The sequence below is a fragment of the Pomacea canaliculata genome, linkage group LG4, assembly GCF_003073045.1.
Source record: "Pomacea canaliculata isolate SZHN2017 linkage group LG4, ASM307304v1, whole genome shotgun sequence".
In the NCBI taxonomy this organism is placed as follows: Eukaryota; Metazoa; Mollusca; class Gastropoda; order Architaenioglossa; family Ampullariidae; genus Pomacea; species Pomacea canaliculata.
Window position 1 is genome coordinate 32826013 of NC_037593.1, and position 282856 is coordinate 33108868.

The window sequence follows — 282856 nt, forward strand, 5'->3', positions numbered from 1 at the left end:
TTGAAGAGAAAGTGAATGCTGCAGCGAGGACAGTTTGAGGACTGGCTTTTATTATCATTTTAAAATCTCTCTAAGTTTTGTGAAAGCAGAATGAAACATTATCACCATTATCTGAAATCCTATATCTCAGCCTGCAATCGTTTCTCACCTGTACAGGTATGTTGAGTGTCTATCAATATCGTTACGAGAATAAAGAAGTCGAGAGATCGGCAAGACAAGGCGGGGGTCACGAAGTGGGGGAGGGAGAGGATGTGGGAGAGGGAGGAGATGAAGGCAGCAGCGTCTGCAGCGCGTGTTAGCGTGTGGATGCGCGCGCATGCACGTGCACGCTGTGTGACGTGGCTTTGGAGTCAGACGCCCCCCTGCACGTCCCTCCTGTCCAGCTCGCACACTGTAACTGTCGCCGATCCCCACAGCTGTGAGATAAGCCAGAAGACATATTGAACTGTTGCAATCAGCGTCTGAAGCTGTGGACAGCTGACTGGGAGACAGAAGTCAGTCGTGAGTGTCACAGCGCGGGGCGAGGAGTGGCTGACTCAGCCAGTCAACACCCTCAGCCAGTCAACACCCTCAGCTCGTCTCACACCTCTCAGCAGCCGTCGTCGTCGTCGTTGTTTCTAGAAGGTCGTCACACTTGATATCATCGACAACGGTGAGTACAGTTTTAGTCTTTTCTACTGACACAACTGATTTCTGAACCTTGGAGAATATTTCCGCCGAGGCCGAGTCTTTTTTTTTTCTATTTAACAAAAAAATACTTGTGAGATAAACATTTGTATTCCAAAGCTCATCGATAGAAAACCAATTTATCTAACTGTGGTTGAGACATAGTCAATATTTCTTTAACTATTACGAGAAGTTAGAAGCTGTTAACATCTCCAAGTTCAGCCATTGTGGTAATCACGGCTTTGACCTTTTCACCTCAACGTGTTGGAGGAAGGTGTCGTCGTGTCTGTCTCCTCTTCTCTACACAAAAATGTCTTGATGACCCTTTCATCTTAAAGTTAGTTTGCGCCTTTATGCATGGAAAAAGTTGCGGATGCCCATGAAACTCGACTCTAGTGACACAAGTCGTGATTGAACACACATCAGCCTCTCAGACAAACGCACCAACGATGTTTTATTCGTTCAACGATCGTCCACGTCTTCACTGCAATTTATTTTGCTTGTTTGCTCGTCTTTAAGATGATGATGTGTGAAGGTAGTTCAAATACTTGCAAATTTTAAAGACTTGGGATTTAAATTTTAACCTTTTTGTTGTTGCTAGTGATAACTGAAGACCATCGTAGTCATGGCTACAGAACTGGCATCTGAACACAAAGATCATGGCTGACATGTTAACCGACACTAAACGAGTGAACGATGTGTGTGTCAAACCGGAAGTGAATACCAAAACCTCAGCACTAAGCTGTCGACCCCCACCTCCTCACCTTTGCCCCCATATTCTGGCGTCTCTGTTAAAAAATAAATCTTATTGATTAATGATCATTGTTGCTCTTTATGTCTGCCCGACCTCGTCAAATATTTAGAAGGTAAAGAGTTGGCGACAGGCGTCAGCAGCAGACCCTGGGGGTCTACAAAGCTCCCAGTTATTTTTTTCTGGTCAGAAATCTTTAGCTTCTGATAACAGTTCCCTGTGCTGCGTCATTTTCTTTCCCATCATGCTCGGATAACTGAAAGGCGGGTTTAATTATTGAGTAAGACAGTCCTACCTGCTGCTTCCCCAAGCGCCCTCTGTCTGAGGAAGCCAGCTTGCATTTTTGAACAATTTTCTTCTCGTTTAGCTCGCAGAATACACTTCCGTTGCTGGCCGCAGCGCCGGTGGTCGGGCCTGGCGCTAATGGAAGTCCGGTAGCTACTCCTCCTGCCTCCTCCCCTCGCTCCCCACCCCCCTCACACACAGGGTGTCGCACGTGGGGAGGTTTAAACAGGGTTGTGTAGCCTCAGAGGTACCTGCCTTTATTCCTCACCCTCCTTTAAACTTACATTCTGCTCTCTCAATCCCTCGTCATCGTCAGATCTTTGTCCCTTTTACCTTCAGTCTTTCATAATCTCCCTTTTATCTCTCGTAACCACACTATTTAACTAATCTCCCTTTGTATCTCTCATAACAAGATTTATTTATAACCTCCCTTTTATCTCTTGTAACTACTTTATTTATATAACCTTCCTTCGGAGCTCTCATAATATCTATCTACAGCCTCCCTTTTATCTCTCATAACTAGATTTATTTATAATCTTCCCTTGTATCTCTTGTAACTACTCTATTTTATAACCTCCCTTTGTAGCTCTCATAACAGCATTTATTTATAGCCTCCCTTTTATCTCTCATAACCACTTTATTTATATAACCTCCCTTGGTATCTTGCATAACCATGTTATTTATAACCTCCCCTTGTATCTCTCGTAACTACTTTATTTATATAACCTCCCTATGTAGCTCTCATCACAACATATATTTATAGCCTCCCTTTTATCTCTCGTAACCACTCTATTTAAATAATCTCCCTTTGTATCTCTCGTAACTACTCTATTTAAATAATCTCCCTTTGTATTTCTCATAACAGCATTTATTTATAGCCTCCCTTTTATCTCTTATAACCACTTTATTTATATAGCCTCCCTTTGCATCCCTTATAACAATCTATTTATGTCAACTTACTTTGTATCTCATAACTACTCTATTTATATTACCTCCCTTTGTATCTCTCATAATCACTCCATATATCCTCCCTTTTATATTTCTCGTATTTCTCAACCTACCTTTGTATGAATGCGTCTGTATGTCTGCATGCAGGTAGATATTCCGTGTAAAACCCTATTAGTAATTTCTTCAAAAGCTACACAGGGGGGAATATCTTTAAACTAACTGTCTGTCTGTCTGTCTGTCTGTCTGTCTGTCTGTCTGTCTGTCTGTCTGTCTGTCTGTCTGTCTGTCTGTCTGTCTGTCATTACCCCATCTCTATCTATGTGATACAGCCACAGGGTGTATATACTGCCGTCTTTCCGTCTGTCTTTCCATCTTTCTGCTTCCTATTCTTCTCCTTTTCGCTGTGTGGCCGTTATACACCTAAAGACCTTCGCACATTTACAGACTGACTGACACGCTGCATGGTGAGGTACAGACCGTTCACACACTTTGTTCTACACTCACGCGAGATGTTTGATTAATGAAGTTCTCCCAGTGGCTGTGTCCATGGCAACGTACGTTTGTCCCTGTGTCAATACCTCCCAGTTTGATGTTGTTGCAGGTGAATGGCAATATTTGTAGCCATGTCGTCAGCGGAAAATTAATTGAAATGCTTGGAACACTTTTTTAAAGCCCGCCATGTCAGATAAAAGCATTCAGTTAGCTTCTGCAATCTCTCTCTTGTGAGGAAGGACTGTTGTATCAAACGGGTTCTGTAAGCAAATACGTGTACAGTATATTACAGTAGGACCGAATGAAGAAGCAAAATATTGCAACAGTAAACCCGCCAGTCTGCGCTAAAAATAGACATTAATGGCTACATCTGATAGACCTGCCTCTCTCCTAACACCTGATGATTATTACACAAGACAGTGTATGTTACCGCCCAACACAAAAGCGATTCTGCTTAAAACAATGATGTAACTTTTACAAAAGTCTCTCTTCATGCTAAATAAGGCAGTGAGCTCAGGCTTTCTTAAGCAGTTTATTGGCAACAGGAAAGGCGTCTCCATAGATACGAACCAATATTTCAATGAACGCTTGTCAGCCATTGGAAGCTCGCTGGAAGGCCCTGTGTACACTGCTGACGTCAAGCACGTTACTGAAGCTAGCTGGAAAGTCCTCGACAAAAAAAAAATCTCTTTTTTTCACCGAGAAAATTGTGTCAGGATCTCAAAGCAAATCATACTTTGCCAGCGAGGTCCTAAACTATAAAATCGTTTGACAAAGAGAGTGTCCCCTTGCTGATACTGGATTGGAACCAGACTGGGTTACTTTTGGGACTGTCAAGAAAACTTTGCTTGGTCTTTCTCGAGATGCACAAAGTGATCCATACTTCAGTAGCCAGAAAGGGCAAGAAGCTGGTCTGTGAAACCAATTCCACGACCTAACCGATGACCTCATGTTTGGGTTGACAACAAGGTGGAGGCCTTGTGACCGTTACGAGTAAAAGGGAAACTTGCAACGCACATGGTCCCCCTAGGCAGGCTCTCGTCTAGTTTAATACCTCATACAGCGGACTGTTACATACATATATATACACACACATAGCGGAGTTACATGATAGAAAACTCCGTGAATGAGCTGCACACGTCCATACCCATACCCACCTTCATCTTCTCTAGCACTCTGTACCCTCTATACTGCTTTATACTATACCCTCTATACACGGCAATAACAACGATAGATAAGAAGATGAAAAAAGAGAAATAAAGTAAGGAAGAAAAGACCAAAAGAGAGAAAAAAAAACTCTCACACCAAGAAAAGAAAAGAATAAAGCGGAAAAAAAAGGAGAGATGAGAAGGAAATTAATTTCACTTGAAACTTCACACCTTCATCTCAGAGAACCAAAGCTCGTTAATTCCTTCATCAGCATCAACTAAGCTGACATCGCATTGAGCCAGATTAGGAACAAAACCAAACTGGCAGGATGGAACTGTGTATGAACGAATGAAGTTTCTAAATGAACAGCTGAGGGATTTCTCTTGAAACCATGTCGTTGCTGGACCCTCCATTGTGCCAGACTACACTCTTCCTGCCTGCACACGAGAACCAGAAGCAGATTGAAGAGAGCAAGAAAGTTAGAAATAGGAAATGTAAAAGAGAAGTGAATGTTTTTTGTTGACAGCATCGCTGGTAGGCTCCATGCTTTGTTGTTTGACAGTTTCCTGGGACCAGGCTCTCTGGTGCTCGTTGACAGACTTTGCTGCAAGGAACCTGCTTTTACATTTCATCTGTCCTTGTGCAGTTCTTTGTCCGCCTCGTCATTTTGTTTTCAACTACTTGCAACAGTAATATTTCATGTGATTCACACTAATGCATCTCACAGCGCCACCTGCTATTAAATGTGGGAATTCGGCTTTCTGTCTCGCAATTTTTTCTCCCGCCTATTCTCTGTGTGTGTTAGAGAGAAAGAAAAAAAGAGTTAATGAAGAGTAAGGAAGGAAGAGGGATGAAAAGAATAAAAAAGAAAAAAATGAGAGAATGTGGGGAGAAAAAAGGTAGAGTGTTCAAAGTGTGAGATATGCATCGTGTTCATACTCAATGTCGTTCCCTAACAATAATCTAGTTAATAATAATTAATAAAAATTTTAGCTACAAACATTCTAAGACAACGACTTAATAACAAAAAGAATTTCTGTTACAACCAATGTAAGAGCGAGTTGTTAATAATAATTTTTTTCTACATCCCATTGTAAGACAAGGAGATAATGACAATAAATATTGTGTCTACAGCTTAAGACTACGAGTCTGCTGCTGCTGCTGCTGCTGGTGTTGCTGTTGTTGCTGGTGTGGGGATTACGTCATGACTACAGTACTACGCGGCAACGCAGCCCTGGCGTGTGCGCAGGTGGTGACGCGCAGAAACAGGTTCCAGGTGAGATGCTGGATGAGGAGAAACTTGGATAAGGTGTTCCATCCCCCTTTTCACCATGAAAACATAGAAGCGCTGAAAACAAATAGTCAGTTGTAGAGTAGAGGAAGAAAGTCTTAGAACTGACTTGTTTAAGTCTTGTAACAGACTTCATATTAACCCCATCCCCACTGATGATGACAGAGAACTGAGTGGCATCAACCAGTCCATGACCATCTGTATGGCAACAACTCGTAAATGAACATCTGAAGAGAATTTTCTTCCCTTCTTTTCTTTATTTGTGCCTTTTGGAGGTGTTGTACTTGAATTATTTACATATTACTGTTTCTGTTTTTATTTCATTTTACATTTTTATCTACACTCTTGTCCAGACCAGACCTCCCATTGTCACTTAGTGCTAAATTTTCTGTAGAAACCCCCAAACCCCGTTTTCGACGACTGCACCTAAAATTGTTGATTTACAGGGCATGATACTCTTGGTGATCAAACCATCTACAGCTGACTATGTATTAGGATATTTGTAGGACAGGCTGGGCAGATGGACATTATTTGTCTCAAGGCAAGAGCAGCTGCCCCTATGTTGACGTGAATACTCTCCCCTTCTCGTTGCTAACATCGTTCTCATCATTGGTGACGTCAGGAACAAGCTGACATTTTAAAAGTAATAAAACCTCCCAGCAAACTCGTGCAAGCCTTCCTGGGCGGATTTGTTCATTTTCTAATCTGTCACAGGATGCTTGATAACTTTATTCCTCCTCCTATCAACCGAGAGAATGAATACAAATTGATTTTCAGAGCGTGCTAATGGCCGTGTCCGGCAGCAGTTGTTGTAGTTTTTCTAGCACCACCCGATGCTGAAAGCAAAATGTGTTTGTTGCCTTACTTCTGGGTACAAGTAGTTGACATTCGGTTCTGTTGGACAGTAGTCGGGAGGGGGAGAGGTTAGACTAGGACCGAGGTTAGAGGCTTGAATCGTACTGAGCAACATATTTGATATCACAACATTTTCTACCCGTCCCCTCAAGCTGTTGAACTGTCCCTTTGAAAAGGGTTGGGGTGGGGAAGCAGCGGGGGAGAGAGAGAGAGAAAGAGAGAAAGAAGAGATGAGCGCAGGCGCCACTACAGAATGTGGGGGAGACACGCAAGGACCTCCTACATCTTGGTCCTCAACAACCGGCTAAGTGTTTGGACAACCCTGGAGTCTGAATCGTCAGAAGACCTTCTACTGTACGGAAATTCTCAGCGAGTCATCGAGGAGTACTTCCAGTGCAGGTCTTACCTGCTGTGATGGCATCGGACATAGCAGAGAGAAAGAGGGAGAGAGAGAAAGAAGTAATTTACGACCAGAATCCATCTTGTCATAAAGCTCCCTCGACACGGTTTGATTAAGTCGTGAAACTAACGGTCAATTTGACTAAAAATTTGAAATTATTTTATCCCCCAAAAAGATTTCTCATGCAACCTCTCCTCACCGCCATTGTGGGAAACGGCTCCAAGCCATTCATCTGCACAGAATATTTCCCCTAGTTTCGACAAAATTATAGTTTTGGGGTAAGACTGCCAGGCGAGTTCTTGACAATGATGTTCACTTGTTGTCACGTGGAGACGATGACCTATGGTTGTGTGACACGTGGCTTTGCGTGTTCACTGCAGCTGTTCCCCGGATGTGTGAACGCCACGGGGAGGGACATGGAGACATCAGGCAACGGCTCCACCTGTAGTCACGTGTGCGCCAACTACAAGTCGTCCCTGGGGGACACCGGAGACTTCCTGGTGGGCTCTGTCATTCTGTTCGTCAGTAAGTACAGTGCCTGTCCGGCAACTTGTTTGTCTGTCTGTCTGCTTAACATTCTTATTTTCTCTTTGCTTTCTTCCAAATCTCTCCCTTCTTTTTATATTTTAAAGTCTGTATACAATTTATTCATTGAAGAACGCCGTCACCAATGTTAGGTAATTAATATTTCACGGCCATAAAGATCTACCATAGCTGGACTGATCGCTGAACTGGATGGTATTGACAAATATTTAGATAAACAACACTAATTATCTGTCGCTGTCAAGCGTCATGTTGAGGAGAAAGAAATTAACTGCTGCCACCTCTACCATCACAACAAACGGTCATCTCCCGTTTCAGTTGTCAGTGCCGTGATGCTGAACACTTTCGTCATCTGCTCCTTCGCGGCCCGGTGGAAGAGCATCACCATCACTGACTACTACATCCTGACACTGGCCGTCAGTGACCTTTGCTCCCCGCTCTTCGCTTATCCCATGGCCATGATGTCCACCTTCTCGCATGGCTGGCTTTTCGGAGAAACTGGTAGGTCAGAGGTCACATGCCTCATCAGTCTTAATTCCATGGCCTATAGATGTTGTCTCTCCCTTTTATATTTTGTTTTCAAGATCTTTGTTGACGAAAAATGCTTGAAGACAGAACTTAAGACAGTTATGAGCCAAATGTTAGAAATGTTTGCTCTCCAAGCCTCTGCCTTCTAATATATCTGTCTTTGTCGCTGTCTTTTATTGGTCGATAAATAGTTGTTTTTTGTTTCTTTTTTCGTTCTTTTTCTTACATCCTTCTTCACAATCAAGCTCCCATTCCACACCCTCTCCCGCACGTGTGTCCTTCCATGGTGAGAATTTCTTTTTGTTGTGTAAGGTAGACCTTTGCTGAGTTACGTGGACAGGAAATAAGCAAAAAATACATTTTAATTTTTTCTTGAATATATATGTCACAACACGCAGGCAGCCTAACAACAAAACAACAAAACGCACTCAATGTAATAAAATGCACAAAGATTTGATAATTATGCGATGTTTCACTGCACAATAGTTTCAGAAAGAAACAGGATGTAGACTGAGGATAGGAGGCAACGGTCCAGGTTTTCAAGTTCCTGAAATGTGTGTGCGTGCGTGTGCGTGTGTGTGTGTGCGTGTGTGTGTGTGCGCGTGTATGTGTGTGAGGGTAGGTGGGGGCCTGTAGGTCATGCAAGGAGCACAAGCAGGTGGTGTACAGAGTACCACAAATAAGGCCTCATCGTTAGCGATGTCTGGACTGAAGGCAAGGCCTGATGGTGCACGGTAGTTTTCAATTCCAACATCTTGAGATGCCTCGAGAAGTGCAGCAGCTGCTTAGGAATCGATCTCCTCATCCCAGGAGAGAGATAGAGAGATAGAGAGAGGGAGAGGATCGTGGTAAAGGGTTTAATGAAGCAGTCTTGTATGCCTCCTGACCATTGATTCCCAGGGAGGAAAAGGAATTTCTGTATGTGTCGTTAAAGACTCATCACAATCCAACATAAATTGAAAGTAAAATTTACTGACACGTCATCAGAGAATAAAACTGTTACAGAAATAGGTAATGATTTCTGTTTTAAGAAAAGCTTGCATAGATTGGCTTATATTCTCATTGCTGACTTCACGAAATAGCCAATGGGAGCGCTTGGAGCATGCGCTCATGAGGAGTTGTCCAATCAGTGAGTCGATGTGTCATGTCATGTCATGGACAATCACGTGTTAACTTCTTTCCAACACCCAGCTGAGAACTTCTGTGTTCGAGGACTTACCTTCGTTGTCGTAGAACTAAAGACCAAAGACTTGGGAGTTCTGGTCAAAGACACAGTTATCTACCACTAATATGCGCTAATGTAGTAATCAGTATTCTATCAACCATGTCTTAAATAGCAGATCAGCATGCAATCATCATCCCGAGGTGAGAAGTACTCCAATCATTTTGGGGTGATAGAAACGCGTTTATTATATCTTGGATGATCAAAACAAATACACTAATTATTTGAGACGATATTAAACAAGACACTAATGGTCTCTCGGATGATCAGAAAAGGTACACTAATTATCTGAGACTTTATTAAACAAGACATTAATGGTCTCTTAAACTCATTACTACTGGTCTCTGGAATGTGAGGACATTGACCAAACAGGAAAGCTAAGACAGATCGTCCGAGAAATTATCTAGACAGACTTGATCTTCGTGGAATTACAGAAGCACGTTGGACAGGCCAAGGAAAGAGAATTCTTGCAAGTGGTGACACTTTTTATGATCTGGAAGGAAGGATGACCAACACAGACAGGGTTTATTATGATTAACATAATGATTATTCCCTAACAACACAAGAACGCCATGTGAGAATGGAAGCCAATCAGCGAAGGCCTACTGTACACCAGGCACAACTACACATTCATCAAGCTTTCCATCCTGACCTGCTTATGAGGCAGAGGAAGAGGATGAAGAAGATTTTTACAGCAACTTACAGGCAGCAAAGGAAAACATTCCTACCCCCGATGTAATAAAAGTACAAAGAGTTTTCAATGCTGGAGTAGGCAGCAAGAACGAAGGAAGAGAAGCAGCCATGGGAAAGGTAGGTATAGGGTATACAATGACAATGACAGTAGATTGGGTTCTTGCTGCGCAGAAAACGACCTTGTAGTTGCAGAAGCAATTTTCACCACAAAAAGATTCACAGAATGGAAGTCTACTCGCGGCAGGACAGACAGACAGACCACATCATCAGCAATGGTAGATGGAGGAGCACACTTCAAGGCCTCAGACTTAAAATTGGGGCTCACATCGGTAGTGACCATAACTTGCTCATCGGCAAACTTTCTCTGAAACTCAGAAAAGCTAAGGTGGAAGAATAAAGACAGTTCATCGAAAATTCATCACAGCATTCGAAAATAAGCTCAGTGTCCTAACAGATGATACCCAAAGGACAGTCGCTAACTTCAACCCAGTATTCAAAGAAGCGACTGAAGAGAACATCAGCTATAGAAAAACAGTAAAATGGAGCTAAATTTCTCTGGAAACGCGGGGAACAATAAAGCAGAGGAAATAGATAAAGCACCAGTTGGTCGGTACAAAGTTTCCACGCCTAAAAAAAAGTTGGTTAAAGAACATTCCAAGAAAGACAAGGAAGACAGAAGGAGCGTTAGAAGAGATAAAAGAAAGTTTGTAGATAACCTAGCTATAAGAGCAGAAAAATCTGCAGGAGGACAAGACACGAACGTGGTTTACAAGAACAAAACTGACTGTCAAGACCTACCTTTATAAAAACCCAGGATGGGAACACCATCACTAAAACAAGCCACGAAAGTAGAGAGTTGGAAGGAGCACTTCGAGTAGTTGCTCATCATCAGGCAAGAACAAGCAGGTTTTAGACAGGAATGGTCCTGTAGTCATCAAATCTTCACCTTAAGACAGATCACATGGGGCGTCACTCTCTGTTATGTTCACAGACTCTGAGAAAGCATTTGACAGCAGATATCGTGAGTCATTCTGGAAATTCATGTGTTGCTGCACCTACTGGAACTTTGACAAGACATGGTAAATATCTGGAACGAGAGAGAGAGAGAACTACGGGGAAGTGGAATGAGAGACAGCAGACAGCTCCTATAGAAAAGGCAGCTTGTCACCAGCTTGTCTCAAGCTAGTTGTCTCGTCCACATTCTCAGATGGATCCCCACACTAAGCCCTTCGATCTCACTGTTGCACTTACTGTGAATATCTGGATTTAGACCACAGCAATTTTTTCTTCATTTTCATACCTTTCAAAGGCATGACAGAATGTGTCCGGATGTGCGGAGAAGATTTCCAAGATACTCTCCCTAAGTACAACAGAGATTTGATCCCACAGGCTGTCCAGGGACATAAGTCACCGAGAGGTGGGGTGGGGTGGGGATTGAATGGACCTGTCATTGGGAGCGAACTCATTTTCTTGAATGTATGCAAGACGAACTTGACTAGATGCTGCAGACGTGTGCACTAAGTGCTAACATCTTGTATCCATATCTGTCGATCCACAAGAATTCCGGTTTCGGAGCACATCGTCAAGCAAAGAGACTGGACGGAGGAGGACATGATGGCGTCTCGAATACCCAGTAACTGGCGGGGGTCTGCCGATGGAAAAGCATCAGTGTGGGAACCTGAAAAAAAATTTGGTTATTTTGGGAGGACACATTAGTCTCTGGACGCGGGGTCATTCTGGCTTCCTAACAGTAAAATTATTGTAAAGTAGGGGTGTCTCCTCTCTGCGCATCTTTGATCCCCTTTCCATTCCCCTCTCGTCTCCCCTTGCCCCTTAGCCTTTCTCGGAATGGAGAAACCCGAAAATAACTGAAATCAATCGCTAATAATGCTTAAGGATGCTTTTGATTTATTTGTTTTGTTTGAACTATTAAATCTTTGTATCAAATTGAAATTTTGATTTTTGATTGTCAAATACTATTTGTATTTGTGAATCACCTGTTACCTTTTCGAAATGACATTTCTCCATCGTTTATTTTGTCTTCTTCTGTTTTAATACTAGATTCATCCATTCTCTATCAATTACCTTTTGTTATACTTGACAAGTCTTCTGGAATATACCTTCTGTTTAAAAGATGAGAGCAGGGATAAAGTTTCCGAAGAAATGAACATTCCTCACAACCAAAGCCAAGAAGACAAACACTTGTTTGGTTGTGTGAATTACAATGTAAGCTGAATCTCGGCTGTGAATATCAGGCTAGAAATAACCCCCATAATGACACAATCATTCTTCCTGTAAGAGGCATGCTGTTTCATTGCAGGCTGCACCATCAACGGTTTCCTCGGCTTCTTCTTCGGCATCGCTGACATCTTCACTCTGTCGCTGCTCAGCTTCTCGCGCTTTCTGTGCGTGTGCTGCCCGACTTCCGGTGAGCATCACCCCGACATCAAGTGGCGCCACCCGGGGGCCTGGGGAGAGATACAATTGCGATCCCTTGTCCCTTGCCGCCACCCACATTCAGAGATTTATATTCCAGCCACTCTCATCTTTTCCCGTGAATTCCCTTCTATCTCAGCCCTCCACCCTCTCCACTCTCTCCACCCTCTCCACCCCATGCTTACTCTGCATGTGCGTGACAATTACCTTAAAAAAAAATCCATTTATTATCCTTCGATGAAAGGTAGAAGATGGAGGTAATGTACTGTCGACTGTGACAGTTAAGGTCTCTGAAAGTGGGTTAGGTGAGGAGGGGTACTAATTTGTGAGGGAAGGGAAAGAGGATTAGATTTGTAGTTGCAAAAGACATTTTAAAATGTACAAGAAACTTTCTGTCCTTTGCCATAAACAGACACACAGACACACAGACACACACACAAACACACACACACACACATCCTTTCATGTAAAGTAGTCAAGTCGGTGGAGTTCTACGGACAGCTGTGTGACTTTAATGTGGTTGGAAAAAAACATCCACTTCTGTGTGACTTGCACTCTGTGAGCGAAAGGTCACGTGCCATCAAAGTCATTCTGAGGTGTGGCAAGTGTTGGGAAGCCAAACAGAGGTGAACACAGCAAAATGTATTCCTCCGCACCGCCATGTAGGTTGCTGGACTGGCAGTCTGCTCTGCTGCTTGCACTAACCCCAGTGATACATCCTTCAACTGTTTCTGCCCAAAAGTTTGATGAGGTCCAGGCTTACACACACCTACACCCACGTCTACCGCCACCTATAAATACAGGAAAATCGAATATTGTTGGTGCTGCTGCTGCTGCTGCTGCTGGCGTTGATATGATGTCATCAGCAACTAAGAAAGCGTGTCTCTGCCCTTCCACTGAACTTCAAGCCATACTCAGCTTCTGGAAGTCCCGCTGAGAAGTGGGGAAGAAATTCTTCTGCTCTCCGATAAAACGAGCCAAGGGACGCAATGTCATCGATCACCTGCGGCAGTTGTCTGCGACTGTCAGTGTTGATCCCCCCCTGCTGCTGACGTCGGCCTCAAGTCACAAATTTCCCCCGCGGCCAGGGGCTTCGTGTCACGTGCTTCTTGCCAAAGAGACGGGAGTGTAAAGGACGCACTGTTAACGACTTAACTCCCTGCTTCTGGCTTCCTCACGGGAGAGTTACGGGGTATGATCGCCAGCTCAGTTACCTCCCCTTACCCTCCTCCACGTCACGACTACCTTCAAAAGGAATCCATTTATTATCCACGTTCATGCTCTTCTCAACTGCAAAACCATGGACAAATGTTTGAGCAAGGTTGGCAAAGTCTCAGTATAACCATCTTCAAAGGAGCGGTCAGGAAGCGGAGTTGCCTTTCTTCCAACAAACCTTCTAGAACAGGGATGATGGACGTCCAGCCTCGGGAATGTTTATCTGACTCCGTACAGGTGTGGGGAAGGTAAAAACAATGAAGAGGAGAAGATGGACACCGTCCTCAAGTAAATACTTGTCCCGAGGAAAGGACGATCTTCTCACCTTCTCTCCCAAACAACTAAAACAAGTTATGGGATGATCTTCCCCTGTTTACTGTTCGCTACACTCAGCGATGTCCGTGGACCACCGTACTGACTGTGCTTGCACATCCACCACACACACAACTTTGTTTATTTTCATAGTCTTGTATTTGAAGAGTAAACAATCAAGTCAGCAGTTTTTTTCCCACGGGGTGTTGGTGACTATTTTTATCAGTTCATATCACGATGTCAGCGAATTTTTAAAGTGAAGATGTTGATGATGTTGACGATAGAGACTGAGCCGATTGGGATATAGCTTATGTGTGTATTTATCTCTGCTTCTTTCAGTTTTCTGCTTCACACGAAAAAGAGTTCTGGCATCAATTATTGGAGTGATTGTCATGTCCACCTTCTGGGCAACCTGTCCCCTGTTCGGATGGGGGGACTACGATGTGGAGCCATTCGGTACCTCGTGCACCCTGAAGTGGTCCAGCACCGACAGGTGGGTCAGTGGGTCATTGTAAGGAAAAGCTGAGCTCTGTCTCTCCTTCACACCCGGGGATCGTTGTACAGCAAATAGCAAGCATCCTCACTAGTGTGTTGTTGTTGTTGTCGTCGTCGTCGTCGTCGTCGTCGTTCATCATCATCATCATCATCATCTATGAACCCTCTGAGTGAACCTGTAAAGGTGGGGTAAAACGCAAGGTAGCTTCACTTTATTATTATGACTATTACTGATAAACTTACTAAGGGGATATATGCGCCTATCATCGTCGTCGTCGTCATTATTAGTGTGTGAATGGAGCAAGCCTGTAAATAATGTGAAGAGTTACATCGGTAGGTAAGCAGACTCTATACGATGCATGAATGTTATATCAAAAAACGAAGTGAGAGGCGGACACCCGAAAAGAAAAAGGAAAACGGAGGAAGTAAAAATAAAAGACGGAGAGGCGGAAGGAGGAAATTATCCTACTGCCATCACGCACATCTCTCAGGAAAGGTGTCACGTGTTGCAAGAATTTCCAGAATTCGCAGTATCCAAGTTCTTTTGTTAAGAAAGGTCTGTCACTCCATGAGAAACATTCTCCTGTCCTCCATACTTCTGCAATTTCTAGTTTGTTTGGTTTTTTTTTGGTTTTTTTTTCTCTCTTATTCAATCGGACTCAGCTGCTGTGTGAGCTTTGTACTTCAGAAGGTGTCCTTCATTTGTCAGCATGCTGGATGCAAGACCACAAAAGTTTTCGCCAAACTGTAGACGTTTAAGCGAAAAATTAAGTAGGACCTGGAATAAACAACAAAAAATTTCTTCTTGAAACTCGTGTAATCTCCTGAGAAACTCAATACGCCAGAGAAGAACAATGTTTTAAGTTGCACAAGACAACTAATTTTCATTCTTCAAAAGTGCTCTCACCATGTGTTGTCAATAGAGAAGTACACTCGGGTTTTACCAGGGTGTTGGGGGAAGCTCTCTGACATTAAACGCTGGAAGCTTACAATGGTGATGAGCGCCCATCACTAGAGAAGAAACTGTTGGAATGTGATGATAATTTATCTTGCTCATTATACAAAATTAAACATTTTTATACAATTTTGGATATCTGTGTACACATTCATTATATATACGTTATTGACAGATAATCTATATCCAGTTTTATGTCTTTGCACCAATTTGTCGTTTCTAAAACAAAACAAATTAAATAAAATTTTCCCGTAAACGTTTGGTCTTTGGAGAGCAAGGTGCTAGAGACCATATTTTTCACTGAGCCTGTTTTTTTTTTAGGCAGCTGCCCATCTGCTGTTCCTCTCTGTTTTTAATTCCCAAGCTTTTTAAATTTGTCGGGTCACATTTAAGAGCGGTGCTTTAAAGCTCTTTAAAAAAAGGTTAGAGGTTAAGTTAGTTAAATAAGTCTGTAAAGATGGAAAGAGGGTGTCTAGGGTTAGGGCTAGTATCGTTCTCTGTGAGAACAAATAGAATTTGACAGTGTAGTCAAATATTACATTAACAGGAACAAATAGAATGAACAGAATCAATTAACCCTTTAAATATCGCGATATGATTGAATGTTCGTCTGCGTGTACGCCCCTCCGGTGTCTGTGTATGTAGACACCGAATGACAAAAAACTGTCAACTTTCCCTCAAAGTACTGACCGTTCTGCCAGCAAGCTTGCTTATTTGGTTTGTTAGTTGGCTGATGGACAGGAAATAATGACAGCAAGTGTTTTGAAGTGTTTTGCCTTGTGTTTCCAGCTCCTACGTCACTTCCGTCTTCATGGGCTGCCTGGTGGTGCCGCTAGGGGTCATGTCGCTGTCGTACGGCTGTATACTGAACAACACACTGAGGGCCTCTCGTCGCTTGAGGCAGTACCGACCGAACTGCGGCCCCAGGCGGACCCGCCACGAACTGCGGCTCATCAAGGTCTGATTTGTGTACAATGCCTACGTCACTACCTGGGTGCATGTTTACTTGTGGGTGTTGGTGTCTGAGACGAAGGAGAGCAGGTGGGCAGCTCTTTCCCTACCCCTCCTCCTCAAAAGAAATCTGGGGGTTTCTAAATGGTCGGTGTCTTAAACACTCAACTTCACAACGACTGACAGGTCACGGGACGACCCGCGCATCCCTTTAAAAAAAATGTTCAAGAATACAGACTTTGGAAAAATGTTGACTACAGGTATGAAAGACTAGTGGTGGATGCCTCTATGCGAGTTGTGAGAGAGAGAGCTTGCTTTCGTGTCTGCCTGTCTGTCCGCGCATGCCTGAGCTGTATCGGGAAAAATTGATGATGATGATGATGATGATAATAATAATAAGACTTGATTGAGACACGCATGTGCCTGTCCATTACAATAAAAGCCTCTAGCACCCTAAAGTGCTGAACAAGTTTGTAAAAAAAAAGTCAACAGGCAAATGAAAACGAAAGTGAGTCCAACAAGTCAGAACGGATGGAGGAGCAAGAGGCAAAAGGGAGCAAAGTCCCCAGAAGACGATTATTAACCACCTGCATTTTAAGTACACTGCTCATTTTTAGAGAAAAAAAGTAAGCCAGCACTGATACAGTGGGACAGAGAGAAACCAGTGATAGACAGAAGGAAGTGACCTGCCGGACTGGGAGGGCGACACAAGCTGAGACTGTGGCGAGTTCATGAACAACAAGACTGCAAACTGAACTCGATGTGAGTCTGAACTCGCAGCCAGTGAACATCGCACAGAAGTGGAGTCGCTACTTGGAGAGATTAGTCTTCTGCTTCTCTGGAGCTTGTCAAGGATGTGGTCCAGAAGATCCACAGAGTTGCGATAGTCGAGCCTGGACAATACAAGAAGCAAGAGTTTCATCAGGCATACGAGTTTTGTTCTTTGTTTCTCATTATTACTTGAATTTAAGATGTCTGACATCTGCCTGACTAGCTTCAGAAATTGAATGAACACCTCTCTAGTTTTTGAAATGTGTAGCGGAGAAAGTCGAAAAAGAATCTTAAGGACAAAAATATGGGAAGTGGTGAGGAAAAATGAAAGAAACTTGATGGGATGACACCCTGACGGGTCGCAGTACCCTGTAAGTACAGCCCTTCCAAAACTTGCTCGCGGGTAGTGGGGAGTGAGCTGCATTCAGGCACAGGTGTACACATTTGCTTGAGTCCCCAGTAATTTACTAATTTAACAAAAATAAACTTACTACATTCAGACTTTCAGTAATGAGCAGTGGATTTATCTACCAATCTGCCAAGGGAAGTTTCTATAAAAAGTGTGTGTTTCAAGATGTCATTTGACTGGACACTTTGTGTTATGCCGGCAAAACTGAGTGGGAGGAAGAGGCAAGCCAAGACCAAGGTTCAGCCGCGTGGAATCAGCCTCTCTCCTGACAATACTGATAATATCACACCTCCTACCATTCATTCTGATAATACTGATAATATCACACCTCCTGCCATTCATTCTGATAATACTGATAATGTCACACCTCCTACCATTCATTCTGGAAGTGGAGGAAGAAGGCATCCCAATCTACCCTGTAGACCGACACAAAGTACACCTACACTTACAATTCCGGATATTTCTCTGTCTCTGGAAAAATGGTCCTCAGCTCATAATCCCCTTTAAATCAGAATCTTCTGTGTCCAATATTTTCGCAAAAATACACATTTGCAAAACAATGACATTTGCTTTTTGATGACCTGTTTTCAATTGATCCATAGGGAAGATAATTTGCTGATCAAATATTAACGAATAAAATTCAGTTTTGAATCTTAAAATATTTATTTAAAGAAGTGGAGAAAAGTGAAATTCTTTCTCTTCTCTCTTTTTTTCTGTTCTTTTTATTTATTTATTTATTTATTTATTTCCAGACATCTTCTCTTCTTTTCTCTTTCTCTGTTTCGCCCACTCACATGAATAATTTTTTTTTTCCTCCAACGTTTTTCTTCCCCCTGCTTTCTTTCTTTCAATAGTTTCCCACCCAAAGAATTCTATGTAACAGGCTGGGGACTGGCAGTGTTATTAGTCCTGATATAAACACAATGGCTGTAATATCAAGCCGAGCTCTTACCAGCGTGAGTTGTCAAAGAAAAATCACTGGTACTCTGAAATAAATACGGGAAATGCGATCTGAGGACAGAGAACTAGTTCTGAAGGTGACATCAAAAGACAATTTTATGAACACGGAAGTCAAGACAAGCAACACACAGATGGTAAGGTTTGTTTGAGTTTGGAGCTTGGTATGAAGCTGCTTGACTAATTAGTTGGTGGATATTTGTTTGTTTGCTTTTTGTCTTCTATTTTGTTTCGTTCTGACAACGGTTTGAGCCGCCGACTGTGCACGTCATTGCTCTCCACACTAGGCTTTCCCTTGTTTTTGCTTGTTGGTTTGTTTTTCCTCATGCAATACTCTCCCGCTATCAGCCAGCACAATCAAAAGTTTCTCAAAGCTGATTAGCAGAAAACACTGGTGACGTCACTTGTTTCCTGTGGAGCTGTTTTTATTTTCCTATTAAAGTTTACATATACCCGAAAGAAAATCCATCTATTCCACCACCCACTCCTAAGACAAACAAACAAGAAAAAAAATGTAGGTAATTGTCATTCCAGACACTAATCAATCTCTCAAATCTGATTGGCAGATCACGCTGCTGATGTCAGCCTGCTTCCTATTGGCCTGGTTGCCCTACTCCATCGTCAGCATGGTCTCGGCCTACGTCAGTGGACTGCACGTGTCGGGGCTCAACTCTGTCTTGCCCACCCTGCTAGCCAAGGTGTCGCACATCTCCAACCCTCTCGTCTACTTCACCCTCAACCCGCGCCTGCGCCAGCGTGTGCCCTGTTGCCCGGGCACCATCCTCAAGATCTGGACCACGGACTGCTCCAGCGACAGCGGCGACCACGCCAACGTGGCCCTGGAGTTCGCAACCCTGCCTCAAGCCTCACCCACGACACAACCTGTGTGAGGCAGCGATGCTTGTTGCAGCAACCAAGTGAGAGGCAGGCAGCGGTCGTTGGTGGCATCTTGTGGTCGTTAAAGTGGACCTGAGACAGTTTTTGTGGGACTGGCCTCATTTTATCAACTACCGACGAGTTTGAACACCGAAAGTTTGTTTTTTTTTTTTTCCTTGATGACAAAATACTTGCTCGGCGTGCGATGCACCTGCAAACGCGAGCCCCGTGCGGTGGAAAGACACCCCTCGTCTCCACTCTTCCTCCACTCGACCTCCACTAAGAGCAAACAGTCCCACTGCCTTGTGGATAATGTTGGTCTGTTTCTGTGATGTAGACTTAAAGGAGTTGACTGGTTGCTCCACTTAGGACCTGCTAAGACAGGCCTACATGGCGAGTCTGTCGACTACTGTGTTTATCTAGTTATTCACTCAGAAGACCAGAATAACCGTTTGTGGTACTAGTAAAGGAATGAACGAAGATGTTCCAGATGATAGCCAACGGATCAAAAACCCAAAGAATAATATGTAGGATCGCAAGATGGTTTGGAAACCCAACAACCTGCTCACTTTGTTCAGGCGTTTGCCTGCTGTGGATGTTGCAGGACAATGAGAAGTAATGGCAGATCCTCTTGCTGGTCAGTGAGGATGGATGTTACTTGTCAGTGAGAATGGATTTTAGTAATGGGTGTTGCTGGACAGTGAGAGTGGAGGATCCTGATCAGTGAAGGCATATCCTCTTGCAGTAGTAAAGTGTATGTTGCTGGTCAGTGAGGATGGATACTGCTGGTCAGTAAAGATGAATGCGTGGATGTTGCGGGCGAGAACGTTGATGGTGTATTAGAGCGGATGTTGTTGGACAGTCACTGAGTACAGATTGCGTGAGAGCGTACATGTTGTTGAACAGTGTCAAGATTATCATATCAGATATTGTTGTCGGCTGCGGATTGCGAATCAGGTTCGACGATGCACTTGAGTGATTTCAGACAGTGCTCGTGACTTTGATCTTTAACCTTTCCCAACGTCGACAGTAATGCTGCTGGTCGGTGTCACTCGATTTTCCGACTTCGTGGAGGCTTGAACGAAATATTATTTTAAATATTACAAATTTATTATTTTAAATATTACAAATGCTCGATATAGACAGGAAATTAATGACACCGACAAAGAATCTTTGTGCCATATATATGAGCATGTTTGCAGGCGTAAGATATAACCCAGTTTTAAAATGGACAAGCTTCTAAATATCATCCAACGAAACGTGAAACTTCGATTACGCTGCCAAAAAATAAAAAGATCGTGTGGCCTTTATTCTCAGATTGTGGCTTTGTGCAAAATATCCTGACCTCATTCTGAAAGAAGGTTCATATTATACTTTTGTCTTCATCTTAGCCCTGAGAGACAAATACAAAAAATGTCAGAGCGTGTTTTTCTGTCATCGTGCTTCATCTCGAAACCTTACAGTTTCATCTCAAAACATCGACTTTCTTTGATGATAATAAAACTATTTTGAACTCCGACATTAAAACTCGAGTTTTTAATCCTCTTCTTAATTCACCAAAGACTGATGCTTAACTGCAAACAAAATCGAAGAGCACGAGAAACCTGAAAGAAAGAGATTATAAATATTAAGGGAGGGAGAAGACGACTTGTATCTTGAGTGAATGGCAGAAATAAAAGAAGGAAATGTCCTTTGTCTGGGTCAGAAGTGTTTAAGAGCTCTATTTTACCGTCCAAGTTTTTCTTTTTTTAGGACACTATTATTCCTTCCGTGTTTTCCTCTCCCTAAAAATGGAGGTGAATAAGCCTCTTTAGACCAGCACATTCAATAGCTCTTGCAGCTTCTGACGTCCATTCTGTACAATAAGTCTCTTTGCAGCTGACATGAAGTCATAATAAAAATGCGAAGGACGCTAGTAATGAGAGAGAAAATAGATAGAAAGAAAGAGAAATGAAAGAATGGTGGGAAAAGAAAGAAATGTGTATTTGTAAGGCGCTTATTTAGCAGATACGAGACGCATTCATTCGGTCATGCATGCACACCATCCAAATAAAAACCAAAAACAAAAAGACAAAAAAAACAAAAAAGGCGAATAACCCACCATTCAGCCACAATTAAAAAGCAACACTCATACCTAGACAATCAAACAGTCGACGAGGAACAAAGACACAGTGCAGTGAATAATAATTTCTGAAATAACTCATTTTATGAGGTTTAATTGAAGGCTGTGAAGTGCATGAATGGTAGAACCAAGAAGGGGCGGACTCTGTGTGCGATCTAGAGAGAGAAAAAAGAGGAATGTCCGCTGGAGAACGGAAGAGGAGGCAGAGAGTAGCGGAAAATCAGAGTGAAAAGCTAGTTATAAGCTTTGTCGGCGATAGTGTTATAGCATCGAGAATAGAACTGATGAAATAGTTTTGCCATGTCTTTCTGACGTCCTGCTTTTAATATAGAGACTCTTCAAAGAAAATCCACATCCGCTTGCATTTTAAGACCTGCCAAGTCGTTTTTATGTTCTCTGGTACTTCAAACATTTCTGATTTAAAAGGTCAATGGATCGCCCCTACATGATAATACCATATATTCTAGCTAAATCACAATAAAATGTAATATAAACATTATATTTTCTAACTTGCGACGCGCCATTCATGATCAGGGTAATAGCTGTGATCTCATCCTAATGATCGAGATGTTAGCAGAACAGCCACTCTTCTTTTGTGACGTCGGCAAAATTAAATTGTGACCTCTTTCTACAAAAAGCACGTGAGGACGGCGATGGCAAAAGCTTGCATTTCGAAAACAAAATAATAATGAACAGTACCTTCAAAGGAAATAATTCTCAGTGATTTATGACAGCTTCAACTGCTTTATTGAAACAACGCGCTCTCTGTGCTTCTACATATCTCGGGCTCTTAATACTACAATAGAGCTTAAATATCGTCATGTATTTCTCTGTGTGTGTCTGGAAAACAAACAACACGAATTTCTCACAAACAAAACAATGACACACCCATGAGCTCGCTATGAACCTATCAAGGGGAAGACACTCTAGTAGCTCTTCACCAAACCAGAGTGAGCTCGCTTTGCATTTTCGAAATATGTAACTTCCGGTGACAAGAACGCGCAACCCGAGGTCGCAATCGTGAGTGGCGTGATCGTCTGCTCCGTGTGCGGCTGACACAGCGACAGCAATACTACTGGTAGACAGAAGGTATATCACCACATGGATGAAACGATTATTTCAGCACCTGGCAAGGTGATTCTCCACGGAGAGCACGCCGTAGTCTACGGAAAGGTTTGGCCACTCAAATTCACATTTCAGATTTTACTTTAAGTTGATGTCATCATTCAATCTGTCACTTTTATTTCGCTAGCGGCTACAGCAATAAACATATATTCAAAAAACGTTGAAAGTGTTTTTAATAATTTTTATATTTTTGCTATTATTTATATTAGACATGTCAGAAACAATCATTTTGAATATTTTAATTTATTTGAATATTAGATTTGTTGTACATACACCATTACACCATAAATAGCATCACACCTGATTAACTGCTGCAGATCAAACTTCAGTTCGAAACAAACGCTAATATTTCCTGACATGTTGTGTGCCTACAGACAGCTGTTGCATCAAGCTTAAACCTAAGATGTTTCGTTAGAGCACTACCGAGTGAAGATGGATGCATCAATTTGGACTTGCCAGATGTTTTTCTCCAACGACAGTGGACAGTGAAAAGTGTCCAGGATAATCTTCTTCCCAGACTAGTTCAAAATGGTTATGGTAGTATCAGAAATTCTTTTTTAGACTGGTTTTCCAAGATGGTAAAGGATATGCTGCATAATTTAAACAAATCATGTTCAAAAGTTTGTTGCAAGTTCTTATTGGTGAAATTATGTGTGAAAGAGTTTTTATGTTTATGACATGAAAATTAATCAGTGATAAAATTTTGTTTCTAATTTTATCTTTCCATATCCGCTGCCTACCCGCTATTGAATCCTTTAAACATGCACAGAAAAAACACCTCTTCCATAAATATTACTCCTAACACCCTTTCCCATCATGCTAGTCTTTCCCTGCTCGTCTTCCTTTTGCAATATCATGATACTCTCAGTTCTTGTTATTTGGTTCCTCTTTACGTTTTCTGCACTTGTTTTTATTCATTATGTTGTTTATTCTTTCTTAGTTCATGTGTTATTTATTTGTTTTCCTGTCCCTCGTATGATGTTCATGTCTTGTTCTTGTTCTTAGGCACTAAGAGTATACTCCTTTGGAGTGTAAGCGTCAGGGCTTCTGCTTACGCAAAAAATTGCGTACAGTACGCATTAAAAGTTTGGAGGACCCCTTAAATTTTCGTCAATGGGGTCCCCTTCAAATTTGGGCGAAGAACAGGGACCCCTTAAAATCTGAAGAAGGGGTCCCTCGGACCCCAAAGAATTTAGCCTTAGCAGAAGCCCTGAAGCGTTATAAAAATTTTGCATTTATTATTATTAAGTGTAGGAACCTTTGAAGATAACCACTTTAAATGAGGTTTTAGCATTATATAACTAAAAAAATAAAGAAAACATTATGCCCATTCAGTCTTCATTTATCCTCTTGTTTTTCTTTTTTCTGGGGGGTTTGGGGGGCATTTACAGATGGTATTGTTAGCCCAGAACCAGCATCTGAGGATGAGCTTGAGATCCTGAAAGAGTTTGCAAAAATACCCAAGGATTCTACTGCCACAACATCAGAGCTTGCTGTCATTGCATTTCTGTACCTTTATTGCAAAGTTTTTTGCAGTTCTTCCAAAAGGTGAACATTAAAAAAAGTAGTTTTCCAAAATGCCATCTTAGTGACATATATTAAACAGTTCTTTTGAACTTTTGGAAATCCTCCTGGAAAATGTGAACTAATCAATCAGATGGCAACCAATTTATCTCTTCTTTAAGTCAAGATCTTACCTGATTACATTTTTTGTAAAGGTTCACCGCTCTTTCAAGATCTGTTGGCAAACATAGCCTATGTGGATCAATTGGATTAGTGAATAAGGAGGTTTAATAAAGAAATGCTAGATGTTTTAGAACTTGCAGTTTGTAAATGATGATATGTTTTTCTGAAATAAATAAAACTACATAAGACAAAAATTAGATAAGTTGGTTAATCCCATATTTTACATGTGAATTTTCTCACTACTGACTTTTCAGGACTCTTCCAGCATTTCGTCTACGAATGATCTCAGAGTTGCCAGTTGGCGCTGGTCTTGGCTCTTCAGCAGCATTTTCAGTCTGTCTTGCAGCAGTCCTTCTGCAGTGGTCTGGCCAAATATCATGTAAGAGCCCCCAACACTTACCCAGAGAGGATTATAGGGGAGACACAGCAATGAGTGGTTCACTGGGATGGTCACGCGATGAACAGCTGCTGATCAACAAATGGGCATTTCTTGGAGAGAAGATAATACATGGTCAGCCATCAGGGATAGACAACTCTATTAGCACTCTTGGTGAGTACAGTTGTGTCATCCATAGAGCTCAACCAAGTCACAGTGCTCATTGTGGGGAAATAAATATGACAAGTGAGAGACTTTGTTCTCTTTTTCCCACATACCCTTTTTTTTTTAAAAGAAAAACAAACCCTTAATTATACTAATTGAGGACAGTTTTGATGAAGTACATGTGTTAAATATAATCTAAAACAAGATGATGCAGTTATCTAGTTAATGTGTGTTTCTTTGATGTGTAGGAAAATACAAGAAAAACAAAACAAAAGTAAAGTTCTATCATTTTTAGAAGCAGTGATACACTACTTCAAAAGTGGAACAAAAGTTTTTATCACATTTTGAGAATTTTTTCCCAACTTTGCAAGCTTGCCATTTTTTTTATGACAATGACAATAACAATGACAACTTAACATTTTGCAACTATAGGTTGCTCCAATTTCAGACAAACAAAATCAACAGCTCAAGATCATTAGTTAACTTTAAAAATATGCTCCAAAATAAGCCGACTTACAAAATTGTACCTATTTGATTTCGTTTTGAGCATATTTGAGGCTTCAAAAGCAAAGAGTAAGGCACTATTACATATCCAAAATGATAAATTCTACAGACAGGAAATATTTTGTACTCATTTTTCCCAGGTGTACTAGTGTCCAAATTTTTTCTATCTGTAGTCCCCAAGTGAAACTGAATAAAATCTACAGTGTGTGGCAATTTCGATCTTTGTTGTTTTCTTGTACGACTAACCCACCACTACATAGCCATCAGGGACTGACACGTTGTTGTCACAAACCTCCTGCGATGTATTTTTTTTTAAATGTTTTTTTTTTGATAAGGAGAAGTAATTGGGAAGGGAAGGTGGTGAAACACCTATCACTGGGGCTGTTAGTGTCAACAGCCTGAGGCGTGCCGCGCCATACAGGGATGGCTGGCCGGTCTTTGTGTAATTAAGTTCTGTTGATAGGTTGTTTGGTGGTTACTTTGAACAAAGGAAAGAGTGTGGTAGTGTGTTGGATGTGTGTGGTTTGATTGGGGTTTTTCCTTGACGAGAGAGGGGAGAAGGGACAGTCTTCTTGGTGTTGTCAGTGCGTCCGGAGCGGACGGCTATTGTTTTGTAACCAGTCTTGACGGACTTGGTGTTGTAGACCTGTGTGTACAAGTCCTGACCAGACTTGGATTGTGTGTATAAGTCCTGAACCGACTTGAAGTACCAGACTTGTTTATGTTTTGTTAACATTGAACCTGTTGAAGTTTTCTTGTGAAGTTTTCTTGTGGATTTTTACTTTTGGATTTACTTTTGGATTTTCTTGTGAATTTTCTTATGGATTTACTTCTGGATTTACCTTTTGGAGTTACCTTTGGATTTACTGTTGAGGTTTACTTTTGGATTTTCTTTTGGATATAACTACAAGACGAAGTGGAAACTTTGTGTACTTTTTCACGTGGATATATAGTACATGTTAGAAGTGAAAACATTGTGCCGTTTCAAGTGGAGACTTTGAGAGAAACTAGATGAGGGGATTGAATACTTTGGAAACTGTTGGAAGAAACGTGTGTACGAATTGTGGGGTTGGAAAATTAGGAATCGTTTTGTATTGTGTTTATTTATTTTTTGTTTTCTTCTTTTATTTTGATTTTTAAATTATATTATATTTCTAAAGTTTAAACTGTTGTCTGTGTTTTGATTTTATTAATTGTCTCGTCTGAAAGGCGCTGTAGAGTGCAGGTGACAGTTGTTTATATAAGATTTCATTATGCTACACATGAGAGCTTCAAACATGGTCCAAAATAAACAGTTATAGCTGTGACGCAAATCACGAACTTCAAGAAACAATATCTCTAAAGCTAATAAAGACTCAGTTTTGTTTTGTTATATTTGTTATATTTTCTTGTACTTTCATGTGAACGTAAAAATACTCATTTAACAAAAAATTTATTTTGTGCGCCAGTACCTAATATTATCAACTAACATGAAATTATCCTATCTCTACATCACACTTTGCTGGTAGGAGGGATGTGTTGTCTTTCTTGGCCCCAGAGATGGATCTAATGCCGTTCAGTCCTTTCTAGTATTCATGACTAAGGAACTCAATTACTTCATGCTGTTATTATTGATACACCTGAGATGTGAGTTTCAGTTAGTTGATAAGTTGGCTGTGTTGGAATGTCAGGTTTTTATTTTCCTCCTTATTAAATGCAGAAGCACCTCCATCAGGGAAAAGCATGTTCATCCAAAAATTCTCCTTATCATATTTTATTTCCCAACTTAAGGATATATTAATTTGGTCATTTTCATTTTTTAATTACAGGAGGGGCAATATCTTTCCAGAATAAAATCATCGAAACTGTGCAAAAGTAAGTGTGTGCCAGAAAGTTTGTTTCTTGGTATTTAACATTTCTTTCCCTTCCTACCTGAAACTTACATTTTGACAGATGTGAACAGCTTAGAGTGGAATTTCGATAAACCTTTTTAAGGTGAATATTGCAGTAAATCAGATTGTTTTTTCTTTTGTCAAGTGGCTTTCTACTAAAAGTATATGAAATGTTTCTCAGCTTGTAAAGCAAGACTTTTGCAGTTAACCACTTACAATAGTTTTTTTTTTTTCTTAGTGAAAGTTTTTGCTCCTCTCAAAATGAACAGTTCTCAACCTAGTGTTCAAAAACCTAATAATTTGAGCTATTAATATATTTTATTCCACAGACTGTAACATATGTCCATATTTTAAATTTTTTTCTGCAAATTAACATAATATTTTTAAAAGTTTCACCAGCACACCATGCTAAAAACAAGAAGAAAGCAAACACTTGTGTAATTGCTCTATGATCGCTATGCTGCACTTTGTTGCTGCCTACATTCATGTGTGTGTTGCAGGATGCCAAAGCTCAGAATTCTTCTTACCAATACAAAAGTGCCACGCAGCACCAAACTCTTAGTTGCAGGTGTTCGAAAACGTCATGAAAAGGCATAATTCTGTTGTTTCATTCTATTTATCTTTTGTAATTTTAAAACTCTTATCTCCAGTGTGAGTGCACGTATGTGCATGCATCTAAGTATATTCATGAAAGACTGCATAAATGCATTTACTTAATGACAAGAATTAGACACATACCGATGCAAACAACCTAGTATACGAAATTATTGTCCAAAGAATCCCATGTACGATGAATTATATGCAACAAGAAGCTTCTCCAAATGGTGATTCAGGCTGGAACTGTTACTTTCCACATGTCCAGTCCATAGAACAGATCTAATAGGTAGAAGTCTTTGGGGTTTTTTTTTTTTTACTTCTGATTGGGCTGCCTACAGAATTCCTGTTTGAAAAACCAAAATGAGTTCACAGGCAATCAGAAGAGAAGCAGTGCAAATCTACCGATACAGATCTTTGATCAATATAATAGCTTCAAGACAATCAGCTGTTTGTTATCCTTCACAAGTCACAAAACCAAACTCTTTCATTTTAGTCACAAATAAAATTTCAAAACACAACAATAATCAACAGCAGAAAATGATATATATTTGAATATAGATGTCTACTGCTTGTATGCAAGAGCACCTAATCAATTCAATAACAGTCAAAAATGTTAAATGCTGTCGTGTAGCATCTATCGCAAATTAGGGGTCTACAAAGTCGTTGTCAATCTGTGATAAAAGCAGATCAAGATATAACTGCAAATAGTTCTTGTCCAGAGAGCAAATTATTGTAAATAAGCTACATGATCATTAAGCTGAGAGAAGAAAGCTCATTGCATCAACTATGCAACCTGCTCACTGAAGAATTCATTCAGTGAATGGTGAAAAGCAAATGCATTCTCTGTAGAGTTAGATATCTTGAAATTTTATATGCTCCGTAAAATTTTTAGTATTCAGTGCCATGCTGCTGTCAAAATTAGCAAGTTTTGTGCACAAGTTTCATGTCTGTATTTTATTATTTTATAGCACACGCTAGTGATGGAGCATATGTTGGAGGCAATTGAAGGCATAGCTCAGCAGAGTCTTAGAGTGTTCGCAGCTCTTTCCGACAAGCCATATGACACTGAAGCTTACGCAGAGCTGGAGGTGAGATCTGACTGTCCTTGTTTTTGCTATTGTTACCAGTCTTGAAAGCATGTTATATGAGACTATATTTAACTATGCACACAACCTGCTAGTAATTGACTCAGAAAGTGGGCATTTTAGTTTTGATCATCACATGATCAGAAAAGTTGTTCATTCTTATCTTAATGCACATACAGATTTGCAAGTATAAAGTAGAGGGTATGCATTGAAATTTGTGGTGCAAACCTTCTGGAAAGTGATTACAAGGACAATAGCATAGAGTAGCTGCGATGTAAAAGGTTGGTTTCTTTTGCTGAAAGATTTTAATTCCTGAAATTCTGAACAGTTTTGTCCCTTTATGCAAAACATTGAGCTTCAAATGTCATTTTCTCAAGTTTTGAGAATTTATATCTTCTAATAATTTGAACTAGATCATTTTCAAGAGAACAAAAATAAAAAATTTTAAATCTTGTCATGTTAATCTCTAAAAATAAATAAGTCCAGGGCCTGGCTAGATTTTTTAAAAAAAAATCATTCCAGGTGTTTATGTCAAAGTATTTTGAAAAGATGCAGTCAGCATCAGTCATTAGCATTTTAATCAGCTATTTATGTAAATACATTTGCCATCAAATTGTTGTGATGATTTTGATACAGTGACGCATGGTATGTTTCTCATTTTATGAGATTTTCATTTTAAGGAGTAATATGTGAGCATAATATTTGTCTTCTTGAAAAGCTAGAACACCATAATGCACTCTTCAGAATTTTTTTTTTTACTTTCAGGAGCTGATTGACATAAATCAGAGCCTTCTGAATGGCACAGGTGTTGGTCATACCTCGTTGGACAAGATAGTAGCTTTGACAGCCAGATATAACCTTCACACCAAGCTGACTGGAGCTGGAGGTGGAGGATGTACCTATACTTTGATCAAACCAGGTTTGTTGATGCACTTTTCACATAATATATGTCAGGATAGACCCAGGGGGTTTTCCGCAGAGGAAAAGCAATTTTTGTTTCCTATGCTGACCTATTCACCCAAATAAATTGTTAATGTTAATAGTTTTCCCTTCTTCTGATACATCCACTACCACTTTTTTACAAGTCTGAAGGCCTATATATGGCATGGCTATAATTATAACAAAAACACGTTTGTATAGCACTCTACCAACATTAGTGGTATGCTCTGGGCACTAATCAGGTTCATGAACAGTAGATAAAATTGTACTTAGAATGAACACTGAAATCTCAGGTGGTATGGAACAGTAGCTAGGATTCACCAAAGATCGCATCCTGATTCCGGGAATGGAAAGGTGTGTGTATCTACATTAGTACAGAGATACATGTTTGGAGTATGAAGTTCAGAGGTCAGAGCCTATAAAGAAAGTGAAGCACAGCTGAGACAATTTACTTTCTATGCAAGTCTGAATCAGAGTTTAGATGTTTAGGTGGATTATCTTCTGCACGCAAGCCTTGTACAGGAAGCCAATGAAGAAGAGGTTTATGCAAATCTCGTTTGCATGCTTAGAGTATGAGTCATGCAATAGTGTTATTCAAAATATACTTACTCTTGTCAACACACTGAAAGAACCATCCCACAAAGAATTATTATTCCACATTTTTTTCTATGTCATTTATTAATTTCCTCTCATTTTTTCCTTTTCTGTTTTTGCGCTGTCTAACTTTTGCAAGTATTACTATTTCTGCTATCAACATACAAGTGTAGAATGAATAATGATGCTTGTTTTTACATGGAAGTGTGTACATACACTGATGTTAGCTGTATGTAGTAAGCAGTGGGGTACATTTGGGTTGCTTCAGGTGCTGATGAAGACGACATAAAGAATGTGAAAAAGGAGTTGGAGCTGGAAGGCTTTCAGTGCTGGGAAACTTGTGTGGGCAGTGCTGGTGTTGCTTATCATCCTACTGGCCACAGTGACCCTACTGTCCCTCAGCAGCTTTTCGAATCATGATGACTGCACTGCCAAAAATTCTACATCATCATGACAAACTGCCAAACTCCTGCATCATTGACAAGACTGCCAAACTCTTGAATCATTGACAAGACTGCCAAACTCCTGCATCATTGCAATTGTACTGCTAAACTTTGCATCCTGTTTTCATTACTACTACTTGGAAGTACCTTCATGTTTACCTTCTTCACAAACTTGTAAAAGAACAGATTAATAACAGGATTTATAGACTGCATTTCCCTACTGTGCAAGTGAGCTCTATGGGCTTAATGCATACACACATATAAACATATATATACAAAAATATTAGAAATACATGTTGCCCAGCATCCCATTCTTAATAAAACTTTTAACACAGAGTTCATACAGGGGCTACAGAATTCCAAATATCAGCTGCAAGAAAAGTGACGGTGTGTTTTTGCACATCTATTGAATTCAAAGTGTGCAGGTTAGAAATGGCAAAGCTGGGAAAAAAGTTATTGCTGACTGACATTGCCACAAAGAATATTAGTCTCTGCATAATTCCTGTGGCAGGACACAAAAGCACAGTAAAAAATAAAATACGGTGGCAGATGAACTGACAGGTACAAAAGTATGAGTCAGCAGCAGTCACAACCAAGGACACTTAGAAACACAAAAGCTGTCATGCTAATTAGGTGCACCATCGTTCCTGTTTTGTGTTCACATGCAATATCTGGTCTTTAGAAAACAGCAAGTAGGATATTTGTGGGGGTTTTTTTAATCAGAAGACTGTTCAAATTTTGCAAGTGCAAATCCTGGTACTATGAACAAAGGCTGCATCTATCATTAAAGCAGGATCACTCCAGCTACACCTCTCTAGTCAATATGGAAATAAAAATCACATACACAATCCCAATGGTCAAAGCAGTTTAAGGATTTCCGATTTATTTTTCTTATATTTATTTTTATTTATTTAATTTGATATTTTATTTAATTTATTTATTCCCTTGAATTGTTCTTAGAATGCTAATATCTCAAAACTTACAGTAGCTCACTGAAATACTTTCAATGAAGAAATAGTTTTTCCAGAAATTGATTGATGAAGAGTTACGATTTTTCAGCAGTGACAATGTCCTCGTGGTATTCAAGCTCTAGTACATGATAATTATGTGATACCCATCCAGTAAACAGCAATGCACATTTAAACTGAGGGTGAAAAGGGCTCTTAGGAAATTTGGTAAATGTTACTGTTCTTCAAGGAAAGATGGAATCAAACCATGATGATAACGTGTGTGCCCAAGGTTTGTAGACCAACATGAACATTGCTAAAGAATTCCACCGGACACAACATGTCTGTTATTGTGCACAATGACATTTCTGAGTCACAAGTACGGCTTTGCTGATTTGCTGAAACTCGGTTCATGACTGGCAGCCATTGTCTTGGTGGACAGCCTAATCAGGTCTGACATCACACCACGAACCACTCGCAAGTCTTCATCTAGTAGCTGAGGGCTACTCTTTGCAGTATCTTCCTGCTCTAGAAGAACTGGGAGAGCTGGATTTCGTGAAGGGAGCTTCCAGATGAACTCACCGTATGGGTCACTGAGTTCTAGCACAAATCCCAACAGCATCACTCGACTGTCTTCGGTCCCCACAGCAATTGTTCGGCCATCTTCTGCCACTGCTATGCTGCATGCCTTCCCATGGATCAGTAGTGAGGCCTGTAAAAGTGTTACGTTTCATCATAGTAAAACCTATCAAAATCTGATTAGTCGTATTTAGTAACAAACCAAGCCTGGGAAAACTGTAATGGTCATGTTTGGTATCCATAGTAACACGTAAGGGTAAAAGTTATCATATCATATCTGCTGAAGTACCAAACCACATGCACATATGCGCTTTGACAATGAGGAGCCTTGCAAACCATTAGCTTTCTGGCTCTTCCATTATCTCCATGCTACAGTTTACACATTCTAATTATAAAAAAAACATGACTGTTTAAATAGCATAATGGCAAATGCTGATCTGGATCTCTAGGCTTGTTCACTCTTTATGTGACTGCTTTTAATGGGGACTTCTCCACAGTCTAGCCGCACATCTACAAAAGTGTGTAAACTATCACGTTTGGATTGAATAGGAATAAATCCCTGTTGCAAAAATATTTTAGATGTTCCTTTACCATATTGCATCTATTGGTTACTAACTCAAGGTTCCAACTAATGTCATTTTGTTTGGTTTGAGATTTTATGGTGAATAAACAGGCTTGTGCGGCCCTAAGCTCCTTGAGGAGTAATAAGGACTCACATAAACTTGCATTTCTTCGCAATAATAGTAATACTAAAGAGACTAAATGATGCAACATATGATTACTACATTTATTCTTAGATTATTTGGCAAGTAAAAAGACTGTGGTAAAGCTCCGTTGTAATTTTTGACAAGCTGGATACAGGTACTGAAGCTGTTTATGGGAAAAAAGCAATCTGTGGCTCAGAAACCAGAAATGAATGTACCCTTTTGCATCAGTGCTCAATATAGGCACAGGCTTAGGCACAGTGCTCAATATAATCCAGTGCAATTAGACCCTGAACCAAAACAATTGAACTGTGTACTTTTCAGTGAATATTATAGCTCCAGTCTATGCTACAATACAAAATAAAAATAAAAGGCTGTTGTTGTTTTTTTTTAATCCATTGGCAAATGTGTCTTCTATAATCTCGCAAATTGTAACAAAATCGAAATTATTCATCTACATAGTGATAAAATTATTCATCTAAATTATTCAAACCAAAATATTCTCTCAATCTATGTTATTCTCTAGTTTGATGGCATCCTGTTTTGTACTAATGGCACTAATACTGACATGTGTGCCTTACTTTTTGTACACCATCACTGCTCCTGTATATCTTCAGTTTCTTACAGTCACAGGTCAGGCCCATTATGTATCGACCATGCAGCAGTGGTCGTACAAAATCTGGATGCAGTTCTGTCAGGGCTGAGCTCAGCTTGTGACTGCTCATTGATCTGGACACCTGATGGTAACAAAATGTCTATTCTGTTTATTAGTGCCATTAGGGAAAATCAGATATTATGAGTTCTGATTCATTGTGGAGAAAACTGATCATTTACATGGGGGGCACTTCATCTTCTAAGCTGGTCAAATCTCTCCTGTGACATTTTTCTACCAAATTTTTTGTGGCATTTCATATATGGTATGGAAATCACTTAATCAGCTAACAGGATAAAATTAGTAATATTGACAGAATTTAATGCCTGTCTCTTGCATCTGTTCCTTTTTTTCCCAAAACATGGTGTTGTGAAATGGCATTCAACCCAAGACAGCTAAATTCTAAATCTACTGCAGTAAAACATTCAAGATTTTTGTTGTCAAAAGCAGTTATGTGGCTTGTATGACAGAAATAAAGTCTGATTTTGTGTTTTGTTTAAGTGGCCCTGCCATATCTTTGTAAACCTGCATACCTTACACCCGTGTGCAACCACATGCATGTCTCATAATACTACCCATTCATACAACACAAATCTTCTCAGGTGTACCTGAAGATGCTGGTCTACCATGCTGGAGGACATTGTAGAAACCAGAATAGACCTAATGTCTATGTTTAGTTCACAGACCTGTGGTAAGTGCTTCAACACAGTGTCGTTGATTGGATCATAAAGAACAGCTCCCTTCTCTGCATCAGGAGGAATGACAAGGCCATGGGAGGGATGAAACAGGAAACAGTCCACATCTTTCACATAGGTGATGAGCAGTAGATGGTCCTGGAGCACATGGACATGAGAAATGTGGTCTGTGACTTCAGAATGTTCTATAAGGTCCTGCAGTCGCACATATCTGGTGTCTGGTGTCTCTATGCTTGGCCCACTTCCAGCTTCATTGGTGTGACTCTCTCCCTGCCTGTGAGCCACAAACTGAATATAGACTAAGGTCTCAAAACTGTGATTGGTTGCCTGGTTGTTCTCATCTAACACCTTGTAGGACATCTGCAGCACAGCCACAAGAGCACAAGCCTTGGTCATTTTGTCACAAAAAATAGATGGACATCCCACAAGCTCACTATTCTCTGGAAGATCAAAATGCTGTTCATTATAACCTCTGGCCTTTGCATCTAGCTGCAGAAAGGTGAACTGGTACCAGTTGCTAGTCCAGTCTAATGCATTGTAGACAACCCAGTGAATTACTCCCAGAGATGTCCCATGGCAGTCAAAAAAAGCAAAGCGACAGTTGACCTGATGTGGAAGAAAGAAATGTAAATGTAAATACAAAATGCGTTTATAAAATTTTTGGCTAACTTGAAAATGTCTGCTTGGTTTTTCAACACTAATGAGCAGTTCATGCCAATCTTAACAACTCAGAAATGGAGTGATAACCTCATCTACCTCTACATATTCCCTCTGTTGTATTAGCACACATACATATACATACCCTCACATTAGGTGATAAGTCTTGGCTCCTTGTAACAAAAAACTGCATCTAGACCTTTGACTTACCCTTGAATAGATGGGCCTCTTCTGCCCAATATCCCACAGTACAAAGCAATGACGAAAAGACCAAGCTGACACTTCTTCCTCCAATTCCTCTTCATTTTTCAACAGACAACATGTAAGCAGGTATCTAGAGGCAAACATAAAATAAAAGTATTTATTTTTGATCAGCTGACAGAAAAAGCTATGTGTCAGCTTTTGTCGATAGAATAATGATAGTGAAGATGGCCATGTCCAGGGCATGCAGGAAGGCTGTGGTTAGCAACAGTAAGCACATGCATCTGTTTCTCTTATCTTGTGTTTTAATGCATATTCCCATTCATTTTTTCATGCATAGGCACAGTGACCAAATACCTGGTAAGAGTTCCTAGCAATAGCTGTGTAACAAAATGTTCCATCACACTGACTGAAAAAGCCTGACACATATACACACAGTACTTACCTGCCCCCAGGAGACAAGGTAACATTAGTCACCTGCTTCACATTAGAGTCATGCTGCAAAGTGCCCGTCACCCGACCTGTGCCCAAGTCAACTAGCTTAACCTCAGTGTGACCTTGACATGCAGCAAATCCAGCCACACTTGACACTGCGACTGACTGCACTGGACTTTGTGCAATTTTGATGGTGTGGAGAATGCCTTCATCGAGATTGTTAAAATTCCATACCTGCAAGTGGAAAAAAGCCAGTGATAATGAATATACATATATAAGAGTTAAAACGATTTTATAAATTTATTTTTTGAATGTACAATTTTTAATATATTTTATAAATTTATATTATTAAAAATTATGAGTTCCATCAAGGTAGTTTAGACAGACCCAAAATCTCATCCATACAACTTGTACCCTATATAGGAGAACAGAATAAAAAGATGATTGTATGGCCAACGAAAAGAAACATGAAATTTGTAGTGGAGACAATTATAGTCCTATAAAGCGAAAAACTGCAGATAAGATGGCCAAGACACAGAAAAGACTGCAGAGACAATGGGTGAAGTGGTGCAGAGGTCAAAGGCATGGAAGTAGGGTGGGAGGATTTATAAAACTGGATCTAACACAACTTTTACGCTATCTAGACTACAATGATAACTTTTCTAAGGCTTGTCTATTCAATCAGCAAACATGCAACAAATCTTTTCTCGAATTCTATTAGTTTTAGACAGCTAGTCATGACACTGGAAGATACAGAGAAACATCACAGCACGAACTTGTACGTGATCCTGGCCGGCGGAGTAATCCTCACTACTGGGGCCTGTGTACACTTTTCTAGATCTAAGATCATGTTAGAAAATGCAGAGACATTTTAATTCCTTAGGTGTTTGTTGATAGCGATCTTGGATACGTAGTGTACAAATAGATTAATTTGGGAAAATTAGTACTTTCAATGTCATCATCAAAGAACGCGTATACACAAAGTACTATATCCTGCATGATAATTAACGACGTCACGTGCAATGGCGTTGCTCGAAAACTTAAACTCAATAAAAAGATAAAAAATATAAACTAGTTTAATTAAAATAAAATTCTCACAACCTATGCAAAGTATTTGATATTGTGTCAAAGCATCAAGATTACTGTAAAAAAAAGTCTAATATAAAATGTTTTTCTAGAAGCCATATCGAAATTAATGCAGTCACTTTTATCAATTGTTTTTCCTCATCTCCAAGCATGCGCAGTGGAGAGGAAATGGTGGTTATGTTCGTCTAGTGGAAGCCATACATTTTAAAAAAAGAGACATCTGCATTCAAAGACTATTTCTTTTTGAAATATCTTAAACAGGAAAATGAATTTAATGGTTATGTACTTCTACTAACGCCAACATATTTCGAAAAGGTAAACACATGATTTTTAAATATTTGTTGCATTCATAATATTCGTATCAATCACAGATGTCGGTGTGGAAAAGAGATTTATTCAAATGGAGTCGATCAGACAGGCCAACAAATCCGGCTGTTTTACTGGGACAGGTTGATGGTGATAACCCATCAGTAAAGTCTTTACATTCTGCTGCGAGCAGTGGACGGAAGAAAGATGTGATCAGATGCCTACAGACTGGCATCAACCCAGATGTTCCGAACGACGCCGGACAAACTCCACTTTTCATTGCAGCCTACCAAGGTCACTACCGGGTCGTCGAGATTCTTTTGCACAACGGTGCCAATCCGAACGAAAAAAGCAAGACAGGTATGACACCCGTACACGTCGCGTGCTACACAGGCAGTCTGCGTGTCCTGGGGGCTATGATAGAAGCTGGCGGTGATCTGAGACTACACGACAATCAAGGAGGCACGTGCATGGACTGGGCCAAGCGACAGGCTGATCCGAAAAGGCGATTGAAAATGCTTGAGTTCCTGCAGAAAAGTCAGCTTTTCGCTCTCAGCTACAGTGGTGATTTTGCCTCAGTCAGGGCCTCTCGCAGTGTAGAGCGCCCGTCCTCCTTCCTGCAGCTATTGCGCAGTAAAGTGGGTAGCCACATCTCACTCGAATCTTACCCTGACTGGGTGCCACACAGGGTCCGCAGCCACGGGTTCGGCAGGGTGTATTACGGAGGAGACGCTTCCAGTGGGGTGCTCTCGGTAGTTCCCCTCATCACAGAAAACATGCTGAGCGAGGACGACCAGGGCGTGTGCTTTAACGTCAGCTCCCACTTCGTGATGACCAGCATGAAGTGGAACATGACGCTGGTGACGGTGAAGCGTTTGGACAAGTTCGCAGTCGGGGAGAATTATGTAGACCTCCTCATCTCGGAAGTAGAGCATCTCAGCAAGCTGCGCCACCCCAACATTCTGCTGCTTATGTGTCTCTGCCAGACTCCAAGCCTCGATGTCATCATGCTGGTGTTTGAACGCGTGGGTCTGGGCTCCCTCCACTACGTTCTTTACGAGCAGATGGACCGACTGCCGATGACCTATGTCCGTGACATCGCCCGCCAGGTGTGCGAAGCGTTGCTGTTCATGCACAATCAGAATTGTCTGCACTGCGGTCTCTCATCGCACGCTATTTTCTTGGTGTCCAAGCACCAAGCGAAAGTAGGTTGTCTCGAGCACATGGTAGAGCGGAAGAAGGCCGAAGCCGGGCACGGAAATGCAGTCATAACGGAAAAGCAAAAGGATCAGATTAACAGATGGATGGCGCCAGAGCTGATGATGGGCCAGCCTCTGAGCCCAGCCAGCGACGTGTACAGCTACTGTACCGTTCTTTGGGAGATGATCATCGGGGAGATACCCTGGAAGTCCTTGACCGCCCAGGAAGTCTTTGATAAAGTGACACTCGAGCAAGAGCAGCTCCCTGTTCTGGAGGCCCGCACGCCTCAGCTTTTCCGCGGCATCTTGGAGCATGGCCTGAGACTGGATCCAGCGGAACGCCCTGCGGACTTCTGTACTTTGCTCAGCTGGCTGCAAGGCCCAATCGACAAAGCACCGGGATGGAAAAGTAGCAGTCTGGATCGCCTACTGACCCTCAGGCGGGAGTCGGACCAGCGAATCTGCATAGGAGGGTCCAGTGCGGACCGTGCCGACCTGGCGGACGGAAAAGATTCCGACGGGGCCAGTATCTCCCGCGAGCAGCGCCGAAGCAGCTTCGGTTCCGACGGACGACAAGGCGGCTACTCTGTCTCGCAGCAGACAAGCCGCACATCTTGTAACTGGAACGACGTCGATGGTCGGCCTCGGCCGGGTGGAGGTGTGACCTCTGACGCCAACAACCACTTCCGGACAGCCTTCATGAAGGAGGTTTCGGAGGAAGTCACCGACAGCTGTTCCCCTCTTGATGACTCCGAAAGTGACGAGTGTGACGGAAAGAAAACCTTTGAGAGGACCAAGCACGCTCCCAAAAGGTCACGTGGAAAGACAGACAGCTTGACTAAGCCCCCTGTAGCGCAGCAAAATTCCAGAGTGAAGTTTTCGCCCAATGACAGAGACATTTCGCCTTCTTCCGGGCATGCTTCCAGGCTAAAGCGGCGGTCTTGCCCTCCTCAGACGAAATTCCCGCTCTCGCCAAACGTTTACAGTTACTCGTCACGGTCTGTGCGAGATTCCCGCGCAAGTCAGTTCGCGTACGTAAATATGGCTGCACAGGAGGGCGACTGCAAGTTCCTTCCGCCCGTGAAACCCGCGAGTCACTCCACCGACGTCAAGGCCTTCATTAGCGGGGATCCGTACTGCAGCACGAGAACACTACCTGCGGCTTACTCCCCCAAAACCAGCAGTCTCCCGCGTAATTCCTTATTTTACGCATGGTCTCCTCGCTCGCCCAGGTCTCGCTCTGCCCTGTCCCGCCAATCCCCAGCCCGTGAGTCCCTTACCGATGAGAATATCAAGGACGCAAAGCTCAGACACCAGGGAAGCGTGCGCTCGCTGGCCGAGCTGTTCCAGGCGCACTGCTACAATCACACCCTCCGTCAGTCAATCCTGCGAGGCAGCGCGTTTCCTCAAGGCACCTGCTCGGACGACTTGTCCCTGCTTCTTCGCGATCGGTTGAAGCTCAATGAAGACATATGCAGCAAGCAAGATCAGTCGCAAACCAGCCCCTCCGACAGCCAGCAGGAGCTGGAAAAGGGAGAAGCTACTCCCAGTTCCGAAAGCCTTACCACGGTGTCCAATCAGGGTAGCCCCCAGGAAGTGGAAACACCGAGGCGCAAGAGCAGACCAGATCTCATGCCCAACGTGAGCGCCACCATGCCGACAGCGAGTGCAGCTGAAACGTTCTTGCCCATAGCTCCGGACAGGGACTTATCGCACGTGCCATTACGCTCGGAGCCCAAGGTGGAGACCTGCTCGAATCCGAGGGCCTTGCCTCAGAATGTCTCGTCCAGGGTGACTGACACAGCAGGCAGACCGCGAACGTGGGGTACAATCGTACCGGATTCCATGCGGCCACGTTTCAGTCGCAGTGATATCTCAAACGAATATTTTGACTTCCACGAGTACTACATCGACGACGACATTTCATGCCCATGGGACAGCGAAGCTGGGGGGAAGCTAGGTTCTACGTTCCGGGGTGACATGGGGTCGACAAAGCAACCCAGCGGATATATCACCGGAAACGTGGACGACAGACGCGGTTCAAGGGAAAATTGTACTGACGATGCATTGACATCGACAGCCGCACACCTGCCCAGCACTGACAAAATGTCCGGATGCGTTCATCGCGCCAGGCGCTGCAAGTCGGAGACGACGCTGACCCAAGGACAGCGAGCAGCGACTTTTCTGGAGGAAGACCAAGACCCCGACTGCCCCGCCCAATCCAAGGATGGCTGCATTGTGCTGAATTTCGAGAGAAGCTTCCTCACAGATGAAGGTAAAGAAGGTGGGGTTGCAGGAGGGATTGCTTAAAGAGTTTTTTTTCCATTTCAAAAGCCCTTGTACATTAAGAAGAAACATTTATTTAGGGGCATTTTCCTCTTACGTCGTCAGCATTTTCTTTGGGATTTTCTGTTTTACAGTGAAGTTTTCTAACTTAAATTGCAATAATGTAATGATCGCAAGATGCCAAACATACTTAAAACATCGTTTATATGATCCTACTTTTAACGTCTCCCCCCTCCCCCGCCCCCAAAGTAACCTGTAAAAGAAATGGACTTTGTAGAGATAGAAATGTAACTAGACAAAAACTACTCGGCAACACATTCTCATTGCTAGTAGTGTTATTTCAGAATCTCAAGAGAAGGACGACAATGACAACATGGAGAACAGTACCAGTGGGCTGAACATGGAAGAGAAGAAAGCATCGTCGTCACGCCCATTGAATAGTGAGTCTCGAGTGCACGAGTTCTTCCTGCAGCCCAGCGACGGTGGCTTTGGCTACACCGCCACCCTGCGCGTGGAGAGCAGCCTGCAGAATCCGGGCTGTCACCACATCACCACCATCGCCCGCGACCAGACCACGGGAGTGGCCACCACCGTGCACGAGGAAACAGTGCAGGCCGATAAGCTGCGTACAACCATCGGAATCCGCTGAAACTGCTTCCAAGTCCCTCTGACACCCACTCACTTGCGGTCTGCATCGTGGGGAGGTGGGGAGAAGGAACCTAACTGACGCGAAAGTACATCAAGCAAGTTTTTTCTGGTTTTTATTTTAATTTTTGCCCGCGGTGCAGCTTGTGGTGAGGAAGTTTTGCGGTTCACAGGGCTTGAACACAGTGACATGATACGCTGCTAGGCACTAGATGGATGGCTGTCGTGAAGCGCAGTTAAACTTTAATTGTTAGCAGTTTGGCCGTTAGTCATCAAACTTGCACCTCGGCCCTGGGTGCTTGAAGTATTCTGAAGTTTAAAGTCAATTCGCTTGTGACGAGCACTGTAGAAGGTGATCAAAAGGCAACATTTACAGTAATTGTCTAGCAAGAGAGGTTCAAGTCACAGAACTTTTTGTCCTTAACTTAACACTTAACATGTTTCTGCAACCTTTTCTTTGTACGACCTCAGGACAATTTGTTACTGTTGCTACATTATTATTATCATCATCGCAAAGATTTGGGGCAATTTGGCATGACCACATCGTTAATGACAAGAAGGAAGGCCCCAGTCTTTGTCTTTTTGTAAACAGCCAGTTGAAGCAGCTTTCAAAGACAGATGATACTTTTAAGGGCGGACGGCAGATATACAGATACATCAAGGTATATAGCAAGATATATATATAGTGTCTGCGTTCATTTGTTTTCAGTAGGTTACATCACGTTTAGTGGTAGCAACATTTTACTCACATAACCACTAAAAGGAGTGATAAGCGAAACGATCTGTGAACCAGCAACAGTCATTTCTTCTTTTTTTTTTCTTTTCAAGTTCATTGTTTCTTTTTTCCTTCTTTGCTGCCCTACTTTCTCTTCTTTCTTCCATTTCTTTTCTCCCTTTGTCTTTTGTTCCCCTTTTTATAGGTCTGTCTTTTAATCATTCTAGGGGTGTGCTTCTTTGCATGTAGACGAAGGTAGGTGTAATTGTTTTTTGTAGCGATAGTCATTCTTGATATTCAAATTCAGAGCTACCTATAAAGTGTATAAGTTATAGTAATATAAACTGATTGATATTTGGCTTTAATATTTCACCTTGGATTGCACTTTAGACATAGTAATAGTAACTAGGTATGTTAGAATGAAATCTGTCAGATGTTATTTTCTGTGAAAGCCCGGTGGTAACACCAGACCTTTCCACTGTGTTCCTAAAGACGATGCTGTCTTTCTAACGCTTTCTATCCTCGTCTAACAGACAATGGATTTCTAATAATTATTGCATTGTTGTGCGATTCTTATACATCTTTTCATTAAAGTTACAAGTTTGAAATACCTGTTTTATTTATTTCGTGCGCAGCGCTTATGAGTTTCTTGTTTCTGCCCAGCTGTTCTGTACAACGTTTTTGGCTCGGTGTTGAACAGAGAGATGATTCGTTACCAGTAGGAGAAAAGAACAAGAGGCTGTTGCCTGTGGACAGCCTGGAGTCAATAAGAAATATCCATAGTGCAAGATAACCTCACGGATTGCACCACTTTGTACGTGTTTGAAGAACAAGATAATTTCAGGAATTTGAATCTTGTCACGAACTAAATTTGATTATTTGAAACCCTTCGCTCAGATGGGCCTGTAAGGTAACAGCAGGTAAGGTGGTGGGACTGTTAGTGTGTTTATGTGCCTAAGCTACCCTTCACTGTGTATATCTTAATGTACAAAGGTTAATAGATGTCCAGTCACCGCGACAGCAGAGAATGAAGACAAGACACATTCACGCATGCGCACACCTGAACCGTGTTGTCCTCCAGCAATGTGACGGCCTTGTCGAGGTCGTGGAACAAGAAAAGTCTGGTGATGGGCGTGAAGGAAGCCTGCAGTACTCTCAGCAGCTGTCCAGAAGCCGTGTTCCAGACCAGAAGCTGGGTGTGGCGCCCGGCCACGATGAGGCGATCGTCAAGAAAAAAGCCGGCAGCAGAGAATGACAACATAGACGCTTGGATCAGTTCTGGTGTTACCTGTAGTTGCTTAGCAACCTGCTTTCCGTGTGCGTCTACAACATGCAGGTGGCGTGCCGAGCGGCACAAGATCATATTCTGAAAGAGAAAAAGCAAGGAGTGTACACTGCTGCCTTGTCTGCAACTCCTTTTGTCATTTGTTATTTTTCTTCAATTTTTTCGATACTCAGTTTGAGCCAGCGTTTGAGTGATAATGGTTGGGGAAGGTAAAGCAGCGAGGGAGAAGAGATGAGCGTCGCCTTTACTGAAAGATGGTGGCAAGAAAAGTGCAGTCTCCAACACCTCGCTCACAGAGACTGAAAGGTCACGGGACTACTTTTTTGTGTACACTCAACCATTTTTTAAAAATGTATTGGTCTAAGGCGACCGATGGAACAAGGTATATCTATAGTTATGTAGAGAATGCGTTGAGCGTGGTGAGGGTGTTCTTTTGCGCAAACTGTAGGGCGAACCTACTTCGCTGTGAGAGACCGTAAAGTCCCGAAGCTCAGGGTCGCAGAAAAGATCACGAGCCCGGGGTTGTACCGCGACATTGAAGCTGATGGACTGCAGAAGTCTGGCGCGGGTCAGCAGGTAGCACTTGCTGTGGAGGACCGACAGGTACACCTTCTGCGGAACATCGCGCGCCTCTACCACGCCCCTGTGATGTGATAAAAGGGAGAGAAGCGAAAGACTAACAGTGGGGACAACTCTGACAATCCTCTGTTTCTCTCCTGGAAGCATTTATCGGCACTAAAGTAATTTATCTCCCTTGCCAAGAAGGTGATATCACCTTTAATGACAAGGTATGCTGTGAAGGGTGAAGGACAGGTAGCGCCACCTACCTTCGTTCCATGAGGGGCAGAGAATATAAGAGGACCAAGCGGTCGGCACAGATGACCAGGGTACCGTCGTCCGCCCCAATGGCCGCAGCCTGCGAGTGGAATGAAAACCTGTGCACCTGAGTGACCTCCTGCAGGTCCACCACGACAGGTCCCACCCCACGCTCCGTGTTGATGGCCATGTACCGGGTACCTGTCGCCACGCCACTCACCTGCCAGGGAAGAATATGAATACAACATTGATGACTGTCAATACCTGCTGGCTCATTGACATTTATGTCACCCTCGCTCACTCCCTTCCGTGTTGCTTGCCGTGAGCTGTACTCACTTCATCCGGACCTTCAGTAACCCTTTCGTTCGTTGAATGCTCCACATTCATAAAATTTATTAGCACCACTAAGGTTGAGTTTGCCATGTGTACACGGGTCAGTGAGTCACACACACACACCACACACACACAGGTGACATACTCACCTTTCCATAGTCGTAGTCTATGACTCCATGAAGATTGCCGCTATCAGCATCATAGATGTTGATGAAGCGATTGTCTTTCAGTACACACAACAACCGGCGGTCTCTGGAGGACAAAATCCTTCCAACAGGGAGTTGCAGTTCCTGGCGAGGCTCCCTCTGGACAGGGTCCCACACCTGTGTGTGTGCGTGTGTGTGGATATTTCAAGACAAAGCATTTGTAAAGTCTTAAGTTCTTTTAAATTACATCACTACAGTTATGCTTGGGTGTATTTTTAATTAACTCTCGGACTGTCTGGCAGGAAAACAGAATCTACTAGGAGAGACCTACATTTAACCCTTCATTGCAGTTAGTGTGAAGTGTTCAATGGAGGTCTGCTGTCATTTACTGACATGAATGTGGCAGCAGCTAAAGCGAGGTTCTAACAGACTCGGGGAAACTGGAGGGACACGAAAGCTGTGCGTTAGCCAGGAAAAGAGCTCAGTCATCTGCTTTCTTTTCACTTAAAACTTTTGTAGCTGAAAGTTCACATTTATGATCTCGAGGACAACCACCTGAGGTGACTACAACTCAATCAAAAGTTTCTTTTTCTCACCTTCAACGTGTCTGAGCAGTCGTACTTAACTGTCAACAGCATGCTGTCAGCACAGGCGATCACGTCCACGTCATCAGCTGACCTCGGGGCGGGTTCAAGATCATATTCGTTTTGCAGCGGCCCGCCTGGAGCTGCATACAGCTGTGCCAGCGGCACCAGAGGGCAGCACTTCTGCGCCATGACATCACACTGCCTGACCAATTCGCGCAGGGCTGGGTAGCGGGCTGCAAGTGGCAAAAGGCGACCTGCAAGTTCCACCTGGAGGAGGTCAGGGTCGTCCCGGAGGACGGAGCTGCACATCCGCAAAGCCTCGGCCACCAGCTCCGTCTCGCGGTCACGGAGCAGGTCAAGGTCAGCCAGCACGTGCTGCACGGAGGTGGCGCACAGCGTGCCCAGCAGCCAGTGGAGGTTGCAAAAGCACTCGGACTTGAGGCGGTCGACCTGACGACTGCAGTGCAGAGCGTGGGGCAGCTCCCACATCTTGCGGCGGTTGTAATGTCGGCTGCCCGTGGAGCTGCACAAGACGAGCGGCATGTCCAGCACAGGGCGGGAACCTTTCCCCTGCGCCAGATCTTCTCGTTGCTGCAAGGATAACGGTTTCTGGAAAGTTCCGCTCCGTGCACCCTGAAAGTAATCCGCCAACGCTCGGTGCGCCCGCAGATAGTCCGCAGACGTGCGCAAGTACCTGTGCGAAGCGGCTTCCGCCAAACGTTGGTGGCGCCAACACAGAACAACAACACCATCCCAGCTCTTCTCCTGCAGAAGAGCCGCGATTTCTCCATGTAGTCGTGGCCACAGTAGAGGAGGCACCGTCTGTAGGTGGGGCTGACTACCCGTGAAGACCGAGTGCAGGACATCATCGTCCAGTGACAGGAGGTCCTCCAGTTCGCTGGCGCTGAGGCCGCTGCGGGAGGCCGTGAGGTAGCCCAAGGCTCGAGACACCAACACTTGACCGAGTCTGGCTTCCAGGCTTTCAAACAACTTCTCCACCGCTGCCTCCACAGAGTGTTGCAGGGCGTCGACAGACACGATGTCAAACGAACGCCATCTTAAGACTTCCTGGTCACAGTGAAAGAAAGTCGTCTGCTGTAGACTACGAGGTAAAGGTCATTTGCAAAGAAAAAAGTTGGATACGAAACCACCGTTATGTCTGCACATGTGCGCCTATGTGTTTGTTTATGCACGATAAGCAACAACAACAGATCATCATCATCATCATCATCATCATCATCATCATCCGCAGTACCTGGAGGGTGAGAACGATGAATAGCGGCATAGAGCAGTGATGGAGGGCCTGCTGTATGACCGGCCACTGTTGTGCAGTCACCTGATGTCCTGCTGTCCTGAGCAGCATCTTGAAGACGTCCTCGGCGTCCAAGAAGGACAAGGGCAACAACTGCTCCATGGAGTTGCGGGCCTTGAGCTCTAACTTGTTCACCAGGCTGATGTTGGCTGACGATACGGACACAATCATCTGCAAAATATGGAAGGGATCGGGGTGGGGTGGGTCAGGACAGGAGAATAATAAACAAAAATCGTTGATTCAAGACATGACAAGTAATTGTCTTCACCGACGTCGACAAACAATAATTTGTATTCATCCCTTCTTTGAAAGTTGTCTGTCTGCCGGTATGATTCTGTCCGTAGTCCATCAGTCATTAGCTATTTCTCTCTATCTCTCTCCAGCATAATGGAGGTGGTCATTTGGTATTGGTGACCACTTTTTCTATCTTTTCCGACCTTAATATTGGGTGCAACACGTGCGGGCAGCCAGTCCAGTTTGTGGGCGCCGTCACTGGCGGTCAGTTGGTCAAGACCGTCCAGCACGATCACCAGTAGGCCGGGGAATTCCCCACGCTGAAGGAAGTCGATGAAGTAGTTCTTCAGCCTCCTGCAGTTTTCAGGAATCGCTTGGTCTGGCTTTCCTGACACCCATGCGATCTGAAGATCAAATGATCGAGGTCTAGATGGTCAATGGTGTAGTACTTTACGGCTTTTGTAAGTCCATTAGATGGCTTTCTTGATCTGCCTCGTGGCCATCAGATCTTTCCCTGTTTGGTTTTGTTGTTTTGTTTCTTTTCTTTTTTTGAGGTTGTGTGTGTGGGGGGAGGGGGTGTATTGCCACCTTACCTGACGACACACTGAGTGCAGCACCTGCTGCAGGGAGCAACTGTTTGGTGTCAGGCGGATGAATCTGAAAACCAGCGACGTCCTCATCTTCTTGCCTGACGTCCACAGGTGAGCTGTTGACGCCGCCTTGGCCAAGAGGAAGTTTTGCCCACTCCGGGCTCGCCGTATATGACCAGAGGTTGACCACTGTTTCCACACATGTAGCTGCAGATCGCCCTCAGCGGCGCCTCAACACAAAATAAAATCAGACTATTGAAGAGGAGGCTACAGGCCCCACTAACCTACCAACTCACTATTTCCTCTCTCTCTCTCTCTCTCACACACACACAGTGTGACATCACGCATGACATGATGACACGTGCACGGGTACTCTGTTACTCAAACATTCACACGGTGTCCGACGATGTGTCGCTAGTGTCTGGATGGCTAATGTCTACCATTCACCCAGCCTCTACAAACTTTATCAGCTCTCAGCTACTCGCTCGGCTGGTTTCAGCGCACCCGGCTGCAGAAGCCCCCAAAACCTGAAACACTGGGGTAGGTACCGACATTACAGACAGGGTCAGCTCTACCTCCTGTCCGACGAACGTTGCACACCTGTCAACGACCTCGCCCCAGTGCTGGACAAGCTCCATGTAGAGCGGGTCAAGGTCGGCGATGGCAGACAGTGTTTCCCGCTCTCTCATTCCGCGGTCCAGCAAAGAGCGAAGTCTTCTGCACAAGTCGCCAGAGACCTGGTGTCTGTCGCTGTCTCCTTTACTCATCCCTTTTACCTGCCAAAAGGCACGTTTAACTGAAACTACTATACAAGAGACAAGGAAGGAAGAATAAAACAATTAGTGCGAAAAAGACAGAATAATCCAAAAACAAAAAAAGGAAGAAAAAAGCCAAAGTTAATCATATATGACATGAAGAAAACAAAATAAGCCAACTGAGACATTAAATTAATACTATTTTGTTTCTGGATATTTAAATAATTTTCATGTGTTCGCTAAGATAGGTTTTTCCTCATGGAAAACAATGGCAGCAAAGTAAATAACGAATAATTGACCCTCCAGCCCAGCATCACTAACCTCGTCAGTATAACAATGAACAGAAGGACATCCCATCTTGAGGTTGGTCTGACTAGTCTCAGCAGTTGGATGGGCCTCGACATCAGTCCTAACATCGTGTTGACCTGTTTCCAGCAGCAGGACAAGGATGGAGCTGTTGTCGCGGGTCCTGGCATCGGCGACACTCACATGAGCTTGGAGCACGTCCCTCCCGAACACTACTCAGCACAGAAAACACAGATTTGTCTTGTTTATCTTTTAATTATCTGACGAAATTATTACATTTGATTGCTACAAATCATCTATAGACTTACCCGTAGAATTTTAAAAGTTCTTTAGTTGTGTTTTTTTTTTGTTTGTTTTTTTTTTTTGCAGAAAGAAATGTTTGCTGTGGAATGAATGACGGAGGTTTCCCATGATGCCTGATCTTTAGCCTCAGTCCCACAAAGAACGAGTTACTGATTATGCACCTGGAGAACTCCAAACTCATTGAACATCCTTTGAATGAATGCATCACATGACAATGCCTACCTGGTAGTGGGTAAAGTCGTGCTTCATCCTCTGTGATGCTACCGCACTCCACGGCAAGTCTCGTGCCGCGCGAGATGAGCTCCGAGACTTTCCCTTGTGTTTCCTTCCAACGCCACGCGGTGAGCACTGTGAGAAACATTGACCTCGGGACTTTACATCCGTGTCATCTTCATTCCTCAATCTGTTCATTCAACCTGTTCGTCTGCTAATGCGTTGACAGTCCGCGTATTCACTTACTCATTAATTCATCCACTCGTTCATTCAAGAGTTCAACATGGGAATTTATTCCCATAAACGAAACAATATTTACGTATATGACTGTGTTATGTATATAGATTAATGAAGATGTAGATATTAATTTGAATTGTAAACTTAAAAGAAGTCATAGAAGTACTGGCCGTCCTTCCAGATGTCTTCCAACATCTCGTGACCAATGACAGACAAATGAAATGTATGCAGCTACAGACAGGGGCGATTCCCACCTTCGATGTCTTGTTTTTCCAGCAGACGATACACACTGGGGGTCACGTTGTGGTCACACTGATAGCACTGAGTCACTAGAGTGACGTCCCTTCCGGTCCGTGACAGTTGGCTGCAGATGGCGTCAAACACAGCGACAGTCACGGTGTTCGGCGCTGGACAAGGGTCACTGCTGTGACCCAGTAGCACCTGGCACCCAAAGACATACCCGGTCATCAGCTGGTGTGTATGTAGGTGGTGACGATGAACCATTCATACATGTAGGCGTTACTAGGCAATGAGAGAGATCTGTGACTGGTCTGCACACGTGCAGTCACATGCTCATTTTTCACACTTCTATAAGCCACTGGGGTGGACACACCCATGGGAGGAGGACTGCATGCACCTCACTCACCTCACATTCTACGCCGTATTCGTCTCTGCAATACCTCCTCAGCTCAGGGAAGACTTGCTCGGCCAAAATGTGCCTCTCGCTGTCCATGTCTGTGGAGAACAAGGGAGCAATAAGCTTCTTGCTTGTTGTTGCTGTTGTTGTTGTTGTTGTTGTTGTTGTTGTTGTTTGAAAGCATTATTTTGACCATGTCTATTGTCTTTGCTATGGAATCGTCCACTCCAGTGGTCAGTGTTATCAAGATTCGGGAACATTGGTTCTCAGGTGCAAGAGCATGTCTGCGAAAACTTCGTCGTTTGTAATGGAAATGTTATTCAGACTCAGGAACACGAGGCTTAACTACAGTTCATTGCAGCTCAGATCCTGACCTTTGACCTCTTACCTGCAGAGGGTGAGGCGACGTACATCTTCACCATCACTGGCCGTATTCGGGGTACCTCAGTCAGTGCCACGTTTCCATGCAGCAAGGAGGTGAAGACTTGGAACTTGTCTTCTTCAAAGATGTGTACCTGACACAGGTGTGAACAAAGCCAAATGTATGACGTGTTGTCGGTAAGCTGGGTAGTTTTACGGGTGTCGAATGACCCCGAATGCTGAGGCATGATAAAGTCCTGTGTGTAAGGTGAGCCTTTGTGCCAGCAGTACAACTGACTGATGGTTCAATCAAAAGGTTTAAAAAACAGGAGAAATGTATACACATACTGCCCTGCTGACACAGTGTAGTCATGTCTACATTAGTCATGTCTACATCTAAACCTGAGGCCTTAACGAATGCTAGAATTACGTGGGGAGCGGTTCCTGTTGATCACGTGACTCCTGCCCCTGTTGACCTCCTGGGACGTCGTTGTCGCCTGTCCTGGACACCGACATCATCAAGGGGCTGCGGGCACGTGACCGGGACATTTTTAGCGGTTCCTCCTTCACCGGATGCTCGTAATGGAGAAAGTGTATGAGGTCTGCAGACAACAAAACATTTTAACTTACAAAACCTCTGTTCTCTCCTCCCCACCAGTCTCATCTCTCTTCGTTTTCTAAGTTCCTCCCTTACTTCTCACCTTATTTGGATGGTTAGAGAGGAAAGCTACATCCGAGGTCTGTAGAAGGACTTCTGGACTTCAAGGCGGCGATGTGAGACTTGTCGAGGTCGCCTACTTCATGCACACTCGAGTGATCAGCATCAACTCCCCGTGTGTGTGTGTGAATATTTGTATATTTGTGTGATTCAAGGGACGTTGATTCCAGGTCGTCGTCGTTAGCCCTCGAACACCTGCGTGCGGACATAAATTTCAAAGCGACGGGGTCAAAGGACTAACTGCACGTGACTCTTATCGCCTTTCCTTGTAAGGGCCACGTGACCCAAGCTATAAGAATGCTTTTCCCCCGAGACTGCTCCTTTAACCTAACTTTTCTATCTTCCTTTTACCTGCTTAAAATCGCACTCAAAAATGCTTTTGCCACTTGAGAAAGATTTTGTAGGATTTCATTCAACCTCTCAGCCACCATTTCAGGCACTGAACAGGTGTTAAAGGTAACAGGTGAGGACTACAGCAACAGTCGGGAACAACAAGGATCAACTACAGACTGAAGGCTTCCTGGAATGATAGGAGGGCTGTAAGCAGACATGGAACTGATGGAAACCTTCATGTTAAACATCAGCATAGCGTCCAGAACCTTCCTCAGGTGTCATTGTATGTACCTGACCTGTCCCACGCACAGCATAGTAGTCACACATCGCGCTCTGTCACGTGACAAACGTGTGACGCCCACAGCCGCTGACCTCCATCAAAGGTCGGTGCCTACAGCAGTGGGTTCCACATCAACAGACACTTGTCAAAGGTCAAAGGTCTACGGTGCAAGCGTTTTGCAGTAAAGAAACTTTGCGCTCACAGCCCTTCAGTGTTTTTATTTTTTTGGAGTGGGGAAGGAGTTGTGATGTGTTTTCTTAAGATGTTAGGGGCAGATAAAAGGGAGACCGCTGCCAGACATTGCCACACAGCTTCTGGTATAATAATGAAGTTTGTCGCTAGCTTTTGATAATGTTATGGTAATGTCTCACTAGCTCTTTGTTTAAAAGATACAAACTCACGACCATCCATGTAAGCCCTCGCTTGCAGACACAAACAGACGAGCCTCACAGCTGTCATGTCAAACTTCGTTTACTAATTATGCGTATTGAATGGTTGATCGAAGTCCCCCACCACACACACACACACCCCTTCAGCCTCCTGGTATTTATTTGTTTCATGCAGGTAAGCCCCCGATAAAGTCCTCGCAGTCAAATCTCATTGATCTCAATCAGGAGATAAAACACAACGGTGTTTTGTTACCAGCACCAGGTGTCATCTGAAGCACACCTGTCTGTTTGTAACACGCATTACACGCTCCTTTGATGTGAATATGGCCTGTGACTATAGTAAGCTACATGATGTATCATTGCTTACTACAATATGTGTATAGTTGCAAATATACATCCCACACCTGAAGATTAGCACATACACATGCACACAGTACAAGTGGCACTTACCTTCATCAAAATCCAAGGAGCTTCTTGAAGAACGAGGACTGGGTTACTCCCGGGGTTAATGACTTTTTTTCTCTTGATGTCAGGTGTATCCGTCTCTCTCTAGTGTCAAGATCTACAGTGTCACAACGCTGACGGACTGCGTGACAGCACTGACACAAACTACGTGACAGAGCTAACACCGACTACGTGACAGAGCTGACACAGACTACGTGACAGCACTGACACAGACTACGTGACAGCACTGACACAGACTACGTGACAGAGCTAACACAGACTACGTGACAGAGCTGACACAGACTACGTGACAGAGCTGACCAGCACAGACTACGACTTCTGCATCAGAATATTGCCAAGAATGTGTGACGACAGGTGTGTGACAGCCCAGACACGGACAGCGACTTCCTCGCCAAGATAATGACAAAACTACGTGACAGCCCTTTGTCCCAGACGTGGGTGGCAGTCAGGAGACACCAGCGCCACCATCCGACATGACGATGTTGTGGTGTCCTCACGTAGGTGTCTTCTGTAAAACAGTGAATACTCCTCCCAACCCTCGTTGCCCCGCGTGGGCCTCTCCGTGCTGCAGTGTCTATGTTCCTGTCTTGGAGTATCCCACAGCTCGGGTGTTGTGTCGCCGCGGCACCCCGGGTGGTGTTCACACAGCCCACCGGCTCAGAACAAAGTGTTGGCGGAATGACAAAGTAGCCACCGTGCACTGAGGACACACTGGAGCTTCGCGTGAGGAATGGAATTTGGTGATTACACCCTTCTTTGTCTGGGTAGATACCAACTGGGTGGACTTACTGGGCAGGCCGACTCTATAGAACGAAAATAACACATTTATCATTTGTGCGACTTGCTACCGACAAGTTTGTCTCCATGTGTGTGTGTGGGGATCTGTAGGGACAGGCAAATCTCGACCCTGTTGGGTGGAGAGAACATTTACACCTTGACCTTTGACAATATATTATCGAACACCCTTTGTAGGGGCGCACACGTTGTCCTGTCTGTCAATGTAACAGTAATAACACTTAGCGGTAACACATAAATAATACTGCTCATCTAGTAAAACTGTAAAGTACAATACCTACCGTTAGTGCTGTCGATGTATAAAGATATATTTAAAATTAACACGATGGTAGAAGAAGTAATTTCACATTTATGTCTCTTATAATCATTAGTAAACAATTTCACAGCAATATCTTTGAGTGTTGCTGTTAGCAACAATTTCACGGAGGTCTCTGATGGAGTTGTGTTGTGGTATCTTTGTGCTGGTGAGGATGTCACTGCCACATCTCTCATGTTGATCTTGGCAAGAATTTAGGTTGCTGTGAGACCCCAGTTCACAGGTTACTGTCATTGAATGCCTGGCTTCCTGGAGTTGCTCTCAATGTCTACCTGGTAGTGGCACTTACTGTTTACCTAAATAAACCTAAATTTACCTGGTGACAAAGAGATGGGACAGTTTGTGACTATTGGCACGTGACCGGCGCGTGCAAATCACGTTCAAGCTGCTTACTTCTCTACTTTCTCTCACAAAGAGTAGGAACCGTTCACCGTGGCTGAAACCACTGTCTCATGGGGAATATACAGAGTGGAGTGAATATACAGAGTTGAATGATTGTCACACTTTAAGGTCCAGCAACCTTTGATGTCGGTAAAAGAATCGCACGCGCAAGGTACCCTTCAGTACCATCTCAGTCTTAGCCCTTGTGGACAGCACTGAAGTTTGTCCTGTAATTTGACAAAGTTTGGAAAAGTACACAGGCTGGTTACTTCTTTATTTTTCTTTAGACGTGATCCCTATGTACACACCTACAGAAAGAGGATGCAAACTAGAATCCGTTACCTGCTCTTGGCATCTACCTGGTCTGCAAGGATGGTTGAAAAAGGGGGTGGGGAAGAAGGCCAGTGTTTTTTGTGGAACAAGACACTTCTGTTACTTTATGGCCAGCCACTGTGGTTACCTTCCTTTGGTTACCTTCCTTTGGTTACCCCATAGCCAGATACCAAGATTACCCCATAGCCAGATACCATGGTTGCCTCCCAGGTACCTCACAACCAGACAGCCAGCTATGTAGAGACAACAGTGTCCCCAAGATACAATACCTCAAATGTTTGGTGACAAACGGAGATGGTAACCAAACTGGAACGGCTGAATGTATCAAGTATCCTTAATAATGACATCAAGAAAGTTGATTGTTGAATGGAAATTTATTTCATTAAGGATGCAAAAAGCCAAAAGGTATCTAGGCAGCTGTACACAGGTCTCAACAGAACAACCAATCATTTTTTTTTAAACCCCTCCTAGTCTTCAATCATTTCTATGATCTTTCCATCTGTCATTATTAGCACTTAATTCACAAGTTAGAAGCCTTTCACATTATACAGGTTAATAACACAGTAAATGTAGGCAGTTATTTCCATTAAGTGGTATGATGTTATCTCATCTATCGAAGAGGAAAAAAAAGAGTCAACATGAGGCGCTTAAGACAAGTGCATTACACGCAGATGTCTCAGTGTCCCATGTTTTGTACAACAAAGTAAGTTTAACTAACTGAAGGGCTCAAGGCTAAAATATTTTCCACATGAAATTAATGCAGTTCTTCATAGTTCAATACACATACCTTAATCAAAGTTAGTGGCATGAACTCCTTGATTATCTGACTGCAGCTACTTTGGGTGGGAGCAAATCACATAACTTCTTTAAATGACATTATGATGATATTTACACTCTCTCCTCATAAACACACTGTGCACTGTGCGTGCTGCTGTCCTGTCAGACGACCAGTCTTAAGAATGCTTCCTTTCAAAAACTAGTACATATGAAACACATCCCAAAACTCATGTGCTTGCTTCAAACTCCCATACTCAGTGGTTGTCCACCCCTATCCAGCGAAAAAAAAAAAACTCCCAAAGATATCTGGATTCGGCTATTCCCCTTTTCCTAATCTTTCACAAGTGAAAATTTAAAAACAAGCAAAGAAAGACAAAAACCACAATGTAACAGCTAGGGATGATATAATGTAAACATTAAAGTCTTTTGGGCACAAGACTTAACTCCACCAGGAATAAAAGAAAAAAGCTACTGTGGTACTGGAATAGTTCAAGGTCTGTGGGTCCAAAAACCAGCAGGCTGGGCTGGACAGTGGAATAAGTTCAAGCACAGAGAGTTGTGATGCTGCAGTGCATGTCTAGTATGCATGGTTAGCCACAAACAGAGACTTTCCACCAGCTGCCCCCGAAGATCCACCGCCATATGTACCCAAGGAAGCCTGTCCATTGGCCTGAAACACAAAACACAGGAGACAAATAGTTCAGACAAGCTTGGCTTAAGAGAAATATAAAACATTCTCCTGATTTACCACTCCATATGTAAGGTTCTTACCTTGTGCTAAGCTAAAATATCACAAAAGTTATAGTACAGCTTGTCATATCATTCCGTGATCAAAGTAAGGCATTATGTGTCATCACAGTGTCAGAAGTGTATAACCCTAACAAAGTTAGATGTTTCATATGCCACCCTGAAATGATCATGTAAAGTTTACAACTTTTTCCAGTCTGAAAGTGTTAGCCCTGGATGAAAGTGCCTGGTGAACTAAACTACAACTGGAAGCACAGGGCGTGGAAAAACAACTCATACTCTGGGTTTTGTCTAACCCAAAATGTGCACAACTATAAACTGCCACACTTGTTCAGGGCTGAAAACTCATTTCAGCTTGTGTGCACAGATCACCTGTAGGCAATTTACCTTTGCACGGTTAAGCAGCTCGGTCTGGGCAGCGGGAACATTTTCAGGTTTTCCTCTCCACGCAGCCAGCACGGAGGCCTGTAGGGCACGGCCGTACGAAAAGGTCAGAGCCCAGGGTCTGCGGCCAGAGACCTGGTTAATGGCATTCAAGTTAAGAGTAGCATCCTCTTCAGACTGTCCTCCCGATAAGAAAGCAACACCTGCAACGATATATTTTTCTTTTGCAAAATTTTCATAACCCAGCTCCCGCCCTCAATCATTTTTTTCTCTGTAATTTGTCTACCTCTTCACCTTCTTGTGGTTTCGGTGTAGCATTCAAAAAAATAAATTTTGTATCTGACAATCTTAAATGTAGAATTTGCAATGATTGAAGTGGAAAAGACCTGACTGCGACAAAATCATGCTGGCGCTGCCACCTCCTTCCCACCCACAAAAAAAATCATAAGATGAAACAGGCAGCGATATAAAAAAAAAAAACCACTGATGAACAGTTGACATCGCTATTCACGAAAATCACCGGCAACAGTAGAAAAAGCGAAGGATGGCAAAACATACAAATAAATAAAAGCACAAGGTGTTAGAACCTCTAAAGAGATGACATTAACTGCTCCTCACCAGCTACAGATGCAGGCACCCGGCGAGCGAGAGCAGTCACAGTGGCTCGAGCAATCTCCTCGGGAGAAGCTTTCTTGGTGCAGGACTGTCCTGGAGTACACATGTTGGGTTTTAACAATGTTCCCTCCAAGAAGACATGGTGGTCAGCTAAGGCCTTATATACAAAGGCCAGCACCTGCAAAGGTACAAGATGGTTATATAACACTCCTACTTACAACTTCTTCAAGAAGTGTGGGGCAAGCAAGCAAGCACCCTAGTTAGGCAAGCAAGCACCCTAGTTGTGCACTTACTTAAGGTGTATATACACACATACACATACTGCCTTTGTCAGAATATCAGACCATCTTGTAAGATAAGCGTATCTTGCAAAGTAGTCAGAGAACTTGCCTGTCTTAATATTTAATAAATTGTAAGCTTTTTTTAATGAAAGGTAAAATCTAGATATCATGAAATCTGTAAAATTTTTGGCTTTCATGTGCATTGCCTGCGTCCATCAAAGAAATTAGAGGCATTCAGGTGCAGTGTCCATCTTTATCTGTGTATGGCTCTGTTTAATACAAAAATACTGATGAAATGTGAATGCACTTAGCACTATGCTCCCAACACAGCAAACATTGACACATGGCTCTTGCCTGCTCTGTGACAGCCTGAGATTCAGCCAGGTCGTGGTCCCCATCAGGCAGCACCTCAGGCTCTACGATGGGCACAAGTCCATTCTGCACACCAGCAATACACATCTGCTATAATCTGCCACCTAACTATAACCACATAAAGCTTAGCTGTATGTTCATGCAAGTTCTTATAATCTTTTAAACATGTAAACGCTTAATTATATTCTTTCCTTTAATTAACACTTTCAGACATCTGCAATCATTTCTGAAATGTCCGAAATAATACCATAAGAGAACTTTTCTTAAATTCTGGCATGTGATTGAGAATGCCGCCTAACCTGTTGGCAGATGCTTGCATATCGTGCCAGAACATTGGCATTCTCCAGCATGGCCAGGTAAGAAGGTGTGTTCTTGCCGATGTTGAGCACACATCGCCACTTAGCAAACTGAGCGCCTGCTTTTTTATACTCAGCACATCGCTCAGCCAGACCATCCAGACCTGAAAACCATCAAGAGAATTAACTCATAATGTTGTTTCTTCAGACTTAGAATACACTAACTCGGAGGGGACAGTAAATAAGCTGCGAGGCCCAGACAACAACAGCCAGCTCATATTCCACCACATGATAAAGAAATGGATTTCAAGGGACGCTACTTAATATATTTTTCTGCTTTTAAATATAGCAGTTTCTTCCCTTGAATGAAGGTCGGTCCTTCGAAACAGAATACTGTATACATTTTGATACACAAAGTATAAATCAGTAAATACATGAAGGAAGCACAAGAACTACATACCTTGTGTGGTGGATTCATTAAATGTTCCAGCAAGAGGAACCACACCTTTGTCTACTTTTATTCCAGGAATGATGCCTCTGTCTTTCAGGCACTGTACAAAGGGCACACCATCGCTTGTTTTCTGGTACAGTGTCTCGTGAAAAAGGATGACACCTGAGATGTGATCTCCCAGGGACTTGTCGGCAGTGAACAGCAATTCACGATAAGCTCGCCTGTTTTCTTCTGTGTTTTCCACACCAATTCCCTGCAACCTTTTCCCACAAGTGCCTGCACAAAACCAAATCCCCCATCAAAAACAACTGTTATTAGTCGATATTTATAATCTGTCATCCATTTGTTGGTCAGCTCTAGTCCTTCTCTTTCTTATACTAAGTTAAACATAAATTGAAGTTTCTTAATTAACCAGTGAGAAAAATTATCTTTTTACAAGAAAACTCACGGGCCATAAAACAATTACATTATAACAGAAGTCATCGTGTAGATTTGATTAATTGTTACTTTGATTAATGTGTCATATGTTTGTCACTGCCTTTCTTTAAACAGAACTATAAAACAATACTGTTTAATACAACTAATTCTAGTCATTGACTTTCACTGTTTACAATTTTGCCAACATTGCTTCATCCTATGTATCATGCCAAAGAATGTAATACAGAGTTCTACAGCTTTTTGTTAGCACATATAGTGGTCTTTATATTATAATTCTTCCAGCTTTGCTGTACATTCTTGTTAATTCCTGGCACCTGAAATCTAACTAATGAAAGAGGTACATGGTATATAGAACTATATTAACAAGTGACTAGAATAAAGCTACTTACCAACGGATTCATCGGCTGCCAAAATCCCTTTGCCAGGAGCTATGATGGCATTAGCAATATTTCGCAGTTCCTCCTCTTTCTCTTTAGACAAGTATTGGGCGGATTCAGGCATTTTGCCTTTTCAAAAAATTTTTCTCGAACCTGGCGAAAAAAAGCACTGCTGTTGAAACTATCAGTTTGTGTTTGTGAAAGACTATTCACACATTATTTTATGTTGCATATTTACAATATTTTGAGTTGACTTTTCTAATATTTATTCTAAACTTCTTGATAGTTCAGCACAGCCAGGCACAAAGAATATCACTGAGTAGGGTGCATTGATGGTCTCCTTTATTTTAAGATGGATGATGTTGAGGACAAGATGTCATTTGGTATTACACTTGCAGAAAAGATTTCCACTGCTTGTATGTTGACTTCCTCAGTCCAGTTTCTCACTACAATAGGAAAGCGCCGGCACGTGCGGCAATGGTATCTGAATACCTGTATTTTAAGTGTCCCCCCGCTGACAGTTAGGGGAGAGAAGGTTGAGACGAGAACGGGGTGGGAGTGTGGGTAGCCCGCAGTGGACTTTAACCCTGACCCCTAGGGTAGACGCCACTACATGCCTGCTTAACCTCTTTTTTAACACTTGGAAAACACTCCTCACTTTATCTACAGTAAAACTGCAGAATATTTCAGAGATAAAAAAAAATAAATGCAGTTTTGTTACGCATATGTTTCTGCTTGGTTATACCAAACTGTTTTACGCACTTGTTTAAACATTCGAACTTTGAACCAGAGGACACCAGCCTACCTCACGATCCTGAAGCGGCAAACGACAGTAGGGTCCAGAGAATTTCAATATCTACTATTCTTGAAAAAAGTGATCGATTAGGTTTCGTAAAGAATGGCATTACACAGAAAAAGCAACAAAAAAAAAAAAAAAAAAAAAGGAAAGTGCGATTTTAGGCCTTAATTTGTTAACTGAATTTCATGACTGATGGTTTTTATATGTATTTATATATTTTTTTATGGGAAGGGGAAGCTCAGCGTTTGTCTTTCGAGTACTGTACAACATCGCCCAGCACCGGTCCTGAGTACAACCACGAACAGTAAACACAATTTCTTTATGAAGAAATCCTCTGTATTAGAACAACACTAGACTCAGTCACACCAGCGGCCTCATGACGAGCGATGCAATCACCGAGGACAGGCCGTGGTTCAAGGGGAAGGTCGCCTACCAGCTGGTACATTCACCTGATTAAAATTCTACATACAGCACACACATGGCCATGTCAATGCACCTCACATAAGACTTTCTGAAGTATGTTTTCACTGGCTGTTACTGATGCAGTAAGCACAGCCTCCCTGAAACACGGTGACGGTGACCGCACGCAGAGCAACAACTGCTACGCCACGTGTTTTCCCACATTCGTTCTGATGTCAGCACAATCGAGGAAAAGAAAAGGTTAACTTACTAGTTGATGACTGGAGCACGCGATGACAGTTTGGGAAACGTTGCCGACTGCCAAAGCGAGGCGCGTATTAGCGACATTTATACAGGTGTGGTGGTGACGTCACTCGCCAGCTTACCTTCACCTTTCTTGACAAGTCTTCCCTCCAGTCACTTTATCGTTTTTGGTGCCAAAGTCTTCAATCGTTCACTCATTTATTCACGCATTCCGAGCGGTTGTGTTAGTTCGCCGGAACTGGTGGTCGGAAGGGACAGACAGACGCAGTTGCTGACGGGGTTGGCAGTGGTGAGCAGGAGGAGGAATGAAGAAAGGACGGGGTTTGCAACGTGCATCCACTAGACCACAATTGTTTATCTCTGTGTGGACAGGACAGAGACTGGACAGTTCAAAACAGTAAGGATTACTTGTTTTTATGTAAACCCTTCCGCTTTTTTGTAGGTTAAGTCGAGGTACAAGCTGTCCTTTGAAAACTATCCGACTGAACTTTGAACCTCTCAGCTAGCACTCACAGGTAACATAAGAAGGGAAAATTCGGTCAGTCAGCTGTTAGGCTGGTGACCTTGACTCAGCTACGATAGCCTTGAATGGCGAATGGCTGACAAGTGCGTGCAGCCGTTAGATATATATACATTGTATTTCAACTGCAGCTTTTAGAAGATGCTGTCAGCTGATGTCGGCAAACCCAGTCTCTGCTGCTACTTGCTGACCAAGAGCTAAGAGTGCGCCCTTCACGAACAAAATGCTCGGCCATTTTGCGACAGATTGCGAATGTTCACCTGTCAGTGACTCTGCTTTATGGATGGATAGGAGAGAGGAGGGAGAATAATGAAGAAAGAGGGCTGGACGAAAGTAGAGTACTTGGAGCGTGTGTACACACATACCTCACCCTGCTGGAGGAGCTCATTGCACAAAGTGTCTACACAAATGCTAAGCACACAGACATGCTTGCAAATACACAAATAAAGAAGAAGATAACGACGACGATAGTGTGTGTGTTTTGCGTGGGGGGTAGAGGTTAGGGGGTGGGGATGGGTAATTTTTATGTAGCGAATGTGAGAAGGTGGAATGGCGAACAGACGCGGGCAAGAATCAGCACCAAATTGTCTTCCCTCACTCAGAACCCCTAGCCCTGACCTTTTTGCTGTCGTGACCGAGTTTGACAGGTCAGAGGTCAGCTGATGTTCCGAAGACTGGAGTGTTCAAAAGTGTTTGAAGCAGGTCAAAACTATAAACATATGCATTCTGTCTTATCACTATTTATCATATATTACAATCACGTGATCTGCGATCGTAACCTCTCTAACCACTATTACTGGTTAATGGCCCCAATCGAAACTTACTGTCGAATCCTTTAACTAGTTCACCACCAACCCATAATTATCTCAGGTTTCTTGTGTCGGACTACAAACCATCCTCTGCGTGCATGATCAGTGGCGCAGTAGTGTCGACAAGGGCACGTCTCGTGGTAAACAAGTCGTTTACAGTACTGGTGACAGTCAAGTGGGTTACGAATAATGCTCCAGTATCCCTCTCTAACCCCCCGGTCTTATCTCCCACCCACAACCCCCTGTTCTCCCACTATCTCTCCTCTCCTTTTCCTTCAATGTATGTGTGTATAGGTGGACTGATGACTGCCGAGACCAACGCTTAGCTGCCTGCGAAGTTTTCTGCGGATGTTCTCGGCGAGCTTAAACAATGAATGTGACTAAACCGGAAGCTTTGTGCACACCAGCCTCGTTCTGGTAGTTAACTTGGTAGGGGGTGGGGGGTGGAATCGTCTATGACCAGTCCATTCATGCAAGTTTGTATATTTGCTTCTCTATGCTCTGCATGTGTGTGCTTTCGTGTATCTTCGCACATATGTGTGTGCAAACGTGCACGTGTGCATGCTGTCTCGCCCCACCTCTCCCTACGTTGCACTCAGCCCAGGAAACCCAACAAGGCCATGCCTGTCGAAAAGGTCAAAGGGCATGCTGTTTGTCAGTGGTACTTTACAACTTCGTCATATTAGGTCGTATCATAAAATAGCTACCACTTTCACCAGAGTGCTCGAACCACAAACTTGTACTATACAGGTCCGTGCTTGGACTGCCAATATGAGATCCAGGCTCACTTTGACTACTTCCGGTAGTCGCTAGTCGTTCAGACATCACGACGACCAAGACTGACTTGCGACAAAAAGCTTTACGATTCATACAAATCACAAGGACAACTAAGGAAATGTTAAGAAGGTTGGTGACTGTTAGTGGTGGTGATGGCGCCCAGAGGATCAGAGGTAGTTAACTGCCTCCCATGTTGTCTCTGGAGGTGTAATTAGGACATTACACGTAAGACGATAATCCTGAGGTTGATAGCCTTGAACTTAGCGCTTCTTTGTGCCTAGAAAGCTACGATTTGTATCCTCTGTATTGCTACCTCCTAGGTAAGAGACCCGTTTCCGACACGTTCCTACGTCCACCGACAGACCTGATATTGCGCAGTCAGAGGTTTTCATCAAAGCGTTCGGATGCGTGGAAACCTGAGCGAAAGCGCGTGCACATGTGTAGCTGCGTACAAGTGTACAATGCAAAATAAAATACAGATCACTTGCGCCAGTGGAAGATAGCGAGGTCAACATAACCTCCCGCATTAAAGAGCAGAAGATAATAATGTCATACAGCAACCTCTGTGGTACGGGATGGCGGTCTAGCAACCAAGTTGGAGTTTGTTTTATTTTATTATTATTATTTATTTAATTTTTTTTCTTTGCACTGACTTGGGCGAGTGACCTGTTCTAGCTTAACAAACCTTGACTTCGGTCGTCATTCGTTCCAAAATAAAAGCCTACACCAAATCCTAACTCTAACCCAAATCTTCACCCTAAACCCAAGCTATCATAATCATATATGTCAAGCTAACATGTTAAAACACACACACAATAACACAAAACACATGACACACCTATTATGAGCTAGGTTTCATATCCGCCAAACTGTCACCTACCCACTTCTGAATGTTTTAAATGCGCACTAAAAACACTCCTCTTCAATGACCTTTACTCCTAACAACAGTCCACACAATTCTAGTCTTGTCTTCAATAACCCTCCATCCTCTCTTTTTTTTTTTTTTTGTTAAACGTCTATTGACTACTTTACTCGTCTTTCTCTGCACAATCACAATACCCTCAGTTCTTGCTACCCGAGTTCTTTTTGCGTTTTTATTAGTCATCAGTACTATTGTTCATCCTTCCGTCCTTCGTATGTTGTCCATGTTTCAAGGGCTAAGAGCACGCTCCTTCCAAGCTTCAGTAGGTGCTATATAAATCACACGTTTGTTATCATTATTACTACGCACTCTTTTCTCTCTCTGACACACACACACACAGCTCTCCAAAACAACAGCGAGAACAAACAACAATAACAACAAACAAACAACAAACGAGGGCTACGAACGGGGCTGATTCCAGGGACCAAGGTTTGCGTCAGTCGCACTCGCTCGTGCACCTGCTAGAATATTCAAGCTAGAATATAAGCTAGAGTTAGTAGTCCGCTAAAACTGAAATGAACTATTGAAAATGTCAGGAGTGTTATGGCATGACATACCCTCTGCATGTGCCCACCCTGTCAGCCCAGCTACCTGTGCCCTGGGTCGTTCGCCATGACCATCCCACCCAACACCGGCACTAGTGGGATGTGGGGCCTTGGGCAAGCACAAATCGCGATTTAACTGAGCTGCCAACGAGTTAATTACGAATGTCATCTTAAAGCGAAAAATTAAGACCGCCTATGCAACGGAGCCCGGGAGTGTCATACCCGCTATGATGCTAAGAAAACCGTTGACGGTGTGCACGTGCTCACACTTTACAACTGATTGAGATGTAAAGAAATGAGGATTTGCTTTCTCAGGAGGTACGGTTTGACGACTGTCATCCTTTTAACAAACTGTAGCAGCCGCCTAAATTTTGAAAGAAATCTTTTTGGGAAGAAGCATTCAGTGTTGATGAGGTGACGACCTCGCCCTCGCCATCACAGGTCACGTGCAGAACTTCGGATGAGTGATTTTGCGCAACAGTAGATAACGCTCAACATTAGAAGTGGCCTTCGCCTTGCTTTTTTGGCAGGTTGTAGTGAGCATATCATGAACTATCTTCGTCAAGACAGTTCAAAATCTAAGTGTTTTCTTTATTGTTTATCTCTCGTAAAGATATGAACTGTGGCAATTAACTCCACGTAACCTTTCACATTTGTTTCTGCGCTCGGCAGGACACTGGAGCGGCGAGTGTCACAAATACTCTGTGGAAAGCAGCAGGTAAAATTATGTTCTCACCAAACCTGAACATGGTCCAAGTCAGAGGTGAGCTGCCTGAGTGGACAGTATAAGCAGTTAAAAGAAATGTAAATAATTCTGTAACCTAGCAACCAGAGGGACAGTCAGTATGAGTGGTTCCCCTTATCATACGGCATGAATTGTATCAATAATTATTTACAATCTTTGATTGTATGTCAACATTCTCATCAAGTGATGCACTCGAGTGCTTCTTGTAAAAAGAAAGAATACATTTTTTCTCGTATATCCGTATCTTTCAGACATTTATAGAATTGGAGGAATTTTGCAGGAGATACACTGGGAGGTTGGATGCTGATCTTCTGTTTCACGTTTTCTGTAGTTATGCCGGGACAAAAACACCTGCTGGAGAGATGAGGGATTTACATGTACCCGCCCGAGTTTTCCCAGTCTTCTCATCCTACAGTGTAAAGGTCATTGCCATTCTCCTCCTCGTCAGTTCCAGTGAAAATTTGTGCTGGCTTCCCTGTAAGTGAGAGATGTCATCTAGAACTGGCATTGCTGACAACGACTTTGGAGTTGGCTTTTGGTAAGGCAGACCATTTCAAAGCTTACGTGAATCTTGATATAATCGACATATCACAAGTCAATACAATGACTACCCAGAAACCTCACAGAGGGACAGGAGTTATTTGCAATCGTTGATGACTCGTCGAAAAGCTTAATATTCAACATCACACAGTCATCAGTTATTGCATATGATGCCTGTCCCTCTGACATTTCTGGGTAGTCACTGAATCCGCCCCTCGGGTTTTTAACACGTTCATCTCCTCCAAGTAGATGTCCAAAAGCTCCATAATATTCTGATATTCAACACCACACGAAATCAACTTGGAGGACACGAAGGTGTTAAAAACCACGAGGGTGAGATTGCAGTAAGTTGTTATGCGAAAATCGAGTTTGATCAACATTGTTTTCAAAGGGAGATGATTCACATATATTCTGAGCCTGTGGATTATGAGCATGTCACTGAATTACCAAATATTACCTGATCCTTTTTGTTGAATCACGTGTTTAGTATTGACTTGAAAAAGAAAGAAGTAGAATACCGTTTGGGGACATTGCATAAAGTGAATGACTGAGCATGTGCCAACATGACTGTTTTGATAGCGCAAACAAAGTGAAGCTTAGCTTGTGAATGTCATTTGTGATGACGCCCTTAGCTGTTCGATACAGGTTAGGTGGACTGCATGGTTAGTCACCCTGTAGATCGATATATATTATTAATCTATGGCACTTTTTCCCTAAAAATCCCCTGCCTGTGCGAATGGATGTGGTAAGAGATGGTAAAGCAAGTTTTTATGCTTCTATAAGAACACCAAGACTTTTGACAGCCATAAAGGAAATTTATTTCCATGGTGTTGCTCAAAGCTAAAGGGATCTAAATTAGCATGTAAAAAGGTGCCAACAAAAAAAGCCATTCTTATTAAACCATAAAATCATTTCTTTGATCTTCTCATCTTTCAACGTTTACAGAGATGGTTGCTGTTGATTCACAAGTTGTATACTTTTCACATTGTACAACCTATAAGGCAGGCAGTACTTCCATTAAGTAGTATGATGTCACCTGTTCAAGAAAAAAGCCAACACCACCACAAGGTGTTTAAGACAAGAACATTACATGCAGATAGACTGTTCCATGAAGTTATGTACAATAAAATTTGTTCTAATTAAATGACTCGAGGTTAAAAGAACTTATACCTGAAGTTAATGCAGTTCTTCATAGATCAATACCTTAAATCAAAAGGTCTGGGCATGGACCCTACCTTGATTATCTGACTGCAATTCCATTAAGGAGGAGCAAATCACAAAACTTCAAATGACATTAAGATTGTATTTACACCAACTCCTAAGCACACTAAACATGCTGTCGCTATCAGATGACCACTCCTAATTAAATATGATTCAAAGCTTGAGATTCACTGTCTGGGACATTTACACTATTAAAGGCCAGTACAAACACCACATCAAAACTTGTGTGCTTATTTTAAGTTCCCCATTATCAGCAACTAGTACAGCTTTAAACCCCACCCACCAAAAAAAAAAAAAAGTAAAATGTATCTGGATTTGGTTCTTCTCCCTTTTTTGTTCTTTTGACAAGTATTTTAAAAGCAGAACAAAACCAATAAAACATATACACATCAAATTGTGCACCTGGTAACAGGGATGACAAAATCTAGATAGTAAAGTTTACATGTTGGGCACAACACACAACTCCATCAGGAATGAAAGAAAAAAGCTACTGTGGTGCTGGAATTGTTCAAGGTCTTGTGAATCCAAGTCTGCAGGCGGGGCTGGATAACTGGCTAAATTCAAGCACAGAGGATTGGTGTGATGCTGCAATGCACATCTAGTATGCATGGTCAGCCACAAACAGAGACTTTCCACCAGCTGCTCCCCCAAGTCCACCACCATATGTGCCCATGGAGGCCTCTCCATTGGCCTGAAACAGTAAAGATGTGAGCAGTTTAGAAAAACTCAGCTAGTATCAATCATGAAAGGGCTCCTGATTCGCCCAGACCAATGTTGCTCCAAACGCAATTCATCTTGACCATCGAATAAGAACCGTCTTACCCCCCCCCCCACCCCCCCAAAAAAATCTTAATACCTTGACGGACTAAATACTCTTTAAAAGCACTTCTAGACCACATAAATGATTTTCACCATAAAGGACCATAGCTTTGGCCTAGTCAATCTTGGGTCCTAGAGAATGGAAGAATCTGTGATGCTTATGGGTACTGTGCACCCTGTTTTGAATACCAGGTTTGAAAACCTGTATGTTCTGTCATCTTTCGTAACTAGAGGCTTAGAACTGACGCCGATTTCTAGTAATCACATACTTTCTCTAACCACCACCTGTTCAATGTTAATACCTAGTTTTGATTCCAATACACATTTGCTTTTCAGTCTTAGGATGGGTTAAATGAAAATAGACTTTTTTCACTGCGTGATGTCATTTGATATGCCACAAGTCATTCTTGTACTAATGCTAAAATATAACAGGTGTTGCATAGCTTGTCATGTAGCTCCATGATCAAAGTGTGGCACTGGGTATCATCACAGCTGTCAGAAATTTCTAACCCTCAAAACATAGCAGCTTAATATGCCACCCTGTAATGATCATGTAAAATTTACAACTTTGGTTTCCAGTCCCAAGATTTTAGCTCTAATAATGATTAGTGTAATAAACTTCATCTGGATGTATAGGGTTTTCAAAAACAATTCAAAACATGCACCTTTTTAACTGCTGCCCTTGTTAAAAGCTGAAATTGCATTTCCACTTTTGTGCACATACCACCTATAGCTAACTCACCTTTGAGCGATTAAGCAGCTCAACCTGGGCAGCGGAAACATTTTGTGGCTTACCCCCCCATGCAGCCAGCACGGAGGCCTGTAGGGCACGGCCATATGAAAAGGTCAGAGGCCAGGGCCTGCGGCCAGGGAACTGGTTAATGGCATTCAAGTTAATAGTAGCATCCTCTTCTGACTGTCCTCCCGACAAGAAAGTAACACCTGAAACATCATTTTTCTTTTAAATGAATTCCCATAGTCCAGCTCCCATCCTGAATTCATTAATCTATTTATTATCCACCTCTTCATCTTAATACACGTCTGTACAGCATTAAAAATATATTAATCTTGTGTCTGACAATCACCACCATAATCAGAACCCACAGAGAGATGAGCTTACCAGCAACAGATGCAGGCACCCGGCGAGCGAGAGCAGTCACAGTGGCTCGAGCAATATCCTCATGAGAAGCCTTCTTGGTGCAGGATTGTCCTGGAGTACACATGTTGGGTTTCAACAGTGTTCCCTCCAAGAAGACATGGTGGTCAGCCAAGGCCTTGTATACAAATGCCAGCACCTGCAAAGGTACAAAGGTACAGGATGGTTATATAACACTTACTTACAACTTCAAGCAGTGTGGTGCAGACAAGCAAGCTTTCTAGCTATGTACTTACATATGGTGCACTCTCACACACACAAACATGACGACACTGTAAAGTATGTATCCCCGATAAAATGTGAATGCCCTGAATATAGTAACTTCGTGAGTTCCTAAATTATGGCTTAGTCTTTTATGTCCACCTTTTATGCATTTAAGCTTCAAGAAGCTCACATCTTGATCACTTATGTGCAAAATCCACACTTTAAACATTACACACCACAATTAAGAGCACCATTCTCAGCATGACAAACAAAAATACTTTGCCCTTACATCCTCTGTCACAGCTTGAGATTCAGCCAGGTCGTGATCTCCATCAGGTAGCACCTCAGGCTCTACGATTGGTACAATTCCATTCTGCACACCAGCAATACATATACGGCTGACAACTACCTGCCATCTAGGAATACACGTAGGGGACTGTTATTGGCCATCTTTTTTTAATAAAAGCCTTAGCTGTTTACACACATAGACCTGCATAATTGAACATTACAAAGACATGAAAACCTTTCTTCTCAAGCATTTTCTATGCTACAATGCAATTTCTTGGTGTTTTGAATATGTAAATGTTTATCTCTACTCTAGTTAACACTATATGCAAATTTTTTCTGCAATTAATTCCTTTGAATACTCAAATGATGACAAAAAAATATATTTTTATTAATTCTGGCAATTAATTCAGAAGGCTCGATACCTGTTGGCAGATGCTTGCATATCGTGCCAGAACATTGGCATTCTCCAGCATGGCCAGGTAAGAAGGTGTGTTTTTGCTGATCTTAAGCACACATCGCCACTTAGCAAAGTGTGCTCCTGCTTTTTTATACTCAGCACATCGCTCAGACAGACCATCCAGACCTACAAACCACAAAAGGAAGAAAGTTAATGCAATCATAATATTTTAAGGAAATGGATTTCAAGGGATGCAACTTTAACATAGATTTTATTGTGCTTTTGAATGCAACAGCTCTTCCGTTAAAGGTTGGGGAGATCAGAAAAAAAAAATAAAAAAACTCCAAAAGATGTAAACCTAACAGTTGAGAAGCAGCAAATGCTGTGCACCCTACTGAAAATTTCTTTTCATATGCCATGATTAAGTTCAAATATGCAATAATGTGCTCCTGATTTTTAATCCCAACGAATAGTTTGGGATTTTTTTAAAAAAGATTTTAAGCAAACTAATCAAAAATGTTAAAAATGTTCCCATGCTGCAGCTTCAATTTGCTGAAACCACAATGGGCTAAATTCTAATTGTTTGCAAAGATAAATGATACATAAATATCATTCTTAACTTTTTAAGCATACTGAACTGACAATATTTCTTGATCCCCAAAGTATCAATCTATGAAGTCTTGAAAGGATTATATTTAGTACATACCTTGTGTGGTACATTCATTGAATGTCCCAGCCAATGGAACAACGCCTTTGTCTACTTTTATTCCAGGAATAATGCCTCTATCTTTCAGGCACTGTACAAAGGGCACACCATCGCTTGTTTTCTGGTACAGTGTCTCATGAAAAAGGATGACACCTGAGATGTGATCTCCCAGGGTCTTGTCAGCAGTGAACAGCAATTCACGATAAGCTCGCCTGTTTTCTTCTGTGTTTTCCACACCAATCCCCTGCAGTCGCTTGCCACAAGTGCCTGCACAAAACCAAAGCCCCTGTCAAAAACAGCTCTTTGATAAATAAATCAACTGTTTACAATGTCATTTTTTTTGTGTTTGTCAGCATCCATATTTTTCCCATGCACTTAAGATGTACATGAACTAGTTTAAAGATGTTTACAATTCAGTTTACAACAAAACTGTTTCAATAGCAATTTTTTTTTTAAATAGCTATAATTGTGACCACCTTGTGCAAAGTTAATTCAATGATTTAATAATTTTCACTGCCATCTTCAAATAAAATTATCTTAACAATACAGTACTGTTTTTTTATAACCAATTCTACTCTTTGATATATTACTTAAATAACCTTACCTGAATTTCTTCACACCACATGTCATGAGAGTGACAAAGTAAGAGTGCAACAGAGTTTTGTAATTTATTGATAACATGAATTTTATTCCACACTCTGATGAACATGAATTTTATTCTTTCTCAATTCCCAGGACCTAAAATATAACTAATAAAGAAGACACATGGTTACTCTGGAGTTACATCATCTTGGGTGCATCTTAGCAAGTGAATGCTACTTACTAACGGACTCATCGGCTGCCAAAATCCCCTTGCCAGGAGCTACTATGGCATTAGCAATTTCTCTCAGCTCTTCCTCTTTCTCTGGAGGCAGGTACTGGGCAAACTGAGGCATGATGGTGTTGGCTATTTAACAGTCAAAAGAAATAATTCACATTGCTATTATCTGTAATGGCTAAGGTATAATAACCCTTTACTACATATTGATGTAAAGTTTGATCAGCCGTGAAATAGTATTATTGCTGTAAGACTATCAATCTTCCATTTCAAAATCTTGTAAAATGATGATCCATATATTTAAACTCATTTACAATTTCAAATTTATTTCGAAATCTTGTGTCTGACGAAACCAGCTGTTGAAGCCGTGTTTATGGCAAAACAATTGACACAATTTTTACCGTTTATCATTATGTACAATATTCTGGCTGATTTTCCTAATATTACTCATACATTTCTGATAGTGCAGCACACAAATATATTACACAGGTTCTGAGAAAATCCTCTCTAAACAAGACACGGGGCTTGTAGCACTGACGGATGAAGAAATCGAGGAAAGGACTAATTGAAGGTGAAGGTCGCATGCCGCTGACATGAAACTGATCGAAATTCTTCTACATACATCACAATCTCGCTTTAGACATGGTAATTCACCGTATTTCAAACTTTTATGCATCTGTTTAAGGCACCTGGACTGATGTACTTCTAAGCAAGTCTCAATGACAAAATATTAGCAGCAGTCGGCCTTGAAAGAAAAGGTCAGAGACGAAGGCAAGGGCATCGCCGGATAAACTACTCTTAATAAAACCAGAAACAAAGAGCGAAACGTCAATGTATTTCATGCAATAACATCGACAATTACGCCAATTATTTTCATTTTTCCTTCTACTGCTAGGATGAACAGGAAAAAAAGTGAACTTACTGGTTTGTGACTGGAGTACTCGAGACAGCCAACGAACGGAAACGGGAAAGGTTGCAGACTGCGAAAACGAGGCGCGCATTAGCACTATATATAGAAAACATGTGTGACGTCATCGCCAGCCTACCTTGACCTTGCTTGACTGACACGTCTTCCCCACGGACATTGAGGATATTCGTGTCTTTCCCAAGTTTGACTCTGTCGATCTTTTCTGGTATCAAAGGCAAAGGCCTACAGTGTCTGACATCACCTAAACTTAAATCAAAACCCTAAGATATAATCCGATTCCAGAAGAGGGAAAAACGCGGTATGTGTTTCTTAATCTCAAAGATTATACGATGCCGAAGAAAGCAATTATAACAACGTGATCAAATAAATCTTGGAAACACATTCAGACAGGATGCAGTCTTTACCAAACATTGAGTTTAAATGGACATGCTCTGATTTAATTTTTTGATAAACTTCGTGTACGTGGTTAATTTAAGCTTATCGATCGAGGAATTAAAGTGGTTGAGACTCCGGTAGGCATAATTGGGAATTCCTAATTTTTCGCCATTTCCGACAGAACGTTTTATACCCACAGGCTTCACTGATCATAAATCGAAGTCGATCTGTGGTTTTACCAAATACAATGCCCTCCTTTGTCGGGCCAAAACACTGAATACGGTATATTTACTATCTTTGGTCGGGCGAAGAAAAAGTGCCACTGCAGTCTGTCAAGCATTATTATCTCCCTTGCGAAATATGGTCAAAACACCGCCACATAAAATAAGGCTAACACCGCGGCCCCTAGCACCAGTCAGTCCGTTCCTCTTTCGTGTTCCAAGGAAGAAGACGGAAGTTCCCAAGGAGAATTTTTTCACTAAATATCTAGTGCTTGTTCGTCGGGTGCGTTGTCTAATCTCTAGCTCTCGTTGGGTTCTTTTTTTTCCCCATCCACTACACACCCGCACTCAGCCGACCTTGGAATCCACAAAAGACCTTTTCTTTCTCCGACAAAAGTGTTCTTTTCTTCGGTGCGTCACGGAACTTCATGTGCGTTTTCTCTGCTGCTGTGTCACAACTACACGGACAACATAAATCTCTCTCGCGTAAGTGATGCGCACGTTCACCCCATTCACACGTACGAAGAGGACACACGCACAATTAACACGCTAGCATTCGTTCGGACTGACACACATAGTAAATAAGTTCAAAGACATATATTTATTTACATAATTTACACATACAACTACTATATTTATTCTAACCTACACCTACCTGGTCTACTAAAACCTAGCACCTAACTCCCTGGGGTGGGGGAAAAGGGCCAGGGTTCAGTGACGAGAGCCGCTTTTCGTTGGGACCCAAACACCTTGCCACAAAATGGTACTTCTCTCGTACTCAGGGTGTCAGAACTAAAGCTGTACTTAGAGGGGTGGTTTGAGTGACGTACGTGAGCTGCTTTCCAGCGGGACCAAAGCACCTTGCGGTAAATTGGTATTTCACTCGTACTCAGGGTTGTCAAAACTGGTTTACATTGAAGGTGGAGGCCGATCGAGTGACGCGAGTCGCTTTTCAGCAGGACCATAGATAGCACCTTGCGGCAGAAATGGCACTTCTTACTTACTCAAAACCAAATTTGCTGTTTTTCCAATCAGGACCAGCCGCCTTTCGGTAACCAGGTGCAACCGAAGTGCAAGCACTGACTATTGCCTGCTATTTATACTGGACAGTTTGGGTGATACATCAACCGTTGTTGTCATCCTTCTCGCGCTGCGCGACCTACAGTGATGGGGTTGAAGGGGATACGAGGTGGAGCGAACAAGCACTGTCAGCGGTACACGCTGCCCTAAACGAGTACTAAATTTTAAAATACAAAGACTTCTCTAAGTTCCATGTATGCATAAAGTATACCGTAGTCCTATAGCCTTTGGTGCGCCAGTCCTTGGGTTCTCCAGGTGTTTTTATTTCACCTTTTATCAGATGCAACTATCAGTGCATCATTTTTTAATGCGTAAATATTACGTGACTAGCAACAGCAGAAGTTACTGAAGACATACAACGTGAGAGGCTTTTAAAAAATCTTGTAGAGCAAAACGTCATGAGCTGAATCCACCAAAGGTCAGCGATCAGTTTGAAGTTGAATCCACGTACTTTATCTTCGCACATCGTGGAAATGAAGAAAATCGCTGGGGCAAAGTAAACAATATAGCGAGGGACGTCGTCAGTCCGGCTACAGTATACACGGTAATATTTTATGAGCAGCACGGCAGAATGAAAGACAGAAACGGCTACATATTTTAAATGACTGGGTGATCTAAACATTTTTTTCCATCTTACTTAACAACGAAGACACCAAATATCACACATTTATTCGTGTCACCACCATCGTCAAGTAGACCCCATTAGGATTTTGCTCACTTCCGCTTTAACTGTCAGCCATGCAGTTCGATCTAAGTTCCGTCGAAAGAGGCAGAAATATGGGGAAATGGAAAATAATATGCCGAAATCACCAAAGAGACTTTTTTCTTTTTTAAATGATTGATCTCATCAGTTGTGTATCAGATTTAAAATACACAAGATTGAAATTAAGATCTAAACTTAATAATTATTCTAGATTTCTTTATCGGGCAATTCTTTTATGAACCACGAAATGGTATTGGCTATCTTTGCATACCTTTCTTTTCAGTTTTCTCTTTCTCATTTCCACATATGCAGGCTAGCATAGTTTGGAAGGTCGGCTGCCACTCGGATCAATTCACACTAATTGTTGGATTACTTGTCCGCACTTTGTTGTACCTGCTTCACACCTTTAATTAGCTTTGCTGTCACGTGACTTCGTTAAGAGATGTGTCCTATTTTCTGGTTGGCTGGCTGGTTGTTGTTGATGTTAGGTCTTTATTAATACTACGCAACTTAATTGTGGTTCGATTTTTTTCAAGAGCAATATATAGCTCCCAACAGTACTTGATGCTGTTGCATTCTCAGATAAAACTTAATTTTTTCTCTTAGCTCTTATACATGGTCTTTCCTTTAATAAGTTGTTACTGACTTAATTGTTTGGTAGATCGTTTTATCAACTTTGTAAACAATTATGGTAGAGGTATACGAAGAGGGAAATTCTTCTGTAATGTTTAGATCAAGACATACCGACTTTGTTTAATAAAGAGATTATTTTATGTGCTGATTGAAATACAGGCGGCTTTTCTTTTGCTATTTTATTAGGACTAAAATAACCCATTTCGTCACGGGTGAAAACTATTTTATTGGCTTGTAGATGTGTATGTATAAGATGTTGAAGGAAATAGAGCAAGAGCAGACAGTATGGTGACCACCAGAGTGTGGAATTCGTACATGATTTGAAAATGTTGTGACAAACCAGCCCGTCACAACACAAAACAGCTGTATGACAGTAATCTTCCCCCATCACCTCTTTCTGAGAATTTGTGCCTCTGTATTTTGTAGAGGCTTCTAATTTTGAAACTGAAGGGACATTGCAAAAAGGAGAGGAGTGTGGCATTGGTGCTTACTGGCAGATCAACAACTATAGCTACACGCCAATCTCAGGACAACCAGAGAGATAAACGACTTGTTTATGCAAGCATCAAGTACGAACAAAAAGAACTGCACTTTTGACATGTACAACAAACAGCCATTATTCCTTTAAAAATGTTTATTTTAACAAAGTGTACACCATATCATAAGCTTTTAGTAGATTTCAAATATCTTTATTATATAAGTACATACACACATTGATTTCTTGCAGATTTTTCCTGCAAAAAAGTTTGATTTTATTCTTGCCTTTTCTGTACAAAAACTTGAATTATAAAAAATGCCCTATTCTAAAAACTTAAATGCTATGTACCTCAGTAAGCATTAATGATCTAAAGTAATTGATAATAATAAATTAACAAAAATGCATCAAATATTTTATCACAGTTTTGTAGAAGTATATACCATTTTGAAACTACATTTCTGAAATATGGATGTTTAGGTTCTTTTTTTTTTAAATTTCATTACGACAATCTGATTAAAATCATTTTAGAGGGGACATAAATGGCTGGCAATTGTCATTTGGTTGGATAGGTCTAGTAATTTGTAGTCTGCCATTCATAACCGATCAAATTTTATGGATTGTAATATAGTAAACTATAGTAGTAGCATAAGAGAGCATGGACGTTTATTATGAAAAGAAAGTGTGTAAAGGGTTGGATGGGATATAAAAGTGGTTTGGTGGCATAGGCAAATTTGTGAAGGTATTAGTGCTTTGTGAAAGGAATATGGCACATTGAAAGTCTGCTGCAGTGCTAATAGTGCTACACACTTTTTATGTCTTAATTGTATGTTACCCTCCATTTTTTAACCTGTGCTGCTCTTGGTTTTCTCCCCACTGCTCCTTTACAAAAGTGAATTTTATAATGACATAAATCATGTAATACAGTACTTGATTTTTTTTTAACCTGAAAGCAGGAACATGACAAACAAAAATGTGTACACATATATTTAAGGTAAACTAAGCGGTGCCTCTAAAAGCTGATCAATAACATTGAGGGTTTTTTTTACATATTTTAGAAAAAAAAAAATGTTTTTACACTACTCTCTTCTTGTGTTCTCTCCCCATCCTTTATTCCTCTTTGTTATTTCCCTTCTTCCATCTACTTCAAAAAATGTTTTCTCCTCTTTTTCTGTACAGAAGTAAAAGTTATTCTTAGATTAAAAGAGACTATCTAGCAGGCTGGTTTCATATAATTATATAGGAGTCAGACAGACCTTCCTTCTGATCACTACAGCTCTCATCAAAATAGTACATAAAAGTATTAATGATGAGGTAAACTGTCAGGTCTGAAAAAACTAACTGCATAGCATCAACATTTAGAGCAACATTTCTCATAAAAAAAAACCAGGATTAATACTGTAAACCATCTTCAAAATATAGTTAACTTGTCTTTGGCATAAAACAAGATGCAAGAAATTGTAATTTAGTGTTTAATTAAACTTGCAACTTTGGATGGTGCTTGAGACAAGAAGAAATGTAGTTTACTGAAAAGATCTGCCTCTTTTTAAAAAGTGTTAGAAGGTAAATATTAGATGAAGAAAGCATTACTGGCAAATGCAACACGACACAACAACAGCCATCATGTGCTCTTCTCACACTTGTATGCAAGAAAAAAATTACATGTAAGAAAACACACAAGCTATAATGGAACTCCAAATCACTGAAGGAAAAAAAAAATCATTGTATTTGCAAATAACAGAAACAATTACATGATGTGATATTGCCAAGAGCTAAAAAAAAAAGGCCATATAAAACATCAAATGACAAAAATAAGATCAAAATAACAAAGGCCACTGTAATTTGGAAATATCTGCTGATACTTCTTTAATGATGTCAATAGGGCATTTACATTATTTTTCTGTCATAAAGTTTTCCATAGTTCTAGTAAAGTTGCAAAGTAGTACAATATAAATATTTGTCCATCCTGATATGGGCATGGAAATGTTTTCTACTAAAATTCAAGTTCTGTAATATTTTATAGGACATTGTAAAGCCGATCACTTTCTTGCTTCCAATTTTCCCACAGTATCCCTTTTGCTTTCATCAATGCTCCCAAGTAAAATATGCACTATTAAATTTTTAACAATCATAATAGCCAGCTTCATCAAGTGCTCAAGATCTAAGGTAGTAACTGGATCAGATGTGTCCAGATGAATTTATCAGTCATTTGTCATGGAGAACATGACCTCACCCTCAGTCCAAATTCTCACCATCTTTTGAGTAAGTAGAGAGGCACAGCTGATCTAGTTTGTTTAGAATTTTTCGGCTGGAGTTGTCAAACAGCCCCCCATCAACAAAATCAACACCAGGGCTGCCCTGAAGTTGCTGGCGCTTTCTCCGCACGCAGGTTTCAATCAGAGCATCCATGAGCTTGGCTTCTCGTGAGTAAACCTTCAGAAGCTTTGTGACTGGTTCAGCTGTGCCCATGGCTGTGGCTGCTGCTCCATTCTCTGCATCCTCTCTCTCAGACCCACTTCTCAACTCATCGACAAGAAACTGCAAGAAGAGACAAGGTGGTGGGTCGTTGTCTCCATCAAAGTCGGGGTCCTTGTATTCCCAAGACAACTGTGAGAAGGGAATGGAGAGAAGAAGTTCACAGCGAGTTCGATTAATCACAGTGACACAGTCTGTGTTGATTGCTACCCAAACTTCTGTGTCTGGAGGTGGCAGAATCAGCTTCTTGAGACGAGAGCTGGGTGTCTCTATTCGACCTGAAAAAAATGCTGATCCATAGAAGGGGTAGGACCAGCAAATTTCAAGATACTTACGATACAAGATGGACAAAGATTTGTCTACATCCAGATCTGCATACTCTTCAGACACCTGAAAAATATTTTTAAACGAAACTGATTTTATATGCGTTGTATTTTATCATTTGCATTCCGATATTTTGCAAAATCTCTTTGTTACTCACCCACATATACACCTCCACCCCCACACCACACACAAAACCAGGGCAGTTGGTCACAGTGGCTAAAAGGCCTGTTACCAATAAAGTGAGAATCAGATGTCTTGGACTCAAATCTCCTTCAACATACCTCTACCTGGATGAGACACCTGTTTACAGGGCTAACTGTTGGTAGTTTTCTCCAGTCCTCCCTTTTCTTTCCCACTCTACATATATACACACACATGCACATGTGCATTGCTGCACATTGTGCTGTGTGCATTTATGTTTATGTCTTGCGTGCATATTTATGTATAAAGATGCATTTGGTACCTGCCCTAAAAAAAGCAGGTGCTCGTATGTATCATGAGGCTGGCTTTGGTGCTTGGGAAAGGAACTGTATAAATGCACTATATTATTATTATCATCATCATCATCATCACAAACACTACTTCCAAATATTTATGACAAATATCCAAGATTCATGGGTACATTACTCACCTTGCGATGTGCTTCCATAAACAACTCTTCACAGTCTTTTGCAGGAGACTTTGTCTTGCCAAAGAACAGGAATCGATCCTTTGTGTACATGTGTTCTGGGTAGAACTGCATTAAATTTGTCTGGTATTCTGTTCGGACATGCGTTTGTGCTGAAAACTTACCCATGTGGATAAGTGCCTGCAGACAGTTTACAAACATATCTGCAGTCTACTAATTTTTTTCAGCAAAACATTAACAAAACAAAATAAAATCATGTAAGTATAAATTTGTGGAATTAGACATCAGCTTGACAGCACAAGCATTCAAATGTGGAGTGTGACACACAGCAGAAATAAATATTTCTCAAATAATTCAAAACATGTAAGCAAGATGAAATCTGTGTGAATCAGCGTGTGCATTTGAATGGACACATTCTTTCTTTATTCACTTATAAGCTCTGAGGGGCATTTTTAGCCATGATGCAAACAATGATACATACAAACCAAGTACTTTTCTATGCCAAAATCTTCTTTAAACATACGGTAAGTAACGCAGATATTATTTGTATACATATCTTGTTTCCATTCTTGAATAAACTGATACTTCAAACATTGCATTACTATCTGTTTAAATTGACAGAGAAAAGCTACAACCACGATTCCTAATGAATGAAAGATCTAAAGTAGCAATATATATATACAGTCAAATCTCCCTACTATGCCACCCTGCTACTATGCCACTCTCGGTACTATACCACTTTTGCTCGGTCCCGACTATAAATTCAAAGTAAAAAAAATTTACTATGCCACCACCGACTCTCGCTACTATGCCACTTTTTTTGTGATTGTTAAAAAGCACAAGTTGTGAAATTCCACGCAGTGCTCGATTATTATACTCTATGGTAGTGTGGGACATTGCAGTTAGGTGGGACGGAACCTAGCACGCACACAAGGGAGGGTGGAGGCTGGCGATGGAGGGCTGTTGCTGGCCGGGTGACAGTCACATGACAGAGCGACAGCGGGAGGGGGTCGACTAGTGACAGGATGCAGGTGCTCGGATGTGGTTGGGAGGGGTGGAGGATGAAGAGGTGAGGGGAGAATGAGAGGAGACAGCTAGTGCCAGCAGACGATTCTTGAGAGCTTTGGACTGACGGGTAACTTGAGCAAATAAAGCTGTTTTTACGAACCCTCGGTATTATGCCACTCTCGCTACTATGCCACTTTTGCTCGGTCCCGGTAGGTGGCATAGTAGAGAGATTTGACTGTATACCAAAACCAATGTAATTCAAATGTTGAGTTATCAAATAAAATCTTGCCAATTCAGAACAGGAGGACGGATAATTTTCGTGCTCCAGAGTTATAGTTCATATATAGTTTATACCAGAAACACAGTAACCTTACATTTTGAAAAGACTTACATACAAAAAATGTCTAGTTCACCCCTCAACATACATGTTAGTGTGCAAGTTTTTACATTCAGCATCATTTTCATGAATTTTAGTTGCATCCTGTCACAAAGACCAAGAGATTCAAAAGCCCAGATTTCATTTCCAGCAAAACAGGTTTTATGCCTGTATCAAAAAGGTCCATTTGAATATCAAAGGGCAATTCAAGTATGCATACTTAGGTATGCCTTCATTTGAGAATGGGGCTTTATGCACATTTGATGACAACATATCTAGCATTCTAAAGTGCCAACAATACTGTGCTGGAATATCCTTTACCTGCAAACCTGCAAGTCGATGATAATCCTCAATGTACAGCACATAGCGGCCTTCAATGACATTGAATTTGGCTTCATGGTACAGCAAACACAGCATTTGCTCATTGGTAACAAATAACTCCTGTGATAAACAGAATATGTGAAATCAATTCATGCAGGCAACATCCTCCCTTGGTGGAATATATTAGTTGTTTTGTTATTCTTGATCATGTACAACTGCCACATTTTGCTTGTGTGTGTGTGAATCGCTATCATACTCTCTGAGGTCAGAACGATTCAAGAAGAATGGCAAACACATTCTTGCCCAAATACCCCCTGCTAGCACAGTGCTAGTATATATCATGTATCTAGTCATAGTATAACTTGTCAAACAACTATTTGAAATATTACTTAGACTTTATAATGTAAATTTACAAGCACAATGTTAAGAATAAATTTTCCATTTTCTTGTCTACTCTGCCTCTTGCTACATTTTGTGGCAATATGGATTTCTCCCCCATGTTACACCTGGTAATATCATATACCCTCTTTATGTTGCCACCATCACCAATCCCCAGTTTGAGCATTCACTTCTGTGCACATCTCCGAGGCCTGGTGATTAGAAAGTGTGACCAAAAGAGGTAGCTGCTTGTTCAATGCCTAGTCAGGTTATAACTTTCTACCCACCCCACAAATATGGGTGCCTTATTTATTAGAAACATTAAAGGGAGTGAAAGAAGAAGCTTGGGCAACACCTCCCATATGGCTGCCTTAGATACAATAAACCACTTACTTTCACTTTCCCTACAGAGGCTATGGGACTCCAAGGGACACATACATACACAAATCTGTGCAAAATGTACTACTCATTTTCTGTGTAACCCTGCTCCTCAATTACCTAATAATTTTAGCTTTGATATTGAAATACAGTTACAACAGAACATTAGGTGACAGCAACAATGAATCAATATACAACCTTAGGGTATAGCTTATTGGGCAATACAAATCTCTTTCCTAATTCTTTTTATAATCATTTATACTACAGTCAAGAGCATTTGTCTTTATTCTCAACCTTCTGATTACTCACTAAGCACTTTGACAGTCCTGCTAAGTCTTCCCGCTCACTCTCAATCTTATCTATTCATGCCTTCTCAAGCTACAACAGTTTTAAATAGTTCATGAATACTAATAAAAGATCTGTAAAGACTAACATATAGACTAGTATTTATTTTGAGGACATGAAAAAATTCTGTTGTTGACGTTTTAATGAAGTTTTTAGCAGCTATCAAATTATTTGCGTTACAATTATTTTACCCCGTTTCGGCACTACCTGCTCTCGAGGACAGAAGACATCTCGCTGAAACATAAGGACCGGTTCGCTCTCTCTTATATCATTATATTTGGCATCTGTATACAATGCGCAAAGCTGGTCCCACTTATTGACGATCTGGAATGGTTGATGATGACTTTTTAGCCTCAACTCTAGTATTGAAGACACAAACCACAATGAAAACACATCCTTAGCTTCATGTGGGAGTCCCTGCTCTCGTATCACCAGTTCCACAAGCTCCTCTGCGCGAGCTTGAAGACCGTCTTCGAGATGAAAGTAAATCCCGGCTCTGTCACGAAGAAAAATGACCAACTCAGCGGGCTCCGACCCGTGAGATTTGTCAAGTAGGGCATCTCGTTCGTTCGTGTGCGCGTTCTGATCTTCAGCACCTTGAGACATTTCGTCGATAATTATTTGCTGTCATTTAACGAGGCAGTTTGTAGCATTTGCAGATCTCAAACCTCACAAATCTGAGACTTCCTGCATGTAGACTCTCAACGCGTAGGGAAGCCACTGCCGGAAGTTAGGCGACTGTTTAGTGACAACACTACGTAATACAACCACAGTGATTATCGTTCTTGACAGACACGCCTTGCTTCCCTTGAATAACAGATACCATTTCTTTGTGTTCAAAAAATAAAGTAGACTGCCTATAAGCCTTTTCCGAAACTTTTCACAATGACATAAATTTCTTCTATCCAGAACTTATCTCTGACGCATAAGTATGACGATGACAAGTATGAAAAACTTGAAATTAACTGATAAAGGCATTTGAGTGATTCTGATGTGCAATAATGTCTCACCAGGGATGAATAATAAAAATATATAAATGCAAAATGTGTAAAGCGCATGTACACTTACACTCCTAAGGAGCTTTAGAACAAGAACTAAACATGGAAAGCCCCGAGGTACAGGACAACAAAAAAAAAAAAATAGAATATGACCTATAAAAGAATTTTTTTTAAAAAACGTACTGTACTAACGAAGAATTATAAAAATCAAATACAGAAAACGCAAAGAGGAACCAAATAACAAGAACTGCGAGTAACATGATATTGCGAAAGGAGAGGGTGTGAAACAGGACAGCATGGAGGGAAAGGTATTTGTTAGGAGCACGGAAGAGGCCCAATATAGTGTGTATAGGTGGCGGATCTGGAAAGGGAGATCGAATTGTTTCGCTGCACAATAACTAAAACTCCTAAATCACCTAAATTTATTCCTTCGAAGTACACATACCCAGTGTATGAGGCATTGACTGGGCTGTCATTCCTATATAATAATGCTATATAATAATTCCTATATAATAATGCTATGAGCAGGACAATAATTAAGGTGCATCATCATAATCATCATCCACTCATCATCAATGTACTTTCACTGCACAACCACATTAAGTTGTGTACATGTATTAGGAAAAAATGGTTTTGTTACTCTAGCTGTCTCCTCTAGGAATGCCACGATATTACCTTAGCTGCTGGCTCGGCGTAAAACGCCATTACCTCTCCCTCCTCCTATATAGGAACTTTCTAATTCTAAACATATATTTTACAAACTTCAAACAGTTGTGTTTTTTTATGTTTTTCATAGCAGCAGAGCATAGATTTCGCTCATCTAATTACGAAAAGGACGATTGTGGTGACAGCAGTGCCAGGCAGGCTGGGATTGTACACGTTTCTATGTTAATACACTGAGGCGAAACTATACAGTTTAGCAATATACAGCAGACTATAATTTTGAAGTAGATAATTCAGTATGGCCCACAAAAGATGCTATAAAATATCAAACAGCCCTTGGAGAAAAAAAAAAGGTTGCCCACCCCTGGTCTAAGCAAAGCACGCTGCTTCACAGTTGCGAGAAGGAGTTCGTGATGCCTATTTTACGAGGGTACAAAGCAGCACAGGTGATGTGATCACTTGACGGGGGCTCACAAATAATTGTGTGAAAGGAATCTCCCGTTTAGTTATCGAGTACTGCGCTTATTAAGCTTCTGTGCAGCGCTTCTATAACTCGAACAAAGCCCTCTTCGAAGTTGGATTTTCGCATCACATGTTACATGCATTCTGTCAAACAATTTTTGTAGTCCATAAAAATGTGGAAGAGATGTGGTGTTGCAGATATTTTTTTTATCAAGATGTGACAGACGAAGGTCTGTTCAACTGTGCTCCTGCCTGACCTACAGCTATACAGTTCTGACACAGTTCTCTGTGGAAAGTGTGTGACTATATAGTGCTTGGATCCATCTGGTAGAGGGTACCCAGCGTGCAAGGGCTTTGGGCATTTGAACGGCCCCGATAGGGAAGTGAGACTTTGGGATGGGAAGCGTGTAATTCGATCCTAAACGGACGCGTCCATCGCGCTTTTTTTCTTCAGCCGCTCTCGATTTGGTAGCCACGTGATCGTGTCGCATCCTTCCACCCGCTGTTTTCCAAACCCCTCGCCGCGTGTACGGGTCATAGGAAGGTCACATCGTCCGGTTTTACTTTGACCTGCACGCGGACATTTTGAACTGTACGTCCATCTTCAAGTGAAACACCGCCGATTTCTGAAGTAAGTCTTAATAAAGTTAAGTGAAAGATGCCATTAAAACAACTATACTTTATAACAGTGGATAGTCATGAATAATTTATGATCATATATAAGTATTGTAGTGCTTTTTGTGAAATGTTTCACGTGTTGTACCCGGCAGGTCTCACACATACATCCACTGGCAACTCGCTTTTACATGACGCTGTCTTCTATATGTGCTGTAAATAATTTAAATGGTTTAACCATATCCTTCTTGTTGTAAATAATCAAATTGCTTAATCGTATCTCTTGCCTACTAATTACACGTATTTACTAATTACAGAAATGAAATGTTGAGCGCGAATACGATTGGCGGAAGCAAGAGGACAGTGCATGATGGGTTCAAATCAACTAGTCAAGAGGTAAAGCACACACACACACAATCTCTCGTATTATTGATGATTAACTTCGAAGTTGAAATCTATGACATGAACTCATTGAGTCATGCTTGAAATTCGTCGTCTGCTTTCTCAATAACAGTGGTGCTGCGATTACCAAACGTCTTGGTGCATTCTAGGGGAAAGCAACAAGACAATCACATTGCTTTCTGAACAACTAAAATTTTGGAAAATTATTGCAAAGCAAAAGAAAGAATTTTATTTTTGTACTTATACACTTTGAAATTAAAACAAAATGTATGAAATCCAAAGCTATGCAATGAACTTTGTCAAAGTCTGTCATTTTTCTAACAATCACTTATCTGATCACATATATTTTCTATTCTCTTAAAATGCTGCATGCCATTTTTTCATTTTATTTTACATGATTTACAAAAAGAACTAATTATAACAATCTTTAATTGCAGATCACACTGACTAGGTCTGGCTCAGTGAATTTTACCAGTAAGTTTATTTTGTCTCCCTCTATGATTTCATGAGGATCACTATACAAGCACAGGTTTTGTGTTTTTAATGGTCTACGTGCACATCCTTATTATATCCATCTAAACATTTTCTGTTAATTAAAAAAATTGTCAATAGACCTGCATCCATAGTTTTGTTTTGTCATTACTTTTAAGACTAAAAGTAATATTTTGATTTCAAATACATTTTTGAACAGAGTTCTCAGCAAAGTTGATGAGCAGAGCAAAACACTACAGAATGTAGTTCACAAACTGAATCAGGTCACCCTGCTTCTTCAAAATATGGGGAAAGAGGAGCTGATGAAGAAAGGAATTAGAACAAAAGTGGTATGTCATTTAAGTATAATGTGTTAGTACTAGAGACCTTTTTTAAATGTTACCTTTAACTTTAGCTAATATATCAGCTAATATGTATGTTATGCTTTACAGTCTTGATAAACCATTTAACAAACAGGCAGGCATAGCATCGGCTTACAGGTTAACTCTCCTGACAAGAATGTGTGGTCAGTGTAATATTTGTATTAACAAATAATACACATTTTATGAAGTACAAAATAATGTAGTATTTTATATGCATAGATTTTATTTATAAAATAATTCTGTCACTTGCTTTTCATGGTGTCAAAATGAGCAGTCTGTGTGTCTATTAACTATGACCACTAAAATTGTTTTACTTTCATAAAGAATAGCTTTGATTAAACTCTTAATTAACTTGGTGATTTGAGTCACTTAATGCCATTATTTTCTCTGAAGTCCCACTAGGGTTTATTTAAGAGACTGGGTCTGGTTTGTAGCTATATTCATCATGCAACCATTGATCCCTCATCAGTGGAGTAGGGTTCAGCATTATATCTTAAACTTACCCAATCCAGTGAATTAATTTATTTTGCATTTGTATTGTAGTATTTTACATGGTGGAAACAACTACAGATTTTTTTTAAGAGGTTCAGCACCTCTCGTGCACGGAGAATTTTAAAACGGCTGCTTTCTTCAGAGTTGGCTCAGTGGAACCAAAGGGGAAAAAGTTTCCAGTCACTTCAGCTGAGAAGTATATTAATTGGTGCGTAGTTTTTGTTTGGTTTTGATTTCTTTGAGGTGTACGTCAATATGAACTTAAAAGGACAAAGTTTCCGAACAATTTAAAAAAATAGTGAATCTAAGTATTATTTTCTCTACATTTACAAATTTATTATTGTGTACAATAGCATTTAAGTCTACCTTACAATTTCTATTTGTGCACAGCTGCAGTCCAAGAGACATGGATTGAGGAATGATTCGAAGGGTGATGCCATCTAATGGTGAGTGGAATTACAAAATGAGTTTGTCAAGTTAAAATTATTAATGTGAGCATTGTTTTATTCTTCGTGGATTTATTCAGTAGGCCTATTTACTTTACTTTTTGTACTAAAGATTAATTGGTTACTTTCAGATATTATCCAAAACTTCTTATACACACAAATGGCCATCAAGACATTACCGTTTAAAAATCTTTTTATTCGACTCTTGTTCAAGTTCTTGTAATCTCACTAGTAATTAGTAGATTTATGAAAGCTTTAACTCTTTCTTTACACAAGGCTAAAGGCGGTCAAACCCCCCTGTACGCATGAATTTACCCTTTTTCAAAAAATTATTAAAAAATAACTAAACAAGATAGAACAGCAATTTAAATTGATTATGACAGATCAAAATGTGTAGAAGTGGAACAATTTTACCGTAATCTTGCTTGTGAACTCACTTTTATGATAATCCAACCAAAATTAGGTATATTATGTGAAGTTTGGAAAATGTTTTTTTTTTTACACATTTCAAACAAAAAATTCGGGAGCAGATGAAAACCATTTTTGCACCATTCGTGGCCAAATTCTCCTTCATCTGAAGCAGGAATATCCTCTGGGATGTTCTTTCTTTTGTTATTCGACGTTTCAGATGCATGATGTTCACAATGTGTACCATCGAAAAGGACAGGTAGTGTAGAAGGTTCCCAGTCACTTAATCCCCAGACACTTCATCCCCAACGCTTCATCCTTAAAATGAAATTTTAACTATAAAAATTATGAAGCCGGCGAAAAATTTAATTGAAATTCAAATAATTATTTTCATATAAACATCACAATAAGTTTTACAATTAAAATAAATATTGAAATACATTAATAATATTTAAATCATGGTATTAACTTCAATGTCATTTGAACATCTACAACATTAGTTAAAGTATTTTAATTGTAAAACTTATTGTGATGTTTATATGAAAATAATTATTTGAATTTCAATTAAATTTTTCGCTGGCTTCATAATTTTTATAGTTAAAATTTCATTTTAAGGTTGAAGCGTTGGGGATTAAGTGTCTGGGGATTAAGTGTCTGGACACCAGTATAGAATATCGGCGAGACTTTCTTTCAAACATACGTCCTTCGTCATGTAAGGGAGATAATTGTATTCATAAAGGCCTAAACTATCTTATTTATTAAGTTTTTCTTTTAAACCACGAGCTGTATAGGCCTAAACAAAATTACAACAATGCATCAGCCCAATGTGAATACTGCATAACAAGTGAGCGGCCACCTGTGTTGAGTGCATAAAGAAAGAGTTAAGCTTTAATCTATGTGAGAGGTTAGTTCTACTTACACAGCAAAAATCAAAATGTGTAAATACATTGTAACTTTTTTCTTTTCTTCTACAGGGATTCCACCACTCATGGATCGATTTTTGGTGTCATATTTTTCTATCTTTTATGTAAATTGTTTGACTTTATGTTATAAATAATTATTTCAAAAATAACTTTCATGGGGTAAAAAATTATTGACTGTAATTTTTATGTAAATAATTGGATGAATGCTTATGTTCAAAAACAACTTTAATGCTTTAAATAATGTAAACTGCTAAAATAGTTTTTTGTTGTAAATAATAAAATTGTTTAATGATATCTCTTGCCTACTATTTATGGGTTGTGAGGAAACGAGATTTTGAAAAGCTGTTGAATGTTTTCTTCATGGTGTGCAAGCCTGTGTACCAGTGTAAGTAAAAGTGAGAAAGGGTGAGGGATGCAGCAAGAGGGGAGTGGGAGTGGGGAATTTGATGGGAAAACAGGACTTCTCATGGGTGATCGGTGGGAAGGTGGGTGGGTCTTTCGTGGGAAAACATGGGAACCCGTGGGAATTCCCTAAGAGGTCCCCTTAGGGTCCCGCCTCCAAAACCCGAGAGGGACCCAACTTTCTTCCCGAAGAGGTCCCATGAGGGACCCAAGAGTTCTTGCAGGCTGGGTATAGCTGGTGACACAAGCACACATACATAGGCTGACACACATGTGCGAACTTGGGACAGCACAGTGGAAAAGGTGCCCGATGTCCGGTGACCCCGTTGCATCCCCCGGGTGACCTTGTGTTCCCTAGTTTTTCCGGAGGATGGTTTTCTCGCGACCTCTCTGTTGGCTTTTTACAGAGAAGGGGGCACCGTAGAAACAGAGTAGATGCTGGAATATTCTGCGTAGGAGGAATAATAGGGCGAATCGGAAAGGGATAAGGGCGTGCAGAGAGAGAGAGCTGTAGAGGTGGGAGCATCACCCCACCGAGCTTGTGAACGTTTTAGCAGCGTGAGAGTAAAAGCACCTGACAGTGTAAAGTGTGTAAGGGTAAAGACCGAAATCTTGATCATTGGAATGTAATTACAGCTGGCCATTGTCCCCACATCATTTTGCACGTACCCATCGATCATTAGTCAGAATTTTCCTGGTGTGAATAGACAAATTGATAAGCGCCAGGTGGACTGCCACCACAAAATGTCAGACCACACAAAGGGACGACAGTTCACCTTGACCGCTGGTTTCGTCGTCATACCAGTGGTACCATCTGGAAGCTCGATGGCTTGACAAGTTTATATTTTCATTTTTATCTTGTCTTACCAAAGACCTATAAATAAAAATTAGTGACTCTGCCATCATAGCTGCATGACATGTGTTTATCTCCTTTGTGAGCAGATATCATCAAGGGTGCAAATGGTGAAATCTGTGCTTGCTTAACACCCAGTGACGACCTGGGGTATTTAAGCCCTATATAAAGCCAGTGGTGTGCAGTACAGTTAGCTTGCTATCGGGTGTGAACCATGGATCCGATTCATCTGCGCCAGCTACTGTTAGTGTGTGTGTCCGGGTGGATGTGTGCTCTGTCCTTGCCTCACCTTGAACTCAAGCAGAAAGAGGAACTTACAGGAGGATCGCGTTTCCGTGACAACGACGTGACAACACCAGTCATTCCAGTTCCGGTCGTAAGGCGAGTAGGAGCCTGGACACCAATTGCGCATCATGTCAGCAATTTGTCATGCATAGCCTGCAAGACCATGGTAAGGATGCTGCATGACATGTCGAGACAGAACCAGACGGAGGACGCCATCATCAACGCCGCCATTAACCTGTGCATCGCACGAAGGATCGAGGACCCACGAGTGTGTCAGATGGTGGTCCCACAGTACAGTGTAAGACACACAGACTAGTCCAGTATTATTTATACACAGTACAGTGGCAATAATATGTACAGACTAGTATTATTCATACACAGTACAGTGGCAATAATACGCACAGAACAGGGTCCGTATAGTTATGAAGCGAGGGTAAGTCGTTTTCCCACGTACAGACCATTAATGCAGTACAGTGTACATGTACAGATCCGTAAGCAGTATTTATAAACTATGGGCAGACCAGTACACACTATCAATAACTTTTAATCCACTGACTTATAAAATCGATTGTATCAGTGTATTGTATCAGCAACAAAAGTCTCATGAACACTAGTGCAGGTAGTCAACTCGGGAATCAAACAGTATAGTGTAAATAATTCTTCAAACCATTTGTTTTCGCAGAGTCCTTCAAAAAGTCTTTAAAACAATCTTTTCAAGTCAGTATATTCCAGCCCTTAGAGCAAAACTGTTTGTTTTTTCAGCTATTGCTGTGCAGTGTTTGACTGACCGTGAGGTGTTTTAGGTTGGTTGATATGTTGGTCAGAGGTGTATGGTATTTTGACATATGATGAGTGCGTTTTGTCAATGATTCTAGGTTGGAACATGATCTACAGCGGTGTATAAAGGTCGTCTTTCCCTTTGTGAAAAAGCCATGAGATTCCCTGTCAAGGGATGTAGAATCATCTTAAGTAATAATAAATCATTATGATTATTGTTCTCGATCTTATTTTTGTGCGGTAGACGTTCAGGTGCGACGTATATACGAAAGTGGTTGTAAATATATGTCGTATTCTTGTTGTCACCCTTGTTGTCTGTCTGCAGGAGATGGCTCTCGGTGTCGTGCGTAAAACACTTTTACTTCCCGACGAACTGTGCGGCATACTGCTAGGGAGTGAGTGCGCCACGCCCCCTGACCCGGGCAAGTGGAACATCACCATGTCCAGCAAACCCAAGCCGCCAGTCGCGCCGCACGTGCGACCTCAGGTCAGTCTTGCTGAGCTGCACGCATGATCACTCGATCAGCACTACCCATCTACATACACCTTTCGATCCCTTTGCAAAGAGATTGACAAATAATGACAGTGAGCAGCTAAGCAATTTAGACAAGAAAACTGCTTATCTTTCACACATAAGAGCAAGAAAGAAAAAAAAAAACCCACTGAAGAAACAAAAATGAGTGTGTGTGTGGGAGGGGGGAGGAGAGATGGGTGAAGCAGAGATCGAGAGAAATTTGGGAAAGAAGAAGGTGGTAGAAAACAGAGTAAGAGCAGAAGCAAGGAAGAGCTGGGAAGTTCGGGGGAGGGGAGGGGAACAAGCAGAGAGGTGTGGAGGTTGATGAGGAAGTATATAAAGGAAAAGACTGGGTTAATTTATTTGGAAACGGAATCACAAATGATTTTTTTTTTCTCGATTTATGGGGTCGCTGGCTATCTACGCCCGCACAGCCTGGCACACCTGTAATGCGCGTGCTACACCTGACTGACCTGCACCTGGATGACCAGTACTTGGCGGGTGCCGACACCGGCTGCGGTGAGCCGCTTTGCTGCCGTAATACGGACACCTACCCAGGTAACCATCAACCAGCACACAACACCTTTCCCTTGGGCCCTTCATCGTTTGTTTGTGCGGGTGTGCACCATTAGCCTCACAATGGCTGTCAATGTCGGTTATCTATCCTTTATCGTCCGTTATCGAAGCTGTGACAAAACACTTTTCTCGTTTGGCGGTGAAAATCCAAAGTCGGTGACACATCGAAAACATTTGCTTATGTCCAAACGTACAAGGTCACTTATAGGTGCAAAGATGACCAAAAAGATTACAGCACATTTTCATAAAAAACGAACTTTTAAAGAATAAGCACAAAAATCGTTCTTACCTTAAATTTGCTTTGTTTTCGAATTACAACCGAGAAAGGGAAACATTTCCCACCATGTAACCATACTTATACATCATATGTCAGAAGTGATGATTAATCATATGTGATAATTAATCGTTGTAACTATCGAGCAAATCGCCGCTTCCAGATTTTGTTTGTTTGTTTTCTTTTTTGCACCATTTTTCCTTCAGGAAATAAATTTTAACTAAATTGTACGGAAAATTGATTTAGTTTTTAAATTTAGCATTTATTTCTTGCAATCGATTGCTCTGAGTATAAACAATAATAAATCGTGCGATGTTTGTGTGACGACATCGTGCCGGAAAACAAAACCACGAAGAAGTAAAAAAGTAAGAACAAACAAACAAACAAACAAACAAAGAAAGCATTTACTCTTGTTTCTGAGTTTAGTTATTATTTATGTCTGTTTAACGCTCAGCTTGTAATGAGCTGAAAGTGAATTCATAACTTTGAAAGATCTTCGTGGTTTTCTCAACAAAAATTTAAATATTTACTTTTGTTGATGTTTGTTATAGTTTGTATTAAGATTACGATATCAGTTATTTTTTCGGCTTTTTTGTAGCTTTCCCTGCTTGCGCGTGCATAAGAGAATTGTTTTGTCGTTGTATGCAGTTTTGTTTCTGATCGTTTCCTCGATTTTTTAAAAATTACCGGGGTTTTGTTTTTGTTTATCTGCGAGCTATTGTTTTTTCTTTAAAATTTTTTTTTGGCCTTTCTTATGGAAAGGGGTGTCTGTTATTTTGTAGTTTAATTCGAGTTTCTAATCTTCAAGATTTTGTTTGCTTGAATCTTCAGGATTTTTTTTCCACGTTCGTGATTGTCGAGTTTTTTGTTTGCTCGTTTATCCTGGGTCCTATCCTTATGATTACTTTCATATTTCTCGCTCTTCCAGCTCCCACTCCATCCAAGGCAGGAGGCACTTGGGGAGATTACCGGAACTGCGACTCGCCATGGCAAACCGTTGAGAATCTGTTCCGTCTTCTCGCGGACGTAAAGGACCAGGTGAGTCTAGCAGACCTTTCCAGCTTTAATGAACGGTTCTCTCGCCACGTACCTTTTCAAGCCATGACATGAAAACTCACAAATCAGATTACTTTTGAGAAACGTGGTAAGTTCATAAGTTAATGCAGCTGTGTTTAGTGATCATGCAGCCCATGAATGTTGATTGTTTCAATAGCTTAGCGGCTATAGAGGCAACGAAATGAGAGTTATTCACCTTTAATTGTATAGGGCACGACGTGAAAAGATTAATCAGGTAGACATCTTCTAAATAAGCAGTTTTCCATTAGTCCAGGCGCGCCTCGAACTGGTGTCTCCAAAGCTGAGCACAGCAACCGCCTCCGGTATTATGACCCAATGCGCCCTGCACCTCTCATGCTCAAGAAAATGTCATTTATGTAAATATAAATATTTCTTATGTAATAAAAGTTATTTTGTACGTTTATGTCAGTCTAGTCCTGTGGGCGCTGTTTCAGTTTGATTACATCATCTTCACTGGCGACATTCCTGCTCATGATGTGTGGAACCAGACCAGGACTGCCCAACTGACCTCACTTCTGCAGCTGGCTGGTTTCTTTCGTCGCTACCTCCCAGACAAACCTGTCTACACGTGCATGGGCAATCACGAGTCTGTCCCTTGCGACAGGTGATCTATCAGTCATTTGCAAATACTGTACCTGCATAAAAGTTGTGATAACTGAAGTACCGTGCCTGTAGCTATAGCAGGTGAAGGTGATCGAAGTGCAGTGCAACTGCAGCAGACATTAGCTCAAGTGAAGTCTTGCCTGTACCTGTAGGAGTGCAGTCTAGTCTGATTGACGATCTTTGGTGTCTATAAATATTAACAACATAACCAAATCCCAGTCATGTACGGACCTCTCCCCTTTTATGCATCAATAATCGTAAAGTTTCAAGACGGATTGACAACGCTATAGCTACTGTTTGCAGCAGAGTATACAAACCAGATTGCCCATGTAAAGTATTCATCCTAGTTTGAAGAATGTTCTATTCCCCAGCTACCCACCTGACTCTGTAGAGGGTCAGTCCATGTCCTGGTTGTACTCAGCTGTGCTAGAGGCGTGGGGGTACTGGCTGCCATCGTCAACCTATCAGACTATTCTCAGGTGAGAAGAAGTTACGTTTTCTGCCCGGGCTGCGGGTGAGATGGTAATCTGTGTGTCAGTATATCATTTGAAGTTTCCATTCTCCCTATAGTTGATGTTCTTTAACACACAGTTCTCCTACAGTCCTAGGCTGACTTCCAGCAGTAGTTTCTTCCAGTCCTCAAAGTCTACAGTTGTCAACTTATAGTTAACAAGCCAAATATCGAGTGCTGAGCATTATATTTTCTTTACTTCGTAGCAACCGTGTGGCATCTAGATGTAACAGTTCACAAAGCAACGACTAATACACAATTCTGCTACCGCCATAAACTGTGCACATGCTCCGAATCTGTAGACTAACATTCCCATTACACCCCGACTCACTAACCTAACATTCCCATTACATCCACACTCGCTAGACTAACATTCCAGTCACACCTACTCTCTGGCCTAACATCACAGATGTGAACCTATTAAGGTAGCATTTTTTTCCAGTTCCGTACGTGTTTCCTGTCTTTGGTCTCTCTGTCTTATCCTCTTGCTGTTTCTCATCTTTCTGATGTGTTTTGTTTCCTGTTGTTGCTGCGTTATTGATGAAAACGACTTCCGTTATTGCAGAGGCGGGTTCTACACGTTCTCCCCTTTCCCAGGCTTCAGAATCGTCTCGCTGAACTCCAACTATGGCGCCAGTGCCAACTGGTATGACCTGATTCATCTGTTAAAATGCTCGATTTGTGCTTCGTCATTTTGCCCTGTCTCTCAGTCCCTCGATCACATAGCATTAAAGCAGCACATATCATCCACACACAGAAACGTATGCATAACCACGTAGACGGAGCTGTGACAGTTGTAGATGTATGTGGCAACTTGCTGCATCTCCTCTAATGCAGAGGATGTATAGGGAAAAAGAGTTAAGTTAAAGCATGTAAGTACATCTCCGTGTGTATAACCACACGACTTGGTTAAGCTCGCTGTTTCTTCTATACCTGATGAGCGAGTTTTAACATCACAGGTGGTTGCTCATCAACTCAACAGATCCACAGGGTCAGCTACAGTGGCTAGCTGACGTGTTGCAGGAGGCAGAGGACAAAGGTGAAAAGGTTAGAGGTTTAAAGTGTGAATTGATTGCACCAGCCCACGCGTCTACAGAACATTCTCTTCTCTCTTCCACACACACACACAATGGTGCTTTAAGTAATGAGGTTCCATTATAAACATATTATCATCATTGTTGGTGTCATCGTCATCATCGAGAAATTAGGTGATGCACTTAGAAGTGAGAGATTCCAGTCTATAGTGCTTTGCTTTTCATGTTTTAGGTTCACATCCTCAGCCATATTCCACCAGGGGAACTGATGCATGACTTCAGCTGGAACTACTACAAACTCATCAACAGGTTTGTAAATGGTCACTATATGCGATTACAGCAGAAGACAATATCATTTTCTAACACAAAAAAAAAATCTGAAAAGGTTCAGGAGCATCAAGGACATTTGCCCTCACAAAAGCTTTATTAGTGACTAAGAAAAACAATTTACAATTTGATAAGGATTATATTTATTATATAATTACACTGCTATAAGTGCTAATATCAAGTGTTCTTTATACTTAGATCTATAAAAAACAGAACGGTAGTCATCACCACATTATATTTCATTCTGTAAGCAAGAGCAGTAGTCTCTACTATATTTGTTACTACTTCACCAGAACAAAATGAAATGAAAGAAACTGATAATTAATTCTGCTGCTTCTCTTGCTGTTTAGAGGATTTGCTACCATATTCAGTGGTGCTTCTCTTACTGTTAAAAAGCTCCGGTCCATTCACAACTACAAGATGTAGTGAGAGATGATGTCAGTAAAACTTTTCTGTTCACCATAGATACGAGAGCACCATCACAGGGCAGTTCCATGGCCACACTCACAAAGATGAGTATCAGGTGTTCTACGACCTTAGCAACCGAACACGACCTGTCGGTGTGTCCTATGTTGGTGGCAGTGTCACACCTTACTCCTTCACCAACCCTGGCTTTCGTATATACACCATTGATGGCAACCACATCAATAGTTCATGGGTCAGCATCTCCCTATCTTCCTCTTTGACTCCTCCTCCCTACATACAGACAGTGAGCGTGAAAAGTAAAACACCGATCAAAGCTTCCATATCAAATGCATGTCAGTTGCTTACCAAAATGGGTTCGACCTAATCCTTTGCACTCACTAGTTAGGTTGAAATATTAAAACAAAATGTTTTTCTACAATTTCCTTCTGACCTATTCCTCAAGTTTGCTATTTTAGAGCAGCCAATATTTATTTTACTAACAAACATCTTTTGCTTGTGGTTGCTAACAATGGCTTGTTTTTGCGATGTAGTGTAGTCAACTTCTGGCATATACAATAAAAAAAGACTGGAACTACCAAATTCAATGCAAGCCTGTAGCAACAGGAAGGTCGAAGGATTTCACAGCTTATTGTCTGAAACTTAAATTTTTTTTTTTTCAGGCTGTGCTTGACTACACACACTCATTCTTGAATTTGTCACATGCAAATGAGTATGGAAACCCTGTCTGGGAAAGAGAATATTCTCCACTGGTGAGTGGCATGTATTCAATAATGCAGATAATAATATTATTTTAATATCTGTTTGATAAGTACTTACCCTCTTCTTTGGCTTACTTCTTTTAAGTTACCTCCATAGCCCAGTACTGGATGCAGTCTATTAAGGTCTTTTTCCTTGAATCACATCCAACGAATGAGGACCAAGATGACATTTCTCATTACTTTAAAGAACTCAGGTTGTTCTGAAAGCCATTTCAGCTTAATTTTTTTTTTTTTTTTTTTTTTCGTTTACACCATATCTGGTAATGCTGAAACAACATTTATTCCCATGTGCAATTTAATACATTCCATCCCTGACATGTTGCTATAAACTGTTTCATAGAAATCTTATAAGCTAGCCATAATGTTAAATAACTACTCAGTTATAAATAAAACTGAATAATGGATGTGGATGTATTATCAAATACTGCCCACCAATAAATGAGTGAACAAATGAATTATAGGATTCAGAAATCAGATTATCTGCCTTGCAGAGTGACTATCAAATGAAGGGGCTGTACCCAGAGGACTGGAATGAGCTTATCTATAGAATGAAGGCAAACGATACCCTCTTCCAGACATTCTACAAGTGAGCAATACCCTTTCTGCATTTACCCACCAATAAAATGCTGTTTAGTGTTGCCAGCCTGCCTAATAATCTGATTATTTTGCTTTTATCCAGAAACATTTAGGTATGTTTTATCTTTTCTTCTGGTCAGAAGTACATGGCAATAACACTATGAAAGGCAAAGCAGTCAAACCTGCTTAATGCCCTCATTCCATTTTATAGAAAGTACCAAAGTCTTTTTTTTTTATTTCTCATCCCATTCTAACTTAATAAGGAAATTAGTCTTACAGTGCAAGCCTGTTAATAGCAGAAAACATTGAACATCAAAAAATAGGAATGTTTGAAAAATCTGTTAGTTACAAAGCTTTATACCAACAATTACACTTTCAGCACAAATTTCAAAGATTAATCAGTTTTATATGTCATTTCAGGTATTATTTCAAGTCTGCCAAAACTGATTCTTGCACAGGAGACTGTAAAAGAGGATTTTTATGTGCCCTTAAATCTGCCAGACCTGATGACCCTGAGTTATGTGAAGATCTTTAACATTTTTTTCAAGTTTACAATATCTTTTTCAGTGTATATTACTTTTGTCAAAATGTTCAGTTGAAGTATACATAATTAAAAGTCAGATATATGATGTATTGTGATTATGTTTCTTAAGTATTCTTTCAAGGTATAGCAGTTATATGATAGAAATAAATTGTACTTTATTCTAGAGAGGAAGTCCTCTAACCCTCTCAGCACAATGGGCCATGATTGTGGCTTTGCTGGGAAGCACACGGAAGGCAATTTTCATTACTTTTATTGCAAAGTTCAAATTTTCTCCCCTCCAAAAATGTATAGGTTTCTTGGTCTAATGTTTATCTCAGATCAGCAATAATAAAAAAAAAAAAAAAACTTCACCTGCTGTCTTCACAGTCTTTAGTTATAAACCAGTAATTTTAATGTTATATTTTTATGTAGGGCTAAGAGAGTTAAAAGTGACTTGTATGTTCATGTTGTACATGTTCATTTACCTGTCTCACACATTAAAGCATAACACATTTAATGCACTTAATAGTTTTTAAATGAATTAAGAACTGACAGCCTATCATAAACATGCCTGCATGCATTTCATTTACCTTTCATTGCAACTACTTCATTACGTCAAAATGAAAATTATATCAAGAAAAAGAGTTTACTTAGTAGGCTGAATTATTTTTGCTCAGGAAACTGCTGTACTGTACATAGGACACACCAAAAGGCATTAGGCTTTGGAAGCATTAGAAGCATTAGAGTGGCTTGTAAATGTCATACCTTAGATTGCATCTGAATGGTCACTGGAATTTGGCACCTTTTAGGGAAAAAAGTGCTGTCCTATAGAAAAATAAAGGCCCGTCATACAGCTAATAGCAGATGAGAACAGAACAAATTCACCCAAATGATGACATTAATGTTATTTTTCTGAACTTCCCCAGTTTCTTAACTGCTTCTCCAAAAGAAGTCCCCAGGTGGCTGAAAATGGATGACACATCCTAGTGGCCTGACCCCTTGAGTCCACCATGGGTCGTCCCTCATTGGCCCACTTGAAGAGAGATCCCTCCAGATTGTAGACACTAATACTCCCCACAGGAAATGCTGACTCTACACAAAACATGGATAGACTTTATATTAAATACATGTCACAACCTGGTCAGCTACTCAAATGATGTACATCTGGGACATATGTTTTTTTTTTGTTGTTTTTAGAGCTGACAACATGAAAGATCTGTTTAAGCAGGACTTTGTTGATCAGCTGTTTTTCTTCAATACTGCAAAGCTGGAATATGATTATACAGTTCCACCTTCATAATAGGATTACATAGTTCAACCCTCAGAATTGAGGCGCAGGTGATGGGTTGTGTTCATTGTGACAAAACAGCAGGGAGAAGGGATAGACAGTCCGAGAAGGAAGACGACACCTCTGCTGGCTCAACTATCCCGACTTCCACATTTTTACGCCCACTCCCCCAATTTCACACATCTGAATGCTCTCACCCAAATTAACATGCTGTCCCCACTTGCATGCGCAACAATTGACAACACAGTTACGAACTAATGCAAATGGATATTATTAAACTAAGAAGGTTAATGCTAACAGTAAGTTTTATATATATATATAAAAACAATGCTCAGACAGAGTCCATTCCTGAACCAAATTTTTGCGACTCTCTGAATGAGGTTCTTTCATTTAGATCGGTGGCCTATGGCAACAGCCAATCAGAATTTAGCAGTTTTCTGAGGGTTGTATGCAAATCAGAAAAGGGGGTGAGCATATGTATGTGGCTGGCTTATAGCATTCTTTCACTGTGAGCGTCTTCTACAAGGTTTATGATTTCAGCTTCATAAACATGGAAAAAGACAAGTTCTTAGCCATTTTCATACTACTCTTGTCAAAGTAGTAATTTTAGGTAGTAAGTAGGGAAAGTGGTTGCAATGGACTGGTGACATGATTCATTCTTTTTAAAGAAAATGAGAGATAGAGTTGTGCGCATCAGCATATTTTGACCAAGCTGTCTTGTCAAAAGATAACTGAATATTTTTAAAGGGAAGCTGGCACTATATGTTTTGACCACTAGAAAAGCTTTAGAAATCCGTTAAAGTCATAAAACCACACAGCTGTATTATGTGTAAAGAAGTGGAAATGGTGCCTTTCTAAAAAGGTACAATTTAGTATACCTGCAGTTGCTAGATACTGCTGGAGTTTTTGTGCCATCACTGAAGATCTGTATCCAACAGAACAATAACATACCACAGTGTGGGGCTTATCTGAAAAAAAAGGCACATTCTAAAGAACTTTACTTGCTGTATTTTTCTGGTATAAGAATTTGTTACACACACATTCTTAAAAAATCTTTTTTCAGCTCTCTATAATAACTTTAAACCATATCACAAATCATTTGAAATTGTTATAAAATGTGATTATGGTAATGTCAAGATAAAAAGAACAGTAATTTTATAAAGAATTTCCTTGGGTGCAGCAGTATATCTGTAATCAAGGTTAGTGTCATACCAGATTATTGCTAAAGCTATGGTGCTTGTCATTTCTGATGGTAACAAGTTTGCAGCTTGAAGTTTTTGACAGACCTGTAGCTAGAAGATTAAGGACGCTCAAGTAAAATAAAACATTTATCTTAGTTGAATGAAAGACCAGTAAACTAATTCTCTTTATAACTTTACAGAATTTTATTTGCTTAAAAGTAATAAAAATCTAACTATTTGGGGATGAGAACATAGCCTTTCGATCAAAGTAAAATCGTGACATATGCACTAGTCAAGCATTAATTTTGAAACAATCAACTTACTGGAAGAATTCTCTGACAAACCCTAAAAAAAGCAACTCACCAGAGGGTAGACTGCTCAACAGCTGACACGGATCGCCATTTTTCCAGTCAACACAATGTGCCCCCTCTAAGTGACTCACATTGTATTCTTCTGGTGCTCGACAGTCCTAAAACCAGTCGTGATATAGTTCAGAGTACTGTACAGCAATGTAAGGGCATGCTATCCTTTATTTTAAGCTTTTTATTAAGCTTCCTTTACGTTTTAAATTTAAATGTGCTGTTCTGATACACATAAATTAGCTTTAAATTTGCTGTTCTAATATAAATTCATTTAAAATTCAACACCCCATCTGGATTCAAATGCCCATTCTTCTGCTAAACCACTTTTGAAAGTGTCTGAATTCATTTGTGATGACAGTCATATCCTGTCAGAAGAATTTTTCCAATTCCCATTAGGCAGCTGATCCTGTGTTTGTGCATGCAGGACCAACAGACTGAAGCTGTCCTTCGTTGTTTCGACTGTGTGGCTTCTGAATGTTACTGTATGTGAATGAATGCAGCTGTCTGAAACATGAATGCACAAGTCTGTTTGGTGGATATGGAAAGGTTATGGTAACGTTTTATGCTTTCATCTGGAGCTGGCCCAAATAGCCCTCTGGGATAAAATAATTGTGTTATCGTAAATGACTTGAGAACAACATGGGATGAAGAAAAGCTATAGTGTGCTGCTGTGTTGCATTTTCTTGCTCACATTTTTCTAAGCGACTATGGAAGATTTGTATGAAGCAGTTTCAGCATGAGGTAGTTTGAAGTGGTCATCAGATGCCATTTTAATAGCTTAGCTGTTCAAGCTGTGATTAACAAGCTGATCAAATGTGTTTATGCTTGTCTTTTAAGTACATCAAATACCTTCTGGCTTTTCATTAAAAATAAGATGTGGTCATAGGTAACAGATACCAGAAGGGGAACTTTATCCTAAAATGGTTAGTTGCTCAAGTCAACATCAACTACCAAGGTATATAGCACCCTGCAGCTACAGTGCACTCCTTGGTCTGTGCAAACTTACACTAAATGATGTGAAACCAATATACAGGCTGTTCTTTTGCTTAGTTACGTACCATCAAGATAATCTTCCTCTCATCAGCCCTTCCTAGCCATTTTGTCAAGGTGTTTGTGGTGATGTATTCAACTGTTGGAAACTTCGCTCTTATCATCTTGATTGTGGTCCACATCCCCAGACCACAAACAGAGGATACCTGTCATCCGTCTCACTCCCTTTTGCCGCAGATGGCCCATCTTCACTGCTTCCACCCACTGCCATTTGTCTATCCAAGTAAAAGTCACAAAATGTTATACTATCATACCATTGTACAATGTCTTCACAAACAGCTATAAAGGCAAACCAAAAGGTTATACCAATTAAATCACACCATCAGGAAAAAAAAAGCTATAACAATTGAATCATCTAGCCCTAAAATAAAGCATTAATGCAGCGGTTCTCAACCTTTTACTTGTGACGCCCCCCTGACGAACAAAGGTAGGTCCGCGCGTCCCCCTTAGCCAGCAATGTAAGCGAATTTCACTAATACCGGTATAAGAAACTTTTAAAAAAATTACCACCTTGGCGCCCCCCCTTGTAAGCACGTCGCGCCCCACCGTTTGAGAACCGCGGCTTTAATGGTTTAAGATCAGACCTTGTTAGAACTGATATATTTAATGTAGATAGAAGGTTAACAAAAGTTACAATCTGAAAATTTTTACCAAAAGTTTTACAGATGTATACGCCTGATGAAGTAGGAGGTAAGATTTCTACCAACAAATATATATAAAATAAAAAAAAATCTGGGAACTGCAGTTAGGCCCTGCTGACAACGCAGAAAGGAAGAAAGAGAACTGAAGCGAATTACCGCCACCAAAAAATGATCAATAGATATAGTGGAATGATATTTCATATCAGAAGCGTTATCAGGAAACTGCGATAATCACCTGATAGAACCAATTAATCTTTGAAAAAGTGATATGCAGACAGTTTTCAAACAGTCATACTTCGCAATAGATTGTTTCCAAACAAACAAAGTGAGAATCAAGAAAAAAAAAATCAGCTGTTATATACATCACCAAATGACAGTTTCTAAGTTAATCAAATTTCAATTATAGTTCTCATTCTAGTATAATTGCAACATGTTTTGAGTTTCTTAGTATTAAAGTATTCAAAATACCTAGAAAATTTATCCTCATATAGTTTGGGAACCACTATGGATGCCGTGCTTATCAACGCTCAGCGTCACTGCTAAGGCCATGGCCAGTTACTGATCGTAAGTTTTTGAGTGCTGTTTAAAGTCTAAATTCGTAAGGTATTTTTCAGCTTTTTTGTAAATCGTTTGGATTTTCAGGCAACGTGGTTTCTTATACTGACCCGGTTGCTTGAGTTTCTATAAGCTCTAATTTCCTTGACACTCACACAAGAAAACTCACTACCACATCCAGTCAATCATTGACTATGCATCCACCCTCTGGGACTCTGCTAGTGGAGCTTCCTTATGAAACCTCTAGCTAGTGTTCAGAGGCGAGCTATCAAAGCCGTTCTGCTAAAACCGAAATTAGACCCGAATGACTTCACCTCTATAGGCGTTCTTCCTCTAAAAACAGATTTAAATTTAACAAATGCATTTTCATGTATAAAATACTGACGGGCAAACTATCGCCAAGACTCTCTCTACTATTTTCCTTCAATAACTCTAGAACCTTCCCAAAACTGAATATCCCCTTTCCTAGACTAGACCTCTTCAAATCAAGTCTGAAATTCTCAGGAAGTGTGCTTTGGAACAGCCTCCCTCTCCATCTCAAGCAATTGCACTCCCTGAACTGCTTTCGACGCCATCTATTTAAACACTTACAAGATGAGGCTTCTAGAGATTCCTTCAACTCGAATAAATAAACCTTGTAAATATATATTCTTAACCATCACCTTGTAAATCTCCACCCTTCTTTATGTTTATTCAATTTTTTCTATAATACTTAATTAATTAATTTATTTTGTTAATTTCGTTCCCTGTAAAGGGCGAGGGCTAAATGGAAAAAAGCACTCAGTTGCTTATTTTAGCCCTCGTAAATAAAGAATTGTAATTGTAATTGTAAGCTCTATTGTCTCCCTCAATCAGACAAGGCTGCATGCGTAGCATAGTAATTCTTTTAGTTTTGTAATACAGACAACATACTGTTTAATAAAATAATAGAATATAAAAAATATTATAGACAATTAATTTACCTAGATATACTTTTGAAGTGAAAACTTACTGGGAAAAAATAAATATGCGAAATAAAGAAATAATATATGATTACAATTGTAGACGAAACACTGCATTCAGAATTCTACTTCTTGGTTTCTTCCAATATCGCCTATTTATTTTAAGGCATTATAATGCAACCGTTTTACAAAACTTCACCCTGTACACATCCTTGAATTGTCCATGCATAAGTATATTGATTGAGCATGGCAATATGTATAAAGATGAGGGATCTATGAATGCGTGTTGTGCAGCTCATGCATATGTGTATAAATTTATGCATTGGCTTTTCAGCAGTTAGAAGACCATCTTGTCAAAGAACAGTTGATACACATATGGGCGACAATAATCCTGCTACCAGAGGTTGATAATGGCTGCCATTGAGCCCTTCTCTAGAGTAGGAGTGACGCTTGACCTGATTCTGAAGACTTTGATTGCATCACCAGACTTCAATAGTCAAAATGTCAAAAACTGGGAAGCTATTGCTCGGCTTATACCAGGCACAAATGCAAATCAGGTTGGCCTGAGTTCTTTTACTTTCAAAATTTTGCCAGGTCCAATATTAATTTGTGTGTGTGTGTGTGAGAGAGAGAGAGAGTTTTTTAGTGTATGAGGGAGAAAGAGAGAGTTTGGGTGAGAGAAGTTGAGCTTGAGAACTTGTATTAAACATGCCTGAGATCATTTAAAGGGGTAAGAGAAAATGACTAGAGAATTATATTATGAGAAATATTTTGCTATGCTATGCCTGCCACTATTACATACTATCATACTATCTTCTTCAGTTGTTTTTTCTTTAAATCTTTGTGCCTCATACACCTTGTTCCACTAAACTCCTACAAACAAAAGAAAATGTATTTGGAGAGCCAGTAAATCAGAGAAGTTGGTCATAAACACAGGTTGATCAGACAAATACTGGACCAGAGTGTTTGAGAGATGTTTAATAATTTACATTAAACAATTTGTTTTGCCATCAAAACTGAGGCCTTGGAAACATGACTTTTAAAAAAAGTGAACTTTTGGAATGATTTGTTTACAGTGTGCAAGAAGATATGAGGAACTAATGGTAACATTAGGCTTCCCACTCCAGCTGACAGGAAAAGGATTTATTGCCCCAGCTGTCAGCACCTTGACAAGTTTATCGGGGTCAGAGAGCAACACACAAGTGTCAAGCAGCAGTGATTCAAATAAAAGTAAAGGTAGTGAAATAAAGGGTCTTATCATTTAATGTTTTATTTTTGTCTGATGAGCTAAAGCTTGCTAAATATTGTATATTTTTCTTTTTAAAAGGATTGGTAGATTGTATTTTAACTTTACACTGTAAACCATCTTTCTTTCCCATTATTATTCAATTATAAAAGTAAATTCTTGACTCATTACCTCACCAACATCTGTCCACCACAAATGTTTGTTGAAAGGTGAGGGTAACAAAATAAGGAGGTCATGTGATATAATTAAGGTAACTTTAGTTGCAGGGGGGGAGGGAGGGAGGTGGAATGTATCCTTACAAAAATTGTGGTAGGAATCTGGGATGGCAGATTACATGTTGAGATTGTATTAGACAGCAATGTCCTTCATTTCTAGAATGATTGAATCATTATTCTGTTAACTTTCTGATGAGCATAGAGCAAAACAGGAAATAGAAAACATATAACTATATACACTCCTTTAGCAATCAGTAGCCATTCATGAAACTGCCAACATATGTAACAGATTAAAATTTAGAATAGTTTCAATTCTAATACATTTATTTATGATGCCGATATATAGGTGATAATTCTGAAAGCCAAGCCAACAGCTTGTAAGTTAGATCCAATACCCACAAGCCATCTTCTTGAGTGCTTAAATATTTTTAAACCTTGTAAATGTCAGCTTGTCATCAGGTGTTTTCCCATTTTTGTTTAAAAATGCCCTGGTGAAGCCATTTCTTAAGAAATCCACGCTTGATGTCAATGTGTTGAACAATTATCACCCAGTTTCCAACCTGTCTTTTCTCTCAAAGATAATAGAGAAAGTTATGACAGCTGTGGGCCTACTTACAAGAGCATCAGCTCATCCCCTATGCTCAGTCAGCATATAGACCATATCACAGAACTGAAACTACTTTAATTGAAGTAACCACCGACATACTATCTGCCCTTGACAGTGGTGATGTTTCTGCCTTAACTCAACTGGACCTGTCTGCTGCATTCGACACTCGTGACCACTCTCTGCTCCTCTTCTGCAAACATTACTCCTAACAACCTTTCCCAGAATGCTAGTCCTTTTTCACACTCTTCCTTTTGCAACATCATATGTTACTCTCAGCTCTTGTTCTTGTTATTTGGCTCCTCTTTGGGTTTTCTGTATTTGATTTAATTCTTTGTCAGTACTGTTGTTTATTCTTTTATAGTTTCTAAGTTATTTGTTTGTTTTCCTGTCCCTTGTATACTGTCCATGTTTTGTTCCTGTTGCTAAGCGCTAAGAGCATGCTCCTTAGGAGTGTGAGTATGCGTTTTATTAATTCTCACTTTTTATTAATTATTATTATTGATTGGAAAATGATCCTTTTGGGCATGTATGAGAAATAATATATGCATTTCTCCCATTAGAAATTAAAAGTCAGGAACAGCCTGGGGCACTGGGTGGTACAGGAGGTGCAGATGGTGGTGAGCAAGGGTAGGTCTTCTTGCTAATTCTTTCATCTATCATCAGCAACAGCAATGTCCATTTTCTTTCTTCTGTTTCTATGGCTTTTTGTTCTGTGTGTGTATGTATGAGAGAGAGAGAGCTATTTATATGTTTATTATTTCTGTGTATGTGTGTGATATTTCCATGTTACATTGATCTATTTTTTTTCTGTATATATATTTATTAACTTTTGTGTGCTTATAAAATAGATATTTTCTTATGTTACAAAAATTATCTCTTTCCCTTGTTTATATGTTTATTATTTTCTGTCTGTGTATATGTGTGTGTGTGTGAGATTTCTATATGTTACACTGATCTAATTTTCCTGTTTATATGTTTATTATGTTCTTTGTACGTGTGTGTGTATGTGAGAGATATTCCCTTCCTCTGTTTATGTGTTAGGCCAATGATGGTAATCCACGTGTGTGATGAAGCCAAAAACTGTGAGTATATTTCCTATTTATAGTAACTTTGATATAAATTACTGAAGATTGTAAAATTACAAGGTCGGAGACAAAATCAAAATAAAGATTCAGTGAAACTGGTTATTGATTTAAATATTGATTTAAAAATGATCTGGATAGGTCTTGGGTTCAGGTAGAATTGAGAAAAGTTATTGAGAGATTATGAATCTGACCACCATTTCTTTATTCTGAACAACTTTGATACGTGTGTATTTTTTCATAGTGAAAAAAGACTTCTACTGTCCACGAGACTTGCTCATCAAGGAGATGAAGTACTTTGCAGAGTACCTGTCCACTGACACACAGCGATGTGAAGAAGTGGACATCTCAGTCCACTGTGATGTTCAGATCTTTGATTGGCTCATCAAATATGTTAAACGTGGCACTAAGGAAGTTGTGGAGCCTCCAGTACTAGGTTATTGTTTGATAGTGTAGTTGTACAGACAAACATTCCAGTAATATTGTTATAGCATTTCTTATTCAATCTCTATAATCTTTAACAACTTTATTTTTATAAAGAAGTGTTCTACTTATTTCTTATGTCAGTGGTTCTCAAAGTGTGGTCTGCAGACCACTTGTGGGCCGCACTCATAAGTCAGGTGGTCTGCGGCCGACAGTCATCTTATGTCAGCAAAGTGATGGTTTAATCACCAGAATACCTAATTAGTCCAGTACTGATTTCGCACCAGTTTTATTTTTATCCATTCCCAACAGCTCGTTCGCATAAAACGCTCACTTACCAAGTCTTTATGTTACAGCATGACCATTTGCATCATTTAAGCGCATCATTCGTTACCCAGTGCACTCCTTATTTTTAATTTTTATTTGGACTATGTGAAGTATGGAATTTTATGTAAACTTATGACTATGCTACTGTCACAAAAGTACATTTAGTTTTGAATTTTAATGAAACAAATTTAAATTTAAAATTCACTGTACAGAGTGATTTTAGGCCTTGGTGGTCCGTCCTTTTTTTTTTTTTTCACTTTAGTAAGAGAGTCCGAAAAACTTTGAGAACCACTGCTCTATGTAATGCTCATTTCATTTCCCTGGAGCCTGTGTCAATGCTAGAAAACTTGAAGATATTTATGATAGTTTTCAGTGCTATGTTCTAGCATGCATTTTAGATTAGAGTAGAATATTGATTCTATCATGAGAATTTAATTTAATTTTGGAGCCTTTTGTGACTTAGTTTTGTATTGTAACTTTCATCACTGAATGCTTTGACTAAAATCATGTGCTCAATTTTTTGCACATGTATAGTTGTTGAAGTGTCACATGTGTATTTCTTAAGATGTTACATGTACTACCCTCAATCTATTTTCAGTTAAGAAAATGAAAAACATACAGTTGTGCTTGCTTTCTTTTTCAGAAGCCAACAATGTTGTCTCAATACTCATCTCTTCAGACTTTCTTAAGATGGACACTTTGGTGAGGAAATTATCAAAAATATTTGATAAATTGCAATATCTGATTTTTTCATGTAATGGTAATTAGGAAAAAGGCACAGAATTCATGAATTTTAAATTCAGATAATCTTTTGGCTTTGTTATTGTAATTTCATTTGTGTGAATAATTTGTTTGAAGTGGGTTGCAAATTGGAAAGATGATAAACTGATGTCAGAGCTGATTTGGTGGGCTAATCATCCTTCTTATGACTCTGTCAAATTTATTTGTGCAAACAGCGTGATTACTCTACTGATAACTGTTATTTGTGTCAACACTAAGAATCTTCTTATGAAGATTGGTATATAAACTTAAATATGAATGTGATATTGTGTGCTGCAAACATTACTTCTTCTCTTCCCTATGATATTGTCGTTGTTGTGCAAAGTGCTCTGAGCCTATAGTAAAGATATGGTTGTTATGTTTTCCTTTGTAAGAAAGAATAGTTTTTCAGGAATTTGCAAATGTCATATATTTCAGTAGGAAAATGATGAGTATTTCTTATGTTCATATCTGTGAGATATTATCAAAAGAATATTAGCATCATTTTGTAAAATTTTATCTTACACAATCTTTGCTATGCACATGCATCAGTTTATGGCTGCATATTTTGAAGGTACAAGAATGTGTGGAGTACTGCCACCACAATATGACTGCCATAGTCAGCACTAACTGTAACATGAATTGCATAAATGATCATCTAATTACAAGGTTAGTATGCTCATTCGCAATTTTATCTACTTGCAAAGGCATGGGCCCACATTGGCATTTTGTTTACTTTGTCATTGTATGCCAACACAGTCACGTTGATGTAAGATTGATGTAAGTTGATGTAAGTCTGACACAAACTCGGTTGATGAGTATCACATATCAGCATGTTTTTGATACCTTCACAGTGGACAAGATTGCCTGAAAGGTCAGTAAGGCAGGTCGAAGGCACTGGGGAGACTGCCCAGCAAGGTGCTAAATCAGCACATCAAACTCTCCACCAAATTGAAAGTGTATGAAGCCATTGTCCTGACTTCTCTCCTTTATGGATGGGAGACCAGGACTCTATACCACAAGCATATGAAACAGTTGGAAAACTTATACATGTAAATCCTGGATAACCAAATAGGAGCTTACTTTCACATATGGCATATGTAAAGGATGTCCCCTATCACTGGTGCTGTTTAATATCGTCTTAGAGAACACCATTCTCAGTACCCTTCATGACCATCATACTTACATTTCAATTGGTTGAAGGCCAATCTGCTACCTACACTTTGCAGACGACTTAGATCTGTTAGTAGGCACTAACAAAGAACTGCAGGACCTCACACACAGACAGACAGCTCAAACAGATATGGAATGGAGATCAGCACTGGAAAAAAGCAAAGTCATGATCAATGGCGATGACAAAGCAGAGAATGGGTACAGCTTGGAGGTAAGCATCTTCAAGTACTTAGGAGCCACCCAAATGGACTGCAGCTCCAAGCCAGATATCCTAATCAGGATTGTAACAGTGGCAATGACTAGATAGAATCTGGCATGGGTATAAGATCATGTTCACTACCAAGTACAATACGCACAAATCCCTAGTAGTACTGATTCTGCTTTGTGGACGTGGACTTTGCTTGCTGACATAGAAAGGAGAATCCAGGCTTTTGAGAACAAGTGCCTCGAAATCTCTTACAGAGAACATAGAATCAACAGCTTTAAAGGAAACAAGATCGCCACACTCGTAGGACACCAGGAACCTCTACTTTCAACAGTCAAATGATGTAAGATGGTCATCTTTGGTCATGTGACCCAGCACAACACCATGTAGAAGACTTCAAGGCACCTTGGAGGGTGGTCAATGCCATAGTAGCTCCCACCAATGACAGGTGCCAGCCAAGGGGCAACTGACTGAAACCCTTCACTCTTTTTGTGGCATTCAAATGGTAGGAGAGAGTTGCATGTAAGCCAGACTGTATTAGCATCAATACTACTGCTCAAAGCCCAACTCTGTTAGACTGGTCTTGTCAGCATGGAATGTCACCACATCCCCCTACCAAATGCCATAAGTAAGCTAGAAGATGGCAAGATGTTAGCAAGATTGTCCATGCAAGTGCTGCCCAAAACTGGGTCTGCTGTTGTGGCCCTATGCTCCTCGAGGAGTAACAAGGAATAAGCCAACTAGACTCTTTTTTATCTTGAATGCACAAGGGTCTTTATATTTTTTTTAGCAATGTGTTTCTCTGTGTCGTAGAATGTAAAAAAAATGTAACCATTTAGGTGGCAGACCTGTCATCTTTGTGACTATGTTGAGTCTTTTTTTTTCAGAATCTCTGACTTGTTCTCGCACAGTGAAGCAGATGACATCAAGGATCGAAAAGACAAGTTCAAGAGGTGATAATTAAAAACAATCGGAGAATGCTTTTTGTAACCCACCCAATATTAACTTAACAGCTGCTTTATTTTGAAAATATATTAAGTAATTTTGAATAACTAATAATTATGAATCTTTTTTAATCTTGAAATCCCAAAGATATTCTGTGACTGACTTTGTTTTGATTTTATGCATTACTGTTTAAGCAAAATTTTTGCAAAAAAATTGGAGTGTTTGTTTTCGCCCGACTACTCATCACCTGATTCACCAGAGAATGCATCCACCTTGTTCAGGTAAGTTAGTTCGAGTAAAGTTTTTTTTCCTAATCCAGTTTTGAGCTTGCCTCCATGCAGGAAAACACACTTTTTAAATTGTATTTTTATTATTATTATTAATATGCTAGAGTAAAACATGAGCAGCCTGAAAATAAGAGCTATTTCTATAAATTCTATTATAACCTTTGCCTAAATGGCTGGTATTTTTGTTTTATCTGATGTCTTCATCTTATTGGACTTTGTGATTGTTTTTGACATGCCTGCCATTGTGGGTTTGAAAAATAGTGCTTCTTCCATGTTGGTAGCTTTGATTCCTTTTCAACACGCAGACTTCATGTTCAGCACAGTTCTGCGGTCTTCATATCTGGTTGACCTTTGTTGATCAGTGAACTTTTGCATGGACTGGGGGTCATTTTTCGTTCCAGTGCAACTGGTGCAGTCTGTTGAGAGTTGGAGGAGATAGAATTAAATGTTAATATTTGTATCCTAACATTACAAAGAAATAATCATATGATAATATACAGGTGCACAATTTGCAAGCGGTTGCTTACTGTCAACTTGGAGAAGAAAGTGCGATGCATGCCAAGCAGGTAACTAAACCCATTTATTTTATTTTTTTTACCAAAAGTTATCTATCAAATCTGTTCAGAAATAAAGATATTTAAATTATGGAATAAAAATAAAGACAACTTGGATTTCTGCTTTGTCATTGTTTCCTTAGTGTTTTATTAACAGAATAGGCTATGTTGATAGAAAACTGAAAAAAATAATTTGGGATTTCTAACAGTTTTTGTTTAATCTGCAGACCTAAAATGTACAGACCAAGATAGCACATTTTAGAAGTGAGAAAAAAAAACCAAACAAAAACCTGTAGAAATGTGGCAATCACTCGTTATTGTTTTTTTAAGATATTGCAAAGAATAGGCTTATGTGATCACTGTTTATAATTGCTGAAAAACGCAAACGCTGACTCTTTGCAATAAGAAATTCTCAGTTTGGATCTTGTATGTTCTCTGTATATTTTTCTCTGTAAACAGAATGACAATTGACAGGTGGGGTAGGCTTACCTACAGTCATGTCCGTGATCCCACGTTTGATGTCAATAATTACCTACTGGAACTCAAAGTACAACTGAAGCAATGGCGAGATGTTTACTGGCGGATCTGGGGGACAATCAATGTCTTAACCTGCTCCCGCTGTGGTGATGTGTTTCCTGTGACGGAATTTGGTCATTGTCGTTATCACCCTGAGCCTCCTCAATTTGACAACAATTAGCCAGGAAGCCAGTGTCATGTGTGGGGACTTACCCCTGCTGCCACCTGCGTGCTTTCCGTTTTGACCCATTGTATCTCAACAAGGTTCTGCACCTCAATTTTCCTTTTTCTCTGCTATTTTATGGTGTTCAGCTGGTTGGTTGTTACTGATTTGATTATGTGTGAATTGATTTGACCACTGCCTAAAGTCTGTTGAACCACAGTTAAGAGTCAACTATGGTATGTTGTTTAAGCTTTAAAAAGTCCTAGAACAGAGGTCAAATTGACTCAAGTTGAATCAACACACAAAAAAGGGTTCTATTTGCAGAAGGAAAAAAGATGAACAACAACGGCAAAGGAAGTGGTAAATGCAGTGAAGGTGATGGCTGTAGGGGACGATGGCAGATGTTGAGTACTTTCTTGTACTAGGATAAAATATTGTCACTATAAATCTATATTACTAAATGTGTAAATGATTAATAAGGTGAAGCTTTTGTTTCAGGGGTGTCAAGTGAAGGATCATATTGTTAACATCTCAAATACACTGTCGGGTGGAGGTGATCAGGGGATTGTACAAGACCTTGACGATCAGAGTTTTAAATGATCTGTTAGTGCGACGGGATTCCATTTGTCTCCCCTTTCAACGACTTTCAGATTTAAGGTGAGAGCATTCCTATGAAACCTTCTTATTTTTGACTCTGAAAACAACATTCTTATTTTGTTGACACTGAAAATTTGTATGATGTTTGCCTTTTTAATGATGTATGGTATTAATAAAATTCAGAAATTTGCATAGAACTTTACATGGATGGGTCCATTTTGTGCATCATACTTGTCCTGTATTACCTTTAATCATTTTTCCTGAAAAATATGTAGGATCAACCTCTTGTGGTATGTACTTCCCAGTTTTACAGATTTTTTCTTTCTGTTTGACCCTCCTTGCATTTAGAAATATCAATACAATACTATACAGGTCTTTCCTCTTCATACTGTACCAGATGACATGACTATGTGGAGATCACCCTCTAGCTACCTCAAATCGAGCTGTCCAAACCTGTTCTGATCAAATGACCACAGAGCAGTAGGACATGAATTCAGTTCAGCCCCCCCTCTCATTCCTACCTGCCATGCCAGTCAGCACTCAACTCCAGTTTTTTGCCCTGCTCTTCCCACGCAGTTAAAGGCCGAAGTCGAAATGGGCGTGTTTTCAAATGGTTGGGTCGCCCCGTGGCCGAGATAGGAGTACCATGCGGTGCTTTATTGCTCGGTAGTACTCCTACCGCCGATACACTGTCTTTCCTCCTCGACACAACAAGTGTGTGTCATCTATCCTCGTTCTGCAGGTCATTGGGTTGGGCTTGTGGATTTGAGGACCTGTGATATTCTGCATTGCTGGCCATTTTGTTGCCTCACACTGTAGATGACACACTCTCCTTTTGGAATAGTGCTGGTTTCCAACATTCTTGAGCTTGGCAACCTGGAACCCTTCAAGGGCTCCTTTACTTTAACATGGAATACCTATTGTTTCATGGCGATAGTCTTCTGGCTTGAGTTCAGAGATATTCAATGCAGTTGGTCAGGCCTGGTTCTAGGCAGTCATTAAGGCTGTTTATGTAACGCTGTTTCAACAACAGCCTCTCTTGTGAAGCTAGAGCACATGCAGTAGTGTGTGTGTCGCTATCTTAAACTGTTAGTGGAAGGTAGCCCTGAAAGTAGCATTCAGGCGATAGGAAGGTGTGTTATTTGATGTTTCCCGTGTTCTACCTGTCAGACCTGGCACCGCTTTGATGCTGGTAGAAGGATTGGTGTAAGGGGTAGATGTGATGGCTGGTTTGGCTAGCCCAAAGGCAGCTTTCATTAGCGCAGTTAAGGCGTTAGCATATCACTAAGTGTGCTTCCAGGGAGAGTTACCACTCCCTCCACCTATAATTAGTCTCCACATAGTCATGTCGTCTGGTACAGTACGAGGAAGAAATAGCATTTTTAGTGGTAAAATTTCTTTCTTTGAGTACTTACCAGATGACATGACAACTAGCTCCCTCCCACTTCCCTGCAGTGATTTCCAGACTCAGCCCAGGCGAAAAACTAGAGATGAATGCGCACTAGCATGATAGGTGGGGATGGGAGGGGGGCTGAACTGAATTCATGTTCTGCCGTTCTGTGGTCGTTTGACTGGAACAGGTTTGGAAAGCTGGATTTGAGATAGCTAGAGGGTGATCTCCACATAGTCATGTCATCTGGTAAGTACTTTAAGAAATAAATTTTACCACTAAAAATTGTATTTTTCTTGTTTGCATAAATCATTAATTATTCTTGAGTTTAGTGACATCTTACAAGAAGACGTATGGTGAGTCTGCTACATCTCAGCGCACAATTTTTTTAAATTAGGGAGAAAGGGTAGCCTTACTTATTCTTTTAATTTTGTCTTGTATTGTGCCTACTTCATACAGGCAGCTTGTGCAGAGATTTTAAAATCACCATTTTCTTTTGTTGTCTTCTTTGCTTATTAATATGTACTGTTTTATTGATCTTTAAGGGAAGTTTATAGCAGATAGCTTGTGGAAAAATGCACCTGTTATCATTTTACTTGAAAAGTAATTAAAAATAACCTTAATAGTATTATACCATTATTTCAGTCAGAATACTTCTTTGAGAAAAAGAAATTTTCGTCCATAGTTATATGCACAGTTCTTTTTTTCACTGCATGGTAGCTAAAGGAAAGTTTTGGACATGGAGGGATGTGATAAAATAACAAGAAAAAAAATAAAAACAAGTTTGAATAGTTTGTGGAAAACAACCACTTAACATATATCAGTTCCACAGAAGAGAACATGAACTTCTTTGGTGTATATTGCAAAGCTGCAATGCTAAGGTGACTCGGAGGTCACTATCAACACATTGTCCCACCATATGAACAACTCTCTACTTGTCAGTCTTCCTAACATTTACAGAATATTGCTGCTCATATTATTTGTCCTTAAAAAAACATCCACCAACTGCTCTGCCACTTATTCTTATTCGCTGCATGCCTCTCTTCACCTAGTTCTGAAACTGACCTCAATACTGCAAAAGCTTTGCTGTAGGTCAACTCTGTGCTGGATCATGTTTATCCCACATATCATTTAAACATTCCCTTTCGCAGCGTGTTTAGTACTTTAACATTCATAGCAATTATAAGAATTCTCAGAAGAAAAAAGGCTGCTTGTTCTGTGGTGGCTTTCAACATCGGTGCAATCAGAGTTAACTAGTTAATGTCATCACCCATAACACCAGCTGGAAATATGACTGACCACATCTAAATAGCCACATAAGAACAGGACACTCCCTAGTTCCCCCCACACAACAGCTAAACACTTACATCTGTTGAGCTTTTCAATGCTAAAATCATTATGCTAAAAGATCACTTTGCCAAATACCTGTCTTATACTAATACTTTGTCGTTCCCACATAAGTCTTTTGAATATGTACAAGTCTTTTTTATGGCTCCCTTTTGCTTGACGCACTTTTTGTGCCTCTATAAACTCCCTTCAGGTGCCAAGAACAAACTCACAGCTTCTCCCGTTTGTTCAGAATTTTATAATCAGTTGGACTGTAGCAATGCACTCAATGGTCCCGCAGTGCCTCTTAAAGATGTTAATGTGCCTTTTGACAACAAGTCTCATCCCGACACTGGCAGAATGTCAGAATCATCTAATCCATGTTGCAGCCCACTCATACAAAAGATCACATCTTGGACTGGGTCATACATCAACCTGATGACCAATTAGTGCAGTCAGTTGATGTTTTGCATGATCTCTTATCGGACCATTTTTGTGTACTGATTGAACTTGATCACAGATGCCCATCTTCAGAGGCAGTTTTTAGATCCACTTGTTATGCAATGTCAATATACTGGCATTCAAAACACACAACTGCAGATGGTGCTGCTCCATCTTTCCTCTGTTAAACAATTTGACCGTATTTTGCGTAGAGTTATTGGTAACCATGCCCCAGTCTCTAGATGTCTGATGTTCCAGTCCAAATGTGCACCTTGGTATTCCCAGATCCATGTCAAACACGTGTCAGTGGACGTGCTGATGAGTTGAGCATGTTTTGTGGAAGACTGGACGCACCATCCACAAAGAGACTTATAACGCTGTGAAATGCATCAACAAGGCCAAAATGTCCTATCTTCGGCCCAGATAATTAACTGCACTTCCTTCAAGAAGTATTTTGATATATGCATTTGAGTGACTGGCATTAGCAAGGCAATACCACTGCCTACTTAGCTTCACAGCTGCTGCAAGTGTTCTGTGATTATTTCGCTAATGATATATCAAACATTCAATCAACCTTGATGTCAGCGCCTGACATCATCGCTTGTGATATTCTCCCAGGATGCTCTCTGACCAACTTTCAAGCAATCTCTGAGGCTGATATAAAGGCCATTATTCTGAAAGCCAAGCCAAGCCAACAGCTTGCTAGGTAGACCCAATGTCCACAAGCCTTCTCCTTGAGTGTGTAAATATTTTACTTCCTGCCATCAAAAACATTGTAAATGTCTGTTTGTCAACAGATGTTTCCTCATAATTGTTTAAAAATGCCCTGGTGAAGCTACTTTTTAATAAGTCCATGTTTCAGTTTGACATCAATGTATTGAACAAGTACTGCTCAAATTCAAATTTGTCTTTTCTCTCAAAAATCATAGAGAAAGTAGTTTTGACACATCTTTGGGCATATTTACAACAGCGCTACCTTATCCACCCATATGTCGCATACAGACCTTTTCACAGACTGAAACTACTCTAATTAAATTGACCACACTCATGTTATCTGCACTGTCTTAACTCTACTGAACCTGTGTGCTGCATTCCACACTGCTGAGCACTTTCTGCTCCTTCATTGCCTCCACGCGCTCTACCGAATTTCTGGACCCACAGAAATGGTTTAACTCCTATCTCACTGATAGAATGCAGACTGGTTGTGTTTGTTGATGTTCAAACATCTGCCCTGCTCCACTTTCTTGTGGGTTCCCCCACATATTCGACCCAGTTTTGTTCATTTTGTACACAAAGCCACTTTCATTGTGCTTCCAGACTCAACGTGTTTCTCATCAATCATATGCTGCTGACACGCAACTATACTGCTCCACTCCACCAGCTACTAGCACCATAGAACTGATAGAAGCCTATATTAGTAATTGTCGCGAGACGCGATCGGGCGTCGCGGGACTTAATCTCTCTCCGACACACTAGCGCACACACACACACAGAGGCAAACTTCCACGCACCCGACGCGAGCAACGAACCCAATCACTTCTCAGTGGACATAAAACACGCACACGAAGTTACAATACGAAACTGAAATGTATTGGCGGTCACAGAGCGCGACCTCAAAAGATATGAAAAAAAAACAGATTGCAGAGAAAAGAAAAAAAACAAAAAACCAACCAACATGGGAGAACCCCACCATTTAAAAATCAGACACCCGCCCCCACACGTCTGACCCTCCCCTCTGACTAAAGGCGTTCGTGAAACCCGGCACAACACTTTTTACGCCGTGTAGATGATCTCCCCTCCCAGGCCACTGCCGGAGACAACTCGCTGTTCACTGTCACACACACAGTCCGTCCTCAGGACGACTCGTCTGATGCCAGGCGATGTTGACGTCACCACACCCAGTGATCCGTCACACTCTCGCCTGTTGCTCTGCGGCTTGGTGATTGCACAGTCCGTTCTTACGACGACTTGTCTGATGGCCGCTGGTCGATGGTCCAAGCGTATCTCTCTGAGCCTGTTTAGAGCGAGTCCCCGTAACTTTTAATCATAACACAAATAAAAATTCCCTATGATATAAACTCAACACATAAAGTTCCCCCGACCCACATGCAGCTATACAGAGATCTCTCAGCCACAGTCACTCGCGCTCCCAGCATGTCTGCGCACTGATCAGCCAGCTAACGGCCTGCGACAAGGCGACAGGAAAGCTCTATTTACTCACCCAATTCGGCTCGTGACGCGTTGATTCTGTCACACACAGAAAACGCAGGAGAAAACTGATCCCTTGCTCGTACCCGTCCCACGTGCACCGCAGCAAATCCCGAGCACAACAGCTTTTCTCAGTACAGAAACTTTTCTTTGTCTGCCGACCCGATCCCAGGCCTTCAATATCTCGTCCCTGTCTCTCTCTGGATTTCCCGCTCTTTTTACGTAATAGCCATATCTTACGTCAGCACCAGTGACAACAAACCTTCCAAGGAGCAAGCAACACGCGACAAGTAAGTTCAAGGACTGGATGGTAACAAACGATCTATTTCTCTTCGTGCATCAGGCTGCACACAAGGCCTCAACCAGAGTCCGTCACCGATGTCGATCAGCTGAAACCCGCTCTAGGTGACTCCATGTTCAGCCCTTTCCTTTTATCTCCCTTTCCACTGTTCTTCTCCAAGTTTCCTTTGGGCGGCCTCGTTTTCTTCAGCTGTCTGGAGTCCATCGTAGGGCGACTCTGGAGAGGTCTGCTGTCTGCTGGCAGTAACAAGCAAACATAAACTCAATGATGATAAAACGGAAGCCTTCCTATGCTCTTTTGTCCGCCAGATCACATCAGTGTAGGCAAAACCATCATCACCTTTGTATCATCCATCAGGAATCAGGGATTCATTGTCACTGGAGATACGACTCTTGATAAATAAGTTACAGCTGTCTATCATTATTTCTATGCCTGTTATGAGCTCCAGAAGATCACCACCATCTGTCACATTATCTCTACACATACTGCCAACACTGTTGTGTATTTGTTTATTTTTTTCCTCGGCTGGATTACTGCAATTTCTTGCTTGCAGCCTGGCCTATGTACCTTTTTCTTAAACTCCAGAAAGTACAGAACTCTGCTGCACATCTGGTGCTTAGAGACAGGAAGTGGGACCATGCCACTCCTCTCCTTCGTTTTCTGCACTGTACAAACTGTCTGTGCTGTGTTTTAATTTCTTTGCTGACTCCTGCCCTGACTATTTCTCTGATCTTCTTTTCCTTTACGTCTCAGCCAGACAACTCTGCTTCTTGTCTGATAACCATCTCCTAACTATCCCTGTCACCGAAACTAAAACACACGGTCACAGGATAGTTCTGTAAATTTTGTAATGTTATGTAGAGAGTTCATGAAGCTATTCAAATTTGATGCATATTTAATGTTAGTCAGAAGTGAGCAGCAACTCCTCTTCGTGAAAAGTAACTTCTGTATTTAGTGGTTGAACCATATGTCCAATAAAAACTTTTTCTTTGGAATTTCTAGTACTGTTACTTTGTGGCGGTGAGGGAAATTTATGCATGTTGATATCACATCCATGAAATACTTTAAAATATTTGAATGATTCTCCTTCCCTTCAGAGAGTGAAACCTTAAGTACTTAAGTCTACTGGAATAAGATATATCTTTCTGTCTGTACTTTAAGATTAATTAAAATTAGCTCATAAAATGCTGCTTTTCTACTTTTGGGGTTAACTATATTACTTGTATTTTATATTTTGTCCAAAGAAAATTGTGTATTACTGTCACTAGCGTTTGTATCTGACTTTTAATCATGTTTTAATTTTTTTAGTAAAAGTCAGCTAACAGATATGCTGTTGAAATATTTTGCAGAAAAGCAGTATATCACTGAAGATTTTTTAAAATTCATTAAAGTAGTAGATTTGATGAGTGAACTCGATCTATTTATAATTCCTGACATATGATTTAGAAGAACATGTTGACAGAAAGTCACCTGCAAAGGTTTTTGTTTATTTTCCTTGCAGTGAAATGGAAGTGAATGTTTTTGGCAATGAGATTTTTGCCAGTCACACTCAGTCCAGTGGGACAGCTGTTCCAGCCCTCATCAGCGTCAGTCAGGAAGACAAGAAAATGCCAGAGGTCAGAGCACAAGAATAAACTTGGACTTGCAGATAAAGTTAATCTAAACCAGGGGTAGGAAACATCTGTCTCACAGGCCTTCCTGCAGAATCATTTGACTTGGCCAAGGCAGGCACAAATCAGTAAATTTAGGAGCAGTTTTATAGCAATATAAATTTATAATAAGAGAATCATAACAATAATAACAAATTTTGAGGGACAGGCAAGGAAGTCATTATGGGATAGACAGGACACACACAAGAACATGATGGGACAGACATATATTTCTCATCAGCTGTTGTTACTGAATCAGAGGATACTCAGAGGCAGGCAGGCTTGGAGAGTACATGTTGCAAAAATCTTAACACACTGCAGAAAAACTTCTTCTTGGCCAAATATAGCAGCTAATTTTTAAATGGATAATTTTGCATGTCCTGATGTTATAAATATCCAATTGGCCCTTGAAGGAAAAAGATTCTCCACTCCTGGTCTAAACACTTTAATTTTCAGGAAGAACTTTTATTTCTGATAATTGCTTAGTAGAACATTTTAAAGTTTTAATATAAAATGGCTCAAGAGTGTTCATCTCTATCATTTCCTTCTTCATGTGATATGCCGCCAGCAGATGATAGTCTTTGAAGCATACCCTCCAGTTACTTTTGCTTAAGAACTATTTGGAGTTCTAGGCCACAAGTTTCAGTCTTGTTATTGCTCAATATCATCTGTAGTATTCACTGTGTTCATTTGTTGTAAAATTTCTATCATTCATATTGTTAATGTAATTGATGAGTGTTCAGAGAATAACTCTGATGTTGTGGTAGACCAATTTACAAATGTACAGTCATCATCATCATCATTTTCATTAAAAACTTGTTTCATATGTAAAGGCATTGCTTGGACGAGCACAACCCATTCTGCAGTCTTTAACTGTAGAGCATGAAGTGTCTGCTGATGATGACGAATTTGGGGGAAGTGATGATGAGGTTGGTGATGATGAATCTCAACAATCTTCAGGTATCATTTAATAACTATTTTACAATTTATACTACGGGTGTCCTTCCATCAGTTTGTGAAAATGTGTAATTTATGCATAAATTCCTGTGTAAATAAAGTTAATTCCTCCCAAAAAACATGTTATTTAATAACAATATTAGAAGTACAACACATTTTGCTTATGAAAAAGTAATTAAAAGCAATGCAAGTTTAATAACATTACTTACATTGCGATTAGAGAAATTTTCATAATCTATATTATTTTTATAGTGAATAGCTAACATCAAGAGGAAAAACGACTTTTGTGCAAACCACATTTGCTGTGGTAGATGGGTTGTCACAATTTGTCATTTCATCTTTTTATATCTGAGTTGGATTTAGGCAAAATTCTATTTTTCATATTAGTTTAAGTACAGTGCATGCACTGTACATAGATTATGTTATTCTTGTGCCCAGTTATCTTCATAAATTGAAAAGTGAGCTCAGCAAACAGTAAACAAAGTCGCATTCAAGTTTTATATGATAACATTGACAGCATTTTGTTGTGTTTTAAAGGCAATATATTATTGTTCATCAGTTTTTTTGTTTTTGTTTTTTTTGTGTGTTTTTGTCAAGTGTTTATTTGACAGTATGATAATGACTAAGAAACAAATTGATAAACTATCTCTCTTGCTTACTACTATATTTATTATTGTGCTCATTATATTTTCTATTGCAGGTAAGAAGGCCAAAAGCATTAGAAAGTCACAGCCTCAGGCCACTTACTTCATGCTCCCATATTTGAGTAAGTCCACTTTTCTTTTGACTAGATTTGTTCCTAGTTTATTAACTGGACAAGACAGAATGCATCTTCCCATAAAAAAAACCAGGACTCTGGCTTTTTCCTCTTGAATGACATGTAGTATTCCTGTCAACAACAACAACAACAGCAACAAAAGGTATAGTTGGCAGACTGTATTAGGTCACCTCAGGTTAACCCAAAATCATTGGAAGCGGAATGGATCAAGTGCGTGGAATGTGGTATAAATAAGTGGCAATGACTTGTTTTATTAATAAACAGAGTCAGTCTGTAAAAATTCATTCTTGAATATGGCATTCTTCAACATGATGAATTAACAAAAATCACCAAAAGCATTCTGAATCTCTATATCGGCTCGAGAGGTTTATTCATCTGCTTATCGTGGTTTACAGATTGATGATCTTGTCTCAGTCTGAAAGTCCCTGAAGACATTTTTGTCTCTATGCATAATACTTCATTTACAAAGTTAATCTTTATTTGTTAGGCTGTCACTGAAAGCCTGTACTATCAAACACAATACTGAATGAAAACATTATTTGCTAACATTACTTAATGATTTGTGGCTAATTATAAGAAGAATAGTGTAATGACAATTATTGTTTCTGGATTTAGGTGTTGCTGAATTTGAAAAAAAAATTCTAATTAATTGTCAAGTAGCTCACAGCTTTTAAGGGCAAAACGATCAAAGTTACACTGACAGAAATGTGTTATATTTAAACACTTTGCAGACAAACAAAGAAATGTACTTGGGATGTGCAACGCTCTATGAGATACAATCAGGATGCTCAGCGACAGGAGGGTATGTACATTTTGTGGTTTCTTTATTTTAATGATAGTTTATAGCAGTCATTGAAGTTTGTTTTTAAAGATCTAGATTTCCCTTTTATTTTGAGCAGTGAAATATGTTTTGTTAAATCACATTTTTCAAAATCACTAAATGTGCAGCCTGAGATGTTGCTAAGTGGGATATTGAATAGTGAGGTGGAGGTGTTGCTGAGAGAGATCTTGAACTGTTGGAAGTGAGGTCTTAAGAAGGAGATCATACTGACAAATGAATGAATGAGTTGAAATGTAACATTTTTTCAGATCAACGGCGTATGAAAGAAATTCGAATGTACCTAGCAAAGCTACGCCTGAATCCAGACAAAGTGGACAAACCCAAGAAAGAAGTAAGACAAACAGATAAAGCTGTCACAGAGGCTGTCATAAAGTGCCTTAACTCTCATAATGTTTCATAGTCTCATAGTGTCTTACCTATCATAATATCTCATGGAGTGTTTGGCATCACTAAAAGTGTATTTTTATTCACCATTACTGTCGATGACATTTTCCCTCGGCTAGGGTGGGGTAGGTTGGGGATTGATGACATAAGTTGGACCGACTGCACCCTGCTTGAGGTCTGTCATCCAAGTGGCAAATACAAAAAGCTAGTATTATCGCGTGCAGCAACACAGGAGTTGATGTGACAAGACTTTCTTGTGGCTTCTCAAATGAAAATTTGAAAAATTTAAGGGGTTTAGTGAAAGATTCACCAATTAATGAAATAAAATCAAAATTTGCTTGAATTTAACTGTTATGCAAGAATTTTAACATCAGTAAATAGGATACAACTCCGCCAAGGACGGTCCCAAGCCCGGCTGAAAAAGGAGGAGGGTTGGGCGTGGGGCTAGCACCCCCACCCCGTAAAACAAACCCTTGCTACAAAAACATCGACAACAGCAAAACAATGGCCAACAGTCCTGGAAGAGGAAGGGCCTTCACCTAGAGGGAGTATGACGTGTTGCGGTGAAAGCCGATCTTCGGAAGCTACAACACCGACCACCCTTCTATCGACCAGGAAAACACTTTCCATGGGCACGTGGAACGTGCGAACTATGTTCGAGGCAGGAAAGGCAGCCCAGATAGCAGCAGAAATGCGAGACTACAAACTGTCACTCCTCGGACTTTGTGAAACTAGGTGGACGCAGTCAGGACAACAGCGATTGGCAACAGGCGAGCTAATCCTCTTCTCGGGGCATGAGGAAGACGGCGCACCACACACAGAGGGCGTAGCGTTCATGCTGGAGAAGGAAGCACAGAAGGCGCTTATTGGCTGGGAGGCAAGAGGTCCCGATTCATCACAGCGTCCTTCTCTACAAAGAAGAAGAGACTAAAGATGAATGTGATCCTGTGCTATGCCCCAACCAACGACAGCAGTGAAGACGCCAAGGAGCACTTCTACGACGAATTGCAGAGCATCCTGAACAGACTGAGTGACAGAGACATCAATATCCTCATGGGAGACTTCAATGCTAAGATTGGAGCAGACAATACAGGATATGAAGAAGTGATGGGGAAGCACGGTCTAGGAGACATGAACGACAACGGGGAGCTGTTTGCTGACATCTGTGCCATGAACAACTACGTGATTGGTGGAAGCGTGTTCCCACACAAGAAGATCCACCGAGCAACATGGGTTTCACCAGACCATGTGACAGAGAACCAAATAGACCAATATGCATCGCAAAAAAGTTCAGAAGATCGTTGATGGATGTCAGGGTCAAGAGAGGAGCAGATGGGGCGTCCGACCACCACCTTGTGACAGCAAAGCTTAAACTAAAGCTGAGAAGAACTGGACAGACCACGAAAGAAGAAAAGCAAGATACAACGTGAACTACCTGAAAGACCCCAAGATGAAAGAAGAATACAAGACAGCAGTCCACAAACAGATTCAAGCACTCCAAGAACTACTTGACGAAGAGACACCCCCAAATATCGAGACCCAGTGGAACAACATCAGAGAGTCTTTCAATACAGCATGCGAGGAAGTCCTTGGAAGAAGGAAACCAAAACAGAAAGAGTGGATCACACCAGAAACACAGAAGAAGATCCTCGAAAGAAAGAGAAAGAAAACTGAAATCAACAACAGTAGAACTAGATCGGAGAAGGCAATAGCGCAGAAAGAGTATAGCACAGCGAATGCCGAAGTGAAGCGGAGCATCAAACAAGACAAGAGGAACCACATAGAGGAGCTAGCAACAGAAGCAGAAGAGGCAGCAGCAAGTAGGAACATGAAGAGACTGTACGATACGACCAAAAAGCTGACTGGAAAGATTAGACATTCAGAGCGACCAGTCAAGGGCAGAGACGGCAACACACTGATGGGAACAGACCAGCAGCTGAACAGATGGGCCGAACACTTTGAGGAATTGCTCAACCGACCACCACCAGTAAATCCACCAGACATCGAAGAAGCAGCGAGAGACCTACCGATCAACTGCAACAAACCAACCAAAACCGAGATCAGAAGAGCCATAACACAATTGAAAGAATAGTAAAGCCCCAGGACCAGACGAGATACCAGCAGAGGCACTGAAAGCCGACCCTGACCTATCCGTCAACATGTTGCACAGACTGTTTGAGAGGGTTTGGAAAGAGGAACAGGTCCCGGCAGACTGGAAAGAAGGACATCTCATAAAGATCCCCAAGAAGGGGGACCTCAGCCGATGCGAGAACTACAGAGGCATCACTCTTTTTGTCCGTGCCTGGCAAGGTCTTCAACAGAGTCATACTGGAGAGACTGAAGGCCCAGTGGACCAGATACTTCGAGAGCAGCAGGCAGGCTTCAGACAAGACCGATCGTGCACAGACCAGATAGCAACACTGCGGATCATCGTAGAACAGTCTATAGAGTGGAACTCGCCTCTCTACGTCAATTTCGTGGACTACGAGAAGGCATTCGACAGTGTGGGACCGAGAGACGCTGTGGAAACTGCTGAGACACTATGGCATCCCGAGGAAGATCGTCAACCTGATCCGCAACTCATATGAGGGAATGACGTGCCGAGTAGTGCATGAAAGACAGCTAACAAGAAGCTTCGAGGTGAGGACAGGGGTCAGCAAGGCTGCCTGCTTACACCGTTGCTGTTCCTGATCGCAATCGACTGGGTGATGAAGCAAGCCACCAATGAAAGGCGAAATGGAATCCAGTGGACTCTGTGGAACCAACTAGACGACCTTGACTTTGCAGACGATCTGGCACTCCTGTCCCACAGCCACCGACAGATGCAAGAAAAGACATCAGAGATCCAGTCAGCCTCGGCACAAGTGGGGCTACACATCCATAAGGGCAAGACCAAGATCCTGAAGGTCAACACTGACTGCGAAGAGCCAATCAGGTTGGATGGGGAGCCGCTAGAAGAAGTCGACACCTTTACCTACCTCGGGAGTGTGGTGGACAAACAGGGAGGGACAGACGCGGATGTAAAGACAAGAATTAACAAGGCAAGAGGCGCTTTCATAAAGCTTGGAAAGGTCTGGAGCTCCGGGAGCATAGGCTACACGACAAAGATCCGTCTCTTCAACTCCAACGTCAAGTCAGTCCTGCTATACGGAGCAGAAACATGGAGGACGACCAAGGGCACAACGAAGAAGATCCAAACGTTTGTCAACCAGTGCCTGCGCAGAATCCTCAGAATTCACTGGCCAGAGAGGATAAGCAACACCGACCTGTGGCAGAGAACGAAACAACAGCCCATAGAGAGGAAATCCTGCGGAGAAGATGGGGTTGGCTAGGACACACCCTAAGGAAACCAACATCCAACGTCACAAGACAATCGCTGACGTGGAACCCCAGGGAAAGAGGAAGCGAGGAGGCCGAGAAACACCTGGAGACGGGACTCTCGCCGCCGACACCAAGCTCACCGGATTTGGATGGGGTCAGCTGGTGACGGTAGCCCAGGACAGGAGGCGTTGGAGGGCGGTCGTCGATGGCCTATGCACCAGGAGGGGCGAAGGGCATAACTAAATAGGATACAATTTTATTATCACATCGCATGTTAATATTTAGAACTATTTCAATAAATGCACTTTGATGGGCGATTTTGATCATCAATAAAAGATATTGTCAACCTTTTATGTAATTTTTACAGTATGCTGGTGGAATCTACAGTAAGCTTGAGGCACAGTGGAGGGCAGCTCAGATGGCCTTGTCCACCAAACAAGCAGCGAGTCAGTTCAGGTACTGTATACCAGCTTCTTGTGCACAAATGAGCTTAAATTAGGCCTCAAGCTTAAAAAAAAGTAAAAACAATGGGCTGTCATTCTTTATGCTTGAGTTGAACAGTTTTTGATGAGATTGCTGATTATTTCTTTTACTAAAAAGGGATGAGTAACTAAAGGAGAACATCCAGTTATCATGTGAAAAGAGTATGGTGGAAAACATCAGTGCATTAAAGCTTCCGTTGATGAAAGATGAATAAAGTAGAAAAAGTCACTGGTGTGATATAAACATTACCTTATACTATGTTAATGCCTACATTATCTGATGACAGAATATTTTATTGTCTGTTTCCTTAAACAGACTCGAAAGCTCAACAATTTTTTTTTTTAATAGAAAATATAGTTTTCTTTTTTTTTAGAGATTCATAAATGCCACCTTAACAAGGAGTGACTTGCATAAGGCAAGAGGGGTTAGGGGCACTTGTTTTTGTTTGCTGGCTGAGTTTTCTAAAATTTGTTTTATAAAGAATTTTGTTCTATTACTCTAATTTTTTTCAGTTTATGTTCAGATCATTAATTCTAATTTTCATCTTTTGATGCATAAATATTCTTCTTGCTGTTGTGTATATTTTAATCTTTGATCACAAGATAGTTGTACACTTTTCCTTTTGCCAGTGAATAGTTACCTTTGTCAGTAACCAGCAAGTCCCAGCATGTATGTAGACCTTGCAGAGTTGTCTGCCTCAACTGGTTTTGTTGTCTAGTTCAAGTGTGTTTATTTTGTTAATTGTTATTATGTTATTTTGGTTTTTAAAAAGATTAAATTTTTAATGCATTTCATGCAAGTTACACAAGAAATGAAGGCATGCGATACTTTTATGCAAACCGAATAGTTTAATCTAGGTGCATGGTGTACATGTGTTGGAGAGTAGGGGCTCATTCAAAATCTGTGAGCTGGAAATAGTATCATTTGACTTTGTGTCTTTTCCCCAGGCCTCGATCCTGCATGCCACCAAGGCGTGAACAAACAAGTGTCTTTCATTGATAAGCTGAGTTTGTGTGATGCAACAGCTGATTTTTCTATAATTGATATGAATTATTATTCATGTCAACAACAGGAAAAAATATTTTATCAACCAAAGTTTTAATGCTGAAAGAAATACTAAAATACTATTTATGAAATGTTATTTGTACCATTCTTTAAAATTCTGATGCTAGATTCTTTTTTCATAATGTAAATCCTTGATCCACTTTTTAATAGATTTATTGAAAAAATTAGTATGAATATAACTGTGTAAGGGAGAGGGTAGGGGATAGAACTATACAGAAGAAAAAGACTAAGAGGAAAAAACCAGATTAAAACAGGAAAAAATTAAAAAGAAAGAAGTGAATACAGGTGAGAGTGCATCAGAGGTGTGCACTGTCTCAGAACTTAAAAATGTTCAATGATCATCATGTTCTGGGTGGCCCTGGCTTTTTGAGCACCACTCTCTCATCAAAGGTTGCTGGAATTACTTTTGTTGTACATCAATATCAGCTGATTGCTTTATCTCTGCATTTTCTTTTTAAACTTCTAAAATACCAAATTGTTTTTTTTTTAAATTGCTATAAAGCCTGAAATTTACAAATCAGGATTTTGCCTCACACAAAAAGCTCAGCAAGTGAAGACACAATCAATGAAGGTACCAAATGTACACAGCATGTTACTAGTGATAAGCCCCTGACATATCTATATATAAATAACATATAGCACTGCATGTTACTAGTGATAAGCCCCTGATATATATAATATAAATAACATAGCTGCCACACAGTGATGGCAAGGAAAACCATGCATGTGTTTCACACAGCAAGCTGTTCTATTCCATGTCCATTTGTGGTCATGGCGCCAGAGATGCAGGTCTAGCAAACAAGTTCAGGATAAGGCATGACATGCCTTTTAGAGGCACTCTCAGCACAGTGCTAAAACACTTATTGCACCTACAGGGAGAGTTGTATGGTCTCTGAACTTCTCTGTGGATGAGACACCTGTTCACAGGCCTGGCCAAAGAGAGTTTTCTCACCCTTCCCTCATTCATCATTAGGTGGAAGCACTTTCCTATCAAGTAAACAAAGAAACCATGGCTGGTGTCTGTTTCAGCAGGATTCTGCTTCAAATCTAGGGTACAATGTATTCTGGCAGACTTGCTGTGAGAAACAGTCTCTCACTGATTTTGTTACCATTCCTTAGTTCATACAAAATATGCTCATCCTTTATTTACTTTAGAAGTGAAATTTTGTTCTTTACTGTTATTTTATTTCTTGACTCATGATCTTTTTTCTTGTAAAATAATATTCTCACTAAAACATTTCCTTGCATTTGCTTGCTGATATTAACATTTGTTTGTATCTTAGTAAAGTTGGGGTAAATCCATACTAAAGAGTACAATGTTATGGAAAAATTAACTTAGAATTCCATTGTTCAGCTGTGTTTTATAAACTGGAGGACTTGTTTGCGTTTTAAGCTGTGCATGCATGAACTGTACTTTTGAATCTTTGCATGAAGCTTTTGTTCTATCTTATATCACTAAGGGGCTGGAATAATTTAGGATCCCCTTCTGAAAGCACTGCTCTACTGTTCATTTCCGTTTTTTTTAAATGAGAAACCTGCGTGCTAACTAATCATACACTTACAGCAGCAGTGAGACACTACTGCTTAGAGTTGTTTCTGGCTTAACATTTACCACACTTAGACTGTGTGTGTATGCATGTGTGCACACATCTTTACTGGGATTTGGGGAAACAGGTTAGGATAGTTAAAATAGTTTAATGATGGGGTTGTGAAAGGGCTAAAAAGGTGGAGGAGAGGTTGTGAGCCATACCAAGAGGGGATCTAAAAAAAATGATTGGCATTTAGTGGGCAGCTGGAAAATATATGTATTTAAGAAATTGCTTGGTGAACCTGGGACCTCCTCTAGAGTACACACATGTATAGTTTACTTCCTTGGTTCACTGTTATGACAAAACTATGTTGAGAGAGGAGGGAAGGAAAGGAGACATATGGTGGTGGCTATTTGTGATGACATCATAGCAATGCTGATAACACAATGGATTTGATGTAACAACCTTCATAATGATGACAAAATGTTCATTTAAAGTTGTTTTAGTCATTGTACATCAAAGTAGATGTTAAACCTCCACGAAATTTTGTACTTTTAATATCCTTAACAATCATTTAAAGAAGAGAACTCATAACAATGTTGGCATATCTGTAATAAAATAAAACTTTAAACTGCATTTGAAAAAGAAGAAAGGTGCTATTTAAAAAAAATTTTAATATACAGTCTACAATCCTTTTATATTTTGCAGAGCCAAACCCAAACCACCAGTTTCTGTGCGTGGTTTACAGGCATGAAGTTTGTTCTTTTGTCTGCAAGAGCTGATTCTTGGCTTCTGTTACATTCTTCTTTGCCGTGTGTCAAGGATTTCTTTTGTCTGAAATGATACAATGCACTCTGAATTTATTCCAAACACCTGCTGACTGTTCTGTCCATTGGCTACAGTGATTTTTCCATATGACCTGTACATTGTATTAATGTGTGAATTTGAGTTGAAAACATTTAGTTTTGAAAGTTGCATTATCATTGTAAGCCATAAATATTATTATTATAATATGATCATACACAATATTAAGTCACGTAGCTTTTAGGTGTCAAGTGTAGTCACTTGCTAGTACACACCAAGTAACAGGACATTTAAAATAAAAATGAACTGGACAGTTTGGTCTGTTAATCATGCATCAGGAGGCTTTGAAACTGAAGGGAATCATGACAAAGACTATATATCATCTTTGGTCATAGCTAACAATTAGGTATAGCTGCTTCATGTAATTTGCTGCAGTTATGAATCTCATGCAGAACTATATACACCAAGATTAAAAAAGGTTTGCATTACTTTCATAAGAATCTTATTTTTTTAATTTTTATGTACTGTTGAAATAATCATAAAGCTGTTGTGATAATTAAATACATTAAACTGTTCAAATTTAACTATACAACTGTTTGTCATGGCAGCATGCCCATGTAAGAGAGAGTTACGGTAATATCTGTGCATGTTGTCATGTAAAATGTGTGGGTTATATCTGTGCCTGTTATGCAAAAGTATGCATATAATAGTAAGTACAAATATAATACAAGCTTGTACACATTAACATGCAAGTGTGTGTGTGTGACAAAGAATGTAAAATTTGTGTATAGGACAGTTCAGTTTTCTTGAATCTTCTTGTTAATGCTAAACTTACAGTTGGTGTAGTTGACACTGAAGAAATGTAACCAACGCGTCAGTCCCTGATGGTTAGATAGGGGTAGGCTAGTCGTACAAGAACACAACAAAGAAATTGCCGCACAGCTGTACATTTTATTCAGTGTTTCACTCGACGGCTGGTCTGCAGTCTCTTCACTCTCACTTCCAAACCCCAAAAAGCCTCTTTCAACTGTAAAGCTAAACTACTTATACTATCTCCTTATCAGTTGGTGTGTACTTTTATGTTGCAATCGTATCTCCTTTCAACCTTCTGTGCACAATTAAGCTACCACACACACACAATGCTGTAATCAGAGGGAGCCATGCAAGGATCACAGGTATAGACATGGCAACTACACATGAAGTTCCCATAATAAGTTTTCAAGCTCTTACACAAGATACATGAATTAGCCAAAAATTAATTATTAGCTCCCTGCATGGTGACTGCTCCTTCTATCTCTTAACCTCATCACTAATATATTTGCTTTAAAAAATTACTGAATCGATTCTCTGTATTGAGAGTTTCATTTATCCATGAATCTGTATCCCTAAACACGTCCTTGGGCATCAATATAATTTAAATAGTTTTACACACACACACAAAGCAATGTACAGTAAGTAAAGGTATATATGGCATGTGTGAGGAGAGTATATTACAAAAGATCAACGAAAACTTAACAAAACAAACAAACCTCCAACACCACACAGATTATTCCTCCCTCAAAGTCCTCACAAGTAACCTCAACAAGTAAATCCATAGACTACAGTAAACTCTACACGGATCGCCGAGTTGCTGTCAGTAATATTATGTGATATGCTCGTGACCTCAAAGTTTGTAGTGACCTTGACACTTCACCTTTCTACTTTGACCCCGAAAATGGCTATGGCGGAACACGAAGAAATCTTGGCATTAGTGAGTTGATCGCTTGTCGGTTTCATGAATTGAATTGTACTTTACTTTAGATCGTTGTAATATTGTTTAGCGACAAGTCATTGTTTCTATTTTGTTATTGGGTTGCTGGTATATTTTTCTGCAGTAAGTCAATCAATTTTTTGCGGTCGCACAGTCGGACACGCGAAACATTTATGTCACTGTTAGCAAGAAATTCGATACTCGGGGACTTGTAGGCTGTCTGTGATTCTTTATGAAGCTGCAAATCGTTCTTAAGTCTTTGCTGTGGCTGAAGTATGTTTTCCCTAGGCCGAGCCATTTTCAACATTCACTGTTTTTATTTACTATAGCTTGAAAGTGACAGAATACTTGAGCGGGACCAACTTAATTTAATAGTGACCAGTGATTGATTGCAATGTAATCAGCACCGATATAGTGTAGATTACTGTCGTAAACGAGTACACATATAGCTCTGAAGATGAATAGTCAGTACTGCAAAATGCCATATATTCGCTGATAATTGACTAGGAAACGCCCATCGACTAAGGAAGTCATTGAAAACATATTCCTTTTCGTTGTCAGTTGTGAACTGTTCTGATGTTTACGAGTGGTCTTGAAAAGGAAGAATTACCATTGGAAAAAAATCTGTCACCCCTACTCCTCTGTCATTGTGTGTGTGTGTGTGTGTTTGAGAGAGATGGCTTTAAAATGGCTTTAAGTTAAAAGCATATAGTGAGCACATCTCCTCTCCCTGGCAGAATAAAAGCTAGACTTAAGCAAAGAAGCACATGACTGCTTTCTCTTTCAAGCATGCTTATCCTTTCACAGTCACATGATCTTTAGAGTTTTCAGTTTCTTTCTTACTTTCTCTTTTCCTCACTTCTCATTTGGGGAAAAAACCCACTAATAGATTCCCACCCTAACAACTTCTATCTCCAGCTGTCCACAGGCCAAGATTGAGACCAAGTAATTGTTTCAAAGTTTTGATAATGTTAGACTAGAAGATTGAACACACTACACATATTTGCAGAAGGAGGAACTGCAGTGGCTTTTAAGCGAGGAAGTGCATGCTGTTCTTGGTGATATTCAACAGACCCTACAGGTAACTGTCAAGAGCAATTTATTCTTCTTATGCCATTTGCCCGTTATTTTTTGCAATCATAATCATCTTTAACAAATATCAGCAGTAAACAATAACAAGTAAACACAAGATTCAACAAATTATATCGTTAGCAAAATTTTAAGCAATAAACGGATCGCCTTTCACAGATGTCTTCAAAATAATTTTAAAATACGAGCATCAAACAATATGAAAAGAAAGACTACTAAGACGGTCCTTTTAGCTATGTCTTTTGGAAAGAGAGTTAAAATTTTTAAGCACTTTTGGCAAAGGTGACCTTTGAAGTATTTTTGTAAGATGTATCTGTCTAATATGCCTCAACACACACACACAATGTGCACTGGCAGGGAATTCAGTGCTGTTATGGTATTCTGCTCAGATGATGTTGCTGTAGATGTAGATGCTGAGATGACCACGGTTTAATTGCGGAGGTCAAAATAGCGGCTGTGTGGGTGTGATGCCAATGAGATCAGTGCCTGATCACACTTATCCAATGATTTGCCATCAGCTGTGGTTTAAATATGACTCAGTTTGATTTGGCATAGTATAACCTCAAGAATCTAAGGGCTTATCACACGAATACACATCTCAAATTATTATTGAACCTCTCGGTGACTTTTTAGTTCACAGAAAATGCTCACATGTTATTCAGATATGATGGAATTTGTGAAAAATCCTCAGTAATATAAGCATTATAACAGTATTGAAAGCTTTGGGTTTCAAAAATGATTTTGGGTTAGACAAGATCTATGTGATTGGAAGAAAATAAATGTGGAAAGCAAGGAATGGATTAGCAAATGAGATGAGTGAAATGCTAGGGGACTTTTCATCTCTATGCAGAACAAAAGTTTAAAATTGTAACATTTGTTTCTTTCTTTTAACCTTCCAGGAATGTGGTAGATGTTTTCCCATGCCCATAGGAAATCTAGGTAAGCAGCAGACTTAATGTACATGTTTTTATGGTATCTATCTATTCCTCTTCATGCATCAGGTTGCACATAAGACCTCAACCAAAGTCCACCACCGATGTCGATCGGCTGAAACCCGCTCCAAGTGACCCCATGTCCAGCCCTTTCCTTTCTTTTCCCTTTGCACTGTTCTTCTCTTTTATGGTATATGTTCGCTGATATTTAAAGGCATATAAAAATTTAGAACAATAATTGTTGCATGCATGGAAACATGCATACATGCTAACCCTTTCTCTGTTTCTGTCTCACACACACACTCTCTCTCTCTCTCTCTCATATTACTATTATGAAAGCATGTTGTAAAGATTCATGAATTGTGTGTATGTATTTATGACAAGGTAAAAGTTCTACGTCATTGTGACAGCAGACTGTATAGCGTACTATGTCTAAGGCATGGCAAGAGAACTCATATTTCTTTTTCTGCATGTTATGGAGGGAGGGGACAGCAAAAATTGTGGTACTAGAGCCAGACCACCAGTGGAGCTAAGAGAAGTAACTCCTATTGTTACGTAGAAATGTCCATGCTGCACCAGTGTGGCAAAATGAAAGAATGCAGGAGCTTGAGCAATACTGGTGGGACATTACTGGACTGATAGAAGTCATTTTTGGGCAGTCCTTAGGGAGACAGCAATGGACAAAGGTCACAGGTTCTGGTACAGTTGGGAGTGAGGGACTAGAGAATGGTGTGGTAGAGAAGTGGCGGGAGGTGTCATCACCTGTACTCCCATTTCCATCTGGCTGTCACCATTGTCCAAGTCTACTCTCTGATTCCACACAAAGACAATGAAGTAGAAGAGTTCTACAATTATCTGGGAGAAGGTCGTAAAGACAGCACTGATGAAAAGCATTTCTAGTTTGAACGGTGACTGGGGCATCAAGATTAGCCCAGATGTACCACAAATGGGCGGAAGAGTAGGTAAATTTTGCATAGTCAAAACCAGCGACAGGATCTAGCACTTGGACTTTTTGCCTGAAAAGCACTTTTTGCACTTTTTTGCCAGAAAGCACTGAGCAAGAGCTCATTGAGGACAGTACTACTCAACAATCAGCTGGGAGACTTCTTTCAGACAAAATTGGGGTCTTTTAGTGGTGCCTACTTTTGTCCACACTGTTCAACATCTTTTTGGAAGACTTTGTGAAAGAAACCCTTCATGATCATCACACCTCCATTTGAATTTCTGGGTGGGGTCACCGACTATTCAATCTGCAGAAATTTTGATGACAATATTGATCAGATGGTGAAAGCCATGGGGATGAGGTTCGTTGGTTGCTGGGAATGATAGAGTTAATTTCCAGTTGCTGGTGCAAGTGAGTGTTAAACATGTGACCTCCTTCTTCAAAAGTTGTAATCTCCCTGTGTATTCATTAATAGGTGCAATTGTATTGCCTAGCATACAGGCATCAGATGAACATGTGTATCACATGCACTCAGTAAGCACAATGATTTAGTGACTTGTAAATGTTTACAGATGACACAGAGGCAGTGCCTAACAAAGATGCTCATCTTACACAGCGAATTTTGCTCTCTGCCCCAAGGTATCTGTACTGTTTTACCTGCAAAATCCATAACATTCAATACCTCTTGGGACTGAAAACTTCGACATGAAATGTGTGAAAGAGTTTGTGGTACTGAATAGAATTGCTTCTTGAAGAATATAAAAATCTTGTATTGTTAGCTGGAATTGTTGCATGGTTGTTCAGCTTCTTCATAATATGGTTGCCTGGTTGTATAGCCCATTCATGCATGTTAACTTTTGTGTGCAGATAAATTTTATGTTTTTCCATGCTTGACTCATCGTGCAGAGGATTGTGGTGTGTTCCACAAGTAATCTTTACTCCAAGGCATAAAGTTGATTGTAGTATTGAATGTGTTATCGGCCTTGTATTTTCAGCACTGCAACAGCTGGGGCTATGAAATGTGTGATCACTTTGCAAGGAGACTGCATCTCAGAAGCAGTGAGTCTTTCTCTCTCTCTCATCTATACTAACCTGCCTGCAGAATGTTGGGTTTGTCTGAATGTTTGTATTGGCAAAACTGTGAATGTATTGCTGTGCATATTTAGTATCGTTAGTAATATTTCAAGAGTATAGTCGGGAATAAATACATTTGCATTATCTTTATTAATTAATTTCTCAAGTTATAGGCTGGGGATGAGTATGTTTATTGCATCTGTCCTGTGACATTTGTCACTTATTTTTAATTGTGTGATGATGTGCTCTGCAGGATATTAGCTTTAAACACAAACAGGCCAAAGAGCACCACATATACAGGACCAGCATTAAGCCAAATGAACAGTGGAAAATACAGCAGGTAAGAGACAAAAACCTGGAAAACTGTGGCAGCACCTTCTACAGTTTTGTAGTTTAGTTACCATAAAATGCTCAATAGCTATAGGCATGGAAGGCAGTTGTCTTGATGCATAAAGTCTTTGCCTTTTAAAAATAATCTATGCTTGTCATTTTTATGTGACAGATCATTTTTGTCCCTTTTTTTTTTTTTCTTAGGTGCAAGATGCAGCTAACCATCTTCAACAAGCAATTGCTGTGGCGACACTTCGAAATAAAGACTACAAGTTCAGCTCGGCACAAGAAGTGTTGATGGTAGGCTGGTTGACTCTTTGCTCAGTTAATTTTTATGGTAGGCTATCTTCTAGGTAAGCCATTGAAGTGGTTGTGTGAACTTCAAACTTTAAAAGTCTGATTTTAGACCATTTTGAGGTACCATACGCATGTTTGCTTGGAAGTACTATACATGCACATCTGAATGCCATTCTTGTGGTTATCTTAGATTCTGTCATAAACTTTTGCTGACATTTGGTAAAATTACAAATTTGTTTATACCATTACTGATGAACATATTTCTGACATGATTAAAATATTGTCTGCGCTTTTTTCAGGTCACCATTAAGCAATAGTGAATAATTATATTTTGTTTTACAGCGGTGGTTTGCGTTCTGTATCATGTAGAAATTAGTGGTGTGCATGTAAAAAGTGGACATTTTACATCTCTGTTGATCATCACTGTTGATGTCATTTTATTAGTTGATATTTTGCTTACAGATGCTGGAAGAGCTGATGAAGAAAGTGAAAGCAGGTCAGCTGAGCCTGACCTTGCCCAAGCGAAAGTCTCTGCAGGAATTGGTCACCAGCAAGAATATGGTGAGAAGTCCCACACTGCAGGATGCATTGGTGTATTCACAGACATGCTGTTGATCCATATGGATGCATTTACAAGCATGTAGGCCTATAATATGAAGATTCTTTGTGTGTGTGTCTCTCTCACTCCGCCTAATATGCATGCATACATAAATTAATGCACATTATGACATTCTGTCCAACTGCAGTTGGTTGTACAATAGTTTTCCTGTTGTGTTATTGCATTAATATAAATTCTTTATTGCTAATCTTCTTGTTGATCTGTTACATTTTCTACACACATGAGATTGAATGTGAAAGTTCCACTTTCAGCAAATCTTCCAGCCACCTGTTCCCAGCGATGTGGCGATGTCGTTTTATGTTCATGGGTCAAAGCTTGTCCTGGCTGTCTACCATCTTCACACAAATGGTCAGCACAGACTGGACATATCACATCGAATGCAGGTTGGTTTTACTGCTTTTAGAATTAGCTTTCTTATTGCTCTTAAACACCAGATTCATTGGAGGATGGGTATTTCGATATTTTGTCTTTGACTTCTTCCCACATTAAAGTTTCTGACAGCATCAGTCATCCAGACTGTCTTATCTGAGAATGAAGATGTCATTGCTCATGTAGTCTGAAGATGATTTGTTGTTGAAGAATGTGTGGTGGATTTGGACATGTAGCAGGGTTTACAACATGTTGTTTCCTTGTTTATGTCTGGATACAGATGGAAGTGGTAGTGCAATGGCTGAATGAGGCAATCATCTGTTTTACACTGGCCTTACAGCAGTGTCAACAATTATTTGATAAAGTAAGTTTAGAGTTCATCTAATTTTGTTAATTACAAGAAATTATAGCTGGCTTAGAGACATCAGAGCTAAAGTATTAAGTCTGCTGATGAAATTGAGGGAAATATACATTATGTGCACCTGATCTGATGTTAGGGTGTTTGGCTGTATTAAAAAATGTGGGTTGCCTTTATACACTGGGAACGCAAATAACCAAATAGAGCATTATTGTCCAAGGCCTAAGGTGCACATGCTAAAGTCCAATTTCAGTGTGACACAGCATTCTACCCCCAGTTTACCCAGCAGGGGATACCTGACATCCAGCATTAGTGTGATGAAACATACTTTCCCCAATTTATACAGCTGGAGATACCTGGTGTCCAGCATTAGTACAATGCAGAATGCTACCTCCAGTTTACCCAGCTGGGTATGCCTGTTGTCCAGTATGATGCAGCTTACTTTCCTCAGTTTAATCAGCTAGAGAGACCTGACCCTTTAGAGGATTCGAAAGGAGAGGAGGCAAAGAATGCCCTCAGAAAAAACTGGCACAAAATTATGAACATTCTCAGACACCTCACTCCCCAGGCACTGTAATGATACATGATATTTACCTTTATCTACACCTTTATTATGTTATGAAAAGCAAAACTTTTATACTTTCTTCTGGATTTTCTTAAAGCCTATTGAACAGTTTATTAAATTTTAAACCAAAGGGTAAGTCCACTTATAAATATGAGGATTGATTTTAGAAATTTTGGAAAGTAACTAGACCCTTTCCACTCACCCAAATTTGGTTTTTATGTGGATCTCTGGAACTAGTTTTATAGGCTTGGAAAACCATCACCCAAGCCACAATGCTTATAATGTCACCATCTGATTGGTGGATCTTGAAGTACAAAATGAAGTACATGCATTAAGTATTCATGCATGCTTACTGAAAAAAAAAGAAGGAAAAAAATGATGGATAGACAGATAAAGCAAGTTTAACTAAATAACCAGATGATTTTTCTCCTGATGATTTTCCAGGGAATGCAGACCTTATGTCTTTGGTGTACTAGTATTGTGCAGATTTATACAATACCTGCCTCCTCTTCTATAATAGAACATATGGTATAGTCTGGTAAGGCCAACCCCTAACCTTTTCAGGTCATTGGGGAGTGAGGAGTTAGAGAAATCACTTTTCTTGGGCCAGCTTTACGTTTGGTCGGTGCTCATCTCCTCTCCCTCACTGCATTACCTTTCACAACCCTCAGGTTCCCATTCTTGCCAGCTGGGTCAACTGGAGGAAGTTTGTTGTGCTACTTGGATATTGAACCATGTAACATGTATTATGCATCTGAAAACTTGTGTTCACATAACTGCTAATACTAGATATTTTGTCATTTTACTTAAATCTTACAATAATATTTTTTTTAAAACTATATAAATGTGTTTTTTAAACAGTTGCTGGGAGTAGTTGACTGAGTTATGTGCTTTGCTGTAAGCAGTAGATGACTGAATAATTTGTTTAGATGTAAGCATCAGTAGCAAAGGTAAGAGGTTGGTGTCAGATTTATGCATAGATACACGAGACTACTTTTGTAAGATAAAGTCAAGGCAGAATAACTTATCCAGTATTTTTTTTTCGTTCCAGATCTTCTCTGTGTGTCAGTTTATTGAAGAAGAAAAGATGGCAAAGAGACCTAGATGAGAGTTTAGATGGTTCAGTGCCTTCCCGAACATCCCGAGGATGTTGGCAACTGCCTTAAAGCCATAATGTTTAGTATGTGATACATTCCATTGATTTTATTCTAGAAAGTCCTTAGTCCATTTTCCCTTGTGGGGATGGAAGTGTTGCTGATGGTGACTATTTGGAGCATTGATCAAAGTCTCATGTTGAATGCAGGCAGAATCTTAGCTGGACCTGTTACAAACTCAGTCACATTTTTGCAAACATTTGTACCAAGGAAATGCCTTAATAGGGAGAATGAGGACACCTTCTTTGTGTTGACAAGTCACCTGGACAAAATGAGGTGCCTGTTGACGCTTAAGATGAGGGTAAAGATGCATTTGTGTGTGAATTACTTTAACTGTGGACATAAGGTTTTTCGTGTGTGGCAGACGTGTTACATAGGGCACAAATTAAACCTTTTTTGTTCTGGGGACTAGACTTTAAAATTTTCTAGTTTAGGAAAGTCACTGCTGCTGTTGCAAGCTTTTTTTGATGCTGTTTAGTTGTGAATATAGAGATAATGGTTGACACTTGTGGGAATGGTAGTGAGTGATTAAGCTTAATTTTGGCAATGTGTATGTGCACACATGCACAAGCATTTGGTTATGAAGATTACTGTTCCTTAATTATTTTTTTTTTAAATTTTAAGGAAAAGTATCTAACAAGAAAATTAGATCATTGATATTATGTATAATTATTTTCTAACATCATTTCACATAATATTATTTTACAAACTGCTGTTTGAATTATTGCCATCATATTGATATGCATATCGATGATTTTATTCTTTTTTTCTGCTGATCTCTTATACCTATCAAACATTTTCTTTGAATTTACTTGCCATTTCTCAACTCTTTTCCATTGCTGTTGTGTTTTTATTCCTACTTTATACCGTTTAGAATAAAATTCCTTCTTTGTGATGTTTTAAAAATATTTTATCACTTCCACTGTCCTGCTTTTTACTGAGTGTGACTCTGAGCATTGTCACCACTTTGATATTGCCTTTGAATGCAGAAAAATAATAAGCCTTGGAATGATATGGACACTAATTATCTTACTTAGAAAACTGAGCCACTCTTTTAGATTTGGATTTCTTTTTATAAATGATGAATTTTTCATTCATGAAGGTATTTTACTTTTTCTTCTCTTTTCTGATTTTTGTGACCTTTCAACCACCATGACTGTGAAGGCTTGCAGGTTATATTTAACTTATTCCCAGAACAGAAGGCTGATGATGATAAAATTGAGGAAATATTTTGTTGTCAGATAGGGCTGCTATACTCACCATTTTGAGATACCTTTCTGCTTACGCAGTGTGGAAATACATTTGGAAAAAGTTACAGGTTCTGTGCATAGACAATGAAATGGCTGTATGCCAACAGGGCTTGCTTTTAGTTCAGATGGATGAATCTGTACTAGAAATCTTGTGATAATGTTGCCAAACTGTTTGTTCAAAAATTACCTACACAATTTTTAAATGTAAGTAAATTAGTGTCTTGTTACTACTGCAAAAGTATGTGTGCATTCATATATATATGCACACACACACTCATGTATTAACCTAAGAATGTGATTCATTGTCAGTATGAATCATTAATGTATGATGTTTATATTAACTGTGAGCAGAATCCTTGTAAATAAGTGCATTTACTGTTAAATCAGTTCTCACTGTAATTGGTACTTCTACATTTCTGTTGTTGATGATAGCAGTCAGCATTGCTGTCTATCCTTTATATTCCAGAAGAACAGATGTTCTTTATCTATGTGCAAGTATACTCAAATTAAGAAATAACAGTGAAAGGATACAGGTGATGAGTGATTTGTGAGAGGGATGAGTTTCTCTTGAGCTAGATTTAAAACTCATCTAAAGTGAAAACAGATATAATAATAATGGTTACATTTTGCCATCTTTATCAGTCAGTATTCTTTTTATGAATTGTAAAATGCTTTATTTCAAATTTCTGTTAGAATATGCATTGGTTGCAAGTCATCTGTACTTGTTAAAGGCAGTCTTCTGCCTGTCATTTCCTAGAGGCATTGATGGCATACAGTTCATACACTTCACTTTTTAAACAGCCTCATTGGACCTTAATCTCACCTATCCTATAAGTGCAGACTGAGATGATCAGCACTTTTATCAGGATTATGTAAGGCCTATTACCAACTGAGAGGTATGTAGCCTTTTTTGAGAGCACAAGATCATAAAATATAGTGTTACATGACATTCTTGTACTTTTTGGCCGTAAATGTTTGCAGCAGACTTATGTCATCCAAAAATATGGGTGGATGGCAGTTACATAAAGAAACAGACATTGTCCTAAAATGCCTGTAATATTTTCTGGTTCTAATAAAATGTTTTGGAAATATGACACTTGGGAAAGAATTTACAATTTGGTTAGAGCAGATTTGTTGCAGATCACTTGTTGCAGATCACTGGCCCTGTCCATTCATCCATTCAGCATATTGTAGACAGGATTTATCAGGGCCCTGTCCACTCAGCATATTGTAGACAGGATTTACCTTGGAAGATGGTAGAAGGAGAGCTTGGGGCTTCACCTTGAACTTGCCGTAAATCACTTACAACTCAATGTCTGTAAGGATTCTTGGCTGTGGGCCTCTGTGAGTTTATTTCTCTTCATGCTGAATGCAGTCCATGAGCTTTTCAAGGGATTTGCTGATCACCAAGTCTTTACAGACTGGCTGTTGCAACAGGCAATGCTGGTCAAGTCTAAAGCCTTTTCTTTCACACCCTGTGGTTTGACTGATTAATACTGTTTGCTTTGAATTTGTCACATCGAGCATCATTTTGAACGATAAGATACAACGAGATCACACTTTAAGTTCTTATTTTGAAAATTCATATCTGCTGCGAAAGTATTACCCATAAGCGCTGAAATGAAGAGGCGTGGTTTTTCCCATCAATGCTACATTTTTGAAAACTGTCGTTGTTTCTGGTGAATGTTCATTTGCGAACAGTGAGTGCCTATGATGAATATGATTCCATGTTTTGACTGGATGCTCTCCTGAAAAGAAAGAACTGCACAGCTTACCATAAGTAAATAGTGTTTTGATGTAAACTCTTGTCAACCTGCTTTGTTGTTTAAAGCAGATTATGCAGATATGGAAAGTGAAGAAAGATGTTGTGTGATATTTTTTCCTGCAGATAATAATAGCATCAAAATCCGTTGTGAGAGAATTATTTCAGACTGAGAAAGGGAATATAACTTCTCTCTGACAAACTGTTTATGGCAGTATAAAGCTGCAGTGAATGTTCCATGCTGTCGTCACCTTTACCTCTTGAGTGATGTAGGTTCTGCATCTTTAACATCTGCACAGATTGTAGAATGCGGTAGTAGATTAGCTAAGCCGTAGTGAAGACATTATCTGTCCTCGTAGAGCTAGATTATCTGTTATTACAGACCTGCAATGCGATTCCAGCTCGTTTCATCCACAGACCACCCTTATCTAAGTATTAAAAGGGGATTCATATTTTTTTCTTTATTTGCCTTAAACTTGGAGACGACTTCTCAAGATAAAGCTGGCAGTTGTCTGCCGAGTGCCCACAAGCCCGTAAAGCTTGACGAGGAGGGACACCCGAGAAGACTACAAGGTGGGTGGGTAGGTAGGAAAAAGTGTGAGGCGTGGGTGGGGTGGGATTGGGATTTTATGCTGAGGCGATCCAGTAAGTACGGGTATATCACAGCTTGTAAACAGATGCTACATGAAGAGAAGGAACAGCCTGCCTGAGACGAGATTTGAAAGCAGAACACTTGGTCCTTCCTGTGTTTGTGGCAAGGGCTAACCGCTGCTCCCCTCGGACCGATGGGAAAAACGAAATATCCATCGTATGGGTGGGAACCACTTCGGAGACAGGGATCCTAACTCGAATAAGCGAGTGCTGGCCTCACCGAACACACTCACACAGAGCAACATAGACAAAGTGCTTACTCGTACATCTATTCACACTGAAGGATCTTTTGGAGGAAGGCAACACTTCCCAGTATGTAGCCGGAGATGATTACTAGTGGCAATAGTAACACCAGTGATTCTCTTCCTTTTCTCTGGTCCTTCCTGCTTTTTTTTTTCCCAAATTTCCAAAGGCGCCACAAGTCTTGATAAAAAAAAAAAACCACCAAAAAACCGGTGAATACACTGTCAGATCTTTCTGTGTTCCAGACCCTTGCCCGCATTTATATGTTTCATAACAATTATTGACCGCAGCCATCGTTGTTACCGCTATCATTGTAATGTTCATGTCACTATGTGCATCTATCTGAGCAATTACTGACCATATATTGTTATTACCGCTATCATTGTAATTATTGTGCCGCCATATGCATATGTGATGACAATTATTGACCATAGTCATTGTCATTACCGCTGTCATTGTAATTATTGTGCCGACTTATTCAGTGTCGATGACGATGACCAACACGCGAGTCTCGCTGACCATCGGTCGTAGATGTCGCTTGGCTCATTTTCTCACCTGAGTAGATTCCTTCAGCTGGCTTAATTGTGTTTAGTCTCTTTTAAATACTAATTACACCAAATATTTATGCAACAAAGTTTAAAGACGAGAAGACAAAGAAATGTGAAAATTCCTGTGTTTTGTTTAATGCTCAAAATGGTTTTTGTTTTAAATAGGGAAACCTTTTTTTGAGGTACGAAGCTGCTAGGCACACCGGACACTACAGGAGGCAACGTGGACACAGTGAAATGTTCTGATGGGATTAGTGCCCTCGTTAGTTTATTTTTCTGATTTTCTATGGTTACTGCATGCTGTCAAACGCGGTTTCTACTGTTGGGAACAAGCATGCTTGGTTGTTGCGTTTATTACTTTTGTTTGTTTAGAGCAGACTGAAGAAGACCCAAGAGAAAGACTTATCGTATTCAGGTAACATCTTGATGAAAGACTATTGATATACCTAGCATCATGAGGGACACTCGTGTTTCATGTAAACAAGTACTACTACGAGTCTATGACTGCTGTCGCTTTTTACAAATTATGTTTCTGATGCCATGATGTTGATGCACATAGGACTGTTATTTGCTTCAGGTCACAAGGCTGTCTGTCCACTCCAGAAATTCATTGCCTTGTTGTCAACTACGATTAAACACTGAAATAAGGAATGAATTGTTTTTGTTGTGTGATTTACACCAACAGTAGCAGCAAAAGGAAACTTCTGGTAATCCCACGGCGATTCGATGTCCCCAGTGATTATCCAGTGTCGGTTATTGACCTCCACACACTGCTAATACTATATCGGGGGATCTGATTGCAAGGACGACGACGACGATGATGACGATGTGATGATATGATACAACGACAGACACTGTGCGCTCAGCGCAAATATCCACACACACACACGCTCTGCTCCCCCAGCGCGCACACACACACGCAAACAGAGTTGGCACACACACACAGAGCTGACACACACACACACAGCGCTGACACACACACACAGAGCTGACACACACACACACAGCGCTGACACACACACACAGAGCTGACACACACACACACAGCTGACACACACACACACAGCGCTGACACACACACACAGAGCTGACACACACACACACACAGCGCTGACACACACACACACAGCTGACACACACACAGAGCTGACACACACACACAGAGCTGACACACACACAGAGCTCACACACACACACAGAGCTGACACACACACACACCGCAGGTCTGTCTACCGCACTAGCAGCCCTCAGCCAACATCCTGATCTCATTTCTCGAAAACGCGGTCTTTCACGAGAAAGCATTCGCCACTCCACAGCCTGGCAGGATGTCTGCCGAGGACACTAGCCTCAAATGCTCGACTTTTCAGCTGTGCTCTCCTCTCTTTACAAGTTTTCCAATGATGGCTACGTCGAAGAAGTGAAAGCTAGAGCAAAAGAAAACGAAATGTATCGTGTGGAAGTAGCAAGGCATTGTTTACATCTCTTGCTTGTTGATTCTTGTACTTTGGCCAGCAACCGCAACAAGCTATTTCTGAAATCGGGAATTTCAGGTTATCACGACCCTCCTTTTGCCAGTCACACCCCGGGTGGCAGATAGCTGAGGACCACAGGTCGACTCCATCTTCGTGAAGGTAGCCTTTGCTTTTAGTCTTTTTATCATTGTTGTTGTTTAGCAGCTGTCACAACATTGCACTCTCTCCCCGTCTATGTATATGATGCATGAATGTGTGTGAGAGAGAGAGACTCTCGTGTGTGTGAGAGAGAAAGAATCTCTTGAGTTAAAAAGTTTGCAGCCCACTGGGCCTTTAAACATCCTCCCATCCCAAGATGCAGGGACTGTATCAACAGTTTGTTATTGTTGGTGGGTATTGTATTGTACTGTATTGTATTGTACTGTATTGTATTGTACTGTATTGTATTGTACTGTATTGTATTGCAAGAAGAAAGGTTCTCCTGCTCGCCTTCTGTGACATTAGCGAGGTCACTTTCTAGAACGGTGCACGCACCGCATGTTTCCTCCCACAGACAGGGGTATAACCGTATAGGGACTTTGTGTGCCCCCTGTACAGTAGGTTGGTCAAGTACAGAAGCTATAGTCTTACCTCCTGGCTGGTAAGTTGCAGGTTTTCTGCCGACTGCGACCCATGACCTCAAATCAAAGATGGCCGATCTCGGGCCAAGCCCGCTGTCCTCAACACCACTGGTAAGACATGGCAGATGATCGAGCTTCTCGACTTTTATCGTCCCGCTTTGACACAAATAAAACATTCAGAGCAACGTGTACATTGCTTGATGGTATACTATGTGTTTGTGTACATGTTTGTATGTACTGTGAACGCGTATTTGCTTATTTTCTTTCTTCTTTTTTTTTTTTTTTTTTGATTTCTTGTATGTCTATACGAACGTGTTTGATTGATTGATTGATGGATGGATTGATTGATTGATTGATTGATTGATTGATTGCAGCGCAGGACGTCGAGCAAGTCCAGGAGACGAGGCCGGCGGGCGAGTGTCCAAGAGGCAAAGCATCGGGAGGAAAAGAAAGAAGTGGCAGACTATCATTACTTCCTGTCTGACCATGTGTGTGGTCCTGTCAGAGGTAAGAGAAAGTGCACTAAAGTGCAGACAAAGACTGTTTTGTTGTTGATTATTATCTGCAGACAATACAACCCCTCAGCCTGCACCCACTGCCCCGAGTCCACCACTAGACCAAGCTCACTGCCAGAGGCACAGATGTTGGTGTTGATAACATCGTACGTAGGAGTGACAAGTACAGAAATATGTATTTACTTGCAGACGCCAACACTCTACTCAGTATTCAGCAAGAGACAGGCGCCGAGGTACGACTTGCCGACATCCCATCGTCCGTACAAGACACCACGTGTTTTCTCATCCGGGGCAGTCGTGCCGAGATCGAGGCTGCAGTTCAAACGATGTGTAAAAAAACCGGTTTGCAGGTCAGATGCTGACACTAACAGGCCATGGGATGGAAATGCATGTACTTACCACAGAGCTTAACTGACCATTTTGCAGGTCACTAACCCTCCGCCCCTCTAAAAAAGGTGTTGGTAAACAAAAAATTATTCTAGGCCGCATTGTATTGCCAGGAAGGATTTTCTTTTACTTAAATGACAAAATGAATGTATGTGAACATCCCTAGCCTAGTGAAGTTCAGAATATAAGTTTCAAACCGTCAGTTTATCTCCTGCTTAACGACCTCTGTACGACATCATCAGTTGACTAACAAGGACCTGAAACAGTCAAACTGTTTAGAATTAAAATACACGTATGAAAATAAGAACGGACATTTTCTTATGAAATTTAAAAGTAAAAGCAAAGTTCTAAATAAATCTCAGGCTTTTGTCACACAACCCTGAGTTAGATATTCACCACCACAGGGAACTCTGGCAAGCCAAGCCCAGGAGTTCTGGCTTCAGTGGGTTCAACAAGCATACCCCGACCTCCACACCCGGGCCTACTTCCAGCCTGCTGTCTTCATCAGGCGCGTGCCAGTGAGAGGACAGGAGGTTGCTGGTCACCGAGTTCTCGTTCCTGACCAAGGGATTATGTCCCCTGAAGCTTCAACAGAAAAACCCGAGGGACAGCCGCCACCCGTACACGGCAGTGACGTCAGAGACGACGACGCGATGGAGCGAGTGTTCGTCTGCTGGAAGAGATTGGCGGAGGAGCACAACGAAGTGTTCATGTGCGTCAACCAGCTGCGGTTCCAGGAGTACCTGGGCGACCCCTGCTACTCTGCTGCTGCTGCTCATCTACCTGTGCCCACCTGCCTGCCATCTTCCATGCCCTGGCAATGGAAACGTGGCGACTTCGATGTGCTCCTCGTTCACCGGCAGTACGGTCTGGTGGTCTGCGAGGTCAAGTCTTTTGGGGGCAACGTGGAGGAGCTGAACATGACGCAGGAGGAGATGGACGCACAGATACAGCGGAAGCTGAAGAAAGCATCCAATCAGCTGAAGAAGGCCGAGGCCGTGTTGTCCTACATCGTGTCGGACATCGCATCTGGTCTGCGCATCACCCAGGTGATCGCTCTCCCCAACATCCCGTCAGCTCGCGTGAAGAGGGCGCTGGAGCAGGATCCTCAGTTGGTAGAGGTAAGCACCCACCCGAGGGTCTGAAGGTTCCACCCCGTAACTTTTTATCACATGGATCAGCCTCAAGCTCTTGCTATGAGGTTTTAAAAACTATTTATTTGTTTGTTTTGTAGCTGAGATCCTGTAAATCGAATTTCTTTTCCCTTGGGGTATTTAGTTTGTTCCCTTAGTTTTTGGTAGGGCGTTGGAGCTAGTAAGTAAATATTATTATATATGCATGATATATAGCCTTGTTTTGTTGGCATTTCTTAGTGATATGTATGTAATATTATCTAATTTATATACATATTCAGATATGCATATATACTGCGTGTGTGTTGATATATATATATTGAGAGAGATTTTTTAAAGTGAATAAGCGATATTCATCGAGACATTTTGTCCATTTAGGTTAATAAGAGCCTCTTTATGTTCCAAGCTTGTTTAGTAATCACGACCAAACAAGTGGATTGTTGGTCCACCTGGCGTCAGTCGTGTCTTTGCTGTAACTGTTTGCCAGGAAGTGTGTCAGTGTCTGGGAACAAAGGACGCCGCAGACATTCTCAGACTGTGTCTCTGCTCCGACCATCTGCCGGCTTCAGAGCCGCTGTCAGGCTCCATGTTTGAGGTGGTGTGGAGGGTGTGGGACTGGTGGCATGGAAGGGTGGCAGGGCGACGGCAACCCAACCTGCTGGGAGAGCTGTGGCGCTGGTGGCAACGGTGTGTGGCTGGGGCGCTGCCCGACTACTGGCAGACCTTGCCCAGGCTATGGCGACGTCCAGCTTCTAGGCGCCGCACCGGAAGTGAGTCCAAGGAGCATGCGTGGCAATGGTGGCAGCGCTGCGTGGCTGCAGCCGGACCTGACCCTCTGATGACCTCGCACCTGTACGAAAAGCTTGTGGCCAGGTGAATAGACGTAGAGTGTGTGTGTGTGTGTGTGATATGTGCCTGACCACACAAACATCCGTCTATGACATATGCACTCACTTTCAGACACACATGCAGACAGATAGACAAGCCTACGTGTATTTCACTGGCTCCCGCAGACTACAAGAGACATCATCTTGGGCAGGTTTTGTGGTCCCGCTACAACTGTCTCCATGCCCTGCACGACCTCGCCCCGCCTGGCTTTGAAGACCCGAGGTCACGCCGTGTCGGCCACGGGTCAGTGCTACACGGCCGACATCGCGCTGTTCCCGGAGCAGATTGACCTCCTGACCCAGCCTCCCGCCAGACTCTTCCTGACCGGCCCACCCGGCACGGGCAAGACGGTGGTGCTGCTGCTGATGGCCTCGGTGTGGCTGCAGCTGGACCGCGACGTCTACGTCGTCAGCACGTGGGAGAACAGTCGTGTGTCCTGCCGCATGCTGCACCACCTACTGCAGCAGAAGTGCAGCTCTCACCCGGCAGCAGCAGGCGACCCGCAGAGACTGCACTACCTGCAGTACGACCTGCACTGCGAGGAGGACATCAAGAAGGCCGTTGATGATCTCGCGGACGTGGCGGTGGACGGAGCGTTGAATGTCATCGCTGATGACGTGGGCCCAGATTTCTGGTAAACTTTACTGGAGCTGGGGAAATGGAGACTCGTTACTGGTCAGCCCTATATACTGGCTGGCGGCTACAGACTGCGTAGTGGTCAACTGTGCACTGACTTGGAGGCTAGAGACAGTGGAATACAAACACAAGGTGTGACGAGACGAGTGACTGGTAGACTGTACACTGGCTGAGACACGTTGACATACTGTGATTACTGGGAGACTAATACCCTCGATACCTGTGACTAGACACGCTTGATATTGTATGTGTGTGTGAAGGAAGAGGGCATGTAGGTGACTGTGTGAAGATGTGAAGTGTGATCATGTTTGTCGTTCTGTGTGTCTGTGTGAGGCTGTGTGTATGTGTAGCGCTTTGAGCTGGTCAGGTGTTGGAGATCGGTATTTTTTTTTTATATTATTATTATTACTACCTGCCATTACCTGTAATCTGTTATTGTGCTCTGTATCTCCGTGTCTCCCCGACAGGCAGCATTCTCAGCCGTTCCAGACATTTTGCGAGGACCTGCTGGCTCGTGTCCCTGACCTCCGGCTGTGGGGGGCGAGTTGCCAGCACCGTCACACCCCCCGCTCCTGGCAGAAGGTGACCTTTACTCGCCCCCTCCGCTGTCCCCCCGTGGTGGTGAGGGAGGTGGCCCAGGCCCCCCAGATGACGCGCTTTGACACTGTGGCGTGCTACAGCGTGCGGGGGGTGCCTGACCACACCGATGGCCCACCCATTAAGTGGGTCTTTCACCGGGGCACCGAGCACCCCGGGTGGCAGCCCATCAACTGCGTCCGCTGTGGGGAGGAGGTGGCAAGGTTCCTGCGCAGTCTTTGTGTGGGAGCACGAGGTGAGTGGTGCGCAGGCTGGTGCCGTGGTATCGAGTAGTCTGCGTGCTGTAACGTGTTGTTACATGTAACACGTTGTAACGTTTGATGCGAGCTGACTACTAAATAAACCATCGCAGGGACACTAGAGCTACAGAAACGATAAGAAAGGTAACAGAGCCAGTAACAGCAGGCATCATGTCGCTTCTTAATATTTTAGTAGACATGCGCATCAAGTAAATTCTGTCTTCTGCCAGTTGCAGGCCCTTTGCCAACTTCCGGTGGCGGCGGCACAACTCTGGACGTGACGTGCCCACCCGGCCTGCAGTACAAGGACGTTCTCGTGCTCTGCTGGGGTGCCCCGGACGAAAACCTGGGTTTGGTGAGGAGTCTGGACAAGGCGGGTATCCCCGTGCGGGTGATGAGAGATGATGACGACGAAGCTGACGTGGCCGCAGCACGCAGTGACGTCATCTGGGTGGCGCAGGGGGACCGAGTGCGCGGGGTGGAGAGGAAGGTTGTCGTAGCCGTCGGCCACAACGTCCCCCGTCTGACGGGCATCTACCACCGCCTGGACTGGATCTCGCGCTGCACTGCGCAGCTCGTCTGGGTTGTGCCCCTTCCGGCGGATGTAGACGTGTCGTCTCTCCTCAAGCGGTGACGTCCTTGTCGCCATACCCGGAAGCTGTTTTATTATTATTATTGTAAATGACTCAGTGAATGAAGCATCTTGGGAAGCGTGTCGAAACCTTTGTGTCGGTCTGTCCAGGCTAGCAAACCTTGTCACGGAGCTCAGCTGACCACGCTGACAAACTCTAGGGCTGCATGGAGTTCATGGTGACAGGCAAAATAACTCGAGGCCTCGAAACTGAAGACCCTTTGATTACTGAGAAACCATATAATCTGTGTAAAGTCTAATCGATGGACACTTACCTAATCTCTACTATCAGACATTGATATCGAAACTGAGTAACGAACATTTAACAACATTATGTTATGAGAAATGTCTATATAGCTACCTAGTCTGCTATCATGCTTTCCGTTAGCTTCTTTACAACATTTGATGCATTTTGCTCTCCGAGGACAACGAAACACTCAGTGTACAACGACTGGAAAATGCAAGAAAAGTGTTTGATTGGAGAAATGTGTGCCTGTGGTGTTTACACTCAAGAGACAAGAAAGAACTTGAAGGGAATGGACCTCTACAAGGTTGTTGAAGATAATTTCACGATTTTTAACTTTTAAAAAAATGTATTGCATAAAATCAGGAACAAGTTGAATTACGATATCCGCAAAATATTTATTAAATATGCATTTAACTTATTATAAAAAACTAAATGTTATCATACATGTTGAAAATGAATTGTTTGTATTTATGTGCATGTGTGAATGTGCGCGGGTGTGCATTTGAATGGCTTTTATCTATGGATGAAAAGGTGCTGCACGTGATCTTTGTCTGAAAGAGAACGTGAGGGAGAGGATGAGTATTGTTTAAATGAACGGTTTGATGACGATCTTAGTCCTCGACAGTAATTAACACAGATACTTGACAGTAATCAACACAGATACTTGACAGTAATGAACACAGATACTTGACAAAAATCAACACAGATACTTAGTAATCAACACAGATACTTGACAGTAATCAACACAGATACTTGACAATAATCAACACAGACACCTGACAGTAATCAACACAGATACTTGACAATAATCAACACAGACACCTGACAGTAATCAACACAGATAATTAATGCAGGCTGCATATTGAGCCAGCCTGAAACCTTTTGATCGTACTCATGGCTGTCCACACGGCACGGCAAGCTGTACAGGAGGATAATGTACAGGAGGATAATGTACAGGAGGATAATGTACAGGAGGATAATGTACAGGAGGATAATGTACAGGAGGATAATGAAGGCAAAAACCTTTGCCACGCACGTTTTCTGCTTTGTTTACAAATATACCCAGCCTGTGTTTAAAGTTGAGCTCATAGTCCGGAGTTGGATGGCAGTGAGCCTTCTTACGGGTATGCTATGCCACCCGATACTCTCCTATAAACTATAGGACTCGTAGATGGTATTCTCGTGTCCCTCTCTTAGGAACTGTTGCCAAAGCAACTTCAGATAAAATAAATGTAAAAGCCTTCATTGGATGTGTAAGAGAGATCATTACTACCATTTCTAATATCTAAATGAAAACTAGAGCTGGGACGAAGGAGGGTGACCAAGAGAGTCGGAAAAGCAGACCAATCTGCCTGACAGGTTCCACCCGCCTTCAGAATAATTGTTATCCATGACTATGACAGCAACAACAACGCTGGAAGACTTGGACTTTGCTGATGACATTGCACTGTTGTCACACCGCCACCTATACATGCAGGAAAAAACAAAGGCCTTCTCAGAAACAGCTGGAAACCTTGGCTTGAAGGTCAGTGCAAAGAAAACAAAAAGTATGAGAATGAACGACAGAGTCCAAGACAGCATCAAACTAAATGGAGAAGAGATTGAGGAAGTTGACAGTTTCACCTATCTTGGGTCCAAAATGGCAAACACCGGGGATGTGGAGGTGGAGATTCGAGTCCGACTGTTGAAAGCCAGCCAGGCCTTCGCCTCACTCAGGAGCACATGGAAGGCAAAAAACATCAGTCAGAAGATCAAGCTGAGAATCTTCAAGTCAAATGTGATCAGCACCCTCCTTTACGGATCAGAATCTTGGAAGATGACCAAAACCATCAGTAACAAGCTTGAAATCTTCCAAAACAGATGCCTCAGGCGCATACTTAACATCTTTTGGCCAAACACCATCACCAACGAAGAACTCCACCGAAGAACTGAAACCGAGTCCATCACCACGCAGGTTCAACGAAGGCGTTGGCGATGGATTGGACATGTGCTCCGCCAGCAGACAGCAGACCTCTCCACAGTCGCCCTACGATGGACTCCAGACGGCCGAAGACAACGAGGTCGCCCAAAGGAAATCATTTGTTTGACAACCAACCATCGCTGCGTTTGTTTCATTTTGATTTCTAGAAAGGTATACTTGTCTTTCTGTGTATTTTATATTCTTTACCATCTAGAAGCTGTAAAGTGCGTTGGTTAGTGCGCTGGACTGTGAACGTCGTGGGTTGGAGCCTTTGACTGGAACACTCCAGCAGCTGGTGACCAGAATATGTGTGAGATTGATCAGGGGAGATAACAGCGACGGAGGGAGAGCGTTCCACATGAAAGACCTTAGACACAGTGAACCATGCTCACTGCCCACAAAGCGACCTCTAGGGTATGGGGCCCGTTTACCTGTTGAAATGTAACATACAGAGCTACAGCACACAGTCAACAGATATTTCACTCTTCATGAAAAAGCAAAACATGGACATAAACAAGTAGGTGATGAGGATAAAGAAGAGTCACATGAAATGGCAAGATAGGTTTGAATTAGAGATACTGAGTTTCTGAGTCGAGGCCAGCTTGTTTCTTGTTTCTGCTCAAAACTTCGAATTTCAAACAAATCCGTTTACTTAAAATCAAGTCTGTGAAAAAGGAGAAAGAAAACAATTCGTGACCTTATGACTCTAATTAGTGACTTGTGAGGGACCATTGAACAAGATAGGTATTGTCTACCACACAACCTCGCTCAGCTTTAGACTGATTCAAAAATACATTGCAAAAGTTTGAAAAGAATCAGTCCATGTTAGCCCAACTTGTCATTTCATTTGTCCTTCCTTCCACTACGGAACGTTTGGTGGTAGAAGGAAAGCGTTAATTACTCGAAGTGTTTTAAAAGTTGAAAAATGATTCAACAACCACACAGATCCTGTTTCGTGTGTATTTATTTTTGCGCAAAAAAATAAAAGTTCACCTGCCTAGACTTTAAAGAAACCAAGCTTCGTCTCTCATCTGACTACAGTCTGCTGCTGCGAGATACGGCGATTAGTTGTAGGAATAATGTGACCATGCCAGTTCATCGTGGTGTTGCAAAATATACAACAAATCTTGATCTTTTTGATTTAAAAAAAAAAACGCTTAAAAATGCAAAAAAACTGCGTGGTTGATGTAGGAATTTTAGTCAACAAATATTTATTTATTTATATATGTGTATGTATACGTATCTCGAGAGGTTTTTTTAAAGTAAAGTAATAGTTCTATGAAACATTTTATAAATACTATACTCAGGAATTCCCACAAAAGTAGGCCCCGCTGGGCTGCGTACTTTATTTTGTCCTCGCTTGGAGATTTGTTCAAAGCAGCTTTGGGTTGCTCGTACTTATACTGAAAAGACGCAGTGAGCGTGTCGGGAAATCTGAAGATCGTTTTGATGTTGTCCACACTGACCTCTTGCTGACTGGTGGTTGGAAGAACGAAACTGTTCAATTTCTCTTTGACACGATGTAGATGAAACTGGTAGCGGTGTGTATCGTTTGGGAGCGGCGAGGGTGATGCATACTCTCCATCTGCAAAATGAAATGACACAATGACACAATGACACAATGACACAATGACACAATGTGTCGCACGTCGCCAGACTGAGCTGGTCTTCGTCGTGTTTGTAATTTGCTAAGAGCATGTTATCGTAGCGCTCAGTGACACCGGCCATCGGACCAGACAGCGTGGAAGGTGGAGTCGACGTGTGTCAGAACACAGTGGGTCGTGATGGAGTCTGCTTAATAATAGTTTTAGTTTCAAAGTCTTGTTTAATTATAATTTTTTTAATTATTTGATTATCGAATTTAAAGGTTTGTGCGTGCCTGTACACGGTATACCTGCGTGCGTGGGTCATGGAGGATAGATGTTGACAGAGCTCAGGTTTTCAGGAGAAGAACTGACAGATCAGTATTTTGTCAGTATCGGTATCACTCGTCTCTTGTTCCTATCGATGTTGCACTAACACCTGGCTATTCTCAAGTGAGTGCTCATAGTTTGGTATTCACTGATTATGGGTGGGTGTGCTTGGGACTTTGTGTTTATGCTTATGTTGTTTCCTACTAAAAAAATGTAATATTATTAATGATATAAGTGAAGAAACTTGGAGAATCGCTACATTTTTTATTTGTTAATCTATTTATTTATTTGGAAAAAAGAATGATTGCTCGTAATAGCTCAGCAGTTGATGGCCAGTTAAGTGTGATAATTCTTTTTTTGAGAACAAAGAGCAATACAATTAGAGTTTAATTTAGATGTTTAATATAGAACTGATAATTAGAATAAGCAAAGTTATTGTTGAACGTGTTAGCTGATTTGAATTGGGAGGAGAGAAAGAGAAGGGGCGGTGTGTGTTTTTTAAGGGGTAGAATATTCCAGCACCGACCATGGCGACGGGGACACGAAGGTACAATTCTGAATTAAATTGCATACTTACCATCGAATGTTTTTGTTCTCACCACATTGTCAGCACTCTGGAAGGCAAAGAAGGTTTTTATTACCACGGTACATCTGAACATCCAGGTAGTAGCATCGCCACACCATTGTACAGCACTATACACCTGTAGTCGCTAGAGTGTACTCGAGTGCACTCAGTGCACTGTGTCCCACGGATGTATGTCTCAGCTGGATTGCTTGCTGACTTCTAAGCTAACTTGCTAACTTCTAAAACGAGGCCAAAATAAACATTCTCTTCCGGTCTATCAACATCAAGATGTGAACTCTCGCGTTGACGGAGGTACAAAGGCTCCTGCTTTATGGTCTGTTACACAGACATCATGGAAGTCTGTGGTCTGTTGTGATTTTATTGGTTCTACGTTACTGAAGTAGAGGACTTTTGACAAAATAAAGTAACTAAATAACACATTTAGTACAAGTCTACTTTAAGAATTTATAGCTATTCCAGATATGAAACTCCTAAATGGTTCGCCGATACCTTCATCTCGAGAGATGCTGAGTTTTTGAGTTGAGCTGCCACTATTTAACAGGCAGAAATCCAGAGATACACCAGAGATAAAGTGCTCTGGTAGGTGACACCTGTGGACATGACTGACCCTCCGGGCTTTCCTACGCTCTGCGTGTGTCGGGAGGAGGGATCATCAGGTGTAAGGTTGGACAATGTAGACAAAGGGACTGACAACGAGTAAAGCGAAAAGGAGAAATGGCAGCGAGGAAGAAGGTTCTAGATTTTGATGTCAAAGTGCACTCACTGTGATATTGAGCTCCACCAACCCATGGAGGTAGCACACATCGGTCATGCGGCGCTTGCATGATATGTCAGGATCCAGCATAAACAGCTTGTAATCATTGCTTGCCTTGAAAAACCAAGTACAGTGGAACCTCGGTTAGCGAACGCCTCGGATAGCGAATTTTTCGGTTAACGAACAAAAATTTCGTTAAAAATTTGTCTCGGATAGCGAACAAAATTTCGGATAACGAACAGCCACATGAACCACACGTGACCGACCAGCATGTCATCATTCGCGCTCGAGACAGTTACGATCAGTCGTTCCTTACCTGTGCGCATTCTTCTTATTTAGTGATTTTTTTGCTTTATCTTAATAAGATAATCCTCAATCATGGCTTCAAAGAAGATTAAGAGCAATTAATAGTAGTGAGGTAATGACAAGGAAGCGGACAACAAATTAATTGAAAAAGGAAATGATTTCAAAGTATGAAGGTGGCATGCGTCTGTCGGATATGTGATGTCGTATTACCGAAAAGTTTTACAAAAAAGGCAGAAGGAACAGACACTGGACAAGTTTTTTTCCTTTAACCTCAAAGCTACAGAAAAAGGAAGTCACCCCCGATTTTACAATGTCACGTGCTCATGGAGGGGGAATCAGTAATTCCACCCCTTCCTCCCCACACCTCCATCCACCCACGCCGTCAAAACGGCAAGTTTTCTGATGTTTGAATGCTTTCGTTAATGTTTTTATGTTTATTTAACTCCATTTATATTGCATTATATATAACTGTTCTCATTAAAACAAATACCTACATAGCCTGTAACTTTCAAATATTAGCGAGTCAACAGGGGCTGGGAACCAATTAAATCTATTTCCTCTATTTCTTATGGAAAAAATTGTTTCGGATAACGAACATTTCGGATAACGAACAGCTTTCCAGAACGGATTAAGTTCGTTAACCGAGGTTCCACTGTAAAGTGTTTCAGAAAATCAAGCATTCTTCTACTTAAAAACGAAGCAAAAAAAAAAAACAACCAAAAACCCACAATTTAAACAAAATCGCAGTCTTTAGCTAATCAGGAATTCCACCTCATATCGCTTTTGCATGCAAAACTGGGAAGGCTAAAAGAAATCAAAGAAAAACGTCTTAACTTTGTAGTTTTTACTGTCGAGACCCCGTGTTTATTGCTTTAAGTTATGTTTATGCCAGGGCAGCTGTACTACTGATTAATAACTATGGTCCCAGGGGTAGGACAACACCCACGGAGTCTGAACCCCGCTCTGTAACTACGGAGACAAGACTTTTGCCCTTGGATTTCTTCATATGTTATTATCAGCCATATAATCACTCTTAACCTTAGTCACAAATCCTAGTCCTAAGTTACCCACCACAGACACAAGCCATATAGTAACCTTAGACGGACAAAGCTTAGCCAGATACAATGAAAATGTGACTACGATAATGTAACAAACAGCAACAACAAAACAGTTGCCGTCACATATTTCACTTTGTGAAACAGCTAAGAAGATTCCTTCAGTGTCTGTTGCTGTAGTGATTAGTGTACGCACAGTGCTGGACCAATCGGGCCATGTGATGTTTGGTGGATATATCAGAGACATCTCGGGAACCTGGTCGTTGGGAACCATCTTGTCCTCGTACAGGATCTGTAAAGTGGAGTTGACGTCCGGTTTGGTGGGACAAACGTGTTGTGGACCAACAGCTGAGGAGATGGTGACAAAGGCCGCCAACAACAGCAATCCATTTCGCCCCTGCACAAAGAAAAACAGTTTCACTGTCAACATCGCTCATCTCAGCGCTTTCATCGTACAGTCGAGTGGCTGCTCGCTACATTACCACGTTCATACTGTTATTAACCAGGGTATATTTCATTCTGCAGAAAATTCAACACTGAATGAACCGACAACATCCGGGGCCCCATTTGAGATGAATCAATATTTTTGTCAAAATAGTAATAAAGGCACTCGTGTTTATAGAGGATCATATGCTTAGCACTTCACACAAAGCTATGCCAAAATGTGAAACACGGAAGGATGAGCAGCGATGATGATTATGATGATGACGATGAGAGGTGTCAAATGTGCTTTTTTATAGCTACTTCACGACATAGTGAAACTTTCTCTTCCCTGCCAGCGACTTAGGGGAAGGGACATCAGTTGAAACCAAGATGGCAGGCTGTATGCCAAGTTGTTGACACTCAGTCCAAGACTCTCCTTTAAGGGACGAGCAAACAAATGAACGAATGAGTGAGCTGTTTAGTGTTTTGTTAAAAAATAAAGAAATATTTAGTGTGTTGTGTCTGGCTCATTAGGAATAGTGAATAATTACTGGAACAAAAGTGGTTACCATGACAGCCATGGTGTGGGCTGACTGACTGCAGACTTCACGGGTTACAAATGCTGGCTTCTGCCGTCGTCAACAACATGGAGGCTTCATGTTCAGGCTCAGAAGAAAACAAGGAGTCGCCTTGTCGTTTCTTCGATGCAATGCTGGAAGGACCTTTTCCACATTGCACCGAACGACGAGGTGTAAACAAAAACAGAGGCGTGGTTAGGATGTAAACATGGCGGACCGGACTTACCGCCAATAAGGCTAAACGCATGACGTCACTCATTTGTGACGCACACTATGAGCGAGGACAGATGACGACATTTCTGTGAATGTAATGGAGGCTGTTGTCGTAAAACACCTTTCGCTCCGATAAACAAGAGTGCGCAGTAAATTCACGACAACTAAAGGTAAACATTGTGTAAACATCTCGAACCTAAACAGGTTTGGAAAATGAAGCCTTCCAAATACGACAAACAATTTTTTTGTTGTTGCTTTTGAAAACGAAATTACATCAGATGTTTAATAAAGAATGAATCTAGAACTTTCTACGCACTTTATGAACGACGATAAACATTACAAAGAAGTAAAGCTGCAAATATTCCTTTTCGTTCAGATCATAGCGTCTTCGTTGTATACATTATTATGTTTACTCACAATTTTATTTTTGTCTAAAAATCTTGAGAAGTGATTGCTTTCGCTTCTTACTGGCTTTTAACTTTCGATACGAATGGATTCCGTTTCGATGCTGCGTGACTTTGTTTCCAAAATGAGTTCTAGATACATTTAAACATGGAGTTTGATATTCTACACTCATTCTGAACTTGGGTAAAATCCCGAAGCGTCAAACCTCGGAACTGCACTTGTCCCCTTTATGTTGACAAGTATATATAATGCCTCACCGTCCTCTGTTATCGTGTACCTCATCTTTATGTTGTTTGTGTGTCTGTAGTACCTCATCTTTATGTTGTTAGTGTGTCTATAGTACCTCACTGTCCTTTGTTATCGTGTACCTCATCTTTATGTTGTTAGTGTGTCTATAGTACCTCATCTTTATGTTGTTAGTGTGTCTATAGTACCTCATCTTTATGTTGTTAGTGTGTCTGTAGTACCTCATCTTTATGTTGTTAGTGTGTCTATAGTACCTCACTGTCCTCTGTTATCGTGTACCTCATCTTCATGTTGCTCAGTGTCTACAGTACCTCACTGTCCACTGGCTGTTATCTTTCTTATTGGTCTGCGCAGAGAGTGCCATCTGTCTTGGTGTTACTGCTGAGTGTTATAAGTTTACATGATTATTGAGAGATATCTTGCTTGGGTCCAAGCTGGAGCAAGCTTTGATTTCTGTGTATCATACTTTGTGGAGGGTTAAGGCTAACTATATCAGACTTTGTAAAGACTTAGGGTTAACTTTATATATGTATATATACTTTTGGATGACTCAGTCCTGATATTCGTGCGATTCTGAACTGCGTTTATCCTTTTTCTGAATAGACAGCGAATGAGACTTGTAGTTGTGTAGTTGTGTCTGTGTTTGTTGTGTTCAGCATCACTCTAGTCAGCTATCTCTATATTTCAGTTTTCTCTGTCTCTCTTTGTCTTGTCTATCTCGCTGTCGTGTATGGGGTTAGTTGTATTGGTCTGTCTGTCTGCCTTAATCAAACTTGATTTCTTTCTCCTTGGCTTCCTCTTGTTCTTTGCCTCAAATTTTAAAGTATTTATCTCGTCATGAAAGGAGGAGACTAACACTAACTTCTGCACATGCGCACTGGTGTTTGTTTGTAGGTAGAGAGATGTAAGTGCATAGGTAGAGTGGAGTTTCCATCGAGAATGGAATGTATCAGTAGAAGTGCATGGTTATCATCCAGTTTCTATCCAGAATGAAGTGTGTGTATACCGGTGTAGTCACAGTGCAGTTCCCACCAGGAATAAAGTCTACAGATTGTTTTACACAACTGCTCTTCATCGTCTAGCGCCATTGTCTCCTGTTTGAGAGTGATGATATCTTTGAATATTTCCAAATATCGTCTTTTTCCTCTCCACCTCTTTCGCTCCATTCAATAAACTTTTTATTTCTTTCTTTCTTCTTTCTTTCTTTCTTTCTTTCTTTCTTTCTTTCTTTCTTTCTTTCTTTCTTTCTTTCTTTCTTTCTTTCGGTATATGTGTGTGTTTGTGTTATGGTTAGTAAATCTGTCTGTGTGCGTGTGCTTACTCGTGTGTTCGTGGACGTGTGTATTCCGTGTCTGTGCGTTCGTGCGTGTGCGTGTGTGTGTGGACAAGTTCAGAGATTGTAGACCTTGTAAGGTAGGGCGTGAGGTAAGAGAAAACCAAATTACAAAAAGTCCATCAAAATGTTTTTATTTTATTTACTTTTTAACAGTGTCAGAGTTAACCCTGGTGGTAAGTGTTAGAGGTAACCACAGCAAGCTTCTTGCCAACGCACTACGTCACCCAGTCATTCCCTGTGCCATCTGTCAGGCTGTCACACTGTCACACTGTCACACTGCCAAACCGTCAGGCTGTCACAGTGTCAAGACTATCAGACTGTCAATTTGTTACATTGTACAAAGAAGTGAATATTATAGTGAACGGATCACCATCTGTGTCAGACTACTACAAGCATGACGTCATCTGCACAGTTCAGACATCACCCTGACACTCGGAGGTCAAGTACAGAAGTCAAAGGTTGTCAGCAAGTTACAGGAAGCCGTCAGTGGTGACAGACAACGTCAGACTGTGAAGTGAGACCAGTTTGTTGAGGCTTCTGGATTGGACTTTGCATCCACCGTCCACATTCCTGGACTGGATTGTCCTGCCATCCTTCAAAGACGTCACACCAGGTCTTGATGTAGGTGCGTAGTGTCACCGCCCTCCGCAACGGCCATCGACGACGACAGACGAGGTACGACGACAAAAGGCAACCACAGACAGAGGGGCGATAACAACAGACAAAAACAGACTAAAGGGGGATACATCGGAAAACAACAGACAAAGGGGCGATAACAGCGGACAACCACAGACGAGAGGACGACGAGAATGGCGCGTGCGAGCAGCCAGGAGCTGGTGCCTGTGAAATCACGTGAGTAGACAGTCGTTACAGATGGTAGAGGCAGCCGATGTAGACAGAGGTGTCAGTCGGTGAAGACAGCCAGTCTTGTTGACATCTGGCGTGTAAATAACTGGCGTAAACAACTGGTGTAGACAGCACGGGTGTTGACAGATGGTGCGTACAGCGGGTGTGTAAACAATTGGTGTAGACAGCACGAGTTGGGCGTCACGTGCTTTGGTCGGCGAGGTCAGTGGCACGTCTACAGATGACCAGAGTCAAGGTCGCGATCACTAATGAAAAAAAAAAGACAAGTTTGTATCATTGTTATCAGGCACCTGGTTATACAGACTGATTTCACCTGGTGGTCATGACAACCCACATGCACACTTGCTACAGTCTTGTGAAGCAGGTATGTTGGGATGCACATTGATGATGACACCTTGCCGTACAGACTGATGAAACTGAAACGGGATGTAATTGATAAAAAAAAAAGGTTTCCAAAAGCATCCGCCAATATCTGGGCTACAGCCCACTGCCGGCCCGTGCTGAGGTCTCTAAAGTGAAGTAGTCCCTCAACCTTCTCAACCTGTCAGCCTAGCAAGATGTCTGCGTGTCTCAGTATCAAACAGTAAATGTGAGTCTGTCTATCAGCCTGGCATGCGTGGGTCTCCCCTTCTGTAAGGTCTTTGTGGCTCTCACCATTGCCTTAAGATATCTGCTTGTTTCACTATTTACATGTAATATATGTGTGGGTGCCACTATCACCCTGTTAAGATATCTCTGTCTCGCTGTCAGCCTGGTAAGATATCTCTGTCTCGCTGTCAGCCTGGTAAAATATTGATGGGGCTTGGCATGACATAGGCTTCCACGTTAAGAGGTCAGAGCCTGTGTGCATCCATCTCCAGCAGGCCTCCTCTGACAGACCTCACCATGTCGCCATTGTCCAAGTCTATGTTTTGACATGTGAACAGACTGATAAACTGTGTAAATTAGTCATCCGACCTGTTAAGGTGAGTCTGCCTGCAGTTTGATTTTGAAGGTTTTTTTTAATTAGTGAAAAGTAATATAGTGTATTTAAATGATTGTTAATTTTTAAGGAGTATATTTTTCTGTCCAGGTTTTTCTTTTATTTTATCTTCCTGTGTTTTTCGTTGGCTGGTGCGCTGGATGTAACCAAAGTTCGAGAAGGGTGGCAACTGTCAAGATGCTCTGGGGTTTCTTTGGTAACGTTTCCGGTCCTGACGGTGGAGGCTTCGACAGACTTAATTTAAGTGAGTGAACTTCTCATCAAAGACCTTTACCGAGAAGAGTGAAGATTTACCCGTTATGTGCTTTCATGTTTAGGCCTCTTGTTGTTAATTATTTTTTAATATTATATTATCTTTTAAATTCATATTTGTGTTGGTGTTTGATTGGTGTGCATGGCTGTAGAGCCGGTAGTGACACCAATAGACAAAGTCCAGCAGGTGTAACAAAGATTAAGCAGATATGTAAGTAGAGGTGATGACGATAGACCAGGGGTGGACAAACGACCTAACCATTTAGTCACGTGGGCGTCACTAGGACACGTGGTCGTAACGAGGAGAAGTGGGCGTGACGAGGACAAATTATTGTGTGAACAGGTCTGCTTAACACACTGTCCTAAAAGTTGTCTCCCACCTGTCGGAAGTGGCGTCCATCCAGGACTGCAGCACCCTTTCCAGGAGGTCGTCTGCTGCCAGTCCCTCATCGCCATCGTGACTCCTTGCAAGAGGCCCTGCCTCGCTATCCACCCTACCCTGGGTGTCGTCCGACGACCTCTTGAAGTAACCAGTGTCCACCAGGCCCACGCACTCGGCGTACAGCCTCCACTCCAGCTGGACCTGCTCGTACAGGGCGGGGTTCGATTCCCTCAGAAGGTCCAGCAACGTGTCTATGCTCTTGCCTGCACATAAAGATTTGTCCACGCTGTCAAAAATAAATGTTCTGATTACTTTGAAAGAAAAACTATCCACACATTAATCGTATCCAGAAAGTTTTGATGAGGAGCTGTCAAAGCATCGCGCAGCTCAGACAGGATGCTCTGGTTAACATTGTGCATCTCTGTGAAAATAATCTCACTGTCGCCGGGATGCTCAAACAAGAAATGTGTTTGTGGAAACATTTCTGCTTGTGAAAGTTAAGCCACTGCATCAATGAGTTGATTTTCTATACAAGCATCTGATGGCAGGCCACACACTATTCGTGAAATTGAGAGAGAGAGAGAGAGAACAGGTGAGTGAGTGTGTACCCACCCAGCATTCTGGACAGAGATTGAGAGAGATAGAGAGAACAGGGGAGTGTGTGTGTACCCACCCAGCATTCTGGACAGAGATTGAGAGAGATAGAGAGAACAGGGGAGTGTGTGTGTACCCACCCAGCATTCTGGACAGAGGCCTAAAGCGTCGTAGAGGGTTGCTGCCGCATGGATGTCCAGGAACAAGGTGGCAGAAACACAGGTAGATGAAAAACACCTTCAGCAGTGTTTCCTTTCTCACCATTCTCCGGCAGGTCAGCACACCTGTCAACAAACCCCACTTGACCATATCATGATCATGTGTACACAAGGCAACAGAAGAGATGACATCTGTGATCAAGTACACTGATGGCAATGAAGCTTATTTACAACACTTGTACACAGCGCTCATTTCAATACAGTCTATATGTAGACGAGTCGTTCAAACACATGTCCAGGTACACAGGTATACAGTCAATAAATCACACGTGTAGAGAATGTATACACAGGACACTAGAGCTCATTGACAACACCTGTACACAGGACACCAGTATATCTACGAATCCTCTGTATACAGGACACTAAGTCTGCACAACGCATCTAAATAAATGTACTAACACTTCTACATATACAAGACGTGTATATGATGTATGTAAATAACCTTCTCCACAACTACAAGAACAACGGTTCTTTTTCTCCGACAACAGGCAGACACCCCAACCATTCAATCACTGGCGCTCGACAGCTTGATGTCTCGTCCCTGCGCCTTGAACCGTCAGTTCTTCAGGCGACAGGTCAAGCCAGAAAAAATTGTTTCTGCGGAAATTGTCAGTGAGCTTCAGTGAGCACTTGCCCGTCACGGAATCTTTACACACGTCACGGCTGACAGCCGCCTGTGACCTCTAGTAACCCCGCCCAACTGAGTCACGTGGTACCACAAGTGTCGACGTTAGACAAACATGGTTTGTTGTTGAGCAATATCTTGTCCCTGTCATCGCGGACGTGTGTAGGTGGATTGCTGTCTGTTTGCCGAGATCAGAATAAGCATCTTGCGAAGTTCTCTGCTGTTAGTCTCGACGAGCCTAAGCAAGGAATGTGACTAAACCGGAAGCTCTGTACACACCTGCCTCGTTCTAGAAGTTTAAAAAAATCATCTGCCAGCAGTCCAGTCATACTAGTTCGTGGTGCCAGGCACCTTTGGGAATAATTTTCGTTCATGTAAGACAACATATTGACTGCCAGGCTGGGTAAATGGTGTATTTTTAGTGGTAAAGATATTAAACAGTTATTTTGTAATAAAATATGCTATGGCGCAGAATATTAGCACGCTGCTGACTAGTAAAGATATTAAACAACTTATTATTAATAATAAAAGACATAGTATTAAACGTTACTGACTAGTAAAAATATTGAACATTTAATTATTAATAAGAAAAGATCTTTATAGCAAATAACAAACCTTTACGTAGGAGGATAAGCAAAGGTGGTGTTTATTTTTACATCTAACCCTCGGTCTAAATAGAATAAATAAAAATCACATTGATTCAAAAGAAGGCAACAAAAACAGAGAGAGAAATTATGATGTGTACAAACATGGGGATTAATATTTCAATTGACGGTTTTTGTTGGGAGGGGGTGGCGGTTTCGGGCTTGAGCACTAGCAACACGTTGTACGTGTGTGGTTTGTCTGTATGACTATTACTACTGAGCAATAGATAATTAACTGGTAGGACGCCTCTGTAGGTAATCAGACGGTTTAGAATATGTGTTGTATGTGTTGTATGTGTTGTGGGTGTTGTAGGTGTTGTAGGTGTTGTAGGAGTCCCACTTTGACCGTGTACAGACTGGAGTCCGTTCTGTGGAGAGCTGTGAGGTTGTTCCAAAGAACACTGACAGAATATTTCAGGCTCGACTTGAATAAGTTAATTCTTGGTATCGGAGCAGCGATGTCCTTTTGCCTAACTTGCTGGAGGGTGAGTGCTCTCCCTCACTTTTCATATTTGCCCGTTGATCTGCGTAAAGTTTTTGTCTCCTGTTCATCAGTTTATCTGTTATGATGCTTGCTACGTTCCTGGGTGGATGACCGTTTCTTGCCCACTTTTATTTCAGACAAAGAAGTGTGCTTGTTCCGAATGTCAGTTGTCTGATTCTCACTGACCTCCACATCTCTCTCCCTGTCTCCACATTCTCAGGTCTATGACTACCCAACATGCTGATGGTTGCCTCCAGTAGTTCAGTTCGGAAATTCTCCAACAGAGTCTAGCTATTTCTCGGTGATTTTAAAATTCACCCGATGATCTGACAACAAAAATTTAGCTTTTTCCGTGATTCTGAACCTTGCCCCGTGCGACTGTCACCACGTCTGTCGTTGGTGGGTGGCCTCAGATAAAGCGAGTGTGGATGCTGTCCAAGTGTAAGTGATCATGCTCAGACTAAAAAGAAGAACAGAACTTGTCCTCGATTCCACAATTGACAGTTGTGTGCTACTTGTAGTTGTCATGTACGTGCAGTTCTCTTGAAGTAAAGCACTCACTCACCTTAATGGTGGAGAAAGGTGTTTTTTCGAAAGTAAGCTCACGGGAAATGCAGCTTCACAGAAAGCGGAACAAAAATGGAGTTTGACAATAATCTAAAGCAAGAAGCAGTTTGACAATAAACTGACACCAACTGCAGTTTGAAAACAGAGGCAAGGAGTACTGACGTCACAAACGCTCCAAAGACAACAGTCACCGAGAGTCGACGGTAAATATTTACCTGTGCACCGCGCTACACGGCAGCGAGACGTCACACTCCAGACCACTACGTCACAAATGCCCCGAGGAAACAGGCAAATATTTACCTGTCTACCGTGCCACACAGCAACGAGACGTCACACTGCAGGCTACTACGTCACAGCCGCGGCTCCGTCACACACGAGCGGTGCCTGTCCACGTCACACACGATACTCACAAAGTCAGGTGCGGCAGCTAACGTGAGAGTTAGTGAAGTTCCAGACCAGGTGGCACCAGACGTCACAGGCGTTCTTCTTGACGTTACAGGACAACTATGGAGGCAAAAGAGAGCGGAGGGCCCCTTTATAAGACCCTCGGCCGGCGATGCCACAGCCTGCGCGTGCGTGGAGTTGACGTGCTTTTGTCAAACGTCCTGCACCGTCACACTATGTCAACCGCAGCGCTCCCTAGCGGGGGAGATCACCACGCGACCACTGGGTGGGGTGAAAGAGGCCCTCAGCAGTCGTACCCCCGCTTTGTTCACCTCTCTGTCCTCCACCGTGCACTTGCTCAAAATGTTTTGGAGGCAGTGGTTAGGATGTGATGTCACCAGAAAAAGTCCGAGTATCTTATAGTCCTGAGTCCAGTTGTTAGGACGTGATGTCACTAGCAAAGTGACAAATAAGGAAAGTGTATGTCTGCGTGAAAACAGGAAATTTGTGTTGACTGGACAGTATCTTATCAGCCAAGAAGAGAAATGTAGTATCTATCTTCTCTTCTGGTGCCGTAAGTCCTCAGAGTTAGCTATGGACTTCTTGCTGACTTCTGTAAACAGGTGGTCGGCTGGCAGTCTTCACGCGCAGTCCACAGTAACACAACTACGTCATACAAACTGTCAACAGTAACACAACTACGTCATACAAAATGTCCACAGTAACACAACTACGTCATACAAACTGTCCACAGTAACACAACTACGTCATACAAACTGTCCACAGTAAAACAGCTACATGTAAAACGTGCCCCGAGTGTACGGATGTACTTCTGGTTTTTAGTTATGAGTAACCTGAGCCCTCACCTAAGATTCTTACTATGGGTCAGGTAAAGTTTTTCAGGTCATGGGGGAGGGAGGAGATGAGGTGTTAGAGACCTCACTTTTCGGGAATCGAACCGGCGCACTCTCAGTTCCGACGCCAGAGCTCTAAACACTCGGGTATCCGCGTCCCATAATGGTTACTCTTCTAATCTCTGGTCCATTACAATGCCTTCTCCAGCTCTAATCTCTGGCTTACTGCTATGCATTATTCTAATTGTTATGTCAGGTTTATTGCTGTGGTTTATTATCTAAGCCTCCCATCTAGTTAAGGGTAACCCTAACCGTAACCTCTCGTTCGTTACTATGGCTCCTGATGAGTCGCTGGGTTGGGGCTGAGGTATTGAGTTTTTACTATTTTGCCGAAGAAGATTCCAGAGCTTGTTTTTGACCCCTAACGATGTTTTATTTGCGGTGTTTGGCCTCCGAGGTATACTTCTTCCGTCCCCTTGGGTACACTGCTAGTGTCCTTTAAAAACATTGCTCTCCTCTTGGCTATTCTGGAATATTCTGATTCTGTGTGTAGTGCGACAGTGTGGCGGCGCCAACCTACCGCCTTCTACTTTCAGCTTGTCCAGGCTGGTTTATGATGAAAGAGATCGTCTAGCAAGTTCTCCTTGTTACCAGGAGTCACTGTATCGGGTTGTCCACAGGAGTAGGAAGGAGACGCTGCACCCAGCATCCACGGCCCACGTACACCCATCACCCGCCCCTCCCACAAGCTGCGGCTGACCCCAGCCATGACAGACAGCGCCACCAGCTCCACAGATGGCATAAAGGGAAACAACCCGGTCCCTTACATGATCGTTCACAGGAAATAATTATGCAGACGAGCGACTGGAGGCTTTTAAAGCGGAGGGATTTCTGGACTTTGAACCGCTGCCCAGCGACAATCTACAGCAGAAGACTTGACCCTTGACCTGCACAAGACACTGTTGACGTCAGCAAGAAAGTCGTTAGTCTTTACTGTCCGCCAGAGTTGTGCTCCTTGGCTGCGCTCCTGACTATATTTAGAATATTACAAGATCTTTGGCTTTATTGGTCTCTCTATGGGTATGTTTGTTTGTTTGTCTGTTAGTTTGACATGTATGTCACAAACAAACTGAGCCACTGGCGGCTCTCCTACAGCAGTGCTCATGAGCTTCAGTCCTGGACAAAACTAAACTACATGACACTCAGCCTTTCAAAACAGAACTTCTTTACATAACAACACAACAGGAAGATAAAACCTCTCCACCCCATTTTATACAATCTATCCAAGTACTGGATGACAGCTAGTAAACCAGCTTGTTGTAGCAAGACTGGATGACAGCTAGTAAACTAGCTTGCTGTAGCAAGACTGGATGACAGCTAGTAAACTAGCTTGCTGTAGCTTAGCACAGGACTGGATGACAGCTAGTAAACTAGCTTGTTGTAGCAAGACTGGATGACAGCTAGTAAACTAGCTTGCTGTAGCTTAGCACGGGACTGGATGACAGCTAGTAAACCAGCTTGTTGTAGCAAGACTGGATGACAGCTAGTAAACTAGCTTGCTGTAGCTTAGCACGGGACTGGATGACAGCTAGTAAACCAGCTTGTTGTAGCAAGACTGGATGACAGCTAGTAAACTAGCTTGTTGTAGCAAGACTGGATGACAGCTAGTAAACTAGCTTGCTGTAGCTTAGCACGGGACTGGATGACAGCTAGTAAACCAGCTTGTTGTAGCAAGACTGGATGACAGCTAGTAAACTAGCTTGTTGTAGCACAGGACTGGATGACAGCTAGTACACTAGCTTGCTGTAGCTTAGCACGGGACTGGATGACAGCTAGTAAACCAGCTTGTTGTAGCAAGACTGGATGACAGCTAGTAAACTAGCTTGTTGTAGCACAGGACTGGATGACAGCTAGTAAACTAGCTTGCTGTAGCAGGACTGGATGACAGCTAGTAAACTAGCTTGTTGTAGCAAGACTGGATGACAGCTAGTAAACTAGCTTGCTGTAGCTTAGCACGGGACTGGATGACAGCTAGTAAACTAGCTTGCTGTAGCAAGACTGGATGACAGCTACAAGGTGCACATGTCTTGGTTGTCATCACGTTAGCTATGTGGATGTCAGCTAGCAATTTAAGATTGGTTTACTACGAGACTGCATGACAACCAATAAACTAGCTCACTGCTAACTGAATACAAAACTTAACGAAAACTGTTTTACTAGAAGATTGGCTTTAAAATAATAGTTTAATAAAAGATAAAGCGAATGCTACTGAGTTACTGAAAGATTAGATGAAACTAATTTACTAAAATATACTGGATAAAAGCTAGTTTACCATAAGACTATTTAAAAGCTAGTTACTAAAAGAACTGGATGAAAGCTAGATGTGCAAAGTTCGAGTCTGAGATAAACCCACAGAAAGCAAGTTGAGTCAGATAAACCCACAGAAAGCCAGCGAGCACAAGTCTGACCAACATGGCTGCCCGAAACAACAAAGTGACTCAGATCAGGATGCACCAAAGCAGTTGTGAGTCTGTAAATTAAATGGACAAAGAAGCAGAAATCCGAAAACATCCTGCCAGCATTCTTTTCCCAGCATCCTCCAGTGCCACTAATCTTATTTCTGCGAGCCGCCAGTTCCGATGGCTTTGACAAGACCGGGCTCCTAGGGGACAACCGAAAAGGTGAAGAACCAGCCCTTGGGAAACTTTTACTTATGAATCATTAGTTCTCAGACCACCAACGGTCAGGGGCAAGGTCATGGACGGACATGCCACTGTCTCACCAGCATTAGCTAACCGAACTCGTTTGGTGGGCAATGACTTTTCTGTCCACAGAAGTGCGCCATCTGGCTAACCCCTGCCTCCTCCTGGTGCTCGCGCCGTGAGTGGGCCGAGGGGAGGGTGAGAGGTCAGGGGGTGGCTGTGAAACGCACGTCCAAATCCGATACAAGCGAGACCGCAGTTCATTTCCTTTTAATTTCCAGCCATCCGTCCGCCTCAGGCATGGCAGCTCCTCTGCCTCCCTTTGTTTTAAAACTGGACGAAGGTTTTTACCTCCCCATTAGCACCTCTCCATCTGTCTTTTTGCTGATTTTGTTTCTCCCTTCATCAGCCATCGTTAACCCTTCATCAGTCATTGTTAAATTTCCTCAGTAACTTGCCGCTATTCACCGAAGCCAAATTGCAGAGAAGTCAAGGATGAATAAATTGTACAATTGCAACAGTCTCGTCTTTTTATTTCTTCTTTGTAATTCTTTTAACAGAAGCTATGGTGTTGATAAGCATTATTTGGGTCTAATGAGAGTTGAAAGTGCCCACTACAATGCCCATAAAATTACCTCAGCGTCTATTAAAGAGATTATGTTTATCCATGATCTTGTGCCACGGGAACCAGATGCCACCCGCCTGCAGGTCCACATGTGTGGTTGTACCATTGAAAAGAACGTTTTGACGGTTGTACCAACTATTCATCTCGTACACAAGTGTGTCGGGGGACCCTGGCGAGATCTCAAAACCCGAACTTTGTCAACATGCATGAAAAACACTGACCTACAGATGGGAATCAGATAGGAGAAATATAGTCACGTGACAACATCAGTGACAACACACACCTGTAGCCAAGTTATGGTCAATGGCAAGGGCCAGGCAGAGATGTGTATGAGCAGAGCACAACTCGAAGAGGTCAGCAGCTTCCAGTACGTGGGAGCCACCCTCTCCAAGGACGGAAGCTGCACTCCCGGTATCCTCATCAGGATTACAACAGGAACAGGGACGATGGCTAGACTGCATAGGATCTGGCATAGCTCACGTCTGCATCAAAACAATATCAAGTCCCATAAACCCACACGATCTCTCCCGAAACCGTTGTTGCTTCTGCACAGACCCTCACCATATCTGGTTAAACCTGTTTTCTGTCTTCATGAACACCTGTTGTGTGTGAGTAGAGCCGTGTTGTTTGTACAGAAAAGTGTCGAGCAGGGTCACGTGTAGACAACTCCACTCAGTCTGCGCAGACCTGCAATGTGTGTGCAATCAGACCGCAGACAATACCATTGTTACGTCACACACCACTTGCCGCGCGCATGCGCTGGACTAAACATGGCACTCACTCATCTTCTGCGATTTTCCTGTCCACAGGACATCCAAGTCCAGAGCCAGGCACCATCATTGTGAAAACAACAAAACAATCTATGCTCTACACGCAAAGGTAGGTTTTAGGGTCTGAAAACAATGTTTCAAAATTGCAACCACAGCAGCTTTGAATATTCACCAGTTCTTCAAAGTGACAAACATTTCCAGTTTTATGACTTAAACTGTGCATCGAGTCCTCTGTCCATGGAAAAAGGCAATGAGCGCTTTTTATAATAAATGCTGTGCCGCTTGTTCATTTATCCATCAGTCAATCAGTCAGTCGTCGCTTAACCGACACCTGTGGCTGAGGGGGGATGACATGGATAGACTGGCAGCTAACAGGCCTCCACTCTTGTCTATTGTAGGCGACAGTCAGCAGGTCCTGTACACGACGACCAGTCCAGTCTTTGACCTTCGTAATCAGTTCTCCCTGTGACCACCCTCCAGGGTACCTTGAAGAACAATCTTCGACAAAGTCTCATCCAAACCACACCAGCTTATGTCGCTTGACTGTTGAAAGTAGAGGTTCCTGGTGTCCTGTGAGTGTGGCAACAGTGTTTCGCACAAAGTCATTGGTTTTATGTTCTCTATATGAGATCCGGAGAAGCCTCCTCAGGCACTTGCTCTCGAGTGCCTGGATTCTCCTTTCCGTCTCGGCGAGCAGAGTCCACGTTTCTGTAAAGCAGGATCGGTACTACAAAGACTTGTACATAATTGTACTTTCTAGTAAACCTGATTCTATGGCAGCCCCAGACCCTGTCCAGCCTAGCCATTGGTACTCTTGCTGTCACGATCCTGATTCAGGTATTTGTCGAGGAGCTGCCATCCTTGGGAAGGGTGACTTTAGTCTTGTAAGTGTTGGTAACCATTTCGTATGCGTTGGAACTGTCAGTCTGTTAGTGAGGTCTTGAGCTCTCTGTCAGTGCCTGTCATCAGATCGATGTCATCTGCAAAGTGTAGGTTCTAAATCAGCCTTCTACCAATAGAAATGGAAGTGTGATGGTCGTGGAGGATTTCACGCATGATGTTCTGCCACAACGCTGTTAAACAGCATAGGTGATAAGACCCACCCTTGAGAGACTCAAACTGTTGTGTGAGAGGTTGCGCCCAATGGATTACCCAGCAGTACTGTGCTCGTCGAGCTGTAAGACAGTGCTTCAATGACTTGGGCGAACATTTTCGCATCCATCGCATGCCAAAACTCCTCGTGACAAACTCTGTCAAATGCCTTTTCAAAATCTATCAAGTTGTGGTAGAGGTCCTGCTGACGCTGAAGATGTTTCTCTATCAGGATGCGACAACTTGCACGTCTGCTTAACTGTTCTCCTGCTTTGTTTGAAGACAGTTTTTTCTGATAGCAGTTCCTCAGAGGTGGTGCTGATGCATTTCTGAATAACTTTCAGTTTTCTGGGTGGCTGACAAGGCTTATGGTTCTGTAGTTCTGGCCCTGTTGCTATTTGCTTTTTTTAGATTAGGTATGGCTAGTGACTGCATCCATTGTTGGGTCATTCTTTGCGTTCCAAGACTCTTTGGCACAGGACAGCGGGGGCCTTTGTAGTTACATGTCCCACACTGCTTGAGCAGCTCAGTTAATACTTTATCACTTTCCTCCCTTCCGACTGCGTAATTCTCTTTCGATTTCTTCCTGTATGGCTGGTGGGTCTGCAGGGTTACTGATTTTGTTTCTGGTTGTTTTGACGGATGTTGGCATCTGTCTTCAGCTGTAAGTTGTACAGGTCCTTGCAATAGTCAGTCTACTGTTTGAACAAAGCTGTGCTTTCTGTGAGAAGACAGCCATTGCTGATAATTAATCTGTCTTAGTAAGGGTCTTTAGTAGCTGGTAGGCCTTTTTTACTGTCGATTTTTGTCGTTCCCTCCTCTATGATCTGATATTTACCTTTGATCCAGTTTTCTGGATCTTGCCTTCTTATTTTGATAGCATTACCTCTTTGTACTTGGAAGCTGCTCGTCTCCAAATGAACTAAAGCCGATGGGTTAGACTGGTCACGAACACGCAGGCATTGGGTTCTAAGTGATGTTTTCGTCGTCGTCGTCGTCATCGTCGTAGTCGTCGTCGTCGTCCGTTGAAGCCATGTTACCATCATAATTCTTTAAAGAGGGTTTTCCCATAGCCTTTATTTTTTCCAAGATATTACACGGCAGTGGTATTATCTTTCCTTGGCTAGGATTGTGGTAGGGGGGAGGTGACATCAAGTGGTGAAAAAATGTTGGAGCGGAAACGATAAAAAACCACGTAGTGTCTCCAACTCACCAATCACAGATGTAAAAACTTGAGGGGTTTGGTAAAAGATTCTTTACTAACATTGAATAAAACCTGACACATAAAAGCGAAATGTTTGAAGGAACCATGAATGAGATGCACCTACATGGCCATTTTCAAGTCTGTGTCCACTGCAGCTAGCCCTGTAAACAGATTCCACATGCAGAAAAAGAACAGCGTACCCATGATGAGAACTGAACCCAGGACAGCCAACCTTCGCTGTATTGGTGACAGGCGCTAACCCATGGACCACCGACCGCCCACAACAGCCTTGAGCAAGTGATCTGAGTTACAAGTAATGGTGACAGGTAGTGATGGGGGTTGAGATGAGTTGGGGCTGAGGGGGCTAACGCAATCGACTAGAATCCTAGAAATGTTTTCCTGAAATTTAGTGGGCTGCAGGACGGGGTAAGGGAACAGTCGTCTTTCAATGTTTCTTTATTGTTGTTTTGTTTTTTTAGTTTCGAAATCGGGAACATTTGTGTGTGTGCGCTTGAAAGAAAGAGAAAAAAGACAGAAGCAGACCAGAACTAGAGTAATACAACAATAATGATCAGAAGACCGGGAAGAAAAGAGTATATTTCAAGAGAAGAATGAAAATATTAAACAAGAAGCACAACGGCTTTGAGAGAAACAAGTAAAGGTAGATAATTCAATAAACATTTTCCGTTGCATGATATTGCTTAGCTCCCTTGAATCGAGACTATCTTTCAGTGGTTGTCAGCGACGTCCACCCTTCCCCAGTGGCTTACGAAGATGCTCGGCTTTTGTGGGGGTGAAAGGGGGAATGGAGGAGGGGCAAACTCAATGTTGACAGTGAACGATGTTCACATTCACATTTTTTTCCCATCAGTATCGTTTTTTGTGGGTTTTTTTCTGCCCTCTCCCCTGCTAAAGTTCCCTCCCCACACAAACACACGCGGGCAGGTATTACGATGTTTAACATTAAAAATAAGTCTATTACCATAACATAAAATAGTACACACTGCACATGAAAAAAAAAAGCCAGCACACAGGAAGGTGCAGGATGTCGTTCGGGAGGCAAAGAAAAGGTAGAAGGACAAAGATGAGATGCAGTTCGGCAGTGCCGACCACAGGGCTGCATGGCCTGGTATTCAGATGAAGTCCTCTGTAAATATCATGGAAAAAGTTCATAGAACCCTGTGGAACTTCTGGGCGTTGATGATTGTGATCTTCCCAACGATCCTTTTATACCCGCTTTGAGAAGCAGGACTTCTCTCATTGTCTTGCCACACTGAAACAGTCCTCGGTCCCTGAGCTCGCTGGCGATTGCCCAGCAGATGTGTTGAGGAGAGTAGATGTTACTGTAACTTGTAAGAGAGTAGTAGTGCGTGTGTTGGTGGTGAGCACAAGAATGTAGAAGACAGAGTGGAATGTGTTCGTGATGAACCACCATAAGTGTGTTTGACGCCCATACTATTTTAATTATCACGAGTATTATAAATGACAAGTCAGAGGAGGTTTGTGAGACTAAGTACTCCAAGGCAGATGACGAGGCTAATTTTCTATTTAAAACAAAGGTGGGTTACCAAAGGCCATTTGAGGCCATTCTCGTTCCAGACAAAATGATCAACTTAGAAATTATCCTACTATTTGTTTATACACTGTAATTTTTATGTTCAGGTATTTTTATTTCTGTTTCCTTCTGCGTCTATAAATTTTTGACGGAATTTAAATCATTATTCAAAGAATATTTGATTATTAGTATTGTAAATTTAACATGAATAATTGTTATATTTTAAGATTTTATTTTTCTGTACATTGTTGTCTTTCTTTGATCTGTCTTCTTCTATTGTTGCGCCCAATGTTGCTGGGCATCCACAGTAACAGCAACGAGGCGCGACTGTTGTTTCTGTCTCTCTTTTTTCCGTTTGGAGCCCCAGACCTGATGGCAGAGGCTTCAAAGAGAACTTTCTACAGAAGTGACTCTAACAACTGACTTATTTTAAGGGGAAAAACAAAATTTTAATGTCTCTTAAGAAGTCTGCAAAAGATGTTCATCATTTTGTAAGTTGAATCATTTTGAGTATGATATTTATTTCTAAAATTCACATATTGTTGCTATTTTCTATCTCCACCGAAAGCATCTGTAGCGGGGCCCGTGAGTTCTGTATTTTGATTCTGGACTTAGTGTCTTTTTATCAGCGTGCAAGAAACACTACAAATCCCCTAAAATTGTAACACTCAGCTGACTTTGTAGAATTGTTCAACGATGGAAAAAGCCTAACAACTGGTCATAAAATGAACATAAATGTGTGAATACCCAAGTAAGTGCGGGCAAATCTTGCAAAAATGGCTTTCTCCCCTTTGCTGAAATGACTGCCCTTCTCTTTCATGGCGTCTCTAAGCCTTCATACTTCAGTATTTCAACAAAAGCGGTTTGTATGGCAGCTTTTAAAGCATCAGAATGTTACTGTCTTTCCAAGATGTGGGCATTAAAAAAAAAAAAAACCAAAAAAAAAAAAAAAAAAAAAAACCGCCAATCTCAGATGTGAAGTTGCCAGGCAGGAATATCCAAAACCTGAGCTCTTTCTTTCTCTCTCCCTCGCTCGCTCCATCCTATTTCTCTATTGTTCTCATCAACCAGAGAAATCCAACTCCACGTCAGTGTGTATCCTCCTACACCACCCCGACTACCCCAAGCTCAGTGTCTGAAGACCCTCAGCAACGCTCGTTCTCGCTTGCATCTACAGCAAGTCTACAGCACGCAATTCGAATGAATGCATGGATGTAGCAAAGATACAACAGCAACAACTGTAGCGATAAAGAACATGTCAGGATTTTGTTTCGTAGGGATGTGGTCTTCGAAACAAGGGTCCCTGGTGTTGATTCCTGTCAGCGGTTTGTTAGCAGTTCTGGTCGCAGACTCAAAACAAACAAACTGCTTCTAGTAACAGACGACGGATACAGGAACACAGCAGCTCATGACAAGCCAAAGGTTAACACATGGAGAGCAAAAACGGGTGGAGGGGGGAGAGAGAGAGGGGGGGCGTTAGCGAGCGAGAGTGAGAGATTTGAGAGAGTAAGAGACTGTGAGAGAGAAATTTGTGAGTGAGAGAGTATTGTGAGAGAGAATATCTCTTAATTTCTTATAATCGTGATTTTCACATTTGCCGTGTAAATTTTTATGCGTCCCGGGCATTGAACTCTCGCCTTCGTGTAGAAAATATATTTTCTTTTTAGTAGTAGTCAGGGTGAGGGTTAGGTGTGCAATAACGCGTTGGGTAGTAATAACACAAGACAATCAGTACTAGCAATACAATCATTAATAGCAGTAATGTAAGACAGACCGCAGCTGTAGCAATATAAGTTCTTGTTATCTGGTTCCTCTTGTGTTTTCTGTATTTTATTGTGTCAAGGAGGGACAGTGAAGTGTACTCCCTTGCCTATCCCCGCCATCGCCGACAATTTAAGTGAGGATCAACCTCGAGGTTTTGATAGAACGTTTCTTCCTTCGTTCTTCACTAAGTTTTGTCTGAGAACTATTGTTGGTAAGTTCATAAAGTTATTTCATGATTTACTTTTCATTTTGTAAGAGAAATGTTAGAGGGTAAAGTTTAGCTGACTGCAGGCAGGCGCTTGTTGTTGTACCCTACAACAGGGAGTTTGCTACTGAATTACTTTCTGAATTGCTTGGAGTCGCATTTTCATGGTTCACTTGACAAAGTTTGATAAAAAAGAATTGTACTTCATGACCACAAGTTCGAATTCTGCTGATGCAGATTATGAAAACATGTGCAATTTGTGTGATGGCGGGACACTTGGCTGTAAACAAGAGCTGTCGGCGTGTGGCAATGCCGACTTGTAAACAGAGAAATAAGGTGTTACTGATATTTGTTCAATGACCACCGATATACAGCATTTTGTCTGAAAAGACTAACTTGCTTTCTGCCTTCTTTTTTTTTTTTTGATATGCTGACCAGTTGAAGTGTCAATGCTGGCTGTTCACGTACAGGAGAAAGATGGGACCAAGTACACAGCCTTGGGGGACTCCTGAGGGAAAAGAGACTGGTGGAGACACTCAGCCATCCACTATAACTGAGTCCTATCTGAGATATATAGCTGAAACCAGTATAGATGGGAGCCTGATATGCCATAGAGAGAACTGAGTCGATGAATGAGAGTAGTGTGGTCTAGAGTATCCAAGGCAGCAGACAGGTCTGGTGAGGAATGACATGTCACCTCTATCCAGAGCAGACAAAATGTCATTTGTCCTCAAGCAGGACAGTCTCAGTGCTGTAAAAAAGAGCGATAAGCAGACTGTGAAGGAGAAATCACATTTCCGAGTAAAAGAGATGGTGGAAAGAAATGTCAAATTTGAGACGGAGGTAATTGTTTAGCACGCTGGTCTCAGGGGAAGGGTTTATTTAACATCGGTTTCACTAAGGCTGCTTTGAAGGTAGTTGGGAAGAGGTCAGAGGACAAAAACTATCATTTACTATTTCTGAGGACAGTAAGTAGGATGCCTACACGTTTGGCAGGGTTTAGCATCTGTTGTTGAACAGTCAACCAAGACCTACACCACCTCAGTTCACACGAATGCTGGGGTCCGCGTGCAGAGGACTAGTTCGGTTCCCAAAGACCTGATTGTGAAATATAGTTCTTACAGAGACCATACTTGACAATATCCAATGTAGACACAGTTCAAAGAGAAAGGGAAAGATAACTCCATACTGTGGGCCTGGGACAAGTCTTTACCTACGATAGTAACAATATTTGTTAACGTCTAGTCTTCGATCTCAGGAAAGGAAACGAAAACACTACTGAGCTTTAAAACAAAGGCATTAAAAAGAGGGAAGATTAGAATATGTATAAAGATCGGGGTTGTTGTCTAGTTTGACAGGGTTAAGGTCATCCCCTAACCGTTTCAGGTTGTTTGGAGGTGAGATGTTAGAGACCTCGCTTTTCTCGGGGCCAGCTTTACATGAGGGCGGTCCCCATCTCCTCTCCTTCCCTGTCTTACCTTCCCCAACCCTCTATGGAGTCGGGCACCCATTCCCACCAGCTGTCGACTGTAGAAAGTTTGCTTAGCTAGTCGGGCATTGAACCGGCGAGACCTCAGCTCGGACGCCAGCACTCCACCCATTCGGAAATACTCTTCGACCTGAATAAGTAACATATGGTTAATGTACCTTTGTTTCATAATTAGTAATGGCTATCGACGATCAACGGAAGGTCTCTGCCATCAAGGGTTTTGAAATAAATGTTGTAGAAGTCCTGTTTTGAATTGGTATAAACTGGATTCCGTTTGTTAGAGGTGTGAAGACAGGTTGTTCCATAGAACGCTTCCTGAATACTGCAGGCTCGTCTTAAATTAGTCGATTCTTGGTATGGGAGTCATGAATGTGAGGTAACCTCTTATTATTTCGATATAAAGTAGTGTAGGGAATCTAGGTGACATTTATTATCCCTCAGTACTTTATAGACGAGAATTTGTTTGATATCTTAGTCTGTATATTAGTGTCAGGGCGGACGGGGATTGGTTTCCGCCGAGCCAGCAACTAAGGTTATGTCACGGCAAAACAGCCAGCCCTGTACACAGTTGTCACATTCAGAGAAAGAATAATGTGCCCGAGACGAGAAATGAATCCAGGACAGCCAACCATCACTGTATTGGTGACAGGTGCAAACAGTCGCACCACCGGGCTTCCTATATTAATGGCAGGACCCTCAGAGACGAGAAATAATGAGGGTGTAGTTTTGGTTTAAGCTGCATCCATTTGATAACTCTCCTTTGAACATTTGCACAACAGGCCTCATAGAAACACCACCAGCAGAGCCCCAGTGATTGACTGAATATAGCCTGTGTAGAACAGTTCGAGAGTGAGGATTTAAAAGGGGTTTAATTCTGATTAGGAAAAGGTTTTCTGTGCTTAGGTGGCTAGGATATGCTGGAACCAAGACATATTGTTATCAATATTCACACTTAGAACTTTACGGCTTTGGACTTCTTTTATTGGTTGGGTACTCAGATGGATTTTTTTAAAATATGGCTTAGGTTTTGTCTCTTTTTTCTGGTAAGTAGCATGATTTGTGTTTTCTAAGGGTTGAGAGCCATATGGTTAGTTCAGACCAGGACTGAAGCTCATCGGCACTGTGCTGTAGTAAGCCGCCTGTGGCTTTGTTAGTGGCATGGATTTATTGTCATATCGTCAACTTCACATGAGTGGAAGATATAAAGGAAAAGATCTTTGATGAAGATAGAGAATAGAAGAGGACCTAAAACTGAGCCGTTTGGTTCGAAAGAAGGTATTTGAAGAGTTGGATGGAGCAATTACCAAGTTTGCAAAGTTCTAAATTTTCTTAATTACGTCAAAGACTTTTTCAAAGTCTACGAAAATGACTGCAGTAAATTGCTTATCGCTTATGTTATTTAACCACTGTTCTGCTAACATATTACTGTGAGGCAAGAGTATTTGGGTTTAAATCCAGATTGATTCATATGGAGAAGCCTATTTTTCTTATTAGATGATTTTGGTGATGAGTGTGGATCTGCTTCTTTAAAGGGTTTGTACAATGATAAAGGAATCGAGATTAGTGGATAGTTTGTAGGATTGTCTACGTCGCATGATATATATATATACTGAGATTGGTGGATGGATTGTAGGATTGTGTTTGGCACCTGATTGATGTATTGGGAAGTAGAAGGAGCGTCTGCTGTCTCCCGTCTGATGCGTGGAGCAGAGGAAGGTGACACAAGCAGACTGAGAGGGCAGCTCAGCCATGTGACATAATGAAAGCTGTTTTCTCGTTAAGACCAGTGCGACAAAACACTATGTATCCAAATATAATACAAATGTAACACAAAATGTGATTTTCAAACAACTTAGACAATGTCTTAGAGAAGCAGACATTGTGGCAGAAAAAGGGAAGAGTAAAAGAATGCCTCACCTTTCACTACAGCTTCCAGCCAGTGTCGTGCAGACTGTTTCTCTGCAGGCTGGTTCCTTCGCTCATCTTTCTGGACTTTATTCATGATGACACAAGGGATGGAGCAGTTTTGTGTCTTCCGCTCAGCGATGTCACTGTAGAATGCTATGACGAGGCTGGTCTGTAGTCACCTGCTGGACTCGATACCTGCCGACCCACGACTGGTTCGCTCGGCGGACAGGTAATGGTTTTGACTTGTTGAGTGGAGACAAGCAGTAATTTTGCTCGACTTGCTGAATGGAGAAGAGAAATAATTTTACTCGTATTCTGTTACTATTTCACTTGATAAGCGGAGAGAAGAAGTAGTTTTGCTTTTATTCTGTTTCTATTTCATAGAGAACTTTACCGCGACACGTTTTAATGATGACAGCTTTGTCTAAACTTTTGTCTTACACTTGAATTTTGTTCGTGTTATTGTTGTTTCTTGCTGTGGCCTGAAGCTTGTGTTCAACTTGAATGTTTGCGATTGCTGCTGGTGACACTACTCCTCACCCTGATGCGCCCCCTACATCCGGTTCTCACTCCTTCAGTGCCGCACTTGCAACATGTCTGGCAGCTGTGGCTGTCTATAGTGTCTATGCTGTCTATATACGGTGGAAGAAGGAAATAAAGGCAGATCGAGGAGTTGTCTCTGGCTTTTATCGGCCTTCAGATGAGGCCATTGCGCGCAGGCGTGAATACCTGTCACGCCCCGGGGCGGGGGAGGCGGGGCTTCTCGCAATATTAATGTATGCACGAGACAGCATCGCGATACAGGAGCAATCAGTGCCACCTGGGACCAGACAGCCGTGAGACCACAACCAGGAATGAATGTGCCAGAGCGAGCGGTCTCATTCCCATAAAAACACACACTTGGAGAGAGAGATATATATATGCATCTATAGAGAGAGAAAAAGAGTATTAAAGTGTTCCGAAGCTCAAGAGCCAGAACTAATTAATCTGTTCGCCAGAGTACTTTGCAATTCTTAGTCGTACAGAAAATGTCGGCAAAAAGTGTTACGCCTGTGAAGTTTCGATTAATCTTACCGTGTGTTTGCAGTGTAGCCTGGGAGTTTATTAAAATGACATTTATGAGCAGTTTTCACTGGGCAGCACAAAACAAAACTTGGCATCAGACGATTACAATCATCGCGAAATGCCATTAATTTACTTTCAACAAAAGAAACATCAGCGGTTAGGGCTGTCAATCGCAAACAGCGTTTTCAAGATGAATGGTAAAAAACGAACTTAAACTAAATGAGGATAACACGGACGCCATCTTATGCTCTTGAAGAAACCAACTTTCGCGCCTCAGTCTGCAAAATCACATCAAGGTGGGCGAAACCAACCTCACCTTTACATCATCCGTCAGGAATCTGGGATTTATTGTCAATGTAGACATGACTCTTGCTAAACAAGTTACAGCTGTCTGTCAGTCTGTCTGTTATGATACACAAGTTACAGCTGTCTGTCAGTCTGTCTGTTATGATAGACAAGTTACAGCTGTCTGTCAGTCTGTCTATTATGATAGAGAAGTCACAGCTGTCTGTCAGTCTGTCTGTTATGATACACAAGTTACAGAAGTCTGTCAGTCTGTCTGTTATGATAGACAAGTTACAGCTGTCTGTCAGTCTGTCTGTTATGATAGAGAAGTCACAGCTGTCTGTCAGTCTGTCTGTTATGATAGAGAAGTCACAGCTGTCTGTCAGTCTGTCTGTTATAATACACAAGTTACAGAAGTCTGTCAGTCTGTCTGTTATGATAGACAAGTTACAGCTGTCTGTCAGTCTGTCTATTAGGAGCTACATAACCCGTCACATTCTGTCTAAACCAGTGGTTCCTAACCTGGGTTCGATCAAACCCTAGGGGTTCGGTGAGTCGGTCTCAGGGGTTCGGCGGAGCCTCCGCCACGGAGGTCAAGACACACCCGCAATTCGTGATGACACTAAAGAAGGGTTTGGTGAATGTGCAGATGAAACTTGTGGGTTCGCTACCTCAAACAAGGTTAAGAACCACTGGTCTACGCACTACCAACACTATTGTCTGTTTGTTCTTTCTCGGTTTGATTGCAGCAACTCCTTACTGCCGGCTGCCCTTCACACCTCATTCACCAACTGCAGAAAGTACAGAGCCCTGCACGTCTGGTGCTTAGAGCACACCTCTCCCTTGAGCATTACTCCTAACACAGTCTACATGATGCTAGTCCCTGTTTCACACCTTCCCCCCTTTCTTCCCTTCTGTTTATTGTTACTTTCCTACTCGCCTTCCTTTGCAGAATGATGAGATTCCCAGTCCTTGTTACTCGGTTACTCTTCGTGTTTATTTTTACTGTCTTCTACTTGACATGAGTAGTGTTGTTTATTCTTCCGTCCTTTGTAAACTGTCCCTGTTGTCCACGTCTCATTCTTGTTGTAAGCTCTAAGACGTGCTGTACAAATCTTTGTTAGTATTATCAAACGTCTCTGGAACGTTCCTACCACGTAGCACTTTAAACGTATAACGTATGGCTCTAGACGTGCCTTAGATATGCGTGGAATCCGATTCATGGTATATAAGCGGACTTGTACATCTGTTGTGGTAGTAGACACGGTACACCTGACTGACACACCTGTACGTAGGACCTGCGACACGGTACACCTCACTGACACACCTGTACGTAGGACCTGTGGCATAAAACATCACAAAAGGCAGCCATTACCGCTAGTTGTGTCCGATTAAAACACTTTAAAGCTGTGATTTTTATTCATAGGTCTTTTCTATATTCGTTGTTGTTTTGATACTAATTTTTTTTTAATTTCAAGTTCTACTATTAGTGAAGCCGATCTATTTTTAGCGCCAGACATCCACATGAAGTAATTTTAACATCGTGTTCTCTTTTTTCTTTTTTTTTCTTTTTTTTTTTTTCTTTTTGTCTTTCGCGGGTTTTATTTATTTGCTTTATTCATGCATTCCCTAGGACTTTGGCCGCCACTAACACAATCAGGCCCGCGACCAGTGACGTCCTCAGTTCGCAGATTTGTCACGACGTGTGTTGTGGGCCACGGCCCGGGCCACCGTCACTGCGCCTGTCCGACAAAAGCGCCGGAAATACAATTACGTTTCCGCCCCGGTCTCCAAAGGGAGGCAGCGTGTGTACAGGACGACACCCGGCCACGACACCCAGCTTTGTCAGGTGAAGTAAGACGAGCTGACGTCACATCTCGCGAGACCAGTGGCTGCACGTGCAGGCCACGTGATGCTGACTGGCTATGAGCGCTGAGGTAGAAGTCTTCGCTCCCAATGCTGTAACAGCATACCCGTGTATGGGGGTGTAGCTTACAGGAGAAAAGTTTGCTTGTTTCCCTCTAAATGATTACACTGGTCAACAAATCTTTACACAAGTCACGTTGCTGAAATAAAATTAGTCATTTCTTAACATTTGTATAAGGTCAACACGAATATCACACATTGGCTAAAGTTTGTTGTAGTCTGCAATAATTATTGTGTACATCACGAACAACATGCTAATAGTGATTGACCTCTCGTTAACACCTGTAAACACCTGTCATAGACTGTGAGATTTCTGTGTCTGTCTCTTGCTCGGGAGCATCTGTGGGGAGTGTCCAGCAGTAGTCAGCCAGCATGCTAGAGGACAATTTTCCCGTGCTGTCTTTTGTCCATTGTTGTGATACCTTGATGAAAACGTTGGCCATGTTCGTCACTAACCATACCACAGCTGTCAGGAAAGAAATCCAGATGGGAATGATTGAAGTGGATCTTTAGAGACATGTTGCAGCCAAGTTTCAGATACTGCATCAGCTTGTCTTCTACTATAGTTCTTTGTAGTTTTGTTACAACGGTCATCTTTGACGAGCTCGTGAACCTGAGGATCCACAAAACTACTTATATAATTGTTGCCTCAATGAGGGAGTTTTTCATGCAAGTAACGGAAAACTGGCGAAGTCCGGTCCATGGCTTCACGAAGTTTGATGTGATGGGATTTTGTGAGCCTCCACAATAACTAAACATCCTGTGGCCATGTGTTGTGTTTATGACAGGAGGAGTAAGGAGACGATCGTCAGACGAGGAGCGGAGTTGTCTAGCTGGGGTGTAAGGGGAGAGCAGTTGAGAGAAATAATCAGGGCAGGTGCCAGCAAAGAAATTAAAACACATTAAAACAAATGTCACTTCCCCACAAATACAGCAAACGTTGTCTACGCTATTAACACACTTTGGATGCATTAGTCTTGTGTATTGCAACTAAGTGGATGAAATAATAACAGTTTATGTAACAGTAGTTTAAACTGTATCCCACGCAGCCATGTTTAGAGGGATACTCAAGGCTTGTGATCAGGCTGTGGCGACAGTCAAACGTTTCAAAAATATATTTAGTTACAATGACAGAGCACGAGAGCAATACAGGAGAAATAAAGGATTCGTTTCTCACTTAATTTGTTCAGCCTAGACAAATGTCTCAGCCACAGCTACAGGCCGTGTGGTCAGTTACCTTATTCTGCCATCTTCTCTCCTCCTGATCTTCTCTTCCACGCCCACCCCATCCCCTTCCCCCTTGGGTCCGAATTCTGGTCTCGCCTCGAAGCTTCTTAGGGGACCGGTAAAGCCGCTAAGAGCGTTAATGTGGCGATTCCTGTCGGGTTTCCGCCATCTTGTCGGATTATCTGCCCCTCGCCTGTGTTCCGATCTCGCAGACGGCACAGAGCTACAGCTACAGCTACGCACACAGGTAGAACAGAGCTACAGCTACATTCATTAATGATCATAAAATAATTATGTAGCGCTTTATCCTACCATCATAGCCTAGCTCAAAGAGCTGAAAAATATAAACACAGAGAATAACAATAACAATAACAACAACACAACAGAACGTGCAAACGTTAGGTCTCTACAATGCCATGTGGCAGGATGTCAGAAATGTAGTCCGTAATTGCTCCTAGTTTGCACAATCCAGTTGAAAAACTGTCAGGGAGGCTGGAAATGCTCCTGTCCACCCACACCCAGTTCCAGTAAAGTGAAAGTCAGCTAATGTGGCGGCCTCTACCGGCTCTACGCACAGTCGAACGTCACAGACTGTAGAGCGACAGTTACGCACACTAGTCTCTACCTTTCATGAGAGCACCTTGTCAAGGACGGTGTAGCGAGATTACTTTCTTTGACATGAAGTCTTCAATAATTTATTATTACTAACTATTATATGATCTCATTAAGCATTGTAGTTATTATTACCCACAACATAGTCCTTGTCATGTCCCCACGTGACAGCGAGGCGGTAATGGCGCAGTCAATATAAAACAATGTTTATCGGAGTTGTTACTATTGCCAGACCATTTCACAATCCCTATGGTGCAGACAGAGAGGACAAAACGATAAACAAGCATGACCTCCACATCCCTTGTGTAGTAGGCGTGGAGCTGTTTCACTTTCTTGCCCACGTGACGGTTACCCCACTGACTCCTACCCTCGCCTGTACTCACACCCCGGAGAAAACTACCCCAGAGGTTCCTTTCTCTCATGCCTTGAATGGTGTCTCCTGCATTGCAATTTACTGTCACCGGACAATATGGTGGCAAAGTAGCTCTCCGTTAAATGAGAGACTTATTAGTTGCGTTCACGTGACTTCCTGTCTGCTAGGACAAGACAAAGACAGTAGTGGTACAGATGCATGCTTTCTGCCAATGCCAAGGAGCACTTGACAAAGATAAAGCCTTTTTAGTGTTAATGAAGAGGATTACCAAGATGACTAGTACACTGCCTAGTCAGTCAGCCACAAGATCACGTCACTGGTGTATTCCCCAGCTACAATGCCCCATCGCTGTCCTTCCCACACGCTCTGCGCATGCGTCGTCGAGCGCAACTGTCGCTACAACTTTGCGTCAGTGTCGGAAGTCTCCTCTCCCTCATGGCTTCCTGCCTCTTTCGTGAACGTCCACAACATCCAAGTCGTCGGTAGCCAAGTAGAAAATAAGTTGCAGCCAAGACTTTTGGAGGTTTTGCACCAGTTGCTGCTAAGATGGCAGAGCAGATGCCAATGAGAAAGTAGACTGCGTGGCCTGCTGGGTGTAAATATCAGTCTAAACAGACACTGCTTGGTGTCAACAACAATAATAATAGTGGTGATAGTAGTAACAGTAGAGCACCATCAGGAAAGGATAACGAAAACATCACCGTGACGTCACAGATAGTTTGTGTCGACTTGCGTGTTCACTGAAGCCACAGTGTGTAAGGTGACCAGACGTCCCGCTTTAGGCGGGACAGTCCCGCTTTTGACCTCGTGTCCCGCCTGAATATCGGGCCGGACGCCCAATGTCCCGCTTTCTGGCTTTCTGGCAAGTCCATCAAATGTCCCGGTTGTCTTTAAAAATCACTTTTTTCGGCGTTCTTTGACGGTGACGACACCATCCTCGGCACGTGTCCCGCTTTCGCCCCCGAAACGTCTGGTCACCTTAACAGTGTGTACACTTGCGCGTTCACACTCTGAGTCTGAGACGTCACAGACGTGTGTACACCTACTAGATTGCTCTTTGCTTCAACTGTGACGTCACAAATTCGCGTGAACTTTCTGAATCGTCTGCTACAGTCTGTGGCCACGAACGATGTAACGTCACAGATAACGATGTGCAGACAATTTCTTTTGTTTGGTCTCAGTGTGAAGACACTAACACCTGTACTCGTGAGAACGTCACAAGTGCATGGACACAGCTGTACAGACATGTACTCGTGAGAACGTCACAAGTGCATGGACACAGCTGTACAGACATGTACTCGTGAGAACGTCACAAGTGCATGGACACAGCTGTACAGACATGTACTCGTGAGAACGTCACAAGTGCATGGACACAGCTGTACAGACATGTACTCGTGAGAACGTCACAAGTACACACTGTACACACGCTGCTTACTGCTAATAATAATAATAATTCGTAATCATACTAAACTAGTGACAGTGGGTTGCAAGGTGACTGATGAGGCCGGTTACGACTCGGATCTACACGTGGGGCATACCTGGGAGATGTTGGGGTGTTGATGGTCTGTTGGCAGGGTGGATATTTTGGCCCTGCGTCCTTCCTGTTTCTGTTCTGTGCCATTACGTCTCTGACTTCACCTGTGTCCTCCTGTTGCGCCACGTGATACGTGAGCGGTCGACGGCCAAGTCCTCCCTGCCGGCAGCATTATTTTTGAGGTCTTTGAGAGTGGCTTTGAGGTGTTTGATGGTGGCCTTCAGGCTGCTTTTCCCTCTCCTCTCGTGCGCTCGCCCGGACACAGCTCTCCACAGCACTCGCTTTGGCAACTCCGCTGCTCGTCTGCACGCCATGTTTGTCGTGTTTGAGAGTGCTGCCCAGGTAGGTGAGCTACCCTGAGGTTGCATCCCTTCACTGCGATGTGAGGCCTTCGGTGAGCCTTGCTAGGGACAGGCTGGAGCAGGTCTTGGGTTTCCGGAGGTACCTGGTCGCCCCAGACTGCATCTTACACTCGGTGCTCGCCTTTAGTGCACATCAAGTCATCGGTGAGCAGTAGATCGTTGGTTATCGTTGGTTGCTTCATGTGCCCTCGATAGACTGAACTTTAATATTTAAAATTTCATTTTATAGCTCATCTATTTAATATCTCACCGCCAGCCCCTCAGACGGCTTCATAATTCATGGCTCAAGAGCGGTTTAGGGCCCTGTCAATGTGCTCAGCCTTTCTCTCCAGGGTGTTTACTTCTCAGTTAGAAGCTTTGTACCGTCAGCACTATGGGAGAAGATCCAGGCGACTGTAGACCATAGACAATATTGAAAGCATCGTACAATTGGCTGGTGTTTTGTTTTTGTGCCTGAATTTCATCTTTCTTTCTAACCAAGGTATTACGTATCTCACGAAGCCCTTTTCTGCCTTTATCCACTCGCACATGCTTGGGTCGGCTTGTTTGTTTGTTTAGGGAAGGGGAATCTAGGATCATTCTTATGTGCATGGAGAATGCCACGTTTCTCTGATGTTCTGTATTGCAGCATCATTCTCCTCAATCGTCAAACCAGTATTTATGGCGGCAAGTAGCTGGCAACCCTTGGAGCAGGGGGCAGGGGAGGAGAAGATCTATGTTTTGTTGCGGGTGTGTAGACAAGCATGGTGTCAATGATCTGTCATGCACTTCAAGAAGAAGAGACCATTGCTGTTACACTCATGCTGCAGACCCCGAGGATGAAGAGCTTTTCAGATTGTGAAAATGCTGCGATAAGGATGTCGAAATGTTTATAAACTTCTTTTTAAAATCCCAGATGGTAAGGGAAAGCGAAGCAGAGAAGTGGGCGGATCGCCATTGACTGGCGTGACAATGCGTGTGCACGTGATTGTCTCATGATGGCCGTTTTTTTTTACTAAAGGCACCATTGAGAAGTTCCACTAGTCTACATTGTGGAAGTTAAGAGGACTGGAGTGACCCTATGTCATGACTTGATCCTATCACGACCCTGCATCATAACTCATGACCCTACCTCCTGAGCCGCTTGTGTGCAGGTTAGTCACTGCAACTTGAATATATCAGCATTTGCTGGTTGGCCATTCCCTTATCACCACAGGGCTTGGAGGTTCCACCAGGGTGGAGTGAAGACTTTTGCTGGACTTGGGTGATAGTGAAGGACAGGTGCATGACATCAACCTCACTCTCATCCCGGCCTAGAGGATCACATGGTGAGACAAAGTCCAGACAGCAGGAGACAAGGTCAGGATGCAGTGAAGGCCAGGGTGTCCTGTGTGTGTCTCGCCATGTCCTTGATGTACTCCACCAGATACTGCTAGAGCCAGTTTATTGTCTGCTGAGGCAGCAGCTTTCACACCATCTGCCTCATCCAGACTTTGCATACCTGGGTAGGCAGACCCCGACATGCCTGGGTAAACACTCTAAATTGCTCACCTGGGGTTTGGCGTCCATCAGCTACTTTCATCAGGTTTTTTATTTGCCCGACAGCGTACCAAGACAGTACCCAGTATCACATGCAAATATTTTCTTGGAGGAACCAGTTGGAGTTGTTGGATATCAGGACCACAGACGCCTGAGGTGCTCTGAGGTCACAACAGGCTCCCATACCAGAGAAGCTATCCCTCTCTGCCCCTCCCCCCCCCCAATACACTCCAACTGACAAGTGGTTATGCTGGTCCATTAGTCTGACCTGTTTAACAGTGAAAATGTCCTCTTGTAGCATCTGGTCTCGCAGTGTTAAGAAATGACCAGTTTGAAGACAAAAACATAATCAGCCGCAGATTTTCTTCAGGAGAGTTCAAAGAACCTGATTTTTTAAGTCCTTATGTACATTTTAACAGGTCCAATCAGCCCCAAATTCCCATAGGAAACACATATCTACACAAGTAACACACACACACACTTACACCGACACCATATGCACATAATCAATCATCTACTTCATTTCATTTAATACTAAATCATAGTTCATCACATCTGCAAAAATACCACATTTGCATATAGTAAAGATGCATAATTCAATGCCTTCCCACGCTCAGTTTACATCACTTTCCATACCCTCACTATGAGATACCCAACCACCCTCCAGCCCCACAAGCACAACAGTTTGTCCCCCAACTCCCATAGGCTACTAGTGGTATTTCCCATGCCACTTAAAGTCATAGGGGCTAAGCCAGCTGTGGCATCCCAGCATGTTTTTTTTGGCACAGTATTTAAAGGTGAACATGTTGACGTTCATGGCCTCTAGTTCTGCTTGTTTCTTCGGCTCTTCCTCCAGCATCTGGCGACTCACCACACGTGCCTTAAATGGAAGAATGTGAGCCACTTGATGTAAAATAGGATACACCTCCTCAAACTCACACCTACCCCCCATCTCTACCACGATTCGTCCTGCTCGAAGTGGGAAGACGTAGTGATCAATGGCCCCTTTGCCTCCACCCATACGATGGCCTTGCCCTTTCTTAGTAACGCTCTTCCATGGCTGGTCTATGCGCCACATGGCGAACATGCGTGACTCATCCATCTTGCGGTTGATTATAAGACGAATCATTTCCAAGTGACCCCAGCGTAGTGATCCTCCACCTGTTGCCTGATGAGGTCAAAGTTTGTGAGTGAAAGAATGAAAATGCTCCCCATCACTAGAATTAATCAGACTATTTATACCACCACTAGAGTCAGTCAAATAAGTTGTACCACCCCACCATTAGAATCACTAAAATTAGTTGTACCACCACTACAGATTATTTGAACCCTATGCACCTTTAGAACCAAATTATTGTACTAGAGTACAAATTAGTTGTGCCCTCTGCAGTTTAGCTGCTCAAATGTGCTTTGGGAATGGTTTTAGATATAAGACTGTTTTTGAACATTCTGGCATGATGTATTGCTTACCTTATCCTTGTCTTGTAATTAGCTATTTTTTCTTTTTCTAATAACTAAACACACTTCCAAAGTTATAATTGCTTGTTGGAATTAATAAACGTGGTCATCTGTTATTTGTCACTTGTATAACAAATATAAAACTAAAATACTAAGAAAATGACAAATAGATAACAGAAGTACTATGAACATGACAACTGGCTATTTCTGACCCTATGCAAATGGCATGCTGTCTTAATATCAGATTGATACAAGCAAAACTACACCACGAATAAAGTCACTAACATGGCTGACAACACTACATTCATGGTCCTTGTATATCACAACTAAATCCATTAATGTAAGTAGACAAAGTACAGGTACAAAGATGCACTTGCATTACTCATTGTGAAACTCATATCATGAGAATGTTCCAAGTGGAGAATAGTGATGCTTGGAGATAACATGAAGTCACCATGCACACTGACTTATTAGTTATTATAATTTTTACTAAAACCTAATTCATACTTATACTTATTACTAAAGACTAATTCACACCAGATTAGTACCCTTGCTAAAGTGATAAAATTTTATATTTTTTTAGATTTTAAAAACATGCTCTTCATGGTAAGAAGATTACATCTTTGTTCTTTAAGAATACCTCCTTTTTTTCTTTAAATGTGTAACTTCACTCTATTTACAAAAGGACATAAAGCATCTTAAAAGAGATTAGAACAACATGCCTTTTGGACCAGAAAAGACACAAAAACTACATATTGTGGCTTAAAGTGAGAAGACCACATCTCTCTCCTGTCAAGGGGAGGGAATAAGAACCATGAACAAAAGGTCTTCAATGACAATAAGCATTTTTTTTCCTGGACTTAGGCAATCAAGAGAAAACCAAAAACGGCGAGACAAGCTGATCAGAAAAGATAATAATAGCATGGCTGAAATGTGAGGTCAGCAAAGAGAAACACGCACTAGCGCCATGACTAAAGGAGACTAGGATTCAGAGTTCATTTTCATGGGCCGGACCTACATACAGTAGTTATATAAGCCACTGAATACAACACTATATAACAGGGGTGGGCAATTAATTTTCCCAAGGGGCCGAATGAGAAACTGGGATAGTTCTAGAGGGCCAGACTAATATAGTCCCAATACTGTATATATACCCAATACTGTATATATAGTATATTCACTGGTGGGCGGCCAGCGGGCGGGCCGGTCAGAGACAGGAGGCGGGCCGGATCCGGCCCGCGGGCCGGCGTTTGCCCAGGTCTGCTATATAACATAGGGGAACCTTGCAAGGTGCACCCAACTTTGAGACTTAAGCACCATGCTACAAGAAATGTTAAAAGACTAAGAAATCCTCAATTCACCACTGTCAGCCAGAACAGAAAATAAAGTAATGTGTTTATTTGTCCAGAAAAGAAACACTTTTCCGTCAGTATAGGTAGAGTTGCAATGGAAGATATTTTCTTCCCATCTGATTGGATATCAGAAAATATGAGAGCATGTTTTTCCCCCTCCTCCATATTATTTTACTTATAACAGTCTTCAAATAGTTGCATACATTTAATATAAATACATATAGATAAATATCAAAATATCTTTGTGTATATATATATTTGTATACTTCATTCTAGGGAATCTTGAAAAGTACCTTACAGTCAAAACATATATGTATACTCTTCAGTTAAATATTTATAAACATGAATTTTTTTTCAATCTGCACAGAAACAACCCATGTATTATTGCAACTCAAGATAATAACACACCTGAATGCCATACTCAGCATACTGCAGCTTATTGTGAATGAGCTCAGGGCCTCGCATATCATACAAGTCTTTCATCATTTTTTGAGGTCTTTGATTAGGAGGCAGCTGTGGCACTTTATCAAAAAATCTCAGTTTTCTTCGTTCAGGAAATTCCACTCCTGTAACATGTTATCCCACAATGCAATACAGAGAATATGAAGAATTACTCTTGAAAAATCTTTGACATTTGATCTTAACCATTACTGTTCCAGAAAAAACAATCTTCAACACAAAAAACATGAAAAAATAAGTTTTAATTTCTTTGTTATAACTCTTTTTATTAAAAAAAAAACAAAGTGTTTTATGGTTCAATCTTGTGATAGCCAACTACAGTTGCAAACACTCCTGATAATTGTCATAAGTCTGTGTATTATTATTTTCGACAAGGTAACACTACTGTTCATTGTCATCACTCTGTACATTACCATTTTTTACAGTTGTAAAGCTCTTGATCATTGTCAAAAAGGTGTATATTACCATTTTCTACAGTTGTAACACTGATTATTGTCATAGTCTGCATATTACCAATTATTTTCTTTTTTACTGGCTTGCTGTTATTGTGTTAAAAGCTATACTTACCCTTATAATCTGGTGTGATTTGAAGTTTCATGAAAGTAACACACTGCTGGTAACTGACATGAAAGCCTGCAAGAGATAAAATTACATCAATGTAACACACTTCACATACTCAGGTGCAAGTAAACTTGTGTCCAGGCCTTCTTAATGACAGACATCATATCAATGTCTCAGCTAAAGTCACTGGAGACAGTGGTCCCCAGAACCTGGAAAAATCAACCTGCTCTATAGCCTCACAGTTTACAATATGACGCTCCATATGGCCTCCTCTCCAGAAGTCAGCTATCACCATCTCCTTGGTCTTAGATACATTTAGCTGTATCCTACTTTCCCCACTCCATGTTCCCAGGTGATCTAACTTTTGGCGGTACACAGAATCATCATTGTATGTGATGAGACTTTCAACTGTGGTGTCATCAGCAACTTTCGCCATTGGGCAGGATCCGCAAGAGACATAATCATTGGTAAAAAGACAGTCAATGCAATTCTTTATTAATGATCGAGAGGTAAAGTAAGCAAAACATGCTTTTTTCATTTAGACCTTGCCCTTTACAGGGTAAAAAATAAGCTAAGTAATTAACTAGGTACTAAAAGAAGAAGCAGTAATAAACATACCATGATATCAAAAGAGAAAGGAAGGTGAATGTGTACAACAGATATTTATAAGGGTCCTGCAGTTGGGAAGTATCTCTAATATTTTATGGTTGGGGAATCTTTCTTGGAGGAGGCCTCATCAAATTTTCCTAAATTGTAGTATTTTAGTCTGTACAGGAAGGTGCGAGGACGAAACCTTGAAGTGCGCCTGTACCAAGCACCAGGATAATGGATAGGCAATTATTGTCTTTGAGGGCTGTGCTTGAGGAAGTCGAGGTCTCTTACCGGCCCGCCCGCTGGTATATATACTATATATACAGTATTGGGTAAAACTGAGTTAACTATATTAGTCCGGCCCTCTAAAACCATCCCAATTTGTCATGCGGCCCCTTGGGAAAATTAATTGCCCACCCCTGGTCTAGAAGAATGAGAGGGACCAAAGCAAATCGAGAGCTTTTACGCTGTTTTCTTTAAAGACTGCGATTTTTTAAATAAATAAAATAAACAAATTACTCACGTCTGGGTATGGCGAATAATTTTATATGCGATCTACAGTTCAAAGCCATTCCTGATCTTTCTCTTCTTCTGTGCTTATAATAAGTACAGCTAAAGTTTTTATTTTCTAATCCAGCGACCTGATGACCTACAAATGCTAAGAACAAATATTTAGTTTCGCATGATTAGTAACAGAAGCTTCATTTTAAACAAACCATTTTCTGTACTTTTATTCTTTATTTTTGATGTTTACTGCATCAATAATTACTTAAAATATAATATTGTTCCTAAATAAATTAGATATCCACAGCTTTACCTAAGAGATAAATAATATGGCGACCCAAACATTCAAGCATGTGTTGTATCCTGATGTAACTATTTCTTTGGCGTTGTTTCGAAACGTTCGAAACGCCAAAGAAATAAAGCAAGCCGTAATGGGTGGAAAGCTTGATGCATCTCTTTTAAAAGCGTCAATGGTAAGATATATATAATAACACTTTAATATGTAAAACTAAAAGTGAGCTGACGGATAGTATATAGTGCAACTGTAGATATGCATGCTGTACGATGTATCAGAAGCTATCCAGTGAGACTGAGTCACTTTAGATTTAGTCTGTTCCGATGTATTTTTGTGACTGCTCGTTGATGCTTGTGTGATGTGCGTGATACTGACAAGATATTGCATAAAAGTAATTTGTAGTGTGAGGTGGAACGTCTGTTTGTAGCATGCGACGAGTTTGGTCTGATCATCAGCACCACCGGACCTGGCAAAAGATAGAGGAAAGGAAATGGCTGAAACAGAAAATCAACCGATTTCAAGACCAGCAGGAAAAAGAAGAGCTCAGAGCAAAGTACTGGGAGATAAACTGAGAAGTGAAGAAGAGTTCAAATGATGACGAGACAGTTCGCACACAGGATGGCAGAAGAGGCAGAACAAGCAGTTGGGCCAAATAACACAAAGAGACTATACGAAATTACAAGAATTCTGTCAGGAAGGAAAAACACCAATGCATGCAGGCCAATAAAGAATAAGAATGGCAGCGTCATTACCGGAGATGCAGAACAAAGATCTTGCTGGGTGGAACGGTGTCCGGTCACTTAATCCCCAGACACTTCATCCCCGACACTTCATCCCCTAGACTTTTAATCCCCAGACACTTCATCCCCGACACTTCATCCCCGACACTTCATCCCCAGGCACTTAATCCTTTATAAAGCATTATGTAATGCTTCTGTCAAAGCATTGAATTAGAAAACGTCATCCCCACACACTTACTCCTGTACAGAGCAATGTGTGATTTCTAATCACTGATTCTTTTATAAAGCATTGTTTAATGCCTGTATAACACGAACAAACAACTCTGTGGAGGGTTGGCATCACGCCCTTCAATCTCTCTTCTCCTGTCATCACCCAACAATGTGAACATTCCTTGATGGTCTACGTAAGAATTGTCAGCTACACAAGGGTCTGTTCTACAATCATGCGCCGGCACAGAGAAACGTCCAAAGAGGAAATACGCTGAGTTCTCCAGGAGAATTAGCAACATTGTAGAGAGATATGAGTCAATGGATCGTCTTCTGTACCTCCGATCATTAGCTTACCTTTCATATTGATTAACAGCAATTACCTCGCGAACACTCAAGAACAATTTTCATATCATATTGTTGAAGAACATTACATTTACTAGCTTATATGAACTTTAACTAATGTTGTTGATGTTCAAATGACGTTGAAGTTAATAGCATGATTTGAATTTGAACTTCAATTAAATTTTTCGCTGACTTCATAATTTTTATAGTTAAGGATTTAGTTTAGGGATTAAGTGTCTGGGGATGAAGTGCTTAGGGATTAAAAGTCTAGGGGATGAAGTGTCGGGGATTAAGTGTCGGGGATGAAGTGTCTGGGGATTAAGTGACTGGGAACCGGGTGGAACATTTTGATGAAATACTTAACCAGCCACCAACTACAACCACTTTGGACATTGCCCCAGCTAAACGAACAGCTCCAAGTAAACACCAACCCACCAACCAAGGCGGAAATCATCAAAGCCCTCAAGTCCTTGAATTCTGGCAAGGCAGCAAGCCTAGATGGCATTCCTGCAGAGGCACTCAAGGCAGACCCAACAGCCGCAGCGGAGATGCTACACCCCCTGCTGCAGAAAATTTGGGAGCAGGAGCAAGTTCTACCAGACTGGAAGCTTGGCTATCTAGTAAAGCTAACCAAAAAAGGCGATCTGACACAGTGCAGCAATTGGCATGGGATTACGCTGTTGTCCATTCATAGCAAGGTGCTGACCAGAATCATCCTGGAGAGACTGAAGAATGCCCTAGACAAGAGACTGAGGCAAGAGCAGGCAGGCTTTTGGCATGGCGAATCATGCACAGACCATATCGCCACACTATGAAATATTATTGAAGAGTCAATCGAATGGCAGTCACTCTACATAACTTTTGTGGATTTTGAGAAGGCTTTTGACTCCATAGACAGGGAAACCATCTGGAAGCTGATGCAGCACTACGGATTTCCACCAAAGTTCATTGCCATCATTCAGCAGTTGTATGAGGACTCGACATGCCGGGTGATACACAACGGAAAGTTGACTGACCCCTTCGCAGTGAGGACTTGAGTGAGGCAAGGTTGTCTGCTCTCACCGACAATCTTCCTGATCGTCATAGACTGGATCATGAGAAGAACAACCTCTAACAGCAACACTGGCGTTCAGTGGACCTTTGCCAGGTAACTTGAGGATCTTGACTTTGTGAATGACATCAGCCTGTTGTTCCACAAGCAACAACACAGACAAAGCTCACTTGGCTCACAGAAGAAACAGCGATGACTGGCCTGACCATCAACATCAAGAAGACAGAGGTAATGCGGATTAACAACAAGCAAGAAGCCCCACTACAGCTACATGGGGAATGTATTACAGAGTCTGACCGTTTCACCTACCTTGGCAGCATAGTCAACAAAGACGGAGGTACAGATGAAGATGTAAGAAGCCGAAGAAGAATAGTCAGAAAGAGTTCAACAATGCAGACTTGTACAATACACATGGATAAGGTTGCATATGAAGACCTCAGCTAATGGGAGAGCTAGACCAAATGGTGACTGGGCATTATTAGGTACCATATTGTACAATATAATTAAGATAAAATTACAAGTACAATACATAAGTAACAGTAAACTATTTGTACAAAATATAACTAACAGCACATTATTTGTACTAGATAACTGACTTTTTTTTACATTTTTGTTCAGGTAATGGACCCATTTTTGGTGATTGTGGCAGCTAATAAAGCTGTGCATTCTCAGAAACAAGGGAAGATGACCACAAAAACAGTCCATTCAGAAATTCTTTTCAATCTGTCCCCAAGCAGAAAGGTAAAAGAAAAAAAGGTTAACCCTAACCCAAACTTTCACCATCAGTAAGGGGAAAAAATGGTTTGACCTGGGATGAGGGTCAGGCCAGATAGAGACAATTAGTAAAGCCTAACCACTAGAGGTAATTGACACTGACAGTGATGGTACAGACCAGATGGACACTTATCAAGACTGACCACTAGGGTAGTTGTCAGCAGACCAGATAGATACAATTCACAAGGCCTGATCACTAGGGTATCGGGCACTGACAGTGACTGTACTTGTCAGACCAGATGGACATAGCAAAATATGACTTCTAGAGTAGCTGGCACTGTTAGTGCTTCTTTGCAGGGGTTTGGAGGTAGATGTTTGGCTTTTAAGAATAATTTTCAAAACACGTTTGTATTTGTACTTGTACATTTTGAGGAATTGTAGTTGAAGTAAATCACTCATGTCTTCAACAAAGGGAGGTATTAGATCAGTTAGGAATGAGTGAAGATTCCTGAAACTGGGGCACTGACTGCCAATCTAACCCTGAAACTAGGACCTGACATTGTAAAATGGGGGGCCATCCCTTTTCTGTCGCTTTGAGGTTGAAGGAAAAAACTTGTCCAGTGTCTGTTGTTTCTGCCTTTTTTGTAACACTTTTCGGTAAATGTTTAGGCTCCTATTACCTATCACACTATTAGGGAAAGACTATTCTACAAACAATTGCAGTTCCCCCCCACTCCGTGCACATTTCTTTAATCACAAAAATCACTACATAAGAAAGAAAACGAATGACTGATCGTAATTGTGTCTCAAGCGCGAATGATGCTTGGTCTGACATGCTGGCTGGTCACGTGTGGGTGACATGGCTGTTCATTATTCGAAGTTTTGTTCATTGTCCAGTGCAAATTTTTAAACGAAATTTTTGTTCATTGTCCGAAATGTTCACTATCGGAGGCGTTCGCTAAGTGAGGTTCCACTGTATTTTAGTCTTTGAACTGTGCTTGCAGCTTTTACTGTAGTAGACTGGCATGTTTAACTGAGGACATTATTACTACTTCTTTAGTTTCACTTAATTATTATTAGAGCTTCTGATATAGTGGACAGGGATTATTTATTTTGCATTTTTCTTCTTTATTCATGATTATTATTTAGCGTGTCTGGTTTTGTTTCAGATCACTGAGTCCTTTAGAAAGTTTGGAATCGGTGATAGAGATGAGTCCCTTCTGGTGGTGGTTGTCCAAAATGATCAGAGTGAAAAAACATGTAAGGCTCTTCAGAGCTTGCGAGAAACAGTGATTGGTGAGGAAGTGGCTGTTGATGAGCTGCCGTCATTAGCAGACATGAGTGAGATTGAAAAGGTAAGATGAGAAGAGGTCATACAGGGTTCAACTAAATGGTAGCTTAAAAGACTAATATAGTACATGTACTATTTTTGTGTAGTATTAGGCAGTGCTAGTGTCCTATGATTACTATTTCTCTAGGGTATTATAGTTGTCAGTTGAGCTTAGTTGTAGCTGGAACGTTATTTTTTTCAGGAATACAAGCTGGCAGACATAGAGCTCTCAACTTGTTCAGCCTTGGATGCACTTGTGTCAAGGATTGCTGCAAAAGACATCATTTCTTTGTAATTTCTGATTATTTTATTTGTATTTATAAACACTCGTTGCTATATTGTTCTGTATTTTAATGATATCTCCATTGATAAATAATAAATTAAAATATTATATGAAACAATCTGTACTTGTTTCTAAATTAAGACTGTTTTCAAACTCAGATTTTGTTTTTGTGAGAATGTATGTTCATATGTATGTGCCACTAATTTATATCAGGCTGGAAGTATGTTGAGCTCTGCATTGAAAATGTGATGAGTAAATGATTCCAATTGAACAATGAAAGTCCTTGAATATATAACTTTTGCACTGGCTTTACTTGTCATAAATGATCTTCCCTAACTAAAAAGAAAGTCCCTTTCAAGCTTACATAAGGTAACCCATTCAAGGGCAGAAAATCTGCATGACACCTCTGCTGAGTGGTTGGCTCTTTACAGGTCAAAGTTTCTTGCTCATCCAGAAACGAAAATCAAGGATAATCATGATCGTCTAGAAGGAAACTGTCCGAAAAACCTTTGCAGCCTTGTGGCTACATCCAGTAATGGAAAGCACTTCAGGAGTATGCATTGAAGAAAAAGCTAAGGCAGTTAATCCTTACCTGTAATTGTATTCTGACAGCATCTGCAATGTTGCTGATGTAGCTTTGCTTTGAGGCCTTTAGCAATGGGGAGGAAGGAGTGCTTGATTGATGGGCAACAGGTGCCAGTCATAACCGTCAGCTCCAAAGCTGTTTGTCAGTTCACTTACCTTCACTGACAACCTGTACGTTGCTACTGTATGGAAGAGAATCATGGACCACACTTGTGACTCCTTGCTCACAGGTGCCCTCATACCTCATCCATAAAGTACAGATCTCCACAGCATGTTTGGTGCTTAGAGCAAGGAAATGGGACTATGTCGCTCTTCTCCTTCGTGTTTTTTATTGGCTACCCATCCACTCGCATTCAATACAAACTGTCCGTACGCAGTTTTAATTTCTTTGCAGGTCTTTGCTATTTCTCTGAACATTTAATTCCTTATGTCCAACCAGACAACTACGCACTTTGTCTGATGATTGTATCCTAACTGTTCCTGTCACCAGAACATACGGTCACAGGATTTTTAGTCACTGTGCAGAAAAACAATGAAGATCCCTTCCTTTTCTTATCAGCCACCTACCTATAATTGAGTCTTTCAAACCTGCACTGAAAATTCACCTCTTGAGCATTACTCCTAGCACAGTCTACACAATTCTAGTGTTTTTTGACACAAACCAAATTCTGCTTATTTCTACTTTCCTACTCTTTTTACCTCTGCAGAATTACGATATTCTTAGTTTTTATTACTTGGTTCGTTTTTGCATTTTTTTATATTTGTCATCAATGCTGTTGTTTATTCTTTTGTCCTTCATATGTTGTCCATGTCTCAGTCTTGTTTTAAGCTCTCGAGCATGCTCCTAACGAGTATGAGTATGCGCTATACAAGCCGTTTTCTCAATGTATCATTTACATGTCCCACATTGGCACACTTAGCAAATTTTTTTATACTGAATGGGGATAATACCCGATGTACCGCAAGCTACATTCTTTCACTTACAGAATAACTGTCACCTAGCGGAGATTAGTTACAGAATACAAACGATATTATGTCAGGACAACACAAGATGATCAGCACATGTCCACCCATTTTTGAAATCTTCACTTGAAGCGAACAGGTGTATGTGTGTGTGTGTGGGGGGGGGGGGGGGATTGGTGTTTTACGCCGTGCCAGCAACGGAGGCTATATCACGGCAAGGCAGCCAGCCCTGTAAACAGATGCCACGTGCAGAGAAAGAACAGCGTGCCCGAGACGAGAAATGAACTCTGCGCAGCCAACCTTCACTGTATTGGTGACAGGTACTAACCGTACCGCTAAGCGAACAGGTGGACGAGGCTGAATGTGCATGTACGTGATCAACAAAGTCCTTCACACGTGCTCACTGACAAACATGGACAGTGGGGCCGCTGTTGGAGATGGTGAATGGGCTCGATCTGTGTTACAGGTGTGAATTGTTGCTCATTTGTAAAGGTACAAACATTGCACCAAAACACAGATGTACATTTTGTCATGCAGTCACCAGGGGAATAAACTGAAAATATTTAATTTGAATATTATCATCCCTTATGAGTAAAGAAAAAAATAGAGATATAAAGACAGATAGTCGAAAGCAATAAAAATTAAGTTTTAAAATTCAATTGTGTTTGTGTCATTTCCACTGTTCATCTTTTTTTCCCTTATTTTTTATTTTATTTTATGGAGAAAACATTCAATTGTCGATCCTAACCCTGACAGTAAGTTCAGTTGCAAACAATTTCACTTCAGCTTTCTAAACGCCAACACCAAGTACTCGGCTGAGAAAGACTTTATTGCTCGGTTTGTTGCATGTGATCTCCACCCTACCGTCCTTCGCACGGGAGAAACCATTTTACAAAAACGCCCACCAGGACATCAGTCTAGGAACTAGGGCAACTAATCGGCAGGCAAAATTCGATAACATAAAAAAAAACCCTGAGAATTCTTGGAAGCAAGACATCATTTTTTAAAATGTATTTAATGAGCTTAAAACAAGGGAAGTAAGTGTCAATCTAGACGATTGCTTGGTTGGGTGATCCCCCCTGACAGGTAGTCTAGCATCGGACAGGTGCAGCTATGGGGTGGAAAGGCTTGCATCGTTTGGGGCGACATATCTGTTCAACCAGCACCGCCTTTGTGTCTGGGACAGTGGCTGTAATAGGTTTAGCTGTATACGTAAAGCTCAAAGACAAGGGTCCAGCGTTTGCCGAATGGACTGAAGCGGAACCTCACGTTAAATGGGACAGCAATTGGGACCGGTATGCTTGGTGACTTGTATATCCATTTCATTCATTAAGCATAGTAACATCGAAAAGCACACCGATCACACCCGGACCTCACATCTTTCTGACCAACCAAACGATTCTGAACACATTTGAGTCAAACAACGACATAAAGAAAATACAAAAGTCTGTCACAACGCTGATATACAGATAGACGATATATAGTTTTTTAAAGACTGTGATACTTTAAATAATTATTAAGAGTTTGATTAGTTATTAGAGCATTAAATTAAATTATTAATTATTTAATCTATACAACTTAATAATTTTAATAGGTGTTTACAGTTTTTGTCATGCTAAGCACACACATTTTCAGGCGTGATCCATCGTCACTAGTAAAAAAACCTCAAATAAAGGAACAGTCATTGGCCTACACAGAAGATTTGAAGGAGAAGACTGCTAAAGCCACTCGACATTTGATTCTTGTTCGTCATGGCCAGTACGTAGACTCTGCCACTTCAGACGAGGGTCGTATTTTGACAGCTCTCGGTAAATAGCTCATTATACGTCATGTCCCTATATGTTGATCATGTTTTCTATTGATAGCATTTGGTAAACAACTGTACGTGTTTATCATTTACACTGTTTTAATTTGAAGGATAAAAAGAAAACTGTTCACAATAAAGCATTTTATGTTTATTTTAAACCTGTTGCAAGTTCAATAGACATTTTAGCTGTCATGAGAATTTTTCTGCTGTCAATGTCTCCAGGCTTATTTGTTAGCTATGTTTTACTGCTGTGACAATACAAAATCAACCTTGGGACTAATTAGGAATGAAAATATTACCATTATTATGCCATTGTTAAATCATTAAGTGCTAAGATTTTTAGTGTACCTTATTCTGATTGCTGAGTAGATTAAATGATAGTCTACTAACTGTAAATTTGTAAATCTGATACTGCAAGGTGAAAAAGGACCAGGTAAAAGAGTCATTAACTAGAGTACACCTGTCAGGTTAACTAGAGCATACAAGAACATGTGAAGCGAATATACATTTATCTAATAAATATTAGGTAAGATAGGCAGCTGGTCATGACACACTGACTATTAGCTAGACTGCTGCAATGTTTAGGCTTATAAAATGCATTAATGGTTTGTGCCCATCATGTTTAAACCACATGCTTTAATTGCATTGGGATCTTTAGGTCGTCAGCAAGCGGAAATCACAGGACAGCGTCTTCGTGACCTTGACCTGGATTTGACTCGTATTGTATCATCAACAATGACCAGGGCAGTGGAAACAGCAGATATCATACACAAGTTTTTTCCTGGACTTCGGCTTGATCGAGATGACATTCTACGGGAAGGATCACCAATTCGTCCAGAACCTCCCTCTCACTCCTGGAGACCTGATAATTACGTGAGACTTACTTTTTGACAAAGATGACCACTTATTAAATGTTAACAGAGTTATTCAATATTTATGGACTGCTGTTTGTCAAAGAAACAAATATACACACAGCTTCACATGCAAACATACAGATACATATGGCCTGAATTGCTAAAATTGTGGGCAAGATGTCGTAAAGCCGAATGTGTGAAGTACCAGGTTTAGTACTTAGTTTCCTCTTATAACTAGGAGCTTCAGACCTGTCTGAAAAAGAAAAAAAAAAACAACAGCTGTGCTTGTTGGCCACTACCAACAGGCACAGCTGTTGTTTTTTTTGTTGTTGTTGTTGTTTTTGTTTTGTTTTTGTTTTTTAAACAAAAGATATAGATTGTAGGCAAGCTTTGAAAGCAGTTATCTTTGTATTTAGCTCTACAGGCTTTACTCCTTTACACCATTTGTTGGTTCAGAAGTCTGTAGATCACATTAATACCAGATTCTGCACAACTCAGCTTTTGATCTTTATTGGAAATAATTATTTAGAGAAATGATTTAAAAATAATGAAACATCTTCAACTGCAGCACTGCCCAGTCATTGCCCTAAAATTTTTATCTGAAAGAGCAAGGCATTGTCTGAAACCTAATTTATAAAAAAGAAATTCGGCCATTCAGACTGGATGTCATTATTTGATTTTGTGAAGAGGGCATTTCTTGCATAGTCTGAATCATTTTGAGATGTACTCTTGATAAGCATATTTTTATCTTGAATGTTATCTAAAACATTATCTTAACCAGGTTTTCATTTTTTTTTTTTTCAGCAGTTTTTCCAAGATGGAGCACGAATAGAGTTTGCCTTTCGGAAATACTTCCACAGAGCTGACCCAGAACAAAAGGGAGACAGCGTTGAGATTATTGTGTGCCATGCCAATGTCATACGATACTTTGTCTGCAGGTGAAAAAAAAAACGTGAGGATGTCGTGTGCTGTGCTAATGTAACACAATGTTTTGTCTGCAGGTTAAAAAAAATGCACATGGAGACATCGTGCATGTATGTTGTGCAGTGGAATTTGCTGACATCCACTGACCATCAGTTTTGATCCTCTGATGTGAGAGGGCAAACACTTCAGTTATTCAGGATGAAACAACCTGCAGGCTGTTGCTCATGAACTTGGCCCTGCTTAAATGCATTCATCACCAATACTTTCTTTCATCACCTCATAGTGAAGACTCTATCATTGCTTCATCATTCTGGGGATGCTGATGGCCCACTGGTTAGAGCCCTGGCTTCTGAGGTGGAAGGTGCTCACACCAGTGGATTTGACACCCATGTGACACAGTCTAGTTCACGCATGTGACCCAGCTGGAGAACTGCTCTTTGACCTACTGTAGAATGTGATCCTGGCAATGTTGGATATTGATAGTAACAAGGGCACTCTCTGTCTGCAGAACTGAAGATGAGCTACAAGGCCATTCTTCTAAACCTTTCCTGCTTCATGGCACTTTTGTTTGGCTACTTTGATCTCTACTGATAACAGAGCAGGAGACAGCAGAAGAATTCATTTACAGTGATACCTCGGTTCTCGAACATAATTCGTTCCGGGAGGACGGTCGAGAACCAAATTGTTCGAGAACCGAAGCAATGAAACCCAAAGGAAATAATGGAAACTGGATTAATTCGTTCCAAGCCCCAGAAAATGCCTATTTACTGGCCTAATTTGTATATAATATGTAGAAAAACATGAATCTCAACAAGAAATAAGAAATAAAAGTGTATTTATTAAAACAAAAACAAAGAACACAAAGCAAAAATGTACTGTACAGTACAGTAAATTGTGTTTCATTTACTTTACCTGTACCTGTACCAAACTTTATGGCAGGAGGGAATGAATGTGGAGGGAGGAGGGAAGGGGGATGGTTATTGTCACTGATGACGCAAGCAAGGCGCGCTGGGCCGAATGAACGCCATTCGGCTCAACTCGGCTCATCTCGGACGTTCGGATGTTCGAGTTCCAAATATTTGTTCGAATTCCAAGACAAAATTTTCTCGAATTTCCTGGTCGAATACCGATTAGGTCGAAAGTCAAGGCGTTCGAGAACCGAGGTATCACTGTATTTGCCAAGTGACATTACATGAACATATCTTGATGATGGCTGCCACTTTACAAATATCAGTCATACTCACCCATACAGCAAATGCCACTACATGCTTTATTATTTGTATACACCTAAGAAATGAAATGCAAAAGAAAAGGACAATTTTTATATTAGGACAGTCTCAGTGAATGTCTGTCACCAAGGATCATGCTGATGGCACTGACGTAGAGTCAACTTTTTTACAATTGAAAATTTTGATTGATACTGGTTAGATCATCTCATTAAAAACAAGTACAGCAGGAAGGATATTTGAAATACTAACCAACAGAAAGAACTCATTATTATGCTGAGGACTTTTACCAAACATAAAACATTATACCAATAACCTTTAACTGTTTATTCTTTGTCAAATTTTTAAAGCCTCACATGTGGGTATGATTAAGATAAAGCAACACCTAACTTTTCATTTAGTATTATTTAAATGTTGATCTGAACATTTCCCTGGGAGACAGATTTCACTCTACAACATCACCAGCTCTCTGCCTGTTGTCACAATCAAGAGCTCAGATGCAACATAGTAATTCTCCTGTATTTACTTGAATTCATCCATTTTTGTTTTAGATGCTGGAAAGAAATCCAGATTATATTAATAAGAAGATTTAGGTGCCTGTGTTGAAATAGGAAAAGTGTTTTCACTAACAACTAAGATTTTTCTCACATCATTATTGTACGTGAATGCATTCGTCCACTTGTATTAAGCCATTGTATTGAGTTTACTTTGGTCCTTCCAGAGCACTTCAGTTGCCACCAGAGGCATGGCTACGCATGAGTCTTGCCCACGGTAGCCTCACACATGTCATGATCCGACCTTCAGGACGTGTTGTGCTGCGATGTCTGGGAAACTCTGGTCATCTACCGCCTGATAAAGTTACGTTCTCCTAGTTGAAGGCCTGCCCAATTTGTTCACTGAGCACCTTGGGCATGGTACCTGAAAAGTAATCATCCATTGTGACAGAGAGAGAGCCTCATGAAACAGTTGATGGTTCGACAAGGACAATGATTGCACTGTCTCTGTAGACTCAGCAAGTGAGTTCTGTTATCTAGTTCCTTTTTTTTTAATTAAGTGAGAATAGGTGATGAATCTGTAGATCATAAAAATTTGCTGGCTCAAGTATAATTAAGAAAAATATGGGTATGATACGCATTTGAGTTTTTCAAAGTGCCTTCATCAATCATGCAAGAAAACATCACGGTGTGAAGAACTATAGTATGTATTGTGTTTTGTGAACAAGTATTGTCTGTTACCATGGCGACATACTTTCAAGAACACACACTCAATGTGGACAATACACACCAGCAAACAGTGGGTTCCACATGTGTTCTTTCTCACAACAAATCATAAGGATCTATTCTTGGGATTCACGTTTTCTGTTGTTGGAAGTTTTGAGTATCATTAAGGGGAGGCAAGAAAAAGCTATTCTAAGAACATACCATTAACAGCTAACAAGTAACAACAATCCAGGCATAACACATCATTTACATAAGTTACTCACACCCTTAAAATCATAAAACTTCTACATACAAAAGATAATTCTCCATTACACATAAGTTCAGACTTCCACGTTCCACAGTCTCTCAAGTGGGGAAACGCAACTGGTAACATCAACATCCCAGATCGGTGTTTCAGCGCAAACAGATTAGCAAAAGATCACACTTACGTTCAAGAGACGTCCGTGTCCAACCACACTCTCTCTCTTTCCTTGAATTCTCAAAAGGGTGACAACCCAAGCTTCTTAAATCTTCAAGGGAGACAGCCTATGTCCCTGACATGTTCACATATAAACTATTGACTTTATGCATTTCCTTCCATTTATATAACATTACAAAAGATACTAAGAGTGTGTAAATCTTGGGGGCATCCTCCTCCACTCATAATTCAGCTTCATGGTGAATGCATCAATTTTTATGCAAAGCTTGGTTGGGTTTTTTACAAACGTTCTGAATGTCCTTCATAGCCCAGTCTGTCTTTATCATTGAAAAGAAACCCGCTCAGTCTGGCAAAATGAAAAACATTGTTAGTAAACACCAAGTTCTGAGATTTACTTGTTTAGTTGTATAGTAACATTAAAAAGAACCATCCTCACAGAAACCTGTCTTGTGTAAACCCGTGGGTATATTCTTTCTCATAACCACACTCATTGGTGTAGGAAAATGCTCTGCTTTGGTGTGTGTGTGGAGAGGGGGGAGATTTATACTAACTGAATGACTTTCACATTCTTACTTCCTCAATATCTTTTATGAGGGGGTGGCTGCCCTCCCCAGTTCACACACCACTGATATTTTGATTATTCCCATCTTTTTCTAATCACATTCTTCCAGTTCTTAAAATTTTGGCTGTACAAAGACGTTTTTATGTTGTTTGCATTCAGTTGATAGATATGTTTATGGCTTGCAGGGGTTAGGCTGGAGCAGGACTTCACAATGCAGCATGCATTATTAACAATGTAAGGTCATCTGTACCCATTTAGTAAATTTTTATGTTTAGAGGGCATTGAAATGATGAAACAATGTATACTAAATTTTTGATGAATTTTTTTTACAGGAAATTGTCTTTCTTTGTGTGACTCTCTCATGACTTAAAGTTCCTGTTACACTTTTTGTTGATGTAGTTGCTGGTACTGGTTTTGATACTGTGGATAATTATGAGTAATGTGACTACAGAAGCAGATGTGTCTTTGTAGCCTGAGAAAAACACTAGACACCTTTATGGGCAGCTTTGTAGTGAACTGCTTGATAAGGAACCTGATTGAAGGAAGATGTGAGCTATTGTTTCTTGTCTCTTTAATGTACATATATGTATGTACAGCCACATTCCATCATACACACATTGGCACTGGCATGTCATTCAGCCTCCACATACATCCACACACATGGGCACTGACATTGTCATTCAGTCTCCATGGAAGTCTTAAAAGACATGTGACCCGCATGACAAGCTCATCTCACTTTATCCCACATAGTGCTCACTTATTGCCTGCTAGCAACCAATGATACCCATGGGTAAAAGGTGCAGACACTTGGTGATTACATTTTTTGTTAAAGTGTGTTAGCAAGAATCACAAATGTTCTGAGCTTAAGAACAATTTTACTGGTACATTTGATATGTGTAAACTTAGGGAGAAAGGACCAAAACCAAAACTAGTATATAGACTTTATCTACTTATTAAAATTATTCATAACCATGGATACATGCAAATGTGCATAAAAAAGGTGCCAGACATGGAAGGCTAGTCTATAGCCTTGTAATGCCTCAAAACTTATAATGGCTACAACTTTGTTCCAGTCTCTCTGCAGAGAGAGAAATACAGCAAGTCCTCACTTAACATCTCTAGGTTCTTAAAAACTGTTACTTTAAGAAAAAAGCATGTTTAATGAAATCAGTTTTACTAAGCTATTTGATATACATGCAAACATGAGCTAAGTTCCTACAGTTTATTTCTGGTCACAAAATTTCACCTAACTTCCAAATAAAGACTCAAAATATGGGGGAAGAAACTTGAGTACTCAGAGAAAAGTCACCCAGAAAAGGGAGGAATGTGCAAAGTTCACACAGACACAGCCAGGAATTAATTTTATTTTCTCATTGAATGATGTGAAACATTAAGTGAAGATTTGATACAGCTACACACTTCACTCCAACTCCTGTACATAGAAATAGGTTGTTTGGGTAGTTCCATAATCTTGGTAATTCTATATGATTGATAAAGCTACACACCTCTTCCCAGCCCTTGTGCAAAGAAATAATTCAGGTAGCTTCGTAATTTTGGTAATTCTGCTATATGATTGAGTTGCACACCTCTCCCCAGCCTCTGTACATAGACATAGGTTATTTGGCTAGTCGAATAATCTTGGTAATTCTATATGATAGAGCTACACACCTCTCCACAGCCCCTGTACATTGACTTAGATGCTCTCGCCTCAGTCACTAAAGGATGACAAGCATACCTGCTCCTGCATGCTGTAACCCTGTACAGCTATGCAGCTTCTTTAGTCAGTAGTCCTGCCTAGCCCCAATTTCAAAATAATAAAGGCGTAGAAATAGCAGGAGTAAAAAAATAGTGGAGGAAAGCAATTTGCAACCATTAACTGCCACTTTTGACTGGAAGATGTCTACTATAAGCAGGTCTTCAATATAAACTTTATCTTCACTCCCTCTAGAAAAAGAGGGGGGGGGGTTTAGAGATAGAGCAGAGTGAAAACAACCATGCTGAGAACAGCTTGTTCAATATTGAAGAAGAGAATTACAAGATGTCAGCCTTAGCCTGGGTTTTTTCCATGTGCTTTAAGAACGAAAACATGATCCACTTGTCCTGGCTTGTTGCTGTAGCTGTCTAAAGGTGACCACACGAATTTCTGAACAGGAGTTAAAATGGAACTTTTCAATCTAACCTTTGTTAACCAAGGCTACTCCCAAACTAAAGAGATGCAGATGCCAGGTATGTTAATAACACTGATGATATTGAATACACAAGCTGCAAACAAAACTGATGTGTCAGGTGCCAGGTATGTTAACAACACTGGTAATACTAAAAACAAGAGATGCAAACAAAACTAATGTGTCGGTGCCAGGTATGTTAATAACACTAATATTGAATGCAACTAGGTTAGCCAGCATGTTAACTGACATGCTAACAATCAAAGTCAATAAGCAAATTGCTAGTAAGAAGTGAAGCAGAAACAGACAATATCACAATGCTTTGGAAACTCCAATGTCAGACACAAACCACAAAAATCCACAAATTAAAAAGTGACCCCCTCAATTCATTAAAAACACCTCAGCACTAATAAATTATTGATGAAAACATAACTGTTTCTATTCTTGCAGTGTAAAAGCCCACAATTTTTACACTATCTTGGGTGCAAGAGATCTGATGCCCTATTTTTCATGTGAAATCTCGCTACTGAACACGGCAAGTTTGACAAGCTATGGACAGAAGTTACAGATGTGAACATAATGCCATTACAAGCTTTCACTGGCCTGCAAATCACTACCAGTGTGGCACAAGCTCTGTGGCAGTGGCATGTGCATACAGACCAACAGTGTAACAGCATCACGTGAACTGACATCAAGTCTGTCATAGCACACTGCACATAGGGCCCTGCCTCAAACACCCTAGAAGAACGCTTACTTGTGTGCACTTTCTCAAAACACATCTCAATAATATGGTCACTGTGTGGAAACCAGTAAAACAAGTGTCAATGTCATACATATAATGCTTGAAAACAAGTTAATGCTGTATCAATGGATAATGGAGGCAGTGTTTTCAATACTGCACTTGTTCCTTTAGATCTTGTAGATGTACACAGAATAGGTGTTGCTAGAGGCAGGCACATAACAGATAGCATTATGCCATATCAAAGCACACATCTGATGCAACTGTTATAAAATGCAATCACTACTGGCAAAGCATTAATGGTTAGAATCAAATCACAATGCTGAACAACCTATATAACAGAACTAATCACAACCCTATAAGTTAAAATTTGAACACACCGCTTGTCAAAATGCATTACAGTTGTTACAGGCTGGCTAGTCTTACAGCGAAGACATTGCACATGAAATGACATTGATAGCAATGATGATAACCAATAGCAGTAAAATTTGCCAGGACAAAAGAAAACCACACAATCAAAGTGTGCTTCTGTAGTCAGCGGCATACTGCCCTTAGACTGCAGTGCTCCTGAGTGACACACCACCCATCTCACAAAGTAAAACCACTAATTTAGTATTTGTAAGACAGCTTACCTGCTGCTGTAATCATTTCAAGAAAGATGTTACCATGACTATCCTGTGGCTATCAGTCACAGAGATAACCAAAGTGTGCTCTTCCTACCCATATAGCTGGAATTTGAGGGAAAGCTTGCTACACCCTAAAAGTCTACACATCAAATAATACATGTACAGTCTGGTAGATTGACATGTCAAGAATGTGTTGTGTCCAGTTTATTTGAATAGACATAGAATGCTTCACTATAGAAAGCCCGATGTCCACTATTTGTCAGTGTACATGTGTTGATTTAGATCACTTTAGCTGTACACTCTAGGTGATATAATAAAAATATACACCTCAACAGTGCCTTGAATTATTTAACAGGACCAGATGCCACACAAATCTTCGAAGTCAAGTAAAAACAGAATCATACAGAACAGTCCAAAGTGAGATCGCTTCTTATGCAAAACGACTAAAGTTGTCAGCCGGGACAACATTGCCAGTGACACTGTCATCTCATTACAATGCTAATGACAAGTAAACATTGTCATAAAATGTCCCAATATATTTTGTTAAATCTAGAATGTAAAATTATGCAAAATATAATAATCTAATATGCAAATTATTATAACATCATCAGCATGAACTTTCTACTAAGCTCGAAGCCAAACACTACTAAGAAAAACAGTCAATATTGAATTCCCCTTCTTTACAAAAAATAGAATTTATACATAATTTGCAAATGATCACTAAAGTGTACTCCCACAACTGCTTACCTACCATAAAATTAGAAAAAATGCACATTTTTTTTTTTGGAGGGGGGAGGGCACAACTGTATACAAGGTCGTTTGACTCCTAAACGCCAGAGGAAAGAAAGTCTGGAAGAAGAAAGTTTTATGATTAAAACTGAGACTTGGACTGACCAGCACTGCATACTGACAGACCAACACTACATACCAACAGGCCAGCACTGCATACTGACAGATCAAAAACATATCCAAAAGACCAGTACTGTATACTGGACAGACCAACACTACCAACTACTACACATGCTGACAGACCAGGACTACATGCTGACAGATCAGCATCATACCGAAAGACTAGTAACATGTTAACAGACCAGCATCAGGTATCAAATGACTATCGCCTTATACTGACATAGCACTAGCACTCCTGTGCACATTTCAGTATTTTATCATTTTGATATGGCAACTAAATCTCCCTTGTCACTTTTTTGTTGACTCACACACATAAAGGCAACACATGTGCACTTTCTCTCTCTCTCTCACACACACACACACACGGAAGAAAAAAGTCCTTTTCATTGCAGGATGCTGTCTTTTGCACTCCAGTGAAGGAAACTGAATCAGATACAAAAATTGACTTGCACTGTAAGCAGGAAGTGAAAATGTAATTGTCAGAGATCCCTATGCTTGGTTTTCAAGCCGGCAGCACAAAACTCAAAGGAAAATTACTAGTGCTGTCCTTGAGCTTACTAAACATTAAAAAGTCAAATGATCCACAGTATGACAACATGAACACAAAAACTATGCCACAAACAAAATAAACTTTCAAATGATGGTGATGAAAATAAACAGCCATCTTTTACCAAACTTCTGAAATAAAAATTGCTGAAAACATCAACTAAGGCAGCATATTAATAGGTCAAGAAAATTAGACAGCAAATAAGACATTTCATCGTCATTATGCCAATCAGTTATAACGAGAGGGACAGCAACAGCCCAAAACATTATGCCAACCATAATGATGAGACTAATAAAAGAGGGCCAGCCCAAGTTACAGAGTGTGGACTGGGGAGACACTGATGACCACTGACTATTGGGGATGGTGATACTAGGGTACAGGCCACAGTTGTGACATTTACCTTATGAATAGCACACAAAGCAGCCAGTTCTGATTGTTGTGTAAATGATGATACTAGAGTACAGCCCACAGCAGAAACCCTTTTCCTAAGAAAAACACACACGGCACTCAGACCTAACCATGCATAACCTCAGCAGATTTATTGAAATTCCATAAATTTCAGTCTTTGACGAAAAATGATAATGTGAAGGTAATTTATGCCTGAACATTACCACGATTTTATGTTCCACACCAGACATAGAATATAAAGCTACCAGGATAATGTAACCAATGTGTAAGGGATGAAACAGATAGCTAATGCTATCTTCATAAACCTTCAGTGATGATGAAGGCTGCTAATGCTGTCTGTATAAACCTGCTGCCATCAACAGACGAGTGGATAATGCTACCTGTACAAACCTTAGTGATGACACTAGCTTAGATATCTGTATAAATCTGCTACCATCGACAGACATGTAGCTAATTTTAATGCTATCTATAAAAACCTTCAGTTATTACAAAAGCATACACCTGCTTCCTTTCACAGAGACAGCAGCTAATGCTATCTGGGTAAACCTGCTACCTTCAATATGCATGTTAAGTTCTGTTAATACACATTTGGTAGTACTACAATCAAGTGTAGCCTAAGAAAGGAAACAAAACAATATAATGTCACAGCTGTAATGTCATTCATGTTAAAAATAAACTAAATAAGGTATGGTTCCATTTCTAAGACTAGCTACAGCCTTAATATAAACAAAGTCAATGAACTGTTGTATTTTTCATTTTTCTACAGTACATTTACACTGTAAGATTATACCCTTGATTCTATTCCAAATATCTAAAATATTAAAAAACAATTGTACGGTTTTCACTAAAAATGCCCACCATAAATCATCATGATAGAAAAATGAGAGATTAAGACTAATTTTCACTGCCATTACTATGGCACTTATTCCATGCTGCAGATGCATTATTTAGAACTGCTCTTTGTGCAAACAGGTGTCATTCTGAGATGAAATAATAGTCACAGCCAATGGAGATAAAGTGGTAATAGTAATTAGCAAAGAAAGAAAATAGTGCAAAATGTACGTATTAACTGGGGCCAGTTATGCAGATGTGATATGATGAACTGCTAGAAGGGAGTAGTTTAATTACAAAAATGAAATATGGCACATATACACCAAAGTGACTTTTCCATGGCTTGGGTGTGACAAACACTACCTTAATGAGGCAAGCTTTTTGTGTTTACAATGTTCCATCTAAATTAAATATTTCTAGTGAACATAGAAAGTCACTTATATTTGATGAGGTAGATGAGAAAAAAAAATATTCAAAGATGTTTGATGAACAACTATTTTCTACTAATGAAAGCTCTACCACTCATTCCCACAAACAGGAATATATTTTATTCAGATATTAACGATTATATATAGGTGGGGGTAAAGGACAGGAGTACAAGAGTCTATGATTTGGCCTTAGACATCAGCAAATACTTGCATTTATTCACTGGCCAGGTAAAGATAACTGATTATGATTAAACAGTCAAAATGTGGTCTGAAAAACAAGCAAAGCCCCAAAAATTATAGTATCTAAGAAAATAATTCAAGGGTTACTTAATGGCTAATTTGATGTATGTTTTGTTTTTAATCCCAATTCCTTAATCTGCTGTCGCATCTGCTCATGCATTCCATGGAAATTGGAAACACCAAGACCCTGCCATGTGGCAACACCAAACCACTGGCTTGATGAAGATGGCCTTCCTTTGAAAGCACAAAGATTACCCGTTGATTCAGCGAGGTCATTGAATGGGTTCACTCTGTCTCCTTGATAGGATTGGGCAGATCGCGGATGTTTCTTGCCCGATGCAGAGTCTTCTGCATACATCTGGCTCAGGATGCGACTGTCTCTCTCTGCTGCCTGCACGATCCTTGCATTCTCTGTGGATGAGAGCTCTTCTAGTTGGTTTTCTAGCTCTGCCACAACCAACCTGATGTATTCATAAGGTGCACAGGACAAAGCCTTCATCCACGCCTCCATTGCATCTTGTGAGTCAGCACAAAGAACATAAGTTCTTGTCCCCGAACCAGAAAAACTTATCTGAAAAGCGTAGTTGTCCACGTCTTCACACTCTGCTAATTCGATTGTGCAACCCTCCAATATGATCATACCAACGGGCTCTTTATCTGTTCGCTTTTCGTAATAAAAAAGCAGATTTCCTTTCAGCACAAACCATCTGCGCTGGAAGCCACGATTGAGATCACCTCTTTTTAACAGAAATCCTTCTTTTTCCGGTGGACCTCCTGACATCGCATAGCGAACTATCCCCTTAGCGTTTACGATTTTCATGGTGATGAAACACGGGCTGAAAATAAACACAAACACTAGAGCGTTGTTTGTTAATTTTGATTTTCCACAGAAGATGCGACTTTTAGTTCCAGATTTACGTCATAAATGTGTCAGTGAATTGATACCATCCAAGAAATGCAAATGGTATATCTAGAGTTGAGAGAAGCGAAAGTCCCCGACTCGGCGACTATCCGAGGTTTCGTGCTTTGTGGCTGTCATGACCTATTCAGGCTGATAATCCAAGAGCAAATATTATTCACGTCACAAAATATCCTTCAAGATAACTTACTTTCGGCGTAAGTTCTTGCATTCAAATGGTTCAAGTTAAATTGGGACTAAACAACAGTCCTAGCTAGTTCTTCCGTACAACTTCAAATCTAAGGACTCCACCTCAAGCATCACTCCTGCCTTTTATGATCTCACCAGGCTAAAGAGTTACTTGGAACTAGTTTTGATAGCTAAAAACAAAATTTTATTTTTATTTTTGAACCAATTGAAGTTGACAGTCTACTTAAGAAGTATGCAGATTACTTGGCGTGAGCTGTATGAAAAGTGTCAGTGACCAGAAAATCTGATGGACAACGACTCTCGTGTATAGCAACGACCGTCTCCTCCCCCCAAGTCACATGAAAAGTCATGTGACATAGTCAAAATGGCAGCGACGCAGGTGTTAGTTTTCATAGCTATCGTTTGTACACAGTCTTTTTATTGTTTTGATATTCTTTCTCCGACTAGTATATACGTAGTATACGACGAAACATCAGAATTATTTTTATTCACACAGCAGAAGCCTGCCAGATGGGTTGCTCGTGGAGATTTCCAAAATGCCGTCAACAGAACGGGGTAAGGTTTAGTCGCCAGCGACGCTGAGGGGGGAATGGCTCAGTTGCTGTATATGTGTCGACGCTGGGTGATAATGACCCATTTATTCACTTGAATTTCTTTGTTTTGTTTTTGTAAAGACATATCGAATAGAAATGGAAGCAGCAGAAATCAGAACAATACATGGCTATACCTTGTTTTAAATAAACAAAATAATAATTAAAGGCATGACATATTCTGCTATTATTTAATGATCTGATAATTTGCTGTGTTTTTTTGCTGTAACATAAGGAATGACTATAAACACACAATGCACTTTTTCAAAAGAAAGATTTATAGGAATACAGTAGTACATTTTGTGGTCCATGTATATAGTTTCTTATATGTGCACTGAAAATTTATTACACTGTAAATCTGTGTGAAAAAAAGGGAGAGAGAATCATCTTTTGATTTCAAGACAAGCTATAGTGTTGAATCATTAAAGGGATAATGAATAATACAAGAGTATATCATGCTATCATCACTAAACAGGAGGTAGAGCAATATAAATTTTAGGGGAGGTATTTATGATCTACTCTATGCACACAGAAGCTGAAACTTTAATGATCACCCCACATTTTGGCAGAGACCTCATATTGTTGAATAAACTTGCACGACTATCACATGACCTTCAGGTGGGCCTATCTGACAGTTGAGACCTCCAGCATGTTTCCTGATGCCCAGCAGGCATATGCAGCAGGTCTGGTAGAGGGATACCTTACAGAGGAATTGATGCAACTGAACTGGCTAAACACACTAAATGGCTACTGCTCACAGCCTTACTCTCAGTACTGCTTACGTCTTCATGACTTTCTGGGAAAAAACTTAGATTGGATGAAAGTTCAGATCAAAAGTAAGGCCCAAGAAATGCCTTACTGGCATCAGGTAAGCCAACAGTGAGATAGGTCACCTGGTTCTCTCAGTATTTGCCAAAGGCTATTAGTTAGAGCAGATGGATATATTGGATGTCTTTTCTTGTCAGTAGTGTGTGTCAGTGTCATCAATGGTATTTGAAACAAATTGGCTATAAATACTACTAATTATTTTTAATTTTTGTTTAGCTAATAATAATAATAACTGCATGATGGGCTTTCAGTGTGCCACCTTTGTTTCATACTGTTTGCAAAGTCCAGATCAGTTCAGATGACAGTTTCCTGAAGGATGCATGTGTTGCTTACAGTGGACTGTCACCAGCTTCTAATCCATTGGATGATTGTCCCTTTAGACTAAAGTCTTTGACACACTTTTGAAGAATTCAGGCTACAATGTCTGATACACTTTTGAATAATGCAAAATACTTTTTTTGATGCATTCTTGAAGAATACTGGCTATACATTTTTCTTCTTGACTTCAGCTTAGCAGGAGTAGCAGTGGCCCAGTCTCTTGTTTATACAGTCTTAAGTGATTATTTCTGCTCATTTTATGACGTACATAACTCTGCTGCACATCTGGTGCTTAGAGCTAGAAAATGGGACCACGCCACTCCTCTCCTTCATTTTCTATGCTGTCTTCCCATCCGTTCTTGCATTCAGTATGAACTGTTCATGCTGTGTTTTAATTTCTTTCCTGGCAGCTGCCTTGATTATCTCTTTGTACTGCTCTTCCCTTACGTCCCAGCTAGACAACTCCACTCCTCGTCTGATGATCATCTTCTTACTCTTCCTGTCACGAAAACAAAAACATATGGTCACAGGATTTTTAGTTATTGTGCTGTAAAAAAAAATGGAACTCTCTTCCTTTCCATATCTGTCACCTACCCGCTATTGAATCTTTTAAACGTGCACTGAAAACGCACCTCTTCCCTAAACATTACTCCTAACAACCTTTCCCATAATACTAGTCCTTTTTCACACCCTCCCCTTTGCAATATCATGTTACTCTCAGCTCTTGTTCTTTTTATGTGATTGGTTCCTCTTTGTGATTTTATTCTGTGTTTAGTATAGTTCTTTATTCTTTTATAGCTCATATGTTATTTGTGTTCTTGCCCCTTGTATGCTGTCCTTGCTTTGTTCTTGTTCTTAAGCACTAAGAGCATACTCCTTAAGAGTGTGAGTATGGGCTTTACAAATTTTGCTTTTATTATTATTATTTGCAGGTGGAATTGTTCCTCCTTCAGTCAGCAGGTCTGGCAAATGGGATAAAGAAACAATCTACTGCCCTGAACATGGATATTGATGTTTTTGGCCTTTAGTGAGAAGTTATTAATGCATCTATTAAATTTTATTGATTAAAGGCTATCTTCTCCTATTGTCTTCTATTTGGCAAACCATGCTACACGTACACTACTCTTCCACAACTTCACTGGCTGCTAGTTCACGCTCATGTTGATTACAAGATTGCAAAACTGTTGTCTTCAGAGCCTAACCCCAGCATACCTGTCTGAGCTACTAACAACTTTCCACATGGGTTAGTCTTCTTGGTTTGCTTGTGTTGTTCCCTCTGTGCCAGGAGACATCTGGCAGATTCTCCTTCTCATGCACCACCGTTTGGAGTTCTCTGCCCCTTTCTCTTTGAATTGTGTTCATGTTCAGAGCTTTCAAATCTGCCTCAAATCTAACCTCTTTAATAAATATCTTGCATAATCAAGTATATCATTCCACTTATTCTGTACATCTTCATCTTTCTCCACACACTTCAACTTTGTTCCTGTTTGCAGTAGGGTCATCCTTTGCTGAGGTTTTTCTGCCTGTACGCTTGACTGTCCAGTTTATAGTTTTTTGTCTACAATACATTTGGTTTGCAAGAAATACACTCTGCAAATTCAATTATTATCACTACTTCTTATTGTACATGTTATACATACACATAATAAAGGCATGTGTTATACAAATAAACATGTTAAATATATTATTTATGTGTCAGAAAACTAGAGTTTCTTATCAAATCTCATTTGGAATCCCTTCAACGACTTTGCATCTCATTAAATAAGAGAAAAATATGACACTTCAGTTTGGTTACTTTTTAATCTTGAGATTGAGAAGCTTGAAACACAGTCATCTTATTTTTCTTATGCTGTCCACAATACCCTTACCATGCTGTCAGTTAATTATTCCAAATTCCTTTTCTTTTTGCCGCTTATCCTGCATGGTTTGGTTTGCAGTATGTTCCAAGTAGGGGGAGATTTTGAAGACCTAGAGTCTGTACTAGGAAAACCCGACATTCAGCGCCCCCTGGGCAGTGGTTCCTGTTCAGCTTTAGTAAAGGTGCTGCCAGACAACAGTGATCTGTATGTAGCACAAGACACCTGGAACAATTACCAGGGCATGCTGCGCATCTTGAAAGTCTACAACTTTTCCTTCAGTCTTGTGGATGGCACTTCTGGTGAGTGAAGAATCAAGGAAAAAAACTGATACGTGAGAGGAAAATGAACAAATCTTGAAAGTTCTGTTTTGTGTAGAGAATTGAGTGTTTGTGGTAAACAAAGAGAAACTCACATAGGAGCTAACTTGATCACAGTCATTATAATAACAAAATACTGCTAAAAAACAAATATTGCTTTATTGTGTTTATACTATAGTAACTAAGTGCTGTTTTCTTATTTACACATTACAATAACCAAATACATGTACTGCTTTGTTGTGTACATATTTGTAGGAAACTAAGTGTGCATTTCTTGTGGCAGAGAAAATTCCTGGCAGTTTGCAGAGTTTTTCTTCATACCCTGGGCCTCTGATGTCAGGAGATGACTTCTATATTTTGTCCTCTGGGCTGGTAGGTGTGATGTTGCTGAATGTTTGGTGCATTAATTCTGTTGTTGTGCCTTCTCAGCTGGTCTGGTCTGTGCAGAGGACAGTTACTGCCTGTTGTTTTTGTTCTTCTGTGCAGAACCTTAATGATGGTTTTCATTACTGTAAGAAACTGACATAGTTCTTGTTATGCTTGTCTTCAGCCCCAAGTTTTAGCATTTATGTCATCTACCATCATTTGACACCACAGTGTCAGGGTATCCAGTGCAGTAAAATTTTAAGATATGTGATATTTCTCACTGCGATGTTCAGCTTAGCAAGTCTGCAGAACTTGCAGGGCTTCTTTTAGAAAGACTACTTGTAAGGCTGACCTTGATCTACTTCTGACATTTGGAGGCATGGTAAGATTCAAAGATAGAATATTTATACAGATATTGAGACATTACCTGTATACATCAGAAAACATGTTTGTACATGTATGTTCATGTCTCATACACAAGTATTCTGTAGCTTGATGAAATTCAAGATTTGATTTAATTAATGTGATTGGAGTTAGACAACTCATACATTATGTGTTTGTGATGGTCTAGTGCTTTTCTTGCAGTAAAATATCTTGTTAACATTATTTTAAAGGTTTCCATGGAAACCACCATTGGCAATAGCAACCCAGATCTTTGGAAATATGTCACCCCAGAGTCTGTATTGGAAGGTATTCGCTCTGTTGTTGCTAACCGCTTGTCTACCTCAGGCAGCCAGTGGGCCTCCATCTTCTCAGCTTATAACAGTGGAACGTACGCATTTGACATTTTTCATCTCAAATGGTTGTTTATACACATCATCGTGATTTTTGTAATATGTGTCAATGAATCTTTGTCGACTCTGAAATGTGTAGGCAACATCTAGTCAATGTGGGCAGTGTGTGTAAGAAAGGGAGTGAGGAAGAGAGAGCAAACCAGAAAGAGAAATAGAATGTATGTACATGTATAGTGTGTATTACAGAGAGGTAGTGTATATTATGTGGATAGTGTGTTTGTGCATTTGTATTTGGAGGAAATTTAAGGGGATGTATAAACAACAGTGCAAACAGTATCATCAGGAAATATTAGTGTGAGTGTAATCAATATTTGTGGAATAAGTGGTGACCATCATCAAGTCAAATTCCTAGTGTAATATCACTTGGCAAATAAATTCTACTTCTGTTTCTTCTTCTTCTAGATACATGTTTTTGGTGTGTTTCAGTGCTCTTTAGAGTTAAAATTTGAGCACAGTCCTAGAAAAAGATTAAAACATTTTCTTAATAGGACAGGTAGGGTTAAATATTTTTGCACATTTTTAATGCTTTAAGTGTGTAAGAGAGAATTTTGAATATGTGCACACACACACATTGTGGATGTGAGAACATGAATAATGAACAGATGTCTCTCAGACTGACATGACCTTCATTTTTTCCAGTTACAATAATGAGTGGATGGTCATTGATTATAAAAAATTTATTCCTGGAGCTAAGACTTTGATGCAAGGACTGCTCACAGTACTTGATCAAATTCCGTGAGTATAATAGTCACCTGTGATATTAAACTTTGGTCAGATACTCCCATTTGACACTAAAAATTAGTAAAATACTTTCCTGTGATACTGAAACTTTGTACATTTTATGTCTCAAAAGCGTACCTGTATCGGGTTTTTTTTTCATCTGTTTCCTATTTACCTGTATGCTGTCTACTTTATTTACCTGTGTGCTGTCTATTTACCTGCATACTTTCCATTTACTGTGTCTGTCCCTCTACATATTTTCATATTCTTGACATCATCCATCTATCACTCAGCTTATAACTTTTATTATTTCAATATATTTTTTAATTTTTAGAAAATATTTTTATTATTTTTTGTCTGCAGAGGCACCATCCAGGTTGATGACCTGACTAACCTTTTGTCTGCTCAAGGTTACTTTCCCAGCTACAATGTTCCGTAAGTGCTGACAGCAAAGTACTTTTATCCACATCTAGAGACACTCTGCTTATGGAAATAGAGGAAGCTATTCTCTCTTACTGTCATCATGAATGAAAGAGGGCTATAGCTACAAGGGCAAGAGAGATTCTGTTATTGCTAGATTAATTACATGGTTTTGAAATATTCAGATCTCTTTCAGAGTGAACTGTTTAGAACCAGATAAAATATTTGTTACAGATATTTCCCAGATATTTTTAATGCCAGTGGAAACCAAGCATTAGTAGACAAATATGGGGACTGGTTTACATATGACAAGACACCAAGGGCTCTCATCTTTCGCCGTGATCACCAGTCAGTCAGTGATGTCATCTCCATGACAAAACTGATGAGGTCAGCAATGTGAACAGTTACATAAAGACACGATTTTACCTTTATTTATGTGTATACATTTGTGTGTTCAAGAAAGACAAAATATTGTGTATACAGAATGCACACTAGTGCTAAAAACCAGGTCAGGCAGCATTAAAATTGTAATGTTATTTTCCGCGTCTTTGGTATAAGGACTTGATCAAAGACCCTGTGTCTGGGCAGGTATAATGACATGTCTGTCCTATATATAATCACTTATCCAAAGATCTGATGTCTGTCCTAGATATAATGACTTCACCAAAGACCCGCTGTCTCGATGTAACTGCACACCTCCCTATAGTGCAGAGAATGCCATCTCTGCTCGTAGCGACTTGAATCCAGCAAATGGTACTTATCCTTTTGGGGCCCTGAGTCATCGGTCACATGGTGGAGTAGATATGAAGGTCAGTGCTCAGTAAAGGCAGCTGGTGTCTGGTAGGTGCTGAAGGAGAGAGTGTGTGTGTTTCACACATGCATGTGTTAATTCATGTCAAAAGTTGAGCTATCATATAAGCCTATAATGGCATTCGACATAATTCATTATTATTTATGATTATTAATGTACGCAGAGTGGCTCCTGATTGTGCGGCTGGGAACTGCCCCACTTCTTCTCCCTGCAGCCCCCTTCGTTTGTATAGAGTTCGTTTACTGGTTGCATGTACCAGTTACTATATTATCTTCAGGTGTCAGATACTTCTACAGACGCTGTTTGTTTTGTCAATGCCTTTTTTCAAGCTGATGTCCATTCTGGTTCAGGCACTGCAATATAAAGCAATAGAACCACAAACATTAAGGAATTGTCTTTATATTTATGTGTTAAATGCTCCAGAAGCATTTTAAGACATATTTCCTTTGCTGAAATCTTAGTCTGGTTGCCATTATTAATTCTGATAGGTTAAATCTGAATTTCAAAAAAAACATCCCCTGACTTATCAGGTGTTAAAACTCTGTGTTTGTAGATGTGGTAATGCTTGTCAAGATGGAAAAGACAATTTTTTTATGTATCTGATCATATTTTTTTTTTAATATCTTAATTATCAATGAATTTGTGACCTCTTGGTGGTGAACGCAGATGTCACCTCCTGACCTTTGACTCGTTTCAGCTGACCACCTATCAGCTGGCCCAGTCCCTGGCCTTTGTTGCTGTTGGGGGCCCAACATGGGATCAGAACCCTCCTTTTCAGTGGAGCAAGAGTGATTATGGACCTGCAGTGCCTCACTTTGGACAGCCTGACCTCTGGCAGTTCTCTCCCATTTTGTTTAATGGCACTGGCTTGTTTCCTGTCAGCTAGAGTCGCAAGTAGCAAGTGTTAATGTTTGTTTCATGCATTTGCTGGCTGTACTTGGGTAGGGAAGGTTTTATATTGTCAGGGATAAGAGATCTATATAAGTACAAAGGCAGTTTTTAAAAAAAATTTGTCAGGTTTCATTTGTAAACCATTTTGAGTGCCTCGTGAAAAGGTGACAGTTACCATTGCACATTCATCTGAGCATCTCGTCAAATTTTTCACTTTGAGAAAATTTATTCATTTTAAATTTTACAAAGTGATCAACCCTGTTACTTTGTATCGGATGTACATAATATGTACTTAATGTGTATCAAATGCATACTTGATGCAGGATAACATTTTGCTGTACATTTCTTGTGTACCTACATGCTGTATGCATACATTTTATCAATGACCACTCATATTACTCAATTTCTTTGTACTTGTACTTTGATTTATGTTGCTACGTGCCTTATTTGGTCATGCGCATAAATAAACTACTGCAAGATTTGTTTTTCTTGTCCATCATTTGTCACTCTGGTGTTCCAGAGGGCCTGTCGGTGTTGACCTTGACTTTGCTCTTGTCAATGCTGGTTTTCATCCCGCATGCTTACGTGTGCATCAGTCTGCCTGTGAGGTTGCACAATTCACTGCTGCTGTCTACCATTAGTCAATGTTGTCTTCATAGTGCTACCAACACAAGGACCAAGGACTTCCTGCTGATGAATAAAGAAGTGGCTGTGAAGAGACTCTCATATGATCTTTGCAAAGGTGAAAAATATCCACTGTCATCTGAAAGAGGCTTCAAATTAATTGGTTGTTAAGTAGTACTGCACTCCTTGAGTTTTGATGATTTGCAAAGACAGTACAGTCAGCATCACTGTCATACTCAAAACTTTCAATTGTTTTGATCATACACCTGCCACTGTCAAGTCAGACATCCACACCTGTCCTGTCAATACTCTCAATTGCTCTAAAACACACCAGATCCCATGAACACCACTGTTTCTTCCAGAGCATCTTTGCCATTGTTGTTTAGCTATGGCTTTAGGCTTAAAACAACATCTGTGGGGTCTGGACACTGCTTTATAACTACGGAAACAAGATGCATGTTTTATCATTACCCATGTTGCCTCGTGGAAAATTCCTACCCTCGCTTCATAACTTCAGCCCCTTGTGTTTTGTGTCCATAAAGTGCTTATGCTGGACAAATGATGATCAAGCGTGGAACACAGTATCTGAGGCTTACAAAACGTGGGACAGTACGATGTGTGTTGACCTTATTACAGCACGTGACTGGCCATCGATCCCACGGCTCTTGGGGCAGTAGTTATGAAGCGAGAGTAAGCATACCGTTGTCTCATTGCAAAATTGGGAACTCGAGGAAAAGCGTCTTGTTTATGAAGTTCAAATGATGTCCAGAACCCCCGGGCACTACTTCATATTATTTTACACCAGGACACTTTTGCCACCGTTTTATAACTGTGGTTCCTTGGGTGAAACACATCTGCGGGGTGCAAACACCATTTTATGATTTTGGAAACAAAGACGCTTGTCCTTGAGTTCCCATATTGCCCCAGGACAATAAAAGACTTACCTTAACTTCATAACTACCTTCCATTGAGTAAAATTATTCGTTGCCCAAACCTTGCCGGCATGGTTAAGGTAGACATCCACTAAGAGCTGGCATCTTTGGGGAGGGGAGGCACATCAGTGAAGGGCCACCCTGAAAAAGAATGGAAGGATAATACTTTCCAACAATATTCTTCATCCCCAAAGTACCTAACGCTATCGATGTCAGGTATATGCGGTCTTAGGTTTCAGTTTTCATTCCCTCCCTGGTGCGTTGTTACAACTGCCAGCGTGGGACTTCCGCAAGTTCAAAGCCCGCTGTTGGTCACGCTGCAGATGACTCTTCAAACATGTGCTGTGCATACTGGCAGTTCTCGTGTCACATTTTGTACAGATCACTCAAAATGGAAGGAAGAGGCAGCCATTCGACGCGTAAGCGTGGGATCTGGCTGATGTCCCCGTGGGCTTGTCGTACCGGGGGTGAACACCCAGCTTAAAAATCTCGCTGGCTTGGTGAATGAGCTACAAATTATTCTCCTAATACTTATAATTACTTCATTTACTTAGTTAATTTTTATCCGTGAAGGGCTAGGACTAAATGGAAAAAAGCATTTACTTGCTTATTTTACCTCTCGTTAATCGTAATGAAAGAATTGTCATTGTTATTGTCTCTATAGGCCAGACTATATCCCCTGTGCCGTGCTGGGTGTCCCCAGTGGAAACATCGTCGGTGGTGCCGCTCGGTTGCATCCCCTTGTTGGACTCGTCCGGCTGCACTTCTAGTTTAAAAATTTTGTATTGCTGCTTAGTTATTTATGATGATGCAGTAAATGGCCTCGCCTTTACAGCTAATGTGAGACTTTATCATCTGTAGTACAATTAATTTACTCAAGAACCTGTGGTTCAATTTTTCATCTGAGAGTTAACGTTAATTATTTCCCTTGAATCCTTCACCTGAAGCAGACGTCCAAAGTTCGCCGGGTCACCGTAGGGTCGAAGGTCTGTGGTGTGAGGTGTGTGCGTGCAGGTAATGTTTCTCATTCTTTGCAGCACAGCGCTTAACGCCAGAAGATATCACAATCTGTGTTATTAAGCAATGAAACCCTTAGCGGGATAGAAGGCGGACATACTTTTTTGTTACTTTTTCTGCACAGTGGCGGTGTACCATGGAGGGATCTTTCATTTGACAAAATCTTACCAGGGTCTATTTTCGTTTTTTTCGAGTTGTTCCTTCATAAACGTGCCAGATAAGTGTTTATAGTCGATCACATAGCTAAACACACACGCACATGCAGACACAAACGCGTATATACATACTTTCTTTTGACTCTTTAGGTCAACGCCTGAACTGTTGAATGTCTGAACAAATAGATACATATAGTTGTTTCCTCACTTTGCTTCCCCACATGTTTGTCTTTGAAAAAGAATATACAGAACTGAAAAATGCAAGAAAAAGGGTAAACTGAATTAGCACACTTGTATTTTTCAACTTTGTTTCTATTAAAAAAAAAGAAACTTTTGGACAGGTTTGAACTTTGGCAGAAGAAGAAGTTCATACTGTCCCCTCGCCATGTCTGTCCATCCAAGTTCTGTGGGTAGGATCTTATTTACAAATTTGTCTTCAGTGGTAAGGTGATAGTTACCAAACCCTGCTTAACTAGCACAGATGTTGATCTTTCGAGGTAGGGATGTAGGGTTACAAATCATCCTTAGCTGATTTTATCAACAAACATTAGTGACCAGACTATGACAATATGTTATACCAGCAGGAATCTGCTAACAAACATAACCTTTTAGTGATAACAAGGCTTATGATCCATGTATTATATGCTTAGATAGTAGGACTTCATTTTACTTCAGTAATAAACAGAATTTTCATTCAATTTGGATCATGTTGTCATAGTCCCTAAAATCAGTTATATATTTCCATAGTCTAAACATTTGTCATAAAAATGCTTGTGAACAGAAAAAGTATGACTGCTGATCATATGCACAAAACTCCACAGGCTCATCAGCACTTATGCCAGTTTCTGTGGAGGGGCTGTCCCTGAGGGCACAGGACATTCACAAAAGAGTTGTGACCTTTATCCAAGATAAAGTGGCACCCCTAGAACAAGAAATCCTAACACAGGGGAAAGGGGATCTATGTAGTTTCTCCAGGCACATTAAGGAGCTGCAGGTGAGTCATGAGACAGTTTAGGACAGGGGTGCTCAACCTATGGCCCGCAGGCCACATGTGGCCCGCAAAGGTTCCTCGTGTGGCCCACTCATTTTAACCGGACACAAGATTGTTTTGGTATATTGCTACTTTAATTTTATTTTAACATCAGCATGATTCTGGCAAAACTGCCTTGTGGCCTGTTTTATATTATGTCGAGTGCGGCCCTCGGAAGGGAAAAGGTTGGGCACCACTGGTGTGGCACATTCATGTCCTCTTGTCCAAGGCTGTGGTGCTGCATATTCCTGAGCTTGACTATTCATAAATGTTATGAAAAAATGAATGTTGTTGTTTCTTTTCTGTCCCTTCTTTGTTCAGAAAACAAACATCACTTCATATATAAATGTCCAAATGTCTGACATCATAGAATAATTAAAACTCCCCAAACTTCCAGGTACAAGCACAAATTAACAAGAAATTTTTGTATTGACACAAACTAACATGAACTGACAAAGAGGTGGGTGAAGTACTTCTAGAAGGATTCCTGAAATTAAACTGTCTAAAGAGATTTTATCATTGCAATATGCCTTTAAAGTGAAAACAGCAGCAGTTTTCCATGAGTCTCATATATATATAATGATGATAATGAGATAGTTGCAGCATTGTTTCCCAAGCAGAGATTAGCTCACTACTCACTACACTTTACATAACTACTCACAAACTGAAAAATGCACCATGCACAAACTTCCTCAATCCCACCCACCCCAACCCCTAGACACATCACAGACATGTCTGCAGTCTAAGAAGACAAGGTATTTTCATAAACAAGCCCAACACATGCACAATAAGCCTGAGTGTGGCGCTAGCATTTTGTTCTAGTGGTAGTAGTGATTGTGGTATTAGCAGCATACTCTAGTGATTGTTTTTGTTTTTTTATGGTCTGATCAAGGGAATGCCAAGAGAGAAAGAGAAAGAAGATCAAAACTGACAGGGTCTCTGTTTGTGTGTGAGAGAGAGAGATGCTAAACATTACAGCTTATGTTAACCCTCATTACACTTCATGTTAACCCTCAAGGTGCAGGCACGTGCACAAGGTCTTTGGAATCTTTTTCTGCCTCTGGAGTCTGACCTTGATGTCCAGTATGGAGCAGGACTGACCAATCTGGAGTATGCCTTTATCTGTGAGGAAATGGGCAAATTCCCCATTTCTCCTGTGGTATGTCATTCACAGTCTAATTTTTGATTTTTTTTGTCTTGAGATTTTGAACTGTTATATCCAACAGATTTTCGGTCTTTTATTAGAAAGCATGATGGTTATTGTGTTGCTGGTGTTAGAAGCATGTTGTAGAGTAGTAGTGGTTGTGGTGTTAGTATTATAGTGCAGTGCAGGACTGGCTGTGGCAGTAGCATTATGTTGTAGTAGCAATACTAAATCTTTTCTTTTATGTTAGCATAAGGTGTGACTGATATAAGTAATAGTAATAAGAAGATGCTTGTATAGCGCAAAATCCTACCATAAGGCCAGACTGTGATTTACATTGTCAGGATAAGCATCTGTAATTAAAAAAAAAACCCAGAAGCTCAAGTGGTAAGTTCTTTAAAATTGTAGTACCTATACTCCTTTTTACATGCATACACACACACTGGGCAGAAAAATGTTATCTATAATTGAATGTAAACCTGGAAAATTATTCTGCAGAATTTCTGGAAATAAATGTCTTGAATGTTCATTTGAAGCATAGAGCTGAGAGAATAGCTTGAATGGACATAAGAGTGAGTTCAATAGTTGGTCCAACCTACAAGAAGGATCATTCACCAAACCATGCCTTATGAATTTTGTGTACTCGCGTACAAAAAAATTATCTTCTGTTCAATTTTTATCAACTTTAAAATTGTAGGAAAGAAGAGCTGATGTCAGTCAATCTACAGCAGTTTTATGTGATTTATGGCATCAGGCACCTCTTGCAGATGAGGACAGTAATAAAGGTAGTTTTAGATGCATTTTTGTGTGCGCTATAGGTCCTATAATTGACATCACTGAGACCCTGTACAACAGTTGTTTCTTGCAGATTTTCAACTGCAGCGCTCCAGACACAGGAAACATAGAGACTCTAGTACGGTATGGCACCACAGACCAGAAACAAAGATGGCTAATTCCTCTGCTGGAGGGCACCATACGCTCCTGCTTTGGTATGACTGAACCAAATGTGAGTTAATTGTTGCTTTGGTATGAATGGACTGAAATGAGTTACTACTTGATAGGTGAGATTTTAATCATCAGTTTCATAATTATCTTCATAGACATTATGAAAGTGCCCTACATGTTGCAGGGGAAAGAGTTACCTAGCTAAAAGTCTGTTTAAAAAAATCCGTGGTTAACAATCTTCCTGCTGAAACAAGGACACTGTGTAGCTGAACAATACACCGAATGAACACTCTTTTAGAATAAAGGCAAGGTCTTTTGTGGACTCAATGGTCGGGTAAGTGCGGGTGTGTAGAAGATGAAAGGAAAAAAAGAACACAGTGTGAGGTATTATACTAGATAGCATGGGCCAGAATTACAGTGAAAAATTCTTCTTGGAATCTTCCGTCCTTTATCCTGGAACACAGAGAAATGGACTGATTGGCGCTAAGGCTTTTGGGAGCTGCAACTAACTGATAGTCCGGTAACAGTGTGAAGTTAGCTATGTGAAAAAGTGGATACTCTGACTACAATATGTTATGAACACATGTTCCTGGTTACTATGCTGTCATCCATCTGCTGGTTTGTGTTTCTTTGTTGTGTAGTAAGTTGTTGGTTCATTTGTAGTCTTTAAAGAACAGCTTGCTGCCACATAGGAAAACATGCTCTATAAATTCAGTTATTATTATGACATCTGCATTGTCATACAATGTTTTTTAACCACGAACCCATGACAAGATGTGATCCCGGGTATCAGGTTTGATAGGAGACAGATGCTGATGAGGCTGTAAACTGAACATGCTGTTGTTTACCATGTCCTTGCTAATGCTCAGTTCAGCCTTACTCTTTCGTCATTCTAGGTTGCTTCTTCAGATGCAACTAACATACAAGCTTCCATTCGTCGTGAAGGCAATTTTTATGTCCTCAATGGGCACAAGTGGTGGACATCAGGTGAGAGGATCATCCACTGATGAGCAGTGAGCTGACCTGTCATTTCCTTCTTAATCTTATAAAGGTGATAGTGGAATGTGTGGCACGTATTTCTGTGATGTCAGTAGATTTGCTGTCACAGTTGTGTGGAAGGTAAGTGTGTGTATTTCAGCAACTGAGTGATTTTATTCGCAGCAGCAGAGAACATTTTTTAGTGTTAGAACTTGTGGGCATGTAGAAAGATCATGATGCTGAGTTACATGACAGAGGAGTTATGACATGTCAACTGGTAACCACCAGCCTAACTTCTCGTTCTATTTTGAGTCAAGCCAGAAAATAGCGGGAAATTCTGGGCTCAGCTCTGCTATCATAATGAAATGCTTACTGGTTATGTAGCAAATACATTTCCTATTATAAGGAGACAAATCATGACTTTTTTTCAATATGTGCTTAATTCTGAATACAAAATTGTATTTATGACATGTCAAAGATATTTTCTAAAGAAGTTCAATTGTGGTAAAATTTAACTTCAAATCTTTGTCTCAGTTTGACTGTATGTCCTAAATGACCTAAAACGTTTTCCAAGAAATCTGTTTTATTGAAACTAATGGCATGCCATTTTTGTTCAGCTAATGCAATCTTTTTACAACCTAATGAACACTTGTTTGCTTAAAAATGATTATTAAATAAATTACATAGAGTAGAACTACTCTGCACCAGTTCTAAAAGTTAATCAGAAGAAAATGGTTTCTACTGAAACTGAAGCCTAAACCACTTCATCACAGATTAGTTGAAACCTTCCAAAGCTGCTAGTATCTTTTCACAGGAATATTACATGTTGAACAAGATACTTATGATTCCCCATTGTGTAATCTGATCAAACATTCAAGTAAGTTAAGAAGTGGTATATTTTAAACTTAATGTAACCATGGTCTTTATCTGGAATCATTTTCTCCAGGAATTTTAGTGGCTGGCAGGTAACAGCTAGTGCATTAGAGTTGTGGGGAAGGTTACTTATTAAGAGGGTTACCTGTTACAGGAGCCATGAACCCTGACTGCAAACTGTGCATTTTCATGGGAAAGACTGACTCTGCTGCTCCACGCCATCAGCAACAGTCCATGATTCTTGTTCCTATGGATACACCAGGTGTCAAGGTGGTACGTCCACTGACAGTTTTTGGATTTGCAGAAGAACCAGGTAGCTAGCCATGAAACTTGAGGGGAGTAGGACTGATCATTACAAGTTTCTTAGATTTTTTCTTTTAAAATTCTTTCATGTTTGATTCCATTTTACGAAGTACATTAATTTACAGCATCAAGGTATTACTTTCATACAATGCAAGCCGCCAGGAGTTATCTCCCAGTTTTACGGATTCCTCTCCCCTTCGTCCTTTCTTTACTTTGCAGGTACAAAAATTCACTTCTATAATTCCTGGTAGAAAAAAATAATTCGTTTTCTTGTCATCGTGATTTCTTGCTTGAACAGGTGGACATGCGGAGGTCACTTTCACCAACGTTCGTGTTCCGATTACAAATATTCTTCTGGGTGAGGGGCGGGGCTTTGAGATTGCACAGGGTCGTCTTGGACCTGGGCGTATCCACCATTGCATGCGCCTCATCGGCAATGCAGAGAGGGCGCTGCAGCTGATGGTTGAGAGAGTAAGAGCAGATAATTTTATGTGCACGATAGTTGTTCTAAGATTGTATTAAGTCAGTCCTTTTAAGTAAACTACTGAAATCATAACTTGTAGGAAAGGCAGTAAACCGGTAAAAATGTCACCTTTATAGGATTTCAGTAGACTGCAGATGTTGTCTTATCCTTTGGTAGAAGATACCTTCATAAAATTCCTAGGGTTGGGCTAAGGTAGAAACGCTAACTCTGAGGTAGGCATAAATAATAAAGTCCGGTGAAACTTCCTCATTAAGACTTCTCATATTACGACACCCTTTTAGATACGAACAAAATATTTTTCACGGACATAGTTTACTATATAAACATCATCTCTATTACGACTACCTCTCTGACTCTGATGTTTATAGGTCATTTCGACATAAAACTATATCGCTTTAACTACATCGAGAATCAAAGAGGATAACTTGAATCGACCTCACTAGGTCCATATCGTATACACCGCCCGAACACCGAAAATAGAATCGACCCAGACGCAAAAGAGGAAGCGATCATCGATGACAGGATCGAGTAGCTATTAATGTCAGATATTACCAACAGAGCCATGCTTTGTTTGAACAAGTTCAGCCACCATCTTATTAAACAAAATGCTCGCTTGAGAACACACATTCGGAGAACAAATCTCATAATGACAACAATAAGTAAGCAGGACCGGGTTTTTGTTTGGTTGTTGTTTTTTTATTTTCTTTATTTTCAGCATTTAAGGAAACAAACTTAAATTTATAAGTGTTTGAAATCATGATTGCGCCACAGTGATGTAGACTTTTATTATCCAAATGATGGAAGAGTCTGAACCTAAAATTGACCAGCCCATAAATATCTTGACTGTGTGACCAGACTATGGACAGAGTAGCCTTTGGTAAACCTCTGGCCACGCAAGGAACCATTCAGGCTGACGTGGCGACATCCCGCATGGAACTCGAGCAGGCGCGACTCCTGGTGCTCAAGGCAGCTCACATGATGGATCGCTACGGTAACAAGGTCCGAAAATTATCTTTAAATCATTTGTTAATCAGAAATTACTTTGTATAATTATCATGGGTTTTACTGTACAGCCGTGAGGTGAAGTGCATGAGAATTCATGTTTCTCGCCTGTGTTTTAAAAGGAGAGAAATATCTGTAGACTAGGGTGGATCAAGTAGCTGTATGCTGTAATGTAAAAGTACTCAGATATCTGGTGTAGAGACCGAGTGGATCAAACAGCCCGTGCAGTGTGTTGTAAAAGATATGTGCTATACTTGCAAAAGGTAACTCTTCTGTTACTGGCAGGTGGCGGCTGCAGAAATCGCCATGATCAAAGTGGTCACTCCCAACATGGCGCTACGTGTCATCGACCGAGCCATTCAGGTTGGTCGACTGTGTTACGAGTTTCTGACATTTTTCCCGTGCTTAGTCAACACTGCATCTTTGTATTATCGCTGTATTGATTTACGCAGTTATGGGCCTTGTAGTGAGAAATGTGACAGGTCTGTTGTCGGCCTCTCGAGACAGGTGACAGTGTGTGAATGTGTTAAAGCACGAGTACAAGTAAACAGTTAAAAGTGTTGCCATGATACCGTTGCAGGCTCACGGAGCAGCCGGTCTGCACAGTGATCTGCCCCTGGCGGCCATGTTTGCCCACGCTCGCACCTTGCGCCTAGCGGACGGCCCAGACGAGGTTCACCGCCGGACGGTGGCGCGAGTGGAGTTCACTCGCCGAATGCGACAGCGCGCAGCCAAACTGTGAACACAGCTACTGCGATCACGGATTCTTCCTGACGCCAAGCTGATCGGTCACCCCGGTTGAGGCCGAGGGCGCGTGGTGTCACGTGCTTCTTGACACGTGTCTGTGTGTGCGTACTCTCTCCTGCTCTACAATGAATGTATTGTGACGTCTGTATAGTCGTTGTCACACACGCATGCCTCGCTTCCGCACATCCAAGTTTCGCGATGTCATCAACCATTCATTCTGCTTTATCTGGCCTAACTAATCAGACATTTGCTGTCACGTGGTGTCATCCGTTACATTTCATGTGACGTGACCACCATGGCTATTGTGCAGAAAGTGCTAAGGACAGTAATGGCAGTTTGTCGTGTGAGACGATCATCGATAAGCTTGAGAAGGGAAAGAATTGTAGTAGGCATCATCATATGGGTTAGAAACAGTGCTCAGACAAGTAACTATCCTACTACAGGTCACTAGTTTCATACAAAAACTAAATTAATCGCCAGCAGTGCACTGTCAGTTCACGGCCTGCACACAACTGGTGTAGGTCGTTATTCTTAATTTTTGTATTTGTTCAACACGATTGAAGTACATGCTGCTACGTATGTTTGTGTATGTCGGACTTGTTAAAATTCAAATGATACTATGACTTATGTGTGTATGTTTGTGTGCACGTGCCAGAACTCTTAATCACTTTTGCTGAAGACAATATCAAATTTTGGTCTGTGTTAAGCTGCGCTGGACAGAATCACCTGCTAGCACCTCTGAGTGGGTTGTGGTGCGATGACTCAGATGGATTAACCATTGCCTGGTCTACGGTGTTGATGTAAACACCAATGAACAAATTCACTTATCACTGAGCTCTCGGTAGCACACATGCGTGTTAACACACACACAAAGAGCGTGTGCGCCATGCACTCCGCCATTCTGCTTGTCTAAGTGCGATGCATGTCTCTTGTTTTCGCAAAATTCTGTCAGCATCTCACCAAGATATGTGAGTACGTTACAAGAGCGTTAGTTATAATAATTGTTTATTGATCTCACAGAGATATGCAGCAAGTTACTAAGGAGTTATACCGGGTGTGACTGGACAGCACACCTACCCATCATCCCACTGCATGTCGACATGACGTTTTGCATTATTTTTTCTGCATGTTGTCTTGTTACTGTATTTTCAGAATATCGACATCTCTATTTTTTGTTAGTTTCATTTTTGTTTCTTGATGTCGTCCCAGCTGACTGGCGGTTGGTCGACTCGGTAGATGCTGTCGGCGATGTTGAAGTAGGCGAGATAAGAAACCTCCTCTGGAGTTGTGTCGTAGTGGTAGTGTCCCCCTTCGCCGTGCTCGCTAAAGCAGTGGAAATGCTCCACACGCAGGTCAAGGCCCTGATGACATAATCATCCAATGGTCAAACTTCCAGTCATCGACACACACTACCATCTTCAAACACACAACAATCGTCCAACGCTGTTGACACACTACAATCTCCAAACACAGTTTTCGTCAAACCCTGCTGACACGCAGAAGAAGTTGTCAAACTCTGGCAACTTACAAGTTTTGCCAAGAATGAGTCCAACAAGGCAACGATTTTCTGCTCAGTTTCCCACAAAACCGTTGTAGTAATGACCAGCTTTTGTAGCAAGGTCATTTTCACACTCCTCACACAGGTAAAAGACAGCTCGATGGACTATTTTCTGACACGATGAGGTCCGGGTACTTGCTTAAAAGCTCTGTGAACTGTACATCTGCATTTCCTCAACTTGCTGTCGAAAAGACGGGTAATTTGAAATTGTTCGCTTCACCTTTCCCTCCCCCTACACACAGATATACTCTCTCGCTCAACCCTCAATTCAGCAATTTCAACAGGCACGACTAGCTCACAAGTGCAACATTTTGATGTCCTCAGAATGCACAAACAGGTTATCGCTGACGTGTGAACGTACTCACCGGGTCATGTGACACCAGTTCCCCGACACACACAAGCGGCGCGTTCATCTCGTAAAACTTCAGCCACTCGTCCACCTCCTCGTCAGAGCTCAGCGGTGCGCATGGAAAGTCCGGCTGCAACAGGCCACCACCTATCAAGCATACCCCGGGGTCCCACAGGGGACCATGCAATAGGAATGGGACATACATATGCGTGTGTGTGTGTGAAAGCGAAGCTTGGAAAGGAATGAGATGAAGCTGTGGTGTGAGAGACTCATTAAGAGTGAGTAGCATTACTCACCATGACGTGGAGGTTGGCCTTGCCCTTCTCGATGACAAAGACACCGCCCAGGGCCACGGGTTGTGGGCCGTACTGCTGCTGTAGCGCCTGGCGAGTCGCGGACATGAAGTTTTCATCTCCTGTTCGCTTCCTGGCTTTGATTTCGATCACCTGCCAAAATAATAATTAAAAAAGTCGCACGAACACTGGTCACTGCAGATGAATAGGTTATGGCAGACAAATGATGAGGACAAGACGAGCGTCACACTCGCACACGATGCTTCCACCATGAGGTGATTTCGCACTATGGGGGGAGGTAGGGGAGGAAACCGTCGCCCGCGGAGAATACCCTGACGCCCAGCCCTTGCAAAGAAGGTGTCACATGCAGAGAGTGTCCCGAGACGAGATCCGAACTCAGACCTCTCGCTGCAATGGTGACAAGCGAGTGTTTTAACCACTGAACTACTGGGGGGCCCATACACTGGCACAACACGAGAACATGAGTACATCACTGACACAAGACAGGTTGATCGGCACTCAAGAGAAACTTGGGTCGGTCTTTGCATCTTTCGTAACACAACAATTACTTCCTTTACACACTCCACGTAACAAACGTTTCCAAATCGCATGCAGTACCTTGCCTGGCTTGCCCTCGCAGCACAGGAAGTTGCCCATCAGGTTGAAGTCAGTGGAGTTCAGCTTCTCCAGCACCCACAGGTTATTCTGCACCAAAGGATTCTCGTATTACGCCCACGTGACGCTCCAACAACTCAATCCACCAAGAAATGCATCATCACAATTGTAGCAATTGGAAAAGAGTGGTCATCGTATTGTTATATGCCCATCAAGCTGTCGGACACTGTTACAGGTCAAGCAACCACATTCACCTGCTTCACGCGGAAGCGGGTCATGTGACCATAAGCTTCACTGCGTTTACAGCAGCGTGTGTGAGATACAAAGCCCAACATCATTTTCATCATGTATTTGTTTGCCACCAACGCCCTCACTTGAGGATTCACATTGGTGACGTGCGAGTTGTAGTTACCTGAGGGTTCACCTTGGTGACGTGTGAGTTGATGCTGATGGGCTCGTTGCCCTCCGCTGCCACCTGTACGGTACATGCCAGCTCTGAGTTGACACCCACCACCTGCCACGGGCCCGCCCCCGCTCCCAGTATGAAGGCGCCTGGCAGCTCCACCTGTCGGGCAATCTCCGCTTGGTTGTAAAGCTGGGAAATTAAGGCAGGTAACAACAGGTAACACTCATGTGCTGGCTTTCTTGTGCAGACAACTCCAACGAGTTAATTAACCTGATTAATTCAGAGCTGATATCTCCCTCATACTGCCTCGTGTGCTCCGTGATGGCCATCGGCTGAACACTAAACCTTGACCTGACTAACTATTTAACCCTAGCCCTGACGTCATCTAAAAGCCAACCACGAGGATTGGCTCAACAGTTGTTAACTGTCCGAGTGCTACAGAGCTTGTACCTTGTCTTTCTGGGGAAGTGGGAGGAGGTATGGAGGACCCCCGACGTCAGCAAGACGAGGACTACCACAAAGACCTGAAACATGTCACCAAGATCAGCTGTGTGGGTCAGATACACAATCGTCAGCTGTGTGGGTCACATGCACAGTCGTCAGCTGTGTGGGTCAGATACACAATCGTCAGCTGTGTGGGTCAGATACACAGTCGTCAGCTGTGTGGGTCAGATACACAGTCGTCAGCTGTGTGGGTCAGATACACAATCGTCAGCTGTGTGGGTCACATACACAGTCGTCAGCTGTGTGGGTCAGATACACAATCGTCAGCTGTGTGGGTCAGATACACAATCGTCAGCTGTGTGGGTCACATACACAATCGTCAGCTGTGTGGGTCACATACACAATCGTCAGCTGTGTGGGTCACATACACAGTCGTCAGCAATGTTTTGTCAGATAACTTGCAATAACATGATAAGAGTATCGTGCAGAGGTAAGCTATTAAGTATACAAGCTATATTTGTCAGTGGCTATAATAGACACGTCAGCACTGCTGCCAGTGTCAGACACAGTGCCTTCAGCTCTCTGGCAGCCATACCTTTGGCAGACAGGTTGAAGGGCTTTTGTGTGAGGTCCGGACAGTCCACTACACTGACCAGCACTGACTCAAAGTTCTTCTCTAGGCCGCTCTGTAACACTAAAAACATTTACACCAGTATAAGAGACCGTCAGAAATATTGTACAATCATGCAGTAATACACAGTCTCGACAGACACGTGATACACAATACAGCAGGTGACTTCCACACAAGTAGGTGACGTCATATGCAGAGAGGTAATAGCTACACAACTGCAATGTACTCTACATATTTCGGCAAATATTATGGAATGCGTGAAAGTGTTTAACTTATGAACTGACACACTGTCAATAACGTGACAAACAGTTTATAAACAGGTCTCGGGGTTCACGAGGTTAATCACCTTCTGACTAGGTTAGCGGGCGTCACGATATCCCCAAGATTCACTTTCGTTTGTGTGGTTGGGCTATGTATGACCCTTGGACCCCTTTGTTTCGTGATTTTGCGTACGTGTGTTGCCCTGTCAGCTGACAGTTATGTACCTACCTACAAACAGCCATTAGCCTCAACTCAGGTAATGACCCCTACATCAATGTATGCGACCCCCGCCACCACTTAAGTCCTAACAGTAAAATATGGTGGCGGGGTCTCCGCATTGTACTTCCTGTGTCCTCCGCCCTCTCGGGGTAGTCTCGTGTCCTCTCCATCCTAGCGTGTCTTTCTTTTGATTTTTCTTTCGTTATCTCCTTCTAACCTCGAGTGTGTAGAGGCCAACGTATCTCACGCCATCCGCTGAGAGGGAGAGAGAGAGGAGAAGAAGAAGGTAAGAAAGAGACAAACTGTAACTTGATCAACAGTCTCTTCCTTACCTCCAGGAAGGTGCTGTGAGAACACTGGGGATGTCCGTTGTGAACGCTATACCACACCAAAACCCATCTAAACACCCTCCCAACAATATTTATAGAAAGCTGATCTATAGTGAGTACGAAAGAGAAAGTGTGTGCATTGGTATGTGTGTAGTAAAAGTCATTCCTTGGGAGTACATAAAATAGTGCGAGCAGTGGCATCTGTGAATGTGTGTGTGTGATTGGTATTGTCGACTAAGAGGCGGCCATTATCAAGACATGTCCCTTGGCAAATAAATGAAAACTCTTCTTCTTCTTCATTTCTACTGCGAAGGGCTGCGTTACACAAGGTGAGAAGAGCTGTAACCGAACTAACAGTCATGCCATGCGCTGATTACAGTTTGCATAGTTAGTAACGGAAACAGATGGGAAAGTTTGCAGTACATACCTTGGGCCACTTCCTCTAGCGGCGGCACGTGCGTGGGGCACTTGGTGATGGGCGGCATGGCGACTCTCGTGTCCTGCTCTGGATCCCCACACTGATGGTCGATCTGCTGCACTCATGGGGCGACTGACCGCTGGCCACACACTGATGGCCGGCAGATGAATACACGTGAGGTCTACAGAAAGACTCGCTGACACGGAGGACAGGCAGACACCACCTGACAGCACGCACGGGAGACAAGCTGTCCTCGTTATTACTCCCCCTTTACCTGCACTCAAACTGATAAGACACACACACGATAATCACCTGTGTGTCTGTCAGTGTAGGAAGATGTTTGAGTTTGTGGGGGCCAACTCGATCCATAATTATACTGACAGTGAACGGAATTCACACCCGCACATTATCGACGAAGCAGATGCCTCCGACCCAAATTACTAACAATGAAAAAGAATGATCATGCGCTAAATATTGCTTACTCATTAGTTAAAAGTCCTTGTCAAACATCCATCCCAATCTTTGTGTGTATATATATATCCCCTCTTTAGTTTTTCCCTTTCTTGATGTCTTTACTTTACCAAAGTACGAGTATAGTGTTCAGTTTCCTTTCTTTGGATTGTGGACTGGCAGTGAATTCAATGAAAAATAGTAAAAATAATTATAAAGTAACACCAGGAAATAGCCATGATAAATGTTGATAATTCAGTAGCATGGCTCAGCAAAGAATAGTTCAAAAAGCCGCCATGACTAGCACTAACTGTACACCCAGGCAGAACCTATACAATTAATACAAATGTGTAGTCTACTATTCACTGAGCGCGTATAAAAGTCAGTCTAAGGACTGGGTGGACTGGTGGAAGGTCTCCGCCGAGTGTTCCAAGCAGGTCATGGCAGTCACGTGATCATTCAGCGCACGGTCACGGAGGCATCACGCCCCTCGCCTTGTTTGAGAAGATAATTATGGACACACACACACATCCGCCTACAATTAAACTCTCTGCCAACAGCCAGGACCTGAAATACTTGCGTTTTCTAGCTCAGTGCGAGGTCACGATGTGCGATAAGCGGGACCACGAGGTCACATAGCTCCCTGGCCGGACACTCGCCGGCTGCTACTTGCGCATGCGCGTCAACAAGGTCACGATGACGTGTCACGTCGTCTGCTCGCGATGGAACCCGTTATCATAGGATGATAGACCGAAACGATCCCTGCCATGTACCTACCTCATGGACTTGAAATGTATGTCTGCTGTTTGTACTACGGCTCGCTTTCTCTCCTCCATTTAGCCGCCAGTCAGTTAATTCATTGAGCAAACTATAACTGAACGTTGCTGTACTGTGTGCAGGAGTAAGACACAAACATGAAACTACTCGATCACTGTTCACATAACTACAATGCTTGAAAAATGTAAATCACAATTTTACGAAACCCACCGATCACTAGGACTGCAAGACTCAAAGGATTTCCCTCTGATGAATGACCTCAAGGTCGGTGCTGCCCGCCTACTTGCGGGTTTTTCCGCTACAGCTACACAGTACATAATATAGGAGAAGAGAGGGGCGTTGAAATACATTGTTTATGTGGGTGTGCGATTTCTTGCAGAGAGTGTAAACGGTAGTTCGCATCTTTGCTTTACGTAAAATATTAATGAGAAATAACTTGTCCCTAAAATCTGAAATGCATCATTATAATGTCGTGTGACTAAGAAACTTTTAAACTTATTAGAACTTCAAATTTTATGGGAAGCAGAAATCATCAAAATGCAATATTAAAAAAAATGAGCTTAGCTCTTTTGTTTCCATTTTCAGCAATATACACATGAAAAAGCATTCAGAGTCAAAGTCAAGACAATTTATTGAAAAGGTGAATGAAGACTAAATATATTTATAAGGCTATAAATTTGCATATATGAATACCATGATGTATGGATGATAAATAAGGCTGTGCTTGCAGGATGTCCTTTATTAAAGTGATATGAATGATTAATGTACCATAGAGCCATAGTGATAGTGAAGGTAAGTAAAGCACCATATCAAGAGCAGAGCATGTAAAACCTTCTCTTTTCACTGTGTACACCTTCCTTGATACACCAGGTAAGCATTTCATACCCATACACAAATTTTTCACATGTCTACACATGGATGGTCATTCACACACACACACACAGATATAAAGACTTGACATCTGCCACCATCAGAGGAGAAATGTAGAGGTGGAGACACATCCTCATCAGGTCGTCTGTGGTGTGGATTCCCAAAAGTTACACAAAGTCAAGAGTGTTATTACGACATCTAACCTTGTCCTCTTGTGAAGATCAACTGCAGTCTTATTCCATAGTTGACTAAGGGCTTTTAATGCACATTTTGTGTAGTTGACAGTTAAAGTAAGTGAGCTCAAATTTAAGTAAATACATTCCACAGTTGTAGCAGTCTGTTCACATATTTATTTCTATTTTCTTTTAACAAACAAAGTACTTCTCTTCACTGGGTGAACTGTGCTACACATATGCTGGCATTTGTTCCTCCAAAACCAAAAGAGTTTGTCAAGGCTATTCTCCTGCCTGACAAAGGCACTGGCCAGTCCTGGACTGTGTCTCTGACATAGTTAAGATCACAACCTGTGTCTGGTTTCAGGAGATTCAGTGTGGGTGGAATCTGGCCTCTTTGACAAGCCAACAGTGTCAGGATGGCCTCCACACTGCCTGCTGCACCCAAAAGATGTCCCAAAGCACCTGTACAGAAAGTACAAAAAAGTAAAAATCAGACTTGTGACTTCCCACAAATAAATATAAATGCTATACATTAGGAGTTCAAACACTAAAAACACCTATGAGAATTTACCCACTACAAAGCACTGTACATCAGAAGTTCTCACACCCACAAATTTGGGACAGTTTTGGTTTTCTATGCATTCTTAATATTTCGCAGCATCTGATAAAAACTCTGAACTTTGATTACATTTTCTCTGTTTCTAGTAGAGGCTTTTGAGATAATGAACACAGACCTCACAACTCTGATTACACCCTCCTGAGGAATGTAGGTGAAGCCTACAGGCTCTTCACACTGCGGCCATGTATCAGCAATAACACAACATCAGAGGCTGTGATGTGTGTCAGCAAAAACACATCAGAGACACTGTGATGCATGATAATATGTCAGTATTAACACAACATCAGAGATAGGCATCTCCCATCCAGTGATACAATGGTGCAAAAATGAGCAAAAGCACTGTGCTCACTGGAGGGACAAAATATGTACCTTTTGGTTATTAACCAAGGGTTATGTACCTTTTGTCGAGGTCACAAAAGCATGTCTGTCTAGTAGCTGGAGGATGGCCCGGCTCTCTGCTGTATCACCAAGAGGTGTTGAGGTGGCATGCGCATTCACATGACCAACCTTGCAGGGGTCAAGGTCTGCGTCACACAGTGCTGCCCTCATACAACGATAAGCACCATCACCTGTACTGGATGGTGATGTAAGGTGGTGGGCATCACCTGATAAGCCATACCCTAGTATCTGGTACATATAACAACAAAACAAAAGCAAAGGAAAAGTAAACAAAGACTGTATATTAGAAGCTCTAACACTAATATACCTGTGACTTCACACAAATAAATATAAATGCTATACATTACGAGTTCAAACACTAAAAATACCTATGAGACCATACCCACAACAAAGCACTGTACATTAGCAGTTCTCCCACCCACATCCCCAAAGTGTCAATGCTCACAGGAAGCAAAATTCTAGGCTTAGAGTGATGAAAACTACCTATAGCCTCAGTATAATTCCTCAAGAAAATGTCTAAATATGCTCTACACATATCTTTATAGGTGCACATATGGTCCCAAAAAAACTGGGGCACGTTAAAGCTATAGGTATCATCAGTTGATCCAGTATTGAAGATTGCAACTCCCAAAAATTCATCTGACAATAGCATTAATAATAATAAAAAGGTGTATTTGAAACCAGACTTCACGGACAACTCTGGTCTTCCATTTCTTTTATCAACAGGATTTTTTTACATAACGTACTCTGAACTTTGTGAAATTTGTGCACTGATTTTGATTTTAAAGAGTTGTTGGATAACAGCAAGGTACATGCAATCAGTTGCTAATTAAATAGCATCAAATTTTGTTCCCTCTTGTGCTCCATCCCTTTTCTTTTCCTGTAGTTTAGGTTTATTCCTCTAGTTTCTTCCTATCATAATCATTATTTGCCATGACCTTGCCCACAGGGCTGAGATGTGGTGCTATGTAAGTAAAATTTACTATTATTATTTGAAATGGGATAGTGATATATGATCTACTTGATGTAGTCACAATATATAGGCAAGGCAACAATATCTTGTTTGTCAGTAAAGATACGCTACAAATTATTTTATGTGCCAAGTAACATAGTGACATCATTATGTTTCATAAATATTTGAAACATGTCATGTGCATCAAACACATTAAACTACCAAATTCTGAAAATATTACAATGCATAAAACAAAAAAGTGACTGGTGTGTACCTACCTCACCTATGATATTAGCTCCCCTTTCTAAAGAATGGTTAAGTTCTTCAAGTACAAGCAGCCCTGCCCCTTCTGACATAACAAAGCCATCTCGTTTGGCATCAAATGGCCGTGAGGCCTCCTGAGGACTAAACAATTGTCAGTGGTGCCAATGTTGCAAACATCAATGACTGTTAAATACATCAAGGTCATGAAAAAATACCCAGAACAATCATTAGTACAAAGACAACAATACATACTGACAATGGAGACCAGTTATACATACTGAATAGAATATCAACAGGATTTTTTTACATAGCGCACACTGAATAAATTGTTCATGCTTAACAAAAGCAAAAGCTACATATGTAATAACTGGATCATGGTACCTGGCTTCACTTGGGTTGCTTTTTTGCTGCTAACTTTTCCAGAGGTGATTTTATTGTCAGCTTTCAAACGATCACTTTATTTAAGGCAAGAATATTCATCCACAATGTTGCAAAATGGAAAAACATTTGTTTTTGTCTCTGGTTGATTGGTTGGTTTATTTAGTAGGAAAGTGCTAAAACCTTGCAGCAATTATGCACTATGGGGGTAGAGGGAGTGGGGAGGAAACTGGAATACCTGGAGAAAACCCCCAGCACCCAGCCTTGTGGACAGGTATCACATACACAGAATGTCCCAAAATAAGATCTGAACCCTGAGCCGCCCACTGAAATGGTGACAAGCGAGTGTTTAAACCACAACACTACCTCTGATGGGCAACTTGTATTTGGCAACACAAATTTCAAGTGAAGGTAGACAGTAAATTCTAATGTCAATAAGAATAAGCATAACTTGTAATGATGATAAATAGATTTTGTGGTTGGTAAGCTTGAAACAGTGAAAAATTATGAGCTTTCTTCTCACATCGCCATCATTTTTTAAAAGAGCAGTATGTCCAGAAAAATGTGAATGTCTGCTCCTCGATGAAATACAGCCCTCATCCTCTTGGCCAGACTGCTGCAAGATTCCACCCTTGACACTAATGATGTAACCAGCTACTAAGGTTTATTGAAACAAAATTAGAACTATGCTATTGCAGCGCAACGCTTTCAAGGCTCTATGGCCACCTTCTTATCAACTATCATGAATAATTTAATAAGAATTAAACCAAGCTGTCAGAATCATTAATATCTTGTTTCTATTTAATGATGATGGCATATGCAGAGTGCATACCTGTCGTTAAAACTGGTGCTGAGTGCTCTCATGCGAGCAAAGCCAGCCATGGCAAGAGGTCCAACGCATGACTCGGCGCCACCAGCAAGCATGACATCTGCATCACCATGGCAAATAAAACGGGCGGCATCACCAATAGCATGAAGGCCTGTGGTGCAGGCAGTTGACACTGTGTGGTTGGGGCCCTGTCAACAGGGAAACAAGTGCAAGAAGAATTTTTCGAAATAAGCTGTGGATTTTTTTAAGATATACCACAGTGGTGCCACGTATCAAATATCATTCCAACATAAGATGACATTAAAATAACAACTTCATTTCTCCATACTTTGAAGCCTTAGCTCAATCCCTATGTACAAAAAGCAAAGTGATTAGTCATTTGGCACCAGAGTGGTGGCACCAAGTACAATGCTTTCCAACATTTACTCCTATTAACTTACAATACAGACAACTGTTATTGAAACCCTGTCTCAAAGTGATTTTTTTTAAACATTCAAGTGATGTTAATTGCAAGAAATAAAGTTTTTGTTTTCTTGTACTAAATTCAGAAAAAGATTGAAACTGTATAGAATGGAGAGCTCCTGTCATGAAAGTAGCTTACGAGGCAGAAATATAAATAAAATTATTTACACACTATATAAAAACATAAAGTGACAAAAAATGGAATATTTTAGAATATACATTATGCTTCAAATATTACTTTTTATTATCTTGTCATTTTCAGCTGTTGGAGTACAAATCCACGTCAAATTGAGTAACCAGCAACCATCTCAAACACGTTGCTCAACCAACTGACTCATTGCCTACTTTCAAAATACTTGATTGGTTTAGGATTTCAGCTGCCTAAGGGAAGTAATTCCTAGTAAAACAATTCCTGAAGGTACCAAAAGTTTAATTCTTCCCTTATTTATTTATTCATTTATGCCAAGCGTGATGTATTTTGTGACACTACAATGTTTGTATTACAGTGTGCGAAACAGGAACTGGTTGTGAGAAAGTTCGCTTCTGAGAAAAAATAATGCTGGGAAAGAGTTAGGTTAGACTTGCATGTCTTTGTCCATTGAACCCACAGACTGACAGGCATTGTCTCCATATCTCAAAGCCATAGGTTTAGGCTGAAATGCATTGCATACTTTGAAGTCATTGACTGATATGCCCTTCATACTTCGAAGTCATAGACAGGCATGGCCTCCATACCTTGAAGCCATAGGCTAGACTGACATGGCCTGCAGCTATGTTGATGAGGATCTCAGGAATAAACCAGGGGCTCACTTTGCGGTAACGGCCACCACGCACATGTTCTCCAGCATCAACAATATCTTCTAGCGATACCATGCCTGTCCCAATGCACACACCTGTAAAATATCACATTATAATCTATATATAGAATTATATGTTCTTTGTCATCTTCAAAGTTATCTGTGCACCTAACATTTAGTGACGCTATACGCTGTAATGTACATACACATAACATTTAGTGATACTATATGGTGTGATATACACATGAATAACATTTAGTGCTGCTGTACGTATTATGTAATGTACACATACATACTATTTAGTGATGGTGCATATATGCGCACACTACAATGATGTGGTCTACACATACCTATCACATTAATTAGTGATACAGTATGGTGTAATGTACTACACTTCAAACATTTAGTGATATAGCATAATGTAATGCACAAATGCACACATACACAAAACACACATTAATATGTTAAGTACATTTAATGATAATGTACATTGAAGTGTAACCCTTTTTTCTTTTTGCATATCTTCACTCCTCTCTAACAAATATCATATTCACTACAATAGGAATTAACCATTATATTTACAGTACTCATGCATCCACACACAAAAACATTATTTAGCCAAAGGTCAAATGCACACACACCTGTTCTCTCCAGTTGTGCGTCCTTCTGGGGTTTCCATCCGGAACTAGTCAAAGCTTCCTCTGCCGCTGCTAAGGCATAAGCTGCCGCTTGTGACACCCCCCTGTCTCGTGCACTGGGTACTGTCACCTCTCTATTGAACTCCCCAGCTCCAATCCCGTGAGGTACATATCCCACCACCTTACAGGGAATCTGGTCATAGCCTGCACGTGGGAATGTATATATGTAAGTCTGATATGAAGAACTAGCAAGACTATATAAACACACTATAGCATAATCTGTACACATATTAGGTTAAGCAGTGTCTGACAAACAAACCTAGCACTTAAGACCACGTACATACTGTGTGACACAGTCTGAATACATATTAGGATAAATCTGAATACATGATCGAGGTGCCATGCCTTATATAGCTAACACTCAAGACATCGTAAACACAGTATGGCATAATCTGTATGCATATCGGGATAAGTCTGTACACGATTTGCCATGTCAAACAAAGCTAACACTTAAGAAGAAAAAGTGTTCACTGCACACCCTTGCCCCTGACGTGGGTTAATCCACTCCTGCAGTCTAGCAGACGATGCCACACTGTCTCCGTACCAACCCCGAGACAAGTAACCAAGCCCACGCCGGTAACAACCACTCTCCTCCTATCACTTGAGAAACACCTGGAAAATATTAAACTTAAATGCAAACTGATCATTGTTAATAGAACCACATAGTTCTCAAACACAGTATAAAGTCAGTGCAGACTAGAATTTTTTTCTCTTGCTGAAACCATAGGACTAAACCGAGGCAACTATACTCCAACCATAAATAACATACGTTATCTAAACATAAATAATATAGACAAGCAGTTTATTAAAACATTAAAATACTTGAAATTATTTGTTACTGCAAAAGACCATTTCCCCTAAAAAACAACAACAAGCAAACCTAAAAGTATTTACTGCGTGCTAATCAAATTCAAGGGAAGTCATTCAGTGTGTTTGAGACAAACCCATGTGAGGTTCTTGGCTTACGTGTTGGATAGTAACAAGCAAGTCTTTTGTTTATCATTTACTGATATGTGTTTATAAAATGCAGTTGACATATAAATGGAGGGATTATAAAATGTGTGTAGATGGTTTTCTGATTTGTCCATCGTTGGCAATGTAATTTTATGTACAAATCCTTTCATTATCGCAGAACTGTCGATGTGTTAACAATTTAATGCAATCTCGCTATATCATGTGGATACCAGCAATCTCCTGGTGATTTTATTTACGTTCTTGATGATCGGTTGATACCTGCTTTTAAATACGCTGTTTCGAATACACGTCCATGGTATGATGTCATCAAAACGTCCATGGAGGACAGCTAGCCCTTATTTTTGCTGGGATCATTCGCATCTTTGTGCGGATACTGCGCGCTACAATCATCATCATGATTAAATTTTGTTGTGTTTTCATGCTTAGACACTAAAAGGATAAAAAAAAAGTTTTACCTCAAATCCACCTTAAATTTACACTTGTAGTATAGACAAACAAGAACACATTTGATTTGATTGGTCCAGACAACAGGCTAAACACTAATAAGTTGGCATCGTGCATGCAAGAGCCAAGCCAGAATGTTAATGACTTATATAGTAGGCCTCATCTGTTACTGCTAAGTTAGCATGTACCATGCTGTATGGTTTATTATAAATATGAGAGTGTTGTTGGTGATATAGATTTGATAAGGTGGCAGTTTGATCACAGTTATCGGTGTTCAAAATATTGTGCACATAAAAAATGCTTAATTTGTTTATATTTAATTTTTTAATTACTTTTCTGCCTTCTATTTGCTAAAAGGTAATTTTAATCATTGCTTTTTTTTTGCTTGTTTGTGTAGGTGCCTGGTTTAATAAAGGCTGCTTTAAGTTAAAAATGGAGATTTCTGATGAATATATTGAGAAGGAACTACTTCCTCTACTCAAACCTTGTGCTCGCCCGGATGTGAAAAGACTTGCAATCAGTTACATCCTGGGCATGACTGGGGATACACAGGGGAAAACTCTGATTGGTGAGAAGTTAAAATTTGTGGAAGCCATTGTCTCACTTGCAGCAGATGAAGACCATGTGGTTCGAAAGGATGCTGTGAGTTGTCTAGTGAATGTGACAGCAGATGAGACTGTCACAAGTTCACTAGTACAAACAGATGGCTTTACAGACATCACTGTAAAATTACTTCAGCTGGCATTGGACCATACTTATGACCAAGCTGATGCTATGTGTGGGCTCTTATCAAACTTAACTCGATCAATAGATGGTGCTGTTAAAGTGGCAGAGATTGTGTTAAAGGTGGAGGAGGTGGGATTGAAAAGGTTTGTTCAAGCCATCAGTAACATTGATTTTAACAAAAATGCTAATATGAACCAGCTACCTGCTGTGCTAATGAATCTGGCACAGGTGCAAGATGTGAGACAGGAACTTGTTTTGCACCATGAGGATTTGCTTCAGAACCTGCTGCCTTTCATGTCCTTTGCTCCATCTGTTATCAGAAGACGTGGCATCATTGGAATTGTGAAGAACTGCTGCTTTGAATATGGTAATTAGAGGTTTATTAAATGGTTATGAACATAGTGTTTTATATTTGAAAACAGACTTGGTCGGTTCTTTTCATTATGCAGCAGTTGTCAAGGAGAAGGTTGGTAATATAAATGCTTTACTTTTTATTATATATTTATTATTAATAATAATTTTTATGCAACATACAAAGATTTTTTCAAGTGTGCTTCTACCTAGTGTGAAAACATAAATAATGCTGATGGGATTATATATCACTTTCAGCATAACTTTGCTTGGGTGGCTGATTAGGTTTATTGTTCTTTATTTCTGGCATTGTTTGTGATTTCCCTTTTATTTTGGGGGAGTGGGGTTTGGAACGGTTATAACTTGTGACTTCATCCCACGAAAAAACTACATTTAAATTTTCCGTATTGGTACATTAATAAATGGGCACAGTTGTCTGGCCTGAAAGTTGGATGTAGTGTAGGCTTGGCATAGATTCAGACCCAAATTTAACTGTATTTTATGGTGGTATGGATGCGTATACTGTTTCATAAGAAATTTGTCCATTAGAGCAAGCAAATGTTACAGTAGAAATTTTCCATTCACAGCAGACAAATATGATATGAAAAGGCAATGTAACAAACAGCATAATACATAGGACAGACAATAGAATAGTCATTCACAGATCATGAGCTAGATGTGGGTTAGCATGAACTGAAACTGTCACTGGGTCTTGTCTACACCTTGTCTTTCTGTTCACACTTGAAAGTGTTATTGATAGAGTTACATTAGTTGTTCCTGTTTACCATCTTATTTCTGTGGTGTGCAGTTTTATATTCAGTATTGCTGTTTACATACAGATTTACATTCTGTTCTACTGGGACCTGAAGTGGACTTGCTGCCTCGGCTGCTCCTTCCATTGGCTGGCCCAGAGGAGTTTGATGAGGATGACATGGAGCGCCTGCCACCAGATCTCCAGTATCTTCCACCAACACAAACTCGTGAACCTGATCCTGAGAGTCGTAAAATGCTTGTCCAAGCACTTACAAAAGTAACTAATTTTTAAAAAAAAATTAATTTTATGCATGAGTGAAATAAATATGTGGTAGTGTGAATGAATTCACTGTCGTGGAAATGTCAGATGATTTTGTTCTAAAATCAACAAAGAATTGGAAAACTAAAAAAAAAATTTATACAAAGTCATGGGAACTTCATTGTTTACAAATCTTTATGATAACTTACTATAATTCTTATAGTGAAAAGTTATCATAAATAATATTGAAATGCATGGATATTTTTTCCTGATAGATCAACAAGAGCAGAAAATAATTTGATATTTTGCTTATTGCAAACCATGAAATTGCATGCTAAGTGGCTTTTAAAGTCTTGTGCTCTTTCTCTTACAACCATATGTATCATCGATTACACTACTGGACATAGGTACAAAATCAAGCATGACCCTAGTAACTGAAATATGTGTAGCCACACTAAGGGAAATAACTGGATTGTCTATATTTCTGTTTAGCTGAGCAGCACCAGGTCTGGGCGAGCATACCTTAAAGAGAAGAATGCGTATGTTATTCTCCGTGAGTTGCACAAGTGGGAGAAAGTAGAAGACAACCTCAGCACACTAATGGATTTGATTGACATACTCATTGCTGATGAGCCCCAGGAAGGCATGGAGGATCTTCATAAGGTTGAAATTCCTTTAGACATAGCAAAGAAGTTTGAGGAAAATCCTTAGGGTTATCAAAATATGACAAAGTGGGTAGGGGACACTTCTGGGCAAACTATCATCGTTCTCAAAATGTGCTGAGACGTTATACCTTGTCTGCACATGTTTTTTGTGTCCACATGTGCTAAAATAAGCCTTTCAAAAGTGACAGCTGAGTTACTAGACTTCCCTTTTTGTGTAGGCAGTATGTGTTTTGGGCATGAACATATCAATTTGTAAAGTTATTTTTGCAGAAACATGCCTTTGAACTATGAGTTTCTTTGTACAGTTTAAAGAATAGGCATTATCTAGTTCAGGGATGCCCAACCTACGGCCCGCGAAACTTCTGCCTACAGTGCAGGGAATCGGCATGTTTGTAATTAAAAAACCTAAAAAAAAAAAAAGAAAACGAAAAAGGGAAGAAGAAGTATGTATCCCTACGTAGGGGCGTCTCTCAATCTTTTATTTTTCGATGGACGAACATTTCGATTCAGTGCTCCGACTTGGTGTTTCTACGATGCAGCCGTACATTCAGAAGTTGGTTTCGGGAAAACAACTTCAAATATCCCACTACTTACCATATAATTAATGGTAAGTACAACTTGTTTCTAATAAAAATGGTATCTGCTCTATTTTTTTCTTTTTTGTATTTGTGCGGTGAAGCGGCCCGTGACACGCATGTCGGAAATGTATTTTGCCCGCAGGCCGAAAAAGGTTGGGCATCACTGATCTAGTTGATGTCAGAAAGACATTAGTCCAAGGACATGAAATAAAATGTGTTGAAAGAATCCCTCTGGTGGTTCACAAGTAGCACAGCATACACATGAATGCAATCTTTCAGGCATGTGACAATCAATAGATAACATATATGTGAATGTTATCTTTCAGGCGAGTGACAACAGAATGCACGTGAAAGTAATCTTGGGAATTCTTTAAGCAAATTGCTTTACCAACAAGTAGCCTGGTAGCAGTGTGTTACTTTTATTATCATTATTGTCATTTTTTCAGCATGGTCTACATAAAACATTCAGCAATGCTTTCACAATAGTTATACAAAGTTAGCAGAGCACCAATTTATAATAGTTGTAATTCTGGCAATGCACTCCCCTCTCTTGTACCTATATTGAATGATTAAATGTTATGGAAATAAAGACAAAAGGATCATAATATTTTGTTGGCACGGAGGTGAGTTTCATGCGTTAATTGCTGAAAGATATCTGTTGAACTGTAAGACTAAGAGTAACGTGCAAGTTACAGGGTTTTTAGTGTGTGAAGACTGTAAGTGACCACCAGTGGCGTGTGTTTGAGGTGGGCCAGAAGAGGATCAATGTTATCGTCCTACAGTGGCGCTTCAGACCTTGTGCTAGTCTCCTGCTACAACGACTGCTGAATCTCATGGGCAAAGTGCAGGTGTCACAGGGCAGTGTAACATGGCTTGTCAACATGGGGTTATCTGTTTGTCAAGCATCTTTAGAAAAGGGGACATGCAGTCTCCTTTCCTGCGTTGTCCATAACCCTACAAAATTCAGACCTCTCAACATCAGTATTTATTGTGAGCAGTATAGGTCTGTTAGGGATGAAGTACACTCAGTTGTGAACTTGACCTTTTGCAGTATAGTGACTTGTTTGTGTCATGACTGTTTTGCAAAGAAGGACTTCAAGATATATGCTGATAATATCATCATGATAATAGAGGACATTTATTGTGCAGCATCACAACTGAAGTAGGTCATACTCTCTGTGCTAACCAACAATAATAAATGACATTTAAAACACTGTAACTGTTCTATATAATTAGCAGATAACCTTAGATTATGATTGGAAGTGAATGGTAGAAAGTGTAATTGGAAGTAATTTCAAGGAATATGTGAAGTGAATATGGATAAGCTGTAATATTTATATAAGGATGCTGGAATATTTGATGCTTAATGTAAGGTGAAGCTTAGTGAAATTTGGGATTACCTCTGAGAGGGGAAATGCAGTTTTTCTTGCGTGTCCTGTATGTTATTTGTATTATTCCCATCGGCATTCATCACCTGCCTGTGAATCCATACTTGGTTGTTGTTGTCTTTTCCTAACTGTACTTTATAAATGTAGACAGGTGTCAAATGCAGATATTGGGAAATAATCTACGTTGTTTTGTTTAACCCATTTATGCTGTAGGTTTATTCATGTATGTAACCTACAGATATTCAAGGAACAAGAATTTGAAGAGAAAAAAATGTATTTTATTCCAACAATGGAATGTGAGGTATAAATGGCTTAAAGTTCCTTGTCAAAAAAATATGCAACCTGAACAGTCAAAAGAAATCTTAGTGATTTGTTGATGGAATGTACAATTGTCACAGATGTGAGTGACATAGTCCTGACACTATCACTGAACCTTATTAACACCCTGTAATTTTTAAACAATTGGTTTTTTTATTATTATTGCCACTGTTCATATGGAAGGAAACAGAAAATAATTGTTACTTGCCTTTCATATTGTTCTGTAGGAGAAAGTATTATGTGTCATCACATAAAAAAGAAAGAAAATAAACACTTATATAAGTCACATCCAGAGAAATGTCTTAAATCCAAACCTATGAAACCTGACAACCAATTCCCCCAGTTGTGGCAACAGGCATTTTAGCCACCATGACATCGCCCATCCTATCTATAATGTGTAAAGACTTTGATGATGCATGAGGACATTTTTGATGTTTAAAGACAATAATATGATCAGCAGGACTTCAACACTGCTGCTATTGTCAGTTCACCTACAGATTGCAGATGAGTGGGTGGAAGATAGTTGTTATATGACACTAATCTCTTCTAGAAGGACTGCACTTTCATCTTAGAGTTGAATTAGTATTGCACAGAGGCGAAGAGTGATGTTAAGGCCAAGCATCAGGTGTACACCAGCTCCAGGCTCAACCCACTTAGTGAATTAAAGTCAAACCTCTGACCTCTGTACACAGCATCTTACAAGGCAGTGAAAATCAAATGTTTCATTGTAGCGTGACAAATCTTTAGTAATACTAGATAACCTGCACATTATAATAATTTCATGCCCAAACAATTTGTCAACTTCCAACATGCAAATTGTTTTACAAATACATAGATTTACACTATTAAAACGTGGTATCAGCCTGCATATAACAGTTATGAAATACCCATGATACTTTGAGCTTAGCTGTGTGTATTACATGGCCCCAGTTTCAGTCTACCCATGTACATTTCTGTGATGGCAGCTGGTAACATCGACTCGGGAGACCTCAGGCAGACGGTACTTCCTGTTCCTTTGTAGCTGGTATCACATGAGCAGTGGGAATGCCAAAGTGTAGTGCAAATATTTTTGCTGTTTATAGTCCAATGGAGCTTTCAAGTGCTGCAAGGAATGGTGTGTTCGTCTGTCTGTGGGTTCTGGCCAAGGTCTGGCTGATGCAGGGTATTTCAATATTTACAAATTTGTCTAATAGAATGTGATTATTTTAGCCTTATTCAGAGTATGTCAACAATCTATGACGCTATGTCCATCAAACAAGCTGAGACATTTTCTGGTATATCAAGTATGTCAACAGTTAGTCTATGATATTGAGTTAGTATGTTCATCAATAGATTGAGAAATTAGAACTATATATCAATGAAACAGCTTCTGTCTGATATTAGCAACTAATGGTCTGCACGCAGTCGGACTAGCTGGATACCTGACTCTTTAGAAAGTTGAGCAAGGTAAGGCAGTGATCGACGGAGAGGAGTTGGGCATAGACCTCACGTAAAGCTGGCCCTGAGAAAAGTGAGGTTTCTAACACCTCAACCCCCAACTAAATGAAAAGGTTAAGGGATGACCTTTACCCTTAAAAAAAAAATCCTTCATCTTCCGATGAGCAGACTTATTTTATTTAGCCACACTTCTTTCACTCTCGTGGGTCCTGGTGCTGTTCTGTACTGCCTGGTATAGAATCTGTAGCTTGGACGCCAGGATTTAGTGCACAGTTCTTGTAATGGTCACATGATTTGTGATATAAACCACCCATCATGATTCTGTCATCCAGTCTCTTGGTTCCCATCTCCACTCCCCGTGAGTACTACTATAAACATTTTTTTCTTCCCCACTGTCGCGATAAACCGTGCACCCCATGAACTCCATACAAGCACAGATATGCAGATCTGTGGAAGCACGTCAGCCATCCACACATATATATTACAGGTGAGACATTCTGTACAATCCAACTGCTTATATTTCAGGTGAGACATTCTGTTGGATCCAGTCAGCTCAGAAGATAATCTCCGTCTCACTAAAAAAGACTTTGCCGTATTTGGTTCCCAGTCACTTAATCCCCAGACACTTCATCCCCGACACTTCATCCCCTAGACTTTTAATCCCCAGACACTTCATCCCCAGACACTTAATCCCTAAACTAAATCCTAAACTATAAAAATTATGAAGTCAGCGAAAAATTTAATTGAAATTCAAATTCAAATCATGCTATTAACTTCAACGTCATTTGAACATCTACAACATTAGTTAAAGTTCATATAAGCTAGTAAATTTAATGTTCTTCAACAATATGATATGAAAATTGTTCTTGAGTGTCGGGGATGAAGTGTCGGGGATGAAGTGTCTGGGGATTAAAAGTCTAGGGGATGAAGTGTCGGGGATGAAGTGTCTGGGGATGAAATGTCTGGGGATTAAGTGACTGGACACCGCCGTATTTCATCACGTTCCCAACCAACAAGGTATTGCTGAACATTATAAAATGTATTTAATATCCATTCATACTTTCATATAAGAGAGGATGCCTGAATATATCCATGAGCTGAAGAAGTTATTTGGCAGAAAAATCTGCAAATGGTGTATGTAGAGGAGTTTTGAAGAGCTCAGCTTTCTGGTTTGCTGATTTGGGAAACCAGAAAAGCAGAGATGCTCATGAATGGCAAACCGTCTACAATCTCTCTCAAATGGTCTAGAGAATTGTATTTTTCTGGACATATTTGCCTGTGCCCATTATGAAGTTTAGAATTTCTGGTAACACTACTGTACCCATGACAATGATGATGATGATGTCAATTTATAATGCGCAGGTATCCATTCAGAAGAATGCTCATTGCGCAGAAAAAAAACAAAAGAAGAAAAAAATAAAGTGAACAAATATATAAAACACCAGGAAAGTAAAAAATAGAGACAGAAGTGTTTCTTGGTTGTTTAAGACTGGTTTGAAAGAAACAGATGGATCTTCAATTTTTTGCGAAACGTGGTTGGTGAGGTGATGGTGGAGAGTGACGATGGCAGAGCATTCCACAGCTTAGGTGCCGCGTGTGTGAAGGCCCTGGCTCCAGTGCGCTTCTTGTTGGTGTCTGTCACTGCAGGGAGACAGAAGCGTGACTGGGAGCCTGAGCGCAGGCTACGTGACGGCTGGTACGGAGGAACTATTTCCTGCAAATAGTCAGGAGCAGTTTTAGACATGCAGGACTGAGCAATGGAAAGTACTTTGTGGTCAATGCGCTTGTTCATTGGGAGCCAGTGAAGGCTCTGTAGGATCGGGGTGATGTGCTCAGTGGACGACTTTGCACGGGTGACAATCCTGGCAGCTGTGTTTTGAACTCTTTGGAGCCGATCCAACTGAGTAGCACAATGCACTGTTACAGTAGTCCAATCGTGATGTAATGGTAGCCACAGCAAGCGAGTTGGCAGCAGCTTGAGTCAGCATGGGCCGTAGTCTACCTAAAGTCCTCAAAACGTAGTAGGACTTAGCCACAACAGAACTAACATGGTTGCACATGGAGAGCTGTGCATCAATAAACAGCCCTAGGTCCCGTACACAGTCAGCAAAGGCTATGGAGGCATCACCGACCTGCACGGCACTAATGCCAATCTGCTCCCGTCTGGCCCTGGGGCCACACATAACGTTTCTGTCTTGTCGTCGTTGAGTTTAAGACGATTGCTGGTCATCCACGCCTTCACCGCAACACAAGATTCAAGTCGTTGAAGCGCAACCCTAGCCACTGCTGGGTCGGGGGGAAAACTGTTTAGAATCTGTGTATCGTCCGCAAAGAACTGACGTCCCATCTGAAAGCGTTCAATGACCCGTCCAAGCTGTGAAACATATACCGAAAATAATAATGGACCCAGAACGGATCCCTGTGGTACGCCACACACCAGAGGAACTGCCTCAGAGCTTGCAGAGCCGACAATCACTCTCTGAGATCTCTCGGCAAGATAGGAGGCAATCCACTGCAGTGCAGCGCCCTGGATACCAGCCTCTGACGACAATCTCTGGAGCAGCATGCGGTGGTTGATGGTGTCAAACGCACTACTCAGGTCAAGTAATACTAACAGCACTAAGTTGCCAGAGTTGACACTACAAAGAATGTCATTGGTCACACGAAGAAGAGCAGTTTCTGTGTTGAAGCCAGGACGATACGCTGACTGAAATTTATCTAGGCAGCCATAATTAATAAAATGGGTCATAAGCTGCTCTGCAACCACCCTCTCCAGTAGCTTGGAAATATATGATAAATTTGACACTGGACGATAGTTTTTACAGTCGGAGGGATCCAGGTTCGTTTTTTTCAACAAGGGCTTCACAACAGCCTGTTTAAAACACCGTGGAACACATCCTGCTCTCAAAGTGGCATTAATAATGTCCAAGATGACAGGAAATAGAATGTCCAGAAGTTGAATAATAAATTTAGTTGGTACAGGATCCACGGCACATGAAGTTTTAGTTGACCTCGCCACAAGTTTCCTCAAGTAACTCATCAATACACGTGAAAGAAGTCAGCGGAACACCAGCAAATGGCACAGAATAATCTGCCTCACACTCTGGCAACTCACAAGCTGCACTCTCAAGTCCAGCACTAATCTCCTTTATCTTATTAACAAAGAAGGAAGACAGGTGATCAGCAGCTGACTTGACATCCACCTCAGGAAGAACCGGACCCAGCGTGCAAGGGCTTTGGGCATTTGAACGGCCCCGATAGGGAAGTGAGACTTTGGGATGGGAAGCGTGTAATTCGATCCTAAACGGACGCGTCCATCGCGCTTTTTTTCTTCAGCCGCTCTCGATTTGGTAGCCACGTGATCGTGTCGCATCCTTCCACCCGCTGTTTTCCAAACCCCTCGCCGCGTGTACGGGTCATAGGAAGGTCACATCCGCCGGTTTTACTTTGACCTGCACGCGGACATTTTGAACTGTACGTCCATCTTCAAGTGAAACACCGCCGATTTCTGAAGTAAGTCTTAATAAAGTTAAGTGAAAGATGCCATTAAAACAAATATACTTTATAACAGTGGATAGTCATAAATAATTTATGATCATATATAAGTATTGTAGTGCTTTTTGTGAAATGTTTCACGTGTTGTACCCGGCAGGTCTCACACATACATCGCTAGCAACTCGCTTTTACATGACGCTGTCTTCTATATGTGCTGTAAATAATTTAAATGGTTTAACCATATCCTTCTTGTTGTAAATAATCAAATTGTTTAATCGTATCTCTTGCCTACTAATTGCACGTATTTACTAATTACAGAAATGAAATGTTGAGCGCGAATACGATTGGCGGAAGCAAGATGACAGTGCATGATGGGTTCAAATCAACTAGTCAAGAGGTAAAGCACACTACACACACACACAATCTCTCGTATCATTGATGATTAACTTCGAAGTTGAAATCTATGACATGAACTCATTGAGTCATGCTTGAAATTCGTCGTCTGCTTTCTCAATAACAGTGGTGCTGCGATTACCAAACGTCTTGGTGCATTCTAGGGGAAAGCAACAAGACAATCACATTGCTTTCTGAACAACTAAAATTTTGGAAAATTATTGCAAAGCAAAAGAAAGAATTTTATTTTTGTACTTATACACTTTGAAATTAAAACAAAATGTATGAAATCCAAAGCTATGCAATGAACTTTGTCAAAGTCTGTCATTTTTCTAACAATCACTTATCTGATCACATATATTTTCTATCTCTTAAAATGCTGCATGCCATTTTTTCATTTTATTTTACATGATTTACAAAAAGAACTAATTATAACAATCTTTAATTGCAGATCACACTGACTGTAGGTCTGGCTCAGTGAATTTTACCAGTAAGTTTATTTTGTCTCCCTCTATGATTTCATGAGGATCACTATACAAGCACAGGTTTTGTGTTTTAATGGTGTACATGCACATCCTTATTATATCCATCTAAACATTTTCTGTTAATTAAAAAAAATTGTCAATAGACCTGCATCCATAGTTTTGTTTTGTCATTACTTTAAAGACTAAAAGTAATATTTTTATTTCAAATACATTTTTGAACAGAGTTCTCAGCAAAGTTGATGAGCAGAGCAAAACACTACAGAATGTAGTTCACAAACTGAATCAGGTCACCCTGCTTCTTCAAAATATGGGGAAAGAGGAGCTGATGAAGAAAGGAATTAGAACAAAAGTGGTATGTCATTTAAGTATAATGTGTTCGTACTAGACACCTTTTTTAAATGTTACCTTTAACTTTAGCTAATATATCAGTTAATATGTATGTTATGCTTTACAGTCTTGATAAACCATTTAACAAACAGGCAGGCATAGCATCGGCTTACAGGTTAACTCTCCTGACAAGAATGTGTGGTCAGTGTAATATTTGTATTAACAAATAATACACATTTTATGAAGTACAAAATAATGTAGTATTTTATATGCATAGATTTTATTTATAAAATAATTCTGTCACTTGCTTTTCATGGTGTCAAAATGAGCAGTCTGTGTGTCTATTAACTATGACCACTAAAATTGTTTTACTTTCATAAAGAATAGCTTTGATTAAACTCTTAATTAACTTGGTGATTTGAGTCACTTAATGCCATTATTTTCTCTGAAGTCCCACTAGGGTTTATTTAAGAGACTGGGTCTGGTTTGTAGCTATATTCATCATGCAACCATTGATCCCTCATCAGTGGAGTAGGGTTCAGCATTATATCTTAAACTTACCCAATCCTGTGAATTAATTTATTTTGCATTTGTATTGTAGTATTTTACATGGTGGAAACAACTACAGATTTTTTTTTAACAGGTTCAGCACCTCTCGTGCACGGAGAATTTTAAAACGGCTGCTTTCTTCAGAGTTGGCTCAGTGGAACCAAAGGGGAAAAAGTTTCCAGTCATTTCAGCTGAGAAGTATATTAATTGGTGCGTAGTTTTGTTTGGTTTTGATTTCTTTGAGGTGTACGTCAATATGAACTTAAAAGGACAAAGTTTCCGAACAATTTTAAAAAATAGTGAATCTAAGTATTATTTTCTCTACATTTACAAATTTATTATTGTGTACAATAGCATTTAAGTCTACCTTACAATTTCTATTTGTGCACAGCTGCAGTCCAAGAGACATGGATTGAGGAATGATTCGAAGGGTGATGCCATCTAATGGTGAGTGGAATTACAAAATGAGTTTGTCAAGTTAAAATTATTAATGTGAGCATTGTTTTATTCTTCGTGGATTTATTCAGTAGGCCTATTTACTTTACTTTTTGTACTAAAGATTAATTGGTTACTTTCAGATATTATCCAAAACTTCTTATACACACAAATGGCCATCAAGACATTACCGTTTAAAAATCTTTTTATTCCACTCTTGTTCAAGTTCTTGTAATCTCACTAGTAATTAGTAGATTTATGAAAGCTTTAACTCTTTCTTTACACAAGGCTAAAGGCGGTCAAACCCCCCTGTACGCATGAATTTACCCTTTTTCAAAAAATTATTAAAAAATAACTAAACAAGATAGAACAGCAATTTAAATTGATTATGACAGATCAAAATGTGAAGCGTTGGGGATGAAGTGTCTGGGGATTAAGTGTCTGGACACCAGTGTAGAAAATCGGCGAGACTTTCGTTCAAACATACGTCCTTCGTCATGTAAGGGAGATAATTGTGTTCATAAAGGCCTAAACTATCTTATTTATTAAGTTTTTCTTTTAAACCACGAGCTGTATAGGCCTAAACAAAATTACAACAATGCATCAGCCCAATGTGAATACTGCATAACAAGTGAGCGGCCACCTGTGTTGAGTGCATAAAGAAAGAGTTAAGCTTTCATCTATGTGAGAGGTTAGTTCTACTTTCACAGCAAAAATCAAAATATGTAAATACATTGTAACTTTTTTCTTTTCTTCTACAGGGATTCCACCACTCATGGATCGATTTTTGGTGTCATATTTTTCTATCTTTTATGTAAATTGTTTGACTTTATGTTATAAATAATTATTTCAAAAATAACTTTCATGGGGTAAAAAATTATTGACTGCAATTTTTATGTAAATAATTGGATGAATGCTTATGTTCAAAAACAATTTTAATGCTTTAAATAATGTAACTGCTAAAATAGTTTTTTGGTGTAAATAATAAAATTGTTTAATGATATCTCTTGCCTACTATTTATGCGTTGTGAGGAAACGAGATTTTGAAAAGCTGTTGGATGTTTTCTTCATGGTGTGCAAGCCTGTGTACAGTGTAAGTAAAAGTGAGAAAGGGTGAGAATGCAGCAAGAGGGGAGTGGGAGTTGGGAGTTTGATGGGAAAACACGACTTCTCATGGGCGATCGGTGGGTATCCAATGGTTTTTTGGTGGGAAGGTGGGTGGGTCTTTCGTGGGAAAACATGGCAACCCGTGGGAATTCCCTACGAGGTCCCCTTAGGGTCCCGCTTCCAAAACCCGAGAGGGACCCAACTTTCTTCCCGAAGAGGTCCCATGAGGGACCCAAGAGTTCTTGCAGGCTGGGGACTAGTTCCGTTCTTACCCAACAAGCTGTTCACAATGTCAAAAGTCTTTCTGGGATTTCCACTCGCAGCCTCTAGCTGCTCCTGCACGAATAGCGATTTAGCCTTTGTTACAGCACAAACATTTATTTCTGGCTAACTTATAGAGCTGTCTGTCAATCTCAAGTTTGGTCTTCCTCCACTTTTTCTCTGCCAGCCGTCTCTGTGTCTTGGCTTCACTCACCCCTCACAAAACCACACACAATCTGGTCTATCTACAACAATTTTGCTGACTGCAGGCGCATGCTTATCAAGCAGCTGTAGTAAAGTCTGATTATATAACTCTGCTAACTCATCAACATCTGTGGGAGGATCTAATAACAACTTGGACTGAAGCAGGTCTTCTCTGAAAGCGTTCAGGTCAACCTTCTTCAAATTTCTACACAAAACAGATGTCTTTCTACGCCTTGGTCGAGAAAGGTCAGTCACCAAGGACTGCACAAAATGGTCTGAAAGCAAAAAATCCTCGACAACAGCCGACTTGACCAGTGACTCTGATGGCGCACGAGTGATAACCCAGTCAAGAATGTGTCCAAGTCTATGAGTTGGTTTATCAATCAGCTGACAAAGACCACGGCTGTCTAAAGCCTCAATCAACCGCTTCACATCACTATCTTGAGGTCTATCAAAGTGAAAATTTACATCCCCCAAAATAAGAATCTTCTCCTTTGTGAGTAAACTGTCTGTAAATTTGACTGGAATGAGATAAACAGCTTGAATATTTCAGTGATTTGTTCAAGAATTACTTTCAAGCATATTATCTATCAAACTTCTAAAGAGGTGACAAGTAAAATATTATCTTTTATTCAATTTATTTCTGATGACATCAGTCCACCTTTATACGTTCGTGGTTAGATCTATGTGACAACAATAGGATGGCGCAGTGATCTGACATAGTGCAACGTTCACATCCGCTTGTGTCATCAAGGCCCAGAATAAATAGAAATACTGTATTTTTATAGCTGACTCAACATTAAACTTACGTTTCAACAGTAAACCGTGAAATTGTCCTGTCTTTTAGCTTGAGATTTTGTAGGAATATGTGGACTTATTGAGTGCACTACCAACGGTCACTCCACTTCCGCCGTAGTAACGCTCAGGGCGGACATCAGAGCAGCCTGTAGAGACAGACCTGTCCTGGCCAGGCCAACATTCCCAGCCGAATTGACCTCAGCCTCTGTCAAGCACTGCGTCAGGAGATGGAGGTGGCAGAAACATCTAACCCATCTTTCAGACGTGTGCTGGTCTTCTTCTTCTTGCTGGTTCTGCTGGATCGATGCTCCAATAAGTGTTAGAACGATTTTACCTTCTCTTGTGTTTGTCTGCGTGTACACAATCTGTACAACTTGCTACTCACTGTCACATTTCTTTACTTTCTGTGTGTTTTGACTGATAACTTACAACACTATCGAAGCTTTTTATAAATAATAGTAATAATAATAATAATTGTCACTGATCTTGCTTGAGGTGTCAATCTAACGGTTTAGATCTCATACACGTTCAGACTTTCCGTAGTTAGATTTGGTTACTGAAGCCAATTATTTAGTTGTAATGACTGTAGATATGATATATTGTTTACTTTCCTGTGTAGCGGGAGAGCTATGTTCAGGTCAGCGGGTACTGCTGACAGTGCTTGTTCCCTCCACCCCGCATCCCCTTCCACTGAGTAATTTTTGTAGTTATTAAATTAGTCGCGAGCTCTTTGATTTAGTGTTCGTTTACTAGTCCGGGGGATCTGTGAAAAAAGTGCTAAAGACCCAGAACTAACTGCACTACAAGCTTTGATGAAACGTGCAAAAAGTCTTGTTGACGCCATCATAAGTCCTGCAGGTGAGAAGTGAGAAGTGAGAAGTGGTTGTCATCGTAGGCACGAAGGAGTAGATCGTGTACGACATGAAGAGGTGCACATTCAGTACCATGACCTTTTCTAGAAGTCCGCTGAAACAGATTAAAGAAATGAGTTTGCTCCACATGTGCAATCATTGAAAAGAATCTTTTCGAAACTTTTGTTCAGAAAGAACAAGTTGGACACGTGTCTGTACTTGCATGTAAAGGTGGTTTCTGTTCAAGTGGGATACAACAGCAGACCTGAAGTCAAGATGAAGTGCCCAGAGGTGAGAGACTCATTAGTGAGGACATCCAGGCAACCAGCAAACAGAGAGGAGGGAATAGGCTCAAGCTCACATGATTTGGGGTCCTACTCAGGCAAATAAAGACAAACTTAACTGAGTGTAACAGTTGTATTGTCATATAAAATAAGCTTTGTAAACGCGTTGTACAGTTTTAGTTACATAGCAGTCAAAACCATTGTAGAGGACTTCACACCATCACATGCAAAGTCCACTATATTTGCAAGAATAAGTATTTTGGCTTTTTTCTTCTTAGTAGTTAGAAGAATAAGAACAAGAAAGTTTCATTCATCTACATTTCAGTCCCTTGGCCTACAGTGGACGACTGCTTCTGGGGCAGCAGCCAAGAACGCTACGTGTTGAGCGGTAGAAAACAATTCTGACACAGTGACATTTAATAGAAGGGATTGTTTGGGGGGGGGGGTATGTGTCTATCAGGTAAACGACCGTGTGGATTTTATTTTATTTTTTTTATATGAAAAATCTAGTCTCGAATATTCAGATCCTGTTTTGTGTTCAAAAATAACCCATGGAGTAGATTGGATGCTAAAGGAGCTTTGTATAAGTAACATTTGGAAACAGTGCTGATCATGTAGGTGCGGAAAATCCTTCTGTCCTCACTGTAGTAATCACGATGCAGATTTCTGCCATGTTGTTTACAGAGGACGGCTTCCACATGCTTTACGTTAAGAACAGGATTTGGATTAGGATTACCATCAGTCTCCTACCAAGTACCAAAACAAGGTCTTCATATTCACCACACCCTCCCCTGCTCTACATGTGTACGTGCAATCCAGGTATTCCTAAACATACTCAAGTAAATGCTCCAAATTACCTACGCAAGACGAAAGATACAAAGGTTTACCGCCATCTGAACTGTTTGACTTTGGGCTGTCCTGCACATCTCTCTCACAAACTAGAAAATCCAAATCTCTGCTGAACGTCTGGTGCTCAACACAAGAGACCATTTCACATCTCTCCAGTCCCGGCACTGGCTGTTGTTTGTGCTCATTTGCATTTCTTGGAAGACATTTGTCCTGTCTGTTTCTCCAAACTTCTCCCCTACATCCCAACCATCACCTTTCGTTCAGCGCTTCTGACCGCGCACTCCATCTATTTCGATGACTACACGATAAGGTATGGTCACCAGCGTTTTAGCGACGGTGCAGCAAAGCAGCTCAATTACCTTTATTTTAGGCAATTACCCACTATTAAGTCTTTAGCGTGCACTAAAAGACCTTTCCCGTGACTACTACTCCTAAGCACAGTCCACTGCTCTCGTATTTTGCTCAAGCAGAAAAACATCTATTGAGGTGTTTAAAGTCTTCAGTGTGGACTATGACGTGTTCTCTCTCAACGTAGATGGTGGTTGGAGATCTTCCTGCAGGTGTCTTGCAGTTGCAGGTGTGGTAATCAAAATACTAGACATGCACATGTCACCACCAGACGTGTTGGAGGCTACCGTGTTGAATGTAGCTTCACAACGCTGGGTGCATGCCTACTAATCGGTGGGGTGGAACCCAAACCAAGACCTGGCCCCCCCCCCAAAAAAAAGGCTTTGAGGAGAACAAGTGGGAAAAACAAGAAACAAGTGCGCTGCTCCCTCCAAAGCTTTGTTGGATAGTCTAACGAGAAACATGGCAGAAATGATGGAAAGCATCAACAGGCTGGAAACAACACAAACTGCGCTAGTGGGTGACAGGGAGCGGAAACAAAGAGATGTAAATTGGTCAATCAATCAAGGGAATCAAGAAGTCAAAATATTCGAGAAGCGATCTTTCACCTCCAGCATAAAATTGATTCAGTAGAGAAATTTGTGAAGAGCAACGGTGAAAAAGAAGACAGAGTGAAAGTACTTTAAGGTCAGTGATGACAAGCGAGTGTTTTACCCACTGCACTGCCAGGTGCCCCCGGGTCGTATGTCAGGGTGCATGAGGTCCTTACAGCCACAGACAGGTGCCTAGACCTTAGTAGACTTGTGGCTGGACAAATAAAAACCTTAAAAGTGCTTTTTTTCAGCGAGTAGGTCCTTATTAGTTGCGATCAGGTCCTTATAAAACAAAGAGATGTGATAAAGAATGCTGTTATTGGTGTAAAGGGCGCTCACTTTTTTCAAACGCCCCACAGGTACAGCCTTGCTACAATCTGAGAGACATCATTACAGCTGTTTTTACAGGCCAGACTTCGATCATCTGGTATCACAGATTGGGTCCTAGGGAGGGAATGGTAGAGAGCGACTGACATTAGCGCCACATGACTAGCTAGTAACCAGCACCGCCAATGCTCCGTCCCCTCTAACCCGGTACAAAAGTTCTTTCTTGCCATCAGCATGGGTGTGAGTTCAGCGTTCTAAGAGAAATGATGGAGAAAATACAGAAAATAAAGTTCTGAACGTTTGGGAGGGGACGTGCATGGAAAACGCATGAGAAACTGTGGCGTGGACTCGAGGTTCGGGACAGACAGTCTGTAGACAGTCGGGGGAGACAGATTGTAGTTAACTGACGTCACCTGGGGGTTTGGATGACCTGCTTGACCTAGCGACATTCCTGCTTATCAGTTCTTCACTCTCTTCCCCCTTCTCGCTAACCTTATCTTGAGCAATTCCCTCAGTCGCACGTGGCGTTGGTCTGGCTAGACTTACCTTTTCTGTCTCTTGTTTCATTTGTTTTCCAATTCTAGCTTTTCTCTCCTCCCCCTCTCTTCTAGCTTTTTTTTCACTCACTCTCCCTTTGATTTTCTCCTCTCTTCCACTGCTCTTGACTTTTGTCTTTAGCTTCTCTAATTTTTATTCCCTTGAAAAGTTTCTTTCCAAATTCTCTCTTCCCACCTTTCCTTCCTAGCTAACCAGATGACTAATTTTTCCTTTACGAACTTCTCACGTATCTTACCCTTGTTACCTGATTCAGTTTCTACTCCCCTGAGTTCTCTACTCTTCACTCTGGGAAGCGTCTTCATCATTTACTGCAGCCCTGACTGGCGCGTGCTCCTGTTGTGTGTTGATAACTGAGTAAACAAGTTGGTTGCTGAATGGCGACTGCTTTGTCTTTAGTCTCACCTGTCGTTAGTTCTCCCTCCTGCACTTTGACGTGTATTTGGAGTCGTGCCTGACTGCAAGCGTTCAGATGTGATGCTCCCTTCCATCTTGGTGGCCTCAGTTTCTTTTGAACGGGCGACAGTTGGTGTCGACGGTTATCTGCAAGTCTTCTTTTCACCTTCCATCTGTGGGTGTATGTGACACAGTTCTGCTTCACATATTTCACACAAATGGTAAAGAATCTGCGATATATCATAGAGAGTACATTTTATGGCCTGTTTCACATGTAGTGTGTGGACGACGGAGTGTATTTTACAACAATTTGTTTTTATTTGAGCCTGGAGTAAACAGTCCGTTGTATGTATACTTCATTGTGCAGTGTCGTCACTGATGACATCGCACGATGAGAAGATAAACCCATCTCTGTGCAAGATGTTAAAGCTCGGCATTCATCGACTCTAAACGTATCACGTTTTTTAGTGCCCGGTCTGTCTCATCCAACCAGCAAGAACAGAAGAGAACAGAGATCATAGAGTTCATCAGTGACAATGACTTGGACATTCTGCTATTTACTGAAACGCAGCTCAGAGATCGTGGTGATGAGAGTGTTTGTGTTGTTAACTACAATGTGCGGTGTTTCCGCCGTGCCAGTCGCGGATGAAGGATTGCTGCGATCTTTAAAATATCTTTTGTGTTACCTTGCGTTTGAATTCCCTTTTATAATCTTGTCATTGAATTTTGTAATGCAAGACTTTCCTCCCGGACAAAAATTCATCTGATGTGTTTATATAGACCACCACTCAACACCACAAACAATTAACTGACAACAGGTTTCTGTCAGAATTCACGATCTACTTGACCATGGCAAAATGCTAAGTAGCATACCTGTGAGGCTGTGATCATTGAAGACTTCAGTGTCCGTTTGACAAAAAGAAAACTGTAGACAAAAAAGGCTCACGGATCTGCTCAGTGTCTTCACCCAGTAACCTAAATAATCAAATCCTCTTTTGAGTGGTGCATAGTCATCTTGATCATGTCATATGCATGGTTACTGTCTCAAATGTGATCTTTTTTACATCATTACTGTGTGAACCAGCACTGACACCAGTGTTTCGCACTCTGCCGTCTTCGTGACATGGACAGTCTATGTTTCGTGATGACCTGGGAAGCGAACTGGCCCTCTGCGCTCAGCGTCTTCTGACAGGCTTGCGGCCGTTTCTCCGTCGCTCCGGCTGGAGGCCCAATGGTCCTGCTGTGTGTACCCGAGTTCCACCCCAACAAACACGTGCCATGGTACACAGCCCATGCTCCTGCTGTGTGTACCCGAGTTCACCCCAACAAACACGTGCCATGGTACCACAGCCCATGCTCCTGCTGTGTGTACCCGAGTTCACCCCAACAAACACGTGCCATGGTACCACAGCCCATGCTCCTGCTGTGTGTACCCGAGTTCACCCCAACAAACACGTGCCATGGTACCCCACTCCATGCTCCTGCTGTGTGTACCCGAGTTCACCCCAACAAACACGTGCCATGGTACCCCACCCCATGCTCCTGGAGTGTGTACCCGAGTTCACCCCAACAAACACGGGCCATGGTACCCCACCCCATGCTCCTGCTGTGTGTACCCGAGTTCACCCCAACAAACACGGGCCATGGTACCACAGCCCATGCTCCTGCTGTGTGTACCCGAGTTCACCCCAACAAACACGTGCCATGGTACCACAGCCCATGCTCCTGCTGTGTTTACCCGAGTTCACCCAACAAACACGTGCCATGGACCACAGCCCATGCTCCTGCTGTGTGTACCCGAGTTCACCCCAACAAACCACGTGCCATGGTACCCACTCCATGCTCCTGCTACCCGAGTTCACCCCAACAAACACGTGCCATGGTACCACCCATGCTCCTGGAGTGTGTACCCGAGTTCACCCCACCCGGCCAAACCCAACACACGGCCATGGTAACCACAGCCATGCTCCTGCTGTGTGTACCCGAGTTCACCCCAACAAACACGTGCCATGGTACCACAGCCCATGCTTCTGCGTGTGTACCGAGTTCACCCAACAACACGGCCATCGGTACACAGCCCATGCTCCCTGCTGTGTGTACCCGAGTCACCCAACCAAACAGTGCCATGGTACCCCACTCCATGCTCCTGCTGTGTGTACCGAGTTCACCCAACAAACACTGCCATGGTACCCCACCCATGCTCCTGGAGGTGTGTACCCGAGTTCACCCCAACAAACACGGCCATGGTACCCCACCCCATGCTCCTGCTGTGTGTACCCCGAGTTCACCCCAACAAACACGCCATGGTACCACAAGCCCATGCCCTGCTGTGTGTACCCGAGTTCACCCCAACAAACACGTGCCATGGTACCACAGCCCATGCTCCTGCTGTGTGTACCCGATTCACCCACAAACACGGGCATGGTACCACAGCCCATGCTCCTGCTGTGTGTACCCGAGTCACCCAACAAACACGTGCCATGGTACCACAGCCCAGCTTCTGCTGTGTGTACCCGAGTTCACCCCAACAAACACGTGCCATGGTACCACAGCCCATGCTTCTGCTGTGTGTACCCGAGTTCACCCCAACAAACACGTGCCATGGTACCCCAGCCCATGCTCCTGGTCTGTGTACCCGAGTTCACCCCAACAAACACGGGCCATGGTACTCCAGCATTGAGCGGAATGCTAAGGCGTAACATCGACGAGGTGAAAGGTTGTGGCGTAGGTCTGGGTTGACTGTCCATAAACAGATGCTAAACCCTGCCAAGCGTTTAGTCCTCCACCTTGTTCCTTTCGCCAAAACTACATTCCTTTGTCCTCACATTAGTACTTGCTCGTCTAGTAGGACCTGCAGCCACCTGTTGGGCAGCACAAACAGGTGACAACTGCCCACAGTCGTTGCATCTGATTTTCTTACCTCCGATGCCTTTGGCGATGTGTATGGGTTTTTTTTTGTTTTTTTTTGTTTTTTTGTTTTTTTTAGTACGATTCTTGACATTCGGGCTAAGCTTAATCAACTGCCTGTGCACCTTTCAGACCTTGCTAACCACGCTGACGATCTGGCAAGGCCAACGTGCTCCCTTGCTTCTGTTCAGCCGATCTCGGAAAGGGACCATCATACTCCAGTCAAAACTCTCAACATGTCCACTGGACCCAGTTCCCACGCCCCTCCATTACAGGTAGACTATCTTGACGCCCTACTGCCTGCCCTCACAGAAATAATTAATTAATGATAGCTTGCCTTGTGGCATCTTCACAACTATCTTGAAAACAGCCTTAGTCAAACCGCTGTTAAAAAGCCTACCCTCGACTTCAACGTATTAAACAATTACCGCCGAGTCTCGAATCTGCCATTTTATTTCCAAAATCCTTGAGAAAGTAGTTCTCAAGCAACTTCTATCGTATCTTCAGTAGGAAAATTTGATTTCTCCATCACAGTCTGCTAATCTCCCTGTTCACAGCACCGAGACCGCCCTGCATCCAACACGTAGTTAAAGCTAAATGATGAAAAACAGAAACGTATTATTTCAACGAGGAGAGCAAGAGTTCACTGCGTGTCTCTGTTGGGGTGTCACAGAGGGGGACATGAGGATAACAGCCCGCACACGGATGGTGGCTGAGCTCACCTGCTGAATAATCGGGATTCTGTTTCTAGACAGCGGAACAAGAAAAGGAGGGAAGACGATTTAAATGAACTGTTGTGGGCCACCGCTTCACTTACAGAGGACACACGGCGAGTGGAGGGACACTAGGTGTGTGGGGGGAGTGGAAACTGTGTCTGCCTACCAAGGTGCGGTGTTTGTATTTTTGTACATCTCGGATTTTTGTATGCTGAATTTTTTTATGCATTCTTCTCAAAAGATATGAATGAGTAATTTTGTGGATATCCTGGAGTATAATTCCCAGGACGACAACGTGTGACCCCAAGAGGCAGTGTTTAATATAACATATTGTGAGGTCGCTCGTCCCAGGGACAGTGACATTCAGTGGATAACGTCTGTCTCCAAGTGGAGACGTCAGTTGTGTTTTGTTTGTATCATTGTTTTTACGTTTCAGGACAAGTTGTAAGTGTCTAAGATATATACATGTATATATAGACTTATGAAACATTAGTCCCCAGTGACTGTTGGAACAGTGAAAGCAGTGTTGTGCCCAACTTTACATTTATTGTTTCTCAAGTTAAGCATCAAGAAAGGAACTTTTTCTCAGGACTGAGTTAGGAATTAGAGATTATTGACAGGTAGTGACAATATCTCGTAGATAGTAGTAAGGATTAAGGGACGTATGTTTACTAGGGAATTATTTTAAACAATTTTTTTTTTGCATTTTTATTACTTAAAATTATTAAAGACATGTATATATATATACACAGCCTACAAAAGAGTAGAGTTTTTTTTTTTTTTTAGAATAGAACGCGCAAATGTCCAGGTGTTTGAGTGAACGCGAGTGACTGATCTCGGGTAGGCGATGCTGATGTTCCTTTTGTCACTTCAACACGTGACTTAGGTTACATAATGTCTGCTGACGTGTCTCTTGATGAACGTGTTTCTCACATCTGTCGTTCTGTATACTATGAGCGTCGAAACATCAGATCCATTCGACATTTTCTGTCCATCTCAACCCCCAAAATCCTCATCTGCTCATTCTGTTTAAAGTAGACTACGTAACTCTTTTCTTTCTGGATGTCCACAGGACCTCATTGACAAGCATCAGAAAGTCCACAACACAGCTGCTCGTCTCGCTTTCGTGAATCACAAATGTGAACATATCACACCACTTCTTTATTCTCTCCGTTGGCTACCAGTTAAAGCTACAATAGTCTACATGCTCTTGACTTTATGCTATGGATTCTTTGAAGGCTCCTCCTCCTCTACTCTACTGAAATCTTGTCTGCCCACACTCCTGCCCCAAACCTTGGCTCCTCCTCAGACTCCCGCATTCTGTCCTCCCTCCCACAGACAGTCACATGACAACGGACGTCCTCCCTTTGTGCTGCTAAGCAGTGGAACTCTCTTCCACATCTCATTCACCACTCGGACTACAAGGCTACATTCACACGCTCTGTGAAAACGTATCTGTTCACAAAGTACTATCCCTGAGTTACTATCTGAACTCCATGGCAATACTGTCTGTCATGTTAACCATCATGTAACGACTTCATCTGACACTGTTTATAGTATCTACATCCCTTCATACCTTCATCCACTGCTTTACGTTCTGTGGCTATACTTACCTCACCGTCTGCTGTCTGTTATCTATTCTGTTATCTGTTATCATGACTGGTCTGCGCAGAGAGTGCGGTTTACCTTGGTGATAAAGTACCCTTTATTATTATTAATAATATCGGGTCATGGTCGAGGTAGGACGCGTCTGTACCTCGGTGTAAAAGAATGCATTTGTTTACCTAAACAAAATCTTCTTATGGCCTGTGTTGGTGGATCAGCACATCTGGTATACAAGTCTGTAGATTGTGTTTGAGAAAATCCCATGGAAAATATTTTTCAGTGAAATTATTGTAAAAAGAAGTAGAAACTGGGGCAAGACAGTGAAATTGGCAGTACTCTTTATTATTATTATTAATATCTGCCATCTTGCCAGGACAGGTACCGCCATAGTGTCGCCGTGTTTGTAGTGTCTACGAACTTACAACTAATGACAGTAAGCCCTTACTAGTGCAAGAACTGCTAAAGACACCTTTTGTAAGGCTCCTTGCTGCTAGAGTGGTCCACGTGTCAGGACCATGGACACCTACTAAATACTTACACACTCGACACACAACTCGGTGATTCGATGAAACAACAGGCATCATAACAACAACATTGGGGAGGACAGACTTATGATGGCTTGATAATGTCACTTCAGGAAGTGGCGCCCTCACAGCAACTCACTTATGTACAACCTTTTGTCTGCTTTTGTGCCACTTAGTTTTGGGTTCAACCACAGATCCACCGGACTACAGATTGATTGATTTTGTAAATTTTGAAATCCACAAGAGAAACTGTTGATGATGATTATCAGTAATCTTATGTTTTTCAGATCCCAAGGATCCGAGGTTTAAGATCAAATGTCAGGAAGTTTACGTAAGAAACAAACTGTCAAGTCTTTCATGTACAGCGGATAAGAGCGTATTTGACCAGAAGTGCACTAGTGAACCAGCCAGAAACCTTCGAGTTCGATATGAACGCGCTGATTTGAGTAAGTTCCAAACATACGAACTTTGTCACCTTAAGGTTTTGCACAATTCAAGCCAATGTCAATCAGAGGCGGCAGAGGGAAACGTTCTCTGTGAACAAATTGGTGACGAATGGATCTACACCTGCTATTTTAATGCGGCTGACAGGTACCTAGGTATTATACCGTGGTGTCAGGTGTACTGCAAAAATGAAGGAAATAGCTACCTAATGACCCAAAAATGTCAGCCTTTCGTACTTGGTAAGTTGTTGTTGTTATTGTTTCCGCGCGAGAACACTCTCACTCACTCATTTTTCCCCTTTGTGTCCGAGATACTGGATTCCTTCGCTGTCGTCAGTAAATGTTTGAGACTAGGCATAGACACTACTGTCAGCGACTCACGGAGAGTTGTGAAGAACAGAAAATGTGAGCACTTACAGTGTGAAACTTTGCAAGAAGTGCTGAGATATTTATGAAAGTCCGACAATTGGAAATGGCTGACCTGAGAGTTTTCTCGTGTTCTTGGGTTTCGAGGAAAAAAATTGATGTCGCCTACTTGATATCATAGTCACGGGACTAGGTATGGGATTGACATCATAGTCACGAGACTAGGTATGGGATTGATATCATAGTCACGGGACTAGGTATGGGATTGATATCATAGTCACGGGACTAGGTATGGGATTGACATCATAGTCACGGGACTAGGTATGGGATTGATATCATAGTCACGGGACTAGGTATGGGATTGATATCATAGTCACGGGACTAGGTATTGTATTGATATCATAGTCACGAGACTAGGTATGGGACTGACATCATAGTCACGGGACTAGGTATCTGCTTGACATCATAGTCACGGGACTAGGTATGGGATTGACATCATAGTCACGGGACTAGGTATGGGATTGATATCATAGTCACGGGACTAGGTATGGGATTGATATCATAGTCACGGGACTAGGTATTGTATTGATATCATAGTCACGAGACTAGGTATGGGATTGATATCATAGTCACGGGACTAGGTATGGGATTGATATCATAGTCACGGGACTAGGTATGGGATTGATATCATAGTCACGGGACTAGGTATCTGGTCCTGGACATCTGTTGCTGCTTTCTTTTGTTCACATGCCCTGGGCTCAGTATTAAGTTGTCTTGAGCATGGCCGTAACTTTCACAGTTTTGATGGATGAAGAGATAGTTGACATCCACAGCTTTAGTACGATCAAAAGCTACAAGTCGAGATTAGACATGAAGAAATAAGGTATAGCATTCAGAAATAAAAAGTTCATATAAAACTGAAGTAAGAAGAGGCCTGTAGAAATAATGTAGAGCCATTCACGTTTACTATGTTGAAATGCTAGAGGGAAGGTTGGGGCACTTCGTTCTGCGAGAGTGAGAAGCGAAAAGCAAGACTGACATGCAGTTGAAAGGTCGAGTAATGACTGACTACAATCAGACAATTAGCACACGCTCGTTGACTGGTACATGGGGCAAAGGCTCAAGTCTTAGCTGCTGTTTGGCGACACAAACAGAAGACAAGTCGGTTTGTGTTACTTTGGAGTAGGTAGATACTATTTTTATTTCACTAAAGTGTAGGCCGCATTTATAAAAGTGTTGTTTGTAATCAAGTAAAGTATTCTTTTGAGATTAAGATTTTGTAAATTGAAAATAGAATAATGCACGTTAATATCCAGAAAACAAGTGTAAAAATGTTTAATGCTGTTGACTTTTAGATATCACTACTGCTAGAACAAACATCTGTCAGAAATCATTAGTCTCCATCAAAATGTAAGTGTCCGGAATATCAGCTAATGAAGTTCATTTTTAATCTCAATCTTCAAAGTGAATGAAACGTTAACAACCGCACCACCACCACCAGCTAAACCACTCCCACCAAAGGAAGAATTTCCCCTATGGGCAGCAATTCTCATTGCACTTGGCATTGCCGGTTTGATTGGTGAGTAATACATGTCTGTGTTAAATAATGTGTGAACGTCACAGGGCACGTGCTGGTTCTGCAGTGTGTGTGTGTGTGTTGTTTTCATAATGGAAGGAAGTAATTAAGATGAGACCCTTGAGGAAAGAGTATCAACCTCCAGTCAGTTGTTTCTTGTCTCAGTTTTTAAACGGGAGATCGGATGCCATCGAATGTTAGTTTCCACGCATGCGCGAACGAACGCACGCACACACTCCTCGGAGACAACAGAAGGATGAGTGCACTGCTTACCAAGTGAAACAGACTGCTTTCTATCATTTTTAAAACTGTGCTTTGAAAAGTTCACTTTAAAACATGAATGAACTGTAAGACCTTACAAGCAGACTGACAGACACGTGTACAAAACCTGAGACCAGCACTGGCAAGAGCAACGCCGTGGTCAACGGCAAAGACGAAGTAGAAATTAATATGGCAGAAACGACTAAATAAAAACAACAGAAGAAATATAAATATTAATGATAAATAAAGTTAGACAGAAAGCGAATAATTAAAATAATACAGAAAAGGTATAATAATCTACAATTGTTTCCAGAGTGGCAAACATCGAAACTTGAACTGAATATTTTACAATGTCTGTATGTCAAATGATACAGATGTTCACAGGCTGAGCCAATAGTGTAGGCGCGGATCTACATCAAGCGTTTGTAAGTCCTTACCTTTAGGTAAGCAAACAGTAAAAGAGAGGAAAACAAAATCCACACACCAGCCAATCGGACCTTCAAGTCACATAAAAGTACAGAACACTTAGAGTCCCTCCCCTACTCTAATGAGGGTTAACAGGACATGTTGCTGCTGCTGCTCATGATGAGAATGATGAAGGTTTGAATATTCAAGCTAGCTTAATGATAAAACTTAACAAGAAATTGTGAATCTGAGAACAAAAGTGCCTCAATCTAGCAATCCTATTTTAAACTCTGGTTTCTTGCAGCATTGGTGGCGTTCCTAGTGTGGAGAAAACGTCGGCAGGCCCAAGGGTAAATATTTTTGTGGTAACTTATCAGTCAGAAAAAAGAGACAGAGTGATTTAGACATGTTTAAACAAATTATTTCTTTTCTTAAGAACATCTGATTATTCTTGAGGAGAAAGATATTCTGAGATGAAGAAAGAAAGATAATTAAAGACGGTGAATTTACAAACATTGGGGACAGGTGTCATGACACTCGTGCTCGCCATTTCTCACAAACGCGTCCTCAGGTGTTTCGCATGATTTCTTGCACACAAACACAAACTAAGCCTGGGTCCGCTCCCACGCTAAACTCTAGGAATTACTTTTATAGCTTTTAACAGTTATTACATAAATATCATTGTCTAAACTTGGCTTACCTTTTCCTACTGCAGTCCCGTACAAGATACAGGAGGGTAAGTGAATGCTTTCTGAATACTTTGAACAGTTTATGACCACAGACAGACTTGCCAACACACTTGAAAGTACAGAGGAATGTAGGACTAATACACCGGCCTGACAAAGTGGCAGAGCCAGTGTTACAGAAATGTATTTCACTGGCGACTTAATGTCTTCAGACACTTTTGTCACATTCTTGAGAGAATTGTAAAACTTCTAAAATGATTTTTCAACAAGAAGACATACTTTTTAATCATGTTCATGAACGCAACAGAGTATTTAAAGAAATCTTGTCTTGTTCCTGGTAAAATGCTTGCAAAATGACCTTAATATACAAGGCTGATATTATTGCAGAGAAGTGGCTGAAAGAGAAGGTGAAGGAGAAGGTGAAGGAGAAGGTGAAGGAGAGGATGAAGGAGAAGAGTAAGTAAATAGTTTATACCTTCAACTGTGTACTCCATTTTCTGACGACAGATCGAAGTGCTAACAAACTTGAAAGTAGAGAAGTATTGTAGGACTTATACACTTTCCTAACAAAACGACAGAAAGACAGTGTAGGAGAAATGTCTTTTACTGGTGACTAGATATTTATATCATAAGACATGTTTTCACACTTCAAAGTTTATGTGACAATGCTTTTACTTTAAAATAAACTAAATTATCTGCGTATGGTAATCTAGTAATATTTCTTGTAAAATGCTAATGATATTAACTTAATTGACAATATTGAAAATATTGTCTTAACTTGGGATTCCTTTTCCTACTGCAGAGAGGAAGCTGAAGGGGCAAGTGCCGAAGAGTAAGTAAATACTGTAAATCTTGAATAGGTTTTGACATCGTCTGACAGATGGAGATGCTAACAAACTTAAAGGTAGAGAAGAATGGTAGGACTAATGCAACTTCCTAAGAAAGCGACAGAAAGACAGTGTGAGAGAAATGTATTTCACTGGCGACTTTATTGCTATTACATGTAAGACAGGACACACCTGTCAAGGGAAGCTGCTGAAGACAAAGCACATTATTTAGGTGGACAGTAGCGACATAAACACTCCCTGTGACAATGGAGCACAGTTTTGATGATCTTTAGAAAATTCATTCAAAGTAAAGTTTGCTTTTAAAAATGCCAGGTGCCTGCAAAACTGAGGTACGAGTATAGATAAGGAGACAAATAAATCTTCCCATGTCACAGACCACCACAACCCGTCGTCACCATTTCCAAATGCTGCCCTCTGGTTGCCAATAGAAACTAGTCGCCAAGAAGAAAGCTTTCCCCAAGTCCTTTTAATCAGTTGCGATGCCGCACTTGGAAAAGATTTGTAAATCAACCTTAGTTTTTCTCTCCGTAGCCTGTGACACTAATGATGGTGTGTCTGTGAGAATGGACGCTGAGTGGCTGAGTGTGAGTGGTTGTGTGGCTGACTGTTGGACTTGTTTATTTTGTCTGTGTAGTCTATTATTTATGGCATTTTACTTCGTATTTCAGCGTTAGTGATTTTGAAGTAAGCGCGAATGTTTATATCTGCTGTTGCAGGTCACAACAACCAGAAGAAGCAGCAGAAGGGTAAGTGGACATTACTAGTCAGACGAAAAATATGACAAGCAAAGCGACTTGTAATTGAAAACAGAGAGATGGTGGGACTGACAGAAGTGTAAAGAGATGGAGGGTCGAACGTCTACATGACCATTTCATGATGTCCATTAGACTGACAGACAGAAAGGCGCACCATAGACTCGATATCATGTATCTGGGCTTAGCAAACAGATGTGTAGACAGAGACAGAGACAGAGACAGAGGATATGTTTGGTAGATGTGTATGGAGACACAGAGACACTGTGTTACAGAACTGTATTGTTTCAAATGCAGACTTCTTTTTTAAAAAACCTCATCGCACACATCTCAAACTTAGGTAGCTGCTTACAAACGTTTAGGTTACAAAGCAACAAAGTAGGTTCCCGTCTAAAAGACAACACAATCCAGGGATAACAAGACACCTTGTCACTTGAAGGCAACATTTGATGTTTTCACTTTCCACTTTAACTGTGCTGCACTGTTTTTACGTTCTGAAGAAACATTCAAATGTAGATACTAGTTTATATGTTCAAGACTTGTCTGACACCTGGAATTTATTCTTTCCTGCAGTGGAGGAGAAGCACCAGCGGAGGAATAAAGACCGGATTTCCAACAAAACATCGCAACAACCGCTGTGACAAGAAGGGAGGGAGCAGCTCCATCATTAGAACAGAAATGTGATAAAAACTGATTTGTTTACACGTACACTTGATTACGAGTTACCAGCTTGTCGTAATAGGATGATAGTACAGGCAACAACAACATCTTGTGTGTATACATCAAAGGGTATGTCACAGCGATGTCCGTATTGTTTAGCTAAGTCTCAATGATAAAGTCTGTATTGTTTAGTCTGGTCTCAAAGATAAAGTCTGTATTGTTTAGTCTCAATGATAAACTCTGTATTGTTTAGCTTGGTCTCAATGATAAAGTCTGTATTGCTTAGCTAGGTCTCAATGATAAAGTCTGTATTGCTTAGCTAGGTCTCAATGATAAATGCTTTATAGTTTAGCTAGGTCTGAGTGGTGGAGTGCGTAGTCTGTCATTGGAATACATAAATGCCGCAATCAGTGTCAAAGCCGCATTAAACTTTAGAAAGTGTGACAAGTAAACCTCGATGTGGATAAAAGAAAGTTTTTTACATAGGGTTGTAAGCAAAACAAAGTAATCCACAAAAGTATGCCGTTTGTGAAAACTGTGATATTTGTCAAAAATCTACAAGCGTACCGCTCTGGCTGTAATCATAGGGAGGTAAACATATCTCCTCTAGAAATGTGAGACAATATTCTCACTCCCTGTTTATCATTTGTGCTGCTGTACTAATGCACTCCTTCATCAGAAATACTTGTATAACTTAAGTTTATGCTAACATATGTATTAACTAAAGGTACACTGTTCACACACGTGGCTTACTATCTATATCTATCCATACACTATATTGTTGATCAACTCCTGTCATGCAGTTTAAAAATGACTTCTGTATACCACACGGCAGGCCTCTGTCAGAGAGCTCCAGAGTGTTTGATATTAAAGTATACAGAAAGTCCACAAATAGTCTCAGTGTAGTTGATGACTTTCCACAAACGTGTTGCCAGCAGGTGTAGCAGTGTTCAACCAGCAGCACCACGTGACATCCAAAACACACGTTCTTGTACAGAACACACGTGTGCACTCAGAGCACATCATCTTCATAACACGCTTCTCATGTAAAATTCAGGTCCTGAATGTCAACACAACACTGAGCGACAATCGCTGGAAATAAAGTATAAATATCACAAAACATAGTCCAGTGGGTGAAGTAAATATTTCTGACATTTTTAAAGGAGACATTTTAGAATGATATAATTTACACTTCTATCTCTTAACATTCATGCGCTCACTCATTTCCTTTATTCCCTTTATGTGTCTTCGCTGACGATCAGCTGTAATAATAATAATGTGAAAGTATAAAACGCAGATAGATGGCACTCTCTGCGCAGACCAATAATGATAAATGAAAGATAACAGCCAGTGGACAGTGAGGTACTACAGACACACTAACAACATAAAGATGAGGTACTATAGACACAATAACAACATAAAGATGAGGTACACGATAAGAGAGGACAGTGAGGTACTATAGACACACTAACAACATAAAGATGAGGTACTATAGACACAATAACAACATAAAGATGAGGTACTACAGACACAATAACAACATAAAGATGAGGTACTATAGACACAATAACAACATAAAGATGCGGTACTACAGACACACTAACAACATAAAGATGCGGTACTACAGACACACTAACAACATAAAGATGAGGTACTACAGACACACTAACAACATAAAGATGAGGTACTATAGGCACACTAACAACATAAAGATGAGGTACTATAGACACACTAACAGCATAAAGATGAGGTACACGATAACAGAGGACAGTGAGGTACTATAGACACACTAACAACATAAAGATGAGGTACACGATAACAGAGGACAGTGAGGTACTATAGACACACTGAACAACATACAGATGAGGTACACGATAACAGAGGACAGTGAGGTACTATAGACACACTAACAACATAAAGATGAGGTACTACAGACACACTAACAACATAAAGATGAGGTACTATAGACACACTAACAACATAAAGATGAGGTACTATAGGCACACTAACAACATAAAGATGAGGTACTACAGACACACTAACAGCATAAAGATGAGGTACTATAGACACACTAACAACATAAACATGAGGTACTATAGACACACTAACAACATAAAGATCAGGTACTATAGACACACTAACAACATAAAGATGAGGTACTACAGACACACTAACAACATAAAGATGAGGTACTGCAGACACACTAACAACATAAAGATGAGGTACACGATAACAGAGGACAGTGAGGTACTATAGACACACTAACAACATAAAGATGAGGTACACGATAACAGAGGACAGTGAGGTACTATAGACACACTGAACAACATACAGATGAGGTACACGATAACAGAGGACAGCGAGGTACTATAGACACACTAACAACATAAAGATGAGGTACTATAGACACACTAACAACATAAAGATGAGGTACTATAGACACACTAACAACATAAAGATGAGGTACTATAGAAACACTAACAACATAAAGATGAGGTACTATAGAAACACTAACAACATAAAGATGAGGTACACGATAACAGAGGACAGTGAGGTACTATAGACATTGAACAACATAAAGATGAGGTACTATAGACACACTAACAACATAAAGATGAGGTACACGATAACAGAGGACAGTGAGGTACTATATACACACTAACAACATAAAGATGAGGTACTACAGACACACTAACAACATAAAGATGAGGTACTATAGGCACACTAACAACATAAAGATGAGGTACTATAGGCACACTAACAACATAAAGATGAGGTACACGATAAGAGAGGACAGTGAGGTACTATAGACACACTAACAACATAAAGATGAGGTACTATAGACACACTAACAACATAAAGATGAGGTACTATAGACACACTAACAACATAAAGATGAGGTACTATAGACACACTAACAACATAAAGATGAGGTACTATAAACACACTAACAACATAAAGATGAGGTACACGATAAGAGAGGACAGTGAGGTACTATAGACACACTAACAACATAAAGATGAGGTACTATAGACACACTAACAACATAAAGATGAGGTACTATAGACACACTAACAACATAAAGATGAGGTAAACGATAACAGAGGACAGTGAGGTACTATAGACACACTAACAACATAAAGATGAGGTACACGATAACAGAGGACAGTGAGGTACTACAGACACACTAACAACATAAAGATGAGGTACTACAGACACAATAACAACATAAAGATGAGGTACTATAGACACACTAACAACGTAAAGATGAGGTACACGATAACAGAGGACAGTGAGGTACTATAGACACACTAACAACATAAAGATGAGGTACTATAGACACACTAACAACATAAAGATGAGGTACTATAGACACACTAACAGCATAAAGATGAG

At 41.1% G+C, this 282856-nt stretch overlaps 25 protein-coding genes and 4 long non-coding RNA genes across 49 annotated transcripts; 16 read left to right on the forward strand and 13 right to left on the reverse strand.

Annotated features, from left to right (window-relative positions):
• Window positions 1-224: 224 nt before the first annotated feature.
• LOC112562515 (opsin-5-like) lies at window positions 225-14301 on the forward strand. Its single transcript, XM_025235795.1, has 6 exons — window positions 225-652; window positions 5426-5567; window positions 7218-7362; window positions 7699-7932; window positions 12144-12251; window positions 14126-14301. The coding sequence occupies exons 2-6, from the start codon at window positions 5496-5498 to the stop codon at window positions 14299-14301; spliced, it is 735 nt and encodes a 244-aa protein (XP_025091580.1). The 5' UTR covers window positions 225-652; window positions 5426-5495.
• A 1412-nt stretch (window positions 14302-15713) lies between these two features.
• Window positions 15714-21849, forward strand: LOC112562394 (rhodopsin, GQ-coupled-like). Its single transcript, XM_025235642.1, has 2 exons — window positions 15714-16194; window positions 18891-21849. Exons 1-2 carry the CDS (start codon window positions 16048-16050, stop codon window positions 19212-19214), a joined length of 471 nt encoding a protein of 156 aa, XP_025091427.1. The 5' UTR covers window positions 15714-16047; the 3' UTR covers window positions 19215-21849.
• A 433-nt stretch (window positions 21850-22282) lies between these two features.
• Window positions 22283-31050, forward strand: LOC112562133 (mevalonate kinase-like). Of its 2 annotated transcripts, none has more exons than XM_025235178.1 (9): window positions 22283-22495; window positions 22822-22984; window positions 23839-23995; window positions 24388-24683; window positions 26987-27032; window positions 27550-27640; window positions 28615-28734; window positions 29497-29650; window positions 30533-31050. In XM_025235178.1, the coding sequence occupies exons 1-9, from the start codon at window positions 22424-22426 to the stop codon at window positions 30682-30684; spliced, it is 1251 nt and encodes a 416-aa protein (XP_025090963.1). In that variant the 5' UTR covers window positions 22283-22423; the 3' UTR covers window positions 30685-31050. The 2 variants fall into 2 exon arrangements, with proteins under 2 accessions (XP_025090963.1, XP_025090964.1); XM_025235179.1 differs by having other exon boundaries at window positions 22822-22978.
• Window positions 31051-31694: 644 nt separating this feature from the next.
• Window positions 31695-53303, reverse strand: LOC112562516 (NACHT and WD repeat domain-containing protein 2-like). Its single transcript, XM_025235796.1, has 23 exons — window positions 53190-53303; window positions 52099-52916; window positions 50630-50841; window positions 50359-50530; window positions 49957-50083; window positions 49578-49666; window positions 49186-49372; window positions 48704-48829; window positions 48194-48390; window positions 47693-47893; window positions 47210-47347; window positions 46731-46931; window positions 46237-46464; window positions 44991-46049; window positions 44398-44571; window positions 43927-44135; window positions 43559-43742; window positions 42875-43180; window positions 35588-35811; window positions 35152-35275; window positions 34198-34890; window positions 33519-33674; window positions 31695-32366 (listed from the first exon to the last, which is right to left on the reverse strand). Exons 5-23 carry the CDS (start codon window positions 49988-49990, stop codon window positions 32028-32030), a joined length of 4869 nt encoding a protein of 1622 aa, XP_025091581.1. The 5' UTR covers window positions 49991-50083; window positions 50359-50530; window positions 50630-50841; window positions 52099-52916; window positions 53190-53303; the 3' UTR covers window positions 31695-32027.
• Window positions 36817-42422, forward strand: LOC112562132. The gene is made up of 2 exons (XM_025235177.1): window positions 36817-40443; window positions 40799-42422. The coding sequence occupies exons 1-2, from the start codon at window positions 37035-37037 to the stop codon at window positions 41101-41103; spliced, it is 3714 nt and encodes a 1237-aa protein (XP_025090962.1). The 5' UTR covers window positions 36817-37034; the 3' UTR covers window positions 41104-42422.
• A 990-nt stretch (window positions 53304-54293) lies between the features above and the next one.
• LOC112561944 (fructose-bisphosphate aldolase-like) lies at window positions 54294-60394 on the reverse strand. 2 transcript variants are annotated; one of them, XM_025234817.1, is made up of 8 exons: window positions 60261-60394; window positions 58689-58829; window positions 57871-58137; window positions 57414-57574; window positions 57097-57180; window positions 56465-56639; window positions 55850-56049; window positions 54294-55385 (listed from the first exon to the last, which is right to left on the reverse strand). In XM_025234817.1, exons 2-8 carry the CDS (start codon window positions 58798-58800, stop codon window positions 55293-55295), a joined length of 1092 nt encoding a protein of 363 aa, XP_025090602.1. In that variant the 5' UTR covers window positions 58801-58829; window positions 60261-60394; the 3' UTR covers window positions 54294-55292. The 2 variants fall into 2 exon arrangements, with proteins under 2 accessions (XP_025090602.1, XP_025090601.1); XM_025234816.1 differs by having other exon boundaries at window positions 60146-60284.
• Window positions 60395-60397: 3 nt separating this feature from the next.
• LOC112561948 lies at window positions 60398-68255 on the forward strand. 2 transcript variants are annotated; one of them, XR_003098750.1, is made up of 4 exons: window positions 60398-60535; window positions 64384-64474; window positions 64788-64994; window positions 68134-68255. It is a non-coding gene; the product is annotated as an uncharacterized LOC112561948 (long non-coding RNA). The 2 variants fall into 2 exon arrangements; XR_003098749.1 differs by lacking the exon at window positions 68134-68255 and having other exon boundaries at window positions 64788-65909.
• Window positions 65791-74301, reverse strand: LOC112561943 (fructose-bisphosphate aldolase-like). 2 transcript variants are annotated; one of them, XM_025234814.1, is made up of 9 exons: window positions 74183-74301; window positions 71651-71773; window positions 70611-70733; window positions 69788-70054; window positions 69107-69267; window positions 68686-68769; window positions 68157-68331; window positions 67779-67978; window positions 65791-66908 (listed from the first exon to the last, which is right to left on the reverse strand). In XM_025234814.1, the coding sequence occupies exons 1-9, from the start codon at window positions 74229-74231 to the stop codon at window positions 66816-66818; spliced, it is 1275 nt and encodes a 424-aa protein (XP_025090599.1). In that variant the 5' UTR covers window positions 74232-74301; the 3' UTR covers window positions 65791-66815. The 2 variants fall into 2 exon arrangements, with proteins under 2 accessions (XP_025090599.1, XP_025090600.1); XM_025234815.1 differs by lacking the exons at window positions 71651-71773; window positions 74183-74301 and adding an exon at window positions 71527-71640.
• An 862-nt stretch (window positions 74302-75163) lies between these two features.
• On the reverse strand, window positions 75164-82019 carry LOC112561942 (putative FERM domain-containing protein FRMD8P1). The gene is made up of 4 exons (XM_025234813.1): window positions 81460-82019; window positions 80152-80271; window positions 78450-78626; window positions 75164-77884 (listed from the first exon to the last, which is right to left on the reverse strand). Exons 1-4 carry the CDS (start codon window positions 81856-81858, stop codon window positions 77255-77257), a joined length of 1326 nt encoding a protein of 441 aa, XP_025090598.1. The 5' UTR covers window positions 81859-82019; the 3' UTR covers window positions 75164-77254.
• A 5927-nt stretch (window positions 82020-87946) lies between these two features.
• Window positions 87947-97548, forward strand: LOC112561941 (sphingomyelin phosphodiesterase-like). The gene is made up of 13 exons (XM_025234812.1): window positions 87947-89353; window positions 90158-90319; window positions 90781-90904; window positions 92125-92234; window positions 92708-92877; window positions 93248-93355; window positions 93953-94033; window positions 94347-94434; window positions 94654-94730; window positions 95214-95406; window positions 95834-95923; window positions 96424-96518; window positions 96929-97548. The coding sequence occupies exons 1-13, from the start codon at window positions 88985-88987 to the stop codon at window positions 97041-97043; spliced, it is 1782 nt and encodes a 593-aa protein (XP_025090597.1). The 5' UTR covers window positions 87947-88984; the 3' UTR covers window positions 97044-97548.
• LOC112561947 lies at window positions 94806-102042 on the reverse strand. Of its 8 annotated transcripts, none has more exons than XR_003098748.1 (6): window positions 101789-101879; window positions 100921-101127; window positions 99864-99969; window positions 99198-99287; window positions 96008-98123; window positions 94806-95444 (listed from the first exon to the last, which is right to left on the reverse strand). XR_003098748.1 is itself a non-coding variant. In XM_025234819.1 (6 exons), the coding sequence occupies exons 3-6, from the start codon at window positions 101032-101034 to the stop codon at window positions 97936-97938; spliced, it is 498 nt and encodes a 165-aa protein (XP_025090604.1). In that variant the 5' UTR covers window positions 101035-101127; window positions 101175-101179; window positions 101789-101852; the 3' UTR covers window positions 97696-97935. The 8 variants fall into 8 exon arrangements, 6 of the variants coding, with proteins under 6 accessions (XP_025090604.1, XP_025090608.1, XP_025090610.1 ...); XR_003098747.1 differs by having other exon boundaries at window positions 95991-98123; XM_025234819.1 differs by lacking the exon at window positions 94806-95444 and adding an exon at window positions 101175-101179 and having other exon boundaries at window positions 97696-98123; window positions 101789-101852.
• Window positions 101584-129665, forward strand: LOC112561940 (uncharacterized protein KIAA1841 homolog). The gene is given in 25 exon segments (XM_025234811.1): window positions 101584-101602; window positions 102045-102117; window positions 103384-103606; window positions 104126-104285; window positions 105678-105744; window positions 106159-106199; window positions 106444-106635; window positions 107593-107651; window positions 108283-108377; window positions 109974-110039; window positions 110226-110312; window positions 110819-110884; window positions 111332-111581; window positions 111584-111652; window positions 112050-112109; window positions 112111-112208; window positions 113871-113894; window positions 119316-119430; window positions 120297-120423; window positions 121121-121159; window positions 121162-121186; window positions 121930-122000; window positions 122288-122370; window positions 126112-126200; window positions 129530-129665. Coding segments are annotated over 23 exon segments (2076 nt in total). The 5' UTR covers window positions 101584-101602; window positions 102045-102117; window positions 103384-103459; the 3' UTR covers window positions 129576-129665.
• On the reverse strand, window positions 129035-131148 carry LOC112561950. Its single transcript, XR_003098751.1, has 2 exons — window positions 130461-131148; window positions 129035-129655 (listed from the first exon to the last, which is right to left on the reverse strand). It is a non-coding gene; the product is annotated as an uncharacterized LOC112561950 (long non-coding RNA).
• Window positions 131149-131293: 145 nt separating this feature from the next.
• LOC112561945 (protein rogdi-like) lies at window positions 131294-144210 on the forward strand. The gene is made up of 11 exons (XM_025234818.1): window positions 131294-131375; window positions 132385-132456; window positions 133364-133403; window positions 134912-134978; window positions 135335-135398; window positions 135667-135753; window positions 135948-136043; window positions 136503-136601; window positions 136911-137042; window positions 137309-137392; window positions 139003-144210. Exons 1-11 carry the CDS (start codon window positions 131340-131342, stop codon window positions 139057-139059), a joined length of 834 nt encoding a protein of 277 aa, XP_025090603.1. The 5' UTR covers window positions 131294-131339; the 3' UTR covers window positions 139060-144210.
• Window positions 144211-144833: 623 nt separating this feature from the next.
• Window positions 144834-151378, forward strand: LOC112562308. 5 transcript variants are annotated; one of them, XM_025235482.1, is made up of 9 exons: window positions 144835-145190; window positions 145677-145762; window positions 146026-146158; window positions 146356-146516; window positions 146958-147674; window positions 148174-148559; window positions 148726-149208; window positions 149678-150042; window positions 150277-151378. In XM_025235482.1, the coding sequence occupies exons 2-9, from the start codon at window positions 145721-145723 to the stop codon at window positions 150678-150680; spliced, it is 2691 nt and encodes an 896-aa protein (XP_025091267.1). In that variant the 5' UTR covers window positions 144835-145190; window positions 145677-145720; the 3' UTR covers window positions 150681-151378. The 5 variants fall into 5 exon arrangements, with proteins under 5 accessions (XP_025091270.1, XP_025091269.1, XP_025091267.1 ...); XM_025235481.1 differs by having other exon boundaries at window positions 145683-145762; XM_025235483.1 differs by having other exon boundaries at window positions 145683-145762; window positions 150283-151378.
• A 2452-nt stretch (window positions 151379-153830) lies between these two features.
• Window positions 153831-158755, reverse strand: LOC112563292. Its single transcript, XM_025237145.1, has 5 exons — window positions 158491-158755; window positions 157695-157895; window positions 156147-156251; window positions 155375-155411; window positions 153831-154469 (listed from the first exon to the last, which is right to left on the reverse strand). The coding sequence occupies exons 1-5, from the start codon at window positions 158500-158502 to the stop codon at window positions 154096-154098; spliced, it is 729 nt and encodes a 242-aa protein (XP_025092930.1). The 5' UTR covers window positions 158503-158755; the 3' UTR covers window positions 153831-154095.
• A 2058-nt stretch (window positions 158756-160813) lies between these two features.
• LOC112563200 lies at window positions 160814-181511 on the reverse strand. Its single transcript, XM_025236996.1, has 5 exons — window positions 181407-181511; window positions 180876-181147; window positions 163917-164060; window positions 163181-163445; window positions 160814-161811 (listed from the first exon to the last, which is right to left on the reverse strand). The coding sequence occupies exons 2-5, from the start codon at window positions 180958-180960 to the stop codon at window positions 161781-161783; spliced, it is 525 nt and encodes a 174-aa protein (XP_025092781.1). The 5' UTR covers window positions 180961-181147; window positions 181407-181511; the 3' UTR covers window positions 160814-161780.
• Window positions 181512-190281: 8770 nt separating this feature from the next.
• LOC112563036 (39S ribosomal protein L16, mitochondrial-like) lies at window positions 190282-194843 on the reverse strand. The gene is made up of 4 exons (XM_025236728.1): window positions 194713-194843; window positions 193605-193670; window positions 192987-193144; window positions 190282-190936 (listed from the first exon to the last, which is right to left on the reverse strand). Exons 1-4 carry the CDS (start codon window positions 194759-194761, stop codon window positions 190478-190480), a joined length of 732 nt encoding a protein of 243 aa, XP_025092513.1. The 5' UTR covers window positions 194762-194843; the 3' UTR covers window positions 190282-190477.
• Window positions 194844-195013: 170 nt separating this feature from the next.
• LOC112562208 (EKC/KEOPS complex subunit TPRKB-like) lies at window positions 195014-199795 on the forward strand. The gene is made up of 4 exons (XM_025235303.1): window positions 195014-195166; window positions 197950-198072; window positions 199215-199400; window positions 199578-199795. The coding sequence occupies exons 1-4, from the start codon at window positions 195023-195025 to the stop codon at window positions 199668-199670; spliced, it is 546 nt and encodes a 181-aa protein (XP_025091088.1). The 5' UTR covers window positions 195014-195022; the 3' UTR covers window positions 199671-199795.
• A 2466-nt stretch (window positions 199796-202261) lies between these two features.
• On the forward strand, window positions 202262-208775 carry LOC112560980 (serine/threonine-protein phosphatase PGAM5, mitochondrial-like). 2 transcript variants are annotated; one of them, XM_025233076.1, is made up of 5 exons: window positions 202262-202501; window positions 202842-203014; window positions 203672-203886; window positions 204672-204805; window positions 206739-208775. In XM_025233076.1, exons 1-5 carry the CDS (start codon window positions 202320-202322, stop codon window positions 206887-206889), a joined length of 855 nt encoding a protein of 284 aa, XP_025088861.1. In that variant the 5' UTR covers window positions 202262-202319; the 3' UTR covers window positions 206890-208775. The 2 variants fall into 2 exon arrangements, with proteins under 2 accessions (XP_025088861.1, XP_025088862.1); XM_025233077.1 differs by having other exon boundaries at window positions 204675-204805.
• Window positions 208776-208938: 163 nt separating this feature from the next.
• Window positions 208939-216389, reverse strand: LOC112560981 (sesquipedalian-1-like). Its single transcript, XM_025233078.1, has 2 exons — window positions 216220-216389; window positions 208939-215946 (listed from the first exon to the last, which is right to left on the reverse strand). The coding sequence occupies exon 2, from the start codon at window positions 215928-215930 to the stop codon at window positions 215205-215207; it is 726 nt and encodes a 241-aa protein (XP_025088863.1). The 5' UTR covers window positions 215931-215946; window positions 216220-216389; the 3' UTR covers window positions 208939-215204.
• Window positions 216390-216538: 149 nt separating this feature from the next.
• LOC112560977 (putative phospholipase B-like 2) lies at window positions 216539-224614 on the forward strand. Its single transcript, XM_025233068.1, has 11 exons — window positions 216539-216773; window positions 217427-217676; window positions 218887-218981; window positions 219892-220112; window positions 220414-220502; window positions 221111-221268; window positions 221930-222025; window positions 222374-222445; window positions 222665-222817; window positions 223080-223239; window positions 223939-224614. Exons 1-11 carry the CDS (start codon window positions 216583-216585, stop codon window positions 224125-224127), a joined length of 1674 nt encoding a protein of 557 aa, XP_025088853.1. The 5' UTR covers window positions 216539-216582; the 3' UTR covers window positions 224128-224614.
• LOC112560983 lies at window positions 224339-226593 on the reverse strand. The gene is made up of 3 exons (XR_003098634.1): window positions 226305-226593; window positions 225701-225829; window positions 224339-224822 (listed from the first exon to the last, which is right to left on the reverse strand). It is a non-coding gene; the product is annotated as an uncharacterized LOC112560983 (long non-coding RNA).
• Window positions 226594-226598: 5 nt separating this feature from the next.
• LOC112560978 (acyl-CoA dehydrogenase family member 10-like) lies at window positions 226599-234983 on the forward strand. 5 transcript variants are annotated; one of them, XM_025233070.1, is made up of 11 exons: window positions 226599-226702; window positions 227202-227270; window positions 227682-227854; window positions 228909-229049; window positions 229903-230040; window positions 230876-230966; window positions 231985-232143; window positions 232432-232604; window positions 233473-233616; window positions 233905-233982; window positions 234200-234983. In XM_025233070.1, the coding sequence occupies exons 2-11, from the start codon at window positions 227246-227248 to the stop codon at window positions 234359-234361; spliced, it is 1284 nt and encodes a 427-aa protein (XP_025088855.1). In that variant the 5' UTR covers window positions 226599-226702; window positions 227202-227245; the 3' UTR covers window positions 234362-234983. The 5 variants fall into 5 exon arrangements, with proteins under 5 accessions (XP_025088855.1, XP_025088858.1, XP_025088856.1 ...); XM_025233073.1 differs by having other exon boundaries at window positions 226627-226688; XM_025233071.1 differs by having other exon boundaries at window positions 226642-226702; window positions 227188-227270.
• Window positions 234984-235354: 371 nt separating this feature from the next.
• Window positions 235355-241033, reverse strand: LOC112560979 (ester hydrolase C11orf54 homolog). Its single transcript, XM_025233075.1, has 9 exons — window positions 240907-241033; window positions 239899-240174; window positions 238627-238725; window positions 238038-238111; window positions 237594-237776; window positions 237185-237271; window positions 236570-236719; window positions 236290-236403; window positions 235355-235727 (listed from the first exon to the last, which is right to left on the reverse strand). Exons 2-9 carry the CDS (start codon window positions 239954-239956, stop codon window positions 235548-235550), a joined length of 945 nt encoding a protein of 314 aa, XP_025088860.1. The 5' UTR covers window positions 239957-240174; window positions 240907-241033; the 3' UTR covers window positions 235355-235547.
• Window positions 241034-241729: 696 nt separating this feature from the next.
• Window positions 241730-248306, reverse strand: LOC112562809 (3-oxoacyl-[acyl-carrier-protein] synthase, mitochondrial-like). The gene is made up of 7 exons (XM_025236321.1): window positions 248039-248306; window positions 247504-247704; window positions 246801-246958; window positions 245607-245791; window positions 244411-244537; window positions 243180-243408; window positions 241730-242624 (listed from the first exon to the last, which is right to left on the reverse strand). The coding sequence occupies exons 1-7, from the start codon at window positions 248205-248207 to the stop codon at window positions 242374-242376; spliced, it is 1320 nt and encodes a 439-aa protein (XP_025092106.1). The 5' UTR covers window positions 248208-248306; the 3' UTR covers window positions 241730-242373.
• Window positions 248307-248466: 160 nt separating this feature from the next.
• Window positions 248467-252166, forward strand: LOC112562891 (protein HGH1 homolog). The gene is made up of 4 exons (XM_025236475.1): window positions 248467-248543; window positions 249377-250072; window positions 250896-251086; window positions 251561-252166. The coding sequence occupies exons 2-4, from the start codon at window positions 249412-249414 to the stop codon at window positions 251777-251779; spliced, it is 1071 nt and encodes a 356-aa protein (XP_025092260.1). The 5' UTR covers window positions 248467-248543; window positions 249377-249411; the 3' UTR covers window positions 251780-252166.
• An 11421-nt stretch (window positions 252167-263587) lies between these two features.
• Window positions 263588-278798, forward strand: LOC112562517 (nucleoporin NUP159-like). Its single transcript, XM_025235797.1, has 8 exons — window positions 263588-263826; window positions 273751-273909; window positions 275738-275851; window positions 276819-276864; window positions 277230-277250; window positions 277588-277656; window positions 278003-278032; window positions 278765-278798. The coding sequence occupies exons 1-8, from the start codon at window positions 263736-263738 to the stop codon at window positions 278796-278798; spliced, it is 564 nt and encodes a 187-aa protein (XP_025091582.1). The 5' UTR covers window positions 263588-263735.
• LOC112563116 lies at window positions 277625-280354 on the forward strand. Its single transcript, XR_003098963.1, has 4 exons — window positions 277625-277656; window positions 278003-278032; window positions 278765-278794; window positions 279374-280354. It is a non-coding gene; the product is annotated as an uncharacterized LOC112563116 (long non-coding RNA).
• Window positions 280355-282856: the final 2502 nt, after the last annotated feature.

Bases quoted from the DNA above. Each gene is read 5' to 3' on its own strand.
- LOC112562515 (XM_025235795.1), top strand. From the start codon at position 5,496: ATGACTACAGTACTACGCGGCAACGCAGCCCTGGCGTGTGCGCAGGTG. The intron at 5,568-7,217 runs GTGAGATGCTGG...TGTTCACTGCAG, and splicing joins CGCGCAGAAACAGGTTCCAG to CTGTTCCCCGGATGTGTGAA. The intron at 7,933-12,143 runs GTTGTCTCTCCC...GTTTCATTGCAG, and splicing joins TAATTCCATGGCCTATAGAT to GCTGCACCATCAACGGTTTC.
- LOC112562394 (XM_025235642.1), top strand. From the start codon at position 16,048: ATGGGCTGCCTGGTGGTGCCGCTAGGGGTCATGTCGCTGTCGTACGGC. The intron at 16,195-18,890 runs GTCTGATTTGTG...TCTGATTGGCAG, and splicing joins ACGAACTGCGGCTCATCAAG to ATCACGCTGCTGATGTCAGC.
- LOC112562133 (XM_025235178.1), top strand. From the start codon at position 22,424: ATGGATGAAACGATTATTTCAGCACCTGGCAAGGTGATTCTCCACGGA. The intron at 27,641-28,614 runs GCATAATTCTGT...ATTATTTTATAG, and splicing joins TTCGAAAACGTCATGAAAAG to CACACGCTAGTGATGGAGCA. The intron at 29,651-30,532 runs GTTTGTTGATGC...GGGTTGCTTCAG, and splicing joins CTATACTTTGATCAAACCAG to GTGCTGATGAAGACGACATA.
- LOC112562132 (XM_025235177.1), top strand. From the start codon at position 37,035: ATGTCGGTGTGGAAAAGAGATTTATTCAAATGGAGTCGATCAGACAGG. The intron at 40,444-40,798 runs GTAAAGAAGGTG...GTGTTATTTCAG, and splicing joins AAGCTTCCTCACAGATGAAG to AATCTCAAGAGAAGGACGAC.
- LOC112562516 (XM_025235796.1), bottom strand. From the start codon at position 49,990: ATGGTGAAGATGTACGTCGCCTCACCCTCTGCAG. The intron at 47,894-48,193 runs GTTAGTGATGCT...GCCTTTTGGCAG, and splicing joins TTCATTGTTATACTGACGAG to GTAAAAGGGATGAGTAAAGG. The intron at 43,181-43,558 runs GTAGGTTCGCCC...TTTCTCTTTCAG, and splicing joins TTACGGTCTCTCACAGCGAA to AATATGATCTTGTGCCGCTC.
- LOC112561944 (XM_025234817.1), bottom strand. From the start codon at position 58,800: ATGCCTGAATCCGCCCAATACTTGTCTAAAGAGAAAGAGGAGGAACTG. The intron at 57,575-57,870 runs GTATGTAGTTCT...GATGGTTTTCAG, and splicing joins TAATGAATCCACCACACAAG to GTCTGGATGGTCTGGCTGAG. The intron at 55,386-55,849 runs GTAAATTGCCTA...TTTGTGTTTCAG, and splicing joins AGCTGCTTAACCGTGCAAAG to GCCAATGGACAGGCTTCCTT.
- LOC112561943 (XM_025234814.1), bottom strand. From the start codon at position 74,231: ATGCTAGCCTGCATATGTGGAAATGAGAAAGAGAAAACTGAAAAGAAA. The intron at 71,774-74,182 runs GTATGCAAAGAT...ATTTAAGTTTAG, and splicing joins AGAGAAAACTGAAAAGAAAG to GTGATGTCAGACACTGTAGG. The intron at 68,332-68,685 runs GTAAGGGCAAAG...GTACCTTTGCAG, and splicing joins CTCAAGCTGTGACAGAGGAT to GTGCTGGCATTTGTATACAA.
- LOC112561942 (XM_025234813.1), bottom strand. From the start codon at position 81,858: ATGTCTCAAGGTGCTGAAGATCAGAACGCGCACACGAACGAACGAGAT. The intron at 78,627-80,151 runs GTAAAGGATATT...AACTGTCTGCAG, and splicing joins ATCGACTTGCAGGTTTGCAG to GCACTTATCCACATGGGTAA. The intron at 77,885-78,449 runs GTGAGTAATGTA...AATATTTTTCAG, and splicing joins TTATGGAAGCACATCGCAAG to GTGTCTGAAGAGTATGCAGA.
- LOC112561941 (XM_025234812.1), top strand. From the start codon at position 88,985: ATGGATCCGATTCATCTGCGCCAGCTACTGTTAGTGTGTGTGTCCGGG. The intron at 94,435-94,653 runs GTTAGAGGTTTA...TTCATGTTTTAG, and splicing joins CAGAGGACAAAGGTGAAAAG to GTTCACATCCTCAGCCATAT. The intron at 95,407-95,833 runs GTCAGCATCTCC...TTTTTTTTTCAG, and splicing joins ACCACATCAATAGTTCATGG to GCTGTGCTTGACTACACACA.
- LOC112561947 (XM_025234825.1), bottom strand. From the start codon at position 101,034: ATGTGGACCACAATCAAGATGATAAGAGCGAAGTTTCCAACAGTTGAA. The intron at 99,970-100,920 runs GTACGTAACTAA...GACTGGTTTTAG, and splicing joins AGAGGAAGATTATCTTGATG to GACTGTCGAGCACCAGAAGA. The intron at 98,124-99,197 runs GTATACTAAATT...TGTTTTGTGTAG, and splicing joins GCAGTATCTAGCAACTGCAG to AGTCAGCATTTCCTGTGGGG.
- LOC112561945 (XM_025234818.1), top strand. From the start codon at position 131,340: ATGGCTATGGCGGAACACGAAGAAATCTTGGCATTA. The intron at 132,457-133,363 runs GTAACTGTCAAG...TTAACCTTCCAG, and splicing joins ATATTCAACAGACCCTACAG to GAATGTGGTAGATGTTTTCC. The intron at 137,043-137,308 runs GTTGGTTTTACT...GTCTGGATACAG, and splicing joins ACATATCACATCGAATGCAG to ATGGAAGTGGTAGTGCAATG.
- LOC112562308 (XM_025235482.1), top strand. From the start codon at position 145,721: ATGGCCGATCTCGGGCCAAGCCCGCTGTCCTCAACACCACTG. The intron at 146,517-146,957 runs GTCAGATGCTGA...TCACCACCACAG, and splicing joins GTAAAAAAACCGGTTTGCAG to GGAACTCTGGCAAGCCAAGC. The intron at 148,560-148,725 runs GTGAATAGACGT...CATCTTGGGCAG, and splicing joins TACGAAAAGCTTGTGGCCAG to GTTTTGTGGTCCCGCTACAA.
- LOC112563292 (XM_025237145.1), bottom strand. The intron at 156,252-157,694 runs GTGCGTACACTA...TGGTTTTTCAAG, and splicing joins GGCCCGATTGGTCCAGCACT to GCAAGCAATGATTACAAGCT. The intron at 155,412-156,146 runs GTGAGTGCACTT...TTTGCCTTCCAG, and splicing joins TGGTGGAGCTCAATATCACA to AGTGCTGACAATGTGGTGAG.
- LOC112563200 (XM_025236996.1), bottom strand. From the start codon at position 180,960: ATGAATAAAGTCCAGAAAGATGAGCGAAGGAACCAGCCTGCAGAGAAA. The intron at 164,061-180,875 runs GTGAGGCATTCT...GTTTGTTGACAG, and splicing joins GCTGGAAGCTGTAGTGAAAG to GTGTGCTGACCTGCCGGAGA. The intron at 161,812-163,180 runs GTGGGAGACAAC...TTTTTTCATTAG, and splicing joins ATGGACGCCACTTCCGACAG to TGATCGCGACCTTGACTCTG.
- LOC112563036 (XM_025236728.1), bottom strand. From the start codon at position 194,761: ATGGCTTTGAACTGTAGATCGCATATAAAATTATTCGCCATACCCAGA. The intron at 193,145-193,604 runs GTAAGTATAGCT...AACATGTTACAG, and splicing joins AATCACACCAGATTATAAGG to GAGTGGAATTTCCTGAACGA. The intron at 190,937-192,986 runs GTGTGTTATTAT...TGACCTCATCAG, and splicing joins ATGCTGAGTATGGCATTCAG to GCAACAGGTGGAGGATCACT.
- LOC112562208 (XM_025235303.1), top strand. From the start codon at position 195,023: ATGGCGACCCAAACATTCAAGCATGTGTTGTATCCTGATGTAACTATT. The intron at 195,167-197,949 runs GTAAGATATATA...ATTTTTGTTCAG, and splicing joins CTCTTTTAAAAGCGTCAATG to GTAATGGACCCATTTTTGGT. The intron at 198,073-199,214 runs GTAAAAGAAAAA...GTTTTGTTTCAG, and splicing joins ATCTGTCCCCAAGCAGAAAG to ATCACTGAGTCCTTTAGAAA.
- LOC112560980 (XM_025233076.1), top strand. From the start codon at position 202,320: ATGGGGTGGAAAGGCTTGCATCGTTTGGGGCGACATATCTGTTCAACC. The intron at 203,015-203,671 runs GTAAATAGCTCA...TGGGATCTTTAG, and splicing joins TCGTATTTTGACAGCTCTCG to GTCGTCAGCAAGCGGAAATC. The intron at 203,887-204,671 runs GTGAGACTTACT...TTTTTTTTTCAG, and splicing joins CCTGGAGACCTGATAATTAC to CAGTTTTTCCAAGATGGAGC.
- LOC112560981 (XM_025233078.1), bottom strand. From the start codon at position 215,930: ATGAAAATCGTAAACGCTAAGGGGATAGTTCGCTATGCGATGTCAGGA.
- LOC112560977 (XM_025233068.1), top strand. From the start codon at position 216,583: ATGGCAGCGACGCAGGTGTTAGTTTTCATAGCTATCGTTTGTACACAG. The intron at 218,982-219,891 runs GTGAGAAGTTAT...TTTGGTTTGCAG, and splicing joins ATTGATGTTTTTGGCCTTTA to TATGTTCCAAGTAGGGGGAG. The intron at 220,113-220,413 runs GTGAGTGAAGAA...TTCTTGTGGCAG, and splicing joins TCTTGTGGATGGCACTTCTG to AGAAAATTCCTGGCAGTTTG.
- LOC112560978 (XM_025233070.1), top strand. From the start codon at position 227,246: ATGTCTGTCCATCCAAGTTCTGTGG. The intron at 227,271-227,681 runs GTAGGATCTTAT...AAAACTCCACAG, and splicing joins TGTCCATCCAAGTTCTGTGG to GCTCATCAGCACTTATGCCA. The intron at 232,144-232,431 runs GTAGCTAGCCAT...TTGCTTGAACAG, and splicing joins TGGATTTGCAGAAGAACCAG to GTGGACATGCGGAGGTCACT.
- LOC112560979 (XM_025233075.1), bottom strand. From the start codon at position 239,956: ATGCCGCCCATCACCAAGTGCCCCACGCACGTGCCGCCGCTAGAGGAA. The intron at 237,777-238,037 runs GTACAAGCTCTG...TTAATTTCCCAG, and splicing joins CACTTCCCCAGAAAGACAAG to CTTTACAACCAAGCGGAGAT. The intron at 236,720-237,184 runs GTACTGCATGCG...TTATTTTGGCAG, and splicing joins GCGAGGGCAAGCCAGGCAAG to GTGATCGAAATCAAAGCCAG.
- LOC112562809 (XM_025236321.1), bottom strand. From the start codon at position 248,207: ATGATCAGTTTGCATTTAAGTTTAATATTTTCCAGGTGTTTCTCAAGT. The intron at 246,959-247,503 runs GTGTGTGTGCAT...GATATTTTACAG, and splicing joins CGCACAACTGGAGAGAACAG to GTGTGTGCATTGGGACAGGC. The intron at 242,625-243,179 runs GTACATAACCCT...CTTTCTGTACAG, and splicing joins TTTTGTGACCTCGACAAAAG to GTGCTTTGGGACATCTTTTG.
- LOC112562891 (XM_025236475.1), top strand. From the start codon at position 249,412: ATGGAGATTTCTGATGAATATATTGAGAAGGAACTACTTCCTCTACTC. The intron at 250,073-250,895 runs GTAATTAGAGGT...GTTTACATACAG, and splicing joins GAACTGCTGCTTTGAATATG to ATTTACATTCTGTTCTACTG. The intron at 251,087-251,560 runs GTAACTAATTTT...ATTTCTGTTTAG, and splicing joins TTGTCCAAGCACTTACAAAA to CTGAGCAGCACCAGGTCTGG.
- LOC112562517 (XM_025235797.1), top strand. From the start codon at position 263,736: ATGGAGGTGGCAGAAACATCTAACCCATCTTTCAGACGTGTGCTGGTC. The intron at 275,852-276,818 runs GTGAGTAATACA...GGTTTCTTGCAG, and splicing joins TGGCATTGCCGGTTTGATTG to CATTGGTGGCGTTCCTAGTG. The intron at 276,865-277,229 runs GTAAATATTTTT...TTCCTACTGCAG, and splicing joins AAACGTCGGCAGGCCCAAGG to TCCCGTACAAGATACAGGAG.